The sequence below is a fragment of the Microcaecilia unicolor genome, chromosome 8 (genome assembly GCF_901765095.1).
Source record: "Microcaecilia unicolor chromosome 8, aMicUni1.1, whole genome shotgun sequence".
NCBI classification, from domain to species: Eukaryota; Metazoa; Chordata; class Amphibia; order Gymnophiona; family Siphonopidae; genus Microcaecilia; species Microcaecilia unicolor.
In genome coordinates, this window is record NC_044038.1 from 116930718 (window position 1) to 117219075 (window position 288358).

The 288358-nt window shown below is 46.6% G+C and overlaps 1 protein-coding gene across 7 annotated transcripts; it reads right to left on the bottom strand.

Moving 5' to 3' along the window:
• Window positions 1–776: 776 nt before the first annotated feature.
• On the bottom strand, window positions 777–239201 carry CXXC5 (CXXC finger protein 5). 7 transcript variants are annotated; one of them, XM_030213251.1, is made up of 6 exons: window positions 239138–239201; window positions 238515–238573; window positions 218817–218929; window positions 170816–170885; window positions 119202–120092; window positions 777–1462 (listed from the first exon to the last, which is right to left on the bottom strand). In XM_030213251.1, the coding sequence occupies exons 5-6, from the start codon at window positions 119985–119987 to the stop codon at window positions 1418–1420; spliced, it is 831 nt and encodes a 276-aa protein (XP_030069111.1). In that variant the 5' UTR covers window positions 119988–120092; window positions 170816–170885; window positions 218817–218929; window positions 238515–238573; window positions 239138–239201; the 3' UTR covers window positions 777–1417. The 7 variants fall into 7 exon arrangements, with proteins under 7 accessions (XP_030069111.1, XP_030069109.1, XP_030069110.1 ...); XM_030213249.1 differs by lacking the exon at window positions 239138–239201 and adding an exon at window positions 238822–238966; XM_030213250.1 differs by lacking the exon at window positions 239138–239201 and adding an exon at window positions 238822–238966 and having other exon boundaries at window positions 218788–218929.
• Window positions 239202–288358: the final 49157 nt, after the last annotated feature.

Genomic DNA, 288358 nt, shown 5'->3' on the forward strand with positions numbered 1-288358 from the left:
GCGGAACCCGACCTGAAGGGGGCGTGGCATGAGGCGTGGCGGGGGCGGGGTAGGGGGCGTGACGTGTCCTCTTTTTCAGAGGACACAAAATGGTAACCCTAAGCCAGATCCCCCCGCATCGGCGGGTGTGGTGTTCCTCCCCCGCTCCGCGGGGATGAGCTGGATGGATTCCCCTCCCCCACTTGTGTGGGGATGAGCTGGGTTAATTCCCCTCCCCCGTTTCGGCGGTGGTGAGCTGGGCAGAGTGTCCCTTTGTGGGTGTAATTCTCTAAGTGCTGAGTCCTGCGGATGGAGCTTTGATATCGACATACTGAGGAGTTTCCGGCAGCACATGACCACATATAGGGAGGCAAAAGTTTGCTCTCTATCTCCACCTGCTGGTAGATGGACACAACCCACCAGTCTATGGATTGATCAGCTATGATTAATGGAAAGAAAATTATCAGGTATGATTATACATAATTTTACCATAGATTCTCCATTTTTTATATTTAATGTAAGTTTTACCACTGATATGATAGACATAGTTATAACATTCAGCTGCATTATTATTCTAGCTCTCACAGTCCTTCTGTGTCTAATAATACGACCATTTTACAGTTTCTCTCTGCTTAAATAATATGACTTTTTTCAATGTGTGCGTATATTCTATTTGTTGTTCAAAGCTTCCATATGTATGTCTGTTTTATATATTATACCTCTTTTATTCATTGCCATTCATTTTTATGTTTTACAATACTATTATTTATGTTGCAAATAAGTTTTTACTAGTTTTTGATTTTTATATTTATGTCCATTACAGACCCCTGCTGCAGGTGCTGTGTGCCGAAACACGGCCAGTGTCGAGTCCACATTGGAAAATGGATCTTTACAATAAAAAGGAACTGTGTCCCATTTCTGAAGGCTCTTGGTGTTCTTTGCTGTATCCTGCATGTGAATGGAACATTGTCATTACAAACAAGAAATTGAGCATCTTAGAAACTACCCACCTTATTTTATGATGGAAATAAACTATAAATGAAGGTATAGTTAAACTGTGCTAAATTACAGCAGTGCTTATTAGAAATTACATTTCAAAGGTTACTGCAAATGTACATTCTCTACACAAGAACTGCATCTTCCACACAAACACCAATGACACCAAAACACAGAAAAAAAAAAAAACCTGATTGTCCATAGTCTGTTTAGTAAGACTTAATACATTATAGATCCATTTTTGGAAACAAATGATAAGTTGTACTACAACTGCAGATGTTAAACATTTTTAATAAAAACATGAACAAATTCTGCAAGGGAATATTTTTTGGTTCAGGGGAGACAGTGGTGCATCCATTTATTTCAGTCCAAATTCCTTGCCCAAGACAATACAAGTAAGCCGTGACATTGCACTTGATGGATAGAGCTTTGGAACATCAGCCTATTGAAACCATCTGAACGCAGCACCCGTTGGAAGCATCACCTTCTGGAAAAAGACCAAAAAAATTTCAGTTTAGTAGTGCAAATTAGCTTTTTTATTTTAACTATTAATTTTTCTTTTAAATGTGTTTTTATTGTTTCTCTTAGTGACTTTTTGTTACATTTTATATTATATATTTCAAATCACCTTGTAATACATCAAAGCAGGTGATATAAGTACATAAGTATTGCCATACTGGGACAGACTGAAGGTCCATCAAGCCCAGCATCCTGTTTCCAACAGTGGTCAATCCTGGTTACAAGTACCTGGCAAAATCCCAAAACAGTACAATACATTTTATACTGCTTATCCTAAGCAGTGGATTTTCCCCAAGTCCATTTTAATAATAGCTTATGGATTTTCTTTTAGGAAGCTATCCAAACCTTTTTTAAACCCTGCTAAGCTAAATGTTTTTACTACGTTCTCTGGCAATGTATTCCAGAGTTTAATTACACGCTGAGTGAAAAAATATTTTCTCCAATTTGTTTTAAATTTACTACTTTGTAGTTTTCATTGCATGCCTCCTAGTCCTAGTATTTTTTGGAAATAGTAAACAAGCGATTCACGTCTACCCGTTCCACTCTACTTATTATTTTATAGACTTCTATCATATCTCCCCTCAGCTGTCTTTTCCCCAAGCCGAAGAGCCCTAGCCGCTTTAGCCTTTCCTCATAGGGAAGTCGTGCTATCCCCTTTATCATTTTTGTCGCCCTTCTCTGTACCTTTTCTAATTCCAATAATAAATGAATATGCAGTGTTGGCATGAAGGCCAGTGAGTCTGTGTTTGTCCCTTGAAAACACATGAATATGTCCCTACAAATAAATTTATAGTATATGAAGAACATCTTTTTGAAAGGACTTCTGAAAGTTTTTTCAGCATTGTGTGTTACACAAGCAAAAAAGCCCGTTTCTCCAAAAATGAAGTGGCCCCTAGGAAGGCTATCGTCTAAGCGATTTCTCCTCTTTCCCCTGCCCTCCCCTCCATGTCCAGTGACTCGCCCCAGCCCCCACCTGCCCCCCTTTTAAGCACCCGAATTCTAGTTCAACCCCAGCTCTCACTTGCCCGCCCTCTTCTCCCAACAACAGCCCTCCTTTCCTTCCTGCTGCCCTTCCTTGAAAACTTTTATTTTACCTGAAGTCACAGCGGCGTCAGTGAAAGCGGCAGGCTTGGCTCGCCTCCAGCCTTCCCTTTCCTTCCCTCTCAGTGTCCCACCCTCCTCTGACATAATTTCCTCCTTCCGTGAGGGCGGGACACTGAGAGGGAAGGGAAGGCTGGAGGCAAGTCGATTATGTAGTAGCTCACTTGCATACAGTTACGAACCCAGCCAGCCAGCCAGCGACGCAGATTGACGAATTATTATATAGGAGATTTGTATAGCAGATAGGTATTCAGTATTGTATAGTGTATTCACTTTTCTCATCTATCGTATAAAAAGTATCCCCAGTTTGGTTTTGATGTATAAATTGAGGGCAGTTTTAGCACTAAAAAAAAAAAAGACACAATGAGCCAAGAATAAGTTGAGGTTCCCCTCAAGTTCTCCCTCCATCACCTGGGTCTGCAGCTCTCTCTTCCTCCCTTCCAGAATGGCTCCCTTTCTCTTTCCCTCCCCTCTGCCAGCCCGCAGTTTCAGTGTCTCAATCCCTACCCCCCTCACTGTACATCTTCAAAAGTATCTCTGCTGTAGTGTAGTGATTCTCCTAGGTTGCCTGCGGCCTGCTCGGGAGCACTCTCTCAGATTGTGACTGAACTTCTTGTTCCTGCAGGAGTGGGACTCATCAAAGAGAGTGCTCCGGGGCAGGTCACAGATAGCCTAGAAGAATCACTGCATTGCCACAGTTTTATAGAAGACTAGTAAAAGAAACCCGTTTCAGAGCAAATGAAATGGGCGCTAGCAAGGTTTTCGTCGCCAACACCCCCCTCCGTCCCTGGGCAACCCCTTCGTTGTTCTGGCATTGCTCCGCCACCAACGACATGACGTTGACGTGAGGGCGGGGCCCGGAGCGATTTCCCACCCCCCGCCTCCCCCTTCGTTGTTCTGCCATTACTCCGCCCTTGAGGGCGGGGCCCGGAGCGATTTCCCACCCCCCGCCTCCCTCTCTGCCAACCCCTTCGTTGTTCTGCCATTGCTCCGCCCTCGAGGGCGGGGCCCGGAGCGATTTTGGTGGCTTCACCACCACGAACCTTCGAACCTTTTTGAAGGAAGTCAGAGCTTGGCTTCACTGACGTCAGTGTCCTCAGAACGTTGAGGGTGAGTTTTATTATAGTAGATTATTTTTGAAGGTAACAGCAAAGGGGTGGGGACTGAGACACTGAACCCATGGGGATTGTGCTGCTCCTGAGATTGGAGGGTGCGTAATTTTTTCAACCTCACAGATTAAGGTGACCCTGTTTTTTTAAAGGCATATTTTTAGTCAAAATTTCTCATATGCAAATTCAGTTAATTGCTTCACTATCACTACCTTCACAATAGCGCATTGATTTGAAATAGAACGATTAATGCTCTGTCCAGCAAATTCTCTTGAAAGACTTTGGTTCACCATCAATAACTATAAAAGCCGAAGAACATATATGTGGAGGGGCATTTTCGATATGACTTCTAAGCCCAATTTTGGACGTTTTCCACAAAACATCTAAAATCTGAATAGAAAAGAAGGTAATTTTTGAAAAAAAGAAAAATGTGTGTTTTTTTTTTAATAAATACCATTTCAAACAAGGCTTTGTGCTGTGTACATTTTTGGAACATTTTTGAAAAAAAAAACCCCCACCATATAAATGAAAAACGTAGCGCATCAAGCCATTGAGATGTAGGGGGGGGGGGGCCTGCATTTTTTACTAGACTATTTCCCCAGACATCCCAGGACAGCAGTGGGGCACCCTAGGGGACACTGCAGTGAACTTCAAAGAAATGCTCCTAGGTACACATCTCACCAGTGCTCCCACTTATGGGTGAAGGAGGTACCTATATGTGGATTCAGTGGGTTTCTGGTGAGTTTTGGAGGGCTCATAGTTTCCACCACATGTAACAGGTAGGAGGAGGTATGGGCCTCGGTCCACCTGTCTGCAGTGTGCTGCACCCACTAGACTACTCCGGGGACCTGCATGCTGCGCTAATGGACCTAAGTATTACATCTGAGGCTGGTATAGAGGATGGTAAGTAATCTTTTTAATCACATTTTTTGGTGGTGGTGGTGGGGGGGGGGGGGGGGGGGTCAGTGACCACTAGGGGAGAAAGCGGAGGTCATCCGTGATTCCCTCCAGTAGTCATCTGGTCATTTAGGGCAGTGCTTCCCAAGTCCGGTCCTGGAGTACCCCTTGCCAGGTTTTCAGGATATCCACAGTAAATATGCATGAAAGATTTGCACACAATGGAGGCAGTATATGCAAATCAAGTTCATGCATATTCATTGTAGATATCCTGAAAATCTGATTGGCAAGGTACTCCAGGACTAGACTTGCAAAACACTGATTTAGGGCACCTTTTTGTGCTTTATTCATTCTAGAAACAGGTCTAGCTCAAAAGTCTTAACTTTAGTCCTGGACAGTTTTGTTTTGTTCCATTATGGCTGAAAAATGTCCAAGTCTTAGGAACACCCAAATACCGCCCTTAACACACTCCTGACATGCTCCCTTGAGATTTGGATGCACTGCAGACAAAAAGCATAGAAAAACATCTGAAAAATAGGTTTGAAAAATGTCCAAATACTGATTTAAGATAGTACTGACAAAAAATTCAGCAAAGACTGTGGTGGATAAACCAATATAGAGCTGAATATAATTGAAACAACCTTAACATTAAAATGGAAGTGGTGTCAATTTGAAAACTTTTTTTGGTTTATTTATAGTGGAGAAAAAGACCTCAATAGTCAAAGCATGGCAATATAACTTCAGTATAATTAATGCCAGCATTTCATTGACTCCATTCTTTTCATAGGTCATAAAAAAAACTCCACTGGACCGTGATGTGTATCTCCTACTTAAAAAAAAAAGTTACTTAGCTTGTGCTATAATACCCAACGGGGCTCTCCGTTTCACTCTACAATCTGGCTTCGTCAGGGGGCCAAGTAACCGATGGCAGATTACGATACCTTAAGCTATAGCGTCCTTCACTCATATGACACCGGTAGTGAAAAGCAGTAACATCTTAAGATCCAGCAGGCAAAAAAAAAAAAAAAATCCTATTATACTAATACAATCTCAAATGCAGTGTTAAAGGCCCAGCAGAACTGGAAGGAAAGTCTTTAAGGAAAGGCTCCGGAGGGGCAAATGATATCTAGAGAACTTAGGGGACTACAGATCCCAGCTTCCCCGGGGTAGATCATATGACTTACCGAGAGGTTAGACCTTCCAATTCCACTGAAAACATGGAGGACTACAACTCCCAGCTGCCCCAGGATAGAACAACCAGCCACTCCAAGGAGGTTAGCACTCACAATTCCCAAACTCCGCAGGGTGAGGGTTATGACATTTTCGGGAGTGAAGCGGATGGAGAGACAGGAGGAGGAACTGATGGAGTGGCAGCCCTTGGAGGAAGTTTCTGAGGTTTCCTGAGAGAGTGTAGCTGCTGAACCAGAACCTATTTATTTGGATTTATTTACCGCCTTTTTGAAGGAATTCACTCAAGGCGGTGTACAGTAAGAATAGATCAAACATGAGCAATAGGCAATTACAGCAGTAAAAATATTCAACTAACAATACAAAGTATAGCATGGTACTTGCAATGTCAAAACAATATGTAATAGAACATTATAATTGGTAGTGAAGGGTAAGGCAAAGTTGTAACATATAGATGGGTAAAAAACTGGAAAGAGTTAGAAAGTAAGGTGACTGAGAGATGGTTAAATATTATCTCAGCTAGGGTAGGAGTGGATAAACATGTCCCGCTGCAGTATGTGAAGCCCGAGTCTATCCTTGTGTGTGTGAGTGAGACTAAAAAGTTAGTTACTTCTTCCATTAAAGGCCTGGTCGAAGAGCCAAGCTTTCACCTGCTTCCTGGTCGAGATAGTCTTGTGTTAAGCGGAGCCTTTCGGGCAATGCATTCCAGAATGTGGGGGCTACTCCAGAGAAGGCTCGCTAGTGCTATCATTGTGTCCAGAAAGGCAGCTGTGGTGGTATCTGGGGTTTTGATGTATAGATTGATGTTTCCCATGATCACCAGCCTAGGGTAATTCAGGGTCACTTGAGTAATCAGGTCTAGGAGTTCTTCCACAGATAATGTGTTGTTAAGAGGTGCTCTGTATACCATGAGCAGCCAGATTGGTTTCTCCTCTCAAGTTGGATTAAAAGAGATTCTGATCCATGTAGCTGGGGGATGGATATTCTGCATAGTTTGATTGTGTCCCGAATCAAGACTGCTACTAACATAGTAACATAGTAGATGACGGCAGAAAAAGACCTGCACGGTCCATCCAGTCTGCCCAACAAGATAAACTCGTATGTGCTACTTTTTGTGTATACCCTACCTTGATTTGTACCTTTCCTCTTCAGGGCACAGACCGTATAAGTCTGCCCATATCCCCGCCTCCCAACCACCAGCCCCCGCCTCCCACCACCAGCTCTGGCACAGACCGTATAAGTCTGCCCAGCACTATCCCCACCTCCCAACCACCAGCCCTGCTGCCCACCACCGGCTCTGCCACCCAATCTCGGCTAAGCTCCTGAGGATCCATTCCTTCTGAACAGGATTCCTTTATGTTTATCCCATGCATGTTTGAATTCCGTTACCGTTTTCATTTCCACCACCTCCCGCGGGAGGGCATTCCAAGCATCCACCACTCTACTACTACTACTACTTATCATTTCTATAGCGCTACTAGACGTACACAGACTGCTACCCCTCCACCCGGTCTTCCTGGTCTTGGTTGATGTCGGATGTTGAAACCTGTTGGGCATAGTTCAGCCAGTGGTAACCCCCACTTTCATCTAGCCAGGTTTCACTTATTCCTAGGATGTCAAGATGCTGTTCATTTACGGCATCATAGATCACCAAGGATTTCTTTGCAGCTGATCTGGCATTCACCAGTCCTATAGTTCCCAAGGATGGTCTTGGGGTGCTGTGGGTAGCTTTGGTGTGGCAATGAGGTGATCTTTTAAGTACTGTTATGTAGGTGTTTGACCTCTTGCACTTCAAAGTCTTCCATCAAATAGAGAAACAAATGGCTGCAATTAGCACTTCTATGTGAAATTCTTGGAGACTGCATAGGTTTCCTTTAGTTTTAAAGAATCTAAAAGATTCAGAATTATAGAAGTAGATTATATGGTTAAAATAAATTTTTAACTCACGGATTGCAGGTATGAACTTAGAGTTTCTGGTTCGGATATCCTTGGATGGTCCAATTGATGCAGGTTGCTGTAGGCATTTTCTTTATTGTCCCAGAGGAAGGACAGATGTAAATAAGGATCCAGCTCCAAATCTCAGAGCATGAGGAGAGTTATTTAAGGGAGATAAAAATTTCCTTTCTCCAGCCAAAAATAAATGGAAGAAGTTCCGAGTAAAACTGAGGACTGGTGCCTCAACACAGACTGAGCAGAAGTCAGTAAAAGTTTGGGTTGTAAATAAGCAGAAAATGTAGTTATTTAAGTTGCAGAGCCTGATGTGAACCCAGCCAGCCAGCCATTTCTGCCCTGGCCAAGGTAAAGGGCAAGAAGCTTAAAGGATTTATAGCATCCGTGCTCATTAACTTGATACAGACGTGGAAGAAAGATTCCTAGAAAAGAGCCCTGGAAGTTTGAGGTGTTTGAACCAACCCAAGGGCTTACTGCAGAGACTGGAGTTTGTTTCCTGAAGGGTAAGGGACAAAGTGCTCAAGCCTGATCCATGTGGGTGGATACCAGGTGGTTTGGTTGCTGGTATGTTAAAGGAAGGGGGTCTCTTCAGCCTCTAAACATTTAATGAGGTGAAGGAACAAAAAGCTTGAGTTTAGAGGAGGTGGAGTGCATGAATGAACTTTATTCAAGTAAATGAGCTCACTTTAAAGGAGTGGATTAAATTCATGAATGAACTTTATTCACATTCTGCACTCTCCTTTTAGTGAAATTGAGCATGCTCAGTTTCACTAAAAGAAGTATGCGGGACGTGAGGGGGAAAGAGAAAGCAGGGTAGGCAACACTGCGGCACCATAGACTGGCGCTGGATAAGGCTTCAGCTGGTGGGGGTTGGGGACCCCACCAGCCAAGGTATTTGCTGCATCAGTGGGTGGGGAGTGGCAGGGTGGCCAGAGCAGCAGCAAGGTGGCGGCAGAACAAACTGTACCCCCCCCCCACCTCAGACTCTGGCCCCCTCCCACCACGAGGTCTGACTACGCCCCTGCTCAAAAGACTGCCTTAAACTTTGTGGGAAACACAAGATATAAGGGCCCCAGTGCATGTACATAAGTACATAAGTAGTGCCATACTGGGAAAGACCAAAGGTCCATCTAGCCCAGCATCCTGTCACCGACAGTGGCCAATCCAGGTCAAGGGCACCTGGCACGCTCCCCAAACGTAAAAACATTCCAGACAAGTTATACCTAAAAATGCGGAATTTTTCTAAGTCCATTTAATAGCGGTCTATGGACTTGTCCTTTAGGAATCTATCTAACCCCTTTTTAAACTCCGTCAAGCTAACCGCCCGTACCACGTTCTCCGGCAACGAATTCCAGAGTCTAATTACACGTTGGGTGAAGAAAAATTTTCTCCGATTCGTTTTAAATTTACCACACTGTAGCTTCAACTCATGCCCTCTAGTCCTAGTATTTTTGGATAGCGTGAACAGTCGCTTCACATCCACCCGATCCATTCCACTCATTATTTTATACACTTCTATCATATCTCCCCTCAGCCGTCTCTTCTCCAAGCTGAAAAGCCCTAGCCTTCTCAGCCTCTCTTCATAGGAAAGTCGTCCCATCCCCACTATCATTTTCGTCGCCCTTCGCTGTACCTTTTCCAATTCTACTATATCTTTTTTGAGATACGGAGACCAGTACTGAACACAATACTCCAGGTGCGGTCGCACCATGGAGCGATACAACGGCATTATAACATCCGCACACCTGGACTCCATACCCTTCCTAATAACACCCAACATTCTATTCGCTTTCCTAGCCGCAGCAGCACACTGAGCAGAAGGTTTCAGCGTATCATCGACGACGACACCCAGATCCCTTTCTTGATCCGTAACTCCTAACGCGGAACCTTGCAAGACGTAGCTATAATTCGGGTTCCTCTTACCCACATGCATCACTTTGCACTTGTCAACATTGAACTTCATCTGCCACTTGCACGCCCATTCTCCCAGTCTCGCAAGGTCCTCCTGTAATCGTTCACATTCCTCCTGCGACTTGACGACCCTGAATAATTTTGTGTCATCGGCGAATTTAATTACCTCACTAGTTATTCCCATCTCTAGGTCATTTATAAATACATTAAAAAGCAACGGACCCAGCACAGACCCCTGCGGGACCCCACTAACTACCCTCCTCCACTGAGAATACTGGCCACGCAATCCTACTCTCTGCTTCCTATCTTTCAACCAGTTCTTAATCCATAATAATACCCTACCTCCGATTCCATGACTCTGCAATTTCTTCAGGAGTCTTTCGTGCGGCACTTTGTCAAACGCCTTCTGAAAATCCAGATATACAATATCAACCGGCTCCCCATTGTCCACATGTTTGCTTACCCCCTCAAAAAAATGCATTAGATTGGTGAGGCAAGACTTCCCTTCACTAAATCCGTGCTGACTTTGTCTCATCAGTCCATGTTTTTGTATATGCTCTGCAATTTTATTCTTAATAATAGCCTCCACCATCTTGCCCGGCACCGACGTCAGACTCACCGGTCTATAATTTCCCGGATCTCCTCTGGAACCCTTCTTAAAAATCGGAGTAACATTGGCTACCCTCCAGTCTTCCGGTACTACACTCGATTTTAGGGACAGATTGCATATTTCTAACAGTAGCTCCGCAAGTTCATTTTTTAGTTCTATTAATACTCTGGGATGAATACCATCAGGTCCCGGTGATTTACTACTCTTCAGCTTGCTGAACTGACCCATTACATCCTCCAAGGTTACAGAGAATTTGTTTAGTTTCTCCGACTCCCCCGCTTCAAATATTCTTTCCGGCACCGGTGTCCCCCCCAAATCCTCCTCGGTGAAGACCGAAGCAAAGAATTCATTTAATTTCTCCGCTACGGCTTTGTCCTCCTTGATCGCCCCTTTAACACCATTTTCGTCCAGCGGCCCAACCGACTCTTTGGCCGGTTTCCTGCTTTTAATGTATCTAAAAAAATTTTTACTATGTATTTTTGCTTCCAACGCTAATTTCTTCTCAAAGTCCTTTTTTGCCCTCCTTATCTCCGCTTTGCATTTGGCTTGGCATTCCTTATGATCTATCCTGTTACTTTCAGTTGGTTCTCTTCTCCACTTTCTGAAGGATTGTTTTTTGGCTCTAATGATTTCCTTTATCTTACTGTTTAGCCACGCCGGCTGACGTTTAGTCTTTTTTCCCTTTTTTCTAATACGTGGAATATATTTGTCCTGAACCTCCAGGATGGTGTTTTTAAACAGCATCCACGCCTGATGCAAGTTTTTTACTCTGCGAGCTGCTCCTTTCAGTCTTTTTTTCACCATTTTTCTCATTTTGTCGTAATCACCTTTTCTATAGTTAAACGCTAGCGTACTTGATTTCCTAGTTTCACTTCCTTCAATGCCAATATCAAAACCGATCATATTATGATCACTGTTATCAAGCAGCCCTCGTATCGTTACCCCCTGCACTAGATCATGAGCACCACTAAGGACTAAGTCTAGTATTTTTCCTTCTCTTGTCGGCTCCTGAACTAGCTGTTCCATGAAGCTGTCCTTGATTTCATCAAGAAATCCTATGTCCCTTGCGTGTACAGATGTTACATTAACCCAGTCTATATGTGGGTAATTGAAATCCCCCATTATTATTGTGTTGCCCAGTTTGTTTGCGTCCCTGATTTCCTTTAACATTTCCGCATCCGTCTGTTCGTCCTGGCCAGGCGGACGGTAGTACACTCCTATCACTATCCTTTTCCCCTTTGCACATGGAATTTCAATCCACAGTGATTCCAAGGAGTGTTTTGTTTCCTGCAGAATTTTCAATCTATTTGATTCAAGGCTCTCGTTAATATACAATGCTACCCCTCCACCAATCCGATTCACCCTATCACTACGATATAATTTGTACCCCGGTATGACAGTGTCCCACTGGTTATCCTCCTTCCACCAGGTCTCAGAGATGCCTATTATATCTAATTTTTCATTTGTCAGACACTTTTTGGAGCAAAGGGCCTTAGGCGGCTGCCTGCATAAACTTAATTCCATATCATCAAGCTGATCAATCCATAGACTGGTGGGTTGTGTCCATCTACCAGCAGGTGGAGATAGAGAGCAAACTTTTGCCTCCCTATATGTGGTCATGTGCTGCCGGAAACTCCCCAGTATGTTCTCTATCTCAGCAGGTGGTGGTCACACAGAGCAGCAGCTCTGGCTAGGCCTCCAAGCCTAATCCTTAGGTTTTGTTGAGGCCTGGGGTTGAGGGCTCTTTTGAGCAAGTGCAAACCTGGTGGTGCCAGGTCCCTCCTTTTCTCCCCCCTCCCGCTGGCTCCGTTTAAAAAAAAAAAAAATATATATATATATTTTTTTAAACGTCTTTAAAGGCGTTTAATTCGACGTTTCTTTAAACGTTCATTGCAGCTACTCACTGGGACACCAGTTCGTTACAGCTCGGAGCGGCAAGCAGGTAATTTTACCTTTTTATAGCGGGCAGGGGGTTCTCCGATTCTTCTCCTCGTGGCAATGGCGTCGGAGGGCGAGGGCGCAAAGGGTCGCTCCCCGGATCGCTGGAGCGCTTCTAGAGGGGATGCGGGAGTTTTACAACCTGATTCGCCCTTGATGGGTGATAGTTTAGTGACCGATGAATGTCCCGGTCGTTCCTCCGGCGTGGCGGTTTTTTCCCGCCATAAACGCCCATCCCCCGCTCCTCGCCTCCGCCATCTTGGCCGGCCACGCGGCTCGGACGGCTTCTTCGGGGCCGCCCTTGAGGTTGGAGACATTAATGCCATGAACGCCCTTAATTTGGGCGACGGCACAAAAGCGGCTAAAGTTAAGCGCCGTTCTTCCCGCGCGGCTCCTTCACGGAGTTTCGCGCCGGACGCCATTTTGGATGCGCAGCATGTCTCTCCCCCGCTATTGCGAGCGCCGGTTGAGAGTGCGTCTAGGGCTGTTGCCCAGGCTGCGGAAGTGCACAGTCTGGGGGGTTTCTCCCCCGAGTTTGTTTTGCTGCTGCATCAGGCTTTCCTCATGCAAAACGCTGCCCCTGCTCCCTCTTCTGATAAAGAGGTTGAGGTTCCCAGAGGTAAACGCCCTCGGGTTGATTTCCAGGCCTTGGAGGACTTTTGTCTCCTCCGATGTAGATGAGGGCAGCGTGTCTGAGGTCTCCCAACGATCCTTTGCGGATTCCTTGGAGGAGATAGATCCCCGCTCGGCTGGAGCGGATGACCCCTCTGCAGCGCGGCTTTTTAGCCCAGAGGATTTGCCCAACCTGTTGTTACAGGCCATGGACACTTTGAAGATTTCCTCTCCGGAGGACGTCTCTCCCTCAGCCCCTGTTGGCTCGGCCATTATGCTGGGGACGAAGCGCCCGCCTAGAACCTTCCACGTGCATGATGCCATGCACACCTTAATTGCGGCTCAATGGGATGTCCCGGAAATGAGCCTTAAAGTGGCTAGGGCTATGTCCCGCCTCTATCCTTTGGCTGTGAGTGAACGTGAGGCCTATCTGTGGCCTACCGTGGATTCTTTAATCACTGCGGTGACTAAGAAAACGGCGTTGCCGGTGGAAGGTGGCACGGCCCTAAAGGACGCCCAAGACAGAAGATTGGAGGCGGCCTTAAGGTCGTCCTTTGAGGCAGCTGCTTTAAGTTTGCAGGCCTCAGTTTGCGGCTCCTATGTGGCCAGGGCGTGCCGGACTATGGTGCAGCGGGCTTCCCCCTCGGATCATTACTTGAGGGCTGATTGGCCGGCCCTGGAATCGGGCTTAGCCTATTTGGCAGACTTGCTGTATGATGTCTGGAGAGCCTCAGCTAAAGGCATGGCTCAGACAGTCTCTGCGCGGCGGTGGCTTTGGCTGAAACATTGGTCTGCTGACCACGCCTCTAAATCCCGCCTGGCTAGATTGCCTTTTAAAGGCAAGCTGCTCTTTGGGGTCGAGCTGGACAAAATCGTGACCGATCTCGGCACGTCTAAGGGCAAGAAATTACCAGAGGTCAGGGCTCGGGTTAGTACTCGTCCCGATACCTCCAGAGGACGGTTGCAGGAAGCCCATCGGTACCGCCCGGCAAGTCGGGTTCCTCTGCCCCCTCTTCCTTCAAGAGGAATTTCTCCCCCAAGCAGCATTCCTTTCGCAGAGACCGCCGTCCCGGAGGTGCTCCCTCCGGTCCTCCCCCAGGGTCTCGTACCCAATGACGGGGCCTTGGTCCACGCCCCAGTGCAGATTGGAGGACGGCTGTCCTCGTTTCTGGGCGAGTGGACCACTATAACTTCAGACGCGTGGGTGCTGGAAGTCATCAGAGACGGCTACAAGCTAGAGTTCTGCCAACCCTTAAGAGACGGGTTTGTACTCTCTCCCTGCAAGTCTCCGGTCAAGCTGTGGTAGTGCAGCAGACCTTGGACAACCTGATCCGCCTGGGTGCGGTCGTTCCGGTGCCAAAAAATCAGATTGGCAAGGGACGTTACTCCATTTACTTTGTGGTTCCAAAGAAAGGAGGTTCTGTCCGGCCTATCCTCGACCTCAAAGGGGTCAATCGGGCCTGGAAAGTGAGGCACTTTCGCATGGAGACTCTCCGCTCTGTTATAGCGGCAGTGAAGGCAGGAGAGTTCTTGGCTTCCTTGGACATCAAGGAAGCGTACCTGCATATTCCCATCTGGCCTCCTCTCCAACGCTTTCTGCGTTTTACAGTCCTGAGACGACACTTCCAGTTCAGAGCCCTCCCTTTTGGGTTGGCTACTGCTCCGCGGACCTTTTCCAAAGTAATGGGGGTCATAGCGGCCTTCCTGCTAAAGGAAGGAGTACAAGTCCATCCTTATCTGGACGACTGGTTGATCCGAGCCCCCTCTTATGCAGAGTGCGGCAAAGCTATGGACCGGGTAATTGCTCTTTTGAGCTCCCTGGGATGGATCATCAACTGGAAGAAGAGCCAGCTGCGCCCGACTCAGTCCCTGGTGTATCTGGAAGTTCGATTCGACACCCAAGTGGGCAGAGTGTTCCTGCCAGACAATCGGATTGTCAAGCTTCAGGCTCAGGTGGACTAGTTCCTAGTAGCCTCTCCTATTCGGGCTTGGGACTACGTGCAGCTGTTGGGCTCTAGGACGGCCACGATGGAAGTAGTGCCCTGGGCCAGGGCTCATATGAGACCACTACAGCTATCTCTGCTGCTGCGCTGGACTCCGATGTCGGAGGATTATGCTGTGCGCCTTCCCGTGGACCCAGCAGTGCGCAAGGCGCTGAGCTGGTGGACGCAGACAGACAAGTTGTCTGCAGGATTGCCTCTGGTGACCCCGGAGTGGATTGTCGTCACGACAGACGCCTCTTTGATGGGCTGGGGAGCCCACTGCTTGGGAAGGACAGCGCAGGGGCTCTAGTCTCCTGCAGAGGCAAGTGGTCTATCAACCTCCTGGAACTCAGAGCCATTCGGTTGGTGTTATTGGAGTTCATCCCGGTACTGGTGTTGAAGCCTGTACGGGTCCTGTCGGACAATGCCACGGCTGTGGCCTATATCAACCGCCAGGGAGGTACCAAGAGCGCCCCTCTAGCCAAGGAGGCTATGAGTCTTTGCCAGTGGGCGGAAGCGAACCTGGAGCAGCTTTCAGCGGCCCACATTGCCGGAGTCATGAATGTCAAGGCGGACTTTCTCAGTCGCCATACCTTGGAGCCCGGAGAGTGGCAACTATCTGCTCAGGCGTTCTTGGATATCACGAAGCGCTGGGGCCAGCCGAGCCTAGATCTGATGGCGTCATCGGCCAATGGCCAAGTGCCGCGCTTTTTCAGCAGAGGACGGGACCCTCGATCCCTGGGAGTAGATGCTCTTCTCCAACAGTGGCCGACACAAGAGCTCCTCTATGTGTTCCCGCCCTGGCCCATGTTGGGCAGGGTGCTAGACCGGGTGGCAAAGCATCCCGGCAGGGTAATCCTGGTGGGTCCGGATTGGCCCAGACGTCCCTGGTATGCGGACTTGTTCAGGCTCTCAGTCGACGATCCTCTGCGGCTGTCAGTGGAGCAGGGCCTGTTACATCAGGGTCCCGTGGTGATGGAGGATCCCTCTCCCTTTGGTCTTACGGCCTGGCTATTGAGCGGCAGCGTCTGAGGAAGAAGGGCTTCTCAGACAAGGTCATCGCCACTATGCTGAGAGCGAGGAAGCGCTCTACTTCTACTGCTTACGCCAGGGTTTGGCGTATCTTTGCAGCATGGTGTGAAGCAGGCTCACTTTCTCCCTTCACTGCTCCAATTTCTTCAGTGTTGGCGTTCCTGCAAGAAGGTCTGGAGAAAGGCCTGTCGCTCAGTTCCCTTAAAGTCCAGGTAGCGGCTCTGGCTTGCTTCAGGGGCCGCCTGAAGGGTGTTTCCCTGGCTTCGCAGCCAGATGTGGTGCGCTTTATCAAGGGAGTTAATCACCTGCGCCCTCCTTTGCACTCAGTGGTACCTGCGTGGAATCTCAACCTGGTGCTAAGAGCATTGCAGAAGCCGCCTTTTGAACCCTTGTCGAGGGCATCTCTGAAAGACCTGACGTTGAAAGCAGTCTTTTTGGTGGCTATCACTTCAGCCAGAAGAGTTTCCGAGCTCCAGGCGCTCTCATGTCGAGAGCCTTTTCTGCAGTTCACTGAGGCAGGAGTGACTATTCGCACAGTGCCTTCCTTCCTGCCCAAGATTGGTTCTCGCTTCCATGTGAATCAGCAGCTCTGTCTCCCTTCCTTTCGTAGGGAGGACTACCCAGAGGAGTACTCTGCTCTTAAATATCTGGATGTGAGACGAGTCATCATCAGATACTTGGAAGTGACCAATGATTTCCGGAAATCGGATCATCTGTTTGTCCTGTTTGCAGGTCCTCGTAAGGGTCTGCAGGCTGCTAAGCCTACAGTGGCAAGATGGGTCAAGGAAGCCATTGCAGCGGCTTATGTGGCCGCGGGGAAGGTGCCGCCTATCCAGCTGAAGGCTCACTCCACGAGAGCTCAGGCGGCCTCGATGGCAGAGGCCGGATCCGTCTCCTTGGAAGAGATATGCAAGGCGGCAACTTGGGCTTCGGCTCATACATTCTCCAAGCATTACCGTTTGACTGTGGCTGCACGGGCGGAGGCCCGGTTTGGAGCTTCAGTGTTGAGGTCAGGGATTTCTATGTCCCGCCCTGGGTGAGTACTGCTTCGGTACATCCCACCAGTCTATGGATTGATCAGCTTGATGATATGGAAGGTAAAATTATGTATAATCATACCTGATAATTTTCTTTCCATTAATCATAGCTGATCAATCCATAGCCCCTCCCAGATATCTGTACTGTTTATATTCTGGTTGAATTTTAGGTTCAAGTTTAGCCTTCAGTTACTTCAGGAGGACTTCGTGTTCAAGTTCTTCTTTCACTTGGATTCTTCAAGAGTTGAGACGAGTTTGTGTTACAGTGAGCTGCTGCATTCCTCTCCCCTCCGTTTTACGGGGCTGGATTGAGACATAAATTCTGCCGGCACTCCCTCCCGCTTCGTGCGGCTGTAGGGCAGCTTTGTACCCCTCCCGCTTCGGCGGTGTTAGGGTCAGTCAGCTCCTCCCGCGGTTGCGGTTGCAGGATAAGCCAGATCCCCCCGCATCGGCGGGTGTGGTGTCCCTCCCCCGCTCTGCGGGGATGAGCTGGACGGATTCCCCTCCCCCACTTGTGTGGGGATGAGCTGGGTTAATTCCCCTCCCCCGTTTCGGCGGTGGTGAGCTGGGCAGAGTGTCCCTTCGTGGGTGTAATTCTCTAAGTGCTGAGTCCTGCGGATGGAGCTTTGATATCGACATACTGAGGAGTTTCCGGCAGCACATGACCACATATAGGGAGGCAAAAGTTTGCTCTCTATCTCCACCTGCTGGTAGATGGACACAACCCACCAGTCTATGGATTGATCAGCTATGATTAATGGAAAGAAAATTATCAGGTATGATTATACATAATTTTACCTTATTAAGTGCTAGATGCCTGGGAAAACTGATCCTAGGAATAGGAATAAGAAAGTTTTGCGTTTATTAACTGTTATGATTTTGAGATATTAAAGATAAAGTCTCATAGGAAACCGGAGTGGAGTTTTGTGTCTGGATTTGCCTGTGGCTGACTGACCCTCCAACTGCAACACAGAGTAGAACGTGCGACAGCAGCTAAAAAACCAGCTTACTTCTTCAAAAAAATGATACCCATTCTTCCCTCCTGAGGAATCTTTATCTCACTTCTTTACTCTCAAAGATTTCCCCGTTTCACATTCCCAATATACAACCTATGTTTCCAGTCCTTGCTGATTCTGGGAATCCATTTTCCATTAAAGGTTGGTCAAGTTTTATTTTATCTTCCCCGATTAGCTTCGAAAAAATTGCTCAATCAGCTAGAAAGATTACGTGCTCTAGATCTTGTTCCTTTCTCCTGGCTTATTATTTCACGCCACTGTCTACTTCCTCTTGCATATCTGCTCATTACAGCCTGACCACAGGATATTTCCCTATGGCCTGGAAGCAGGCTCTTGTATAGCCTATAATCAAAACTCGCCAGTTGGATCCAACTCTGTCTAGTTATCAGCCTATATTTAACCTTTATTTTGTATCTCAATTAGCTGAATGTGTAGTTTTTCAGCAGTTGCTCCAATATGCTGATAAAACCAATATCTTTCATTCCTGACAATCGGGTTCTGTCCAGGGCACAGCACTGAGTCTATTATCACAGCTCTGCTGAGTGAGCTTCACTCAGCCACTGATCTTGGTAGGCCGGCCATTCTGATCTCACTCGATTTGTGTGACCTTTGACCTAGTCAACCATTCACTGTTACTTAATTGCCTTTCTGGTTCTTTTCTCACAGACTGATCCTTTGCTGTTTCATTGCCACAGTTGTGTTCCTGTGTGCATCACCTTCACTGTGGGGTATCTCAGGCCTCTGTCCTAGCACTCTTTTTAATATTTTTCTCAGTCCTTTAACAACCTTAGTCCAAGATCATAATTAACTGCACATTATTACCATGATGATATCCTCTTGGTTTATTATGTAGATTCCTTATCCCCAGATGTCAAATTTTCAACTAGAACTCAACACCATCTCAAGACCTTGTTTTTTTTGCGCATTCAGTTTCAGCTGATTGGTCAGGGCCCAGGTGCTAACAGCAGTCATACCATTTGCAACAGACTTGGATCTTTGTTTGATGCTGTTACTGGTAAGAGAAGCAGGATGTCATCCATGTAGGATAATAGTAGTTCATTGTCCCAGGTGTATTGAGGCAAGGGATGACAAAGAGGTTGAACAGGATCAGTGAGAGGGAGATCACTGCAGAACCCCACAGTTGCCCATCTTACATCTTTCATTTTTGGTATTGCCCTATTTTGTTAAGAATACTAGGCATCCTTTATCCCCTAAGGAAGAGACCAATATCCAAACCTCCATTTTTATTTTCTTATTTTTTTCATTTTGGGGTTATTTTACATGTATAATTATTGTTAATGTTAAGATATACAGTGGGGGAAATAAGTATTTGATCCCTTGCTGATTTTGTAAGTTTGCCCACTGACAAAGACATGAGCAGCCCATAATTGAAGGGTAGGTTATTGGTAACAGTGAGAGATAGCACATCACAAATTAAATCCGGAAAATCACATTGTGGAAAGTATATGAATTTATTTGCATTCTGCAGAGGGAAATAAGTATTTAATCCCTCTGGCAAACAAGACCTAATACTTGGTGGCAAAACCCTTGTTGGCAAGCACAGCGGTCAGACGTCTTCTGTAGTTGATGATGAGGTTTGCACACATGTCAGGAGGAATTTTGGTCCACTCCTCTTTGCAGATCATCTCTAAATCATTAAGAGTTCTGGGCTGTCGCTTGGCAACTCACAGCTTCAGCTCCCTCCATAAGTTTTCAATGGGATTAAGGTCTGGTGACTGGCTAGGCCACTCCATGACCCTAATGTGCTTCTTCCTGAGCCACTCCTTTGTTGCCTTGGCTGTATGTTTTGGGTCATTGTCGTGCTGGAAGACCCAGCCACGACCCATTTTTAAGGCCATGGCGGAGGGAAGGAGGTTGTCACTCAGAATTGTACGGTACATGGCCCCATCCATTCTCCCATTGATGCGGTGAAGTAGTCCTGTGCCCTTAGCAGAGAAACACCCCCAAAACATAACATTTCCACCTCCATGCTTGACAGTGGGGACGGTGTTCTTTGGGTCATAGGCAGCATTTCTCTTCCTCCAAACACGGCGAGTTGAGTTCATGCCAAAGAGCTCAATTTTTGTCTCATCTGACCACAGCACCTTCTCCCAATCACTCTCGGCATCATCCAGGTGTTCACTGGCAAACTTCAGACGGGCCGTCACATGTGCCTTCCGGAGCAGGGGGACCTTGCGGGCACTGCAGGATTGCAATCTGTTATGTCGTAATGTGTTACCAATGGTTTTCGTGGTGACAGTGGTCCCAGCTGCCTTGAGATCATTGACAAGTTCCCCCCTTGTAGTTGTAGGCTGATTTCTAACCTTCCTCATGATCAAGGATACCCCACGAGGTGAGATTTTGCGTGGAGCCCCAGATCTTTGTCGATTGACAGTCATTTTGTACTTCTTCCATTTTCTTACTATGGCACCAACAGTTGTCTCCTTCTCGCCCAGCGTCTTACTGATGGTTTTGTAGCCCATTCCAGCCTTTTGCAGGTGTATGATCTTGTCCCTGACATCCTTAGACAGCTCCTTGCTCTTGGCCATTTTGTAGAGGTTAGAGTCTGACTGATTCACTGAGTCTGTGGACAGGTGTCTTTCAAACAGGTGACCATTGCCGACAGCTGTCTGTCATGCAGGTAACGAGTTGATTTGGAGCATCTACCTGGTCTGTAGGGGCCAGATCTCTTACTGGTTGGTGGGGGATCAAATACTTATTTCCCTCTGCAGAATGCAAATAAATTCATATACTTTCCACAATGTGGTTTTCCGGATTTAATTTGTGATGTGCTATCTCTCACTGTTACCAATAACCTACCCTTCAATTATGGGCTGCTCATGTCTTTGTCAGTGGGCAAACTTACAAAATCAGCAAGGGATCAAATACTTATTTCCCCCACTGTATGTACCTTTTCGGTATACACAGTAAACACTCTTTGGGAAATTATTAATTTTCATTTAGATATAAAGGTGTTTTTGATATTTTTATGTTCTATATGTATTTCCAAAATGTATAAATATATTTATATCATTTATGTGACTCATATCCAACAATGATTGTGTTTTCTGGTACACATGTTTTATTTCAGTTATTATTCCTTTTATCATGTACTATTCTGTATAGTTTACATTGGTTTTCTACATGCAGTTTTGAAAGTTTATATTTTTATTATTTATTATTCATGTTTTTTAGATATCTTTTATGTTTGTATTTTTTATGATCTTGATATGTTGGATAAAATGTTTATCTATCAATTTTTTTACCATATTGACTGGCTTTCTGTATGTATTATCTATGTTTTATATTTGTTTTTATAGACTTCTGAGGAAGGTGCTAAGGCGCCGAAACACGGCTGTGTTGAGTCTGTGAATAAAGTACTGCATTTTATACTGGTATCCCATTTCTCTGGAGTCATTGGTCCATTTCCCATTTCTCTTAGACAGTTTGTTTGTCGTGGGAGTAAGTGTTCATCCACTTAGGTGGATCACCCCTTCTGCGATTGCTACTCTTAAACAATCCTGTTGGACTTTGGTACAAAAGTTTATTTATTTGTTACATTTGTATCTCACATTTTCCCACCTATTTGTAGGCTCGATGTGGCTTACATGGTTACAGAAAGATGATTAAGCACTGCGGTGTTAACAATTACAAGGTAATAGTATGATTAAAATGGGACTATTATGGTTCGCCCACACTGGGGGAACGAACAACTGAAGATTTGTGTTGCATTCATGTTGTGTTTTGATGTTGTGTTTCAGTGGCTGGGCATTTATATTGTTTCTGTCGGGTACGCCTTTCTAAAAAGATGAGTTTTTAAGTTTTTTTCGGAAGTTAAGACTTGAAAATATGGAAAAGTCATTGAAAGATAATACAGAGGTGATACAAACATTAAGGATAAAATCTTAATATATCGTAAATTGGAACAATTTGAAAATCAATGTAGACATTTGAATCTTCGGGTACTTAATTTTCCAAAGGATTTGAGATTACAGCCATATATTTTTAAGAAATATCTTAATATGGTCTTACATTTATCTCAGGAATCAATTCCCCTGTTAAATAAGGTATTTTATTTGCCAAATAAAGTCTTGGGGGTAAACGAACAGCCTGCTATTTTGGATTCTTCATAAGAACAAGTCTCAGACCGAGCCACTTTACGTGTAAATTTTGTATTTGACAAAGATTTTTTTAAATATAGTTATGCATTTATATTTCCGCAACTTACAACAATCATTTTATGGATAAAGAATATGGATTTTTCCTGATTTGGCATAGGTGACACAAGAAAGAAGAAAAGGGTTCCTTTCCATGGAATGCTTCTTGAAATCAACAGCTGTGTGCCTAAAAGAACGGAGTCTGTTGGGGCGTTTTCCTCCAATTATTTGATAGCTTCCTGGTGGTTGGGTGTTGTGTAGGTGTGCGGCTGGAGACTGTATTGTAGTGGTATTTATGAGAAGAGAATTTTTGTTGTTGTTATGCACAATGTTTATGAACATTTCTTTAGAGCAAAAATGTCTATTATATAGGGCAGTGATCGCGAAACTTTCAGAGACCGAATGCCCAATCAGCAACCCAAAATCTATTATTTATCGCAAAGTGCCATTCCCCCTCCCCCCCTCCCTCTCCCCCCTTGTCCCCCCTCCACCTCCCCCCGAGTTCCAGGGTCCCCCCTCCCTCCCAGTTCCAGGATCCCCCCTCCCCTCTCCCTCCCAGTTCCAGTGGCATCAAAGACAAAAGCTTTTCCTGAGCAGCCCGCCCTCCCTCCGTCCGAGTAACAGGGCCCCCCTCCTAAAAGTCATACCTGGTCGGGGTTAAAGCGGCGTTGGCAGCAGCAGTGAAAAGCGTGCTGACTCGGCACACCTTCAGCCTTTCCCTTCTGTCTCTCAAGCTCTGTGGTCCCGCCCTTGCGGAAACAGGAAATGAGGGCGGGACCAGAGCATGAGAGAGAAAAGGGAAAGGCTGAAGGCGCGCTGCGCCAGCACGCATTTCACTGCTGCTGCTGCCACCGACGCCTTAACCCCGACCAGGTATGACTTTTAAATTTCGGAGGTGGGCCCTGGTGCTCAGAGGGCGGGGGGCCTGGAACTGGCTGAGGCGACGGTGCGTGTGCCAACAGAGAGGGCTCTGCGTGCCCTCTCTGGCACGCATGCCATAGGTTTGCCATCACTGGTATAGGGTATCTCTGTCCAGCTGTCTGCATGCTTCAGCATGGAGGTGAAGGTGCATGTATGTGGCTATGACACTTGCTCAAGTGATCATATATATCACACATAACTACTACTACTACTACTTAACATTTCTAGAGCGCTACTAGGGTTACGCAGCGCTGTACAGATTAACATAAATTGACATAAAGGACAGTCTCTGCTCCAAGGAGCTTACAATCTAAAGGGCGAAATGTCAAGTAGGGGCAGTCCAGGTTTCCTGAATAGAGGTATGATGGTTAGGTGCCGAAGGCGACATTGAAGAGGTGGGTTTTCAGCAACGCTTTGAAGATGGGCAGGGAGGGGGCCTGGCGTATGGGCTCAGGGAGATTATTCCAGGCATGGGGTGAGGCAAGGCAGAAAGGGCGGAGCCTGGAGTTGGCGGTGGTGGAGAAGGGTACTGACAGGAGGGATTTGTCTTGAGAACAGAGGTTACGGGTAGGAATGTAAGGGGAGATGAGGGTAGAGAGGTAGGGAGGGGCTGTAGATCGAGTGCATTTGTAGGTTAAAAGGAGAAGCTTAAACTGTATGCGGTACCTGATCGGAAGCCAGTGAAGTGACTTGAGGAGAGGGGTGATATGAGTATAACGGTTCAGGCGGAAGATAAGACGTGCAGCAGAGTTTTGAATGGACTGAAGGAGGAAAAGGTGGCAAATTGGGAGGCCAGTGAGGAGTAGGTTGCAGTAGTCAAGGCGAGAGGTAATGAGAGAATGGATGAGAGTTCGGGTGGTGTGCTCAGACAGGAAGGGGCGAATTTTGCTGATATTATAGAGGAAGAAGCGACAGGTCTTGGCTATCTGCTGGATATGCGCAGAGAAGGAGAGGGAGGAGTCAAAGATGACCCTGAGGTTGCGGGCAGATGAGATGGGGACAATGAGGGTGTTACCAACAGAGATAGAGAGTGGAGGGAGAGGAGAAGTGGGTTTGGGAGGGAAGACAATAAGCTCGGTCTTGGCCATGTTCAGTTTCAAGTGGCGGTTGGACATCCAGGTCGCAATGTCGGCTAAGCAGGCCGATACTTTAGCCTGGGTTTCTGCAGTGATGTCAGGTGTGGAGAGATAAAGCTGGGTGTCATCTGCATAAAGATGATATTGGAACCCATGGGAGGCGAATAGGGAACCCAGGGAGGAGGTGTAGATTGAGAAAAGAAGGGGTCCAAGGACAGATCCCTGAGGAATTCCAACAGATGGGGGTGGAGGAAGAACCCTGAGAATGTACTCTGAAGGTACGGTGGAAGAGATAAGAGGAGAACCAGGAGAGGACAGAGCCCTGGAACCCAAGTGAGGACAGTGTGGCGAGAAGTAAGTTATGATTGACAGTGTCAAAAGCGGCGGATAGGTCGAGGAGGATAAGGATGGAGTAGTGACCTTTGGATTTGGCAAGGAACAGGTCGTTGCAGACTTTAGATAGTGCCGTTTCCGTCGAGTGTAGGAGGCAAAAGCCGGATTGAAGTGGATCGAGAATGGTGTGAGAGGATAGAAAATCGAGGCAGCGGCTGTGAACGGCGCGTTCAAGTATCTTGGAGAGGAAGGGTAGGAGGGAAATGGGGCGGTAGTTGGAGGGACAGGTAGGGTCAAGTGATGGTTTTTTGAGGAGTGGTGTGACTACAGCATGCTTGAAGGTGTCAGGGACAGTTGCAGTGGAGAGAGAGAGGTTGAGGATATGACAGATGGGGGGGGGGGGGGTGACAGTAGGAGTGATGGTGTTAAGTAAGTTGGTGGGGATGGGGTCTGAGGAACAGGTGGTGCATTTCGAAGAGGAGAGAAGATAGGCGGTTTCCTCTTCGGTGATATCGGGAAAAGAGGAGAAGGAGGCCTGGGTTGGTTGGTTGAGGGAGTGTGTTGTAGGGTGAGGAGGAGGAGAAGATGGTGAGGAGGAGGAGAAGATGGTTTGGAGGTGAATTCGAGGTTGATTTTCTGCACCTTGTCGCGAAAGTAGTCTGCCAGTCTTGAGGAGAGAGAGAGGGGGGGTGGGAGCAGAGGGCACTTTGAGGAGGGAGTTAAGGGTGGTGAAGAGACGACGGGGGTTAGAACTGAGGGAGTTGGTCAATTGGGTGTAATAGTCCTGTTTGGCGAGGAATAGGGGGACTGGAAGGAGGATAACATGAATTTATAATGAATGAAATCGGTGTGGGTGCGAGATTTCCTCCAGAGGCGTTCAGCCGATTGGGCGCAGGAGCAAAGGTATCGGGTGCAAGGGGTCAGCCAGGGCTGGGGATTAGTACGCCTCATGGGACGGGAGATGGACGGTGCAAGGGCATCGAGAGCAGAGGAGAGGGTGGCATTGTATGTGGAGACAGCCTTGTTGACAGTCTCGGAGGACATGATAGAAGGGAGGAGATCAGAGATAGTAGAGGATAAGGTGGGAGGGTCGAGCGCCTGGAGATTCCTAGAAGTAGTGGTTGGTATTGGGCGGGACTGAGGGGGAGAGTGATGAAGTGTGAAGGTGATCAGGTGATGGTCAGAGAGAGGAAGAGCTGAGGCGCAGAAATTGGAGGGTGAGCAGGTAGAAGAGAGGATGAGGTCAAGACAGTGGCCAGATCGGTGAGTGGGGGTGGTAGAGCTCAGTAGGAGGTTGAAGGAGGAGGTTAGAGTGAGGAATTGAGAAGCGTACGAGTCGGAAGGGTTATCAGTGTGTATGTCAAAATCACCAAAAATGAGGGATGAGGGCTCAAGAAAAACGGAGAGCCAGGCATCGAAGTCAGTAAGGAAGGAAGGGAGGGAGGGACTCATTAGGGGGGCGGTAAATGACTGCAACTCTGAGTGGCAGCAGGTAGAATAGACGGATGGAGTGGACTTTAAAGGATGAGAAACGGTGAGACTGTGGTAGAAGGAGAGGTTGAAAACTGCAGGAGGGCGAAAGTAGTAGCCCGACACCGCCACCGCGACCAGCTGGGTGGGGAGAATGGGAGAAAAGATAACCACCGTGGCATAGGGCCGCGACTGAGGCAGAGTCATCAGGGGTGAGCCAGGTTTCAGTTAGGGCGAGCAGGTGGAGGGAATGGGAGATGAAGAGATCATGGGTGAAGGAAAGTTTGTTGCAGACCGAGCATGCATTCCACAGGGCACACGAGAAGGGGAGGAGGAGGGGAATGGAGATGAGATTGGAGATATCGTGGAAACGTTTGCATGGATGAAGCGAGGACCAGGACAGGTGTGGGGGACCTGGGTTGGGATTGATGTCTCCCGCGGACAGCAGGAGAAGGAGCAAGAGAGTGCGGAGGAGGGTGGGGGAGGTAGGGTGACGAAGGCGGCGGAGACGGGGTGTGCTTAGGAGGAATGGGGAGGGGTTCATGGCAGGAATGAGGTGTTGAAGGTTGAGAGCTAGGAAGAAGGAGGAGGACAGTAGGGATGGTGAGGTGGGGGACGGGATGGGTAGGGTATTGGAGTAGTGAGCAGAACGGGAGAGGACATGGATGGGCAATGGGTTTCTGCGGTATACGGCGGTGGGAGGGGGAAAAGGTTGGGGAGGGATAGTGCAAGGAAGAAAATGTGTATGGGGGCCATAAGTAGTGACTAGGTGTTTACGGGTGCAGATGTAATGACAGAGGTAGGTAGTTATGCAGGCTGGGAGGCAGGCTGTAGTTGATGGGCCGACGAGCGGTTGAGAGGCAGACAAGCAGGCAGTTTGGTTGATTGGTTAGCAGGCAGACATGAGTAGGTGATAGGCCAGCAGGCAGGCAGGAGCAGGTGACTGGCTAGCAGGCAGGTTGATTGGCAAGCAGGCAGGCGGAAACAGGTGAGTGCGGTGGAGAGTACATCGGCAGGATTGGAACAAGCTGGAATAGTTTGGAGCAGAATAGCGCAGAGCAGCAAGATTGGAGCAGGCTGGAACAAGCAGGATCAGGCGGACTGGAACACGCAGGATCAGGCGAACTGGAACACGCTGGAGCAGATGGACTGGAACAAACAGGCTGGAGCAAATGGACTGGAGCAAGCAGGGAGAAGCTGGATCAGGTGGACTGGAGCACGCTGGAGCAGATGGACTGGAACAAGCAGGCTGGAGCAGATGGACTGGAACAAGCAGGGAGAAGCTGGATCAGGGAACACTGGAGCAAGCAGGAGGAAAGCTGGATCGGCGGACTGGAACAAGCTGGGATCAGGCGGACTGGAACGAACTGGGATCAGGCAGACTGGAACGAGCTCGTATCAGGTGGACTGGAGTACGCTGGAGCAGTAAAACTGGAGCAGGCTGGAGCAGATGGACTGGAATAAGCAGGGGGGGAGCTGGATCGGCGGACTGGAGCAAGCTGGGATCAGGCGGACTGGAACGAGCTCGGATCAGGCGGACTGGAACGAGCTCGGATCAGGCGGACTGGAACACACTGGAGCAGTTGGACTGGAACAAGCAGGCTGGAGCAGATGGACTGGAACAAGCGGGGGAAGCTGGATCTGCAGACTGGAACACGCTGGGATCAGGCGGACTGGAACACGCTGAGGCAGATGGACTGGAACAAGCAGGGCGGAAGCTGGATCTGCGGACTGGAACAAGCTGGGATCCAGCGGACTGGAACACGCTGACGCAGATGGACTGGAACAAGCAGGGGGGGAAGCTGGATCGGCAGACTGGAACAAGCTGGGATCGGGCAGACTGGAACAAGCTCAGATCAGGCGAACTGGAACACGCTGGAGCAGATGGACCGGAACAAGCAGAGGGGAAGCTGGATCGGTGGACTGGAACAAGCTGGAGCCGTTGGACTGGAACAAACAGGTTGGAGCAGATGGACCAGAACAAGCAGGGGGGAAGCTGGATCTGCGGACTGGAACAAGCTGGAGCCGTTGGACTGGAGCAAGCAAGCAGGGAGAGGCTGGATCGGGTGGACTGGGGCAAGCTGGAGCCGTTGGACTGGAGCAAGCAAGCAGGGAGAGGCTGCCCCCAGAGCAACAGAGCAGCCAAGGCGTTCGAAGGAGTCTGCCCCACTACAGATCCGCTGTGCCCACCTTGATTGCCCTAGTCCTGAGGACTCGGTCACTGCAAGGCCACGCCATGCGGCAGGACGGGCAGTGTGGGCTTCGGGCTGCCGGGCCTGGGAGTGTCGTGGTGGTGAGGTGGGTCTCCCGGACCGCTGGGCCGGGTCCGCGCAGGTCTACGCTCACCTATCCAATAGGTGAGGCTGTCCACCGCCCGTGCCCCGCGTCGCTCGGTCCAGGCCTGCGCCACGAAGTCGGGCTCGCGCCACAGGCCGCAGGTGAGCTCCCTCCCACACCACCTGGGTCACCCGGAGCTTCCACCCGACTCAGTCCCGGGCAGTTCCTGCCGGGAAGCGCGACGGCTACGGGCGAGCTCTCGGACTCCGCAGACTCGGCACCTGGATGGCTGACCGCACGAAACCGTCCCGCAGCCTGGGCCCTCGCACCGCTCTGGGAGTGATGGAGTCGACTCCCAAACCCGTCCACAACGTGGCTCACGACTCGAGTCTCTGGCTCTCCTGGGGGGGATCGCACCGCAGCGGGAGCGCTGGGGAACCGATCCTCGGATCGGTCCACAGCGGAGCTCCTTACTGTGCGTCCTCCTAATCGGCCATCTAGGGTAGAGCCAGCTCGCTGAGTGCCCCTTGCGTATCTCATGTAGAGAGGTTTACTTGCCTCTCTGTGCCCGAGGAAATCATCAATCGACCGTCGGGTTTCACCGGGATTGCGTCGGCGGTCTTGTGCGCTCAGAGCTCTGTTTATGGCTACGGCACTGGCCTCACTCCGTTCTCTCGTCCCGATGCCGTTTCGGAGGGGTCAGAGCTCATTCAGGTAGGTCCTACCTCGGCGCCATCTTGTTCACATAAGAAAGTGAAGCTCCTAGGAAGAGATTAGAAGGGTGGTGCCATTTCATATAAGGCCTGGAGGGACCTGCAGGAGAATGTGCTTTTATTTATTTATTTAGATTTTGCTCACACCTTTTTCAGTAGTAGCTCAAGGTGAGTTACATTCAGCTACACTGGATATTTCTCTGTCCTAGGAGGGCTCACAATCTAAGTTTGTACCTGAGGCAATGGAGAGTTAAGTGACTTGCCCAAGATCACAAGGAGTAGCAGAAGGATTTGAACCGGCCACCTCTGGATTGCAAGACCGGTGCTCTAACCACTAGGCCACTCCTCCACTCCACATCTGTAACGCTATGGCTGTTTTAGTGGGCATGTGAGGAAGAGCAAGTAGCACAGCCATAGCACGTGCTCCTGAGGCTCCTTTCAAGGTCATATTGGTTGCCTGATGCGAACCCTCTCCCATCCCCTTTGCTATTGCTGTGTGCATTGTCCAGCTCTTTCAGCCCTGCGTGAACTGTAAGAGGAGGCTGAGAAAGGTGAGTGAAGGAAAAGACATCATTATGAATGTAAACCATTTTGTTTATACCACAGAAATGCAGTATAACAATCCAAGACCCAATGCTTGGAGCATGCAATTTCTAACTTGTTTAAAGGGTTTTTATTGATGATCAAAAATACAAAAGCATGGTAGGACCAGGTTTATAGATAGTCAAATCTTCTACTTCAGAATAAAAAAACAACAACAAGGTTTCATGTATACAGCGGGTCCTTTGCCTTTTCTGTGAGTGGCTCAATGTTTAGTGGCGGCTAAGAAAGCAAATAGAATCTTGGTGAACCTGGAAGATGTACTGAGCCAAATCATCTGAGTAGTAAATCATTTGGACCGGAGGGCATACATCCAAGGGTACTTAAAGAACTCGAGCATGAAATTGCTGATCTGCTGTTAGTAGTGTGTAACCTGTCGTTAAAAATCATCTGTAGTACCTGAAGATTGGAGGGTGTCCAATGTGATTCCGATTTTTTAAAAGGGTTCTATTGGTGATCCGGGAAATTACAGACCGGTAAGCATGACGTCGGTGCCAGGCAAAATTGTGGAAACTATCATAAAGAATAAAGTTAAGGAACACATAGACAAACATGGTTTAATGGGACAGAGTCAGCATGGGTTTAGCCAAGGAAGTCTTGCCTCACCAATTTGCTTCAATTCTTTGAAGGCATGTATAAACGTGGATAAAGGTGAGCCAGTTGATCTAGATTTTCAGAAAGCTTTTGATAAAGTTCCTCAAGAGAGACTCCTGAGAAAATTAAAGAGTCATGGGATAAGAGGCAAAGTTCTGGTGTGAATTAGGAATTGGTTATTGGACAGAAAACATAGGGTAGGGTTAAATGGTAATTTCTCTCAATGCAGGAGGGTGAACAGTGGAGTGCTGTAGGGATCAGTACTGGGACTGGTGCTATTTAACATATTTATAAATGATATGGAAATCGGAACGAGTGAGGTAATTACATTTCCAGATGACAAAACTATTCAAGGTTGTTAAAACAAGTGTGGACTGTGAAATACTGTAGGAAGACCTTAGGAAATCAGAAGACTGGTCATCCACATGGTAGATGAAATTTAATGTGGACAAATGCAAGGTGACGCACATTGGAAAGAATCGAAATCATAAATTACCTAATGCTATGGCCCACCTTGGGGGTCAGCACTCAAGAAAAGGATCTAGAAGTCGTTGTAGATAATACACTGAAATCTTCTATTCAGTGTGCGGTGGCAGCCAAAAAAGCAAACAGGATGCTAGAAATTATTAGGAAAGGGATAGTGAATATGACTGAAAATACTATAATGCTTTTGTATCACTTCATGGTGCGACCGCACCTTGAGTACTGCATTCAGTTCTGGTTGCCGTATCTCAAAAAAGTTATAGCGGAATTAGAAAAGGTTCAAAGAAGAGTGACCAAAATGATAAAGGGGATGGAACTCCTCTCGTATGAGGAAATGCTAAAGAGATTAGGGCTCTTCAGCTTGGAAGAGAGACAGATGAGGGGAGATATGATTGAGGTCTACAAAATCCTGAGTGGTATAGAACAACCAGAAGTAAATAAATTTTTTACTCGTTCCAAAAGTACAAAGACTAGGGGATACCTGAGGAAGTTACATGGAAATATTTTTTCTTTCAACGAATAGTTAAGCTGGAGGATGTTGAAACAGCAGTTAGCATATCTGGGTTTAAAAAAGGTTTGGACAAATTCCTGGAGGAAAAGTCCCATAGTCTGCCATTGAGAGACATGGGGAAGCAACTGCTTGCCCCAGGATTGGTAGCATGGAATGTTGCTGCTAATTGGGTTTCTGCCTGGTACTTACATAAGTATTGCCATACTGGGAAAGACCAAAGGTCCATCAAGCCCAGCATCCTGTTTCCAACAGTGGGCAATCCAGGTCACAAATACCTGGCAAGATCCCAAAAAAGTACAAAACATTTTATACTGCTTATCCCAGAAATAGTGGATTTTCCCCAAAGTCCATTTAATAATGGTCTATGGACTTTTCCTTTAGGAAGCCGGCCAAACCTTTTTTAAACTCTGCTAAGCTAATCACCTTTACCACATTCTCTGGCAACAAATTCCAGAGTTTAATTACACGTTGAGTGAAGAAAAATTTTCTCCGATTCGTTTTAAATTTACTACATTGTAGCTTCATCGCTTGCCTCCTAGTCCTAGTATTTTTGGAAAGCGTGAACAGACGCTTAACATCTACCCGTTCAACTCCACTCATTATTTTATAGACCTCTATCTCTCCTCAGCCACCTTTTCTCCAAGCTGAAGAGCCCTAGCCGCTTTAGCCTTTCCTCATAGGGAAGTCGTCCCATCCCTTTTATCATTTTCGTCGCCCTTCTATGCACCTTTTCTAATTCCACTATATCTTTTTTGAGATGCGGCGACCAGAATTGAACACAATATTTGAGGTGCGGTCACACCATGGAGCGATACAAAGGCATTATAACATCCTCATTTTTGTTTTCCATTCCTTCCCTAATAATACCTAACATTCTATTTGCTTTCTTAGCTGCAGCAGCACACTGAGCAGAAGGTTTCAAAGTATCATCGACGACGACACCTAGATCCCTTTCTTGGTCCGTGACTCCTAACGTGGAACCTTGCATGACGTAGCTATAATTCGGGTTCCTCTTTCCCACATGCATCACTTTGCACTTGCTCACATTAAACGTCATCTTCCATTTAGACGCCCAGTCTCCCAAGGTCCTCTTGTAATTTTTCACAATCCTCCCACGATTTAACGACTTTGAATAACTTTGTGTCATCAGCAAATTTAATTACCTCACTAGTTACTCCCATCTCTAGGTCATTTATAAATATGTTAAAAAGCAGCGGTCCCCAGCACAGACCCCTGGGGAACCCCACTAACTACCCTTCTCCATTGAGAATTCTGACCATTTAACCCTACTCTCTGTGACCTGGCTTGGCCACTATTTGGGAAAATAGAGAATACTGGGCTATATGGATCATTGGTCTGACCCAGTATGGCTACTCTTAAGAGTTCCTTTCCTTCTTTTATTAATTTTAATTGTAAACCGGTTCGATTTGCTTGCGACTACAGGTGGTACAGTAAATCAATAAATGATAAAGCGAATGATACATACCTGTAGCAGGTGTTCTCCGAGGACAGCAGGCTGATTGTTCTCATGACTGGGTTGACGTCCACGGCAGCCCCCACCAACCGGGAAAAAACTTTGCGGGCGGTCCTGCACGCAGGGCATGCCCACCGCGCATGCGCGGCCCTCTTCCCGCCTGTGCGCGACCGTTCCCACTCAGTTGAATGACAAGCAAAGGAATGAGTAAAACGCAACTCCAAAGGGGAGGAGGGAGGGTAGGTGAGAACAATCAGCCTGCTGTCCTCGGAGAACACCTGCTACAGGTATGTATCATTCGCTTTCTCCAAGGACAAGCAGGCTGCTTGTTCTCACGACTGGGGTATCCCTAGCTCTCAGGTTCACTCAAAACAAGAATCCAGGTCAATTGAACCTCGCAATGGCGAGGGCATAACAGAAATTGACCTACGAAGAACAACTAACTGAGAGTGCAGCCTGAACAGAACAAATCGGGTCCTGGAGGGTGGAGTTGGATTCAAACCCCAAACAGATTCTGCAGCACCGACTGCCCGAACCAACTGTCGCGTCAGGTATCCTGCTGAAGGCAGTAATGTGATGTGAATGTGTGGACAGATGACCACGTCGCAGCCTTGCAAATCTCTTCAATAGTGGCTGACTTCAAGTGGGCCACTGACGCTGCCATGGCTCTAACACTATGAGCCGTGACATGACCCTCAAGAGCCAGCCCAGCCTGGGCGTAAGTGAAGGAAATGCAATCTGCTAGCCAACTGGAGATGGTGCGTTTCCCGACAGTGACCCCTTTCCTATTGGGGTCGAAAGAAATAAACAATTGGGCGGACTGTCTGTGGGGCTGTGTCCGCTCCAGATAGAAGGCCAACGCTCGCTTGCAGTCTAATGCGTGCAACTGACGTTCAGCAGGGCGGGTATGCGGTCTGGGAAAGAATGTTGGCAAGACAATTGACTGGTTAAGATGGAACTCCAACACCACCTTTGGCAGGAACTTAGGGTGAGTGCGGAGTACTACTCTGTTATGATGAAATTTGGTATAAGGAGCATGAGCTACCAGGGCTTGAAGCTCACTGACCCTACGAGCTGAAGTAACTGCCACCAAGAAAATGACCTTCCAGGTCAAGTACTTCAGATGGCAAGAATTCAGTGGCTCAAAAGGAGGCTTCATCAGCTGGGTGAGGACGACGTTGAGATCCCATGACACTGCAGGAGGCTTGACAGGGGGCCTTGACAAAAGCAAGCCTCTCATGAATCGAACGACTAAAGGCTCTCCAGAGATGGCTTTACCCTCTGCACGATAATGGTAAGCACTAATTGCACTAAGGTGATTCCTTACTGAGTTGGTCTTGAGGCCAGACTCTGATAAGTGCAGAAGGTATTCAAGCAGGTTCTGTGCAGGACAAGAGCGAGGTTCTAGGGCCTTGCTCTCACACCAAACGACAAACCTCCTCCACTTAAAAAAGTAACTCTTTTTAATGGAATCCTTTCTAGAGGCAAGCAAGATGCGGGAGACACCCTCAGACAGACCCAACGAAGCAAAGTCTACGCCCTCAACATCCAGGCCGTGAGAGCCAGAGACTGAAGGTTGGGGTGCAGAAGCGCTCCGTCGTTCTGCAAAATGAGAGCCAGAAAACACTCCAATCTCCACGGTTCTTTGGAGGACAACTCCAGAAGTAGAGGGAACCAGATCTGACGGGGCCAAAAAGGCGTTATCAGAATCATGGTGCCGTGGTCTTGCTTGAGCTTCAGTAAGGTCTTCCCCACCAAAGGTATGGGAGGATAAGCATACAGGAGGCCGGTCCCCCAATGGAGGAGAAAGGCATCCGACGCCAGTCTGCCGTGTGCCTGTAGTCTGGAACAAAACAGAGGCAGCTTGTGGTTGGTCTGAGAGGCGAAAAGGTCCACCGAGGGAGTGCCCCACTCTCGGAAGATCTTGCGTACCACTCTGGAATGGAGCGACCACTCGTGCATGACTCTGCTCAGTCTGTCGGCCAGACTGTTGTTTACGCCTGCCAGGTATGTGGCTTGGAGAAGCATGCAGAAATGGCAAGCCCAACGCCACATCCCAACGGCTTCCTGACACAGGGGGCGAGATCTGGTGCCCCCCTGCTTGTTGATGTAATACATTGCAACCTGATTGTCTGTCCGAATTTGGATGATTTGGTAGGACAGCCGATCTCTGAAGGCCTTCAGCGCGTTCCAGACCGCTCGGAGCTCCAGGAGGTTGATCTGAAGATCTTGTTCCTGGAGGGACCACAGACCCTGGGTGTGGAGTCCATCGACATGAGCTCCCCACCCCAGGTGAGATGCATCCGTCGTCAGCACTTTCGTGGGCTGAGGAATTTGGAATGGACGTCCCAGGGTCAAATTGGTCCGAATGGTCCACCAGTGCAGCGAATTGCAGCAACTGATGGACAGACGGATGACATCCTCTAGATTCCCGGTAGCTTGCCACCACTGGGAAGCTAGGGTCCATCGAGCAGGTCTCATGTGAAGGCGAGCCATGGGAGTCACATGAACCGTGGAGGCCATATGACCCAGGGGTCTCAACATCTGCCGAGCTGTGACCTGCTGAGACGCTCTGGTCTGAGAGGCAAGGGATAGAAGGTTCTGTGCCCTTGCTTCGGAAAGGAAGGCCTGAGCCGTCTGAGAATTCAGCAGCGCTCCTATGAATTCCAGAGATTGGACTGGCTGGAGATGGGACTTCAGGTAATTTATCACAAACCCCAGCAGCTCCAGAAGGTGGATAGTACACTGCATGGACCGAAGAGCTCCTGCCTCTGAGGTGCTCTTGACCAGCCAATCGTCGAGATAGGGGAACACATGCACTCCCAGCTTGCGTAGATACGCTGCAACCACCACGAGACACTTCGTGAACACCCGTGGTGCAGAGGCGAGCCCAAAGGGCAGCACACAATACTGAAAGTGCCGTGTCCCCAGACGGAATCGGAGATACTGTCTGTGAGCTGGCAGTATCGGGATGTGAGTGTAAGCGTCCTTTAAACCCAGGGAACATAGCCAATCGTCTTTCTGTATCATTGGTAGAAGGGTGCCTAAGGAAAGCATCCTGAACTTCTCTTTGACCAGGTATTTGTTCAGGCCTCTCAGGTCTAGGATGGGGCGCATCCCCCCTGTTTTCTTTTCCACAAGGAAGTACCTGGAATAGAATCCCTGCCCTTCCTGCCCGGGTGGCACGTGCTCGACCGCATTGGCGCTGAGAAGGGCGGAGAGTTCCTCTGCAAGTACCTGCCTGTGGTGGGAGCTGAAGGATTGGGCTCCCGGTGGGCAATTTGGTGGAGTGGAGGCCAAATTCAGGGTGTATCCGCACCTCACTATTTGCAGAACCCACCAGTCGGAGGTTATCAGAGGCCACCTTTGGTGAAAAACTTTCAACCTCCCCCCGACCGGCAGGTCGTCCGGTACGGACACTTTGATGGCGGCTATGTTCCCATGGATCCAGTCAAAAGCCCGTCCCTGGCTTTTGCTGTGGAGGCGCAGGGGGCTGCTTAGGCGCACGCTGTTGACGGGAACGAGCGCGCTGGGACTGTCCCTGTGCCTGAGGAGGCCTTCGGGCCGGCTGGGTGTACCTACGCTTGTTGTAGGCGTAGGGAGCAGCCTGCCGGGCCCGGGAAAAACGTCCACCTGCAGAGGTGGATGCTGAAGGCGCCCGGTGGGAGAGCTTGTCGAGAGCGGTTTCCCGCTGGTGTAGTTGGTCCACTAACTGCTCGACCTTCTCACCAAAAATGTTATCCCCCCGGCAAGGGACATCCGCCAGTCGCTGCTGGGTGCGGTTATCCAGGTCAGAGGCACGCAGCCAGGAGAGCCTGCGCATCACTATACCTTGGGCCGCAGCTCAAGATGCCACATCACAGGTGTCATAGATACCCCTGGACAGGAACTTTCTGCACGCCTTCAGCTGTCTGACCACCTCCTGAAAAGGCCTGGACTGCTCCGGTGGGAGCTTATCGACCAGGTCCGCCAGTTGCCTCACATTGTTCCGCATGTGAATGCTCGTGTAGAGCTGGTATGACTGGATGCGGGTCACGAGCATGGAAGATTGGTAGGCCTTCCTCCCAAACGAGTCCAGAGTGCGAGACTCCCGCCCCGGGGGCACCGAAGCGGTATCCCTCGAACTCCGTGCTCTCTTGAGAGCAGAGTCCACGACCGCCGAGTCATGAGGCAATTGAGGCCGCATCAACTCTGGGTCAGAGTGGATCCTGTATTGGGACTCCGCTTTCTTGGGGATGGTGGGGTTAGATAATGGCTTCAGCCAGTTCCGAAGCAGGGTCTCTTTGAGGACATTGTGCAACGGTACCGTGGAAGACTCTCTAGGTGGTGATGGATAGTTGAGGACCTCGAGCATCTCAGCCCTCGGCTCATCCACGGTGACCATGGAGGGAATGCAAATAGACATATCCCTGACGAAGGAGGCAAAGGAGAGGCTCTCAGGGGGGCGAGAGCTTCCTCTCCGGTGAAGGAGTGGGGTCGGAGGGAAGGCCCACAGACTCCTCTGAGGAGAAATATCTGGGGTCCTCCTCCTCCCCCCCGAGGCCTCTTCCTCGGTGTCGGACATGAGCTCTTGCAGCTCAGACCTCAACCGGGCCCGTCTCGACTTCGATGAACCATGTCCTCGGTGATGGCGTCGAGCGGTGGACTCCCGCGCCGGCGGGGATGAAGCTCCCTCCATCGACGTCGACGGGGACTCCACCTGCATGGCAGTTGACACCGGCGCCGCAAGCGGCGTCGGCGTCGAAGGCCTCGGCATCGGGCTAGAGCACATCGGCGCCTCCATCAACGGCACCGGGGGCGCAAGCACCCCCGGTGCCGGCAGAGCCTGGCGCATCAGCCCTTCCAGAATCCCCGGAAAGATGGCTCGGAGGCACTCGTCCAGGCCTGCTGTCGGGAAAGGCAGGGGGGCCGGTGTGGGTGTCGGTGCCGGAAGCTGCTCGGGTCCAGGAGACGGTACCGAAGCACCCGCGGACTGGCGCAGCGACACCTCTTCAACCGAGGCGGAACACTCCTCTCAGCACTGCCGCTTCCTTGGCGTCTAGTCCTCCCTCGGGGTGCCGGAGCTGGCAGTTCCGTGTGCCGTGGGCGACCGATGACGGTGCTTCTCGGCTTTCTTTCGGTGCCCGTCATCGGCGCTCGGCGGCAAAGATGAAGAGGAGGTAGAACCCTCCGGCCTCGAGGAATCGGATCCGACAGGGTTCGGTCCCGATGGCCCTGGGTAGAGGGAGTGGCCGGGGCTGACAGGCCGGCGGCCCAACGGTACCTGTACTCCTGGGGTCGGTGCCAGAGTCGGCGCCGATTTTGTCGATATCGGTACCGAAGATCCAGCCGTCGACACCGATGCCGTTGAGGTCGACGTCGAAGGGCCGGCGCAAGTTCTGAAAAGACTGTCCCGAAGAACTTGCCTCGCCACCTGTGTCTGCTTCCTTAAGCTGAGACACAAGGTGCATGTCTTGGTATTATGCTCCGGGCCGAGGCACTGGAGGCACCAAGCGTGGGTATTGGTTTGCGAGATCTGCCGGCCACACCGACCACACTTCTTGAATCCGCTCGGGACCTTCGAGGACATCGACGGAAAAATTGCGTCGGCGAAGTCAAAGTCATCGATGGTGGCGGTGAAAAAGCACACCGGAAAAAGAAAACGACCGCGCGGCCACAAGGCCACAACGAAGCGCCCTCGCAGCTAAGAACGACGAGGACACTTTCTCTTTTTTTAACAATAAAAAAAGAAATACGCGAACGCGTACACTAAGGAGAAAAACCTGCGGCTAGGCCGTGATCCGGTTTCCGGGGCTGACAGAGAGAGAGACGATAACACGGAATAGAAAAAAACAGCGCGGAATAGAAAAAACTGAGCAGGAACGGTCGCGTACAGGCGGGAAGATGGCTGCACATGCGCAGTGGGTGTGCCCTGCGTGCGGGACCGCCCGCGAAGTTTGGGGGCTGCCGTGGACGTCAACCTAGTCGTGAGAACAAGCAGCCTGCTTGTCCTCGGAGAAATATCTTTATAATTATTCTACCGCTTTCTTTTTTCTTCCCTAATATTGATTGTGGTCTAATAAATTCATTTGGGCTAATGAAACTTTCTTTAGCTTGTATACTATTTAATTATAATTATCATTTTGACTACAGTGGATTGTATTCCTGAATCAAGTGGCTGCTTGTAAAAAAATTTTTTATTTATAACCATTTAAATTTTTACAAGCGATAAAACAACTTGCTGGAAATACAGAGAAAGTAATATATAGGAATTATTTTGGTCAGGTAATTCTATTCTCTTCCTTGGACCACTAAATGGGGAGAGTGAAACAAGATAAGGAGATCAATTAAACAGTAAACAGAAAAAAAACCCGTGGTATTAACCTGATTATCCCCAGATATTACTCGTCTAATTCATTATTCCACATTGATCATTTGGTTGGCTTCTTCAAGGCCAATACAGTGTATAGTCAAATCATTTCATTGAAAACATACTTATTGTCCAATATTAGTTAGAAATGATACATCTGATTACATTCTCTCTCTTTTAAAAACCAGAAGTTACTTAACAATACATATACTTAAGTCTCTAATTCAAATCCCACTGATTAAAGTAATCCCAGTTTTCACAGGCTTCACTCCTTTTAAAGTAATAATTTGAGGAAATATTTCTGAGGAAAACTTTAGGAGTCATACCCGGAACTCTGGGAAAAACAATAATCTCGATATTAATCATCTATAATAATATTCATTTTATTATTCAAAGTTTCTGGTCTATTATTATTTTCAAAATCATAACCACTTCTTACTTGTGTAGAATCATTTGTTATATCAATTTTTTACTTTCAAAGGGTTCAGTTGAATTGTCCATGTAACTCTCTAATAAAATAATATGTGAAACAAAATTATTTACTGCCACCGTTAGGTACCGAAGCGCTTTCCAGGTATTATTCAATGTAACCTCCACGGGAGCCAAAAACTCCAAGTTAATTTCTCTTAGGTGTTTAGGAGTAGTTCCGCCGATTCGGGTTCTGCTGTAAACGTCCTCCGTTTTAGCATATGCCTTGTGAGAAGCAGAGAAGCCACAGAGCCCAGAATGTAGGGGGGAAGAGAGAAAAGCCAGAGTGGAAAAACTACAGATCCCAGAATGCATTGCGGGAAGGGCGGAGGCAGGAGCGTAGAGAACACAGATTTCAGACTGCCTGGAAGAATAGGAGAGAGGAGGACAAACGAGTACCTGAGCTGCAGGAGAGGAAAGGTGAGCGGGCTGATTGGGAGATGGAATCAGCTGAGGAGAGGGTGGAACACCTGAGGGAGGGGGTGGAGAATGAGGGGATGGAATGGGAGGAGTTGGAGCAGGTAGGAGGAGAAGGTGTGGAAGAAGAAATGGAGGTGGGAGAGGAAGGGGCTGGGGAAGAAGAGTGACTTCTAGAGGAGCCCAAAAAGATAAAGAAAAGAATAATAGTCAGGAGAGATCCGGCGGGTGGATGTCAAGAGGTAAAGTGTTGACAAATGAGGGTGGTGGATCTTTAAAGCCTGGCTAAGCCGGGCTGTGTAAAAAGCCTAGCTAAGCTGAACGGTTTTGAGGCCTTGCTGAAGAGGGCGTTGTTGGGAAGCCTGGCTAGCAGAACTGTGGTTAAAGCCTGACTAGCTGAACTTTGTGGGAAGTCTGGCTAGCCGAGCTGTGTTTGAAGCCTGGCTAGCAGAACTGTGTTTGAAGCCTGGCTAGCAGAACTGTGTTTAAAGCCTGACTAGCTGAACTTTGTGGGAAGTCTGGCTAGCTGAGCTGTGTTTGAAGCCTGGCTAGCAGAACTGTGTTTAAAGCCTGACTAGCTGAACTTTGTGGGAAGTCTGGCTAGCTGAGCTGTGTTTGAAGCCTGGCTAGCAGAACTGTGTTTAAAGTCTAACTAGCTGAACTTTGTTTAAAAGACTGGCAAGCGGAACTGTGTTGCACCGCCTTGCTAGCGGAACTGTGTGGCAGTGAGAGCGAACTGCACGGACGAGTGTGGAGTCGGAAGCGGACAGCACGGATAAGTGAAAGAGACAACTACGCGGCCGGGAGGAGCGGCTGACATATGGTGGCAGTGGTGGGATTACAGTGAACTTTCACGTAGAGGAGGAGAGGTCTCTGGAAGGCCGAGGGAGTTCCAGACCTGACCCGTCAAGTAACCAGAGCGAGGTGGTGGTGTCCGGGAGATTCCTGAAGCCCGTCGAGGGGGCCAACGCTGATAAAGGCGCATTACTCGCCTACCCAGGTAAAGGGTACCTAGGGAGGAGGCGAGGGAGGATATAATAAACGGGGAGGCACAGTGCCTGTGAATTAGAATAAGGGTTTTGTGAAAGTCCGCACTTGGGTGGCTGTTTTTTTTTTGTTTCCCCTCAGATACCGTGGAGCCGGGGGACAAGATGGATCCTAAAGAACTGTTTGCGTTTATGACACACCAATTTCAGAAGCAGCAGGAGATGGCTCATCAACTTTTGGAGGAGTCGTTAGCTGCTTCCCGAGCCCAGCAACAGCCACTTTTGGATTTATTTCAAGAATTGCTGCGTAGTGGCGGCGGACTGCAGGGAGCAGGATTGAACTTGAGGCCCATCCGTGTGGAAGAAGGAGCGGGGACTGCTGTCTTCCTGGGGTAAACTGGCTGCCTTGGGGTAAGCTAACTGACTCAGACAATATTGAGGATTACTTGGGAGCGTTTGAAAGGGTGGCTACGGCAGCCGGCTGGCCCCAAGAGCAATGGTCCATTCGTTTGGCACCAGTCCTATCTGGGAAGGCTCTGGCTGCTTTTCGGGCTCTCCCTACCCTGGAAATAGCTAATTATGCAAAACTGAAAGAAGCTATTCTGGATAGGTATGGGCTAAATCGTCAGGCTTATAGGAGGCGATTTCGGGAGTGGAGGTGGACAGAGGGGGAGACACCTAGAGCACTGCTGCAAAAACTTTTAGATTTAGAGGGCAAGTGGCTAGAACCAGAGAAGAGATCTGTTAATCAAGTGTTCCAGGATGTAGTATTGGAGCAATTTTTAGAAGCTTTGCCTAATGTTCTTAGGGTGGATCTAGTGAGGAAGGGATGTGGGACCCTGGATGAAGCAGTCAGGAGTATGGAGAATTTCTTAGAGTCCCAGCATTGTGGTGAAAAGGGAGGTCAGTTAGGTGAAAGGAGGCAGTTAAGCTTGGGGTTTAAGCCTTCATCTACTGAGGAGAGGGTGTGTTATAGGTGTGGATGCAAAGGGCACTTGAGAAGGGACTGTGCTTCGAAGTTAGGGCTCACCTCTTATTCTCAGGGTTCAGTGGCTGAGCAGCTTAAACAGACTGTAGAGATCTTGGGGGTCAAGGTCACTGGTTTGTTAGATTCAGGAGCTGATCAAACGATGCTGTCTCAGGGTTTGTGGGAGAGAATAAAAGGAAAGGGGACAGGGTATTTGAACAAGAAGAGGCAAGAGGTAGGTATTCAGTGTATACCTAAGTACTCTTTGCAGCGAGTTAGTATAACTGGGCCTTTGGGTAGACACTGGGTCTGGGTGGCTATCTTACCCCGTCTTCCTCAGGAGCTTATTTTAGGAAGAGATTGGCCTTCTTTTTCTCACTGTTTAAGGGAGAAGGAGGGGTTGGTGGTTACGAGGGCTCAGGAGAGGGAGCAGAAGGATAGAGGGAAGGCATTAGCACAGATATTTCCCTTTCATGATGATGTGTTAGAGAGGCCAGGGAAGACTCGTGGGGAAGGAAGGGTAAAAAAAACTAGCGCGTCGGGGGAGAGCGCAGATGTTGGAAGGAATGAGACACACGGAGGACTTCCCAAAAAGGCCAGGGGAGTTGTTGGAGCAGTTTCCTTCTTTTCTTAAGGAACAGGAATCGGACCCTACGCTGCAATATGCATGGGAGAGGGCCAGGGAAGAAGGGAGCAGGACACAGGGACCAGCTTTTATTATTGAGAAGGGCTTATTGTTTAGGGTAACAAAAGCCAGAGAAGGGGAGCCGTTGGTGAAGCAGTTATTAGTCCCTCGTGGGTTTCGGGAGGTGATAATACGAGTAGCCCATGATCACCCATTGGGAGGACATAAAGGGACACAGAACACCTTAAAACAACTGCTAGGGGGGGGGAAGTGACGTCATCCTACAGAATGGCAGCCTAGTTCTTGAGCTCCTCGCTCCCCGAACCTCAAAAAGCACTTACAGGCGGTCCCCGGGTCTGCACTTGATCGGAAAACGAGAGACGAGACCAACAAAGCGCCAGCAACAATGAGTAAATCAGCGGCGGTGCGAAATAAAGAAGTAGAGCGGCTAACGGGAGGTGGGCCTAGCCGGGCGTCTAAGCGCCATGAATCTGCGGCGCACGTGTCTCCGTCTGACTCGGACTCGGCGCTATCCCTGGCCGAATCGCGGCAGCCCCCTAGTAAAAAAAAAAGGCGTTTCAGTTGAGCTTCGCCAACTCTTGTCAAAAATACAAGAAGATATCAAGGGATCGAAGGACGAGATCCTTGACCGCATGGAAGCGCTAAGCACGGACTTGCGCGAGCTAGGGGGCAGGGTAGAGGACGTTGAAATAAGAATGGATGAGCATGCCGAAACCCTGAATGCCCATGAGACACATTTTCAAGACTTGGAAAGGAAAAACGCTGAGCTTGAATATAAAATTGACGACCTAGAAAACAGAAGCAGGAGAAACAATCTAAGGTTTCGAGGGGTGCCGGAGAGCGGTGAGATCGAGGATGTTCCGCAGATCGTGAGAACCCTGTGTGCGACACTACTGGGCCCAGAGGATGGAGCAGTGGAGATTGTTCTGGATAGGGCACATAGAGCACTTGGCAAAAGGCAGGACAATAAAGTGCGGGATATCATCACAAGATTTCATAAGTACGAGGTGAAAGAGAAGATCTTTAACCTAGCGAAGGCGCAGGACTTTGAATATGCTGGAGCTAAAATATCAGTTTACCAGGATCTTTCACAATTCACGTTGCAACAAAGGCGTCTGATGAAGCCGGCCCTGGAAATATTAGCCAAAGAGCGCATCCCCTACAGGTGGGGGTTTCCCTTCTCGCTCTTATACACACTGCAAGGAGCTAAGCATAGAGCTCAGTCGTTGAAAGAAGTATGGGGGACCCTCTATGAAGCGAGCCTGGTTCCATCGAGCGTGCCGCAGGGGACAATGGCGCCAGCCACAAAGGCAAAGCTGCAAGGATGGAAGCGGGTCCCCGGTTCTGCTGACAGGCGCAACTCGAACAGACGTGGAAGAGCAGAGGAGACCTGATCTACTTCAAGGAAGGTTTGAAGGAACTGTTAATTCAGGGGTCAAGCTTGAGTTGAGACTTTGTGAGTTTCTTGGACAGTAACAAGGGAACTGGAATTCTACCGGGGAGTTTTGACTGTTTTGTTGTGATGGGTTAGGCCTTGCCTGAAGCCTGGCTTTGGGGTACGAGTAGTGGGGTTTTAAGAAGGCTCTGGGGAATGTCTGGAGGGGAGGGAACAGAGGGTGGGGGGAGGGAGGGCATGTAGATGAGAGAGACTTGGGGCCGAATGTATTGAGCAGTGAGGTGCTATGTTATGGTCTGGGGAGTTATATGAAGGGGGTGGGGTTGGGGGAGCGGGGGCGGGATGAGGGCTGGGCTGTCAGGAATTGATGGGTTGCTTTCTCCATTCCCACTCAGGGGAAATGTGTCCTCTGGTTGGTGTTTCAGTGGGGGTCAAGGGGGATAAAGGGTGGGAGGGAGGGGTACTGGGGGGGGGATGGGTGGGAAGGTTAGGTCCAGCCTATTGCTTTGAAACTGTGTTCAGCCTTTACGATGCGGGCTGGATTCATTGGCAGGAAATGCGGTGGACCTTGATATTAACTACATATGGGTACTGATCTAAAGGTTATGTCTTACAATGTCAGGGGCCTGAATATGCCTCAGAAAAGGCAAAATTTTTTTAAGGAGCTGCTGCACCTACAGCCGCAAATAGTTTTATTACAGGAAACGCACCTTCGCCGTAAGCACGAAAAACTCCTCTCCCACCCCAATTATCCACTCATTCTTTTTGCTTCCTCTGCTGAAGGGTCAAAGAGAGGGGTGGCGGTGATGCTACATGCATCGGTGGCGGCGCAGATAAAGCAGATTAAACGAGATCCCGGGGGAAGGTTCTTGTTTGTGCACATAGTGCTTGACCAAGTAGACCTAACCCTGGCCTCTGTGTACGCCCCAAACGAACAACAAGGGGCCTTTTTCAATAAGGTGAAAAATATACTTGCCACTTTTGTACAGGGCTCCCTAATTCTTGGTGGAGATTTTAATGCTGTAATGGACCCAGCACTGGATAGGTCAGGAGTCAGCCGCTCTGGGGATAGTAGGGAGTCAATAGCATTAGGAGCACTGGCATACTCTTTGGGTGTATTGGATGTGTGGAGGGTGAGTCACGGGGGGGAGCGGGACTATACATGTTATTCATCCGTTCATGACTCCTACTCCCGTATTGACTGTATCTTTCTGGACATTGGGTTGGTAGAACGGGGCCCTACAGCAGGGATAGGTAATATGACTTTGTCTGACCATGCCCCAGTTTGGGTGACTTTGTCCGCTATCAGGACAGAGGTCAAGGAAAAAAGGTGGACGCTCAACACGAGTATGCTCCAAGAGGTAGAGGTGGTGGAGGGCTGCAGGAGAGTTTTGAAGGACTATTTAGAGCTCAACATGGAGTCGGGGCCTCCCCTTAGTACTGTATGGGACGCAATGAAAGCAGTCTCGAGAGGTTATTTTCTACAATTAGCAAGTAAAAGAGCGAAAATCCGTAGAGCACAAGTGGCGAGTTGTCTGGGGAAGATACAGCGCCTAGAAGCACAACATAAGGTTGGGAGATCATCAGCAGTATTAGAAGAACTGAGGGGCGAGAGACTTAAGTTGGACTCCATTTACTCAGAGCAATTAAGTCTGTTACAATCTAGAATTAAAAGTAGCACTTATGAGTTTACTAATAAAGCAGGGCGCAGACTTGCCATGAAATTACGCAGACAAAAAATAGATCGTACAGTAATCAGGGTGAGGGATAGTAAGGGTAATATACTCACAACATCTGAGAACATACGTAAGAGGTTTGGGGAATATTACCAAGCTTTGTATGCACAAGGGGGAGACCCTTCCCCTGAGGCTATTGATGAGTATTTGGCTGAGAGTGATCTCGCATCTTTGACACTTCAACAAAGAGCAGAGCTGGAAAAGCCGGTCACGCCATTAGAGATACAAAAAGCTATCCAGCATCTGCCGTCCAGCAAATCTCCGGGGTTGGATGGCTTCCCTAACGAATTTTATAAGAAATTTGCTTTGGAATTGGCGCCCCTGTTGGCAGACCTGTTTAACCAGATTGGAGGGGGTGAGGTATTGCCACCTACCATGCTGGAAGCGTGGATTGCCATCCTACCCAAGCCGGATAAGGACCATACGGAATGTGGCTCTTATCGCCCAATATCAGTTCTGAATGCTGATGTAAAAATATTGGCTAAAGTGTTGTCTAACCGATTGGCTCCGTTGCTTCCGGCGATTATCCATCCTGATCAAGTAGGCTTTGTGCCATATAGGAAGGCTATGGATAATACCCGAAGGGTAGTTGACCTAATGCATCTGGCTGGGAGGGTGAAGAGACCAATGTGTTTCCTAAGTTTAGACGCTGAAAAGGCCTTTGACAGGGTTCAGTGGCCATATATGTATAAAGTGTTGGAGGCATTTGGGATGGGCCCCCAGTTTCGACACTGGATTCAATCTTTTTATGACTCACCCAAAGTATGTGTGAGAGTTAACGGAGCAAATTCAGCTATGTTTACCTTGTATAGAGGAACCCGTCAGGGGTGCCCATTATCCCCCTTGTTATTCGCCATGGCGATGGAGCCCTTCGCTTCCACAATACGGGCGGATCCAAATATTACTGGAGTTACAGTAGCGGGAAGAGAGCACAAAATGGCACTTTTTGCAGACGATGTGCTTCTGTTCGTTACTCGACCCCAGGTTACATTCCCTAGTTTGTTGGAGGCGATTGACAAATATTCGGCAGTGTCCGGCTTTAAAGTGAATATGACAAAGTCAGAGGCCCTGAATATATCTCTCCCTGATGAGCTGATGCAGTCATTAAAATCCTCCTTTGCCTTCAGATGGGCGCCTAAGCAGATTAGGTATCTGGGTGTAAACTTGACAGCAAAATTAGGTGCCCTCTTTACAGCAAATTATAAGGGTCTGGCACAGGTTATCACGGCAGACCTAGAAGGGTGGGGTGATCTGGGACTATCATGGTTCGGCAGAATAGCTGTTGTTAAAATGAACGTTTTGCCCCGGCTGCTCTACTTATTCCAGGCCCTCCCAATTAAGATGCCTAAAAAATACCTCTCAGCTTTACAGGATCGTATCGTTCGATTTATTTGGGCGGGGAAAAGACCGCGCTTGTCGCGATCGTACTTGTATCAGTCTAGGAGAAGGGGAGGTCTGGGGGTCCCCAACTTGAGTTGGTACTACAGAGCAGCTCAAGCACGTGCAGCCATTGAATGGTTTCAGGACTATCCCGATAGACAGTGGGTACACCTGGAGCAACACTCTATAGGTCAGAGGCCTTTGGGAGCAGTGATGTGGCTCCCTAATCAGTTTCGGGCGCTTGGGGAGGAGTTATGTCCCTCTATCCAGGTTACTTTGCACTACTGGGACAGCCTGTTTCCTAAAAGGAAGTGTGCGTTGTCACGCCTATCTCCTATAGCTTTCAACCCATTATTTTACCCTGGGACAGAGAAGGGGGTATTCACGCGGTGGCACCAAGAAGGCTTAAAAATGTGGGGTCAATTGTTTGAAGGAGACCTGTTACTGCCGTTCAGTGCTGTGGTGGGGACTTTTCCAAATTTGAAGGGTGACGATTTTGCTTATCGCCAACTGTCACACTTCCTCAAAACACGAGCTGTTAGAGAGGTGGTGACCAGGGACAAAACCACCTTGGAGGAAATTTGTGAGGGGCCCGCCACGACCAGTGGCTTAATATCGCGTTTATATAGCATCATTAACTTGAGGGAGCCTAATTATACTCTTCATAGGAGGAGTTGGCAGAAGGAATTGGGTATAACTTTGGAGGAGGCGGAATGGGAGAGGTTGGAGAGAGCTACGGCGAGGGTGTCTTCACATGTTCCTTTCAGGGAGAATGCGGTGAAGGTGATGTTCCGGTGGTATTTAACGCCTGAGCGCCTTCAGCGCATCTACCCCGCATCTACGGGTTTGTGTTGGAGGGGCTGCGGGGTTAGGGGCACGATGGGACACATCTGGTGGACCTGTAGGAAAGTACAGGCCTATTGGAAATCAGTACACAGTAGGCTGCAGCACTGGCTGGGTTGCGCAATCCCGTGGAATCCAACTATTTTTCTTTTCACTGCGAAGGTGGCGGGCCTCCCGCAGGCTCGCCAGACTTTGATGAGGCATGCTATAAGTGCGGCTAGGGTGATTGTGGCAACTTTTTGGAAGAAGCCCTTGACTCCTCCATTAGCGAGATGGCTTAGTAAACTGAGGTATGTTTGCGAAATGGAACGGCTTCTGGCGGAAAGGCGCAATCAACAGCAAAGGTGGCACTTAATATGGGGCCCTTTCACTAGCCTGGCCATGAGTCAGTGAGGCATGAGGGAGAACAAGCACTGTTAGAGGAGGCGGGGACCTAACCGGGAGGGGGGGAGGGGCATTGGGAAGGGGGGGGGTCTGGTTAAGCACATAAAAAACGTTATATAAATTTTGGAGTGTGTTTTTTTTGCTTTCAGATGAAAGGTTGAACAATAATAACAGGACTGTTGCTGTTAGGTATTCAATAATTGCGTTGAATGTCGATTGAACTAATGTGGCTTGGAGTTATTTTCTTCTTCCTCTTGTTGTATGTTTACCTTGTTAATAAAGACTTCATACAAATTAAAAAAAAAAAAAAAAAAAACAACTGCTAGGTCGGTTTTATTGGCCTGGGGTGTATAAGGAGGTGGAGGCTTACTGTGATTCCTGTGGGTTATGTCAGAAGGTGGCAGATAGAGGGCCAGGGCCAGTACCCTTACATCCGCTTCCTCGGATTGGGGTTCCATTAGGGCGAATTGCTATGGATATTATAGGCCCACTTATTAGGTCCACAAGGGGGTTTATGTATATTCTGGTGATCATGGATATGGCTACGCGGTTCCCGTGGGCAGTGCCTCTGCGTACCCTATCAGCCAAGGTTATTGCAGCAGAGCTTATTAGGCTGTTTTGTGAGGTGGGGTTTCCTAGGGAGGTATTGACTGACCGAGGAACGAATTTCAGGTCGGGCATACTTACCCAAGTATGGGAAGCTTTTGGTATTGTTCATATTAACACCTCGGCATACCATCCCCAAACTAATGGGCTAGTGGAAAGGTTTAATAAAACCTTGAAGACCTTGTTGAGGAAAGGATTAGGCTCTCAATATGAAAATTGGGACCAACTACTGCCGTTTGCTCTATATGTGAGCCGAGAATGTGTTCAGTCCTCTCTTGGGGTTTCGCCCTTTGAGTTGATGTATGGGCGAGCTCCGAGGGGGGTGCTTGACATGGTAAAAGAACAGTGGGTTCCACCGGGGCAGGAAGATAAGACAGTGGTCTCATATCTGTATGACTTAAAGGGGCGGTTACAGAGATTAGGGGCGTTATCTAGGGAAAATCTCAGGAGAGCCCAGGAGTATCAGAAGAGAGGTTTGATAAAGGGACTCAGGAAAGGTCATTTGAAGAAGGGGATAAAGTTCTGGTCAGGATCCCGGATGGTCCTCATAAATTTACTAGTAGATGGAGGGGACCTTGTACAGTGAAGAGGCAGTTGGGGCCCGTGACATATGAAGTGAGGAATGAACGGGGGAAAAATCAAACCTATCATGTTAATTTGTTGAAACCTTGGATGGAGAGGAAGGTCTTTGTGGGGAAGGTATGGGAGGAAGAGGAGGAAGACTTAGGGCCTCAAATCTCGGAAATCTTTAGCCCCAAAGAGCCAGTGGTGGGGGAAGGGTTAGAGAAGCAGCAGAAGGAACAGATTCAGACTCTTTTGAGAGAATTTCAAGATGTGCTTACGTCTTGCCCTGGTGAGACACATCTGATAACTCATAATGTTATTACAGAAAAAGGGAGGGTGGTGCGACAGAAACCGTATAGGTTATCACCAGTTAAACAGCAGGAAATAATCAAGCAGGTGGGGGAAATGCTGGATTTTGGGGTGATAGAGGAGTCAGGGAGTCCGTGGTCTAGTCCGGTGGTACTGGTGCCAAAATCGGATGGGACGTGGCGCTTTTGTATTGACTTTCGTCAAGTTAATGCCCTGTCCCATCCTGATGCTTATCCTATGCCCCGTATTGAGGAGCTGATAGACAGGCTGGGGCCTGCGCAGTTCTTGTCTACCTTAGATCTAACAAAGGGATATTGGCAGATTCCCCTTTCATTGGAGTCTCGGAAAAAAAAACAGCATTTTGTACACCGGTGGGGCTGTTTCAGTTCAAGAGGATGCCTTTTGGATTGAATTCGGCGGCAGCATCCTGCCAGCGTCTGCTGGATAGGGTTTTGAGGCCGCATCAGGAGTATGCGGCGGCATACTTAGATGATGTTATTATTCATAGTACTGATTGGGAAACTCATCTAGTACAGCTGAGGAAGGTATTACAGTCTTTTAGGGAAGCAGGACTAACTCTGAATCCACAAAAATGTCATTTTGCAAAAAGGGAGGTTAAGTATCTTGGATATAAAGTGGGGAATGGACAGGTGAGACCATTGTGTGACAAGGTGAAGAGTATCCGTCAATTTCTCTTGCCCACCACCAAGAAGGTAAAATTATGTATCATACCTGATAATTTTCTTTCCATTAATCATAGCTGATCAATCCATAGACTGGTGGGTTGTGTCCATCTACCAGCAGGTGGAGATAGAGAGCAATCCTTTTGCCTCCCTATATGTGGTCATGTGCTGCCGGAAACTCCTCAGTATGTCGATATCAAAGCTCCATCCGCAGGACTCAGCACTTAGAGAATTACACCCAGAAAGGGACACTCTGCCCAGCTCACCACCGCCGAAACGGGGGAGGGGAATTAACCCAGCTCATCCCCACACAAGTGGGGGAGGGGAATCCGTCCAGCTCATCCCCGCGGAGCGGGGGAGGGACACCACACCCGCCGATGCGGGGGGATCTGGCTTATCCTGCAACCGCAACCGCGGGAGGAGCTGACTGACCCTAACACCGCCGAAGCGGGAGGGGTACAAAGCTGCCCTACAGCCGCACGAAGCGGGAGGGAGTGCCGGCAGAATTTAAGTCTCAATCCAGCCCCGTAAAACGGAGGGGAGAGGAATGCAGCAGCTCACTGTAACACAAACTCGTCTCAACTCTTGAAGAATCCAAGTGAAAAAACTTGAACACGAAGTCCTCCTGAAGTAACTGAAGACTAAACTTGAACCTAAAATTCAACCAGAATATAAACAGTACAGATATCTGGGAGGGGCTATGGATTGATCAGCTATGATTAATGGAAAGAAAATTATCAGGTATGATACATAATTTTACCTTCCATATCATCAAGCTGATCAATCCATAGACTGGTGGGATGTACCGAAGCAGTACTCACCTAGGGCGGGACATTGAAATCCCTGACTTCAACACTGAAGCTCCAAACCGGGCCTCCGCCCGTGCCGCCACAGTCAAGCGGTAATGCTTGGAGAATGTATGGGCCGATGCCCAAGTTGCCGCCTTGCATATTGTTTTAATTGAACCCCTCTCTACGCCCCAGGGAGACCCTTTCCCATGGAGGTGTACAGAGGGTTTGTGCCTCCACAATCTGTTTGCGGCGGTGTGGAGGCATCAGAAGGCTCAGTTCCAATCTAATTCCCATGACCACAGCTTTCTGTCTCTTTGGATCTAAATAAATCTTTGGCTATTTATGTTCAGTGAGAAATCTTACTTGTGTGTGTGTGTTTTAGTTTGCAAAGTAGATAGAAGATAGAAAATAAATTGAAGCAAGGACAGAAACAGTGTAGTTAAAGAAATAGTCTTTTTATTCTTACCAAATCAGACTTTAATCAGACACATTCATCAGACAATTTCTGGATTCAACTGACCGGAGCTCTGCGTCCTAGATGCGTTGGGGAGAACCTCCAAAAATCTGCCAAATTCTCCCCTCTTTTATAGCCACAGATCTCAATAGAAGTCTATGGTAAAACACTTTTTTTCTAAATATTGCACAATCTCTGAGATCATATTTTCCTATCCGGCCAGGTGCTTCCGTTCTAGCTATTGCCAGTTATTGTGCAATTTCCTCTTTTGTCAACATGTTTTCTCTTCTGCCAGAACATCTTATTTTTAGCATATCAGTTTCACTTCCTCTTTTTGTAATACCTTTCATAACATCTTATGATCTGTGTGCCATCTTATAGAAAGACAAACTCCATTTTAATAAGTGCTACATTCAATTTGTACCTGATTTTGTTAAGACTCATCTATAAGGCCATTAGTAGGTTATCAGGCCTAGTCAGTGCTTTTCAGCTGTACAAAGCTATGTAGCTTGGCCCACCACTATTCCAGTGGATAGATCTTAAACTAGAACGCATATTAACTTGCAGGAAAAGCAAGTCCTTGCTCAGCCAGTCATAGATTTTTAAACCTAGCTGGTATTTTTACAGCCTGAGTCCTAAAATCTGGCCTTCCACCCTTCCGGTGGGCATCCAGTGAGGGCCTCTTGCTGTAGTATAATTATACAATATCTCTTCCAAGGAGACGGACCCGGCCTCTGCCATCGAGGCCGCCTGAGCTCTAGTGGAGTGAGCCTTCAGCTGGATAGGCGGCACCTTCCCTGCGGCCACATAAGCCGCTGCAATGGCTTCCTTGACCCATCTTGCCACTGTAGGCTTAGCAGCCTGCAGACCCTTACGAGGACCTGCAAACAGGACAAACAGATGATCCGATTTCCGGAAATCATTGGTCACTTCCAAGTATCTGATGATGACTCGTCTCACATCCAGATATTTAAGAGCAGAGTATTCCTCTGTGTAGTCCTCCCTACGAAAGGAAGGGAGACAGAGCTGCTGATTCACATGGAAGCGAGAAACAAGCTTGGGCAGGAAGGAAGGCACTGTGCGAATAGTCACTCCTGCCTCAGTGAACTGCAGAAAAGGCTCTCGACATGAGAGCGCCTGGAGCTCGGAAACTCTTCTGGCTGAAGTGATAGCCACCAAAAAGACTGCTTTCAACGTCAGGTCTTTCAGAGATGCCCTCGACAAGGGTTCAAAAGGCGGCTTCTGTAATGCTCTTAGCACCAGATTGAGATTCCACGCAGGCACCACCGAGTGCAGAGGAGGGCGCAGGTGATTAACTCCCTTGAGAAAACGCACCACATCTGGCTGCGAAGCCAGGGAAGCACCCTTCAGGCGGCCCTTGAAGCAAGCCAGGGCCGCTACCTGGACTTTAAGGGAACTGAGCGACAGGCCTTTCTCCAGACCTTCTTGCAGGAACGCCAACACTGAAGAAATTGGAGCAGTGAAGGGAGAAAGTGAGCCTGCTTCACACCACGCTGCAAAGGTACGCTAAACCCTGGCGTAAGCAGTAGAAGTAGAGCGCTTCCTCGCTCTCAGCATAGTGGCGATGACCTTGTCTGAGAAGCCCTTCTTTCTCAGACGCTGCCGCTCAATAGCCAGGCCGTAAGACCAAAGGGGGAGGGATCCTCCATCACCACGGGACCCTGATGTAACAGGCCCTGCTCCACAGGCAGTCGCAGAGGATCGTCGACTGAGAGCCTGATCAAGTCCGCATACCAGGGACGTCTGGGCCACTCCGGACCCACCAGGATTATCCGGCCCGGATGCTTTGCCACTCGGTCTAGCACCCTGCCCAACATGGGCCAGGGCGGGAACACATAGAGAAGCTCTTGTGTCGGCCACTGTTGGAGAAGAGCATCTACTCCCAGGGATCGAGGGTCCCGTCCTCTGCTGAAAAAGCGCGGCACTTGGCAATTGGCCGATGACGCCATCAGATCTAGGCTCGGCTGGCCCCAGCGCTTCGTTATGTCCAAGAACGCCTGAGCAGATAGCTGCCACTCTCCGGGCTCCAAGGTATGGCGACTGAGAAAGTCCGCCTTGACATTCATGACTCCGGCAATGTGGGCCGCTGACAGCTGTACCAGGTTCGCTTCCGCCCACTGGCATAGATTCATAGCCTCCTTGGCTAGAGGGGCGCTCTTGGTACCTCCCTGGCGGTTGACATAGGCCACAGCAGTGGCATTGTCCGACATGACCCGTACTGGCTTCAACGCCAGTACCGGGATGAACTCCAAAAGCGCCAACCGAATGGCTCTGAGTTCCAGGAGGTTGATAGACCACTTTGCCTCTGCAGGAGACCAGAGCCCCTGCGCTGTCCTTCCCAAGCAGTGGGCTCCCCAGCCCGTCAAAGAGGCGTCCGTCGTGATGACAATCCACTCTGGGGTCACCAGAGGCATTCCTGCAGACAACTTGTCTGTCTGCAGCCACCAGCTCAGCGCCTTGCGCACTGCTGGGTCCAAGGGAAGGCGCACAGCATAATCCTCCGACATCGGAGTCCAGCGCTGCAACAGAGAGTGTTGTAGTGGTCTCATATGAGCCCTGGCCCAGGGCACTACTTCCATCGTGGCCGTCATAGAGCCCAACAGCTGCACATAGTCCCAAGCCCGAAGAGGAGAGGCTACTCGGAACTGGTCCACCTGAGCCTGAAGTTTGACAATCCGATTGTCTGGCAGGAACACTCTGCCCACTTGGGTGTCGAATCGAACTCCCAGATACTCCAGGGACTGAGTCGGGCGCAGCTGGCTCTTCTCCCAGTTGATGATCCACCCCAGGGAGCTCAAAAGAGCAACCACCCGGTTCACAGCTTTGCCGCACTCTGCATAAGAGGGGGCTCGGATCAACCAGTCGTCCAGATAAGGATGGACTTGTACTCCTTCCTTTCGCAGGAAGGCCGCGATGACCACCATTACTTTGGAAAAGGTCCGCGGAGCAGTAGCCAACCCGAAAGGGAGGGCTCTGAACTGGAAGTGTCGTCCCAGGACTGCAAAACGCAGGAAGCGTTGATGAGGAGGCCAGATGGGAATATGCAGGTACGCTTCCTTGATGTCCAAGGAAGCCAAGAACTCTCCTGCCTTCACTGCCGCTATAACAGAGCGGAGAGTCTCCATGCGAAGTGCCGCACTTTCAAGGCCCGATTGACCCCTTTGAGGTCGAGGATAGGCCGGACAGAACCTCCTTTCTTTGGTACCACAAAGTAAATGGAGTAACGTCCCTTGCCAATCTGATTTTCTGGCACCGGAACGACCGCACCCAGGCGGGTCAGGTTGTCCAAGGTCTGCTGCACTGCCACAGCTTTGACCGGAGACTTGCAGGGAGAGAGTACAAACCCGTCTCTTAAGGGTCGGCAGAACTCTAGCTTGTAGCCGTCTCTGATGACTTCCAGCACCTAAGCGTCTGAAGTTATTGTGGTCCACTCGCCCAGAAACGAGGACAGCCGTCCTCCAATCTGCACTGGGGCGTGGACCAAGGCCCCGTCATTGGGTACGAGACCCTGGGGGAGGACCGGAGGGAGCACATCCGGGACGGCGGTCTCTGCGAAAGGAATGCTGCTTGGGGGAGAAAGTCCTCTTGAAGGAAGAGGGGGCAGAGGAGCCCGACCTGCCCGGGCGGTACCGACGGGCTTCCTGAAACCGTCCTCTGGAGGTACCAGAACGAGTACTAGCCCGAGTCCTGACCTCTGGTAACTTCTTGCCCTTAGACGTGCCGAGATCGGTCACGATTTTGTCCAGCTCGACCCCAAAGAGCAGCTTGCCTTTAAAAGGCAATCTAGCCAGGCGGGATTTAGAGGCATGGTCAGCAGACCAATGTTTCAGCCAAAGCCACCGCCGCGCAGAGACTGTCTGAGCCATGCCTTTAGCTGAGGCTCTCAAGACATCATACAGCAAGGCTGCCAAATAGGCTAAGCCCGATTCCAGGGCCGGCCAATCAGCCCTCAAGGAATGATCCGAGGGGGAAGCCCGCTGCACCATAGTCAGGCACGCCCTGGCCACATAGGAACCGCAAACCGAGGCCTGCAAACTTAAAGCAGTCGCCTCAAAGGACGACCTTAAGGCCAATCTTCTGTCTTGGGCGTCCTTTAGGGCCGTGCCACCTTCCACCGGCAAAGCCGTTTTCTTAGTCACTGCAGTGATTAAAGAATCCACGGTAGGCCACAGATAGGCCTCACGTTCACTTTCAGGCAAAGTATAGAGGCGGGACATAGCCCTAGCCACTTTGAGGCTCGCTTCCGGGACATCCCATTGAGCCGAAATTAAGGTGTGCATGGCCTCATGCACGTGGAAGGTTCTAGGCGGGCGTTTCGTCCCCAGCATAATGGCAGAGCCAACAGGGGCTGAGGGAGAGACGTCCTCCGGAGAGGAAATCTTCAAAATGCCCATGGCCTGCACTAACAGGTTGGGCAAATCCTCTGAGCTAAAAAGCCGCGCTGCAGAGGGGTCATCCGCTCCAACCGAGCGGGGATCCGTCTCCTCCAAGGAATCCGCAAAGGACCGTTGGGAGAACTCAGATACGCTGCCCTCATCTACATCGGAGGAGACAAGGTCCTCCAAGGCCTGGGAATCAACCCGAGGGCGTTTACCTCCGGGGACCTCAACCTCTTTACCAAACGAGGGAGCAGGGGCAGCGTTTTGCATAAGGAAGGCCTGATGCAGCAGCAAAACAAACTCGGGGGAGAAACCCCCCAGACTGTGCACTTCCGCAGCCTGGGCTATAGCCCTAGATGCACCCTCAACCGGCGCTCGCAAGAACGGGGGAGAGACATGCTGCGCATCCAAAATGGCGTCCGGTGCGACACTCCGCGAAGGAGCCACGCGGGAAAAACGGCACTTAACTTTAGCCGCTTTGGTGCCGTCGCCCAAATTAAGGGCGTCCATGGCATTAATGTCTCCCTCAAGGGCGGCCCACGAAGAAGCCGTCCGAGCCGCGTGGCCGGCCAAGATGGCGGAGGCGAGCAGCGGGGGATGGGCGTTTATGGCGGGAAAAACCGCCACGCCGGAGGAAGGACCGGGACACTCATCGGTCACGAAACTGTCACCCAACAAGGGCGAATCAGACTTTAAGACCCCCGCATCCCCTCTAGAAGCGCCTAAGCGATCCGGGGAGCGACTCTTTGCGCCCTCGCCCTCCGACGCCATATGCCATGTGGAGATCAATCGGGGAACCCCCTACCCGCTATAAAAAGGTAAAAATTACCTGCTTTCCGCTCCGAGCTGTAACGACCTGGTGTCCCAGTGAGAAGCTGCAATAACGTTTAAATAAACGTCGAAATAAACGCCTTTAAGGACGTTCAAAATTTTTTTTTTTTTTTAACGGAGCCAGCGGGAGGGGGGAGAAAAGGAGGGACCTGGCGCCACCAGGTTTGCACTTGCTCAAGAAGAGCCCTCAACCCCAGGCACTCAACAAAACCTAAAAATTAGGCTTGGAGGCCTAGCCAGAGCTGCTGCTGTGTGTGACCACCACCTGCTGAGATAGAGAACATACTGAGGAGTTTCCGGCAGCACATGACCACATATAGGGAGGCAAAAGGATTGCTCTCTATCTCCACCTGCTGGTAGATGGACACAACCCACCAGTCTATGGATTGATCAGCTTGATGATATGGAAAGGTTTGAGAGGGTTTCTGGGGTTAATAGGATACTACAGAAGGTTCATTCCTCACTTTGCCTCCCTGGCGGCTCCATTGACAGACATGTTGAAAGGGAACAGACCTAATCAGCTTAGATGGGGAGAGAGAGAGAAGCAAGCCTTTTCGGCTTTACGGTTAGCATTGTGTGAGGAACCCCTGCTTAGAACGGTGGACTTTGAGAAACCTTTTGTGTTGCATACAGATGCTTCAGGTGTGGGGTTAGGTGCTGTATTATCCCAGGTACATGAGGGGGAGGAGCACCCAATTTTATATTTAAGCCGGAAGCTGCTGCCTCATGAAACTCGGTATGCCACCATTGAGAGGGAGTGTCTGGCCATTAAGTGGGCTATTCAAGAGTGTCAGTATTATTTGGAGGGACGCCCTTTTAAACTGATTACTGACCACGCTCCTTTAAAATGGTTAGGGCAAATGAAGAACAATAATGCAAGACTCATGAGGTGGTATTTGGCATTACAGCCTTTTCAGTATTATATTGAGCATCGGGCGGGGAAGTTATTGCAACATGTGGATGTGTTATCCAGGATTGCTAGTCTGGATGGGGAAAATGGTAAAAGGGAAAGGACTAGCAATATTTTGAGCAGGGGGGGTATGTGAGAAGCAGAGAAGCCACAGAGCCCAGAATGCAGGGGGGAAGAGAGAAAAGCCAGAGTGGAAAAACTACAGATCCCAGAATGCATTGCGGGAGGGGCGGAGGCAGGAGCGTAGAGAACACAGATTTCAGACTGCCTGGAAGAATAGGAGAGAGGAGGACAAACGAGTACCTGAGCTGCAGGAGAGGAAAGGAGAGCGGGCTGATTGGGAGATGGAATCAGCTGAGGAGAGGGTGGAACACCTGAGGGAGGGGGTGGAGAATGAGGGGATGGAATGGGAGGAGTTGGAGCAGGTAGGAGGAGAAGGTGTGGAAGAAGAAATGGAGGTGGGAGAGGAAGGGGCTGGGGAAGAAGAGTGACTTCTAGAGGAGCCCAAAAAGATCAAGAAAAGAATAATAGTCAGGAGAGATCCGGCGGGTGGATGTCAAGAGGTAAAGTGTTGACAAATGAGGGTGGTGGATCTTTAAAGCCTGGCTAAGCCGGGCTGTGTAAAAAGCCTAGCTAAGCTGAACGGTTTTGAGGCCTTGCTGAAGAGGGCGTTGTTGGGAAGCCTGGCTAGCAGAACTGTGGTTAAAGCCTGACTAGCTGAACTTTGTGGGAAGTCTGGCTAGCCGAGCTGTGTTTGAAGCCTGGCTAGCAGAACTGTGTTCAAAGCCTGACTAGCTGAACTTTGTGGGAAGTCTGGCTAGCCGAGCTGTGTTTGAAGCCTGGCTAGCAGAACTGTGTTTAAAGCCTGACTAGCTGAACTTTGTGGGAAGTCTGGCTAGCCGAGCTGTGTTTGAAGCCTGGCTAGCAGAACTGTGTTTAAAGCCTGACTAGCTGAACTTTGTGGGAAGTCTGGCTGCTGAGCTGTGTTTGAAGCCTGGTTAGCAGAACTGTGTTTAAAGTCTAACTAGCTGAACTTTGTTTAAAAGACTGGCAAGCGGAACTGTGTTGCACCGCCTTGCTAGCGGAACTGTGTGGCAGTGAGAGCGAACTGCACGGACGAGTGTGGAGTCGGAAGCGGACAGCACGGATAAGTGAAAGAGACAACTACGCGGCCGGGAGGAGCGGCTGACAGCCTCTAACTCGCTCCTCCACTCCTTTGGACATGGTGGTTGAATAATTCGGGAGCGATGGAGTTGTTTTTCCCAGGTCCAAGAGTGCCGACGCTCCTTCGCCGGCGCTAATCAAAGGACTCACCAACCCTTTCATCTGTGGGCAGTTCGATGCGCAGCGGTCCCGCACTTGCTGCTCAGGGGACAAAACGCTGGCCATCGGCGGTTGACCGCCGGTTGTCTCCTTCCTCTCAGTTAAGGTAACTGTAATTGCAGAGAGGAAATTTACGTAAAGACGAAACTTCAGAGGGCAGCTGGGCCGTTGGGCATACGAACGTCAGGTTGCCATCTTACCACTCTTCCAAAAATTGTTTTTTTAATAAAAAAAAAGAAAACAATTGAAAGCACACCTATTCATGCAAGCTTTTCCCCTCTGTTTAAACCCATTATTGAAGCCTTCCTGTACTGCTATCAAACTGATAATACTAGAAAATGACACGAGGATGGGGACCTGTGGTAAACAGCAGTAGCAAAAAATTTTTCTGCTCATTTACTGTGAATGTGGGAGCAAAACTTTTTATCGCCCTGTGGGAACGGTAAAAATTCTTGCTCCAGTGGCCTAGTGGTTAGGGTGGTGGACTCTGGTCTTGGGGAACTGGGGAACTGAGTTCGATTCCCACTTCAGGCACGGGCAGCTCCTTGTGACTCTGGGCAAATCACTTAACCCTCCATTGCCCCAGGTACAAATAAGTACCTGTATATGTAAGCTGCATTGAGCCTGCCATGAGTGGGAAAGCGCGGGGTACAAATGTAACAACAAACAGTTACCGCTCCCACGGGTCTGGTATCTGTGTGTCTTCCTCTACCATAAACCCTCCCTGCAGTCTTTACGTGACAGTGATCCCAACAGGTCTGCTCCAAAGGCCTTCCTTCTGCCGGATCCCACCTTCTGAAGCAAGTTCCTGTTTTTGCAAAACAGGAAGTTGCATCAGGAGGGAAGACCGCAGAGCAGGCATATGGGGATCACTGTCGGCTCAATAAGATAGACACTATGGTGGGAGGGGTGAGGAAGACAAAGTGCCGGACCCCTGGGGAGCGGGGTGTGCTGGAGGGAAGGAAGAGAGGTGCTGGACCCATGGGAGGGGAGGAGAGCTGAAGAGAAGGGAAAGAAGTGCTACAGCCATGAAGGGAGGGACTTGAAGGGAGAGAGGGGCTGGATCATGGAGAAGAGCTGGAGTGAAGGGAGACTTGGGAAGGGGAAAGGCACTGGATCCATGGAGGGGAGGCTGGGAGAGAAGGGAAGGAGGCACTAGACAAACTCCTGGGAAGGGCACTACTGGAGGGAAGGTAGAGAGGCACTGGACCTTTGGGAAGGTCTGCTGGAGGGAAGGGAGAGGGGTGCTGGGCCTGAGGGAGGGGGCTGTAGAGAAAAGACAGATGTGCTGGACCAGTGGGAGGGGGCTTCTAGAGGGAAGGTAGAGAGGCACTGGACCTGTAGGAGGGGGCTGCTGGAGGGACGGGAGAGAGGGAAGGGAAAGATCGCCAAACCAAGGGGATGAAGGAATACACAGCGGAGGGAGGGAGGTGAGGGAGTATATTGGTATGGGGAGGAAGAGAGGGGAGAAGCTGGACACAGTGAGATATACAGAAACAGAAGGGAGATGTCGGCATGGAGGGAAGCATAGGGACAGGAACAGAAAGGGGAGATGCTGGACAGGGAAGTATAGGGGACACAAAGGGAGATGATGAATATGGGGAAAGACAGGTACACAGAGATGGAAAATGAATGGTGAACATACAGACACCAGTCAACAAAAGGTGAAAAAATTTTTTTTTTCTATTTTCTGATTCAAATGTGTTAAATTTGAAATGTGTATCCTGCCAGAGCTGGTGTTAGACATGGCTGGGGCCTAGGACAGAAATTTGAGAAGGGACCCCAAAGACCACTACCAGGCCATGTCTTCTTCACCTTCCATCAGGCTTAGGGTTCTCTCTGGCCAGGGGGCAGTTGTCCTAATTGCATTCCCCTAACACCATCCCTGGTATGTGTCATCTTTATATTTTACACAGTATAGGAGGAAATGCATCTTTCTATTTCTTTGATGTTAGGATTGTAGTTTAATTTACGTTTATAATTTTTGGTCAGCTATTCTGTATTTGGCATTTGTGTTCTGTGTATGTGTGACCCACGTATTCTGTTAGCATGAATTTTTTCTATGTAGAATTCTGTAGTAATTTGGCCTGTTCAGTTTTCCTGATAGTGGAGGGAATATTTATGAGGGGGAAGGGGAGACAGAGATTTTGTTGTTCTTTGCTCTGTATTGTTTGTGATTTATAAAATGACAGTTGTACAGAATATGGTTTCTTTTTTTATACTTTAATAAAATGCTTTAAATATAAAATCATAACTATTCGAGGCTTGTGTGGATGGGATCAGACTTCGCTCAGGGGGGTGGGGTGGGGACACAGCAGGCAGGGACGGAGACAGAGCTCGCAGGGACAGGGCCAAACTTTGTCCCCATGCCATTCTCTAATATATACACTGCGGTCAAATTGATTTATCTATATTGCACTGTTTATTTTATGGCGAGTCTACACATTTTACTGTGCATATTTTTATCATCATACACCTAGAACTGTAAGATAATGTGAGCTACAAATTTTTTTATTTATTTTACCATCATCTTTATTTGGAGTTCTCATCATTACAAAGAAAGAGAAAACATTGTCCATATCAATAGACAAACCAGCAAAAATCGTTAGTCATTGTATCTCTCATACCACATCACCATTATTTATACCTAACAGATGCTGCCATTATCCGGCAATTAGTCAAAACATATGAGACCTCCATCACATTTTTCATGTATACCACCCCCCCCCCCCCCACCCGTCCCCGTCCCTCTCCCTCCCCCAACCACAAGAGGAAGACATATTAAACAAAGGAGGAAGCTAAATATGTCAGGTCAAACACACTAGTTTGTACAGAGTACTTTTTAAGCCCACAAACATCAGCATACAAAACTACCACTTACTATTTTAGATAACCCTATCACCCTACTCCCTTATGCATTCAAGAGCAGGCTATGCTCCTTTTTTATTTATTTAGATTTTGCTCACACCTTTTTCAGTAGTAGCTGAAGGTGAGTTACATTCGGGTACTCTGGATATTTCTCTGTCCTAGGAGGGCTCACAATCTAAGTTTGTACCTGAGGCAATGGAGGGTTAAGTGACTTGCCCAAGATCACAAGCAGCAGCAGCGGGATTTGAACCGGCCACCTCTGGATTGCAAGACCGGTGCTCTAACCACTAGGCCACTCCTCCACTCCTTGTGTGGAAGCATAGCCCAAAACAGTTCCCAAACATCCTGGAAACGTTTCCACTGAGATTCAGGCCTGTTGCCCACTAATGTACGCTCAATGAGTGCCATATCAAACAACAGCAATCGCCACATTGCTAACTGAGGTACTCTGTGCAATCGCCATTGGACAAGAATGACCTTTCTAGCCAAAAGTAGAGACTTTGCCAAAAATAGGCGCTGCGCGTCCGACTCCACCTGCAATTGTGTCCCATCCTGGAATAAAAAAAGCCCACAGGATGTAGCAGAATCGTCCTTCTGAGACATCTGGACAAAAAATTCCTCACCCCTTCCCAAAATACCTGAGTCCTTTTGCATGTCCAGAACATATAGCCTAGTGTAGCCCCATCCTGCCCACATTTGGGACATCTACCTGATTCAGCAAATCGGGCTTTAAAAGCCCTCCAAGGGGCAATGTAAGTACGTAATAAAAATTTATATTCCTGTTCTCTATGAAGCATATTTAAAGATGTTTTGGCAATGTTGTTAAGAAAAATTTGAAGCACTGCTACTGAAACACTGCTCTTCAATTCCCCCGACCACGCCTCCGCCACCTTCTGTAGAGATAGATCAGGTTGAACCTCCCAGAGAGCTTTTACATATTGGCAGAGGCGAGGCTGTTCCCTGTCTTCCAACTTCAAACATACCGTGCGTGACCTGCTGAGCAAAAGAAGCCCCAAGACAGGACACAGGCAAGGAGGAGATATAATGCCTTACCTGCAAAAACAAAATATCAGAGTCCACCAGCTCATATCTCTCTCGCAATGTAGGGAATGGAAGCACTTTACCCTCCACATCTAGCAGATATCCTACCCATCGTATCTCCCTCCCCCTCTCTTCCCCAAAACTTCTTCCACTCCCCATGCCAGGAGGAAAGTCAGGATTCCCTTTCAGAGTCAGAAACAGGGAAATGTATCTAAAACCCCGCAAAGTGGAACACAGTGCCCTCCAAATGTCCCTCATATACCTCCAGATCATGTCTTCCATACGCCTCAACCAGGTGTGCTGCTCGAGCATGTAACATGTATGATGCCGACACAGGGTGCAGAAACACAACCGCCACCTCTCAGGGCGTAAACCCCGATGTACCCAATAGCCAATCCCGAATGTGTTGCATTCCGCAGCCTAAATTATACTTTCTCACGCATAAGGAGTGTCAAAGCAAATGCAAGGCACAGATAAAGAAGGCCAAGAGGGATTACGAAAAAAAGATAGCATTAGAGGCAAAAAAATATATTAAAAATTTTTTTCAGTATATTAAAAGCAGGAAGCCGGCAAAAGAATCGGTTGGGCCGCTGGATGACCGAGGGGTAAAAGGGGCGATCAAGGAAGACAAAGACGTAACGGAGAGACTGAATGAATTCTTTGCTTCGGTCTTCACCGAGGAAGATTTGGGTGGGATACCGGTGTCCTAAATGGTATTTCAAGCGGACGAGTCGGAGAAACTTACTGACTTCACGGTAAACCTGGAGGACGTAATGGGGCAGTTCGGCAAACTGAAGAGTAGCAAATCTCCTGGACCGGATGGTATTCATCCTAGAGTACTGATAGAACTGAAAAATGAGCTTGCGGAGCTACTGCTAGTGATATGCAACTTATCCTTAAAATCGAGCGTGGTACCGGAAGATTGGAGGGTGGCCAATGTAACGCCCATTTTTAAAAAAGGCTCCAGGGGTGATCTGGGAAATTATAGACCGGTGAGTCTGACGTCGGTGCTGGGGAAAATGGTAGAGGCTATTATTAAAAACAAAATTACAGAGCACATCCGAGGACATGGATTACTGAGACCGAGTCAGCACGGCTTTTGTGAGGGGGAAATCTTGCCTGACCAATTTACTTCAATTCTTTGAAGGAGTAAACAAACATGTGGACAAAGGGGAGCCAGTTGATATTGTGTATCTGGATTTTCAAAAGGCGTTTGACAAGGTACCTCATGAAAGGCTACAGAGGAAATTGGAGGGTCATGGGATAGGAGGAAATGTCCTATTGTGGATTAAAAAAAGGTTGAAGGATAGGAAACAGAGAATGGGGTTAAATGGGCAGTATTCACAATGGAGAAGGGTAGTTAGTGGGGTTCCTCAGGGGTCTGTGCTAGGACCGCTGCTTTTTAATATATTTATAAATGATTTAGAGATGGGAGTAACTAGCGAGGTAATTAAATTTGCTGATGACACAAAGTTATTCAAAGTCGTTAACTCGCGACAGGATTGTGAAAAATTACAAGAGGACCTTACGAGACTGGGAGACTGGGCGGCTAAATGGCAGATGACGTTTAATGTGAGCAAGTGCAAGGTGATGCATGTGGAAAAAAAGAACCCGAATTATAGCTACGTCATGCAAGGTTCCACGTTAGGAGTTACGGACCAAGAAAGGGATCTGGGTGTCGTCGTCGATAACACACTGAAACCTTCTGCTCAGTGTGCTGCTGCGGCTACGAAAGCGAATAGAATGTTGGGTATTATTAGGAAAGGTATGGAAAACAGGTGTGAGGATGTTATAATGCCGTTGTATCGCTCCATGGTGCGACCGCACCTTGAGTATTGTGTTCAATTCTGGTCGCCGCATCTCAAGAAAGATATAGTACAATTGGAAAAGGTGCAGCGAAGGGCGACTAAAATGATAGCGGGGATGGGACGACTTCCCTATGAAGAAAGACTAAGGAGGCTAGGGCTATTCAGCTTGGAGAAGAGACGGCTGAGGGGAGACATGATAGAGGTATATAAAATAATGAGTGGAGTGGAACAGGTGGATGTGAAGCGTCTGTTCACGCTTTCCAAAAATATTAGGACTAGGGGGCATGCGATTAAACTACAGTGTAGTAAATTTAAAACAAATCGGAGAAAATTTATCTTCACCCAAAGTGTAATTAAACTCTGGAATTCATTGCCGGAAAATGTGGTGAAGGCGGTTAGCTTAGCAGAGTTTAAAAAGGGGTTGGACGGTTTCCTAAAGGACAAGTCCATAAACCGCTACTAAACGGACTTGGAAAAATCCACAATCCCAGGAATAACATGTATAGAATGTTTGTACGTTTGGGAAGCTTGCCAGGTGCCCTTGGCCTGGATTGGCCGCTGTCGTGGACAAGATGCTGGGCTCGATGGACCCTTGGTCTTTTCCCAGTATGGCATTACTTATGTACTAGAAGCCCCATCCTACCCTTCGCCCCAGGGATCATAAGTGTAGATAAGGGAATCCTAGCCCTCTTACCCTTCCACAGAAATATCCATAGTGCCTTATACAATTTCCGCAAATCCGCCTCTCTTAACCATAAAGGCAGTGTCTGCACCTGATATAACCATCTGGGCACTATAAGCATATTATACAGGAAGATTCTGCCCAAAAGGGCCAAAGGCAGCCCTGACCATAACCGCAGGCAATCCACAGATTTCTGCAAAAGTGGAGACACATTTAACTCATACAGCTTACTCATATCCGCGGGTATATAAGCACCCAAATACTTTATGGAGCCTGCTGCTTCTCTCAATGGGAAGTCAGCCCCAAAAGTATCAACCCACAAATTGATCGGTAACGCCTCAGATTTCAATACGTTCAACTTAAGCCCAGATAATTGCCCAAAGTCTGTACACATCTGTAATACCATAGGCAATGTCCGCCCCGGTTCCGCCACAAGCAGCATTATATCGTCTGCAAAAGCCATGCACTCTAGTGGAGCACACGTCCTTAATACTTCAATCCCCAGTATATGCTTATTTCCTCGAAGCTGCACCAGCAAAAGCTCCAAAAAAGAATAGAAAAAAAATATACAGCAGAGGCGATAGCGGGCAGCCCTGTCTTGTTCCCCTCCCCAGAGGGAAAACTACAGATGATACTCCATTCAGTAACACAGTGCGTAAATAAAAGCAAGAGAAAAAGGAAAACGATATGGTTCTCCAAACAAGTGGCTGAGAAAATAAAGGCTAAAGAGTTGGCCTGGAGAAACACGGGGAGGAATACCGGATGAAACTGAAAGAAGCCAAGTACATAAGTACATAAGTACATAAGTAGTGCCATACTGGGAAAGACCAAAGGTCCATCTAGCCCAGCATCCTGTCACCGACAGTGGCCAATCCAGGTCAAGGGCATCTGGCACGCTCCCCAAACGTAAAAACATTCCAGACAAGTTATACCTAAAAATGAGGAATTTTTCCAGTCCATTTAATAGCGGTCTATGGACTTGTCCTTTAGGAATCTATCTAACCCCTTTTTAAACTCCGTCAAGCTAACCGCCCGTACCACGTTCTCCGGCAATGAATTCCAGAGTCTAATTACACGTTGGGTGAAGAAAAATTTTCTCCGATTCGTTTTAAATTTACCACACTGTAGCTTCAACTCATGCCCTCTAGTCCTAGTATTTTTGGATAGCGTGAACAGTCGCTTCACATCCACCCGATCCATTCCACTCATTATTTTATACACTTCTATCATATCTCCCCTCAGCCGTCTCTTCTCCAAGCTGAAAAGCCCTAGCCTTCTCAGCCTCTCTTCATAGGAAAGTCGTCCCATCCCCACTATCATTTTCGTCGCCCTTCGCTGTACCTTTTCCAATTCTACTATATCTTTTTTGAGATACGGAGACCAGTACTGAACACAATACTCCAGGTGAGAGAGATACATCTGGCGAAAGCGCATACGGAAGAACAAATGGCTAGAAATGTAAGGAGGGGTGACAAAATTTCTTCAGGTATATTAGTGAAAGGAGAAAGACTAAAAAGGGAATTGTGAGACTGAAAGATGCTGCGAACCGCTATGTAGATAATGATGAAGAAAAAGCAAATTTGCTAAATAGATACTTTTGTTCTGTTTTCACTGAAGAAAATCCTGGAGCAGGACCGCAATTGACTGGCAAAAGTACATGTGAGATTGGAGTGGATATACAGTGGGGGAAATAAGTATTTGATCCCTTGCTGATTTTGTAAGTTTGCCCACTGACAAAGACATGAGCAGCCCATAATTGAAGGGTAGGTTATTGGTAACAGTGAGAGATAGCACATCACAAATTAAATCCGGAAAATCACATTGTGGAAAGTATATGAATTTATTTGCATTCTGCAGAGGGAAATAAGTATTTAATCCCTCTGGCAAACAAGACCTAATACTTGGTGGCAAAACCCTTGTTGGCAAGCACAGCGGTCAGACGTCTTCTGTAGTTGATGATGAGGTTTGCACACATGTCAGGAGGAATTTTGGTCCACTCCTCTTTGCAGATCATCTCTAAATCATTAAGAGTTCTGGGCTGTCGCTTGGCAACTCGCATCTTCAGCTCCCTCCATAAGTTTTCAATGGGATTAAGGTCTGGTGACTGGCTAGGCCACTCCATGACCCTAATGTGCTTCTTCCTGAGCCACTCCTTTGTTGCCTTGGCTGTATGTTTTGGGTCATTGTCGTGCTGGAAGACCCAGCCACGACCCATTTTTAAGGCCCTGGCGGGGGGAAGGAGGTTGTCACTCAGAATTGTACGGTACATGGCCCCATCCATTCTCCCATTGATGCGGTGAAGTAGTCCTGTGCCCTTAGCAGAGAAACACCCCCAAAACATAACATTTCCACCTCCATGCTTGACAGTGGGGACAGTGTTCTTTGGGTCATAGGCAGCATTTCTCTTCCTCCAAACACGGCGAGTTGAGTTCATGCCAAAGAGCTCAATTTTTGTCTCATCTGACCACAGCACCTTCTCCCAATCACTCTCGGCATCATCCAGGTGTTCACTGGCAAACTTCAGACGGGCCGTCACATGTGCCTTCCGGAGCAGGGGGACCTTGCGGGCACTGCAGGATTGCAATCCGTTATGTCGTAATGTGTTACCAATGGTTTTCGTGGTGACAGTGGTCCCAGCTGCCTTGAGATCATTGACAAGTTCCCCCCTTGTAGTTGTAGGCTGATTTCTAACCTTCCTCATGATCAAGGATACCCCACGAGGTGAGATTTTGCGTGGAGCCCCAGATCTTTGTCGATTGACAGTCATTTTGTACTTCTTCCATTTTCTTACTATGGCACCAACAGTTGTCTCCTTCTCGCCCAGCGTCTTACTGATGGTTTTGTAGCCCATTCCAGCCTTGTGCAGGTGTATGATCTTGTCCCTGACATCCTTAGACAGCTCCTTGCTCTTGGCCATTTTGTAGAGGTTAGAGTCTGACTGATTCACTGAGTCTGTGGACAGGTGTCTTTCATACAGGTGACCATTGCCGACAGCTGTCTGTCATGCAGGTAACGAGTTGATTTGTAGCATCTACCTGGTCTGTAGGGGCCAGATCTCTTACTGGTTGGTGGGGGATCAAATACTTATTTCCCTCTGCAGAATGCAAATAAATTCATATACTTTCCACAATGTGATTTTCCGGATTTAATTTGTGATGTGCTATCTCTCACTGTTACCAATAACCTACCCTTCAATTATGGGCTGCTCATGTCTTTGTCAGTGGGCAAACTTACAAAATCAGCAAGGGATCAAATACTTATTTCCCCCACTGTAGTACCGTTCATGGAAGAGTGTGTGTATGAACAACTTACAAATCTAAAGGTGGACAAAGCAGTGGGACCGGACGGGATCCACCCCAGGATATTGAGGGAACTCAGAGAGGTTCTGGCGGGTCCTCTTAAAGATTTGTTTAATAAATCCTTGGAGACGGGAGAGGTTCCGTGAGATTGGAGAACGGCGGCGGAGGTCCCTCTTCACAAAAGTGGTAATAGGGAAGAAGCTGGAAACTACAGGCCGGTAAGCCTCACTTCGATTATTGGAAAAGTAATGGAAGCGATTCTGAAGGAAAGGATAGTGAATTTCCTAGAAGCAAATAAGTTGCAAGATCCAAGACAACATGGTTTCACCAAAGGGAAATCGTGCCAAACGAATCTCATTGAATTCTTTCACTGGGTGACCGGAGAATTAAATCAAGGACGTGCTATGGACATAATCTACTTAGATTTCAGCAAAGCTTTTGACACGGTCCCCCACAGGAGGTTCTTGAATAAACTAGACAGGCTGAAGATAGGACCCGAAGTGGTGAACTGGATTAGGAACTGGTTAACGGGCAGACGCCAAAGGGTGGTAGTAAATGGAGTTCGCTCAGAGGAGGGAAAGGTGAGTAGTGGAGTGCCTCAGGGATCGGTGCTGGGGCCGATTCTATTCAATATATTTTGTGAGTGACATTGCCGAAGGGTTATAAGGTAAAGTTTGCCTTTTTGCGGATGACACCAAGATTTGCAACAGAGTGGACACCCCGGAGGGAGTGGAAAACATGAAAAAAGATCTGCGGAAGCTAGAAGATTGGTCTAAGGCTTGGCAGTTAAAATTCAATGCGAAGAAATGCAAAGTGATGCACTTAGGGAGTAGAAATCCAAGGGAGACGTATGTGTTAGGCGGGGAGAGTCTGATAGGTACGGACGGGGAGAGGGATCTTGGGGGGATAGTATCTGAAGACCTAAAGGCGACGAAACAGTGTGACAAGGCGGTGGCCATAGCTAGAAGGTTGCTAGGCTGTATAGAGAGAGGTGTGACCAGCAGAAGAAAAGAGGTTTTAATACCCCTGTATAAGACGTTGGTGAGGCCCCACCTGCAGTATTGTGTTCAGTTTTGGAGGCCGTATCTTGCGAAGGATGTTAAAAAAATGGAAGCGGTGCAAAGAAAAGCTACGAAAATGGTATGGGATTTGTGTTACAAAACGTATGAGGAGAGACTTGTTGACCTGAACATGTATACCCTGGAGGAAAGGAGAAACAGGGGTGATATGATACAGACGTTCAAATATTTGAAAGGTATTAATCCGCAAATGAACCTTTTCTGGAGATGGGAAGGCGGTAGAATTAGAGGACATGAAATGAGATTGAAGGGGGGCAGACTCAAGAAAAAATGTCAGGAAGTATTTTTTCACAAAAAGAGTGGTGGATGCTTGGAATGCCCTCCCGCGGGAGGTGGTGGAGATGAAAACGGTAACGGAATTCAAACATGTGTGGGATAAACATAAAGGAATCCTGCTCGGAAGAAAGGGATCCCCAGAAGCTTAGCCGAGATTGGGAGGCAGAGCCGGTGGTGGGAGGCGGGGATAGTGCTGGGCAGACTTATACGGTCTGTGCCCTGACAATGGCAGATACAAATCAAGGTAAGGTATACACATAAAGTAGCACACGTGAAATTATCTTGTTGGGCAGACTGGATGGACCGCGCAGGTCTTTTTCTGCCGTCATCTACTATGTTACTATCCAGCTTATAATCAAAACTTTTTGCCAGCGATCTTCCAACACAAATCGGGAGATTGCCGGTGATTTCGCAAAAGCGGCTAAAAGCGTATAATCGAAAGCTGGCTTTTTAACAGCATTGCCGCTTTCCCGTCGCCTCGCCGGCGAAAGTTAAAGGGGGAGTGTCGCCGGCGAAGCAAAGGCGAGGCATGGGCGTGGCTACCAGATGGTCGGCTTTCGTCGATAATGGAAAAATAAAAAGCGGCGTTAAGTGGTATTTGGCCGGGTTTACTTGGTCCTTTTATTTTCACGACTAAGTCTCAAAAAGGTGCCCCAACTGACCAGATGACCACCGGACGGAATGGGGGATGACCTCCCCTTACTCCCCCAGTGGTCACCAACCCCCTCCCATACTACAAAAGTTAAAATGAAAACCTTTTTTGCCAGCCTATATGCCAGCCTTAAATCCCTTACCCACCTCCATGACAGCAGAATGTGTTGTATCGTCTGACAGCCTTTCCGTGGTTGCGATGTGGCTCTCGGGTGAGTGTGACACCTTTTCTGTTAGGTGCCCTGCAGAGTCACATCAGCAATGCATTGTGGTGGGTGTAGGGTACTGGGCTGTACTCCCATGGTGCTTTTCCCCCCTGCTAACTGGGTCAGAGTGTGCCCTGTTTTGTTTCCGGTAGTCCATGAGGTAGTGGCCATTTTTGTAAGCCAGTTTTAGATCCCTTTCATGTGTTACCCACGTTAGAAAACGTTCTTACCTTGAATGTTGTTGAAAGAGGGCATTGTACAGCATTCTGCCAGCTCGGACCTACTGCTAATCTCAGTATCAGGGAGACTCTTTGCCAGTGGGGCACAACCTCTGATCTGCAGTTAACTGTGAGTAAACGTGTTTATTCAAATAAAGCACTTTTTCAAAGACATTAATCTTCAGGTGTCAACTGCTATGCCGAGGTTATACAGCAACAAGTCCTAGAGGCCTGAGTATGTGCAGGTCCCTGGAGCACTTTTAGTGGGTGCACATTTGTGGGTAGGGGGTTTGGGGGGGGGGACTCAGCACCCACAGTAAGGGAGCTATGCATGTGGGAGTTGTTTCTGAAGTCCACCACACTGACCCCTAGGGTGTCCAGTTGGTGTCCTGGCATGTAAGTGCACTACAAATGCTGGCTCCTCCCACGACCAAATGCCTTGGATGTCGCCGGGTTGGAGATGGCCAACATTTTTTTCCATTATCGCTGAAAAACAAAACCGGCCATCTCAAACCCAGCGACATCCAAGGCATTTGGCCGGTCTAAACCGTATTATCGAAAAAAGATGGCCGGCCATCTTTTTGATAATACGGTTCCGGCCAGCTGTTGTGCCACCGCCAAAATAGATCGCTGGCGATCTATTTCGCCGGCACCGTTCGATTACTCCCCTCTATGCTACTATGCATTGCCTGGAGAAAAAAACCCTGTATACCATATCTGCCCAGTAACGAAAATAGAAAAGACCATTCCACCCTATCAAAAGTTTTTTCAGAGTCGAAACTGATAGCCAAAGCATGGGTGCCCAACTGAGCACATTGCTCCAGCCCCCAAATCAAACGCTGTACATTTATTCCAGCATGTCGTCCCTTCACAAACCCCACCTGATCCGATCCTACAAGCTTGGGTATCACCTTGGCTAGTCTTTCAGCTAAGATTTTCCCTAACAATTTAAGATCTACATTTATGAAAGAGATAGGCCTGTAGGACCCCGGCTGTAATGGGTCATTCCCTGGCTTAGGTAAGACCATAATCAAAGCTTGGTTGGCCCACTGAGGAAAAAAAACCCTCTGTATGGCCGTGTCAAAGTATGCTCCCAAGAGACCCACCACTCCCGTATTTAAGATTTTATAAAATTCTCAGCTGAACCCATCAGGCCCAGGCGACTTGTGTAGCTTCAAACTCTTTATAGCTCTCTGTATTTCAGGCCCAGATAAGGGCTCATTCAATTTGTTTTTTTCCTCATCCGTAAAGCTCAGAACTCCACAAGTATGTAGGAAAGATTCAATTTTCTCCTGCTGTCCGCTGCCTTATTCAGAGAGCTATAGAATTGGACAAACTGTCTCTAGCTTCCCTTGCTCAGTTACAGTCTGGCCCTGAGGATCTCGTAGCGCCGCTATGGCCGTTGGCCCAGTCCAGCTTTTTGTAAGATTCGCCAAAAGCTTACCAGGTTTATTACCAAATCTAAAAAGATGAAACTTATAATAAAAAATATTTTTCTGAGCCTGCTTCTGGAAAAGATTATTTAAAGCCACCTGCACCTGTTCTAAACAATGCCTACATGCCACAGTTGGATGTGTCCGCATCTGCCTCTTTAACATTCTAATTCTCCTTTCTAAATCAATCATACAACTGGCTTGTTGCTTTTTCTGCTTGATAACAAAGGATATAATATCTCCTCTAAACACTGCCTTTCCTGCATCCCACATCAGAATTGGATCTGAAACATGCTCTTTATTATTGTTGAGAAATTCCTCCCACTTTTGTAAGAGATATCGTCTGAAGGCTTGGTCTGTGTAAAGATGGGCTGGAAATTCCCCTTCCCGGGGCCTCCCAAATCTACATTTACATAGATAGGTGAGTGATCTGATATCACTAAGGGTCCAATGTCCGCCTTCTCTATCTTGTGGAACTAGTCTTTAGAGACAAAGATATAATCTAACCGGGACTGTGTTGCGTGGGCCTTGGAGACATGCATAAAATCTCTCTCTTGTGGATGCAACGTTCTCCAGGGATCCACCAGATCTAAACTACGTAGAAAAGTCCCTAGGCCTTCCGTAGATCTAGGCCTAGATCTCTGTGCCCCGGCATTGGTATCTAGATTCGTGTCCAAGATTTATTTATAGTTCATTTGTATCCCACATTTTCCCACACATGCAGGCACAATGTGGCTTACAGTTAATTTAAGAAAAAATTACAAATTGAGATAATACAGTTAAAGGTGACTAAGGATAGTCAGGGGGAGCAGTAGCTAACAATGGGGAACTAAGCAGGGTAGGAGAGTGTGATGGGAATACTAATCAGCAGAGCAACTAGGGGAGTACGTTTTAACAAAGAAATAAGTTTTCAGCAATTTTTTGAAAAGGGTGTGGTCCAATTGCGTTTTGAGGTGTTGCGGAAGAGCATTCCAGTATTTAGGACACCAGTAGCGGAAAGAAGAGGTGAAAATCATCTTATATTTGACGCCCTTGCAGTTTGGGAAGTGTAGTTGGAGATATGACCGTACTGCAGGCGTGGCATTCCTAGGTGGAAGATCAATCAGGTTGAGCATATAGTCCGGAGCAAGACCATAGATGATTTTGTGGGTTAAGGAGCAGATTTTTAAAATAATACGTTCCTTTACAGGCAGTCAATGTAGGTTGTAGCGCAGAGGCTCAGCATGTGCAAATCGTCGTTTTCCCAGAATCAGTCTCGCAGCACTGTTCTGGACTGTCTGGAACTTTTTCAATAAAGAGACCTTGCAGCCCGCATAAATCCCGCTGCAATAATCTAGGTGGGATAGGACTAATCATTGCACAAGGGTACGGAACAGCTCTCTGGTAAGGAAATACCTTATGCGCCGGAGCCTCCACATAGCATTAAACATTCTTTTGGAGACCAGATGCACATGATTCTCGAACTGTAGGTGCATGTCCAGATTCACTCCTAAAAGCCGCAGACTGTTGGAAATCGGAAGAACATAATCCTTAACGGGAAGCGTTGTATCGGTTATTTTGTGATGGGGGGGACGAGAGTATGAGACATAGTAACATAGTAGATGACGGCAGAAAAAGACCTGCATGGTCCATCCAGTCTGCCCAACAAGATAAACTCATATGTGCTTCTTTTTGTGTATACCCTAACCTTGATTTGTACCTGTCCTCTTCAGGGAACAGACCATATAAGTCTGCCCAGCACTATCCCCGCCTCCCAACCACCAGCCCGCCTCACACCACCGGCTCTGGCACAGACCGTATAAGTCTGCCCAGCACTATCCAACCATCAGTCCCGCCTCCCACCACCAGCTCTGGCACAGACCGTATAAGTCTGCCCAGCACTATCCCCGCCTCCCAACCACCAGCCCCGCCTCCCAACACCAGCTCTGCCACCCAATCTCGGCTACGCTCCTGAGGATCCATTCCTTCTGAACAGGATTCCTTTATGTTTATCCCACGCATGTTTGAATTTCGTTACCGTTTTCATTTCCACCACCTCCAGCGGGAGGGCATTCTAAGCATCCACCACTCTCTCTCCGTGAAGAAATATTTCCTGACATTTTTCTTGAGTCTGCCCCCCTTCAATCTCATTTCATGTCCTCTCGTTCTACTGCCTTCCCCTCTCCGGAAAAGGTTCGTTTGCAGATTAATACCTTGAGTTTTATCCTTGTTTAGTTTAAATCGAAACACCTGAGCCCAGTGTTCAATAGTGGAGAAGCTAGCTTCAATGAGAGTAGCGATTTCGGATAAGGAGTTCTGAAAGGGGATGTAGATGGTAATATCATCAGCATAGATGAACGGATTGAGGTCTAATTTTGCTAAAGCTGAGGCTGGCATTAGCATGACATTAAATAATGTTGGTGAAAGAGGTGAACCTTGGGGTACCCCGCAAGATGCATTCCATGGAGCAGAAGTGGCAGAATTCACTGTGACCTGGTAAGTTCTTGAGGTCAGGAAGCCCTTGAACCAGTGTAGAACAGACCCTCCTACACCGAATGAGTCAAGATGTAGGTCGTGATCCACCATGTCAAAGGCGCTTGACACATCGAATTGAAGCAGTAATACCTTCCGTCCAACAGATAGTTCTTGTTTGAAATTTGATAAAAGGGTGACTAGAAATCTCTCTCTTTTTTTTTTTTTGTTACATTTGTACCCCGCACTTTTTCCCACTCATGGCAGGCTCAATGCGGCAGGCAATGGAGGGTTAAGTGACTTGCCCAGAGTCACAAGGAGCTGCCTGTGCCGGGAATCGAACTCAGTTCCTCAGTTCCCCAGGACCAAAGTCCACCACCCTAACCACTAGGCCACTCCTCCACTCTTTGCTAAACTGACTGCGAATGGTGAAGGATATCAAAGTTTGCCAGGAAATCATTGAGCTGAACGTTAGCTTGATAACCAGTGGTATGGAAGCCACTGGGTGGTAACTGGAGATAATATCAGGCTTAATCTTAGGGTTCTTTGGAATGGGTGTGAGGAGAATATTACCATGTTCTGGCAGGAAAGATCCAGAGCTTAACATATGGTTGAGGTAGCAAGTCAATTCTTCAACAAAGCATTTCGGGGCGACTATTAAAAAATGGTTCGGACAAACATCCAGTCTACAGTACTTGTTGGATAACTTTTGTAAAGCATTGGATACATTATCTAATAAAAGGTGACTGAAGGTGGTCCATGTACGATCAGCTGGGCAAAAGTCCGCAGATATGGTCAAGGATTCTAAGAAATCATCCACAGCTGAGATATTACTTACAGATGTTGAACTTAAGGTTAAGATTTTCTCTTTAAAGCGAGTGGCAAGTTGGGTGGCGGATGGAAGATCGTCACTAGGGGCTTCTAACTTTCAGGTGTCAAGGAAAGAGTTTAGGAGTTGATACACCTTTTTTATGTCTTTGCCTGCAGACTGTAGCTTAGCTGAAAAGTATGCATGTTTTGCTTGCTTGATGGCATACTTATATTTCCGGTGACAGCTTTTCCAAGCTCTAGTGCTAAATCTGTTTTTTGTTTGCGCCAAGCTCTTTCAAGTCTTCTAGTCTCCGTTTTTAAGGTTTTAAGATGAGCGGAATACCATGGTGTTGAGCTGCGGATATAGGATGTTTTGAGATGTAATGGCGCAATAAAATCTAGCACGGCCTTGCATTTATCTTCCCAGTCAGTAAGGGGTGAACTAGCTTGCAACTCCCCGTCAGTACTATAAAAAGACTTCCAGAATAGCAGGGGTCAATGATACCTCTAGAATAGTACTTATTAATCCTGTGAGGCTGTGGGAGACCTGAGGTTTGCCAACGTAAGGTGAAATGTAATTTGTAATGGTCCAACCAGGAAGTTTCAAGCCATCTAATGTCTTGCAGGATAAAGGCGGTATCATCTAAAAATTTAAAAGAGAGAAGATCCAAAGAATGCCCTTTGTTGTGAGGTGGGCTAGCGTTAGGGCAGTTTAAGTCCCAAAGACGTAGAAAGTCTAAGAATTGTATCCGGTGAATTAGAGTGATCTAAGTGGAGGTGAAGATCGCCTAGTAGGATTATGTTCGAATTAGCCAAACAGGTGTGCGAGATAAAGTCCAATAGATCGGGTTGACTGCTTGTCCAATTAACTAGTGGTCTGTAGAACAGTACGCATGCTAGCTGACCATGAAGAGAGGAGTGACGAACGTTGACTGCAGTGATTTCCAGTGAAGCAGATATGTGTTCCGAACTGGAATCTACCGTGAGATAGGAGCGATATATAAGTGCTAAACCTCCACCTCTTTTATCTTTCCTGTCCCAGTGGATGATCTTATAACCTTTTGGGCAGAGATCCAGTACGATGGGGTCTTTGGGTGTTCTAATCCAGGTTTCTGTAATGAACAGCATGTCAAGCTCCTCAGAAGTGATCCAGTCAGAAATCAGTTCTGGTTTATTCACAACAGATCTAGCATTGATATAACCAACTCGGAATAAATGAAATTGCACTGGTTGTGCCCTCACAAGTAGAATGACTGTATGATGATATTGCTTAGTGAGGCAGGGCTGGGATGAGACTGGAGTAGATAGGTGGTCAAAAGGGATTGAAGAGACGGAGAGAGTCAAGATGGCGGCACGCTTTCTTCGCGGCTGAAACATCTCGAGTTGAGCTGTGTGTAATCCTTTTCCTCCATTATGCCTCAAACTAAGCGGAAGGGTCTGGTTAAAGCTGGAGCCTCAGCGAACAGAACCTCTTCTCCTTCCCAGCCCAGCGTTGAGAAGTTCGCCGTGAGGAAGCCTGATTGAGAATCCGGAGGGACTCCCGCTGCTACAGGAGAAGGAGAACCCTGTGACTTGGGAGTGGATACCACCTTATCTCCCCCGGTGCGCAATCCACCGCCTCCGCCCTAAAGCTTTTTTTCTTCGCCAGGAATGATTGCACCGCAAGTCGGCGATAAATGTTCCTGGATGAGAGGGCTTGGAGGAAAATCAAGCTGACGGAGGTCCGAGGCCTTTGGGCCTAAGGGCTGAAAGAAAATCCTCAATAATAAGATCGGAGTCGGTTAGTTTGGACAGCATATGGGAAGCTCTCCAAAAGTTAGATGCCAAGCTGACCAACTCTATGGCGGAAATAACGACTTTTGTGAGTACTATTGAAACTCTTTCTAAATCCTTTGAGACTTTTAAAATAGACTCTACTAATCAAATGAAAGCTATAAATGTAGAGGTGAAAAAACTTCAAGATGTTTCTACTATGACTATTAAGGATAAAAGTTCGATTGATAGAAGAATTGAGCAAATAGAAAACTTCAATCGTAGATTAAATTTACGTTTCTTGAACTTTCCCTATACGTTTGGAATTACACCATTAGATGTTTTTAAAAAATATCTTACAGAAATACTGGGATATTCCCCTGATCATATATCGCCAATTAATCGCATTTTTTATGCGCCTACAAAAAAGATCCCAGAAGCAGACTTGGACAAAGAGCCTCAACAACTTCAACAAGTTGATGAAAGAGATCTAAATTTAAATCTGTCAGAGATTCTCGACTCATCCATGTCTGAAAACTCTGAAAGAAAGACTCTAATAGTCTCACTTGTCTTTGAACAAGATGTAGAAGCTATAAAAAGGCTTTTCTTTCGAAAATCAAAGACTCCATTCTATGGGAAACAGATATGGATGTATCCAGATGTGACCAGGCAAACTCAAGAAAGAAGAAAAGCGTTCTTGACCCTAAGGAAAGAAACACTTGCAATAGGAGCTCTCTTTTACTTAAACTATCCTTGCAAATGTGTGATTAAGTACTTAGGGCTTAAATACATTTTCTTTCAACCAGAACATTTAAAAGCTTTTGTTGATCTTAAAAAGTTGGGAAAGGCTTGATATCTTTCTAAGTTTGATTGCTAATATAATGTGTGTTCAGGGTTATAGTGTGCTAAGCTATATTCATTATTAGTTACTATTCTTCTATATATCTCCTGATAGCGTGACTCTCTCCCCACTATTAGTGGTCTAAAGAAGGCTAATATTTTTTCTTCCAATGTTTCATATTATTATGTGAACTAATGTAATAATTAGTTGGATAGCCTGTATTGCCTATTCAAGTATTTGTGCTTGTAAATATAGATTGTTAGTAAAGTAAAAATTAAAAAAAAAAAGGGATTGAAGAGCAAGGTTGCAGACGAGAAGAAATTCTCCTGTTGCCAGAGATGAGTGGAATGCGGTTGTAGATGGGGTCAGTAGTAGTAAGGATGGAGTGTATTAAGGAGGACAGGTAGAGAATTTGTATGGAGGACTACGAGAACATGATTATATCAGAATGGTGGCTGTGGTTCAAGTGGAGGAGGAGTAGCATTAAATTAAATTGGTAACTGATGAGTAGATGGTAGGAGGAAGGATTCTTCAGTTAGCCAGAGAAATAGACGGCTACAGATATGTTGGTAGTTGATATCCAGCGTGGTTGGTAGGTATATGCGGATGGCAGAATAGTCCAGCTGCAACAGAGAGGGGAGTACTCTCAGGCAAAACAAAAGCAGATGACAATTTGTAAATCCCTGGTCCAAAATCAGCTGGCAGAAAACTCTCAAAGAATGTGCAGCAACCGGCAATTGAGATCACCCATAAGAATTTTAGGGCCAGCAATAGTGGACAATTTTCCTATTATGGCCCTAAAAAAGGACCTTTGTGCAGCATTAGGTGCATAGATTGATGCTAGAGTGATTGAGTTTCCCTTCCACTATAACAAACCTCCCCTCTGTATCCTTTGTGACCCTGTGTTGATTGAAGGACAACGATCTGCGAATCAATGGCTACCCCCGCCTTACCTTTGGAGGCAGAGGCATAGTAACATTGGGCCATCCATGACCTTCTTAATTTCTGATGTTCAATATCATTAAGCTTAGTTTCCTACAGTCCCACTATATCAGCTTTGTGCCTTCCCAGGTACTGCAAAATCTTAGATCTTTTTATTGGCGAGTTAACACCCGACACATTCCATGATATTAATTTCAAACCCTTAGTTGTCAACATGGGCAACATAGAATTGAGTACCTATACACAATATAACATTTGTCTTGACAACCCACCAGAGAGCCTAGCCTCCCCTCTGGTAAGCACCTGACCACACACACTGTTCATCACTCAATAGACCCATGCGCTTCCCATCCCGCTTCCATATTTGCTCCTCATTATACATAACCTCCCCCCTCTTTCCCCCCACCCCACCCTCTTCTCCCCCCCTAGTCCCTTTCCCCCCTCAGCCCGTCTCGCAACTCATTGAGGTCAGCGTTACGATGCATCCCAACCCCCTCCCCACACACTCGTCCCCCTTTCTCTCGTCCCAGACCCCATATTCCCCCTAATCACACCCAACCAACAAATCCCACCGCAGAAATCTAAGATATTGACCAAAGCATATACCTAATACCTGACTGGGTGAGTCATAAAATAGAGACAGAAAGAAAAATACATAATTCTCAGCACCAGCTCAACAAAGGGAGAATTAGACCGCTGTGTCCACCCCCCCCCCCCCCCCCCCGGCAGGGTATAGATAGGTAATCTGATAAGAGTCTTCCATAGTTGTATCAGTTCAGAAACCATTGCTGCACTTGCGACTTGGCCGCTTCACTTGTTTCGAAAATATGGACCTTTCCCTCCTTAATGACGCAAAGTCGGGCAGGGAACTGCAAAGTGAACCTTAATTGTTTCTCCACCAATGTTTTATAGATCTCCAAATAGTTTCCGAAGTTGCGCCACTGCAGCCGAGTAATCCTGGAACAGTAGTACTTTAGTGTTCTGGAACCGCAAATCTTGCATTGACCGGTATTTCTGTAAAATTTGTTCTTTATGCGCAAAATTCAGAAACCGTGCCACCACCACGCGGGCCTAGCCGCGCCTTCCACGAGTCTTCCTACATGATGTGCGCGTTCAATCTGTATAGGCCCCATTGATGACTCAGTCAGCAACGATTTTAGGTCCTTGTCTTTCATCGCCTCCGGCAGCCCCACCACTCTTATGTTGTTGCGGCGGGACCTATTTTCTAGGTCATCCAATTTGTTAGTGCAGCCTGCCACTTCCTTCCTGAGTCTCGCCAATTCTTCCAAGACTCCCTGAACACCATCTTCTGTGGCGCTGATTCTGGCTTCTATCTTAGTCACTCTGGCATTGAAGTCCACCACTGCTTGAGTTAGCCCATGCACATAAAATCGAGTTCTGTCACCACCGCTGCCGAAAGCTTTGCAATGAGCGCATCAGAGGTCGCGGGGCCTTCCGCCTGCTCCTCCGCCGTCTTGCTTTCATTCACTGCCACGGAGCACACCTTAGCGCTGTCCTTTTTTGCGTTTTTAGAAGTCATTTCCACCCCAGATATCAAAAGATATATGTCCATAAGTAATGGGGCACTTCGTCCTTCACCGAAAAAGGAGAAGAATTCCAAGGATCATAGCACAAAGGCACTCTAAAAGAGAGGAGGTCGGGGAGCTCTAAAAGAACACAGCCTCCTAGCTCAGCTGCATCACGTGACCCCCCCCCCCCCCCCACCAACAATTTTTTAAACAAATAAATCAATCCCTCAGCGTAAAACTTGCCAACATATTACAAAAAGTGGTCTCCCCAGGCAGCCATTAGGCAACTAAAAAGAGGGGACAAAAGAGGTCAACCCTGGCAAATTGATGTGATAGGACCCAATATTAAAAGGATGCCAATATTGCATCACAACACATTCAGAATTGCTACGCAACAATCAGTTTTGAACAAGAGTATTTGTAGAACAGGATTCCAGAAGAGATTCAGTAATAAATGTATCTGTGAAATGAGATCCATTAAGATGTGGTTAGAGGAAAACAATATGCATTGGGGTAACTCATATACAATACTATCCCTCAAGTTACAGGACTGATTAAAAGATGAAATGGGTTGTTAAAAACATGAACGAGAAAACACTGTCATGGCACTCTGAATGGGTGAAGGGATCAATTAGAAATTACATAACATGTGCTTTATATTACACTTCTAGCAATGGGACAAATGCCTATTCAGCGAATGTTTTTTTTATTTTTATTTTTTTTGTTACATTTGTACCCCGCGCTTTCCCACTCATGGCAGGCTCAATACGGCTTACATGGGGCAATGGGTGGTTAGGTGACTTGCCCAGAGTCATAAGGAGCTGCCTGTGCCTGAAGTGGGAATCGAACTCAGTTCCTCAGTTCCCCAGGACCAAAGTCCACCACCCTAACCACTAGGCCACTCCTCCAATGTTAAAGCCAATGGATGTAAATACTCAGATTAAGTACAGACAATTAAACCAGAAATTAAACCAGTTATTCTTAACCTTTTTTGGTTCCTGCATCTCCTTCCTAAACCATGTGTCAATTAGTGACTACTTACAGCTACATATGTCTGTTAGTCACTAAGTGCTAACATGTTGCTAAATTTAGACAGTTACACTACCAGTAACTGTTTTCACTCTTTTTAGAACATTTCAATAAATTGCCTCAGATTTCAAGACCCTTCTCCACATCCCATCTGACCTCTTCCCACATTCTTTGGGAGTGCAGGCACCACTGGTTTAAGAACCATTGTAGTAGCAGGAGCAGATTTGGTGGTCATGATGCACAAATATAGCTGTATCAAGTTACAAATAAAGGTACTGGAATTGGAATCAAACTACCAAACAGACAGTTCCATGATCAGGTCTGAGTCTGAAAGGAATAATTGTACTAACAGGAGTAATAAATCCAGTATATTATGGAGAAATTAGAATTTTAATGAGTACTATATAAGAAAATACAAACAATGAGAGCGAGGAAAGATAGTTCAAAGAATCTCCAAGGAAACAATAATAGAAAATTCAGAGAAATGCTACTTTAGAATAATTTACACACACACACACACACACACACACACACACACACACACACACACAAAAAAAAAAAAAAAAAAAAAAATATATATATATATATATATATAAACCCACAGCTAGTTGCTTTGAATTTTGCTGCACCAACATATAGGCATGTAATCAAACAGAAAAACTATTTATTTATTACATTTGTACCACGCACCTTCCCACACATAGCAGGCTCAATGTGGCTTACATTGTAAAAAGTAAATAGACTTACAAAGTCTAGAGGAGGTTACTGCAAATAGTGATAAAACATAATAATAATGGTGTTGAAGGATATGTATGTAGAACATGGAGGTAAACAAGGATAGGGTATGTAAAATAAAAAGAAGATGTGGATGGAATGCTTAGGAAGGAATGGACACGGAAAGATATGGGATGAGGAGAAGGAGTTAAGTTGGGTCATTAGGGTAAGCTTTCTTGAAGAGATGGGTCTTCAACACTTTCCTGAAGGGTAAATGACATAAAACAAAAAGGCACACAACTGCTTACAAAACAGTATATAAAAAACAACAAAGCAGTGGAATCAAATACATTTATTGGAACAATACCCAAATAAAACAAACACATACCCACTTATCTGCTACTTCCAACTAAACTGATATGCATTAACGTTACTAGCTTCTGTGAGACCCATGACTCATATAGCGTCATCATGAGGTTAAAGGTCATCTCTAAGCACACTGCAATTCTCTTAAAGGGCCAGATAAATATTTTATATTTGAGAGCCAGATCACAAAACAAACAGTGCTCAATTGCAAAATGTTCCTAAAAAATTACTGATCTAAAAAATTTTTTTGGGAAAAGCTTATCTAAACAGATGGGTACAAAAACAATGCTTTTAAGAAGACATGTTCATAGAAAAACCGAGTAGTCATTCTCTTGGTTTAACCCATATGGTTTCACTGTATTACATTTAAAAATAAGCCTCTGTTCTGCCTTTAACAGCAGTTTGTTAACATCTCCACTTCTCCAATGTGTTTTGATTCTCAATAATACAAGAAATCTCAATTCTTCAAAGGAGTGCATATGATAGCTGTCATAGCCAACCGTTGAAACGTAACCTCCCATATAATCAGTTTTTAAGAGTTAAAAAACTGTGTTCAGATACGAATGATTTTCAGAAACAGATGCATGTAATGGCTGATTTAAACAGAGGGGATATCCACATAGATATATAGAGGAAGGGATGTCAAAAACAAAAGAACATCAAAGAGGCAACCTCCTCCATGGAAATAATATTATTTCTGATAAGAATGCAGATAAAATTGTGTGCACCCTTTATTTTGACCATGTGTCATGTGATATTATTAAAATATTTAGAAAACATTGGACACTTCTTCAGAATATACCGTGCTTTTCTGAGAAACAACTGATGATAGCATTTAAGAGAAATAGAAATTTAAAGGATTTTTTTAGCACCATCAGCATTACCAGTACCTGTAAGGAAGGATCCAGTATGGGGTCATTTCCCATGCTTGAACTGTTGTTTTTGTACAGTAAGTTTGAAAGCAAAATTTTTTGAAAATCCAAAGACAGGAGAAAAATTTGAACTAAAACAATATTCGAATTGTAAAACATCTCAGGTTGTCTATGCAATTATTTGCCCTTGTGGACTTCTATATATTGGTAAAATAGTACGTACATTCAACAAACGTATTGCTGAACATAAGAGTGCCATTAAAAACAAGATGTTTGAAAAACCACTGGCAGAACATATGCATGATTTTATGCACTCCTTTGAAGAATTGAGATTTCTTGTATTATTGAGAATCAAAACACATTGGAGAGGTGGAGATGTTAACAAACTGCTGTTAAAGGCAGAACAGAGGCTTATTTTTAAATATAATACAGTGAAACCATATGGGATTAAACCAAGAGAATGACTACTCAGTTTTTCTATGAAAATGTCTTCTTGAAAGCATTGCTTTTGTACCCATCTGTTTAGATAAGCTTTTACAAAAAAAAATTTTTTAGATCAGTAATTTTTTAGGAACATTTTGCAATTGAGCACTGTTTGTTTTGTGATCTGGCCCTTTAAGAGAATTGCAATGTGCTTAGAGATGACCTTTAACCTCATGACGACGCTATATGAATCATGGGACTCACGGAAGCTAGTAACGTTAATGCATATCAGTTCAGTTGGAAGTAGCAGATAAGTGGGTATGTGTTTGTTTTATTTGGGTATTGTTCCAATAAATGCATTTGATTCCACTGAAGGGTAAATGGCCATTGATTGCTCGTATGGATCTTGGTAGAGCATTCCAGCTGAGCATCGATTAGTTAAGATAAAACCTACCATTAACTGTACCAAATCGTATATGCCAATTCTTATAGGATATATAAATACAAGATCAGTAGTTAACAAATCTGAACTCATTAGTGGTTGGATTGAAAAGGAACAAATTGGATTAACTAATTGTGGAGACCTGGTTACAATCTAAAGAAGACCCAGTACTAAATGAACTTTCCCATCTGCTTATATGATTATACATCTGAACAGAATTTTAAAAAAGAGGGGGTGGGATAGCAATTATCTACAAATCTTTCTTCAAAATAGAACTGGATGACCGAGGGGTAAAAGGGGCGATCAAGGAAGACAAAGACGTAGCGGAGAGACTGAATGAATTCTTTGCTTCAGTCTTCACCGAGGAAGATTTGGGTGGGATACCGGTGTCGGAAATGGTATTTCAAGCGGACGAATCGGAGAAACTTACTGACTTCAAGGTAAACCTGGAGGACGTAATGGGGCAGTTCAGCAAACTGAAGAGTAGCAAATCTCCTGGACCGGATGGTATTCATCCTAGAGTACTAATAGAACTGAAAAATGAGATTGCGGAGCTACTGCTAGTGATATGCAACTTATCCTTAAAATCAAGCATGGTACCGGAAGATTGGAGGGTGGCCAATGTAACGCCCATTTTTTAAAAAGGCTCCAGGGGAGATCCGGGAAATTATAGACCGGTGAGTCTGACGTCAGTGCCGGGGAAAATGGTAGAGGCTATTATTAAAAACAAAATAACAGAGCACATCCGAGGACATGGATTACTGAGACCAAGTCAGCACGGCTTTTGTGTGGGGAAATCTTACCTGACCAATTTACTTCAATTTTTTGAAGGAGTAAACAAACATGTGGACAAAGGGGAACCGGTTGATATTGTGTATCTGGATTTTCAAAAGGCGTTTGACAAGGTACCTCATGAAAGGCTACAGAGGAAATTGGAGGGTCATGGGATAGGAGGAAATGTCCTATTGTGGATTAAAAACTGGTTGAAGGATAGGAAACAGAGAGTGGGGTTAAATGGACAGTATTCACAATGGAGAAGGGTAGTTAGTGGGGTTCCTCAGGGGTCTGTGCTAGGACCGCTGCTTTTTAATATATTTATAAATGATTTAGAGATGGGAGTAACTAGCGAGGTAATTAAATTTGCTGATGACACAAAGCTATTCAAAGATGTTAAATCGCGACAGGATTGTGAAAAATTACAAGAGGACCTTACGAGACTGGGAGACTGGGCGGCTAAATGGCAGATGACGTTTAATGTGAGCAAGTGCAAGGTGATGCATGTGGGGAAAAAAGAACCCGAGTTATAGCTACATCTTGCAAGGTTCCACGTTAGGAGTTACGGACCAAGAAAGGGATCTGGGTGTCGTCGTCGATAATACGCTGAAACCTTTTGCTCCGTGTGCTGCTGCAACTAGGAAAGCGAATAGAATTTTGGGTATTATTAGGAAAGGTATGGAAAACAGGTGTGAGGATGTTATAATGCCATTGTATCGCTCCATGGTGCGACCGCACCTTGAGTATTGTGTTCAATTCTGGTCGCCGCATCTCAAGAAAGATATAGTAGAATTGGAAAAGGTGCAGCAAAGGGCGACTAAAATGATAGCAGGGATGGGACGACTTCCCTATGAAGAAAGATTAAGGAGGCTAGGGCTATTCAGCTTGGAGAAGAGACAGCTGAGGGGAGACATGATAGAGGTATATAAAAAATAATGAGTGGAGTGGAACAGGTGGATGTGAAGCGTCTGTTCACGCTTTCCAAAAATACTAGGACTAGGGGGCATGCGATGAAACTACAGTGTAGTAAATTTAAAACAAATAGGAGAAAATTCTTCTTCACCCAACATATAATTAAACTCTGGAATTCGTTGCCGGAGAAAGTGGTGAAGGCGGTTAGCTTAGCAGAGTTTAAAAAGGGGTTGGACGGTTTCCTAAAGGACAAGTCCATAAACCGCTACTAAATGGACTTGGGAAAAATCCACAATTCCTGGAATAACATCTATAGAATGCTTGTACGTTTGGGAAGCTTGCCAGGTGCCCTTGGCCTGGATTGGCCGCTGTCGTGGGCAGGATGCTGGGCTCGATGGACCCTTGGTCTTTTCCCAGTATGGCATTACTTATGTACTTATTCTCTGAGGAAAAGCAGGCTTCTAGATTCTCACAAGTGGGTGACGCCAACCCGCATCACTCGGTCCAGCATTTGCCATAGCTAAGAGAGCTTTGTCGAGAGCAAGCTGCGCTCTACCACATGAGTGCCTTCCCGCTCGTCACGCAAACGTGGTCTTCTCAGTTCTTATTTTTCCATGTGAGATTGTGCATTTCTTCCCCTCTCCTAATTTGCTTGGTCTACAAGAGCTATTTTTTGTGCCTTCCGGCTATTTTTTCATCTTAATAATTGAGCTCCTCTTGTTGGAATTTATTTTACCTTTCCTTTATTTTCTTTAGAGTTGTTTTGCCCAGTTTTAAGTTGTTTTTCTGTCGTCATCAGGTCACTTTTAGGTCCTGACTCTGGCCGGGACTTTCCCTTTTCTTTTTGCTGTGCCTTACCCCTTTTTTAGGCAGCATTGCGTTGTTTAACATAACTGACAAAGTTTTTCCGTCCATGTCCATGATGATTCCCAATTGCTTCAAACGCTGTACCCGGTGCAATCTGACAGTCTCAGGGAATGACACCCATTCTTGGTGTCTGAAGTCTTGGGCCTGACCAAGCCCTGTTAACTATGTTCTCTGTTTTCACATGATGAAGAGGACCCTGCTTTCCCAAGAGGCTCAACGAGAGAGGATTTTTGGAGCCAAGTCTGGTTCCTCGATGTCGGCATCAAGTTCGTAAGCGTTGCATCAACATCGTGCTTTGCACAGGTATCAGCAGTGCCGAAAGAAATAGCTGCTACTAGACCCGTAGACACTTGGAGCAGCCTTCTGCTGTGCAGAGCCCCCAGGACCGTCCATCGTCGGACCCGACCGTGAGGCAACGTGAGGATTCAATGTCGTCCTCGTTGTCACTGAGGAGCCTTGGTGACACGCTTCGGATGAAGGCCAAAAAGCATTCTTATCGGTCACCCTCGATACATGGTGCCAGGAGCTCTGGGACGTCAAAGAACTCGGCACCTGAGAAGTGTTGGCGCCAGAAGGACCACTCCCCCTCCACAGAGGAAGTGTTGATGCGCGTGTCTTCTAACAGACAAGATCCAGCTCCCACATCCACCCCAGCAGTTCCGCAACCTGTGCCCGAGCTGGCACCCCAGCTTTTTCTTGTGTCGGTCCTCGATGAGCGCATCCAGGCCTTGCTCTCTGAGCTGCTGGATGGTCTTATGCAACAGTGTGCATCAGCATCGGGGGTACTTGCGCCTACCATACTTCCCCGTTGTGGCCTCACTCGGCCCTCAGCCTGCGGTGTGGTGTCAGATGCCGGTGCCACCCAAGCCGGCACTCCTTTGATGTCGGTGGAGGAAGCTTTGCAGGATTCGAGACAGCTATACCTCTCCACACCTGACATCACCGCGGAGACCCAGGCCAAGGTATCGGCCTGTTTATCCGACATTGCGGCATGGATGTCCAACCGCCACCTGAAGCTGAACATGTCCAAGACCGAGCTCCTCGTCTTTCCTCCTAAACCCACTTCTCCTCTTCCTCCACTCTCTATCTCTGTTGATAACACCCTCATCCTCCCCGTCCCTTCTGCCCGCAACCTCGGAGTCATCTCCTCCCTCTCCTTCTCTGCGCATATCCAACAGACTGCCAAGACCTGTCGCTTCAACATCAGCAAAATTCGCCCTTTCCTCTCTGAGCATACCACCAGAACTCTCATCCACGCTCTCATTACCTCTCGCCTTGATTACTGCAACTTACTCCTCACCGGCCTCCCACTCGGCCATCTATCCCCCCTTCAATCCGTTCAGAACGCTGCTGCACGTCTTATATTCCGCCAAAACCGATATACTCATATCACCCCTCTCCTCAAATCACTTCATTGGCTTCCGATCAGATATCGCATACAATTCAAGCTCCTCCTCCTTACCTACAAATGCACTCAGTCTGCGGCTCCTCACTACCTCTCCACCCTCATCTCCCCCTATGTTCCCGCCCGTAACCTCCGCTCACAGGACAAAGCCCTTCTCTCAGTACCCTTCTCCACCACTGCCAACTCCAGGCTCCGCTCATTCTGCCTTGCCTCACCCTATGCCTGGAACAATCTTCCTTTACCCATACGCCATGCCCCCTCCCTACCCATCTTCAAATCTCTGCTTAAAACTCACCTCTTCAATGCTGCCTTCGGCGCCTAACCGCTCGAGAAATATAGAATGCCCCAATCTATCCACCCTCTCAGATTAACTGTTCACTCGTCCTCTAGATTGTTCACTTGTCTTTAGATTGTTCTCTTGTCTTTTAGATTGTAAGCTCTTTGAGCAGGGACTGTCCTTCTATGTTTAAATTGTACAGCGCTGCGTAACCCTAGTAGCGCTTTAGAAATGTTAGTTAGTAGTAGTAATAGGAGTCGGCTTCTCAACGCCACTCTCAAAGACATGGTTCCTCGGCACAGAGGCAGGTTCGGTCTCAACAATCTCATCGAGAGATATTGTCTGACACCAAGTGCTCAAGGGATTCAGAGGAGCATCCCAGGTACTTTTCCTCAGAAGAATCTTATGTGATCCCCTCTGAACTCTCCCCTCCACCTGAAAGGAGAAAATCTCCTCCAGAGAAAGTTTCTTTTCCATATTTTGTAAAGGAAATGGCTGATGCCATTCGATTTCCTTTGGAAGTGGAGGATGAGCTCAGGGCTAAGATGCTCAAGGTCCTGGACTACACATCTCCTCCTAAGGAAGCTGTGACTGCACCTCTCCACAAGGTACTCAGTGAAGTCCTCGTAGGAACTAAGAGTCCCCTCTGTCAATCCCTATCATGCCCAAGAAGAATGACACCCACTATCGGCTCCACAGTATGCCTGGTTTAGATAAGCCTCAGTTGTCTGACAATTCCATTGAGGTGGAGTCTGCTCTCAAGACAGCCAGGAGTTCCAGGGACTATGCGCCTCAGGCAGAGAACCTAGACCCCTGAATTCTTTTGGGAGGAAGATGTACCAGGCTTCAATGCTCATTTCCCATATACAATCTTACCATGCTCTTCACGAGCATCTATGCGAAACTCAGTGTGTTAGCTGTCAGACTTGATTGAGACGCTCTCTCCGGAGCAGGCCGAGCCTTTTCGCCAGTTGGTCAGGCAGCAGAAGGTGTTGAAAGTTCTGGGCCAGGGGCACCTACGACACTTTTGATGGGACATCCAGGATCTCTGCTCAAAGTATACAAATGCTCCCCGGGCTCTCCTCAGGTACTAAATGGGAAAATCCCTCACTCGCCAGTGAAAGGGACCTCCCCAATTAAAGCTCTGTGTTGCTCTTTTGTTTGTTTTGGTTCTTTTCATCAGTGCTCTGAAAGCTGCAGTAGTAGACAAAAACAGTTCTCGTCCCCTATACAAGGAAGAGCTGACAGCTCCACAAAAGAAAGGCACATCGGGTTGCAGAGGTGTCCTGGGGAAGTTCACCCCACAGGGGTGCCGGGCAAGATGGGGGTGGGAGATGGGGACCCACACCCCCCTGGGCAAGGTCCCAGGGAACTGAGCCCACCAATCAGCCAGTAGCACTATCGTGCGGACTGGGGGCTGTAGAGCCAAACTCCGCATTCTACTAGGAACAGAAAAATCCATAAGCCTAAGATGAGCACTTATGACTCAACCATGCTGCACAGCCATGACCAGCAAAGTGGATACTGAACAGCAACCTACTGCATGCTGAAGGTAGAGAAAAATCATGGAATCTTATTACTGGTGATGTCACTGACAGAATTATGTCTTTTCTCTACCTCCACCTGCTGGTAAGAAGGGATAACAACCCAATCGTGCACAATAGTTGAGCTGACACTGAGAAAACGGAGTAATTTAAAAGTTAGAGTTAGTTCATTTATAGCCCGTTAATATCATTCACATAGTTCACAGCGGATTACAATTAAGATACCAGATCACAATAAATCTAGGCTATAACAATGTTAACCCAAAATTGCCATAAGTATTAATATCACAATTAATTTCATACAAAACACATTCACTAAAGTAACCGGAGTAGATTACCTCTTGATCACATATTTATAAAATGACAATGTTTTTAAACCTTTCTTAAAACTAGAAGTGGGAGGAAGGCCGACAGTTGCTCAAAAGCGCATGGTTCGGGATAAGGTATCTTGCAAGGATACCTCACAAATAGGGAAGATAGGGTTTCTGGATAGTGAGGTTGCACAACAGACCGTGGTAGGCCAGATGCCCTTAAATACAACTAAAGATCAGACAAAAGATGGCAAATCAATAGTGTCAAGTATTAAGCATCATGCAAATAGGAACAACAAACATACTCTGAGATGTCTATATGCAAATGCTAGGAGTCTAAGAAAAGATGGGAGAGTTGGAATATATTGCAGTTAATGAAAAATTGGATATAATAGGCATTACTGAGACCTGGTGGAAGAAGGATAACCAGGGGGACACTGTCATACTGGGGTACAAAGTATATCGTAATGATAGGGTGGACCGGACTGGTAGAGGGGTAGTATTGTACATTAACGAGAGCCTTGACTCAGATAGATTACAAATTCAACAGGACACAAATCACACCTTTGAATCATTGTGGGTTGAAATTCCATGTATAAAAGGGAAAAGGATGGTGATAGGAGTGTACTACCGTCTGCCTCGCCAGGATGAGCAGGTAGACGCAGAAATGATAAAAGAAATCAGAGACGCAAACAAAATGGGCAATGTGGACATCAAGGACAGCTTTATGGAGCAGCTGGTGCAGGAGCCGACGAAAGAAGGAAAAATTCTAGACTTGGTCCTTAGTGGAGCGCATGAGCTGGTGAGGGACGTTATGGTACTGGGGCCGCTTGATAACAGTGATCATAATATGATCAGTTTTGATATCAACCTTGAAGTAACTATACACAGGAAGTCAAATACGTTAGCGTTTAACTTTAAAAAAGGAGACTATGATAAAATGAGAAGAATGGTGAAAAAATAAACTTAGGGGGACAACTGAGAGGGTAAAAACTGTACAACAGGCATGGACACTGTTCAAAAATACCATCCTGGAGGCCCAGGCCAAACATATTCCGCGAATTAGAAAAGAAAGACGGAAGTCCAAAAGAACCTAATACACCAATATACCACCCATACGGAAAATGCAGACAGTCAACAATATTGAAACAAGGGATCATAATTTCACAATTCTCATGTAGAGCCACAAAACATCCTAATTCATGTTTAATATGGGATAAAATGTCATAAATAAGTAAATAAACTTTTAATGTTGAACACCTAATTCTCAAAGTGGACATATTCCAAACACTATAATGAAAATAAAATGATCTTTTCTACTTTTGTTGTCTGGTGACTTTGTTTTTCTGATTCTGCTGGCCCAGTATCCGATTCTGCTGCTATCTGTCCTCATAACTCCGTTTCCAGGGCTTCCTTTCCATTTATTTGTTTACTTTCCGCCTTTCTTCTTCATTTCTTGTCCTACATCCGTAAGTAAAAGCTGGGTCCTCCGCAAACTTGACTGTCCAGTGGATCCAGCTTTTACCTATTTTCTTCATCCATGTGCAGTTTTTCTACTCTCTTCCTTTTCCGTCATCTCATCTCCTTCCTCACTCCTCCCTCCCCCTCCATGTCCTGCAACCCTCCTCTCCCCCTGCCCTCCCCTCCATCCACCCATGTCCAGCAACTCTCCTCTCCCCTGCCCTCTCCTCTCCCCTTCATCCACCATGTGCAGCAAACCTCCTCTCCCCCTGCCCTCCATCCACCCATGTCCAGCAACCCTCCTCTCCCCTGCCCTCTCTTCTCCCCTTCATCCACCATGTGCAGCAACCCTCCTCTCCCCTCCATCCACCCATGTCCAGCAACCCTCCTCTCCCCTGCCCTCTCCTCTCCCCTTCATCCACCATGTGCAGCAACCCTCCTCTCCCCTTCCTTTCATCCACCCATGTCCAGCAACCCTCCTCTCCCCTGCCCTCTCCCCTTCTTCCACCATGTGCAGCAACCCTCCTCTCCTCTCTGCCCTCACTCCCCGATAGGCAGCCCTCGTTTCCTTCCTGCCCCCCCCCCCCGCTGTACCTTTAAATATTATATTTTTGCTGGAGTTGTGGGTAGCGCCGGCATTGAAGGCATCAGCAGGCTCATCTTGGTTCCAGCAGCCTTCCCTCGCAAGTCGCATGATGGCTCCGCCCTCGCAGAAACAGGAAATGTCAGAAGAGGGCGGAGCCATCATGCGACTTGCGAGGGAAGGCTGCTGGAACCAAGATGAGTCTGCTGATGCCTTCAATGCCGGCGCTGCCCGCGACTCCAGCAAAAATATAATATTTAAAGGGGCGGCGGGCGGCGGCAGGGGGGGCAGGGCAGCGTCGGTTGGGCTGGGGAGGCTTAGCCTCCCCAAGCCTCTTATACGGGGCGCCTATGATCCTACTCACCCCAATACCAAAAGACCCCAAGAAAAAATCAAATGAAATCACTAATCACCGCCCAGTAGCATCAATCCCACTGGTGGTCAAACTGATGGAAAGCATGGAAACCAAACAACTTACTGATTATATAAACAAATTCACAATATTACATGAATCACAATCAGGATTTCGCCCCTCCATAGCACTGAAACAGTACTAATTACCCTCCTAGCCAAATTCAAAGCAGGAAATGGCAACAGGCAAAAGCATACTTCTCCTCCAATTCAACATGTCCAGTGCGTTCGACATGGTAAACCATAAAATACTACTAAGACTCCTAGATTACTTTGGTGGACTCCTAGATTACTATATTGGTGGACACATACTTAGTTGGATCAAGGGTTTCCTAATCACTAGAATATATCAAGTGAAATCAAGCTCAAACATATCACCACCGTGGAAAGCAGAATGCAGAGTACCTCAAAGATCACCACTATCACCGATCCTTTTCAACCTAATGATGACCCCACTAGCCAAATCCTTATCCAACCAAGGCCTTAACCCTTTCATCTATGCAGACGATGTCACAATATACATTCCTTACAAACGTGATCTGACAGAAATCACCAATGAAATCAAGCTCAGCTTGAATATCATGGACTCATGGGCAAACGCGTTTCAACTAAAACTCAACACAGAAAAAACACACTGTCTCATCCTGGTATTCCAATACAATATGAACCCACAAACAAACACCCCAGATTATACCCTCTCTATCTCAGCCTGAAAATTCTCGATGTTACAATCGACCGTAACCTCACACTAGAGAACCAAGTAAAATCTACAACAAAGAAAATGTTCCACTCAATCTGGAAACTCAAACGCGTGAGTTACTCAAAGCCCATCTCTTCTCCCTTGCTTTTGGCGCCTAACCACCTTCCCCATTCATGTTACCTACACTGACTATATACATAGTTTGTAACCTTTAGATTGTAAGCTATCTACACTGACCACATAAGTTGTAAGTTACCTACACTGACTACATAGTTTGTAACCTTTAGATTGTAAGCTCTCTTGAGCAGGGACTGTCCTTCCCCATGCTAAACTTGTACAGCGCTGCGTAACTCTGGCAGCGCTATAGAAATACTAAGTAGTAGTAGTAGTAGTGAAACCATTCTTCCCAAGGGAAACATTTCGTAACCTGATACAATCAATGGTACTAAGCCATGTAGACTACTGCAACTGAATTTATGCGGGATGCAAAGAACAAATTATAAAGAAACTTCAGACCGCTCAAAACATGGCAGCCAGGCTTATATTTTGAAAAACGCGATTCAAAAGCACCAAACCCCTCCGAGAAAAACTGCACTGGCTCCCACTGGCTTTCAAAATCTGCACCCTGGTTCATAAAATTATCTACGGTGAAGCCCCGGGATACATGACAGACCTCATAGACCTACCAACCAGAAACACAACAGGATCAACACGAACATACCTAAATCTCCACTACCCAAGCTGCAAAGGACTCAAATACAAATCAATCTATGCATCCAGCTTTTCCTACTTAAGCACACAACTATGAAACGCGTTACCAAAAGCCGTGAAAACAACTTATGATCACCTAAACTTCCGGAAATCATTAAAAACTAACCTGTTCAAAAAGGCATACCCTACCGACCCAACTTAAATGCCTGTACCCTGCAACACAACGAAACCAAAGCTCGTAATGGACATATAATAACTCTTCCTTGCTACGATTCCCTAATGTGTCCGTACACACGAACCTTATTCTACCACATTACTGTATTTGTTCATATCGGAATTAGCGAACACCTTTACGGTACTATGTAAGCCACACTGAGCCTGCAAATAGGTGGAAAAATGTGGGATACAAATAAATAAATAAATTAAAATAAAATAAATAAAACACATGGCAGTATCCAGCATCAATAACCTGACTTTCATATGCAGACCCATATTTTCCATTTCTAAAACCTCAAACTTGCATACGGACAAAGACTGCTGATAAGATTCTCAGTGTACTAGAATAGCAAGGTTATTATTCTAAATCAACATCATGGCCAGAACAGCCAAAGAATTTTTGGAATTATCCTTGCAAATGGACAGTCACCGACTGGCAAAACTGCACATTGTTTATGAAACCCTGGCTCTTTACCACGGTGTTCCCTCAAAATGTGGTGCCATATGGCTCCTGAAGTCACAACAATGGGGATAACAATGTCATGTGTATGTCATCCACAAGGACAGAATGTGCATCTATAGCTGCAGTCCGTGATTTCTCTATAAATAAGGGCTCTTATCAAAAACAGTAGCTGCTCTATCAACATCCCGGGACAGGAGCAAGCCTGTGTCGGATCAGACTGATCATCTGAAGAGTATTGTTATCTAGCGGTCTGCACCAGGTTGTATATGTGCCATGTACTTTTGTATTAGTGTTCTGTGGGGATAAAGTAGCCTGACTGAATTAGAATTTCATCTAGGGATTTATGTGCATTTACTCCGAGCTATTTTTGTGATAAGATTGGCTGTGTCTTCATTCCTGACTTTCTTATATCATATCTGGTGCTACTGTAAATAAATAATTCCCCTATTTTTCTAATACCTGGGTGTAGAGTTAGTTATTTCTATTAGTTTGAGCGCAGTGAGCTTGGATCTAAGGATAAGGGGAAACAGACTAGCTTCTGACACCTCACTCACTAATGTTAGTCTTGTTTGAGACTCATTTCTCTCAGAATGTATACTGTCAGGTATCCCAATAACACCCCAAAAGTGTATTATCTATATTGCGCCTACACTCGGCATTAGACAGGTTTGAGGAAACTTTGTCTTCTATTAAGCTTTACATCTCACTTATAGATAAGTGGACAGTAGATCACCTTTTCAAACTGAATAAACAAAACATGAAGATATTATGGTTTGGCAACATAGATAATATTCTTACTGAGTCCTTGTCTTTGGCCTCAGGAGGAGTTCTAAAAATTGAAGATCACTCAAGGGTGCTAAGGGATAATTTTGGATTCCAAACTCTCCTTTAGTGCCTTAGGTAAGCGATTTTTCTTTAGGCTTACACAATTGCACGCTATTAGATCCTCTCTACAATTTGATGATTTTAGAACTTGGACTGAGGAAATCTTGCTTCCTGTATGGTCAAGTTTCCAGTAAATCTAATTGGCTGCAGCTGCTGCAGAACACTGTGGCAAGGCTGATTTATGGGTTGGGCTGTTTTCACAGAATTTCATCCTATATTAGAGATCTTCACTTGTTGTTAATACATCAGCGTGTCATGTTCAAAATAGTCTGTCTGATTTATGAATCGATTTATGGTTTAAATGGGGACAGTCTCACAGACCTACTTGAGATCCCTTCCTCAGGAAGAAGTTTTTGTTTTCTTTGCAACTGGGTTATCTTGTCTTAAAAAAATGTTAGATTGAAGTCAATTTATGAGGGTTCTTTTACTTTCTATGGAGCGCAGATCTGGATGGTTTATCTTCCTATAAGTATATAAGTACTTAAGTACTGCCATACTGGGACAGACCAAAGGTCCATCAAGCCCAGCATCCTGTTTCCAACAGTGGCCAATCCAGGTCAGAAATAAAGGGTTTAAAAACCTACTTTTGTAAAAAGTAAATAATAGGTTACTTTGTTTAGGAGACTCTAGCTCTGTTTAAATTTTTATTTTTTGCTATTCATATGTTAATTCCTCTGATGTACAAGAGCCTCTTTGCTTGATAACTGCTGTGAATCCTTTGTGGAATAACAGACAGTATATAAGACTCAGATAATAGAACTCCCCTGATAAGTCCCTTTCTTCCTTTCTCACTGACTTTTGACTCCTGAATTTCCTTCTTTCTTGAACCTTCATCTCCTTCCCTCATTCTTGGGGATTTTAAAAAATTCATGCTATGCCTCTAAGTTTCTCACTTTAACATCCTCATTCAATCTTCAGCTGTGCTCCATTACCCCTACTCACCAGAATGGCCACTATCTTGATCTTGTCCTTTTCTACAATTGCTCACTCTCCAATTTCTCTACCTCAGTTCTTCCCCTTTCTGACCATAATTTGCTTTCACACTTAATCACCCCCCACCCCCCAGACTCATCCAATCTCTACCAATACATTTGGGAATCTTCAGGCTATTGACCGTTGCACTCTCTCCACTGTTTCATCTCTCTTCTCAACCACTATGTTATCCAAATCTGTCAATGAGGCTGTCTCTTCCTACAATACTATTCTCGCCTATGCTCTGGACACTCTCGCTCCACCCATTCCCCATTCTGTACGAAATGCCAGCCTTGGGTGATCTCAAGAATCTGCTGCCTACATTCCTGTGCCCAATCTGCTGAATGCCTTTGGCTAAAAACCCTTGCTCAAGCTGACTTCATACATTTCAAATTCTTGCAGACCTCCTTCTAGTTTGCTCTTTCACTTGCCAAACAAAACTACTACATCAATTTAACAAACTAAGACAAACTCTCTTTGCCACACTGAATTATCTCCTCAAAGTGTCTTCACCGCCAACCACCACCCCCTTCTATGACAAGATTCACAAGATTAACCTTGAGTTCTCAACCAAGTCACTTCCACCTCTCCTTCCCCCACTGCATTCTCTCAACCTTCGTTCAACCCCTACCACCTTTTCTTCCTTTTCTGAAATCACTGAAGAGGAATCTGCTCATTTTCTTTTCTCCTTCAAACTCACAACCTGTTGCTCGGATCCATCTGCTCCGCACTACTCATCCCTTTACCTGTTATATACTCAATCTTTCACTTTCTATTGCAACTGTTCCCGATGACTTCAAACATGCTGCATTTACACCAATCCTTAAAAACACCTTCACTGGACCCTACCTGCCCTTCTATCTCCCTTCCCCCTTTCTTATCCAAGCTACTTGAATGTGCTGTTCATTGCCACTGTCTTGACTTTCTTTCATCTCAAGCTATTCTTAATCCCACTACAATCTGGATTTTGCCCTTTACATTCAACCGAAACAGTCTTTGCTAAAGTCTCCAATGACCTGCCCCTGGCAAGATCGAAAAGTCTCTATTCTATCCTCATCCTTCTAGATCTGCTGCCTTTGACACTACTGAAATGAGATTGAAGGGGGGCAGACTCAAAAAAGATGTCAGGAAGTATTTTTTAACGGAGAGGGTGGTGGATGCTTGGAATGCCCTCCCGCGGGAGGTGGTGGAGATGAAAACGGTAACGGAATTCAAACATGCGTGGGATGTGCATAAAGGAATCCTGTGCAGTAGGAATGGATCCTCAGAAGCTTAGCCAAAATTGGGTGGCGGAGCAGGTGCGGGAAGAGAGGTTGATAGTTGGGAGGCGAGGATAGTGGAGGGCAGACTTATACGGTCTGTGCCAGAGCCGGAGATGGGAGGCGGGACTGGTGGTTGGGAGGCGGGAAATACTGCTGGGCAGACTTGTACAGTCTGTGCCCTGAAAAAGACAGGTACAAATCAAGGTAAGGTATACACATATGAGTTTATCTTGTTGGGCAGACTGGATGGACCATGCAGATCTTTTTCTGCCGTCATCTACTATATTACTATGTTCCGACTTTGGGCACAAGCTGGCAAAACACATATAAGGTATGTCATTGACATTAAAGGACGAGTGTGGCCTCATAAAGCTCAAGGTATTAATCCGCAAACAAACCTTTTCCGGAGAGGGGAAGGCAGTAGAACGAGAGGACATGAAATGAGATTGAAAGGGGGCAGACTCAAGAAAAATGTCAGGAAATATTTCTTCACGGAGAGAGAGAGTGGTGGATGCTTAGAATGCCCTCCCGCTGGAGGTGGTGGAAATGAAAACGGTAACGAAATTCAAACATGCGTGGGATAAACATAAAGGAATCCTGTTCAGAAGGAATGGATCCTCAGGAGCGTAGCCGAGATTGGGTGGCAGAGCTGGTGTTGGGAGGCGGGGCTGGTGGTTGGGAGGCGGGGATAGTGCTGGGCAGACTTATACGGTCTGTACCAGAGCTGGTGGTGGGAGGTGGGACTGGTGGTTGGGAGGCAGGGATAGTGCTGGGCAGACTTATACGGTCTGTGCCAGAGCCGGTGGTGTGGGCTGGTGGTTGGGAGGCGGGGATAGTGCTGGGCAGACTTATATGGTCTGTTCCCTGAAGAGGACAGGTACAAATCAAGGTAGGGTATACACAAAAAGAAGCACATATGAGTTTATCTTGTTGGGCAGACTGGATGGACCATGCAGGTCTTTTTCTGTTTCTGTGGAACTGCTAACAAATCTATGAAGCAAATGTAAGAGGATTACAAAACTAGTGGGAGAGTCAGCTTGGAGGGACTGAAAATGGAGACAGGGAGACAGCTAATTGGTCAAGATGAGGATTTGGGACCAGCTGGGATGGAGCTGGAGGACAGTATGCTGGGGTAAGGAGCTTAGAGAAAGAGAATACACATGGTGTGTAAACATTATTTCAGTTACATTAATTACTCCAAATGCATCTGAGCAGTCAGGCCAACTTTATCAGAGGGAAAATATGCGAAACTGATATTTTCTTCTACTTTTCCCTTCTCGGTTGCTCATATATGAAATTCTTTACCGGTCCAGTTAAGGACATTGACTGGTTTTTGTTTATTTAAGAAATACCTGTTTAAGAAATTTTTGGTATGCTAACAAGGTTTTTTTTTTTAAAGGAATTATCATGTTACTGTAATTCTTCATGATTTATATTGGATCTCAAACTGTAATCCACATAGAACCTTGAGGTGGTTGCAGACTATAGGAATGAATGTATGTATGTAACTCAGGACTGAGCTGTGTCATTGGAAATGGACCTCCACCCCTACCCAATATGCTGTCTGCTTTGACCAGCAATGACCTTGGCTTTAACAGTAAAGTTTTATTTTGTTTTTGACAAACATGGCCCTCACTAGAAAAACACTAAAGGTCACTCTTTAGTTGAACTGTGATGTCACAGACTGCACCACTCCCTTTATTGGTGATGTCCCAGAAATAGTTTCAATTCTCTGCCTCCCATCTGCAAGGAGGGTGATATAACCTGTCAGTTTGGACTGGTCTATCAGGACTCAAGGAAAAGAAATTATCAGTTAAAGTTAAATGTCACCTTTCAAGCCGGGCAGAAGAGAATCTTTACATCTTACATTAACATGGGAAAATTAGGTTCTTACCTTGGTAATTTTCTTTCCTTCAGTCACAGCAGATGAATCCATTAACTGATGGGTTGTATCCACCTACCAGCAGGTGGAGATAGAGAACACTGAAAAACCACAGTGACCCTTGGACGGCTAGCCCCAACTGCCTTCAGTATTTGAGATTTCCAAAGCAGAGTGAACCATAAAGGTAGAATAACATAAACTTTCCTCACAGCGAACAAATGCCCCAGAACAGGAGCAATAACCATACAAAGAAGGGACGATCTCAACCTCCTGTAGTAGAACATCATGTAGAAATTCTGAGAACTGGTTTCCAACTTCTCCCAATGAGATATATATCTGCATGAAAGATCTGAACAAAAACGCCAGACAGGGAGGGATCATGGATTCATCTGCTGTGACTAAAGGAAAGAAAATTACCAAGGTAAGAACCTAATTTTCCCTTCCTTGTCATCAGCGGCAGATGCATCCATTAACTGATGGGATGCACCAAAGCACTCCCTACTTAGGGTAGGAACAGGCCACACCGCGAGCCAGCACTTGTGCTCCAAAAATCATGCCCTGCTTCACTGCAACATCCAGCCTGTAATGCCGGACAAAGGAGAGCTGAGAAGCCCAAGTAGCCGCACTACAGATCTCTTTAAGAGAGAGTGCACCCATTTCAGCCCACGAGGAGGAAATCGCTCTCGTAGAATGCGCCTTAAACGCTTCAGGCGGAGACCAGCCTGAAAGCAGATACGCAGAAAAAATGACTTCCTTGAGCCAACGGGCTATAGTGGCCTTAGACGCCGGACATCCGCGTCGAGGACCTGTCAACAATACAAAAAGGTGATCAGAAGTCCTGAAGTCATTTGACATCTGTAGATACTGCAACAGCACCCTGCGGACATCCAAAAGATGTAACTGCCCAAAGGAGTCCGGGAAATCTTCCCTAGAAAAGGAAGGAAGAAAAATGGGCTGGTTCAGGTGAAACACTGAAACCACTTTAGGCAGGAAGGAAGGCACTGTACGTACCGTTACTCCGGACTCTGAGAATTGCAGAAAAGGGTCCCGACAGGACAGCACCTGAAGCTCAGACACGCGTCTAGCCGATGTCATGGCCACAAAAAAAAACTGTCTTGAGAGTCACATCCTTCTCCGAAGCTCACTTAAGCGGCTCGAAAGGCGAACACTGGAGAGCCAACACCAGCCCCAGGTTCCAGGCCAGACAAGGCGACCAGATGGGAGGACGGAGCCTAAGCACCCCTCTGAGAAATTGGGCAATGTCCGGATGAGCAGCAAGAGACAAGCCAGAGACTTTCCCTCGATAGCATGCCAATGCTGCCACTTGAACCCGCAGGGAATTGTAAGCCAGGCCTTTTTGTAAGCCATCCTGCAAAAAGTCCAGCACCGGCGAGACAGAAGCCCACGTGGGAGTGATCGCCTTTGAAACACACCATGCCTCAAACTTGCGCCAGATCCGAGCATAAGCTGTGGAGGTGGACCGCTTGCGGGCGTGCAAGAGAGTGGAAATGACCTTGTTAGAATAGCCCTTGTCTCTCAATTGCGTCCTCTCAAGAGCCAAGCCATAAGACCAAATCGGCAGGGATCCTCCATAGACACCGGACCCTGAACCAACAGGTTCGGCACCATGGGCAAATGAAATGGAGCCTCCACCACCATCTGACAGAGATCCAAATACCACGGATGCCTTGGCCACTCCGGAGCGATAAGAATCACCAATCCCTTTGTGTAGTCAAATCCGAAGTAGGACTCGCTCTATCAAGGGCCAAGGAGGGAACACGTACAGGAGGCCTGAGGGCCAGGGTTGAGCCAGCGCATCCAACCCTGCCAAGTGAGGATCTCTCCTTCTGCTGAAAAAGCGAGCTACTTTGGCATTTGCACTTGACGCCATTAGATCCATTCCGAGCATCCCCCATTTGGCACAAATCTGAAACTTCTTCTGCCAGTTCCCATTCCGCTGGGTCAATTTGATGCCTGCTGAGAAAATCGGCTTGCATGTTGCTCTGACCTGCTATGTGAGCTGCTGACAGAAGCTGCAGGTGAAGCTCGGCCCAGTGGCAAATCTGAGCGGCCTCTGTGGCCAGGGCCCTGCACTGATTGCATCCCTGACGATTTATATATGCCCCCGCTGTCGTGTTGCCTGACAGTACCCAGACAGCAAGCCCCTTCAGAGTCTTTTGAAAGGCCACAAGAGCCTGGAATATCACTTGCAGTTCCAAGCGATTGATGGACCACCCCATTTCCATGGTTGTCCACGGACCCTGAGCATAGCTTCCCTGGCGATGCGCTCCCCAGCCCAAAAGGCTGGCATCTGTTATCACCAGGCACCAAGAAGGAAGCGCAAGCGGCATTCCTTGGCGCAGCATCCTGTCGGAGAGCCACCAGTCCATACTGAGCCAGGCCGCAGGAAGCTACGTTAGTCTGCGCTGATATTCCTGGGAAATTGGAGACCATTGTTGAAGCAGGGCAATCTGCAGAGGCCTCATATGTGCTCTCGCCCAAGGAACCACCTCCAAGGTGGCCATCATCGACCCCAGCAGCTGGACAAAGTCCCAAGCTCACGGACGAGGCATCCGCAGGAGCAGACGGACCTGATTCTGAAGCTTACACCGCCTTTGGTCGGGGAGAAAGACAAACCCTGAGGCCGTGTCGAACCGAACCCCCAAATACTCGGAGACTTAGAGGGGGTCAGGTGACTTTTGTGAATAAACTATTAGACACCACTCCAGTCACTAACAACAACAAAGACAGACCTGGAGCTGACGACCTGGCGAAATACTTTAAGGAGAAAATCATACAACTGCGACTCAAAATACCTGTCAGCCCAATCGAATACACTACACTCCTAGAGTGCCTAGAACCAGACCCTGGAGTCTACCCAGCAGACAGGATCTGGACTGAATTTATTACACTACCAGAAGACCTTGTTTCACAAACACTTAAAAAATTCGCCAACTCTCACTGCAAACTAGACATATGCCCAAACAACCTCATGAAGTCAGCCCCTCAACACTTTATAACGGACCTAACAAATCATATGAACTTCATGTTACAAAATAGCCTCTTCCCATGGGAGAAAGGTAACATCCTACTTACCCCCATTCCCAAGGACGCAAAGAAAAATGCTAATGAACTAACGAACTACAGACCAGTAGCATCCATTCCCTTAATCACCAAAATAACAGAAGGTGTGGTGACCAAACAACTCACAGAATATCTATACAAGTTCTCAATACTACATTATTCTCAGTCAGGATTTCGTTCTAATCACAGCACTGAAACCTTACTTGTTACGCTCCTGACCAAATTCAAACAATTGATAGCAAATGGCAACAACATACTACTGTTACAATGCAACATGTCAAGCGCATTTGACATGGTCTCACCAACCATATTCAACCTAATGATGACACCCCTGGCTAAACTACTATCGAACCAGAACCTAAACCCTTACATATACGCTGATGATGTAACGATTTACATCCCATTCGAACAAGATCTAAGAGAAATCTCCCATGAAATCAACCAAAGCCTACATATTATGAACTCCTGGGCAGACGCATTTAAACTGAAACAACGCAGAAAAAACCCAATGCCTAGTACTCACCTCGCAATACAACAAGACTGAATTCACCACCATCAACACACCTAAACTAAGTCTACCAATCTCGAGTACCCTCAAAATTCTTGGAGTCACCATCGACCGACACCTAACACTTGAGAATCACGCAAAAAACATATAACTAAAAAGATGTTTCATTCAATGTGGAAATTAAAAAGAATCAGACCATTTTTTCCACGGAATGTCTTCCGCAACCTGGTACAATCACTGGTACTTAGTCATCTGGACTACTGCAACTCACTTTACGCTGGCTGCAAAGAGCAAATACTTAAAAAACTCCAGACAGCCCAGAACACGGCAGCCAGACTAATATTCGGCAAACCAAAATATGAAAGCGCTAAACCCCTACGTGAAAAACTGCACTGGCTCCCACTCAAAGAACGCATCACATTCAAACTCTGTACCCTAGTCCATAAAATCATCCATGGTGACGCCCCAGCATATATGGCAGATCTAATAGAACTACCACCCAGAAACGCAAAATAATCTTCTCACACATTCCTTAACCTTCATCCTCCCAAGTGCAAAGGCTTGAAATACAAATCAATGCATGCATCAACCTTTTCGTATACAAGCACACAGATCTGGAATGCGCTGCCACGCAACCTGAAAACGGTCTATGAATTGACCAACTTCCGCAAACTACTGAAAACTTATCTCTTTGACAACATATATCATAAAGATCAACACGTATAACTGCACTATCTCTAATATATCCAGAAATGTTCTCTAATGTCTTTTGCTTTAAAACTATCATGTATTTCACCACCATGTAACCCAAAACCCTCTGTTAAACCAATTGTATGTTCTCTTCTACCTCCATCACCCTTGAAGAATTGTAAGCCACATTGAGCCTGCAAAGAGGTGGGATAAATGTGGGATACAAATGCAATAAATAAATAAATATATTGACCACCCAGCCTAGCGCCTGCAGGACCGCCACCCACTCTGGCTGTGGCAAGACGACTCTCGGTTGCCAAGTCCGCTGTGATGAGCCAGTCGTCGAGATAAGGGGGAACTCTGATACCCTCTCGCCTGAGACAGGCAGCTACCACCACCACTACCTTGGAAAAGGTACGGGGAGCTGTGGCTAGGCTGAAAGGCAAGGCCCGAAACTGGAAATGTTGTCCCAACACCGCAAACCAGAGAAACCGCTGATGCGGAGGCCCTTAAAGCAAGGCCCGCAATCTCAAAGGTCCGCTTCAGCGCGGATTCCAGCCGCCGGTCCTGCATGCCTTTCAAAGCGACCCCTCCCTCTACTGGGAGAATGGTCTTTCTAGTCACCGCCGTGACCAACGCATCCACTTTTGGCATCCCTAAAGGGGCCAAGTGCTCCACACTCAGAGGGTAAAGCTGACCCATAGTCCTGGCCACTTTCAAAGGCCCATCGGGGTCAGACCATTGAGCTGAAATAAGCTCTTTGATGGAGTCATGAACCGGAAAGGCCCGAGTAGGCTTCTTAGTACTCGCCATCCTAAGATTAACAGAGGAGGCCTCGCCTTCAGCAGGATCATCAATCGAGAGGGCCTGCAAGGCGTCAATAATGAGAGCTGGCAGCTCGTCGAGGTGGAAAATCCGAACCGCATTGGGATCATCCAAATCCAGTGGCAAACAGGCACCCTCCTCTGGATCATCTGTCCCTGAGGGCCTTCCAGATCCCTCAGACTCCCCACAGCCCGACCACGGGGAGGGGGGGGGGGGGAGGACATGTGCCACTTTCAGCCGGAAATGTATCCGTCTATGTTTAGCGTGTTTCCAATGCTCGGGGGAGGAAACAACATCTGAAGCCATCCCCGGGGCATCAACACCCGTAGTGAACCCAGGATACAACGCAGTGTCAGACACCTGCGGCAGAGCTCTTTTCAGCATGAAGGCTTTAAGCACAAACTCAGTGGAGAAAAACTCACCCTGACCCTCCGCCTTCGAAGTAGGAGAAACAGATGTGGGAGCTCCTCTGGCAGCCTCGAAACGAGGTGTCCCCCTACACTCAGACTCCTCCGCAACCGCGATGGTTGAGACATGCGGCGCTTCCATTACGGCGCTCGCTGACAGCTCCATCGAGCAAGAAGAATCATCGCTCAGCATGCTCGTACTAGTGCGAGTGTCTAAGGAGTACGTTTTGCACAGCCCCGCTGCTGATCTGCGTTTACCACAATGGGAGCAGCGCTTAACTCCTTCAGCAGCCACCGCCCGACTGGACGGAATATAGCAATAAAATGGCGGCTTCACGCCAAAACTTACCCCGTTCGGAACGGCGTCCACGGGACCTCCCCGGAGGAGCTGGGCACCACTCTCACCTCAGAAGACCGTGTCAACGAGCTCCGGTCAAGCTGCACAGAACCAGAATCTCTGGAAAAAGCCTCAGCAATAGCCACGCTGTACAAGCACACACTTTTTTTTTTTTTTTTTAACGCTGTGAGGAAAGGTGGCAGCAACAGAGGGACTCCGGGAGGAGGGGAGAATGGGTAAGGCAGGGAAAGGGTGAACCTATATGCCTTTAAAGTGGGCACCACCAGCCACAACACCCCTGCTCAACTGGCAAAGCACAGGAGCCACCCCAGGCAGAAATCCAGGAGCTTATCAAGCTACGTCCACACCTGCTGGGAGATAGAGAAATACTGAAGACAGTTGGAGCTAGCCGTCCAAGGGTCACTGTGGTTTTTCAGTGTTCTCTATCTCCACCTGCTGGTAGGCGGACACAACCCATCAGTTAATGGATTTATCTGCTGCTGATGACAAGGAATTGTTAATTACTCATTTTTGTATTATACTTATTCTTTTAAATCTTAAATGTATAAGTGGTAAGGTTGTAAAAATACTTTATGCTGACTTGGCTTCTAGTGATTACCATGGTGCTGTCTGGTAGCAAACCAACCTTGACAATATGCAGTGCATATAGTTTTGGTTTTGTGAGCAACCAAGCCAGTACGAGCTTTCTAGCAGTTCAAAACTGCAAGGGAGGAGGGGGGAAAGGGAGAATTCAGGGCATGGCTCGTCCCCTTTTATAACTTGTTAGTGTACTGAATATGTGTATTAACAGTTTATTATGACCACAGACAGGAGATACATTCCATATACTACAAGTGCACATAAAAAGTTTAGCTCCTTGTACTAGGACCTTAATACAGGGCATGCCAATGAACAATGTGAACATTTTACCATATTTTTAAAATGTGGGTACGCTATATGTTAAAGTACATAAGTAATGCCACACTGGGAAAAGACCAAGGGTCCATCAAGCCCAGCATCCTGTCCACGACAGCGGCCAATCCAGGTCATAAGTACATAAGTAGTGCCATACTGGGAAAGACCAAAGGTCCATCTAGCCCAGCATCCTGTCACCGACAGTGGCCAATCCAGGTCAAGGGCACCTGGCACGCTCCCCAAACGTAAAAACATTCCAGACAAGTTGTACCTAAAAATGAGGAATTTTTTCAGTCCATTTAATAGCGGTCTATGGACTTGTCCTTTAGGAATCTATCTAACCCCTTTTTAAACTCCGTCAAGCTAACCGCCCGTACCACGTTCTCCGGCAATGAATTCCAGAGTCTAATTACACGTTGGGTGAAGAAAAATTTTCTCCGATTCGTTTTAAATTTACCACACTGTAGCTTCAACTCATGCCCTCTAGTCCTAGTATTTTTGGATAGCGTGAACAGTCGCTTCACATCCACCCGATCCATTCCACTCATTATTTTATACACTTCTATCATATCTCCCCTCAGCCGTCTCTTCTCCAAGCTGAAAAGCCCTAGCCTTCTCAGCCTCTCTTCATAGGAAAGTCGTCCCATCCCCACTATCATTTTCGTCGCCCTTCGCTGTACCTTTTCCAATTCTACTATATCTTTTTTGAGATACGGAGACCAGTACTGAACACAATACTCCAGGTGCGGTCGCACCATGGAGCGATACAACGGCATTATAACATCCGCACACCTGGACTCCATACCCTTCCTAATAACACCCAACATTCTATTCGCTTTCCTAGCCGCAGCAGCACACTGAGCAGAAGGTTTCAGCGTATCATCGACGACGACACCCAGATCCCTTTCTTGATCCGTAACTCCTAACGCGGAACCTTGCAAGACGTAGCTATAATTCGGGTTCCTCTTACCCACATGCATCACTTTGCACTTGTCAACATTGAACTTCATCTGCCACTTGCACGCCCATTCTCCCAGTCTCGCAAGGTCCTCCTGTAATCGTTCACATTCTTCCTGCGACTTGACGACCCTGAATAATTTTGTGTCATCGGCAAATTTAATTACCTCACTAGTTATTCCCATCTCTAGGTCATTTATAAATACATTAAAAAGCAACGGACCCAGCACAGACCCCTGCGGGACCCCACTAACTACCCTCCTCCACTGAGAATACTGGCCACGCAATCCTACTCTCTGCTTCCTATCTTTCAACCAGTTCTTAATCCATAATAATACCCTACCTCCGATTCCATGACTCTGCAATTTCTTCAGGAGTCTTTCGTGCGGCACTTTGTCAAACGCCTTCTGAAAATCCAGATATACAATATCAACCGGCTCCCCATTGTCCACATGTTTGCTTACCCCCTCAAAAAAATGCATTAGATTGGTGAGGCAAGACTTCCCTTCACTAAATCCGTGCTGACTTTGTCTCATCAGTCCATGTTTTTGTATATGCTCTGCAATTTTATTCTTAATAATAGCCTCCACCATCTTGCCCGGCACCGACGTCAGACTCACCGGTCTATAATTTCCCGGATCTCCTCTGGAACCTTTCTTAAAAATCGGAGTAACATTGGCTACCCTCCAGTCTTCCGGTATTACACTCGATTTTAGGGACAGATTGCATATTTCTAACAGTAGCTCAGTGTGCACCTCATGAGCTTCCCAAACGTACAAACATTCTATACATGTTATTCCTGGGATTGTGGATTTTTCCCAAGTCCATTTAGTAGTGGTTTATGGACTTGTTCTTTAGGAAACCATCTAACCCCTTTTTAAACTCTGCTAAGCTAACCGCCTTCACCACGTTCTCCGGCAACGAATTCCAGAGTTTAATTATGCGTTGGGTGAAGAAAGTTCTTCGATTTGTTTTAAATTTACTACACTGTAGTTTCATCGCATGCCCCCTAGTCCTAGTATTTTTTGGAAAGCGTGAACAGACCCTTCACATCCACCTGTTCCACTCCACTCATTATTTTATATACCTCTATCATGTCTCCCCTCAGCCGTCTCTTCTCCAAGCTGAAAAGCCCTAGCCTCCTTAGTCTTTCTTCATAGGGAAGTCGTCCCATCCCCGCTATCATTTTAGTCGCCCTTCGCTGCACCTTTTCCAATTCTACTATATCTTTCTTGAGATGCAGCGACCAGATTTGAACACAATACTCAAGGTGCGGTCGCACCATGGAGTTATGCAACGGCATTATAACATCCTCACACCTGTTTTCCATACCTTTCTTAATAATACCCAACATTCTATTCGCTTTCGTAGCCACAGCAGCACACTGAGCAGAAGGTTTCAGTGCATTATCGATGACGACACCCAGATCCCTTTCTTGGTCCATAACGTTTAACGTGGAACCTTGCATGACGTAGCTATAATTTGGGTTCTTTTTTCCCATATGCATCACCTTGCACTTGCTCACATTAAACGTCATCTGCCATTTAGCCACCCAGTCTCCCAGTTTCGTAAGGTCCTTCTGTAATTTTTCACAATCCTGTCGCGAGTTAACGACTTTGAATAACTTTGTGTCATCAGCAAATTTAATTACCTCGCTAGTTACTCCCATCTCTAAATCATTTATAAATATATTAAAAAGCAGCGGTCCTAGCACAGACCCCTGAGGAACCTCACTAACTACCCTTCTCCATTGTGAATACTGCCCATTTAACCCCACTCTCTGTTTCCTATCCTTCAACCAGTTTTTAATCCATAATAAGACATTTCCGCCTATCCCATGACCCTCCAATTTGCTCTGTAGCCTTCCTCTGTAACCACATACGAGCTTAGTAGTGTATTGTATATAAATACATAAGTATTGCCATACTGGGACAGACCAAAAGTCCATCAAGCCCAGCATCCTGTTTCCAACAGTAGCCAATCCAGGTTACAAGTAACTGGCAAGATCCTAAAACTGTACAATACATTTTATGCTGGTTATCCTAGAAATAAGCAATGGATTTTTGCCCAAGTCCATTTTAATAATGGCTTATGGACTTTTGTTTTAGGAAGCTATCCAAACCCTTTTTAAACCCAGCCAACCTAACTGCTTTTACTACATTCTCTGGCAATGAATTCCAGAGTTTAAACTATAGTTGAGTGATGCAATATTTTCTCCAATTCGTTTTAAAATTTACTACTTTGTAGCTTCATTGCGTGCCTCCCTAGTCTTAGTATTTTTGGGAAGAGTAAACAAATGATTCACCTCTACCCGTTCCTCTATCATATCTCCCCTTGGCCGTCTCCAAGCTGAAGAGCCCTAACCACTTTAGCCTTTCCTCATAGGGAAGTCGTTCCATCCCCATTATCATTTTCGTCGCCCTTCTCTGTACCTTTTATAATTCCAATATATCTTTTTCTGAGATGCGGTGACCAGAATTGCACACAATATTCGAGGTGCAGTCGCACCATGGACCGATACAAAGGCATTATAACGTCCTCATTTTTGTTTTCCATTCCTTTCCTAATAATACATAAAATTCTAGTTGCTTTCTTAGCTGCTGCTGCTACACACTGAGCAGAGGATTTCAACGTATCATCAACAATGACACCTAAATCCTTTTCCTGATCGGTGATTCCTAATGTGGAACCTTGTATCACTTAGCTATAGTTTGGGTTCCCCTTTCCCTATCAATCACTTTGCACTTGCTCACATTAAACATCATCTGCCATTTGGATGCTCAGTTTCCCAGTCTCGTAAGGTCCTCTTGTCATTTTTTACAATCCTCTTGCGATTTAACAACTTTGAATAACTTTGTGTAGTCAGCAAATTTAATTACCTCACTAGTTACTCCCATCTCATTTATAAACATGTTAAAAAGCAGTGTTCACTATACAGTACACAGATCACATAGGGGACAATTATATAAAGGGTACCAAAGGTTAGGTGTCAAGATGCAGCGTGCTAAGCACTAATCCCCACCATTTTTTTAAATCTGGGTGTCCGGATTCTGTTATACAATACTAGCATAAGCCAGCATTTACATGTCAATATTTAGGCATGTCCAATTACATGTGTGCACCTAAATACAACACTTTAGCATGTAATTTACAGTATTCTCTAAACTATGCACATAAACGTAGGACCTGCCCATGCACTGCCATGTGAACACCCCCCGTATTTATGCTTAAGTAGGTTGTGTGCCTATGTTATAGAATATCGCTGAGTGGATGGCTCGCATTTACACATGCAACCAATACTCACATGTTAGTCTTCTATAACTTAGGTTAGTCTTCTATAACTTAGGTAAACAACTGGTGCCTAACTTTAGACCTGTTATAGAATGAGTGTAATTCTATTCACTAGGAGCTACAACTTGGACACCCAAATTAAACAGTCTGTGAGCCTATTCTACAAAAGCATTTATGTGCATTAAGTCCTCTTATAGAAGGAGAAATTAGACCTTACCTGCTAATTTGCTTTCCTTTAATCCCTCCGGACCGGCCCAGGATTGGACTGATGGGTTGTGCTCACCTTCCAGCAGGTTGGAGACTGAGAAAAAAACTGTGACTCTAGCGAGCCAATAAGAGCCCTGGTCATGTGACCCTAGCCTCAGTATTTGAATAACAAAGCAGAAAAAAGAAGAAAAATACAGTCTGTGCCCCAAGGAATTCAAGCAACCAGGGAGCACCAATGAATACGTGCTCAAACAAAGGCTCACCGACAACTCTCACCAGAGCAGCGGTATGGCCTAACTGTAACGGCTCACCGCGTACCCTCACCAGAGCAGCGGTATGGCCTAACTGTAATGGCTCACAGAGTACCTTTACCAGAGCAACGGTATGGCCTCAATAGAAAATCGGTTTCTTTTTCCTTTTTTTTTTTTTTTTTTTTTAACTAGCAAAAAACAGCTCTGCAAACAATAGAACACATCTTTGCAAACCATTGAACTTACAAACATAGACAGAAAGATAGACCACGGGAGGGGCCTGGGCCGGTCCAGAGGGATTAAAGGAAAGCAAATTAGCAGGTAAGGTCTAATTTCTCCTTCCTTAGCATCCCTCCGAACCGGCCCAGGATTGGACTGATGGGACATAAAGCAGTAGTCCTACGGGAGGGACTCCAGCAAACCCGCTGAAAGTACCCGCAACGCAAAGACCGTCTCCTGCCGACACTGAACATCCAGTCGGTAATGTTTAGAAAACGAATGGAGAGAGGACCAAGTCGCTGCCTTACAAATCTCCACTGGCGGAACCAAGGATCACTCGGCCCAGGACGCTGTTTGCCCTCTAGTTGAATGAGCTTTAACAGAGTCCGGGACTGCTTTACCTGCCAAAAGGTAGGCTGACGCTATCATCTCTTTGATCCACCTAGACAACGTGGGCTTAGAAGCCGACAACCCCTTACGGTGACCGGCCAACAGAAGAAAAAGACGGTCCGTGCGACGAAAATCCTCCGTAACTGCGAGATACCTTTTAAGCACTCTCTTAACATCCAGAGTATGTAACTGTCTCTGCTCCTGCGTCCCTGAGGCCGATCCCAGAACAGGAAGAAAAACTGACTGGGGCAGATGAAAACGAGACACCACCTTAGGCAAAAAGGAAGGAACTGGACGAAGAACCACTCGCTCCTTAGAAAATTCCAGAAATGGAGCTCTACATGAAAAAGCTTGCAACTCCGAGCCTCTCCTAGCAGACGCAATAGCCACCAAACACACTGTCTTAAGCGTCAAATCCTTCAAAGAACATGCACGCAATGGTTCAAATGGGGGTTTTGTCAGCGTCGAAAGAACCAGATTAAGATCCCAAGATGGAAAGACCGACCTTACCGGAGGACGAAGAAGACTGACTCCCTTCAAAAAAACGAGCCACATCAGGAAGGCTGGCCAAAGATTTACCCCGAATCCGACCTCTGAAACAGAAAAGAGCTGCCGCTTGCACCTTAAGAGAAGAAAGAGATAGCCCTTTATCAAAACCTCGCTGTAGAAAATCCAACATCTGAGGCACAGATACCCGAAAAGGAAGAATGCCAGTCTCTGCACACCAGGCCTCAAAAATTCTCCAAGTGCGGATATAGTTTAGAGAAGTGGAATGCCGACGAGACCGTAGCATAGTGGAAATCACTGGCGCTGAAAAACCTCGCTTAGCTAAACGGGCTCGTTCAAGAGCCGAGCCGGGTCTGGATGTGGAACTGGCCCTTGTACCAGCAAAGTCTTGTGAACTGGAAGCCGAAGAGGAGACTCAACCGACAGACGTTGCAGATCCGTGTACCAAGGACGTCGAGGCCAGTCCGGTGCCACCAAAATTACTGGTCCTCCATGTTCCTCGATCTTCTGTAGGAGACGACCTATTAGCGGCCACGGAGGAAACGCGTAAAGAAGGTCGGAGGGCCACTGCTGCAAGAGAGCGTCTACCCCTGCCGCTCTTGCATCTCTTCGGCGACTGAAGAATCGAGGGACCTTTGAGTTGAGACTGGTGGCGAAAAGATCTAGAACTGGAGTGCCCCAGCGCTCCACTATCAACTGAAACGTCTGAGCGCTGAGAGCCCATTCTCCCGGATCGAGAGTGTGGCGACTGAGGAAGTCAGCTTGAACGTTCTCCACTCCTGCTACATGCGATGCTGAAATGGCCGTGTGGTGAACCTCCGCCCAGGCAAGAAGACTCTCCGCCTCCCGACACAAGAGACGGCATTTCGTTCCTCCCTGGCGGTTGATATAGGCCACTGCCGAGGCATTGTCCGAAAGCACTCACACCGCTTTGCCTACCAGGCGAGAACTGAAGTGCTGCAGAGCTAACCGGATCGCCCTGGTCTCCAACAAGTTGATTGATTGAACTGCTTCCAGTGGAGACCAGAGACCCTGGGCCCATTTGCCCAGGCAATGAGCTCCCCAGCCTCGCAGACTGGCATCTGTTGTTAACAGTATCCACCGAGGAGATTCCAAAGGCATTCCTACAGTGAGATTCTTCATCCGTAGACACCAAAACAGAGAGCTGCGTTCCCGGTTGCGGAGAGGCAGACGCATCAGCAGTGAATCCCTCTGAGAGGACCACCAGGATAGAAGGGACCACTGAAGAGGCCTCATATGAAGCCTGGCCCAGGGTACTACCTCTATCGTGGCTGCCATGGAACAGAGGACCTGAAGATAATCCTGAGCACACGGACGTTGCTGCTGAAGTAAATCCCGTATCTGAGACTGGAGCTTTACAATCCTGGCCTGCGGCAGAAAGACTCGGCCCCATGCTGTGTTGAACGTGACGCCTAAATACTCTAGAGACTGAGAGGGAACTAACCGACTCTTGGCTACATTTACTACCCAACCTAGATACTGCAAGAACTGCATCACTCGGTGTGTGTGACGTGACAACTCTCCTGAAAAGACTTCGCTCTGATTAACCAGTCATCTAGGTATGGATGAACAAGAATTCCTTCTTTTCTGAGGGCTGCGGCCACTACAACCATAACTTTGGTAATAGTGCGTGGAGCAGTCGCAAGCCCGAAGGGCAGAGCGCGAAACTGGTAATGCCGTCCTAGAATTGCAAAACTCAAGAACTTGTGGTGAGCCGGACGAATAGGAATATGCAAATAGGCCTCTGTGAGATCTAAGGCTGTCAAAAACTCTCCTTGGCGCACTGCTACAATGACTGATCGAAGGGTCTCCATACGAAAGGTTGTAACTCTGAGATTTCGGTTGACAGCTTTGAGGTCTAAAATAAGGCAAAAGGAGTCATCCTTCTTGGGAACTACAAAATAAATGGAATACTGGCCCTGCCTGTACTCTGAAAGAGGGACTGGAGAGATAGCCTGAAGATCTAAAAGCCTCTGTAGAGTGTCCCGAACCGCCCTCGCCTTGAAAGGAGAGCGACAGGGAGACTCCAGAAAAGCGTCTGAAATAGGCCTTGCGAATTCTAAGGCATAACCATCTTGAATAACTTCCAAAACCCACTGATCTGAAGTGATGTGGGCCCACCTCTGATAGAACTGAGAAAGACGAGCTCCGACAGGGACCAGAGGAGAGGCCCTCGCACATTCATTGGGTAGGACGGATCTGGGATTGAAAACCTAGATTGGAGAAACCCGCTCCTCTGCGAGAACCCCGAAAGGACTGAGCCCTATTGAGGAAACGAGACCTCTGAGGATGAAAACCCCGACCAGTTTGAAACCTACGGAAACCTCTCACTGAACCTCTACCAAACAAAGAACCACGATTGGACCGACGAGGCCTATCCTGCGGTAGACGAGGAACTTTAACATCTCCCAAGGAATTAACCAGCTTATCCAATTCTTCTCCAAACAAGAACGAGCCTTTAAAAGGAAACTTACTCAACTTGGACTTGGAGGCCACGTCCCCCGACCAACCTTTCAACCACAGAGAACGACGAGCAGCAACCCCCAAAGCCAAAGACTTAGAAGATGCTCGGAGCAAATCATACAGGGCATCAGCCAGAAAAGCCGCCCCCGACTCAATCCTGGCCACCTCTCAATCGATAGCTTGAAGATCATCCGAAGTCCTGTCCAGGACTCTCTCTGCCCATCTAAAACAGGCTCTAGCCACTAAGGAACCACAAATGGCAGCCTGCACTGCCAAGGAAGAAACATCAAAACTGTTCCTAAGCAGAGAATCTAGTCTTCTGTCCTGAACATCCCGCAGAGCCGTTCCCCCATCCACAGGGACTGTAGTACGCTTAGTAACCGCCGACACCACTGCATCCACGACCGGCACCTTAAGCAGAGCCTTATCCGCTTCTGGAATCTGATAGAGATGAGCCATAGATCTAGTCGGACGAAAAGCCGCATCTGGAACCTCCCATTGCACTTTAATAACATCCCAAATGTCCTGATGCATGGGAAAAGTTTTGGCTACGGATCTAGACCCCTTAATTAAGAAATCTACCTTACGGGTTTGAGAAACTGGCGGAAGATCTTCAAAGTTCAACACAGAAGAGACCATAGCAATGAGCTCCTGCAAGTCATCTTTGTGAAAAACTCTAGCCACGGAAGGATCATCCCCCTAGGCAAAAGATGCCGCCTCAGGATCCGCAGAAGAGAAATCAGGATCATTCCAGACATTTACTTCTAGACCTTCCTCTTCCTCCAAATAGGGCATTTCCTGATCACCCCACAAATCACCATGCAAACCACCTTCCCTAAACCTTTTAGGAGGTGGAGGAGCCTGCCTGATAGAATCTCCTGCCCCAGCTCCTGCATCAGCTTTGTGCATCAAAAAGGCGTGGTACATCTGGAGTACAAACTCAGGAGGAAAGCCCCCTGCCTGAGTGGGCCCAGCTTGTACCAGAGCTGCTGACTGAAGAATATCTACATTTGAAGCATCTTGAACTGTAGGGGGAGCAGACGACGGCGATAACGGAGCGGTAGGTACAATGGCCACCTTTTGCGCCAAATTCGCGGAGGTGGCCTCCGGGGCCGCGCATGACTGCTCAGCAACTGCTGGAGACGATCGCGACGGCGAAGACAGAGCAACCGAAGACTGAGTCGCTGCAGGGAACGGAAGAGCCGGACCCGTCGCTGCAACTAACACCGTACAGAATTTACAAGCGCCAGAGGAGGAAACCCCCCCCCCGATGCTGACATACGGCGCATCATTTTAACTTTTCCGCCATTGCGGGAACGCGCGTGCACGCGCCAAAACGAACGTTTCGCGCCCAACCAAAACTGTGCATTTTAACACAGAAGGCCACGTTCCGTCGACCCTAAATGTCCCCTTAAATTCAGAAAGCCCTGAAGATTTACGTTTTCCTCTCCGTTTCCTTCCTAGTTTTTTTTTTTTTTTAATCATGAAGCTGCTTCAAAACAACACACACACAGCCAACACTAAAGAGAGCTGCCTGCTCGTTAGCTTAAAGGGGAAGCAGAGCTTTTATTCCCTCTTTTTTATAACCTGGCTGCCTCTCCCAAAGGCAGTACCCTTTTGCTAGTCAAAAAGGGTAGTAGCCCTTCCCTGTAAATTGAAAATTCTTAGAGGGAGATGGGGAGGAATAGGGGAGGGACCCGGGGCACCCGAGTATAACACCCCTGAGGCTGACAAAGAAAGCTAAATACTAAGAAGCCTCAAAAGAATTCCTGTGGCACAGCGTAAAGAAGAAAAATTACCAGAGACTAATAAAGAGAGACTAATGGGCTCACTTCCTACCTGCTGGGAGACTGAGAAAATACTGAGGCTAGGGTCACATGAGCAGGGCTCTTACTGGCTCGCTGGAGTCAGAGTTTTTTTCTCAGTCTCCAACCTGCTGGAAGGCGAGCACAACCCATCAGTCCAATCCTGGGCCGGTCCAGAGGGATGCTAAGGAATACTAGCTTAAGTTGGAATCAGCACATCTAAATTAAGGCATATGCACTTATACCATGTCAATAGTAGGCATAAATGCATGTCCCTTAATACGAGTTACATGTGTAATTTACAGGATTCTGTACGTTAAGTGTGTAAATGTTAGTTCCCCATTCTCCTCCTCCTGTGAACACCCCCTTAGATTTACGCACTAGGGCAGTTGTACACCCAGATTGTGTTATAGAATTCTAGTATGAGCCAGTATTTATGTATCAACATTTAGGTACCCATTTAATGCCATGTCAATAGCAATTATCACACCCTACGTATCCCAAGTTGTATAAGCCAGCTACACCTGCAAATTAGTCAGCCATCCCTCATCACCACCTTGCTGATTACTGCCATCCCCAGAACAGTTGTTTTCTTCTGGCTCAGACGTTTATGGCTCTAAGTGAGTTTGAGCCGCACTATGTTGGTCTCACAGTTTCAAGTCTCACAAGGCTGAAATAAACTCCAGCCTTGTTTCCAAAGTGGGAGCAATGGATTATTTGTTAATTAATAATTTGAAGGTAGATTAACATCATTATACAATTTTATCTTTACTCCTCCTAATTTCTGTGCTTCTCTATTCTATTGATTTGTTTTCAAATATATTCTCTTAGCTGTATTTATGATGAGAGGTATATAAAAAACTGGGTAAATTTGAAACTTGATCATTCCTTCCTGTGCAATATGAACATACAAGCTGACATGTAGCAGATCACTTCAGAAGAGGCCAACATGAATGCTGAATAATCTAACTCATTCAGGGGACATAAGTTATTCTTTTATTCAATGAATCAAAAATGAAATATGGAATGAAATACATACTATGACATGGATACCAGAGAGGTATTGGAAACAAAATGTAGCGGGTAATAAAAAGAGAAAGCATGGAAACAGTGAGGGCTTATAAGAAATAGAGGGTAATTGGATGTGGAGGAGCAAGCAAGTAAGGAGATCATACTTGCTCCAGTCACTTCATCATTCAAAACTGACAGTTACCTTCTTGTCTACAATGTTACTCTCTCCTGGAGACACACCTTGTGAGTCAGGTTTCAGGATCACCACTCTTAGTGCCACTCTAAGATGTTATCTACCTACTCGCTCTCTGACGTGCCTAATGTTTTTGCCCATTGAACTTCATTCAATACAAAATATGGACCAGTTTAAAAAAAGCACTGAAAACTCATTTATTTCTTCAGGCTTTTGGTTCCTCTGATGTATAAATTATTTTAATACCATGTAAATTTTAATCTGCTGTATGTTTGAATTGTAGAGTTTGTTGTATAGTTTGTTGTGTAAAGAAATAATTTTTATTGTTTTTTTTTAAACATATTTTGTACATGATTTGTTCCTCGCTTAGACTTTTAAAGATATAGTGGGTTATAAAGTTTTATTATTATTATTATTAATATATATTCATGAGACAAAGTTGCATATGATGGGTTTCTACTGTATGAAAAATTCATCTCATGCCTATTCATTGTGGTAATCCTGAAAAGCAGACAGGCTAGGTGTGCTGGAGGGTTGAGAAGCATTGCCACAGACTAGCCTCAATCACTGGCCAGCTCGCTCTCTTGCCCTCCTTACAACCCCATCTTCCTTATCTGTCCAATACAAGGTTGAATTCTGCCAATTTTGCTCCTACTACATCTGCTGGTAGGGCGGTACGGGCACCGAATACTACTTCACTGCTTTTAATTCCATATCATGTTTCAACTTGCTTATCATGTGTAGCTTATCTAGATTCCAAACACAGTGTGTCCACAGAGGAAAAAGCAAACCACATGCGCATACATTGTTTCAAAACATTTACCTCCAGTGCAGCAGATGGCTTCTTCTTCAGTTCCTCACATTTTCTGAACTTGCAGATCTGGTGACCTGTTTTACGATTCCTACAACTGCTGCACTGCTCACAATTTATCCGTCTCCGGCATGGAGGGCACATGCCACATCTTTTCCGTTTCTTTTTCCCAGAGTTAATGGCAGATGCTAATTCACTTTGCATTGGATATTCTGCCAAGCCAGCCATATGCAGTGCACTTTCTGCCAGGAACACCCCAGCAGGAGTCATAATGAAAAGACCTGGATTGATAGGAAAAGCTCCAAGGTAGGGGAAGTCAGAGGCAAGGTTCATAGTCTCTGCAGCTGAGACTGCTTCCATGTCTGAGATGCTGCCTGCAAGGTCAGTCGGGGGAGGAACATGCTCCGCCCCTACTCCCTTAAACATGTCTGTACATTGCATGAACTGTAGACTATTCAGGTCATCTACAGAGACCTCTGCGGCCTTGCTGGATTTGTTCAGAAGATGAGAAATGTGTTTGTGCTTTGAGGTAGAAATACTTTTATCCAGTGTTAGGTCTCCCACATTAGACAGAGAAACTCCTTTATCCAAGTGTTCATTTACTGAGGTGGAGCTGCCAAAGGTCGAGTAGTTTGACAGTGATCGGGACTTCTTCAGGCTTTTGTTTAAAGGTTCACTTATTATACCACTTTTATTTCTCCTCTCAGAATGAATTGCAGGCAGAGGGTCATCTGCTATGCTGTTCTCCAAGAGGTCAGGTTTATTACTGATGTTTAGCTGGCTGCTGGGTTCAGACATGGTACCACACTCCCACTTTAAACATGTAATGAATGAGTCCTTCCAGTAACAACGTAACTGAGAGCTTCAGCACAGCACCATAGTACAAGCATTAAACATTCACTTCTGTGGACAGAAAAAAGCAGGTAGTCAGGTCTCTAGTTGTATTAATCTATAATAGAAAGCGCTCTAAATCTTTTCAGTGAAATAATTACTGTTCTAGATATAGGACTAGATTCTATACATCATGTTTAAAAAAAAATTGAAGCTGAACTTGCCACTCTATCATTGTGATATAATTTGCAGTAGAACTTGGTGTAAATGCTGATGTCTAAATTTCGTGCACACAAGGTGTATTTTATAACAATGCGCAATACCCACAACCCACCCATTCCATGCCCCTTTTCAATTATGTGACTTAGAATTTATGCACATCAGGTTATAGAATACGCTTAGAGAGTTCTGCACATAAATTCTAATTAATGCCAATTAGTGCTATAATTGCTTGTTAAATGGCAATTATTGGCACTGATTAGGTTATGAAGTAATTAAGTTGTGTGCGCAAAATCCAGAATACAACTAGATTTGCATGCACAACTTAAGTCGCGCTACACCGAATACAGGGAAATTCAGATAAGCTGGTGATTAAATTATTTTCTACATGCTCATTCAATTTATACTACTTACCTTTTATGATAGCTACTTTTCAATACACTTTCACCTAGACATTTAAAGATCTACCTTTGCTCATCTCTCCTACCCATCCCCTTTTCCTTCATGCTCTTGTTGTGCAACTCTACGTTAGCTGATCTTTCTAATTTTTCTTTATGCTCATCTAGCTCCCTCTTCTCTTCTGGGCTCCTTCATAAAATCCCTATGAATGTTATTTTCAAAAATGGTATTTACCAGTTTCAATGCTTTAGAATCTCCCCTTCTCTCTAACTTAATTCAATAATACATCTTACTTCATAGCCTTTGCTTCCAGTCATACACTCATGTGGGCACCCTTCCTACTAGACATGCTCTGAGTTTTAGCCTCCCACCACTTATACTGAAAACTTCCATCTAGTCTCTATTCTAGTCCTATCTTTTTACAATAAAATGGAGAGGAAAACAACAGTCGCCCAGGAGCACACAGTTCAGTGTGGAGTATCCTTGAATGATACTGCTGAAAGAAAACCAGGAGTGTTTAATAGGAGAACAGAGTAAAGGATATAAATTGTCCCCGTCAACTTCAAAGCAGCTTCTAGATGTAAGGGAAAAACACAATTTGAAGTGTCTATATAAAAATGCTAGAAGCCTAAAAAAATAATATGGGCGAGTTGGAGTATATAGCACTAAATGAAGCAGTAGATATAATAGGCATCTCAGAGACCTGGTGGACAAATCAATGGGACACTGTGTTATCAGGGTACAGATTATACCACAATGATAGAGTGGATCAAATTGAAAGGGAGTTGTGCTATATGTTAAAGAAGGAATTGAGTCAAACAAAATTCTATATTCATCCATTCATTTCAGTATTTATATACAGCTTACAGTTTCATTTTACAGGTCTTGGGTCTGTCCCTAGTAGGCTCACAATCTAAGAAATATATTGTAATACTGTTTTAGCTGGGGCAAAAGAAGGTTCAGTGACTTGCCATGGATCACACACAGCTGCAGAGGAAATTCAACCTGGTTCCCCAGGATCTCAACCCACTGCTGACCATTAGGTACCAGTGGGAATCGAACCCAGTTTCCCAGGTCAGCAACCCGCTACACTAGCCATTAGGCCACTCCTTCACCCCACACAAAACAGCAGCATGGAATCCATGTGGGTAGAAATTCCATTTGTGACATACCTGCTATCTGATTACCGCTGTTTGCCAAAATTAGAAGTTGCTACATCTGCGGGACCACATTTTCCCTCCCACTCATGTCCCGCTAACTCAAGCCTGACGTAAGCTAGGCTCGACCGGATTTCCTGCTAGTAGTCACCAATATCTACACATCTGTAACACACTTTATTTTTGCTGGAGCGGCGCACCAAAGGATTTTTCATAGTCCCACACTGGTATAGTAGGTTGTTCTTGCTTTTCCTTAATTGGACCTTTCCTTGGTATCTCATTTACTATGTTCTCATAGTAAACAACTTTATTGCTTGCAGGGTTTTTACTAATTCACTCTCTCTCCAGTTGTTTGGCCCTCAACCCCACCATCATGCATGGGTCTTTTCAAATCCCAGTTCTGTTCGAAAACCGATTACTACTTCAAAGGGTCACCCTCTCCCACCACTTTACATCATATCAAACGTTTCCTGCCTCTTCATCAGTCGACCCATACTCAATACTGGCTTGTTGAATTGCAGGTCCCTTTGATGAAAAAATGCTCAAATAAGAGACCTTAATGGCCCTCCTACCCTGACATCCTCTGCCTTTCTGAAACCTGGATCCGAAATGGTGAGTAAACTTATCCAAGTGACTATCCAGGCAACCCTCAGGGGGAGGAATGCTGGCTTCGGCCTAACCCCTGGTAAAGCTTTCCTCAGCTGAGAGGTGCCCAGCTCTACCACCGGCTGCCTTTCAGGTGCTGTAGAGGACTTGCAGCTCATCTGCATATCCTTTCAGCCTTCTCCGGGGTGACTCCCAGATCCACTCCGATCCACTCAGGGCCTCCGCTCTAGGTGCCCAGCGCTCCCACCAGGGGGGTGAAGGCAGCCCTTCTGCATTTCCTCACAGCTGTATCCAGGGTGACTCCCAGGTCCACCCCAATCTTCCCAGGGCCCTCGCTCCAAGTGCCCTGGGTTTCCAGGTGCTTTTTGGCTAGGATCAGGCGACACTCAGGGGGACGAATGCTGGCTTCGGCCTAACCCCTGGTAAGCCTTTCCTCAGCTGAGAGGTGCCCAGCTCTACCACCGGCTGCCTTTCAGGTGCTGTAGAGGACTTGCAGCTCATCTGCATATCCTTTCTGCCTTCTCTGGGGCGACTCCCAGGTCCACTCCGATTCACTCAGGGCCTCCGCTCTAGGTGCCGCGCGCCGGGGCATTTTTCTCTTTACATCTATTTTTCTCTCAGTTACTACTTATGGCTCCAGTACACTTTTTTTTCTTGGCACTGTCCCTTCCTAATTTGTTTCTCCATCTTAAACCACTGTACACTGCAGGAACACATTGTCCACCATCCGTATTCATCATCTCACCATCTCTTTTTTTCCTCTTCTTTTTTCTCAGCTCTCAACCTTAAACATTTCCTTCCTTCTATTCATCCATCTCCTTTCTGAGTACATCTCGCCTTCGTCGCTGTAGTCGTACCTCTCCTACTTTTCTCCATACTCTCTTACTCCTTCTCCTGCTCTCCGCTGGGGACATTAATCCCAATCCTGGTCCTCCACATCAGCTCTCATTCTATTTGTGCAGGTCACACCGTGACATCTCCAATCTAATTTCTGTTCCTCTCCTCCCCCCTCCTTCCCTGCCTTTCTCTTGTGCTCTGTGGAATGCCCGCTCTGTCTGTAACAAACTGTCCTACATCCATGACCTCTTTATCTCTCATACTCTCCATCTTCTTGCCCTAACTGAAACTTGGCTTTACCCTGAAGACTCTGCTTCAGTTGCAGCCCTATGCCATGGAGGTTATCTTTTCTCCCAGTTGGCCGCGGAGGTGGTGTCGGGCTACCACTTTCACCCTCTTGTAGATTTCAACCTCTTCTTCTACCTCAGCCTCACTGTTTTTCTTCCTTCGAAGTCCACTCCATCCGTCTATTTGCTCCTCTGCCTCTCCGAGTAGCAGTCATTTATCGACCCCCTGATAAGTCCCTTTCTTCCTTTCTCACTGACTTTGATGCCTGGCTTTCCTTCTTTCTTGAACGTTCATCTCCTTCCCTCATTCTTGGGGATTTTAACATTCATGCTAATGATCCCTCTGACTCTTATGCTTCGCAGTTTCTTGCTTTAACATCCTCTTTCAATCTTCAACTGTGCTCCACTGCCCCCACTCACCAGAACGGCCACTGTCTTGATCTTATCCTCTCCTCAAACTGCTCACTCTCCAGTTTCTGTGCCTCAACTCTTCTCCTCTCTGACCATCATCTGATAACTTTCACACTTAAACACCCTCCTCCCCAGTCCCGTCCAATCTTAACCAATACATTTAGGAATCTTCAGGCTATTGACCCTTCTACTCTGTCCTGCAATGTTTCAAATCTCTTCTCTACCACTATGCTATCCAAGTCTGTCAATGAGGCTGTCTCTTCCTATTCTCTCCTCTGCTCTGGATACTCTCGCTCCTCTCATTCCCCGTTCTGTAAAACGTACCAAACCCCAACCTTGGCTGACCTCTAGAATCCGCTACCTACGTTCCTGTGCCCGCTCTGCCGAACGCCTTTGGCTGAGATCCCGTGCCCATGCTGACTTCATACATTTCAAATTCTTGCTGACCTCCTTCCAGTCTGCTCTTTTACTTACCAAACAGGACTATTACATCCAGTGGACTAATTCTTTTGGCTCAAACCCTTGTCGTCTCTTTGCCACAATGAACTCTCTCCTCAAAGTGCCTTTACCTCCAACCCCCCCTTCACTTTCCCCCCAGACTCTGGCTGATTTCTTTCATGATAAGGTTCACAAGATTAAACTTGAATTCTCAACCAGGTCACCTCCACCTCTCTTTCCCTTAGTCCATTCTCTCAACCCTCCAACCCCTGCCTCCTTTTCTGAAATCACTAAAGAGGAAACTACACATCTTCTTTCCTCCTCAAAACTAACTACCTGTTCCTCTGATCCTATTCCTACCCATCTACTTAACACTATCTCTCCTACTGTCATCCCGTTTATCTGTCATATCTTCAATCTTTCACTGTCCACTGCGACTGTTCCTGATGCCTTCAAACATGCCATAGTCACACCACTCCTTAAAAAATCCTTCATTGGACCCTACCTTTCCTTCCAACTATCGCCCCATCTCCCTCCTCCCTTTCCTATCCAAGCTACTTGAACGTGCTGTTCACCGCCGCTGACCTGACTTTCTTTCATCTCAAGCTATTCTTGATCCACTTCAATCTGGCTTTCACCCCCACTTCATTCAACTGAAACAATGTTTGCTAAAGTCTCCAATGATCTGTTCCTAGCCAGATCCAAAGGTCTCTATTCTATCCTCATCCTTCTCGATCTATCTGCTGCTTTTGACACTGTTGATCACAGCCTACTCCTTGATACGCTGTCCTCACTTGGATTTCAGGGCTCTGTTCTTTCCTGGTTTTCTTCTTATCTCTCCCAGTGTACCTTTAGTGTATACTCTAGTGGATCCTCTTCTACTTCTATCCCACTGTCAGTTGTTGTACCTCAGGGATCTGTCCTGGGACCTCTTCTTTTCTCCATCTATACTTCTTCCCTTGGTACTCTGATCTCATCCCATGGTTTTCAGTATCATCTTTACGCTGATGACTCTCAGATCTACCTCTCCACACCAGAAATCTCAGCCAAAATCCAGGCCAAAGTATCAGCCTGCCTGTCTGACATTGCTGCCTGGATGTCTCAGCGCCATCTGAAACTAAACATGACCAAGACTGAGCTTCTTATCTTTCCCCTAAACCAACCTCTCCTCCTCCCCCATTCTCTATTTCTGTGGATAACACTCTCATTCTACCTGTCTCATCAGCTCGTAACCTTGGGGTCATCTTTGACTCCTCCCTCTCCTTCTCTGCACATATTCAACAGACTGCTAAAACCTGTCATTTCTTTCTCTATAATATCAGCAAAATTCGCCCTTTCCTTTCTGAGCAAACTACCAGAACCCTCATCCACGCTCTTATCACCTCTCGCTTAGACTATTGCAACTTGCTTCTCACAGGTCTCCCACTTAGCCATCTCTCTCCTCTTCAATCTGTTCAAAATTCTGCCGCACAACTAATATTCCGCCAGGGTCGTTATGCTCATATTAGCCCTCTCCTCAAGTCACTTCACTGGCTTCCTATCCATTTTCGCATACAGTTCAAACTCCTCTTATTGACCTATAAGTGCATTCACTCTGAAGCTCCTCAGTACCTCTCCACTCTCATCTCTCCCTACATTCCTCCCTGGGAACTCCGTTCACTGGGTAAATCTCTCTTATCTGCACCCTTCTCCTCCACCGCTAACACCAGAATCCATTCCTTTTATCTTGCTGCACCATATGCCTGGAATAGACTTCCTGAGCTGGTATGTCAAGCTCCATCTCTGGCTGTCTTCAAATCTAAGCTAGAAGCCCACCTTTTTTATGCTGCTTTTAACGCCTAACCCTTGTTCACTTGTTCAGAACCCTTATTTTATCATCCTCACTTTAATATTCCCTTATCTCTTGTTTGGATGGATCCTCAGAAGTTTAGCCAAGATTGGGTGGCAGAGCCGGTGGTGGGAGGCAGGGCTGGTGGTTGGGAGGCAGGGATAGTGCTGGGCAGACTTATACGGTTTGTGCCAGAGCCGGTGGTTGGGAGGCAGGGATAGTGCTGAGCAGACTTATTCGGTCTGTGCCCTGAAAATGACAGATACAAATCAAGGTAAGGTATACACAAAAAGTAGCACATATGAGTTTATCTTGTTGGGCAGACTGGATGGACCATGCAGGTCTTTTTCTGCCGTCATCTACTATGTTACTATGTTTGTCCTAATTAGATTGTAAGCTCTGTCGAGCAGGGACTGTCTCTTCATGTTCAAGTGTACAGCGCTGTGTACGTCTAGTAGCGCTATAGAAATGATAAGTAGTAGTAGTAGCAGCAGCAGCAAGTGTTTACTGGATGTCTACAATGGTTTCTCGCAAGCAGAACATCAAGAAGGAAGGAGGCCGTGCTATTCTGTACTGTACCATACTTGGCCTAGAAGAACTACCTAACAGGTTCTCTTATTCGGAATTCCTCTTGGTAAGACTCCTGGGTCCCAATTCCCTTGTCATTCTACTATGCTACTGCCCGACCTGGCATCAGCCTCTTGGGAGGCCTGCTGCCAGTGAATCTCTGAAGCTTTAGTCCGTTACCCAGAGGTCCTTATTCTTGGTGATTTTAATACACATGTGGATTGCCCTTCTGACCCTCACTCTAAAAGTTTCCTTTCCCTTCTAGATGACCTGCAACTTTCTCAAAAGATCAGTATTCCCACACACCATAAGGGTCACACTTTGGATCTCATGCTTCCTATGAATTCAGCTTTTGAATTTAAGTCTCTATCTTTCACCTGTGCCCTGGCCCAATCACTGTCTCCTATGCTTTTCTGTTAGCATCCCTCCTCGCCCCCCCCCCCCCCCCCCCCCCCCCCACTGTGGTCTAGATGTCTTTCCTGGATTGATCCTACTTCTATTTTCCATTCCTTATTCTCTTTTCCCTCAGACTTCGAGGATTTGACCTTAGATGCCTAATCAGATTGCTTTCATTCTGTTTTATCTTCTGTTCTCAACCAAGTGGCCCCGGTCACTCTAGTTCATCCCGCCCAATCTAATCAGGGACAGGCCTGGTACCACCAAGGTCTTCGGCTACTTAAGAAACAACTGTGTAAAAGTGAACGCATCTAGCTAAAAACTAGATTAGATTAAGTACTCTACAAGAACAGACTAAAGGATTACAATTTCCATCTTCAAAAAGCTAAGGCCTCTTATTTTATTAATCGTATCAAGACAGCTCCCAATTCAACTAAAGAAATACACTCCATTTTACGTAACCTAACATCACCCACAGCACTTTTGGTTAACGTCCAACCTTCTCTTGCAGCTGTCTCTCCCAACTTTCCCTTGATAAAGTTCAAGATCTGCCGAACTCTATTCATTTACCCATGTCCCATCAACCTTCCACCCTCCCGATCCTCCCTCTCATCACTCCCTTTCACTAGCACTCTTGAGTACAAAACCAACATACTGTGAACTTGATTCATTTCCCTCTTCCTGGCATCCTCTACTACTTCCTCAAATATCTCAGATCAACACCAGCCTCTCCCTTGAGGTGTTGCCACTTCATTGGAAGAACAATTGTCTAGCTTATCCTCAAAAACCCTTCTCTTAATTCATTCATCCCAGCACATCATTGTCCAGTTCCTAATCTATGTTTTCTCTCCCAGGTCTTAGAGAAAATTGTTTTCATTCAATTGTCCTCCTTCATAGAAAAGGTATTTGTCCTACACCCCAGACAGGCTGGTTTTAGGTCCCACTTAGTAAGGAAACTGTATTAACTGCAGTATTAAATCAAGTTTCAAGTTTTATTTAGATTTACTAATCCGCCAATCGGGAATATCATCTAGGTGGCTTACAATATAATCAATGTTAAGAGTACAGCAAGACATGCGTATAGACAGTTAAAAGTGAGGAAAGGGGGAAGAACTCCATCTTGTTGAAAGAAAGCGGGGGAGGGAGAGAATGATAGGGAAGCTCTTGGTAATTAAGCTGGGCGTTTTGTGCTTAAAGATTAGTTAAAGCATCTTTAACAACAAACGTTTTTTGGGGAAGTGACGTCACCGCTGGCAATGGCAGCCTAGCTTCTTAGCTCCCGCTCCTCGCTGCAATAAAAAGCTATAATTGGCTACCATCAGCTATTTTCGCTGCTCCTAAACACTCCCAGTTGGCAACTATCGTCAGACGGTATGAGCAAAGCGCACCCAGCGCGGAATAAAGACTCAGAGAAGCCGGCGGGCCGAGTAAGACCCCGAAGCGCCACGAGGCAATGGCGCAGGCCTCGTCCTCCGACTCCAACTCGGCCTTATCGTTGGCGGAATCACGGAGGCCCCCCGCAAAAAAGGGTGTCTCGGGCGAACTCAGACAGATTCTGTCTGGAATCCAAGAAGACATTCAAAAATCGAAAGCAGAAATACTAGACAAAATGGAGGTGCTTAGCACGGATCTCCGTGAGCTGGGGGGACGAGTGGAAGAAGCAGAACTTCGGCTGGATGAGCATACGGACTCCCTAACTGCTCATGAGGCACAAATACAGGAACTGGATCAAAAAATGAAAGATCTGGCCTATAAATTGGACGATCTAGAAAATCGGGGCAGGAGGAATAATCTCCGATTCCGCGGAGTTCCAGAGGGTGGAGAGACGGAAGATGTCCCACAAATAGTGCAAACCATATGTGCAACCCTGATGGGGACCGAGGCGGCAGCAGAGAGGAATGAATTGGACAGAGCCCACAGAGCCTTGGGTCTGCGTCAGGAGACTAGAGAGTGAGACATCATCGTATGTTTTCACAAATATGAAATAAAAGAGCAAATTCTTGCCTGTGCTCGGAAGAAACAGGACTTGGAGTTTGGAAAAGCCAAGATAAGGGTGTACCAAGATCTTTCCCAGTTCACGCTGCAGCAGAGACGACTTTTGAAGCCGGCTCTGGATGTCTTAATCAAGGAGAAGCTCACCTACAGATGGGGCTTCCCTTTTTTGCTGAACTTTATGATTAAAGGGGCCAGGTACAGGGTTTGCTCTCTAACTGAAGCCTGGGCGTCCTTGTATGCAGCGGGCCTGGTGAGCTCGAGGGCGCCTTCGGGAGAGATGGCGCCCACGACGAAAGCAAAACTACAAAAATGGCAGCGGGTCCCCGCATCCACCAAGCGTAGCAACCCGAAGCGGAGAGCGACAGTGGAGGGGACTTGAATGCTGATGTGCTGGCTCAATCGGGGCTAGCCACTTGAGTTCCTTGGAACTCCTTGAGTTTCTGTGGAAATCGGAGGGAAGACGGATACACTTGTGGTACCAAGGGGACCTTGATTATAGAGTTTCTCAGATTGCTTTGTTTCGAGTTCATTTTGATGTATTATGGTTAATGGGGGGGGGTCTGTATGTGTATTTTTACTTTCAGCAGGCAGGGAGATACCCTCAAAAAGGAGGCACTTATAAGGAGTGAGGTCTTACATTAGTACTGTGAGAGGGGTAACTAATGGAGCAATATGGAGAGATGTGGCATGTACATAAGTTAAGTTTTTAAAATGGATCTGTTTAGATGGGATTTTGGATCTGATGGCAGCATGGTAAATGTTGGTGGGGGAGGGGTGGTGGGGGGGAGTTGGATCTGCCTGAAATACAGTGGGTTACTTTCTCATTTCCCACTCGGAGGGGAATGTACCTTCGGGTTGGTGACTGGAGATGGGGGAATGGGGGGACGGGAGGGTGGGCTTGGACTGGTACACTGTAGGTGGAAGGGGGTGAGGGTGAGGATTGTGGGTTGGTATGCTCTGCTCGTTTTGCTTAATTTTATGTTTCAGTTAGGAGTACAGATCTTAAGATCTTATCTTACAATGTGAAAGGACTGAATATGCCACAAAAAAGGCAGAAATTATTCAAAGAGCTCCAGCAGTTAGGGGCTCATATAGTTTTGTTGCAGGAGACGCACCTCCGCCGGAAGCATGAAAGACTCCTCTCCCATTCTAACTACCCCAGGTCCTTTTTTGCCTCCTCAACTGAGGGATCCAAAAAACACGGGGTGGCGGTGTTGTTTCATGAGTCCGTACAAGCCCAAATAGTAAAGAACAAAAGAGACCCAGGCGGGCGTTTTCTGTTTTTACATATAGTAATAGACCAAATGGACATAACCTTAGCTTGTATATACGCTCCGAATGACCACCAGGGGGCTTTCTACACCAAAACAAAGAACATCTTAGCTACATTTGCTCAGGGATCTATAATAATGGGGGGCGATTTCAATGGAGTTATGGATCCGGTTTTAGACCGGTCTGGGCCTGCACAGCCCGTAGGCACCCGGGATGCCTTAGCGTTGAGATCCCTGGCCGCCTCCCTGGGGACCCTAGATGTGTGGTGATTGAACCATGCGCGAGTGAGAGACTATACATATTACTCAGCAGTGCATGCCTCATACTCACGTATCATAGTAACATAGTAGATGACGGCAGAAAAAGACCTGCACGGTCCATCCAGTCTGCCCAACAAGACAACTCATGTGTGCTACTTTTGTGTATACCCTACTTTGATTTGTACCTCTGCTCTTCAGGGCACAGACCGTATAAGTCCGCCCAGCACTAGCCCCGCCTCCCGACCACCAGCCCCGCCTCCCGACCACCAGCTCTGGCACAGACCGTATAAGCCTGCCCCGCACTATCCCCGCCTCCCAACCTCCAGCCCCGCCTCCCACTACCGGCTCTGCTATCCAATCTCGGTTAAGCTCCTGAGGATCCTTTCCTTCTAAACAGGATTCCTTTATGTTTATCCCACGCATGTTTGAATTCCGTTACCGTTTTCCTCTCCACCACCTCCCGCGGGAGGGCATTCCAAGCATCCACCACTCTCTCCGTGAAGAAATACTTCCTGACATTTTTCTTGAGTCTGCCCCCCTTCAATCTCATTTCATGTCCTCTCGTTCTACCGCCTTCGTATCTCCGGAAAAGGTTCGTTTGCGGATTAATACCTTTCAAATATTAGAACGTCTGTATCATATCACCCCTGTTTCTCCTTTCCTCCAGGGTATACATGTTCAGGTCAGCAAGTCTCTCCTCATACGTCTTGTTACGCAAATCCCATACCATTCTCGTAGCTTTTCTTTGCACCGCTTCGATTCTTTTTACATCCTTAGCAAGATACGGCCTCCAAAACTGAACACAATACTCCAGATGGGGCCTCACCAATGACTTATACAGGGGCATCAACACTCCCTTTCTTCTGCTGGTCACACCTCTCTCTATACAGCCCAACAACCTTCTAGATACAGCCACCGCCTTGTCACACTGTTTCGTCGCCTTCAAATCCTCAGATACTGTCACCCCAAGATCCCTCTCCTCGTCCGTACCTATCAGACTTTCGCCACCTAATACATACGTCTCCCGTGGATTTCTATTCCCTAAGTGCATCACTTTGCATTTCTTCGCATTGAATTTTAATTGCCAGACCTTAGACCATTGTTCTAGCTTCTTCAGATCCTTTTTCATGTTTTCCACTCCCTCCGGGGTGTCCACTCTGTTACAGCTCTTAGTATCATCCGCAAATAGGCAAACTTTACCTTCTAACCCTTCGGCAAGGTCACTCACAAATATATTGAACAGAATCGGCCCCAGCACCGTTCCTTGAGGCACTCCACTACTCACCTTTCCCTCCTCCTAGCTAACTCCATTCACCACCACCCTCTGGCGTCTGTCCGTCAACCAGTTCCTAATCCAGTTCACCACTTTAGGTCCTATCTTCAGCCCATCCAGTTTATTTAAAAGCCTCCTGTGGGGAACCGTGTCTAAAGCTTTGCTGAAATCTAAGTAGATTACGTCCATAGCTCATCCCTGATTCAATTCTCCTGTCACCCAATCAAAAAAACTCAATGAGATTCGTTTGGCACGATTTCCCTTTGGTAAAACCATGTTGTCTCGGATCTTGCAACTTATTGGCTTCCAGGAAATTCACTATCCTTTCCTTCAGCATCGCTTCCATTACTTTTCCAATAACCGAAGTGAGGCTTACCGGCCTGTAGTTTCCAGCTACTTCCCTATCACCACTTTTGTGAAGAGGGACCACCTCCGCCATTCTCCAAGGATTTATTAAACAAATCTTTAAGAGGACCCGCCAGAACCTCTCTGAGCTCCCTTAATATCCTGGGGTGGATCCCATCCGGTCCCATGGCTTTGTCCACCTTTAGCTTTACAAGTTGTTCATACACACTCTCTTCTGTAAATGATGCTGTATCCACTCCATTTTCATTTGTACTTTTTCCAGTCCATCGCGGTCCTGCTCCAGGATTTTCTTCTGTGAAAACAGAACAAAAGTATCTATTTAGCAAATTTGCTTTTTCTTCATCACTATCTACATAGCGGTTCGCAGTATCTTTTAGTCTCACAATTCCCTTTTTAGTCACTCCTTTCACTAATATACCTGAAGAAATTTTTGTCACCCCTCCTTACATTTCTAGCCATTAGTTCTTCCGCTTGCGCTTTCGCCAGACGTATCTCTCTCTTGGCTTCTTTCAGTTTCCTCTGGTATTCCTTCCCGTGTTCCTGTTCTTGAGTTTTTGTGTATTTCTGGAATGCCAAGTCTTTAGCCTTTATTTTCTCAGCCACTTGTTTGGAGAACCATATCGGTTTCCTTTTTCTCTTGCTTTTATTTACTTTCCTTACATAAAGGTTCGTGGCCCTATTTATAGCTTCTTTCAGCCTGGACCACTGTCCTTCCACTTCTTGTACTTCCTCCCAGCCCATCAGCTCCTTCCTCAGGTATTCCCCCATTTTAGTAAAGTCAGCACGCTTGAAATCCAGGACTTTGAGTTTTGAGTGGCTGCCCTCCACTACAGCAGTCATATCAAACCAAACTGTTTGATGGTCACTGCCGCCTAGGTGGGCACCCACTCGGACATTTGACACGCTATCCCCATTTGTGAGCACCAGATCCAGCATCGCTCCCTCCCTCGTGGGTTCTGTCACCATTTGTCGATTATATTTCTCTCGATGTAGCTTTATCCGAGCAGGGGCCAAGCACGGGTATTGGCAGTGCGACCCTATCTGATCACGCCCCAGTTTGGGTCATACTGCCAACAATCAAGGCAGAGAGTAAAGACAAAAGATGGGCACTTAATGCCACTTTGTTACAGGAGGGCGAGGTGGTGGAGGGCTGTAAGAAAGTGCTGAGAGAGTATTTGGAGATCAATAGGGAGTCGGGGCTGCCCCTTAGTGTTGTGTGGGACACCATGAAGGCAATGTCGAGAGGCTATTTTTTACAGCTGGCTAGTAAGAGGGCTAGGATTCGTAGAAAACAAGTGGCCCAATGCATACATAGGATTAAGAATTTAGAAGCTCAGCATAAGGCCGGTGGCTCCTTGACTACGTTGGAGGAGCTGCGAGCCCAGCGCCTTCAGCTGGACTCTATCTACTCTGAACATTTAAGCCAACTACAATCCAGATCGAAAGTTTACTCCTACGAATTTTCCAACAAGGCGGGACGCCTTCTGGCCCTGCGGCTGCATAGGAAAAAAGTAGAAAAGGCGGTAACCCATATCCGGGAGAGGGGAGGGGGCATGTTGAATACATCGGATGCTATTAGGCGGCGATTTGGTGATTTTAATCAGGAGTTATATGCTCGTGAAATAAACCCCTCTGCAGACTCCACTGCAGACTACATAGCGGAGACTGACTTAGCTTCCCTGACATGCCAGCAACGTGCCACTCTGGATGAGCCTGTCACCACGCTTGAAATACACAAAGCTATTCAGCATTTACCATCTGGTAAGTCCTCTGGGCTGGATGGACTCCATAATGAGTTCTATAAGAAATTTGCCCCTGAATTGGCTCCACTCTTGGCTGATCTGTTTAACCAAATAGGGCGGGGGGAGTCTTTACCAGCCTCCATGCTAGAGGCCTGGATAGCAATATTACCGAAGCCGGATAAAGTCCATACGGAATGCGGGTCTTACCGCCCTATATCTGTTCTAAACGCAGACGTCAAAATCTTAGCCATAGTCTTAGCTAATAGACTAGCCCCCTTGCTCCCAGCGATTATTCACCCTGATCAGGTGGGTTTCGTTTCCTACAGAAAAGCAATGGATAACACGAGGCGAGTAGTAGATTTAATGTATTTGGCGAAAAAAATGCGAAGGCCTATGTGTCTCCTTAGCTTAGATGCTGAAAAGGCCTTCGATAGGGTGCATTGGCCATTCATGTACAAAGTGATGGAGACCTTCGGGATTGGACCCCAGTTCTGTAGGTGGATTCAAGCATTCTATACCTCGTCTAGCGCATGTATCAGTTTGAATGGGGGCCATTCTGATTTCTTCACCCTACACAGAGGCACCAGGCAGGGATGTCCGCAGGGATGTCCTCTCTCCCCGTTGTTGTTTGCCATGGTTATGGAACCTTTTGCTTCTAGGGTAAGATCCAACCCGGGGATCACTGGCGTTACAATAGCGGGGAGAGCACATAAACTGGCCCTCTTTGCAGACGATGTGTTCCTCACTCGCCCTTTAACATCCTTCTCTGAGCTTTTGCAGGATAATGAACAATATTCGGCAGTCTCAGGGTTTAAAGTAAATATGTCCAAATCTGAGGCCCTAAACGTGACCCTCACTGAGGACCTGGTGGAAACCTTAAAGTCCACGTATGCTTTTCGGTGGGCCAATGGGGGTATTCGTTATTTGGGGGTGAACATCACTGCTAGTCTCCCTGATCTCTTCACGGCAAATTACAAAGGCCTGGGCCGGGTTCTTACTGCTGATATGGGAAAGGTGGGGAGACATGGCGCTCTCCTGGTTTGGCCGTATTGCGGCAGTTAAGTTGAACATATTACCACGCTTATTGTACCTGTTTCAGGCTCTTCTGATCCCGCTGCCCTGTAAATTTCTTGCTGCACTGCAAGATCGTATTGTGCGTTTTATTTGGGCTGGCAAACGTCCGCGGCTAGCATGGGCCTTCTTGTACTAGGATAGAAAAAAAGGAGGGCTTGGGGTCCCCAACTTGGTTTGGTACTACAGAGCAGCTCAGGCGCGTGCGGCTGTGGAATGGTTCCAGGCCTATCCTGATTGGCAACGGGGGGAACTGGAGCAGTTCACATTGGGCACAAGACCGCTGGTGGTGTTAATGTGGCTACCGAGGTCCCTTAGGTCATTAAAAGAGGGTTTGTGCCCCTCTATATACTTTACCCTGTCTAACTGGGATAGTCTTTTCCCGCATCGTCGATGCTCACTGTCACGTTTATCTCCTATAGCATATAATCCATTATTTTTCCCGGGGACAGAGAGAGGCACATTCACTAGATGGTATGAGGGAGGTCTGCGAACATGGGGGCAACTGTTTGCAGGAGAGTCCCTTCTGTCTTATACAGAAATTCAACAGCAGTTCCCGACAGTGGTGACTGATAAGTATGCATATCTCCAACTCTCTCACTTCCTTAAGACAAAAGCAATTCAGGAAGTATTGCACAGGGAGCAATCAGCCCTTGAACAAATTTGTGAGGGACCGGCTATGACCACAGGGTTGATATCTCGTTTACATCACACCATTACTCAACAAACACCCCGTTATGTTTAAATCTGTTTATTGAGCATCGTAAAACTTATACATAATCACAAATCAAACCACAAAGATAGTATATCTAACTCATAACAATGTTCCCATGCATTTTACATTTTCACCCCATCACCCTTCCCCTTCCCTACACTCAGATACATATAATAAAGTATATCTCATAACGCTTCAACATTGCCGACATACAACTGCTCCATACCCTCCAGAGAACCAAATTGTCGGTATCCCAATACCTAACCTCTTGATATCAACTATACACCAAACTTCTTATTGGCAGGAACTTTTATGCCCTTCATTGTAAGATGCTGCAAAGGGCCTTCACTCTTATGACCCTTTGGCTACCAGGTCGCCCTCTGTGGTGTTTGTTCTGGCATCTGAATGGTCAGAATACGAACCCTGAACCCTCCCCCCACCTTCCCCTCCCTCCCTACCCTTGCCATGTAATAAGACCTGACCCAATGCAAGTGGCCTCACAACGTAACGTGATCCTTAATCTATACCCATCTGACACAGCAAGATTCGTCCTACCCCTCTTACATAGTTCTCAGTGCAGTCAAAAATTCAATATGAAGCTTCTCCCCCGTGAGGGCAAAGTCATCCATAAAGGTTCCCATTGCTTTCGAAACTGTTGCCCAGGTATACTATCCCATGTTTTAACCTGGCATCGATCTGTTCTCATTTGGGCAATCATCTGAGATCTCCAAAATGCCAGAGATGGTCCCAGTTCTGATGTCCAGGATTTTAAAATGGATGTAAGCCCAAAATAAACAGCCATTTGTTTATATCCTTTAAATCCTGCTGGCGGTGAAGAAGTGTAACTATTTTTTAAAAAGATTATTAAGGGATCTGTCAACATTGTACATCCCCACTGACGATCAATCGCCTGCAAGAGCCCTCCCCAAAACTGTTGCACTCGTGCGCAGCGCCAAAACATGTGACCCAAAGATGCATTAGCGCTTCCACATTTGGGACAGGAACCATCACAGTTAGCGATCATCTTGGAAGCTCTCCTGGGGGTATATACATTCTTAACAGAATTTTATACATACGTTCCCTCTGTGGAATCGAGATCCTCATAGACTATAACTGTTTTATAAAGGATTTACATAATTCTTCAGTCACCTCACAGTTCAAGTCCTCCCTCCAGCCATGGACCAAGCGTGCATAATCTATCTCAGACGATGTTTCCCTCAATTGTTGAAGATGAAACTTGAGTGGCACAGACATCTGTGCCCCCAAGGAATACATTTCTGCTAACACTTCTTGGACGTCTTCAGTTAAATCCGTCCAGCATAGGGAGGATACGTAATGGTGTAATTGAAAATAAGCAAAATGATGACTTGTCTCCTCCCCCAACACATTCGTTAATTCTGAAAGGGGCTTTAACCTCCCCTCCTCTGTGAGCACATGAGATAAGTATATTAACCCCTTCCTGGCCCAACGTATAAACACTCCTCTACCCTGACCTTGGGGGAAAGTTGGATTATCACAAATGGCCAGCCATGGAGTGGTCTTACCCGAAAATTGATGTCTTCTACAGATCCATCTCCAAGTGGCTCTCAGAGCTGGTAACAGAGGATGATGTGCTAGCGCATGTGGTGGCATCCCTCTCCCCCCGTGCAAAAGACTACTAAAATGCCAACCCGGGAACCACCTAACCTCCGCTTGTGTCACAGAAAATTCAGAGGTACCCCGGAACCAGTCATTGATGTGTCGCATTCTACATGCCACCGATAAGGTCTTTAAACTGGTCAGGCCCATCCCACCACAATCTCTAGGCGATGTGAGAATGGACATCGGGAGTCTGGGCCTTTTCCCCTGCCAAAGATAACGTTGAATAAGGCGATTCAAAATCTTTTCCTCTGTTCCCTTCAGAAATACTGGTAATTGTTGAAATAAATATAGCCACTTGGGGGCAATCAGCATATTAAACAGTGCTATTTGCCCCCACAATGACAGTGGCAGTCCTTGCCAGAGTGTCAATTTCCGCTTTGTCAGCTCAATCATTGGTTTAACATTACATGAGTAAATCATTTTTAAATCTCTGGGGAGGAGAACGCCTAAATATTTCAACTCCCTGTCCACCCACCGCAAAGGAAAATCCCCTTTCCACCCAAGTTGTACTGTCTCGTCTAGGGCCATTGCACAAGATTTTTGTAGATTTAAGGAAAAGCCGGAAAGCCTGCCAAATTCTTTTATTTTAAACAAAGCCTTCCGCAAGGAAACCTGCTGATTCGACAACATCATCACAATGTCATCCGCATACGCCAGCGTTTTAACTATTTCAGAGCCAATATCCACCCCGCCACCTCTGTAGAGCTGTTCAACACTCTGATTAAGGGTTCTAGAAAAAGATCGAACAATATAGGGGACAAGGGGCACCCCTGCCTAGTTCCCCTACATATGGGAAACCAGTCCGATCTACCCCCATTTACTGCAATTTGTGCTCCTATTCCAGTATATAATATTTTTATGGCTTTCCGGAACCCTTCCGGCACTTCCATCCACTGCAATAAGTGAAAAAGGTATTCCCAGCCCACATTGTCGAAAGCCTTAGAGGCGTCCAGACTGACCAACACCGCGGGACTCCCCCCAGAGACACTCCTGGCCATTGCCAATAAAATTCTGCGAACGTGTAGCACCGAGTGTCTCTTCGGGACAAACCCCACCTGCGCCATACTCACCACTCCAGGGAGATGGCCAATCAATCTATTCGCCATCATCTTAGATAAAAGCTTGATGTCCACGTTTATCAGAGATATGGGCCGATATGATTCTGGATCTTCTGATGGTTTACCAGGTTTAAGGAGCATAACTATTAGGGCTGTATTTTCATGTGGCAGGAACTTTCCAGTATCAAGCACTGCATTATAATACTCCAACAAGGACCTCAACAGTTGAAGCTGCATAGTTTTATAAAATTCCCCCGAAAAGCCATCAATCCCAGGAGAAGAATTTAATTTCAACCCCTTTATTGCCATCTGCAGTTCCTTAGGTTGGAAGGGGGCAGCCAGAACTTCTTGTGCCTCCGTAGTAAACTTCACCATCCCTGCCCTTTCCAGAAAAGCTACCACCTCTTCTTTATTCAGGGGGCTCCTGTGCGCGTATAAATGTTGAAAATACTCTTTAAATATCTGCAAAATTTCCTCTGTGCGATTTGTTACTCGCCCCTTTGCATCTTTTAGAGCTCCTATGGTCCTATTACCCTTCCAAGATTTTACCAGACGGGCCAAGAGCCCACCCTGACGGTCTCCATGCCGGTAAAACCTATATCTCTGAAAAACCAGCTGTCTTTTGGTCTGTTCATGGATCAAGGAATTGAGAGTTACTTGTAAGGATAGATAATTTTCTCTGTTAACCTGAGAAGGGGATTCTAATAATGCACGCTTGGCCCGTCGCAGCCACCCAGTTAGATTCATGATGTTTGTCGCTACTTTTTTTACGTCTCGTGGCTGTATACTGAATAATGTCCCCTCTCAGAACGGCCTTTGCTGTGCACCAAAACAGCTTCGGGTCCTCCCTGTGCTGCTCATTGTGAAGGGAGAACTCATCCCACTTCCCCTGTAAGTATTTAAGAAACTCTGGGTCTTTGACTAAATAATTTGGAAATCGCCAATACTTTATGGGTTGACAGTCCCCAGGCGCCTCCAGAGCTACCCATATCGGCGCGTGGTCAGAGATCACCACCTGTTCTATCTGTGCCTCCGAGATCTCTGAGAAAAGATTGGCTGAGACAAACACATGATCTAAGCGTGCCCAGGAGCCATGTGCCCTCGATCTGTGAGTAAAATCCCTTTCTTCCGGGTGCAGTGACCTCCAGGTGTCAATTAATCCTAAAGAGGTGACAAATGTCGACAGGATCCCTGCCCCCCCTTTATTCAAAGCCCCTTGTGCTCTACTTCCAGTGCTATCCAGGGCAGGGTCCAACAAGGCATTCATATCACCCGCAATTATTAAGGTCTTTCCTTGAAATGGTACTAGATCCTTAAGAAGGTTAGGGAAGAACCCCGGTTCCTGGGGAGTAGGTCCATAAAGAGATAACAAATATACCTCCCTGCCCTGCAAACAGAGCTTCACCAACAGATATCTTCCCCTGTCATCAGCCATGATCTTCTCTACTGAGCAAACCAAGGACCGTCTAAACAAAATCGCTACGCCCCCCTCTACGAGCTCCTGAGGAGGCCCATTCTATCCGCCCCACCCACGTCCTCTCCAACTTTTTATGTTCCTCATCAGATAATCTAGTTTCTTGGAGACAAGCAACATCTGCATGAAGCCGGTTCAGATGTGCCAGAATTTTCTTTCGCTTTATCGGGGAGGAAATCCCCCCCACATTCCAAGATATTATCTTACATGAAGAAGAAACAGTTGTCTATAAAGCCCATCTGTGAATCATGTTTGTGTATATGTATTGAGACCGGGAGCCCAGCCCTCCCCCCAGCCTCGCAAATCTCAAACCCCCGCCGTGCCAGCACCAAACCTTTCCCACTTGCATACACTCAGAGCCTTGATATATTACGTTGCTCCCCTCTCCCACCCTACCCATCCTATCCACCCCCCTCTTCCCAAAATCTTCCATCCCTCCCCTAACCCATCCTTTCCAACTTCCCCACCCTTTCACCCTTTGCCCTTGCCCCATGTAACAAACACGTACATGTGATGAGCCTAAACCCATCCAAGAAATCACATACATGCGAGGACCCCCGCTCCCCCCCAATACTTTCAACATCAGCAAAACATCATCTATTACATAAAGCATATCAGCACACATGTCCTCACATTTAGCGTTACAAGTTCAGTGAATCAAATCTTCCATTCCACGATCACCAGCTTTACATCTGATTCCAAACCCCGACTTGTCTTCAGGTAGCCTCCCTCTTCTCCTCGATGTCCTTGTTAACAAACTTGAGGCCATCGCCACGGATTCAAAAATATTCCATTTACCTTCTCGCTGGATTTTCAGGACTGCCGGGTAGCTCAGCATGAAACGGATCTTCTTGTCTGCTATGATGGCAACAGGATTTTGATTTTTCCAGACTATTCGGCCGGAGTTCAGGAACGCAGAAAGCGGTTTCATCCTCTGTGTTCTAAACCGCTTTCTGCGTTCCTGAACTCCGGCCGAATAGTCTGGAAAAATCAAAATCCTGTTGCCATCATAGTTCAAAGTCTCTCGCTTCGCTTTATAGCCTCGTAGGATTTCCTCCTTATGAAGATAATTATGTATTTTCACAATTGCAACTCGGGGCCTGGCCTTGTCAGCTTGCTGTCTGCCGATCCTGTGTGCCCGTTCTAGGCACAGTGCACCATTACTATCTGACAAAGCAAATTCTTGTTTCAGCCATGCTTCCAATATCGGTCCCAGGTTTCTTTCTGCAACAGATTCAGGGAAGCCCACTATCCTTAAATTAGAACGACGGGCTCTGTTTTCCAGCTCTTCGATCTTGTCGTTTTGTTGCTGTAATTGGAGCGCCATATCTTTCAGCTTTGGTTCGGCGGTATTCCATGCGTCTTCTGTAGCAGACACGCGGTTTTTCACATCAAGCGTGCGCCTTGTTAATTCCGCTATTATTGTGTCCAACTTACTCATTTGGCCCGCCAGTGCCTCGAATCTCGGTTCCAAGGCCAAACCCACCGCCTTGACTATTTGGGCCACTTGTTGCTCCGTGAACTCAAGATTAGATCCCGCTGCTGCGGCCACCATCTTGGGTTCCGCGTCAGGCGTCGCGGTTCTCCCTTTTTCAGTTTTAGTGTTCTTTCGTGCAGATCCTGCCGGCATCGAAACCAGGAACTGGTCCATCCACTATTTGTACGCTGATTTCGAGCGTCTCACCGCTTCTCAGCGAGATCCGATTCCCGTAACTTGAAAGGAAGGAGCGGGGGCCCCGGAGCACAACTGCTTTGCAGCCGTTGCTCTCACTGCATCACGTGATCACCTTCCAAACACCCCATTATATACTTCACAGAAAGGGTTGGCAGAGGGACCTGGGTATTGAACTAGAGGATACGGCATGGGAGATGATTGAACGAGCGGCGGTGGGGGTGTCGCATCATGTACCATTCAAAGAAAATGCCATTAAAGTCCTAGTTAGGTGGTATATGACACCAGAGCGTTTACAACGTATTTATCCTACCTTGTCTGGGCAGTGCTGGAGGGGATGTGGTGTGAAGGGACCCATGGGGCACATTTGGTGGAACTGTAGGAAAATCAGGGCTTTCTGGAAAGCGGTTCGTAGTAGACTGCAGGTATGGTTGGGAACTCAGTTTCCATGGCACACCACCATCTTTTTGTTCTCAACAAATGTAGCGGGTCTCTCACCTACAGTTATGACCTGGTGAATGTGAGCCCTTGTGCCCCGACTGAGCACGGCGAAGATGAAGTGGCACCGCACTCGATCAGGCAGCCAGACAACCCCTAGCTTCACCTGGGGAGCGACCACCGTTCCCTGGGAGTTGAGCCCCCAGATGCAGGCGGCCACCAGGACTTCTGGAACCGGCAGGGTTGCACAACCGCTGACCAGGCTGGCAGGCAGGCAGACACAGTCCAGGAGCAAAGAGTCAGTGAAGCAGCAAAACAGAGAGCAATCCGAAAGTCTGGTCAGGCAGCAACACAACGCGTGGTCAGTAAACAATCCAAGGTCAGGAACACAGGAAAACACTGGAACAGATGAAGACCACAACCTCTAAGCGAATAAAAGCCGAAGCATGGAAGGACTGGAAACAGGCTCAACCATGAGCAGCTGTTCCAAGATGGCTGCCCCCATCAGCAGAGGTGCCTACATCCAAATATGGGCTTCCTTCCTGACCTCGTTACTCCAAGATGGCTGCCCCATCCTGAGCTAGCCAAGATGGCTGCTGTCCATGATCCAACCCGGATGACGGCTGCTAGGTTAGGAAACAGAAACCAACCCATCCTGGAGAAGTGTAGCAGAGCGTAACACCTACTCAACAAACTTTGGTGCGCTATGCCACCTGTGCAGCTCGAATTGTTATAGCGGCCTGTTGGAAACAGACTACGATTCCACCATTAACTCGGTGGCTTCGAAAACTGGGATATGTCTGTGAGATGGAAAGGCTTATAGCTGAGAGGAGCAACCATACAAATAGATGGCACATGACTTGGGACCCCTTTCTCTATCATACATAATTCAGAAGCTGATCCATACAACCAGTCCGACTCCGACTGGGACGAGGGAGGTGGATGGGGGGGGGGGGGGGGGGGTATGTTTGACTCTTAATGTAAAAGTTCTCAAAAAATTTGAAGTTCCGAAAGGTTCGATTCTTAATTCTCTCTCTGCCCTGGTGCGGCGGTAACGTGGTGACTGACTTGGATCTCCTACGATAGTACTGTGATTTTCGTTATGTTTGGAGAGGCCCAATATGTAACTTAAGACTTCTGTTACCATATACTGCTTTGGTTGTAAAGATACTTTTGTTTGATCTGTTGGAAGAATGTATCAATTGTTAATAAAGCCTTCATACAAATAAAAAAAACGTTTTGAGGTCTGATTTAAAAGTGGAGAGTGAGGTCTGATATCGTAAAGAGGTGGACAGGAGATTCCAGATATGTGGACCTTGAACTGAGAATACTGACATTTGGGTACGTTTGAGGTGGATTTGTTTATAAGTTGGAATGATAAGTAAATTTTGATCCCGAGCACGAAGAGAACGCAATGGAGAGTATGGAAGCAATATGCAGATTCGATGGGATATAGGGAGCCAATGAGATTTCTTCAGAAAGGGTTTGAAAGGATCAAATTTCTGAGCTTTGTGAATAATTCGAATGGCGGTATTTTGTACTAATTGTAAGCAGTGTAAATCGGAGTCTAAGTCCTTTGTAAAGTGAATTACAGTAGTCAAGTTGTGATATGACAAGCAAGTGTGTCAGGATATTTAATGCTGAGGGTTGTAAAAGTGATTGAACGGATCGAATAAGATGTCATCTAAATAGGGAGTATTTTACTGTGTGTCCTTTTTGAGAATGAAAAGATAGGTCATTATCTTCTATTAATATTCAGATAATATGGGTGCCCGAATGCTGAGGGATTGGTGATTGCAAAGAGTAATAGGCACTGAATGGTTAGTAAAGTAGAGAACTTTAGATTTTTCAGGATTAATAATAAGGCAGTTTTCTTCTATCCAGTGGAGGAGTGGCCTAGTGGTTAGGATGGTGGACTTTGGTCCTGGGGAACTGAGGAACTGAGTTTGATTCCAGGCACAAGCAGCTCCTTGTGAGACTCTGGGCAAGTCACTTAACCCTCCATTGCCCCATGTAAGCCGCATTGAGCCTGCCATGAGTGGAAAAGCGCGGGGTACAAATGTAACAAAAAAATTTTTTTTACAAAGGTTGTCATTGAGATTTTTAATATTGGTAGTTGGGTGATCTACAGTTGCGAAAATTTGAATGTCATCCGCATAGACATATAAGGTAAACCCTAAGGATTGAGCTAGTGCGAATAAAGGTGAGAGGTATATATTGAATAGAAGGGGCAACAGCACAGATCCCTGAGACACTCCGGAAGTGGGTCAATAGGGAGCCATGACTGAGTAGTTGTAGTTAATGTAGTATTGTCGGTTGGAGAGATAAGATTGGAACCAATTTAAGACGATACCCGAGAGACTGATACTATGGAGACGGTGCAATAAGAGAGAATGGTCAATTAAATCAAATGCAGCACTAAGGTTCATACACACTGGAACAGACACAATGTGGTTCTTGGAATTTCTTTTGACCTCTCCGCAGCATTCAATCTTGTTGATCATTCTTTGCTTCTACCCCATCTAAGTTCTCTTGGTATTGCGGCTCACTGCTTTCTTGGTTTACATGGATTCCTCTCAAACCGTTCCCATTCTGTAATAACAGACTCATCCAGGACCACTCCGCAGTCACTGCCCTTTGGTGTCCCATAAAGTTCTCTCTCTTCTACTTAACATATTGCTTAGCTCTTTGGCAAACTTAATTCAATCCACAGGTATTTTTTTTCCACTTCTATGTAGACGATATTCTCTTACTCTATCCTACTAATCCCTATAACCCTTCCTTAGGACCCCTACAGGACTGTCATCAACTCGTCTCCGATTGGCTTATCAGTCACAGACTTGTTCTCAACAAAGACAAGAATATAACATGCTGGTTCACAGGGGGGTCTTACTGCTCCCTCCATTCCACTTCAGCTTTTCAGGTCTATAGTTTAACCAGCTGATTTATTTCGGTATCTTGGGGTCATACTTGATTTACACCTATCGTTTTCACCCTTGATTTCAAATGTTTGTAAAACAGGCACTATAATATATTTGGTCTTACTTTGTATCCCTATCCAAATAATTCCTAGCATCCTGTTTGCATTTTTGGCCACTGCCACACACTGAGCAGAAGATTTCAGCGTACTGCCTAGGACGACACCTGGATTTTTTTCTTGAGTGTTGACTTCTAAAGTGGACCCCAGCATCAGGTAACCATGATTTGGATTATCCTACCCAATGTGCATCACTTTGCATTTGTCCACATTACATAAGTATTGCCATACTGGGACAGACCGAAGGTCCATCAAGCCCAGCATCCTGTTTCCAATAGTGGCCAATCCACGTCACAAGTACCTGGCAAGATCCCAAAATAGTACATTTTATGCTGCTTATTTTAGAAATAAGCAATGGATTTTCCCCATCCAGTTTTCCTTTAGGAAGCCATCCAAACCTTTTTTAAACCCCGCTAAGCTAACTGCTTAGTACATAAGTAATGCCATACTGGGAAAAGACCAAGGGTCCATCGAGCCCAGCATCCTGTCCACGTCAGCGGCCAATCACATTCTCTGGCAACAAATTCCAGAGTTTAATTACTCGTTGAGTGAACAAATATTTTCTCCGATTTGTTTTAAATTTACTACTTTGTAGCTTCATTGCGTGCCCCCTAGTCCTAGAATTTTTGGAAAGAGTAAACAAGCGAATCATGTCTACCCATTCCACTTCACTCATTATTTTATAGACCTCTATCTTATTTCCACTCAGCTTTTTCTCCAAGCTAAAAAGCCCTAGCCGCTTTAGTCTTTCCTCATAGGGAAGTTGTCCCATTCCATTCATCATTTTTGTCGCCCTTCTCTGTACCTTTTCTAATTCCACTATATCTTTTTTTGAGATGTGGTGACCAGAATTGAACACAATATTCTAGGTGCGGTCACACCATGGAGCGATACAAAGGCATTATAATGTCCTCATTTTTGTTTTCCATTCCTTTCCTAATAATACATAACATTCTATTTGCTTTCTTAGCCACCGCCACACACTGAGCAGAGGGTTTCAACGTATCATCAACGATGACGCCTAGATCCCTTGCCTGGTCGGTGACTCCTAATGTGGAACCTTGCATGACGTAACTATAATTTGGGTTCCTCTTTCCCACGTGCATTACTTTGTACTTGCTCACATTAAATGTCATCTGCCATTAAGATGCCCAGTCTCCAAGTCATGTAAGGTCATCTTGTAATTTTTCACAATCCTCCTGCGATTTAACAACTTTGAATAACTTTGTGTCATCAGTAAATTTAATTACCTCACTAGATACTCCCATTTCTAGATCATTTATAAATGTTAAAAAGCAGCGGTCCCAGCACAAACCCCCGCAGAACTCCACTAGTTACCTTTCTCCATTAAGAATACTGACAATTTAACCCTACTCTCCGTTTTCTATCTTTTTTTTTTTTTAGTTTCCAATAACATAACACATACAAGAAATCATGTTTCATAAAATCAGACAGAAATATTCAGTGGGTTTACATCGTCCCTTAGATACATTATATAAGAAAACATTAATGTCTTTTTTATATCACAAAAAGAAGGGGGGCATTACTAAAGCATATGGGGAATACATCAAGAAAAAATAACCAAAGAACAGGCTTCGCATGCAATATCTATCCTATAATATTCAGTTTGAACCAATTGCTAGAGCATGGACATTTATGCCTTCCTTGAATCAATGAACACTCTTAACTGTTCCGGCTGGAAAAATATATATTTTAACCCTTCATATTTCACTACACATTTACGTGGATAATTCAAAAAGAAAGAGGCTCCAAGTTCCTGGGTCTCTTTTCTCATACTCAAAAACTTTTTTCTAATCTCGTGTTTGTTTTGTAACGTCCTGAAATATACGTATTGTTTTACCATAGAATAAATCATTCATTTTCCGAGAATACAATCTTTTTATAGCTTCAACATCTTGCAGAAATACGAACTGGACCATTAAAGTCATTCTTTCTGAATGTTCTGATAATGTCACTTCCAGCAATTCGGATAGATTTAAAGTTGGTATTCCCACCTCATTTATAGGTTTACCAGTTGTAGACACACCTTCAGGAAAACTTTTATTTCTTATATAATACTAGTAAAAGAGGCCCGTTTCAGAGCAAATGAAACGGGCGCTACAAGGGTTTCGTCGCCAACACCCCCCCTCCCTTCCTGGCCAACCCCTTCGTTGTTCTGCCATTGCTCCGCCCCCACCGTCATGACGTTTGAAGCGAGGACGGGGCCCGGAGGGATTTTGGTGGCTTCACCACCACGAACCTTCGAACCTTTTTGAAGGAAGTCAGGGCTTGGCTTCACTGACGTCAGTGTCCTCAGAACGTTGAGGGTGAGTTTTATTATAGTAGAAATTTTATTAACTGGAGGCAAAGATTCGTTTTCTATCTTTTAACCAGTTTCGAATCCACAATAGGACACTACCTCCTGTGCAAAAGGAATGGATCCTCAGGAGCTTTGTCAAGATCGGGAGGCAGGGCTGGTGGTTGGGAGGCGGGGATAGTGCTGGGCAGATTTATACGGTCTGTGCCAGAGCCGGTGGTGGGAGGCAGGGATAGTGCTGGGCAGACTTATACGGTCTGTGCCAGAGCCGGTGGTGGGAGGCAGGGATAGTGCTGGGCAGACTTATACGGTCTGTGCCACAGCCGGTGGTGGGAGTCGGGGATAGTGCTCGGCAGACTTATACGGTCTGTGCCCTGAAGAGCACAGGTACAAATCAAAGTAGGGTATGCACAAAAAGTAGCACATATGAGTTATCTTGTTGGGCAGACTGGATGGACCGTGCAGGTCTTTTTCTGCAGTCATCTACTATGTTACTATGTTACCTCCTATCCCATGACTCTCCAATTTCCTCTGGAGTCTTTCATGAGGTACTTTGTCAAACGCCTTTTGAAAATCCAGATACACAATATCGACCGGCTCACCTTTATCCACGTTTGTTCACCCCTTCAAAGAATGTAATAGATTGGTGAGGCAAGATTTCCCTTCACTAAATTCATGTTGGCTTTGTCTCATTAATCCATGCTTTTGAATATGCTCTGTAATTTTGTTCTTTATAATAGTCTCAAGCATTAAATTTAATCTACCATTTCGATGCCCAGTCTTCCAATTTCTTAAGGTCTTCCAGCAATTTTTCAAAGTCCACATATTTTAATCATCTCACTTGTTATTCTGATTTCCAGATCATTTCTAAATATGTTATACCGTAATGGTCCCCCCCCAATTCCTTATCCACAACAGAACACTGCTTTTTATCCCAGGACTAATTTTTTCAGGAGTCTCTCATGAGGAACTCTGTCAACAGCTTTATGAAAATCTAGATACACAACATCAACTGGCTCACCTTTATCCACATGTTTATTCATGCACTCACAGAAATGAAGCACATTAGTAAGACAGGACTTCCCTTGGCTGAATCCACGCTGACTCTGTCCCATTAAGCCAAGTTTCTCAAAGTGTGCTGTAATTTTGCTCTTCATAATAGTTTCCACTATTTTACCTGGTACTGAAGTCAGGCTTACTGGTCTGTAATTTCCCACATCATCCTTGGAACCTTTTTTAAAAATCGGCATTACATTCACCACCCTCCAATCCTTAGGTACTATGGATGATTTTAACAAAGGTTACAGATCACTAAGAGATCAGCAATTTCATGTTTGAGTTCTTTCAGTATCCTAGGGTGCATGCCATCCGGTCCAGTTGATTTACTACTATTTAAGGGTTCGATTCCCACTGTAGCTCCTTATGACTCTGGGCAAGTCACTTAACCCTCCATTGCCCCAGGTACAAATAAATACCTGTATACTATCAGGCTTATTTTTGAAAGACGCCCATATTTCGACCCAAATCGGGAGATGGGCGCCTTTCTCTCATGGGCGCCCAAATCGGTATAATCGAAAGCTGATTTTGGGCGCCTCCAACTGCAGTCTGTCGCGGGAACGGACAAAGTTGACGGGGGGGGGGGGGGGGTGTCGGAGGCATGGTGAAGGCGGGACTGGGGCGTGTTTATAGGCCGAGGAGAGATGGGCGTGCTTGGCCGATAATGGAAAAAAGAAGGGCGGCAGAAACGAGAATTTGGGCCGCTTTTTTTGGACCCTTTTTTTTTTCATGAACAAGTCCCCAAAAAGTGCCCCAACTGCCCAGATGACCACCGGAGGGAATCGGGGATGACCTCCCCTGACTCCCCCAGTGGTCACTAACCCCCTCCCACCAAAAAAAAAAGAACTTTAAAAACTTTTTTCCAGCCTGTATGCCAGCCTCAAATGTCACAATCAGCTCCATCACAGCAGTATGTAGGTCCCTGGAGCAGTTGTTAGTGGGTGCAGTGGACTTCAAGCAGGTGGACCCAGGCCCATCCCCCCCTACCTGTTACACTTGTGCTGGTAAATGGGAGCCCTCCAAACCGCCCCCAAAACCCACTGTACCCATATCTAGGTGCCCCCCTTCACCCATAAGTGCTATGGTAATGGTGTAGAGCTGTGGGGAGTGGGTTTTGGGGGGCGTTCAATTATGCCCCTCTAAGTAAACTGCTTTGAATGTAGTTGCAAAAACCACAGAAAGGCAGTATATTGTCCTAATTCCCTTTCCCTTAATTTATCGATTTGGTTTGTACATCTTCCAGGTTCACTGAAATTTCTTTCAGTTCCTCCGCATCATCATCCTTGAATACCATTTCTACTACACATAAATCTCTTATAGTTTTTTTTATAATTTGTGACTTACTATACTGCCCTAGCTGCCAGGACAGAGCAGAGCGGTGTAGACACAAAAAATATATTAGAAGAGGAGAACAACATACAGAGAGCATAGATAAGGATTAAAAAAAAAAAAAAAAAAAAGATCAAAATACAGAATTTATTCAGTTTCTCTGCTAAGGCCTTGTCCTCTCTGAGGGCCCCCTTTGCTCCTTCGTGATCTAACGGTCCCATGGATTCCCTCACAGGCTTTCTGCTACTGATGTACCTGGAAAAAGTTGATACTGTGAGTTTTTGCTTCTATAGCAAGTTTCTCTTCATACTCTCTTTTAGACTTCTATATCAATGCTTTTCATCTAATTTGCCAGTACTTATGCTGCTTCTTATATATTTCATTTAGGTCCTTTTTCCATTCTTTGAAGGATTTTTTTTAAGCTCTAATACTTTCATTTTTTTTATTTTGGTTATTATGTTAAATCTTTTTTTATTAAAGAAAATTGTATACAAACAAAATGAAATATCAGAAATCAGCACTGTTTAACATTCCCAGTGCCCAATTCCCCCCCCCCCCCCCAACCCCCCCTCCCCCCACAGCTTCCACATCTCAAACCCAAATATAATCCCAATCCAACTCAGTCCCATCCCATCACATCTTCCCCAACCCATGGAAACCTAAATCCCCCCTGAATGAGCTCGAAAGGACTGAGCTCTTATGACCTTCCACAGCTACTGGGGGGGGGGGGGGGGGGGAATGACACAGAAAACTTTCCTTCCCCCTTCCCTCTCAACTACCCCATTCTGAGCAGGTATTCAGTTACAAGAGGCCAGGGCATATAAAGAAAGCACAGAGGGGATAATTCAATCATAACATATTTAGAACAAGCCTTCTACCCCTATGGGACAAAGAGGCCAGGCTCCAGAGCTTCAAAAATTGGGTTTTACGCTTATAAGATCCCCTCGCCTCCCAGGTTAACAACAGGCACCAGATTAAGCCAGTGTCAAAATGCGGGTAGATATCCGAAGTCCAGGACTGCAAGATGCATTTTCGTGTCAGAAGGCACACCTTCCAAAACAGCAAAGTTCCCTCCATTGTGGGTCCTCTGAAGGACCCAGGACAATCCAATACCAACTGGAATGGGATGCCTTCTATCTGACATTGAAGGAGAAAGCCAGATAGGCAGTGATCTGGTCCCAAAAATGCTGAACCACCACGCAGCCCCAAAAAGCAAATTATCTAACATTTTACAATTAGGACACAGAGATGAGGCCAAACCCCCTGAACTTGAGTAAAATAAGCCCTAAGTAAGACACGAAAATAACTCTATAGGTGGCATTGCTCATAAGCCGCTGATCTGGCACTCACCAGTCCTATAGTTCCCAAGGCTGGTCTGGAGGTAGATTTGGTGTGGAAATGAAGTGATCTTTAAAGTACTGTTATTTAAGTGTTTGACCTCAGGGAGGGAGGGAGGGGGGAAGAAGAGGGGGGTTGGGGGGAGGGTGGGGGTTGGATAAGTTTAATCTGATGAGAGTAATAATAAACAGGTTGTATTTAAAAAAGCAAAAATGATACATGTTTATTGACTAATGATTGTATAATTAGTTTGAGGATTGATGAATGTTAAATGCAGAACCTTGTATGGCACCGCTTATGTTCTTGCAATTTCAATAAAAAACGTTTAAATATATAAGTGTTTGACCTCTTACACTTTTGCCTTCTCTTTGGTTGGTGGGGATTATGGATTCCTTTCCCATACACCACTGGGATGCTTGCACGGTCCTTGGGACCAATGCACACTTTTTGTGTCAGAAGCTAGTTAGGCAAAATTTCACTGAGTGGCACTGCAGTCCCCCTGTGGAGTTCAACCTGTAGATTACCAATCTTACTAGTTAGCAATGCAGGGTTAAGGCTTTAAATAATCTAAAAGAACAGACCTTTTTAAAGTTGTAAATTCAGACCAGGCCTGTGAGATCAAAGGCTTCCAGCAACAGAGAGACAAATGGCTGTACTTAGCACTTCAATATGAACTTCTTTGCAGAGGTTTTGATAGTTGACTTTAGTTTTAAGGAATCTAACAGATTCAGAGTTTTAGAAATAGATTATACAGTTAAAATACATTTTTTAATTCGCAGATTCCAGGTATGAACTTTAGTGTTTTTGGTTCTGATATCCTTGGATGGTCCAATTGATGCAGATTGCTGTAGGCTTTTTCTTTGTTGTCCAGGAGGAGGGTTAGATGTAAATAAAGATCCAGCTCCGACCACAGGGAATGAGGAGAGTTATATTTGTAATGTGAAGGGAAGATAAAATTTATTTTCTTTTTCCAGCCAAAATAAATGGAAGAAGTTCAAGTAAAATTGAGGACTGGTGCCTCAACACAGACTCAGCAGGTCAGTAAAAGTTTGGGTTGTAAATAAACAGAAAATGTAATTATTTAATCTAAGTTGCAGAGCCTGATGTGAACCCAGCCTCCAGTGGATTTCTGGCATCATTTTGGGATGGACTCCCAGTCTGCATAGCGACGCTGCAACTACTAGATATTTGGTGAAAACTCTGGTAGCTGATGTGAGGCCAAATGACACTGTACTGAAAGTGATGTGTTCCTACCCAAAATCTGAGATACCTCCTGTGGCCTGGAAGTATCAGGATATGCGTGCAGGCTTCCTTCAAGTTCAAAGAGTATAGCCAATCTTGTTCCTGAATCATTGGGAGAAAGAATTTTCCTGGGCACCTTTCAGCAAGCATTTGTTCAGGGTTCTCGGGTTTAGGATGAGATGCATCTCCCCAGTTTTCTTTGGAACAAAGAAGTATTTAGAACAGTATCCATTCCCTTCTTCCTCTAGTGGAACGAGTTTGACCACATGGGCCTTTAGAAGGGCAACCAATTCCTCTGTGAGTACTTCCTTGTGAAGTGAACTGATGAAAGATGCTCTTGGGGAGTAATTTGGTTGCTTTCGTCACCAATGTAGGGTGTAACCAAGATGGACTATTTGAAGAACCCACTGGTCGGAGATTACAAGGGACCACCTTTCTTGGAAAAAAAACTCAGCCTCCCTCCTACCAGTAGGTCATCCGGGACAGTTACTTTGACTATGGCTATGCTCTGCTGGAGCCAGTCAAAAACTCACCCCTTCTTTTGACTGGGGAGCCAGTTGGGCCTTTGGCGCACGCTGTTGACCAGAAAGAGCACACTAGGGTTGAACTTGCTGAGTGGAAAAGGTGGTGGGTACCTACACCTTTGAAGTAGTAAGGACCTCTCTTCAACTTACCCAAAAACCTCCTAGAAGAGGAGGGTGCAGAAGGTGCATGCTGGGAGAGAGTGTTGATTATCTCCCTGGCAAGTGGTATCCGACCACCTCTGCTGGCCCTCCGTGTCCAAGTCAGAGACACATGGCTATGAGAACCTGCACATCGCTATACTCTGTGCAGAGATCCTGGATGCAACATCAAAAGGTATCATACGCACCCCTGGCCAGGAATATGCAACAAGCCTCTGCTGCCTGGCTAACTGAAAAAGAGATCTGGCCTCCTCCGGAGGGACAGTATCAGACAAATCAGTCATAATGCATACTAGGGCCCGCAAATAAAGGGTCATGTAGAGCTGGTATGACTAGGTACAGGAAATGAGAATTGAAGCCTGATACATCTTATGCCCAAACAAGTCCAGAGTTCAAGCCTCCCTCCCTGGGGGTGCCAAAGCAAATTAGCAAAGTCTCTGGAACTTCTGGCCAGTTTGAGCGTTGATTTCACTACCAGAGAATGAGGCAGTAAAGTGGCTTATCAAATCTAAGTAAACTCTGAATCCAATACACAATGTCAATCTTTTTGGGGGAGGACAGTGACAGACAGGGAAGTCTGAATTCTTCACCTGAACATCATGTAAGATCTTGTGAAAAGGGACAGTCACAGCCTCTGTAGGTGGAGAGTCATAGTCCAGTACCTCAAACACCTCAGCCCTGGGCTCATCCTCTGTCTCCAACTGAATTCTTCACAAAAGCAGGGAAGGACAGACACTCTGGAGGAGATTTTCACCTCTCCTCTGGTGGGGAGGGATCTGAAGGAATTCCATAGGACTGCTCCTCCAATAAGTACCATGGACCATCACCAGACAACCATAAGCAGTCTGCATTGGAGTCAGCAAAAAAAAAAAAAAAATCCTCATGGGAGGGCTGAGACCGTGTCTGCCTCAGATATGAGGAACCACGTCCTTGTCTGGAATAGCGCTAAGATGCAGGCTCAACCCTTGATTCTGGCAAAGCTTCCTCCACTGACGTCGAGGAAGTACCTGCATGGGCTGATACCGCATGCGGTGAGAGTCCTGCGAGGCAGATAGTAAAGTCAAGGATAGCACAAGAACCCTGATGCCAATGAACTCTGCTGTAAAAGCCCTGCCAAATGATCTTGGAGCACAGCCTGGACCCACTCATTGAGGGTCAACATTCAGAAAGTCTGGGGCACTGGATCAGAGACAGCCTGCTGAACCATCAGTGTCGATTTGGGTATCAGGTCCCGGTTACTCGGACTTGCACTTAGGTACCTCTTCAATGGACAAGGAGCATCAAGAGGGATTGATAATTATGTTTCTTGGACTTCGCCCAATGTCGAGCATTGACATCCCTCAGTGCCAACGAGGACAACATCGAATCCTCCTGTATCCTCAGTGTTGGATCCGATGCTGAGCTGTCCCAGGGGCCCTGTATAACGGATGGTGTTGAGGCAGGTGGAGACCTACTTGATGCATGACCACTCCCCAGTGTCTGATAGAGGTCTGGTAGCCATAGGGGCAGATGTACCCGATTCTCTTCTGAGGGGTACAGAGGCGCCCAATCTGTCTGCCAGGTGCCAAAATTCAAAATGTTACAGAGAGCTTGCCGAGACTCACCAAGCCCAATGACTAATATCTAATGCTGCAGGGGGACGCTAAATTAAATTACATAAAACAAATAGGAAATATTTTTTCACTCAAAGAATAGTTAACCTCTGGAACTCGTTGCTGGAGGACATAACAGCAGTTAGCATATCTTGGTTTAAAAAAAGGTTTGGACAAGTTCCTGGAGGAAAAGGCCATAGTCTGTTATTGAGATGGACATGGGGGAAGCCACTGCTTGCCCCGGGATTGGTAGAATGGAATGTTGCTACTAATTGGGTTTCTGCCAGGTACCCATGACCTGGATTGGCCACTGTTGGAAGTAGGATACTGGGCTAGATGGACCACTGGTCTGACCCAGTATGGGTATTCTTATGTTCTTTATCCATGTTGGCACAAATTATACTACTAGGTACCCCTTCAAACTTATCAAAAGCGATTTCATGGCTCTGAAGAGAGGGTGAAGCAGACAGGTGTACAGGGTGGTGTTCTCATCGATCCTCTCTGTTGTGGGTAAAGGCCAAGGGAGAGAAGCTTGCATCCTGGAGATAAACTTGTGGCTGAGCAGATGGTGTCATCAAGAGTATTTTGGCTTCCTGGACCATGGGATGCTTTTGCAAGTGCTGCTGAGCAGAAATGGTGTCCATCTATCCATGAAAGGAAGAAGTGTTTTCAGCAGCTGACTAGCTAACCTACTGAAGAGGGCTTTAAACTAGAATCACTGGGGCAGGGTGTTCAAAGCCCCAGGCAAGTACAAGCCCTCAGGTAAGTGAAGCATGTTTTCTCACTCGACTAGTGAAAGACATGAAGTCCTCTTTCTGTGAACTCGATCCTATTCCATCTTTGGCCCTCTTACCTTCAATACTATCTATTATAAATCTTAGTCTCTCTTTTGGTCAATTTTAAACCTCCTGGAAATCTGCCTTTGTGCACACTACATTGAAAAAAAACCTTGGCTGATCCCACAAATCCCTCCAATTTCCGTCCCGTTTCCAATCTTTGTCATCTTTCCTAGATTCTTGAAAAAAGCTGTTTCCCTGCAACTTTCGTCTTTTGCAAAAAAAAAAAAAAGCTAGCACTCCGTTCCAGTCAATGAGGGTATCGAAGTCACTACAGTACAAAAACTTTTACTGAGAGTGTTCTTGGCAAAATACATTCTCAACTGGACAAAAAAAACCCCACTTTGGTTATTTCCCTTGATCCTTCTGATGCTTTCGACCTCATTGATCACTCTCTCCTGCTTGCTCATCTCCAGTTACTAGGTATCACTGACACAGTTTTAAAATGGTTTATCGTTTACCTTAAACTTGGATAAGTCCCAGGCTTTGTCAATCATCCCCGAGTTGGCAGATAGAGAAGGGTATGGGTTCCCCTTTAAACACGCAGACGGGGTGCTCAAATATTTAGGGATATGGTTACCAGTGAATTTGGCTCAGGTTTACACACTTAACATACAACGACTACTGAGGGACACCGAACAGAGTTTAAGGGGGTGGGAGTCCTTGCCGCTAAATTTATGGGGAAGAATAGCCCTGTATAATATGTGCATTATACCTAAATGATTGAAATTCCATGTGCAAAGGGGAAAAGGATAGTGATAGGAGTGTACTACCGTCCGCCTGGCCAGGACGAACAGACGGATGCGGAAATGTTAAAGGAAATCAGGGACGCAAACAAACTGGGCAACACAATAATAATGGGGGATTTCAATTACCCGCATATAGACTGGGTTAATGTAACATCTGTACACGCAAGGGACATAAGATTTCTTGATGAAATCAAGGACAGCTTCATGGAACAGCTGGTTCAGGAGCCGACAAGAGAAGGAAAAATACTAGACTTAGTCCTTAGTGGTGCTCATGATCTAGTGCAGGGGGTAACGATACGAGGGCCGCTTGATAACAGTGATCATAATATGATCGGTTTTGATATTGGCATTGAAGGAAGTGAAACTAGGAAATCAAGTACGCTAGCGTTTAACTATAGAAAAGGTGATTACGACAAAATGAGAAAAATGGTGAAAAAAAGACTGAAAGGAGCAGCTCGCAGAGTAAAAAACTTGCATCAGGCGTGGATGCTGTTTAAAAACACCATCCTGGAGGTTCAGGACAAATATATTCCACGTATTAGAAAAAAGGGAAAAAAGACTAAACGTCAGCCGGCGTGGCTAAACAGTAAGATAAAGGAAATCATTAGAGCCAAAAAACAATCCTTCAGAAAGTGGAGAAGAGAACCAACTGAAAGTAACAGGATAGATCATAAGGAATGCCAAGCCAAATGCAAAGCGGAGATAAGGAGGGCAAAAAAGGACTCTGAGAAGAAATTAGCGTTGGAAGCAAAAATACATAGTAAAAATTTTTTTAGATACATTAAAAGCAGGAAACCGGCCAAAGAGTCGGTTGGGCCGCTGGACGAAAATGGTGTTAAAGGGGCGATCAAGGAGGACAAAGCCGTAGCGGAGAAATTAAATGAATTCTTTGCTTCGGTCTTCACCGAGGAGGATTTGGGGGGGGACACCGGTGCCGGAAAGAATATTTGAAGCGGGGGAGTCGGAGAAACTAAACAAATTCTCTGTAACCTTGGAGGATGTAATGGGTCAGTTCAGCAAGCTGAAGAGTAGTAAATCACCGGGACCTGATGGTATTCATCCCAGAGTATTAATAGAACTAAAAAATGAACTTGCGGAACTACTGTTAGAAATATGCAATCTGTCCCTAAAATCGAGTGTAGTACCGGAAGACTGGAGGGTAGCCAATGTTACTCCGATTTTTAAGAAGGGTTCCAGAGGAGATCCGGGAAATTATAGACCGGTGAGTCTGACGTCGGTGCCGGGCAAGATGGTGGAGGCTATTATTAAGAATAAAATTGCAGAGCATATACAAAAACATGGACTGATGAGACAAAGTCAGCACGGATTTAGTGAAGGGAAGTCTTGCCTCACCAATCTAATGCATTTTTTTGAGGGGGTAAGCAAACATGTGGACAATGGGGAGCCGGTTGATATTGTATATCTGGATTTTCAGAAGGCGTTTGACAAAGTGCCGCACGAAAGACTCCTGAAGAAATTGCAGAGTCATGGAATCGGAGGTAGGGTATTATTATGGATTAAGAACTGGTTGAAAGATAGGAAGCAGAGAGTAGGATTGCGTGGCCAGTATTCTCAGTGGAGGAGGGTAGTTAGTGGGGTCCCGCAGGGGTCTGTGCTGGGTCCGTTGCTTTTTAATGTATTTATAAATGACCTAGAGATGGGAATAACTAGTGAGGTAATTAAATTCGCCGATGACACAAAATTATTCAGGGTCGTCAAGTCGCAGGAGGAATGTGAACAATTACAGGAGGACCTTGTGAGACTGGGAGAATGGGCGTGCAAGTGGCAGATGAAGTTCAATGTTGACAAGTGCAAAGTGATGCATGTGGGTAAGAGGAACCCGAATTATAGCTACGTCTTGCAAGGTTCCGCGTTAGGAGTTACGGATCAAGAAAGGGATCTGGGTGTCGTCGTCTATGATACGCTGAAACCTTCTGCTCAGTGTGCTGCTGCGGCTAGGAAAGCGAATAGAATGTTGGGTGTTATTAGGAAGGGTATGGAGTCCAGGTGTGCGGATGTTATAATGCCGTTGTATCGCTCCATGGTGCGACCGCACCTGGAGTATTGTGTTCAGTACTGGTCTCCGTATCTCAAAAAAGATATAGTAGATTTGGAAAAGGTACAGCGAAGGGCGACGAAAATGATAGTGGGGATGGGACGACTTTCCTACGAAGAGAGGCTGAGAAGGCTAGGGCTTTTCAGCTTGGAGAAGAGACGGCTGAGGGGAGATGATAGAAGTGTATAAAATAATGAGTGGAATGGATCGGGTGGATGTGAAGCGACTGTTCACGCTATCCAAAAATACTAGGACTAGAGGGCATGAGTTGAAGCTACAGTGTGGTAAATTTAAAACGAATCGGAGAAAATTTTTCTTCACCCAACGTGTAATTAGACTCTGGAATTCGTTGCCGGAGAACGTGGTACGGGCGGTTAGCTTGGCGGAGTTTAAAAAGGGGTTAGATAGATTCCTAAAGGACAAGTCCATAGACCGCTATTAAATGGACTTGGAAAAATTCCGCATTTTTAGGTATAACTTGTCTGGAATGTTTTTACGTTTGGGGAGCGTGCCAGGTGCCCTTGACCTGGATTGGCCACTGTCGGTGACAGGATGCTGGGCTAGATGGACCTTTGGTCTTTCCCAGTATGGCACTACTTATGTACTTATGTGTTTCAATTGTTGCCTTTGTTTCTGAAAAACAAAGAAGAACGTAGCCTGAACAAAATGTTAAGAAGGTTCCTATGGAAGGGGAAAAGAGCGCGACTACCATTGAGAATTCTGTGTACCCTAGAAGAATATGGCGGATTGGGATTAATTAGTATTAAAAATATAACAGCTGCTAGTGGGATGCGGCATATCAATGACTGGTTCCGCCAGACATCCCACTTCTCAAATACAGATTTGGAACTCAGCCTGCTTCCACAGACTCACTTTAGTAACTGTCTACATTCAGGAGGAGGGGACATTCCTGCGACACTGAGAACCACAGGGATCATGAGTTCAGCTAAGGCGAATTGGAAATGGATATGCCGGTTGCACCAGTTCTCGCCCAAAGTGACCCCTTTCCTTTCTATTGTGAACAACCCTCACTTCAAGCCAGGATACATCTACCCAGCTTTTGGTAGGTGGAAACAAAAAGGGATGACATATCTTCTACAAGTGCTGACGTTGGAGGGCAAGCTCAAGTCATTTTCAGATTTGAAGAGAGAGTTTTTAATCCCTCCGAGACTACTTTCATTATGTACAGTTGCAACATTACATCACTTCGTTCCCATGGACAGACTTGACAGAGGACGTGCAAGAAGAATTGTCTTCAGCTTACTCTTTAAGAGCGCAAGATAAAGTACCGTTGGCATACCATCATCGCCACATAAAAGATATGACTCCAGAGGTGGATTATAAACGATTGGCAGAGAATTGGGGAAAAGATTTATCCACAGACATTACTGCAGACCTGCTTAAAGACTATATCCTGTCAATTAAGAGACGCTCAAAATATACAGTACATTGGGAAATCCAGTATAAAACTGCGATGCGGATGTACGTAGCGCCCAGAAGGGCGTTTCATATTGGTATGTCCCCATGGGGGGCATGTCCAAAATGTGGAGTAGATGGAGCGACGCTGGGCCACATGCTGTGGTCCTGTAAAGGAATACAACAGTTCTGGAAAGTCATAATAACCCAGGTTTCCAAACTATGGAAGGTGAAATGGCAGTTAGATGCGAGGCTGTTGTTTGACTACTACAGAGCGCCGTGGCGCACCGTGAAAGGACTGAAGGTATTCTTAGGAAAAACTGTCATAATAGCACAGCAATGCATAATGGCCAACTGGATTACAAATAATTGTCCGACTTTGCAAGAATGGAGGTTGCGCATGATTACTCTGATGCGAATGGAGAAGATGGCAGTCAGGGATATTTCTTCAAGGACTGGAGAGAATTGGCAGCAATGTTGGTGTTTATTTCTGAGTACACTGACCCCGGCGGCGAGGAGCCGACTGTTGAACAGATAACTATAAAGAGCCTGAGCCACATTGGATTTAGTCAAGTTGGTTTAGGATGCCAGGGAGAGAGGGGGGGAAGGGGGGAATCCAAGGGGAAGGGATAGGGGTGGCAGGGGGGAGGGCGGGGTAAGGATGTGCGGGTTAAAGGGAGAAAAAGGGGGAAAAAGGAATTGGGAACCTGTTAGAAGGAATGATGTTAGCATGGTCATATTTGTGAAACGCTTAAGTTGTAACAAATGATTTATTATTCACAGTGTTAATGTCTACTTCCGTAATAAAAATGATTTAAACATAAAATGGTTTATCGTTTATTCATTTTACTATACCATTTCAAATTGTGGTTACAAAACAAAAACAGTTTACATGTTGATATAAAATCAAAATAAAAACTAACATAAAAGAACTCTATCGAATTTATAGGAAAGCAAACTAAAACAACCATTCTTACAAAGATAAAAGACACCAATTCTTACTGAACAGTCATTCATAACAAATACATGGATAACATACAGTTGTTCTGCATGTTCAATGCTACCTACCTAATATTGCCTTTTATCACAGATTATTTTCAAACGTATCCTGGTTCTCCTCTCTCTTGTCTGAACCATCTTTCAATCTCGCACCCTTACTGATTTCATTCACTTCAAATTCATGCTATCCTCCTTCCAATCCTCCCTATTCCTCGCTAAGCAGGACTATTATATCCAATTGACCAATTCCCTCAGCTCTAACCCTCGTCGTCTATTCGCCACCCTCAACTCCCTCCTCAAAGTGCCCTCTGCTCCCACCCCCCCTTCACTCTCTCCTCAATCTCTGGCCCACTACTTCCGTGACAAGGTCCAGAAGATCAACCTCGAATTCACCACTACTCCCTCTCCTCCTCTTCAGCCTATATCTCACGCTCTCATCCAACCTACCCAGGCCTCCTTCTCCTCCTTTCCTGCTATCACCGAAGAGGAAATCGCCCATCTCCTCTCCTCCTCGAAAGCCACCACTTGTTCCTCTGACCCCATCCCCACTAACCTACTCAACACCATCACTCCTATCATCACCCCCACCATCTGTCATATCCTTAACCTCTCTCTCTCCACTGCATCTGTCCCGGACACCTTCAAGCATGCTGTGGTCACTCCACTCCTCAAAAAACCATCACTTGACACTACCTGTCCCTCCAACTACCGCCCCATTTCCCTCCTACCCTTCCTCTCCAAGATACTTGAACGCGCCGTTCACAGCCGCTGTACTGATTTTCTCTCCTCTCATGCCATCCTCGATCCGCTTCAATCCGGCTTTCGCCCCTACACTCAACAGAAACGGCACTATCTAAAGTCTGCAATGACCTATTCCTCGCCAAATCCAAAGGTCACTACTCCATCCTCATCCTCCTCTCTGCCGCTTTTGACACTGACAATCACAACCTACTTCTTGACACACTGTCCTCCCTTGGGTTCCAGGGCTCTGTCCTCTCCTGGTTCTCCTCTTATCTCTCCCATCGTACCTTCAGAGTACACTCTCATGGTTCGTCCTCCTCCCCTATCCCGCTCTCTGTTGGAGTTCCTCAGGGATCTGTCCTTGGGCCCCTTCTTTTTTCAATCTACACCTCTTCCTTAGGCTCCCTGATTTCTTCTCATGGTTTCCACTATCATCTTTATGCCGACGACACCCAGCTTTATCTCTCCACACCAGAAATCACTGCGGATACCCAGGCCAAAGTCTCGGCCTGCTTATCCGACATTGCTGCCTGGATGTCCAACCGCCACCTGAAACTGAATATGTCTAAGACTGAACTTATTGTTTTCCCACCCAAACCCACTTCCCCTCTCCCTTCACTCTCTATCTCAGTTGATAACACCCTCATCGTCACCAGTCTCATCTGCCCGCAACCTCTGTGTCATCTTCGACTCCTCCCTCTCCTTTTCTGCGCACATCCAGCAGATAGCCAAGACCTGTCACTTCTTCCTTTATAACATTAGCAAAATTCGCCCCTTCCTCTCCGAGCACACCACCCGAACTCTCATCCACTCTCTCATTACCTCTCACCTTGACTACTGCAACCTACTCCTGACCGGCCTCCCACGTAGCCATCTATCCCCCCTTCAGTCCATCCAGAACTCTGCCGCACGTCTTATCTTCCGCCTTAACCGATATACTCATATCACCCCTCTCCTCAAGTCACTTCACTGGCTCCCAATCGGATACCGCATACAGTTCAAGCTTCTCTTACTCACCTACAAATGCACTCGATCTGCGGCCCCTCCGTACCTCTCTACCCTCATCTCCCCTTACGTCCCTACCCGTAACCTCCGCTCTCAAGACAAATCCCTCCTTTCAGTACCCTTCTCCACCACCTCCAACTCCAGGCTCCGCCCCTTCTGTCTCGCCTCACCACATGCCTGGAACAAACTCCCTGAGCCCATACGCCGTGCCCCCTCCCTACCCATCTTCAAATCAATGCTCAAATCCCACCTCTTCAATGTCGCCTTCGGCACCTAATCACTACACCTCAGGAAAACTTATCTACCCCAACTTGACATTTCGTCCTTTAGATTGTAAGCTCTTCCGAGCAGGGACCGTCCTTAATTGTTGATTTGTACAGCGCTGCGTAACCCTAGTAGCGCTCTAGAAATGTTAAGTAGTAGTAGTAGTAGTAGTAAAGTGGTATCACCTTCAGCATATTATCCTCTTCACCTTCAGCATATTACCCTCTTCACCGTGGCGTCCCTCAGGGGTCCATTCTTTTCCCACTTTTCCTCAGTCCTTTGGTTGCACTCATTCAAAGTTTCTCAATCTCCTCATATCTATACTGATGACATCCTTTTAATCTATTACGTTGATACTGTCACAGCTCCTGAAGCTCACCCACTGGTTAGCTTCCCACCAAATAGCTCTTAACCCAAGACAGACAGCTGCATGTTGGATTACAGGTCACTCCCTCCATCCTACCTCAAATCTCAATCTGAAGTGGAGTAGCCTAATAAGTAAGTGCAGCAGGCTTTGAGCCTGGCAACCTGGGCTCAATTCCCACTGCAGATCCTTGTGAACTTGGGCAAGTCATTTACCCTCCATTGCCCGGGTACAAAAATTTAGATTGTGAGCCCTCTAGGGACAGAGAAAGTACCTGCATATAATGTGTACAGCACTGCGTACATCTAGTGGCGCTATAGAAATGATTAGTAGTAGTAGTTTTGGGTACCAATATCTCTCCGGTTTCATCCTTTCACTATCTTGGTGTCGTTCTCGACTCACAGGTCTCATTTAACTCACACTATCATCCTCGTGTTCATTCTTGTTTCTTTGTCCTAAGACAGCTTCATTGTGTGTGAAAATTTCTGGACCGTGACACTTTCCCCAGGTCTCGTCCTGTCTCTATTAATCTCCAAACCAGATTACTGCAATATTGCAGCCTGTACTGCTATGGATTTACAGCCTGTCTCACTGACACAGACTACTCAATAATTACCATGGATTCTTTTGGATTCGTATTAGATAAATAAAACCTTTATTAGAGGTGCTAAAATCTACAATGATTAAGATATATACACATTCCATGTCAAGTGGGCTGATTTCAGAGAAGTGCCCTGCTCGACCATCACGGATTTCGATGACATTTTCTGTGAACATTCATACATGTCCCCAATGAACATTGGTAAAGTTTTACGTTCGCCAATGCACTACTTGCAGAGATATAGTAATCTGTTTGATCCCATACTGCAGCCTTCTATGGTATGACTCCGAGATTTCGGCAACTTTGAGACACTGTATCTCCGGCAATATTTTGTTGAGAGAAACAAAACTTGGCCATCTTGTACAACTTTATGTGCTCTATTAAACAAAACAATAGAAAAAAATCTTCATGAGCGATTTCCATGAAGAAAACTTGGAACAAACTTGGTCCGAAAAATTTGTGGCACGAAAAAATTGTAAAGTTTGGCTTTTTATATCTCTGGAATTAAAGGGGTGATAAACGTGAAACTTTGCACACAACTTATCAACACAAGGTTTTCAAATACAAAATTTCATTCTCCTAATATTTTCCATTAGTTCACAAATTGAGTGTAAAGTTGATGATTTTTGCAAAAACGCCAAAAATAGGGTATTTTTAGCCCTCTTTTACAAAAAAAAAAAAAAGACCTTCTGGAAACTCTTTTTAATCATTTTCATTAGAAAGAGCATGTTTCAAACCCCTTTAAAAAAGTAGGGTTGGTTTTTCATTGCTGGCATATAAGGCCCTAGAAATAGGGACAAAGTTGAGGACGTTGCTATCGCAACATCACATGCATTCTATTATTTTTGTTTTATACAGACATTATTAGTACCTAAATTGTGTTGGTCCATGGTGACAATGTCAATACCAGTTCAGGAACTTGAACCAGTAACCCCATCGCCATAGGGGTCACGCCCAATAGCTGTGCAATACCAGCCACGGGTGGGTTTCTTGGATGAGGATCCCAAGCCTCTAGTTTGGTTTCTTCATCAAAGTTCCAAAGCCTTTGGTGGGTATCTGTCCGGTTCCCAAGCTGATGATTGGGCAGCTTATCCTAGGTTCCTAAGCCTAAAGTGGGTATCTTAAATGGTTCCCAAGCCGAAGTCCGTAATGTTTGTATGAACTGCCAAATTCCAACCATTGCTTATTATTGAATTTACAAGCCACTTTTCTTTAGTGTCACTTCTGGGAATTGATACTGGCGGCCTGACGGTGCTGGAAGCACACAAATAAGGTGTTGTGCTGGAACCCAACAAACATCTTTTTCTTTCAGGCCAATAAAATGAATGAGCTGGGCCTGGTAGATGCATAAATGTTACCAATGCATCATTTTGTTCAATGGAAATTTCTACAACGTTGCCTACCCACCACTTATTGTCATAAATGCAGGCAATGTAACAACCAGGCAATAGTTTGGCCAATTTTAAATTAGGATCGACGATATTGGAAATTTTGGCCACAAAGTTAATCATGTCATTTGAAACTTTGCTGACAGAAATCGAATTCGAATCAACTGGCACAAACTGGTGATGATCTCTTGTGCCAGCTATTTTGCAGTTAGCTTTCCATCTTTCTTTTTGCAGCATCCTGTTTTCTTGGATTTCTTCAGTCGGAACATACATATATTTAATTCCATGAATGTTTTTGTCACAAAAGTTAAACAGATCTACTGGCGTCAGTATTTGGTCAGTTAATGGTCACTGGAGGCTGGCTCGAGCAGCCAAATGTTTAGTCGTGGCACCAACTCCATCACATGGTGATTTGCCATGACTCGTGCCAAAAAAGTTCCATTCAGCCTCAATTTCAAAATCATTCTTGTGATTGCACAGATTGACAAAATTTTTGTATTGTGCTGCTGAACCGTCACTAAAGTAGTATATTCTTGTAATCTTCGTTTTATTCGTCAAAAACTCAATCAACTTCCGAATGAACATGTGAACGGAAACTGTATCATGTTGCATATGATCAGAAATTATGCAGCAGAGGTTAGCTATATAAATAATCATTACATCACTGGTCCCTACATCTAAGCAATGCTAAGAGTTCTTAGACCAGGAAAAGAAGCAATAATACACTATATATATACAACATCACTGGGCCTTACATCATCCAGGCTCTTATCAGCTGGGGGGGGGGGCCGTTACAGCGAAAGCCAGGAGCTTTTTAGACCAGGAACAAGTCCTCTGCGCAGTACGTACGTTACTCACAGATGAGCTCCAAATTTCACTGAAAGAAACTCCCCTTTTTATTGGGCTCAGAACTCATGTTCAGAGCTAAGGAAAATTACAGAATGCTTCTCTGTTTAGGTAAACAAGCCATACTGTGGGAACGTGGTCACATGCTTTCCAAGTCCAGGTGGCCAGGCTGAAATTCCGAAAACAAGAACCATCCTCCCTTTTACATACCAAATTAATTCTTATCTTCTGTATTCCAACTTCCTTTTGTATTTACAAGAAAAGTTAATTTCAGTCAAAGACGGAAGATTTCAGAGTTCATTATCGATCAAAGCAGGGTTGGAAAGCAATCCTTTAAATCTTCCATTACATTCGGCTCTTTGCTTTTCAATTCTGCTTATACGATAATGGTATAATAGAATAATTATGAAATATGTTTCACAAATAATAAACAGATGTATTAAGTACTAAAATTCAACATACTAAAATTAATAGGAAGTATAATCCAAGGGCAAATGGCAATAATGCTGCCCACTAATAACTAACCAAAATTCAATAATATACATTGCTTAGTTACATTAAACTACACAATTTGCCCATAACAAAAGAGGATAGTGCACAAGGCAATATTTGAAATTATTAATCAGGTTGTGGAAGGAATCCACTGGTGAAATTCACCTCCACAAGTGTTCAGAGTTAGTCACCTTGAGCCTTATTCCTTTGCATAAGGGCAAACAAATGTTGCAATGCAAGTGGTAAATTATGCTACATTAATTGCTACTTGTAAACTATCTGAGTATAATAAAAAAAACCTTTATCATATTGCAAAATAATAAGCTGATTAATGTCAGTTATAATACATTTTACTTTAGCTAAAGTTTCAGTATCAATAGCATTTATTATCTCTAAAATGTACCAAAAGCTCCTAACAATGCATCATACCAAGTTCATTTTACTCTACAGTTAAGGGTACTACAATTTTTACACAGGTCTTCATAGGTGTAGTGTTCACACAAGAAGAATATAAACATTTGCTAATAACACATTGGTGGTGTAAATGCCAACAATGTCCACATTTTTGGGTCAACGATGATGTATTGTCTGTCTCTGACTTGTGCAAGTCATATTAAACTCATTCGTGTGACAGGACTTCTTTCCATATTTGAGTGTTGTTGACAGTTGCCACAGGACACATCTAGTTAGCTGAACATGTGTAATTTATCTTGTCAGATTTCACTATGATTCCTCCATCTCCCAATCAGCTTGACCTCTCGGCTGTGAGTCATAAATGTTCACCGGGGGTAATAACCATACCCAAAGATACTGTAAGAAGGATTACACTGAATGTTACAAGGATCTATGAATAAAGCATATACAGATCAGTTATTCTCTATAACTCTTATTTGCTGGAACATAAGCACATAAGCACCGCCATACTGGGAAAAGACCAAGGGCCATCAAACCCAGTATCCTGTCTCTGACAGCGGCCAATCAAGGCTTCAAGAACCTGGCAATCCCCCCCCCCCCCCCCCAAGAAAAAAAAAAAAAAAAGTTTTAATACGGTTCAATGGACATTTCCTTCAGAAATCTCTCCATGAGTCCATTCTTGCCCAGATCGAAGGATCAAGACAAGGTTATATTATGACTTAAGGCACATTCTTATACTAATTAGCCTTCAAAATGGGAACCCTTATCAATTAATTCTAAATTTTTTAATAGTGTTACCTGCAAGGATGTGCAATTACATATCTAGAATAATTATCTACTGCTGTGCACACATATTTACATCCTTGCAAATTGGGTAAAGGTCCTATATAATCCATCTATCAAATTGTGTTCAGGTAATTTTCTCCTTTTTAATTACCCCTTAGACATGTGGGGAACAGATCGTCTAGTCTGGTACTAACAGACCAGACATAATTAAACTAATACCACGATCTGTTGCCCACCTATAAGTGGCCTTTCTTCCCAGATGTTCAAATTTTTGGTGCGCCCATTTCGCCAAACCTGAGCAATTATCTGGTTCTTGCAAAGTTTCCACCTCAAGAGTTGTGATTTTACTTTATTCATCAGCCACCGCGCTGTAGAGACGTTCTAGAGTATTACCCTTGCAATGAGCATCTACATAAAAAATAATAACATTAGTATTTTACACAATTCTAAATATCTTGCCACAATTCTTTGACCCACAAATCTTTGGTATTAATTTTCCAGTTATTTTTGTACCAAGTAAGTAGCCACGTGGCTAATTCAGTCCATGAATCAGTATATATGTATGACATTGCCCTAAATTCTCAGTTTTCAAAGCCATATAGGCAGCATATAACTCTGCATTCCACATTCTTTCCTCCAGCATACTTAGCAGAACCATCTGTAAACCACGCATGTTGCTGCTCCTCATTAGTTAATTGATTATAGGTTTTTCCCCACCTGACTGGGCGCTCCACCCATTCCAGAGGTTCTAGCTCAGTTTGTCCTATTCCTGGAAGGGCTGTCACCTTTTCATGCAGTGAGGGAATTCCCCCAATCCCTGATTTTGTTCTTTCCTGAATATACCACTTCCATTTAGTTATACTACCTTCTTGTGCATGCCCTATCCAATAAGTTTTTGGGGAGCTATGTATCCATTGCATTATTGGTATTTCAGGTCTCAGGACAACAACATGTCCTATAGTTAACTGCTCGGTATCCACCAGAGCCCAATAACATGCTGTTTCTCAAAAGGAGTATATTTCTTTTTACTTCTAAAAACCTTACGGCTCTAGAACCCAAGTGTTACCCGTTTCCTTTGTTTTTGCCAAAGGCTCTAATTAGCATAATTTTATTTCCCCTGAGACACTTAATTCTACTTCTAATTACACTGGCCACAGATCCAAAGCCTGTTTAAAAAAAAACAAAAACCTGTTGCTCTTCTCCCTTCACTCAAGGTCATATTTTTTCCCCTGATATGCACTGCTTGCAATTAACACATTCCTATGCCTGAAAGTTTAAAAGTTTCCCTGCCTGAGACGGTCCTTGTATCTTATTAAGATTTATCTCCCATCCCTTTATATGTGCAATTAATGACTCCAAATTAGTCTAAAAATAATTTTAAAGTCATGATATAAATGTACTTTCTTTTTTTGTTAATTTTCCCTTCTCCATTTCTTATATTTATACTGTGTCACACTTACAATGGCACGGCACGCTCAGTTATCATTTTAACTGCGTAAATCACACATCATTCCAACTGCATCACCCTTACAACGGCACGCTTAGTTATCATTTAGTAAAGTATTCTGGCAAGCATCTCATTTTAACTGTAAATCACACACTAATCATTCCAATTCTGTACTTTTCCTATGCTGTTTATCCCGTCTCTAACGGGTTTTCAGGTAAGCAATACTGTTACATAGTAACATAGTAAATGACGGCAGATAAAAGACCTGTACGGTCCATCCAGTCTGCCCAACAAGATAAACTCATTCCTTCTCCCTTTTTGTTTTAACATTTTTGCCTGAATCAAACTTACAGCAAAAGGCAATGATTCCTTTAAACCGGAATCCTATTCCACCCATTATGACCACTAAGTGGCTATAACAACATATAGTACCTCATTCCAGCCTTGGAATTCAACTCTCCCCTGCATTCCTTTTAAAAAGGTGTCATTCTTTGTAAGAATCCCACACGCTCGTCGCCAAGATGTACTGCTATGGATTTACAGCTCACTGACACAGACTACTAAATTACCGTGGATTCTTTTGGATTTTTATTAGATAAATGAAACCTTTATTAGAGGTGCTAAAATCTACAATGATTAACATATATACTAAGGTTAGCTATATAAACAATCATTACATCACTGGCCCCTACATCTAAGCAATGCTAAGAGTTCTTAGACCAGGAAAGGAAACAATAATACACTATATACATACATCACTGGGCCATACATCATCCAGGCTCTTATCATCAGCTGGGGAGGCCCGTTACAGCGAAAGCCAGGAGCTTTTTAGACCAGGAACAAGTCCTCTGCGCAGTACGTACGTTACTCACAGATGAGCTCCAAATTTCACTGAAAGAAACTCCCCTTTTTATTGGGCTCAGAACTCATGTTCAGAGCTAAGGAAAATTACAGAATGCTTCTCTGTTTAGGTAAACAAACCATACTGTGGGAACGTGGTCACATGCTTTCCAAGTCCAGGTGGCCAAGACTAAACTTCAGAAATCAAGAACCATCCTCCCCTTTGCATACCAAATTAATTCATATCTTCTGCATTCCAACTTGTTTTTGTATTTACAAGAAAAGTTACTTTCGGTCAAAGGCGGAAGATTTCAGAGTTCATTATCGATCAAAGCAGGGTTGAAAAGCAATCCTTTAAATCTTCTATTACACAGCCTAACTCAGACTTCACTGAAAAAACTCTAAACCCTTCAAAATATTGCAATTCGCCTTGTCTGTTACACCAAGAAATTTGGTTTAGTTACACCCCTACTGAGAAACACCACTGGCTGCCCATCCCACAACGAATACAATTTAAAATTTTGCTGCTTGCATTTAAAGTTTTCCGTTTAGGTCTAGTCCCTTACCTATCTTTCCTAACGATTCTCTACTCCCCAGTTAGATTGATGCGATTCATCAATGATCACAGAATTGTACTCCCCAGCCCCAAAGCTGCTAAGTATTTATTAATAGCATTTGTACAAAATAATAATAGGTAAAATCATCCATGCAGTTATACTACTCATTTTGAAAATAACAAATTAATTAAAAAAATAACAAAATCACTAACAGTGGCGAGGAATTCACTAAATAAGAATGCTTTCAACAATTTATGACATTTCAAGTAGTAACATACCTGAGTGACCTCGGTGGGGAATTCCATTTCCTAGTAGCTCGATATGTGACGCTTGCATCATCATTAGGATCTGTAACGAAGATTTTTACAACACGGAGAATGGAGTAGATAGTCTCTCAACGTCGGAAAAGCATTATGTAAAGGTAATTCTAACAAGTATTGCATATAGTCAGGTAAAAGACCAAATAAAAGTGCATTCTATTCTCTTGCCCCCACAACCTAGAATAATCTCCCTTTAGACATCACTCCTAAAATTAAAGACTGTCATTAAGACCTGGTTGTTTCAACAAGCTTATGGGTAGTTCGGCTCGTGTATCTGGTCTCAGGCCTGCCCCTTTCTTCTTTCCTTATGTTTTCCCCCCCCTGATTTCTGTCCGAGTATGATTTGAAGTTTGGCTTTCCCATCTGTCCTATTCTTTTTTTTATTGTAGTTCTTTTTCCATTGTGTTTTTCACTTTTAATTAGGATTGTAAACCACTTTGATCTTTATGTCAGGTAATGCGGTATAGCAAGTGCCAATAAACCATAAATCTCTACACAAAGGGGAAAAAGGTGCACTGTCTGGAAAGCAGTATATACTAATGCCCAAAGTATGGGAAATAAGGTTTTAGATCTTGAGGCTACGATGGAAGAGGATGATTTGGATTCAGTGGCAATCAGAAAGACTTGGTTCACAGAGAACCATGACTCAGATATAGTTATACCGGGCTATAATGTGTTCAGGAAAGACAGGGTAGGAAGAAAGGGAGAGGGCACGACATTTTATGTTAAAGGTAATATTAAAATCACACAATTGCAGGACCTATGTGGTAAGGAAGAGGCACTGTGGGTCAGTCTGGAAACAAGGAATCGCAAATGTATTTACACTGGTGTGATAGACTGAAGTCTCTGTTCACTTCTTCTGTCTGTATATCACACCAATATAAATACATTTGCCATTCCTTCTTTCCAGACTATATTTTGAATGTCTTCAGCTATGAAAGGGGAAGTACTACTAATAGGTGATTTTAATATGACAGAGGTTGATTGGGGTATCCCTACTGCAGGTCTATTAGAGGCAGGGAGTTCCTGGATTCCCTACAGCAGGAACTACTCCAGCAGTTGATAATGGGAACCCACATGGAATGGGGTCATACTGGACTTAGTGCTTACTAATGTGGAGAGCGTTTCTGATGTTTACAGTAGGTGATCATCTGGCAACCAGTGATCACCAGATGGTGCAATTTAATATTAAGATAGGTGTGGAAAGGGTTCACTCAAAAGTGAAGGTTCTAGACTTCAAAAAACTAACTTTATTCAGATGGGGGATTACCTAAAGGGATTGCTGTCTGGATAAGAACATCTGGAAGAAGTTGGAAAGCAGTGGGCAAAACTGAAAGGAGCTATTTTAAGAGCAACAAACATTTTTGTAAGGAAAGTAAACAAAAGTAAGAGAAAAAGGAGGCCGCTTTGGTTAGTAGCTGAAAAGGTAAGGAAAGGCCTTTATAAACTACAAGAGATTGCAGAAAGAGGAAGACAAGCAAGTTCGAGGGGCGTAGCTACGGGTGGGCCCAGGCCCTCCAATCACAGTTCAGGCTCACCCAGTTTCTCTTGTTGCTCCACTCGGGATTCGGCACGGTCTTTGCATTTAAATCTTTTATTTTACCTCAAGTCACAGCAACGGCAGTGAGAGCAGCAGGCTCGCCTATAGCCTTCCCTTCCCTCTCAGTGTCACGCCCTCGCGGAAACAGGAAATGACATCAGAGGAAGGCGGGACACAGAGGGAAGGGAAGGCTGGAGGTGAGCCTACTGTTCTCACTGCCGTTGCTGCGACTTGAGGTAAAATAAAAGATTTAAATGCAGGGCAGCATGAACGAAAAGGGGGATGTTGCAGAGAAGAGGATGGGTAGGTAGGACTGGGGTTTGAACATGAACTCCGGGGCTGAAAATGGGGGCAGCTGAGGGCTGGGGTGAGTCGCTGGGCACGGATGGATGGAGGAGAGGGCAGGGGAGAGAGAGGAGTTGCTGGACATGGATGGATGGTGGGGAGGGGAGAGAGGAGAGTTGCTGGACATGGATGGATGGTGGGGAGGGCAGAAAGGAGAGTTGCTGGAGATGGATGGATGGAGGAAACGGCAGGAGAGAGAGGGGAGTTGCTGGACATGGATGGATGGAGGAGATGGTAGGAGAAATGCTGGATGTGGATGGAGGAGAGGGGAGGGAAGAAAGGAAGGAGATGCACATGGAGGAAAGGGGAGAGAGGTGAAAATGCTGGACATGGATGGAGTGGAGGGCAAGGAAGAGAAATGTTGGACAGGGATGAAGGTAAGAAAAAAGACAGAGAAAGGAGATGCACACGGATGGAGGTAAAGGGAAAGAGGAGAAATGCTAGACATGGATGGAGGGGAGGGAAGACAGAGGAAGGAGATGCACATGGATGGAGGGGAGGGAAGAGGAGAGCGAAGAAATGCATTCCCCTGCGGCCCCAACAGGCACAGGACCCAGCCAGCACACACAGAACACAGTCTGCAGTGTTCTCTGAAAAACAAGCCACCATATGCTCACAAATTTTGGAAGCTCAAGCCTAGCTGCCCAGGTAAAATAAATATGTTTAAATGTACAGTGTAATGGTGGTGGTGGGCTTCTGGGTGGGGGTAGGCTCATCATTGCCTAAGAGGAAAAGTTATATTTAATCAAATATACCTCCCCCCTCCCCCCTCCCCAAGTAGTGAAGAGGATACCCCCACTCAGAAACCCACCAACAATAAATTTTAATGATATTGGGTTTCTGGGTGGGGGTGGACGCAATGCCCAAGTTAAAATAGAGGTTCTATATTTTTTTTTATGTTGGTGGGTTCTATATATTTTTTTGTTTGTTATAAAGCAAAGTTTAAAGGATATATGCCATTGCTGTAATTATATTGCAGGATCCTGTCGTGTATTGAGATTATTGCAGACTTAAGTCTGGTCAAGTTTAAGATATGGGATAATGTAACTGGTTGGTTTTTCCATTATGTATGTATATGGTTTATATTGATGCAGGACAGCTGTTGGGCAGACTACTTAGAAATCCATCATCAAATGCATTGTAATGCATTATTTTGTAGTGTCCCAAGAAACACTACTCATACCTATACGTACAGTGTCCACCCATATTAGTTCTGGGCCTACCCAAAATGTCAGGTCTGGCTACGCCACTGCAGGCAACAATATCTGGAAAAGCTAAGAGAAGCTGGTAGAATAGTAAAGAAAGCAAATATGCAAATGGAAGAAAAAATAGCCAATATGGAAAAATGGGGGGGGGGGGGGGGGGGGGAGGAGACATGAAAATATTTAGATATGTTATTTAGATATGTTAATGATAGGAGGAAGTGCAAAAGTGGCATTGTGAGACTCAAAAGTGAAGGGGAGGAATATATTAATGATAAAGATAAGGCAGAATTACTTAACATATATTTCTGTTCTGTGTTCCCAGCTGAAGGGAACAACGCAAAGTCAACCACAAAGGTGGAGAAACTGGATCTGCTACGAAGGAAGTACAGAGATGGGAGAGTAGTGTGATCAACAGGACACTTCCAAGAAAAACCAAGGAGACAAGAGATGGTAAAATATTCTTTAATAGTAGATAAGACTCGACACGGCACCGTGATTCAGCAAACAATGCCTGCCTCAGGAGTCTGTGAATAGTATTCCTTTGTGGACGCTGTCAGAGAGATCTAGCAAACCAATTCAAGCATTTAAAAAGACTAATTAATGATCAAGAATGTCTACAAATCTGGAGTTGGATTGTTTCCAAAAGGAATCAAGATAGAAATACTGCTGTGTCCTAGCTAAAGAGCCATAAGCAGGACCACAGAAGACAAACACAAATAGGAACGGAGGAGTAGTCCCGTAATGATTTTCAGAGCACTGTGTTCGTGTAATGGAAGTGAATTTTAAAGATTGTTTTTCAACTCTGCCTTGACCGACAAGTGCACTCAGGGTCTGTATTTTTAATTAGAAGTAATTCTGCTTAAAAATTATTGTTTAACTGATTGTATGAAAATAAGTTGGAATGTAGAAGAAGGTAAGACACAGCTCTAATTAATTTGGTATGTGAAAAGGGAGGTGGAGCGTGTTTTGGGTTCAGACTGGCCACCTGGAATCAGAAACATGTGACCACATTCCCACAGTATGGCTTGTTTACCTAAACAGAGAAATTCTCAAGCATTCTGTGATTTTCCTTAGCTCTGAACATGAGTTCTAAGCATAACAAAAATGGGGGACCTTTTACAGTGAAGCTGGAATCTCATCTATGGGTGGACACATTGCATAGAACCAGACTCCTGGTCAAACTCCGGCTTCGCTGAAAAAGGGGCTTCTCAACTGATGTAAAAAGCCTGGATGATGTAAGGACCAGTGATGGATGTATGTATAATGATGATTGTTTATTGCTTCATTTCCTGGTCTAGAAACTCCTAGCATTGATTGGATGTAGGGACCAGTGGTGTAATGATTGTTTATAGGTATTGTTTCTTTTCAGTTATAATCATTGTGTATATAGCTTAATCACTGTATATATCTTAATCATTGTGTATTTTAGAACCTCTTTCATTTACCTAATACGAATCCAAAAGAATCCACAGTAATTACTGAGTAGTCTGTGTCAGTAAAGCAGGCTGTAAAACCAGGTCAGAACAGTTTGTGAGTAGCTGGCTAAACTAAAGGTTGACAAAGCAATGGGGCCGGATGGCACACATCCAAGGGTTGTGAAGGAAGTTAAGGAATAACATAGCAACATAGTAGATGACGGCAGATAGAGATCTGTATGATCCATCCAGTCTTCCCAACAATGAAGGTATGATGTGATATTACATACGTGTAACTGATCTTGATTTGTCTTTGCCATTTTCAGGGCACAGACCGTAAACTTCTGTACAGAACTGGCCTTGTGTGCAGTGGTGGCTAAGAAAGCAAATAGAATGTTAGGAATTATTAGAAAGGGAATGGAAAACAAAAATGAGAATGCTATATGCCTTTGTATTGCTCCATGGTGAGACCGACCCTCGAATACTGTGTGCAATTATGGTCACTGCATCTCAAAAAAGATAAGCAAAATTAAAAAGGTACAGAGAAGGGTGATGAAAATTGATAAAGGAGATGAGATGACTTCCCTATGAGCAAAGGCTAAAGTGGCTAGGACTTTTCAGCTTGGAGAAGAGACAGCTGAAGGGAGATATGATAAGAGGTCTTTAAAATACTGAGTGGAGTGGAATGGGTAGACGTGAATCGCTTGTTTACTCTTCCCAAAAATACTAAGACTAGAAAAGTGCAAACCCCTTCACCCACAGGAGGCTTGATCCAGCTGTTCTACAAATTTGGTAGCCTCTTTGGCCAAATCAAAGACGTGCTGGGTGATATAATGAGTAAAGTGCAAACAAGCTGGATAGGCAAGACTAAAACGGATTTGTAGCTTTGCTAATTTGGAGCACACCGAGGGGAAAACATTCTGGGCAGTGGACACTGCAGTGAAATAATCTTGAAAATACAGGATTTTCTTTCCATTATATTCCAGTGAATGTCCACCCCAGACACTGTGTAGAATGTCTACTTTGTGTGCATAATTAAGTAATTTAAAAATCACCACCTGCAGTTTTGCCATCCCATCAAGGGCCCAGTCTACGCATGCGCTCTATGTGAGGTGTACCAGTGGCACTAGGAAGCCAGGACTCCTACAATAAAACCGCAAGTCCTTATCAGGCAGTGACTCAGAGAGTCTCACCAGTCAGAAGTTGTTGCTGCGTTTAACTGCTTGAGCAGCCATCGTCCGACCAGACAGAATTATATAAGTAAAATGGCGGCTTCGTGCCAAAACTTACCCCGATCGGAACAGCATCCGCGGGACCTCCCCGGAGGAGCTGGGCACCACTGAGGCATATTTTCAAAGCACTTAGCCTTCCAAAGTTCCATAGGTCTCTATGGAACTTTGGAAGGCTATGTGCTTTGAAAATATGCCTCACTCTCACCTCAAAAGACCGAGTCAAACGAGCTCCGGTCAAGCTGCACGTGGAAAATAGCCTCAGAATAGCTACGCAGAACCAATACGTACTCTTTTTTTTTTTTTTTTAATGCTGTGAAGAAAGTTGGAGGCAGGCAGCAACAGAGGTACTCCGGTAGGCAGAGGGACAGGTAAGACAGGGAAAGGGCGAACCTATATGCCTTCAAAGTGGGCACCTCCAGCCACAACACCCCAGCTTCAACTGGCAAAAGCACAGGAGCCACCCCAGGCAGAATTTTTTCCAGGAGCTGATCAAGCTACGTCCACACCTGCTGAGAGATAGAGAAATACTGAAGGCAGATGGAGCTAGCCGTCCATAGAGCACTATGGTTTTTCAGTGTTCTCTATCTCCACCTGCTGGTAGGCGGACATAACCCATCAGTTAATGGATTCATCTGCTGCTGATGACAAGGAATGTGGGGTACAAATGTAACAAATAAATAAATAAATTCTAAACCCCAAGAAAGCTGTAAAGCAGAAATGTTCAGTCCAGTATAGTTATTGCCAACTGTCCCAATGCTTTAGTTCTCTGGAACGTGCTTCAAGCAAGCACGAGGCAATTGACACCGCAGAGAGAATCTTCCATAAGCAAGGGATAGTCTTACGATTCAAAACAGTAGATAACAGTCCATTGCGAAGCAATTAATTCACATGGTACCAAAACAGCAGCCGACTGTAAAGTCCCAGTGCGTCCTGAAGCAGTCCTCCCTCTATGTTTGCTTGCCGACTATAAACCCCAGGAGGCAGAGGTCACGTGGTACCATGGTGGAGAGCAGTCGCTGAAAAGCGGAGCTCCCACACTTCCTTGTTCACTTATCAGCAAAATCGGCACCCGATACGAGTTAAACACAGAGAAATCCTCTTGTAATACATCGGAGGGTAGAGAGCACGAGACAAGACCTCTTACTCGCCAGCTCGCTGTGGAATGGCCTCCAGAATTCAAAAGAAAGAAAAGGAAAAGGGTAAGGCCCTAGATCCCAACATGGCGGACTCCTCGGTCTGCCCCGCGTGGACTGCCGAGATCACCGCTGAGGTAACGGCGGCAGTGGAAGCAGCATTAGATAAAAAAACTACAGGCTCTATATGATCGAGCCGAAGCTGCCCACGAATGATTAGATGGCTTCCATTTAGATCTAGACCACATGCAGCAGCGAATCAGCGACATTGAAGATCGCATGCAGGAGACTGAAGAGCCTAGAGAGGAGCTTCAAAAGAAAGTGAAAGACAAGTTAGACGATTTAGAAAACTGAGCAAGGAGGAATTTGCGTCTTGTCGGGTTACCTGAAAATTTAAAGGATGCGGAGCTGGTGAGTTTTTTGGAGCGTTGGCTCACGGAGACGCTACGACTAAACAACTTGCAGGATCCACTGCGAATTGAGCGAGCTCATAGGATGGGGCCTCGCCGACAATCAAGTGACAAACCCAGAGTGATAATTATGAAACTTCTGCAATATGGTCACAAGCAGGCGATCCTGAGAGCCATTCGAGCAGGTCAGCCATTACAATATGAAGGTCGAAAAATCTTATGTTTCCAGGACTATTCGATCAGTGTGGCGACGGCGAGGCGCGCTTTTGCTCCAATATGTGCTGAACTATACGAACGCAAAATTAAGTTCTTTTTGATATATCCGGCCAAACTACGGATATCTTACGATGGCGGGGAACATACTTATGAGACAGTGGAGAAGGCCAAAGACTTTCTGAAAACGTTGCCAATTAAAGCAACGAAATGAAATAGCATATGGCAGTTAACGCCATGGCAGGAGGACCTCTGGATGGTTTGTCGGATAAAATGATGAAAAACAGATTATGTACACGGAGGCACTAGTTGAAACGCTGGAAGGACAAAGATCTACATTAACAATTTAAATGGGAAGAATTACAACCCCCCATAAGAAATGAAACGTGGAGTAAGCTGTAAATCTGGATGGAAGATTTGACGCACGCTGAGAACGCTGATGGAAACACAGGAGACTTTCAAATAATATGAGAATAAAAGCTGAACGGCAATAACTTGTTAAAGATGAAGAAACTGGACGGATGGAACATTAGCGACTTGAGACTCTAGACTAAAGACTGCCTATCAGATGACTCTGTCTCACTGACTGCTCAACATTCTTGACTTGTCTAACTGCCTTATAAGGTACATTGCAATAAGAATGGTACCATAAAGCGAATGCTACATACCTGTAGAAGGTATTCTCCGAGGACAGCAGGCTGATTGTTCTCACTGATGGGTGACGTCCACGGCAGCCCCTCCAATCGGAAACTTCACTAGCAAAGGCCTTTGCTAGTCCTCGCGCGCCCATGCGCACCGCGCATGCGCGGCCGTCTTCGTCAGTCCCATATGTAGCAAGACAAAACAAGGGAAGACACAACTCCAAAGGGGAGGCGGGCGGGTATGTGAGAACAATCAGCCTGCTGTCCTCGGAGAATACCTTCTACAGGTATGTAGCATTCGCTTTCTCCAAGGACAAGCAGGCTGCTTGTTCTCACTGATGGGGTATCCCTAGCCCCCAGGCTCACTCAAAACAACAACCATGGTCAATTGGGCCTCGCAACGGCGAGGACATAACTGAGATTGACCTAACAATTTATCCAACTAACAGAGTGCAGCCTGGAACAGAATAAACATGGGCCTAGGGGGGTGGAGTTGGATTCTAAACCCCGAACAGATTCTGAAGCACTGACTGCCCGAACCGACTGTCGCGTCGGGTATCCTGCTGCAGGCAGTAATGAGATGTGAATGTGTGGACAGATGACCACGTCGCAGCTTTGCAAATCTCTTCAATAGTGGCTGACTTCAAGTGGGCTACCGACGCTGCCATGGCTCTAACATTATGAGCCGTGACATGACCCTCAAGAGCCAGCCCAGCCTGGGCGTAAGTGAAGGAAATGCAATCTGCTAGCCAACTGGATATGGTGCGTTTCCCCACAGCCACTCCCCTCCTGTTGGGATCAAAAGAAACAAACAATTGGGCGGACTGTCTGTTGGGCTGTGTCCGCTCCAGATAGAAGGCCAATGCTCTTTTGCAGTCCAATGTGTGCAGCTGACGTTCAGCAGGGCAGGAATGAGGACGGGGAAAGAATGTTGGCAAGACAATTGACTGGTTCAGATGGAACTCCGACACAACCTTTGGCAAGAACTTAGGGTGAGTGCGGAGGACTACTCTGTTATGATGAAATTTGGTGTAAGGGGCCTGGGCTACCAGGGCCTGAAGCTCACTGACTCTATGAGCTGAAGTAACTGCCACCAAGAAAATGACCTTCCAGGTCAAGTACTTCAGATGGCAGGAGTTCAGTGGCTCAAAAGGAGGTTTCATCAGCTGGGTGAGAACGACATTGAGATCCCATGACACTGTAGGAGGTTTGACAGGGGGCTTTGACAAAAGCAAACCTCTCATGAAGCGAACAACTAAAGGCTGTCCTGAGATCGGCTTACCTTCCACACGGTAATGGTATGCACTGATTGCACTAAGGTGAACCCTTACAGAGTTGGTCTTGAGACCAGACTCAGACAAGTGCAGAAGGTATTCAAGCAGGGTCTGTGTAGGACAACAGCGAGGATCTAGGGCCTTGCTGTCACACCAGACGGCAAACCTCCTCCATAGAAAGAAGTAACTCCTCTTAGTGGAATCTTTCCTGGAAGCAAGCAAGATGCGGGAGACACCCTCTGACAGACCCAAAGAGGCAAAGTCTACGCTCTCAACATCCAGGCTGTGAGAGCCAGAGACTGGAGGTTGGGATGCAGAAGCGCCCCTTCGTCCTGTGTGATGAGGGTCGGAAAACACTCCAATCTCCACGGTTCTTTGGAGGACAACTCCAGAAGAAGAGGAAACCAGATCTGACGCGGCCAAAAAGGAGCAATCAGAATCATGGTGCCTCGGTCTTGCTTGAGTTTCAACAAAGTCTTCCCTACCAGAGGTATGGGAGGATAAGCATACAGCAGACCTTCCCCCCAGTCCAGGAGGAAGGCATCCGATGCCAGTCTGCCGTGGGCCTGAAGCCTGGAACAGAACTGAGGGACTTTGTGGTTGGCTCGAGATGCAAAGAGATCTACCAAGGGGGTGCCCCACACCTGGAAGATCTGTCGCACTACACGGGAATTGAGCGACCACTCGTGAGGTTGCATAATCCTGCTCAACCTGTCAGCCAGACTGTTGTTTACGCCTGCCAGATAAGTGGCTTGGAGCACCATGCCGTGACGGCGAGCCCAGAGCCACATGCTGACGGCTTCCTGACACAGGGGGCGAGATCCGGTGCCCCCCTGCTTGTTGATGTAATACATGGCAACCTGGTTGTCTGTCTGAATTTGGATAATTTGGTGGGACAGCCGATCTCTGAAAGCCTTCAGAGCGTTCCAGACCGCTCGTAACTCCAGGAGATTGATCTGCAGATCGCGTTCCTGGAGGGACCAGCTTCCCTGGGTGTGAAGCCCATCAACATGAGCTCCCCACCCCAGGAGAGACGCATCCGTAGTCAGCACTTTTTGTGGCTGAGGAATTTGGAAAGGACGTCCCAGAGTCAAATTGGACCAAATCGTCCAACAATACAGGGATTTGAGAAAACTTGTGGACAGGTGGATTACGTCTTCTAGATCCCCAGCAGCCTGAAACCACTGGGAAGCTAGGGTCCATTGAGCAGATCGCATGTGAAGGCGGGCCATGGGAGTCACATGAACTGTGGAGGCCATGTGGCCCAGCAATCTCAACATCTGCCGAGCAGTGATCTGCTGGGACGCTCGCACCCGTGAGACGAGGGACAAGTTGTTGGCTCTCGTCTCTGGGAGATAGGCACGAGCCGTCCGAGAATCCAGCAGAGCTCCTATGAATTTGAGTCTCTGTACTGGGAGAAGATGGGACTTTGGATAATTTATCACAAACCCCAGTAGCTCCAGGAGGCGAATAGTCATCTGCATGGACTGTAGAGCTCCTGCCTCGGATGCGTTCTTCACCAGCCAATCGTCGAGATAGGGAAACACGTGTACTCCCAGCCTGCGAAGCGCCGCTGCTACTACAGCTAAGCACTTTGTGAACACTCTGGGCGCAGAGGCGAGCCCAAAGGGTAGCACACAGTACTGGAAGTGACGTGTGCCCAGCTGAAATCGCAGATACTGTCTGTGAGCTGGCAGTATCGGGATGTGCGTGTAGGCGTCCTTCAAGTCCAGAGAGCATAGCCAATCGTTTTCCTGAATCATGGGAAGAAGGGTGCCCAGGGAAAGCATCCTGAACTTTTCCTTGACCAGATATTTGTTCAGGGCCCTTAGGTCTAGGATGGGACGCATCCCCCCTGTTTTCTTTTCCACAAGGAAGTACCTGGAATAGAATCCCAGCCCTTCTTGCCCGGATGGCACGGGCTCGACCGCATTGGCGCTGAGAAGGGCGTTGAGTTCCTCTGCAAGTACCTTCTTGTGCTGGAAGCTGTAAGACTGAGCTCCCGGTGGGCAATTTGGAGGTTTTGAGGCCAAATTGAGGGTGTATCCTTGCCGGACTATTTGAAGAACCCACTGATCGGAGGTTATGAGAGGCCACCTTTGGTGAAAAACTTTCAACCTCCCCCCGACCGGCAGATCGCCCGGCACTGACACGTTGATGTCGGCTATGCTCTGCTGGAGCCAGTCAAAAGCTCGCCCCTTGCTTTTGCTGGAGAGCCGAGGGGCCTTGCTGAGGCGCACGCTGCTGACGAGAGCAAGCGCGCTGGGGCTTAGCCTGGGCCGCAGGCTGTCGAGAAGGAGGATTGTACCTACGCTTACCAGAAGAGTAGGGAACGGTCTTCCTTCCCCCATAAAAACGTCTACTTGTGGTGGTAGAAGCTGAAGGCTGCCGGCGAGACAACTTGTCGAAAGCGGTATCCCACTGGTGGAGCTGCTCTACCACCTGTTCGACCTTCTCTCCAAAAATATTGTCCGCGCGGCAAGGCGAGTCCGCAATCCGCTGCTGGATCCTATTCTCCAGGTCGGAGGCACGCAGCCATGAGAGTCTGCGCATCACCACACCTTGAGCAGCGGCCCTGGACGCAACATCAAAGGTATCATATACCCCCCTGGCCAGGAATTTTCTGCACGCCTTCAGCTGCCTGACCACCTCCTGAAATGGCTTGGCTTGCTCAGGAGGGAGCTTGTCCACCAAGCCCGCCAACTGCCGCACATTGTTCCGCATGTGTATGCTCGTGTAGAGCTGGTGTTAATATGTGTTGTAGCTTGAGGCCTATCCACTGGAATGGTGGTGGGCCAAGTTACTGGGCTTTGGCCAGCTGAGCAGCCCTGACTAGGCCTGAAAGCCCACCAATGGCCTTATAGATGGGAACCTGCAAAAGCAGGCCTGCATGATGGGTCTTAACAAAATCTGGTACAACTGTCAAATTGAACATAGCACCTAAAATGTAGAAATAATGGATAAAAATGGATGAAGTTTGGTTTTTAAAATGAAGTTTGTGGTACTCAGATCATAAGAGCATATGAAAGTAGATATGAAACTGAGATGTCAATAATAGGGTATTTTTGTATCAAGAAGAGAAAAATAAGATGTTGACGAGAACGGAAATGTCACAAACAGGTGCAGATATTTTTGTAATAAGAAAGAACATGTTGTTTACAATAACGGAAATCTTGTAATAGCTAAAGCGGAAAGAAGAAGGTACAGATGGACATCTGCCGGAAAAGGAAAAAAAATGATTCAGAGGTTGTGAAATATTAAGAAAAAAAGGCTCTTGCCATTGACTTGTATTAAGACCTGTGCCTATAAAAGAGAGAAGATTTTGCCAGATAGTTGAAAACATTTCTCCAACTCTTCTCGGAAGGCACAGCTCTGTGCAATTGAACCCAGAATCTGTCTGATGATGAATGTACCAAGTTGAAGATTTAATCTTGGTAAGAATAAATTGAACCTTCTTTCTGAAAACCAATTGTGTCTTTATTTCTACTTATTCTTTATCTGTCATTTATTCTACAAAGCTAACCATACACAAGAGATCCTCACTCCCTGAACTAACTAGGATAGATCTTTATATGTGGGAACATAAATGGCCAAAGATCTCCTGGGACACTATTAGACAAAAAGCCGTGGTCATGGGAATAAGGTGTGAACTCCGCCTTCTGATGCCTTCCCAGAGCAGACCCCCATGGGTCTGGGTAACCCTGGAGGGATCTAAAAGGGAGGCATTAAAACAGTGGTGAGTCCCTTCCGCTGATGTATTCCCTGTATTCCCTGTTCCCGGCTTTCCTTCTCCTTTCTTTTATGTTCCACCTTGTCCGCAAGAGGGGACATTCTATTCTATGCGTCCAAGGTCAACTTGGGATGTTACTCCTGCCTTTCCTTTTACCCTATTCTTTTCCTCCTTCTTCTTTTCTGTCCCCGTCTCACGTCTCTCTTCTCCTTCTTTTTCTTCTACTCTGTCGTTTTTGATTTGCGTGATGCGTGTAAGTGTGTGATTGTTGCATGATTGGTGCATTCCTATGAGACGAGGAGACTCCGATCTCGTGGTTGCTGGCTGTTCCTTTCGCGTTCAATTCTTCGCATCGGTCTTTATGCGGGCTTCTTGCTCAACGATGCCTAGATTTTGTGCGTTTTCTATCTTCTCGCTATCTTCTCTGGCTGCGTTTTTGTCCACGTTCTATTCCCTGTTCTCCTTCCCATTTCTCTCTCTCTAATTCTTGCAGTTCTTACCTTTCCTACTTGCCCTCTCTGTCTTCTCCTGTTCTTTCCTTGTCCGTATGGGTTCTATGCTGCCCCATCTATGTTTCTCTTTATTCTCTGTTCTCTTCTCTCCGCACCTGTATTAGGGCTTTGCAGTGTTTACTCTCTGTGACGCCTTCCTCCTGTCTCTTAGTCTATAGATCTTGGGGAGAAAACTGATATTTGAAATTCCCTCCCCGTTGTCTCATGTCCCTTATTATAGCAGTCTTCTCTCTCAACGTTTACATTCTTTCCTGTGGTTAAGCCACGGCCTCTTTCCCTTCCCTTATTCTTTCCTATCGCAGTCAGTGAACTCTGTCCGCCCTCTCGTCCTGTGTACTCATTTCAAGTATCTGTATTCTTTGCCCCGGTTTGTCGGTCCTTTTTCCCTGTTCTCCCGTCCACCTTTATCTGTTGCTTTTGTGACTACGTCTTCCTCCCCACTTATGTCACCTGCGTGTACTTTCCCCATGTGCTTATCTGTTCTATTCTTTGTGCACTTCTGTGCGGCATCATTCTGGTTGGTGAGTTTTTTGACTGTTCTTCAAAGCTGACAGCCCACAGAACTCCCCCTCCTTCCCTGCTTCTACACTTCTGGTTCTAGAACTCGGACGGAGGGAGTGTCCCTTCCCTGCCCTCCTACAGATCTGTTGTCATTTTTGTCTTTTTCTTCTGCGCTGTACTTAACCCTCCGTGAGGTACTTAACCCCTACCTTACATGATTATGTTTCTGGCTTATGTTGATTTCTCCCCATACCGTTTTGAAACTGTCCTGATGTGTCTTTGTGAAAGATTTCAATCTTAAAACTGCATACTAAGTCTTTCTTCCTTATTTTTCTGTTTTTGCAACGCTTTATGGGCACTCTTACCCCTTCCTTCCTGTCATACAACATTAAACCACACTTTTATCCATGCCTGCCTGCTTTGGAAACCCCCGTATGAAACTTTCATGATATTACAAATCTCCAATTTAGAAGTCCCGGTCTGTATTCCGCCTCTGTTCCCCGTAGCCACTTTCTGTCATACTCACTCTATATATGACACTGTTATTACGCTCTAAGTCTTCTACATTTGTATTTTGTCTTTTTTTAGAAGTCCCAAAAGTCCTACGCTAATCCTCTCATGTTGCTGTATCTTTGCCTTCTCAATTTTTACGTGCGTACTTACTTTACTTTGTTTTTCTTATCTCTGTGACGGTCAGCCTCTTAGGGCGTTGCCCCACTTCCCCTTTTCTCTGCTCTGCTCTGGCTTTTTGGGCGTTGTCCCTGTTCCCCCTTTTCTGCCATAGTCGGTCTTCAACAAACTTTCTGTGTCTCTCAAAATTAGTCTTTCTCCCCTTCCCTCCCTTGTCCGGCTGATAAGGTTCCTTTATTCTGGTGATACTCTACACCTCCCGATAAGGCTCCTTTATACATCTCCCTGCCCTCTTCTCTGATGCTCTACCGACTCTTGCACCTTTTTATTTTTTTTTTTTTTTCCCTCCCTCCAAAATTGTTCCTTCTTGCTGCTACTCTTGTATATTCAGTTTAAGGGGTAATTAATGGAGTGTATCAAAAGTAGTAGCATTTATATGTATGACCCTCTATAGATTATTGTTATTATATTTAGAATTAATACTTTGCTATGTAATATTGGGAACTGTAATTGTGCGAGTCCGTTTTTAAATCTGGACACACATATGCAGCATTTCTTTTGCCTTGAAGGGGTAATGGAAGTGACTGTCTGCAATGTAGTTTCATGATAACATGCCTTTGTATGTTATTTTTGACTCCGGAATTTGGCTTACGGCACTGTTTCTGAACGGCATGATTAATATCCACTCATTTCCTGTAGAACTGCCTGCCCGTACTTTGTCAGGATGCAAGTTAGATTGTAAACTACTGATCAGTTCTACTGTGAAAAGCTGGGGTTTTTTATGTTCGTTAAAGCTGCGAGACTGTGTTCGCGTTCTATAAATAAATGGTGTATGCCATTGTTTTCAGTTCAATCATATATTCAGTTTTCTGCAAGTTTAACCTTGTTTTATGGCACATTTTCTCAGCATGCATAATGATATTTCTATGTAATGGTACATATTTCTTTTAAATCACTTATCTTTTGATAATTCAGTTGCCGGTTCTCTAGCTTCTTTGTATGTGCACTCTCCCACGAACAGCAGTGTTTAAATGTTTTCGGTTTCATTTTTGCGGTGGCAGCGCTGGATTGTTGCTTGTCTAGAATGGCCTTTGTTTCTGCAGTGTAATATTGCAAGTTCCATAATAATGATTTACAGTCTGTTTGTCCAGGTTTTTTTGTTCATTTACTTGATATTCCAATTTTGTTGTACAGCTTTTTCTTCCTCTGATATGGGGAACATACTAAGTCGTTTGTTCATTGGTTTGCCCTGCTTGTCCATCAAAAATTTGCGTGTGTCACTTTTCTTTCAGACTTTAATGCATGTTTATGCAGCACAACAGTGTGAATGATTTTATTTTGTATTGCATTGTCCTGGTTTTGCGGGCTTCCTTACTGTCGGCTGTTTTATTTTAATGCTTTTGAGTTCCCTTCTTATGAATTTTTTTAATAGAAAATCTATTGTCTAGTGACTCTCTTATGGTACTATCCCCCAAGAGCTTACATGTGTTCAGTGTTACAAATCTTTCTTTCAAAATTTTTTTATTTAGATCTATGTTATTTTTACCATCTTTGCATCTTGTTTTAGGTCCTCTTCCCTGGGATATGCTATATTTTTATTTCACTTTTTATTTTTAATTTCTTATATACCAGTGTCACGCTATAACCATTGGGTTTGATATCGATGCCTGGGGCTTACACCCATTGGAGGTGATCCTTCAATGGATGACGGTATCTCAATTAGTAGGAGTGGCCTGCGGATTCGGCATTATTGGCCATGTAGGGTTTACTTGTACAGAAGAGCGCGGGGGTAATAAAGAGACGTCTAGCGCCTTTCGTTGTGATTGTGTATAGGTTGACTAGGGCCTTTCCATACTTTTGGGACGGTTAGGTAATGTGGGATGCTGCTTAACCATCAATTCTTTTTAGGACGGTTAGGTTATGTGAGATGCTGCCCAGCCATGAAAGTTTTGCATGCTTTGTTGTTGAGTGGATGCCGCCAATGCTTTAAAGGCCCATTGGGGTGGTTAGTCGCGTGAGATCCCCTAATCAGCGGAAATCCATTGGGCCGCTGCTCTTCGACTCATGAGACCTTATTCGCTGGTTTTTTGAGTTCATTTTGGGAGTGTCTGCAATGTCCCTTTTTAGGGGCTCTATCATGGGCCGGAGCTCATGGCTAAGTATTTGAAACAGTTCTTGGCAGGCAGGGAAACCGGGTATCATCATGCTTTTAGAAGCACACTCTGGAGAGTAGTTTCCATCAATTAGGGGTAGGGTAGTAAATATAAGAAATAGCTGACACTATTCACTCCTACACTATTTTCATCAACACTTTGTTCACCTTTGTGACTTTCATTTGTCTGTCCATTTAACTTGTGGTAAAAGCATTGAGCTTTCCGCCAATCAGTAATTCTTGTTTTAGGTTCCGCCACTGGACCGCTCTTGAAGACGCGTGAGTATAAAGGTGTATTGCGTACGCATGATGCATGTTTTTTTATTTAGATAATCTTCCTTTGCATGTTATTGCTACATATATTTTATAGGTGTTCCTATTATAGATCCCTGAGCTAGAACCTTGCCCTTTAAATACCACTTTACATTGCACACATTTTCCTATGTGGATTGCTTTCCCCTTATTTCTGATTCCACTATGTCCTCCTCCTCATCCCCTACTCCCCTGGAAAGAGTTCTTAACTTTTTCCCCGCTGATAGAAAAGAACTTACCCGTTTATGTCAGACCTGGCATACCGCTTGGTCCGCCAAAGATCAAGCACTGGAATGGCCGTCAAAGGGCTCATTTGATCAGGGCAAGCTCCAAGCCTTGTTCTGCTACAATGAGTCCCACAAAACAGGAAAATCTAGGGATAAACATTTAGCTGCCATTAATAAGTTCATACTTATTGCACGAAACCAGCACGATAGGAGTCTAGGTAAGTCCGATACCGATCAAGCCCCTTACCAAGATCCAGTGACACCTACCGCCCCACCACCTTATGATGCAGCTACTGCCGCAAGCACTACAAAACTGCTACCATGTGCAGTGGGATATACCCCAATACCCCCAGGATATTGTGATAAACCTATCACAGATCCTCTGCTACAGAATTCCCAGGGATCTCAGACGGAGACCTCCTCATCCCAGGGATCACAGACAGTGACACCTTCGCTGCCTGCGGGATCTCTAGCTCCTGCGATTTTCAACCCTACTACTACTACTACTACTACTATTTAGCATTTCTATAGCGCTACAAGGCATACGCAGCGCTGCACAAACATAGAAGAAAGACAGTCCCTGCTCAAAGAGCTTACAATCTAATAGACAAAAAATAAATAAAGTAAGCAAATCAAATCAATTAATGTGAACGGGAAGGAAGAGAGGAGGGTAGGTGGAGGCGAGTGGTTACAAGTGGTTACGAGTCAAAAGCAATGTTAAAGAGGTGGGCTTTCAGTCTAGATTTAAAGGTGGCCAAGGATGGGGCAAGACGTAGGGGCTCAGGAAGTTTATTCCAGGCGTAGGGTGCAGCGAGACAGAAGGCGCGAAGTCTGGAGTTGGCAGTAGTGGAGAAGGGAACAGATAAGAAGGATTTATCCATGGAGCGGAGTGCACGGGAAGGGGTGTAGGGAAGGACGAGTGTGGAGAGATAATGGGGAGCAGCAGAGTGAATACCCACCTACCACCGTGCACATTGCTGGTGTTGTCGATATATCTCCTCTTTCATCTCAAAAGAACCCTCTCCCTATGTCCCAGGGGTCGGCACCAACTCAGCCGCCCATAACCCCTTCAACAATACCAGTGGCCCAGACTATCGCTCAGTCGCCTACTGTCACAACTGCTCCAACGATGCAAGCAACTACCCAGACCCAGACAGTTACCCCACAGCCACCACAGGTCTATCGTACTATTGGTGGTTATGGGATTGAGATACCCCCCCCCCCCCCATTATTGAACAATATCCTTGTGTCCCGAACCCGCCGGTTCCGATTATCACCCACTGCCCATCTAACAGCGGAATAGATGCAGCCGCTCAAACAACTACTTACCCGAACCTGGAAAAAGGTCAGGTATCACATATGACCACCCAAACGACTACCCACCCATATATGGGGCACGCAACTCAAACTTCACCTCTGCCACCGCGTTTGGACTCCTTTGCCCAAACTGGTCCCTTACCCCCTGCATCATTACCTTACCCTACTCTGTCCCAGTTACGACAGATGGGTTTTGTTCCATACAGTCCTGCTACCCAGGCACGCGTAATTTGCCAGGAATTATACGATCAGGGTTACGTAAAATCGCCCCCTAATCCGGATAATCCATCCATGCCCATTCTTGCGCCTGAATGCTTAACTCCCCCTACATGGGATAAGCTTGGTGCACGACCTAAAGTCAGATCCCCTCCCTCAGCAGAGGAGTTGGAAGCTCTTCTTCAGCGACCTCTGTTACTTCCAGCCAAACCAATTACAGAAGGAATTCGAACCGAGCCTCCTCCGATGCTCGATTTATCCTCACCATTACTAAGTGATGCGATCCCGTCCTTCGCTGACGATTCACCTCGACTTACTTTACCCACAGCTCTCCCCCTTACCACCCCGGTCCCTTCGGATACACGACCTATGCCACAAAATGGCAGTATATTGGCCAGTATGGGAGATGACCTCGCATTCGTTTCAGATGGACTTCGTTCCTTACGTAAGTCCGTTACAGCACTTCCGGACACTGTTGCATCTGCAGTATCTAGATCCCAATTACCCCAACAACATAATTTTATTTCTCGTCACACCAGACAGCGCCACCCTCAAAGTTATCTTACTACTGATGGTTCTAGCCGGTGCCTTCCTGTCATCGACAGTCCCCATAACCCGATAGTTTTCTCTGCCCTAGATGCCAGTGCAGAGCATACCCTACCTAGCCCACCTAGTACACCCGCCCAGTATGTAGCATTACATGAGAATTCATGGCATTATGTTCAGCCATGGATTGATAATCTTGCAGGATGGTCTGAGGCTCTCCAGCCCCAGTCCGCCCTTTTCCCACGTGAAGGATCCTTGCGGTCTGACAAGCTCTCGTTAGTTCGGGACCTTATTTATGACCACCCTGACCCCCATTGGGATCAGAAAACAACCCTTTACCTAATCCAGGGTCTTCAGGTTTGGAAAAAGTATGAGAATCAATTTCCTCCAGCCGCTGCGATACAGTCTCTTACATCCTCATCGGTTAAACCCTTTGAGGCTGTTAAACTTTTTCCCCTGTTGAATAAGATGTCGGGTGGTGTCCCTCATACGGAGTACACCCCACTTTCGGCTGTTGAACTAAATAGCCTTATACTGCAGCTCCCAGATATTGCAATGGGAGGCAACCGATGGTTAAAAAAATTACAGGACATTACATTAGGTACTGCTCTGTCAGTTGGTGACATGAAAGCGTTATTGGGCAGAACCCCACATGCTAGTGTCACCGACATATTTACCCAATCGGGCTATGCCAAATTTGTAACAGATACCCAGTATGATGGCAATCCTTTGACAGAGATTCAGACCAAAGTATTTCAGGAAATCCGGACCATGTATCCGGCCCTTAAAGATTTTTCAGTTATCACTTCCCAAAGATGGGAAATGGACTCAGAGCCTATTGAGGCTTACTTGCTCAGACTCCAAGATCTTTTTAAAGAAGAGACAGAGGAAAAATTTGACTCTGATAATGCTCTTCCAGTGTTCTACCATTTACTTAAGGGAACCTTACCTGCAGAGATTAAAAATAAATTAGAAAACACAGTGGGTCTCCAATTGGAAAAATGGCCAAAAATTCGTGAACACATCCTTCATCATTGCAGACGGCTTATTAAAAGTAAGCAAGATGAAGCTCAACATCGTAAGACAGTACGCACTAACTTAGAAGTGCTACAAACTGAAGATCTCAAAGAGAAAAGAGTCTCCAAGAGCTCTGACACCGATCCCAATACCCCCGAGACCTCTCCCCCTGTCATTGTTATGTATGCTGACCAACGCTATGACAATAACACCCGAAATCAGGGCCCACGGCCCTACCGCCCAGACCGTAGAACTGATTACCCTGAAGAACGTGGTCGCCGCTCTCAACCTCAAAGAGGCCCCCCACGGGGCCCGCCTGATTCCAATAGACGACCCAGAGACTACCGTTCCCGGCCTAGTCCTGATCGCTTTCCAGATGTCCAGTGCTATCGCTGTCAGCAATACGGCCATTATGCACGCGAATGTTCCCAACCCCCACACTCCCTACCAAGAAATCAGCTCCGCCAAAATCCCCCAGAACGCCAGTCATTCCCTTTGTGGAACCCAGATCAGCGCCGCCCACAGTGACTAGGCGTAGTCCGCACTACTGCAGGATTGGATGATCCTATGATCACCCTACTTATATGTGATGTTCCCGTCCCCTTTTTAATTGACACAGGCGCTTCTCGCTCTGTGCTAGCCCATGTTCCGTACAAACTGCAGAAACTTCTGAAAGTTTCTCCAGACAATATTACCACCACAGGATTTGATGGTGTCCCGACGGACACACCACTCCTTGAGCCTTTGCCCATTAAGTATGCCGATCTTCAACTTTCGGCTCCCTTCTTGTATGCTCCACTGTGCCCTGTCAATTTACTTGGAAGAGATCTGTTAACATTGTTTCACTTTGAAATTCATTTTGATCCTTCCCCTAATGAAAGCACTTCACTCATGATGGCTGTCACCTCTATGGTTGAGAAACAAATAGAGGTTGCACTGAATGACTTACCGGGTTTCCTTTGGGCCACACTTGAGAAACCCTATGGTGAAGTAACAGGCCCTCCCCATCGTATCCAGCTCTTACCTGGCTGTAAAGGCCCCAAAATCGCCCAATATCCACTCAAGCCTGAAGTTATTGCTGGAGCTCAGGAACAAATTGATTCCTTGTTACAGCAGGGTATTATTGAAAAGTGTAATTCACCATACAACACTCCATTATTCCCTGTCCCAAAGAAGGATCCTGGAACCTTCCGTATAGTGCAGGACTTACAAGCGCTAAATGACCTCACTTACGCTACATTCCCAAATGTAGAAAACCCGACTACACTCCTCAATAGCATCTCCTTGCAGACATACCATTCCACTATTGATTTATCCAACGCCTTCTTTTCCATCACTCTCGACCCTGTAAGCCGCCCGCTAACGGCTTTCCAATTCAATAACACCACATATCAGTGGACTCGTCTTCCCCAGGGGTTTACTGACAGTCCTACCATCTTTTCCCAAACTTTAGCAGGACACATACAGGAATTTAAACGTGACAGGTATGTTCTCCCACCACATACATCTATTGTTCAGTATGTGGATGACATGCTTATCACATGCCCTGACTTTGACACTTGTGTCCAAGTCACCTGTGACTTTCTTGGCTTTCTTGCTACGAAGGGCTACAAAGTTAACAGGAAGAAGTTAAAAGTTGCTCAGACACATGTTACCTTCCTTGGCCATCACATTGGCCCCCGTCAGAAAGGCCTAGGTCCCGATACCCTACAACACGTTTCTTCTTTGCGTGTGCCCACAACAGTTTCTGATCTCAGAGGTGTCCTTGGCATGCTAAATTTCTGTCGCCTTTGGATACCCAATTATTCAGCTCGTACTCAGCCGTTCTATATGAAACTACAAGGCAAACAGAAAGCACAACATGAACCTTTACATTTTACAACAGAAGAAACAACTGATCTTATGGCCCTGGTGAAGGATGTCATGCTATCCTCGCCATTGGCAACCATTGATGTTTCTCAGGATGTACACCTTTGGGTTGTTCATACTGAAGATACTTGGTCCTGCCTTATTACCCAAGAACATGATGATCTTGCATGCGGTTACCTTTCAGGAACTTTTTCACCCGTTGAAAGAGCTTTTGCTACTTGTGATTACGACAAAATGAGAAAAATGGTGAAAAAAAGACTGAAAGGAGCAGCTCGCAGAGTAAAAAACTTGCATCAGGCGTGGATGCTGTTTAAAAACACCATCCTGGAGGTTCAGGACAAATATATTCCACATATTAGAAAAAAGGGAAAAAAGACTAAACGTCAGCCGGCGTGGCTAAACAGTAAGATAAAGGAAATCATTAGAGCCAAAAAACAATCCTTCAGAAAGTGGAGAAGAGAACCAACTGAAAGTAACAGGATAGATCATAAGGAATGCCAAGCCAAATGCAAAGCGGAGATAAGGAGGGCAAAAAAGGACTTTGAGAAGAAATTAGCGTTGGAAGCAAAAATACATAGTAAAAATTTTTTTAGATACATTAAAAGCAGGAAACCGGCCAAAGAGTCGGTTGGGCCGCTGGACGAAAATGGTGTTAAAGGGGCGATCAAGGAGGACAAAGCCGTAGCGGAGAAATTAAATGAATTCTTTGCTTCGGTCTTCACCGAGGAGGATTTGGGGGGGACACCGGTGCCGGAAAGAATATTTGAAGCGGGGGAGTTGGAGAAACTAAACAAATTCTCTGTAACCTTGGAGGATGTGATGGGTCAGTTCAGCAAGCTGAAGAGTAGTAAATCACCGGGACCTGATGGTATTCATCCCAGAGTATTAATAGAACTAAAAAATGAACTTGCGGAGCTACTGTTAGAAATATGCAATCTGTCCCTAAAATCGAGTGTAGTACCGGAAGACTGGAGGGTAGCCAATGTTACTCCGATTTTTAAGAAGGGTTCCAGAGGAGATCCGGGAAATTATAGACCGGTGAGTCTGACGTCGGTGCCGGGCAAGATGGTGGAGGCTATTATTAAGAATAAAATTGCAGAGCATATACAAAAACATGGACTGATGAGACAAAGTCAGCACGGATTTAGTGAAGGGAAGTCTTGCCTCACCAATCTAATGCATTTTTTTGAGGGGGTAAGCAAACATGTGGACAATGGGGAGCCGGTTGATATTGTATATCTGGATTTTCAGAAGGCGTTTGACAAAGTGCCGCACGAAAGACTCCTGAAGAAATTGCAGAGTCATGGAATCGGAGGTAGGGTATTATTATGGATTAAGAACTGGTTGAAAGATAGGAAGCAGAGAGTAGGATTGCGTGGCCAGTATTCTCAGTGGAGGAGGGTAGTTAGTGGGGTCCCGCAGGGGTCTGTGCTGGGTCCGTTGCTTTTTAATGTATTTATAAATGACCTAGAGATGGGAATAACTAGTGAGGTAATTAAATTCGCCGATGACACAAAATTATTCAGGGTCGTCAAGTCGCAGGAGGAATGTGAACGATTACAGGAGGACCTTGCGAGACTGGGAGAATGGGCGTGCAAGTGGCAGATGAAGTTCAATGTTGACAAGTGCAAAGTGATGCATGTGGGTAAGAGGAACCCGAATTATAGCTACGTCTTGCAAGGTTCCGCGTTAGGAGTTACGGATCAAGAAAGGGATCTGGGTGTCGTCGTCGATGAAACGCTGAAACCTTCTGCTCAGTGTGCTGCTGCGGCTAGGAAAGCGAATAGAATGTTGGGTGTTATTAGGAAGGGTATGGAGTCCAGGTGTGCGGATGTTATAATGCCGTTGTATCGCTCCATGGTGCGACCGCACCTGGAGTATTGTGTTCAGTACTGGTCTCCGTATCTCAAAAAAGATATAGTAGAATTGGAAAAGGTACAGCGAAGGGCGACGAAAATGATAGTGGGGATGGGACGACTTTCCTATGAAGAGAGGCTGAGAAGGCTAGGGCTTTTCAGCTTGGAGAAGAGACGGCTGAGGGGAGATATGATAGAAGTGTATAAAATAATGAGTGGAATGGATCGGGTGGATGTGAAGCGACTGTTCACGCTATCCAAAAATACTAGGACTAGAGGGCATGAGTTGAAGCTACAGTGTGGTAAATTTAAAACAAATCGGAGAAAATTTTTCTTCACCCAACGTGTAATTAGACTCTGGAATTCGTTGCCGGAGAACGTGGTACGGGCGGTTAGCTTGACGGAGTTTAAAAAGGGGTTAGATAGATTCCTAAAGGACAAGTCCATAGACCGCTATTAAATGGACTTGGAAAAATTCCGCATTTTTAGGTATAACTTGTCTGGAATGTTTTTACGTTTGGGGAGCGTGCCAGGTGCCCTTGACCTGGATTGGCCACTGTCGGTGACAGGATGCTGGGCTAGATGGACCTTTGGTCTTTCCCAGTATGGCACTACTTATGTACTTATGTACTTATGTAGGTCTTGTTGCCGCCAGTACTGCTGTTACCAAACTTTACAGCTACATTCCTCACCTTCCGGTGATTCTCCACACGTCCCATGATGTTAAATATCTATTGGACAAACAGATTAGTCACATGGCTGTCTGCCGTTTGCAAAAGTATCAAGTACTTTTGTTTAGTGTAGTGCACTCCATTCACCCATTAACTTTAACTGACCTTCAACGTCTGGATCCACTGCTCACCGTAACAGAAACAGCACAGAATGCCATCTTTCCCCATGAGTGCACTACCCAATTATCTGTACCCGAATCTCTCCATGTACATTCTGAAATCTTGCAGAGTGGCGAGGTTTGGTTTACAGATGGTTCTCAGCAAAACGGGGTAGCTGGTTTTGCCGCCCTACGCTACATACCCGAAGAATATATACTTGACCCTGTACAATTTAGACTGCCAGAGGCATTCACAGCCCAAACTGCAGAACTTGCTGCTGTTTTATACGTTCTGCTGTTTAAAGCACTACACTCAGATTTGAGCATTGTCACCGACTCGGACTATGTTTTTGCTTCTCTGCATTCCCATGTCCGCAAATGGAACCAGAGAGGGATGATCTCCTCTACTGGGCAACCTTTAAGTCACTTACCTTTGTGGTCTGCACTTTTTGATGCACTGGAGAAGCGTCATCAAAAAGGTCTCCGCACTAGTATCTCCTGGATTAAGGCACATCAGGAGACGGTTTTTTCTTTTGCCATCAACGGCAACCATGCTGCTGATGAACTAGCCCGTGAGGTCACTTCCCTTTCCAGTTTTCCTTCCGGAACCGCAGCCGATGCGACATTTCCTGTCATTGCGTCCGAAGCACCACTCCTTGACACGCCTCCTTCAACTCCATCCGATTCCATACATTCTGATTCCTCCTCTCCAAGTACACCTCCGCCTCCCTCCCGCTCCCTTTCTCCAAGTACCCCTCCCCTTTTTCATGCTCCTCCCATCATTACCCCTCCCTTATCTCCAGTACCGGAGTTTCCTCTGAACGAGCCTACTCCTCTTGTCACTTCTGAATCCCTAACTTCCGACTTCTCTTCTACCCTCACTTCCTCACTTACACAAGCAGAAATCACCTTATGGAAACAAGCAGGCTGTTTTCTTAATCCTAATGGTATTTGGACCCATCCCAATGGTCAACTATGTGTTTCACAGCATGTTTTGTCTCTCCTCCTGCATGCCCTCCATTACCCTTTGCATTTGAATGCTAATACACTGTATGATCAACTGTCTTCCAAATTATGGGCTCCTCAAATGATGCCCATGTGTCACACTATAGTTCACAATTGTTACAAATGTTTCTTGTATACACCTAAACGGGGACCCGTTATTCCTTCAGGTCATTTGCCTGTTGTCCAGGGACCTGGCCAACATTGGTATATTGATTTTACAGATATGCAGACACCTGTCCGTGGTAAACGGTATCTGCTTGTCTGCGTGGACGGTTTCTCTAAGTGGGTGGAAGCTTTCCCTTGCACTAGAGAAACTGCACAGATCATGGCCCAATCACTTTGTAATGAAATTATCCCTCGATTTGGTATCCCTGCCAAAATTACAACGGATAATGGTACACATTTTGTGAATGAACTTTTACAAAATCTACTTCCAGCACTTGGCATTACTCACAGAACTGTCTGTGTCTACAAACCCACTAGTAATGGTTTGGTTGAGAGATATAATGGATTGCTTAAAACAAAATTGCGTCAGCTTATGGCAAATGGGATAAAGAATTGGCTTGATGCCCTCCCACTGGCACTCTTATCTCTTCGTGCCACCCCATCCGCTTCCCTTAAACTGACGCCCTTCCAATTGTGTACAGGTCGCCCAATGCGGCTACTACCTGGCAATCCAGACACTCAATTGCCGGACCAAAACTCAGTATATTGGGATATCTTACAGACTATTGTAAGTTCTCTGTCCTCAATTCCACAGGCTATTTCGGACAGAAGAGGGGATAGTGATGCCAATAGATCCCTCCCTTACAAAGTGGGTGATCTGGTGCACCGGCGTTATTATACGCACAAGACCTGGCGAGATCCCATCTACATTGGGCCCTTCAAGATAGAGGCTTTGTCAGCTACAGCTGTCAAGCTGGAGGACCACACATCCTGGGTCCATCTGAAAGATATACGAGCCTATCCGAATACCGAATCAGGCCTCCTTGATGTTTCCAGTTCAGCAGCCACTGGAGATACCTGCCCCACCGCGGACCCCATCTCCACCGCCACTGAGCCCAAGACCACCGACACCGCACCCAGCATCACTGTGTAATCACTTGGATCAACTAGACCAGAGACTTAATCAACTAGTTACACAAGACCAACCATCTCCAGAATCGCACCTATTAGATCTTGCTGATATCACCATCCAAACGATTGCTGAGTCACCTGAGTCACCACCTGAACAACCACCAGTACTTGAACCTGCCTTTGAGTGGCCATCCTCACCGCCACCTTCCTGTGTCCCTGAATTTCCACTTCCCTACGTTGATCTTCGTATCCGTCTCATCCGAATCCGCAACTTTGCAGGAGATTTGGATCTGGGTGAACCAGAGTCTGAGCACTTTTTAACTCTGCAGAATTTGTACAGCAACATCAGTGAGCTGCTCGACATTTTACACTTGTATTTCCCGAATCAGGCTAGATAAATGCCACGCCAAGTCCGGTCACAGTCCACTCCAGAAGAAACCATCCCCTTACAGACTATTCCCTTACAGAAAGTTCCAATCCCCTTACCACCTTCTTCAGCGACTCCAGTTGCTATACTCCTCCGCAGGGAATCAACCCTCCGCAGGGAACCAACCTCTGAGAACCTTTCTGCTCTTGACGACATCAAAGAACCAGATCCACAAAAAACTGAACTTTACCCTGTTGACAAGTGTGACTCTGAGCAGTTATCTGAAACCAATACCCATTGGTCCAACGACTTTGACGACACTTATCCGGAAGACGACACCATTCCAGACGACACGGACGCAAACAGCACCGTGGCAAGTGTTGTTTCAGCAGCAGTTACGGTGTTACATCAGTACACCCTCTTCTTCTGCTTTCCATCTGCTCGATTGTTTGCTGTTGGACTTGTGTGTTTGATCTTACTTTGTATAGGTTTGGTGTTGTTTCTCACTACCCTGTTTACCTATACGGCTGACAGAAACCTCGTTGATCTTTGGATCACACTCAGTGCCTTTCCCACTGGCAACGTTACTTTGCCCGTTGGAAACGCCATGGTACTTGCAACTACTTCTGTACTTGCAACTACCCCTGCAGTACTTGCAACTACTTCTGTATTTGCAACTACTCCGGTTCCACCACCTACTACAGCAGCCTACACAGAGCCCCAACAGTACACCACATTCACACGCTTGTTTGGACACACATCCCTCCAAACGATCAAAAAGATCAGTCCCCTTGCCACCAGGAATCCCACCCCCTGGGCAGACACATCTGCCACAACAGACTTTTCAACTGGCAATCCTACAGTGCCTATTGAAAACGCTGCGACTACTCCTGTCCTTACTGATTCTCCTGTTTTGCATTCTACAAGTGTTTCCGATACTAACAGTAGCTCGGACAATATTGTCCCCACTATTACAAATACTTTTGAGGATAATATTACCTTGTCTGAATTGCGAACCACCCCTCCTCCTTATCCTTTGGTGCCTAATACTGACGTTCCTCCTCCCACGAATACTACCTTAACCACTCCAAATATCAGAGTCCCAGCTACACGCCCTCCCAGATAGCCCAACACCCCCATTAACTGTTACACCCGTGACATAATATATGTCCCATAGCAGACTAAACAACCAGCCTTCACCGCCGCAAACAGTTCCTTCCCTTGAATCTCCACTACCGTCGCCTAATTTAGATGATCAAGTAATCCCAGAGTACCTTTTAGATCCTCGAGAATTAAGATTTCCCCATTGGGACCCAGCTCCAGAAGACGATCCCAATTGGGATCCCCTCACTCGATATCAGACACTGTGTGAACCCTTACTTGAGAGTTGGACACTCGGTCCCAGTCGAACAGTTACTCATACTCTGGCATTATTTGGAGGAAGCTTGGGTTTACAGGTTGAACAGACTGATGAGCTCCTAATAAGACCAGAAACTGGTGACGTGGTGGATTTTTGGTTATTCACATACGCCATACTTGGCACTGACTGGATACCTTTTTTGTTTCTCAGAGAGGTTGGATTGGGACCTTTGGAAATATATAGTCTTTTCGAAGTACCCGATCCCACTGAGAAAGGGGCTATCAGAGTTTACCCCCCTTACCCAAGTCATACCTAAATGATATATCAGGTCTTGGTATATTTTGGGATATTGATTATTGTCATTGCAGCTCTTGCTAAAACCCTAGGGGTGATTCTGTTACTCACTTTTATTCTTAGCCGCCAATTGCCTTTTGTACAGTCCAGATCTAACATCTAATCATGAAAACTACCAACATGAAGTGCCTGGCCCTTTTCTTATGTGTGCTCACTATGCCCATTGTACATGGAGCACAGGATTTAGAAAAATTTCTGCAAAAATTTACGACCACCTACGAAATAACATTACCCACCACAAAAGACACGACCACAATAACCCTTGATGTGTGTGCCTACACTATGTGTGGTGAACATCCTGTGCAGCAATATTTGTCAGCTTTTGAAATATACCTGTGTCCCTTCTCCAATTGCGGAAGTTGGGCGCAAGTATGGTGGTACACAGGTTCATGGGTTCCCTACTCAGGTAGCGAAATTCCAGATCTCAAAAAGAGCATTTCCATTATGAAATTGCGAGTGACTGGCCTTTGTTCAATGACCAAATGTAATCAAGTGGCTATCACTTTCAGAGGAGTAACGGCTGTTACATACAGAACTTATTCCTTAGGAATTGATGCCACAGGTAGAGACCCCATTGGCAAATTTAAGATTGTTCCACCCCCAGCCCAACCAGAAAAGAATCCTCTGATGCCAACAAAGATCCCAGAAGTAAAGATTCCTTACCAGATCGTGCCAATTAATAATTCCAAAGATTTAATGGCATTAGAAACAGGATTTGGAGAGACAAACTTGTGGCTCGAATGGGCGCATTATACTACAAAGAGTTTGAATGTCTCTAATTGTTATTTTTGTTCCCATGCAAGAGCAGAACCAACAGTAGTCCCCTTTCCTTTAGATCTCCACAATGACCCAGATGGTTTTTGGTGTATGCTAGAGTTACTTCAGGTAACAACTGAAGTGAATCAGTCTTGTCAACATCTTGACGAACACCACCCCTACTTACCCCCTCGGATGAGGGTTCCACCTGCATTCAGGATTCCAGATCCTGCTACCAGATATCATACATGTCTGGAACGATATGGGGTGAAAAATACACGGTTTCTAGGAAATTTGACCAATTGTAACACAACCCTAGAAAAAGGGACTCTGCGAAATCTGAACCTCACAGAGTTTTCACAGGCTAGAGCAGACATATGGTGGTACTGTGGAACCCATACTATCCACCATACACTTCACAAAAGTTGGACAGGAAGATGTGCCCTGGTCAAATTGGTAATTCCAATCATTATAGCGTCCTTGATCCCTCCTCATAGCAGCTCTTCCTCACGAGTGAAGAGAGATGCTATGCCTGGATCCTTTGATGATCGAGTCTATATAGATGCAATTGGAGTTCCAAGAGGGGTACCTGATGAGTTCAAAGCTAGAAACCAGATAGCTGCAGGGTTCGAATCAGCTTTCTTTTGGTGGGCGACTATAAATAAAAATTTAGACTGGATTAACTATATATACTACAACCAGCAGAGATTTGTCAATTACACCAGAGACGCGGTCCAAGGAATTGCAACACAATTAGATGCCACCAGCAGAATGACGTTAGAAAATAGATTAGTGCTTGACCAGATTTTGGCAGCGGATGGCGGGGTGTGCCGCAAGATAGGTACACAGTGTTGCACTTTTATCCCCAACAATACTGCTCCAGATGGATCGATCACCAGAGCTTTACAAGGCTTAACCTCACTGTCACAGAAATTGGCAGAGAACTCTGGTGTCGACACATCTTGGACTGGTTGGATGGATAAAGCATTTGGTAAATGGAAGACATTTATCATTTCTGCAGCCACCACCATAATCATAGTGGTAGCAATTTTTGTACTAGTAGGATGCTGCATAATCCCTTGTGCTAGAGGCTTAGTAGAACGCTTAATTGAAACCGCAATAACAAAGAAGACAACAGCAGGACAATATGTCCTGTATGAAAATCTCCTTCCCAACACCACTGGAGATAACACATTGGACTATCTCCCTATGAGATGGACCAATCGCTATGCGAATCCTAGAGACAATGTACAAATGTCTGCAACAGTATAATCATGAAAAAGCACACAGGGATGCAATATAATAGTGTTAAGCCTGAAGAAATGATGTAATCAATAATCAGCTCTATATAATCTATGCGAATGTATATTCAAGATATAATCAGTATATAACCAAAGAATTTATGATTGTGAACAATATATACAATATATACACATATAGGTAAGAGTAAGATAGAACCTGCATATTAATGGGTAAAGAAAAATATTTTATAATTATAGTATGTTGCCTAACTGCAAGAATGGATAAGAAGGATTGTAATAATTGAAGTGGTGCCAACATGGTAATCTCAAACCAAATAAATCTGACAGTACCAGATTAGTTTATAGAATACCTTCTGGAATGGATGGTACCATGGTACGTTAACCCTGGTGTCACCCTATGGGATAGGGTGAAGAGGGAAATGTTAATATGTGTTGTAGCTTGAGGCCTATCCACTGGAATGGTGGTGGGCCAAGTTACTGGGCTTTGGCCAGCTGAGCAGCCCTGACTAGGCCTGAAAGCCCACCAATGGCCTTATAGATGGGAACCTGCAAAAGCAGGCCTGCATGATGGGTCTTAACAAAATCTGGTACAACTGTCAAATTGAACATAGCACCTAAAATGTAGAAATAATGGATAAAAATGGATGAAGTTTGGTTTTTAAAATGAAGTTTGTGGTACTCAGATCATAAGAGCATATGAAAGTAGATATGAAACTGAGATGTCAATAGTAGGGTATTTTTGTATCAAGAAGAGAAAAATAAGATGTTGACGAGAGCGGAAATGTCACAAACAGGTGCAGATATTTTTGTAATAAGAAAGAACATGTTGTTTACAATAACGGAAATCTTGTAATAGCTAAAGCGGAAAGAAGAAGGTACAGATGGACATCTGCCGGAAAAGGAAAAAAAATGATTCAGAGGTTGTGAAATATTAAGAAAAAAAGGCTCTTGCCATTGACTTGTATTAAGACCTGTGCCTATAAAAGAGAGAAGATTTTGCCAGATAGTTGAAAACATTTCTCCAACTCTTCTCGGAAGGCACAGCTCTGTGCAATTGAACCCAGAATCTGTCTGATGATGAATGTACCAAGTTGAAGATTTAATCTTGGTAAGAATAAATTGAACCTTCTTTCTGAAAACCAATTGTGTCTTTATTTCTACTTATTCTTTATCTGTCATTTATTCTACAAAGCTAACCATACACAAGAGATCCTCACTCCCTGAACTAACTAGGATAGATCTTTATATGTGGGAACACAAATGGCCAAAGATCTCCTGGGACACTATTAGACAAAAAGCCGTGGTCATGGGAATAAGGTGTGAACTCCGCCTTCTGATGCCTTCCCAAAGCAGACCCCCATGGGTCTGGGTAACCCTGGAGGGATCTAAAAGGGAGGCATTAAAACACTGGTAAGACTGAATTTTGGCCACGAGCATAGAGGAATGGTAGGCCTTCCTCCCAAAGGAGTCTAAGGTTCTAGAGTCTTTGCCCGGGGGCGCCGAAGCATGCTCCCTAGAACTCTTAGCCTTCTTTAGGCCGAAGCATGCTCCCTAGAACTCTTAGCCTTCTTTAGGGCCAAATCCACAACTCCAGAGTCGTGAGGCAACTGAGTGCGCATCAGCTCTGGGTCCCCATGGATCCGGTACCGAGACTCGATCTTCTTGGGAATGTGGGGATTACTTAGAGGCTTGGTCCAGTTTGCCAGCAATGTCTTTTTTAGGACATGATAGGGTATGATACATACCTGTAGCAGTTGTTCTCCGAGGACAGCAGGCTGATTGTTCTCACGACTGGGTTGACGTCCGCGGCAGCCCCCACCAACCGGAAGAAGCTTCGCGGGACGGTCGGCACGCAGGCCACGCCCACCGCGCATGCGCGGCCGCCTTCCCGCCCGTGCGCGACCGCTCCCGCCAGTTGAATGACAAGCAATAAAATATGAAACACACAACTCCAAAGGGGAGGAGGGAGGGTAGGTGAGAACAATCAGCCTGCTGTCCTCGGAGAACAACTGCTACAGGTATGTATCATACCCTTTCTCCGAGGACAAGCAGGCTGCTTGTTCTCACGACTGGGGTATCCCTAGCTCTCAGGCTCACTCAAAACAAGAACCCAGGTCAATTGAACCTCGCAACGGCGAGGGTATAACAGAAATTGACCTACGAAGAACAACTAACTGAGAGTGCAGCCTGACCAGAATAAATTCGGGTCCTGGAGGGTGGAGTTGGATTTACACCCCAAACAGATTCTGCAGCACCGACTGCCCGAACCGACTGTCGCGTCGGGTATCCTGCTGGAGGCAGTAATGTGATGTGAATGTGTGGACAGATGACCACGTCGCAGCCTTGCAAATCTCTTCAATAGTGGCTGACTTCAAGTGGGCCACCGACGCTGCCATGGCTCTGACACTATGAGCCGTGACATGACCCTCAAGAGCCAGCCCAGCCTGGGCGTAAGTGAAGGAAATGCAATCTGCTAGCCAATTGGAGATGGTGCGTTTCCCGACAGCGACCCCTAGCCTGTTAGGGTCGAAAGAAATAAACAATTGGGCGGACTGTCTGTTGGGCTGCGTCCGCTCCAAGTAGAAGGCCAATGCTCTCTTGCAGTCCAATGTGTGCAACTGACGTTCAGCAGGGCGGGTATGCGGCCTGGGGAAGAATGTTGGCAAGACAATTGACTGGTTAAGATGGAACTCCGACACCACCTTCAGCAGGAACTTTGGGTGAGTGCGGAGCACTACTCTGTTGTGATGAAATTTAGTATATGGAGCATGAGCTACTAGGGCTTGAAGCTCACTGACCCTACGAGCTGAAGTAACTGCCACCAAGAAAATGACCTTCCAGGTCAAGTACTTCAGATGGCAGGTATTCAGTGGCTCAAAAGGAGGTTTCATCAGCTGGGTGAGGACGACGTTGAGATCCCATGACACAGTAGGAGGCTTGATAGGGGGCTTTGACAAAAGCAAGCCTCTCATGAATCGAACGACTAAAGGCTCTCCAGAGATGGCTTTACCTTCCACACGATAATGGTAAGCACTAATCGCACTAAGGTGATTCCTTACTGAGTTGGTCTTGAGGCCAGACTCTGATAAGTGCAGAAGGTATTCAAGCAGGTTCTGTGCAGGGCAAGAACGAGGTTCTAGGGCCTTGCTCTAACACCAAACGACAAACCTCCTCCACTTGAAAAAGTAACTCTTTTTAGTGGAATCCTTCCTAGAGGCAAGCAAGACCCGGGAGACACCCTCAGACAGACCCAACGCAGCGAAGTCTACGCCCTCAACATCCAGGCCGTGAGAGCCAGGGATTGAAGGTTGGGGTGCAGCAACGCTCCGTCGTTCTGCGAAATGAGAGTCGGAAAACACTCCAATCTCCACGGTTCTTCGGAGGACAACTCCAGAAGAAGAGGGAACCAGATCTGACGGGGCCAAAAGGGCGCTATCAGAATCATGGTGCCGCGGTCTTGCTTGAGCTTCAGTAAGGTCTTCCCCACCAAAGGTATGGGAGGATAAGCATACAGGAGGCCGGTCCCCCAATGAAGGAGAAAGGCATCCGACGCTAGCCTGCCGTGTGTCTGAAGTCTGGAACAGAACAGAGGCAGCTTGTGGTTGGTCTGAGAGGCGAAAAGATCCACCGAGGGGGTGCCCCACTCTCGGAAGATCTTGCGTACCACTCTGGAATGGAGCGACCACTCGTGCGGTTGCATGACTCTGCTCAGTCTGTCGGCCAGACTGTTGTTTACGCCTGCCAGGTACGTGGCTTGGAGAAGCATGCCGAACCGACACGCCCAACGCCACATACCGACGGCTTCCTGACACAGGGGGCGAGATCCGGTGCCCCCCTGCTTGTTGACGTAATACATTGCAACCTGATTGTCTGTCCGAATTTGGATAATTTGGCAGGACAGCCGATCTCTGAAAGCCTTCAGTGCGTTCCAGATCGCTCGGAGCTCCAGGAGGTTGATCTGCAGATCCTTTTCCTGGAGGGACCACAGACCCTGGGTGTGAAGCCCATCGACATGGGCTCCCCACCCCAGGCGAGATGCATCCGTCGTCAGCACTTTCGTGGGCTGCGGAATTTGGAAGGGACGTCCCAGGGTCAAATTGGTCCGTATGGTCCACCAGAGCAGTGAAGTGCGGCAACTGGTGGAGAGGCGGATGACATCCTCTAGATTCCCGGTGGCTTGGAACCACTGGGAAGCTAGGGTCCATTGAGCAGATCTCATGTGAAGACGAGCCATGGGAGTCACATGAACTGTGGAGGCCATATGACCCAGAAGTCTCAACATCTGCCGAGCTGTGATCTGCTGAGACGCTCTGGTCTGCGAAGCCAGGGCCAAGAGATTGGTGGCCCTCGCTTCGGGAAGGTAGGCCTGAGCCGTCTGGGAATTCAGCAGCGCTCCTATGAATTCCAGAGACTGAGTTGGCTGGAGATGGGACTTTGGGTAATTTATCACAAACCCCAGCAGCTCCAGAAGTTGAATAGTGCACTGCATGGACCGGAGGGCTCCGGCCTCCGAGGTGTTCTTGACCAGCCAATCGTCGAGATATGGGAACACGTGCACTCCCAGCTTGCGTAGGTAGGCCGCTACCACCACGAGGCACTTTGTAAACACTCGTGGGGCAGAGGCGAGCCCAAAGGGCAGCACACAATACTGAAAGTGCCGTGCGCCCAGGCGGAATCTGAGATACTGTCTGTGAGCTGGCAGTATCGGGATGTGAGTGTATGCGTCCTTTAAATCCAGGGAACATAGCCAATCGTTTTTCTGAATCATTGGCAGAAGGGTGCCCAAGGAAAGCATCCTGAACTTTTCTTTGACCAGGAATTTGTTCAGGCCTCTCAGGTCTAGGATGGGACGCATCCCCCCTGTTTTCTTTTCCACAAGGAAGTACCTGGAATAGAATCCCTGCCCTTCCTGCCCGGGTGGTACGGGCTCGACCGCATTGGCGCTGAGAAGGGCGGAGAGTTCCTCTGCAAGTACCTGCTTGTGATGGGAGCTGAAAGACTGAGCTCCCGGAGGACAATTTGGAGGCAGGGAGGCCAAATTCAGGGCGTATCCGTACCGCACTATTTGGAGAACCCACTGGTCGGAGGTTATGAGAGGCCACCTTTGGTGAAAGAATTTTAACCTCCCTCCGACCGGCAGGTCGTCCGGTACGGACACTTGTAGGGTGGCTATGTTCCCATGGATCCAGTCAAAAGCCCGTCCCCGGCTTTTGCTGTGGAGGCGCAGGGGGCTGCTTAGGCGCACGCTGTTGACGGGAACGAGCGCGCTGGGGCTGTCCCTGTGCCTGACGAGGCCTTCGGGCCGGCTGGTTGTACCTACGCTTCGCAAAAGAATAGGGTGCAGCCTGCCGAGCCCGGGAAAAACGCCCGCCCGCGGGGGCGGGTGCTGAAGGCGCCCGGTGGGAGAGCTTGTCGAGAGCGGTTTCCCGCTGATGCAGTTGGTCAACCATCTGCTCGACCTTCTCGCCAAAAATATTATCCCCCCGGCAAGGGACGTCAGCCAGTCTCTGCTGGGTGCGGTTGTCCAGGTCAGAGGCACGCAGCCATGAGAGCCTGCGCATCACTATACCTTGGGCCGCAGCACGAGATGCCACGTCACAGGTGTCAAAAATCCCCCTGGACAGGAACTTTCTGCACGCCTTCAGCTGCCTGACCACCTCCTGATAAGGCCTGGACTGCTCCGGCGGGAGCTTATCGACCAGGTCCGCCAGCTGTTGCACATTGGTCCGCATGTGGATGCTCATATAGAGCAGGTAAGATTGGATGCGGGTCACGAGCATGGAGGATTGGTAGGCCTTCCTCCCAAATGAGTCCAGAGTGCGAGACTCCCGCCCCGGGGGCGCCGAGGCGGTATCCCTCGAACTCCGTGCCCTCTTGAGAGCAGAATCCACGACCGCTGAGTCATGGGGCAACTGGGGCCGCATGAGCTCTGGGTCGGAGTGGATCCTGTACTGGGACTCTGCTTTCTTGGGAATGGTGGGGTTAGTTAGTGGTCGCACCCAGTTCCGAAGCAGCGTCTCCTTCAGGACATTGTGCAGCGGTACCGTGGAGGACTCTCTAGGTGGTGATGGATAGTCGAGGACCTCGAGCATCTCGGCCCTCGGCTCTTCCACAGAGACCACGGGAAAGGGAATGCTTATAGACATATCCCGCACAAAGGAGGCAAAGGAGAGACTCTCAGGAGGTGAGAGCTTCCTCTCCGGTGACGGCGTGGGGTCCGAGGGAAGGCCCGTAGACTCCTCTGAGGAGAAATATCTCGGGTCCTCCTCTTCCCCCCACGAGTCCTCATCCTCGGTATCGGACATTAGCTCATGTAGCTGAGTCCGGTACCGGGCCCGGCTCGACGTCGAGGCACCAAGGTCTCGGTGTCGTCGAGCGGTGGACTCCCGCGCCGGCGGGGACGGAGCTCCCTCCATCGACGTCGACGGAGACTCCACCTGCGTGGCGGTCGAGACCGGCACCGCAAGCGGCGGCGGTGTCGACAGCCCCGGCGCCGGGCTAGAGCTCGCCGGCGCCACAGTCATCGGCGCCGGGGGCGCAAGCACCCCCGACGCCGGCACAGCCTGGCGCATCAGCCCTTCCAGGATCCCCGGAAGGATGGCTCTGAGGCACTCGTCCAGGCCCGCTGCCGGGAAAGGCGGTGGGGCCGGTAAGGGTGTCGGTGCCAGAAGCTGCTGGGGGCCAGGAGACGGCACCGAGGTGCCGGAACCCCGACGCGTCGGTACCTCCACCACCGACGGAGATCTCTCCTCTCTGCGATGACGCTTCGGCGTCGACTCCTCTTCAGGGTGCACCGAGGGCTCCCGGTGACGGCGCTTCTTATCTTTTTTCCGGTGCACGTCACCGGCGCCGGAGGGCATGGAGGAGGAGGAGGTCGATCCCCCTCGGTCTCGAGGTACCGGGTCCGACAGGGTTCGGTCCCGTGGCTCACGAGTTGAGGGAGTGACCGGGGCCGACTGCCCACGCGGCCTCTCAACCCCACTCTCACCGGCGGACCGGCGGGCCAATGGGACCTGTTCTCCTGGGGTCGCTGCCATCGGTGCCGATGTCTCGGGCATCGATACCGGTACCGAAGAACCGGCCTTCGATACCGATGCCGTCGAGGTCGACGTCGAGGGGCCGGCGCAAGTTCCAAAAAGACGGTCCCGCAGAACTTGCCTCGCAACCTGAGTCCGTTTCCGGAGACCGAGACACAAAGCGCACGACTTGAGATTGTGCTCCGGCCCGAGGCACTGGAGGCACCAAGCGTGGGTGTCGGTCTGCGAGATCGGCCGGCCGCAGCGACCACACTTCTTAAATCCACTCGGGACCTTCGAGGACATCGACGGAAAAATCGCGTCGGCGAAGTCAAAGTCGGCAATGGTGGCTAAAATCACACCACGAAAAAATCAACCGACCGAGCGGCCACTAGGCCGCAACGTGGCGTCCCCGCTAGAAAGCGAGGGAAAAAAAGGGGAGCGCGTGCTCCACACGCGCAAAAAATTTCTTTTTTTTTTTTTTTCTTTTTTTCTTTAAAACAATACAAAAACAGAGGGAACCGAACGGTCCAAGCGACGATCCGCGTAAACGCGGTCGAAAATCCGGCGGCTGAACAGAGAGAGAGGCAAACGCACCACTCTCTCAGTCGCGGAAAAAAAGTAACTGGCGGGAGCGGTCGCGCACGGGCGGGAAGGCGGCCGCGCATGCGCGGTGGGCGTGGCCTGCGTGCCGACCGTCCCGCGAAGCTTCTTCCGGTTGGTGGGGGCTGCCGCGGACGTCAACCCAGTCGTGAGAACAAGCAGCCTGCTTGTCCTCCGAGAAGCATGGGTACTGTGGACGCTTCCTTAGGTGGAGAAGGATAGTCCAGGAGCTCAAACATTTCAGCCCTGGGCTCGTCCTCCACAACCACCGGGAAGGGGATGGCCATAGACATCTCCCGGACAAAGGCCGCAAAAGACAGACTCTCGGGAGGAGAAAGCTGCCTTTCAGGGGAGGGAGTGGGATCAGAAGGAAGGCCATCAGACTCCTCGTCAGAGAAATACCTGATGTCCTCCTCCTCCTCCCACGAGGCCTCACCATCGGTATCAGACACAAGTTCATGAACCTGTGTCTGAAGCCGTGCCCGGCTCGACTCCGTGGAAACACGGCCACGGTGTGAGCGTTGAGAGGTAGACTCCCTCGCCCGCCCCGGCAAAGCTCCCTCCGCCGACGTCGTCGGGGAGCCTTCCTGGGAGGTGACCGCAGTCGGTACCGCAAGCGGCACCGATGTCGGAGACCTCACCCCGGGCAAGGGGCCAGCCTGCGCCTCACTCGACAGTACTGGTGGCGCAAGCACCCCCGGTACGGGAGGGGAAGGGCGCAACAGCTCTCCCAGGATCTCTGGGAGAACAGCCCGGAGACTCTCGTGCAGGGCGGCTGTGGAGAAAGACATGGAAGCCGATGCAGGCGTCAAAGTCAGAGTCTGTTCTGGGCGTGGAGGCTGTTCCGGGCTGTCCAAGGCGGAGCGCATCGACATCTCCTGAACAGAGGGTGAGCGGTCCTCCCGGTGCCGATGCCTACTGGGTGCCGACTCCCTCGGCGACCCAGAGCTCTCGGTACCAATGCGGGAAGGAGACCGGTGTCGATGCTTCTTTGACTTTTTCAAACGAAACAGGTCACCGTAACTTCCCGGTACCGACGAGGAGGACGTAGAATCCAACCGTCGCTTCCTCGGGGCAGAGGCCGAAGAAGGTCGGTCTCGGGGGGGCTGTACCGCAGGAGCCCTCAGGGTAGGGGGAGACCCACCCGAAGGCTCACCGCCACCAGCAGGGGAATGGACAGCCCTCACCTGCACTCCAGTCGAAGCACCACCGTCCGACGACATCAGCACTAGTGGAGGTCCCGGTACCACCGACGCCGACGCAGCCTTCCGATGTCTCGGCACCAACGATGCAGAGGGTCGATGCCTCGATACAGTCGCCGCCGAGGTCGGAGGTCTTGACGCTGTCGACGTCGATGCACTTAATACTCCCGGTGCAGTTGCCGACGAAGAGCCCGAGAACAACACGTTCCACTGGGCCAATCTCGCTACCGGAGTCCTTTTTTGTAAAAGGGCGCAAAGACTACAGGCCTGCGGGCGGTGCCCAGCCCCCAGACACTGAAGACACGATGTGTGCCTATCAGTGAGCGAGATTACCCGGGCGCACTGGGTGCACTTCTTGAAGCCGCTGGGAGACTTCGATGACATGGGCGGAAAAATCACGCCAGTGAAATCAAAACTCGTAATTGCGGTAAGGCACCAAAAGGAGGGGGAGAAAAAACTCGACCCGAGGCCTCAAAAGGGCCTACCCTGAAAACGAAAAGAAACTTAACGGGGCAAAAACTGGAAATACGGGGAGGGGAAAAAGACCGAAAGGCCTTTCTCCGAAATCCCTTTTTTTTTTTTTTTTTTAAAGAAGCGAAAAGTCAAAAAGACGCGCAAGGGTCAACTTAAGGGGCGCGAACGGCGCAAACACGACCGTACCGAGCGCGGACAAAAGAAGACTGACGAACACGAGCCGGTTCGGGCGGGAAGACGGCCGCGCATGCGCGGTGCGCATGGGCGCGCGAGGACTAGCAAAGGCCTTTGCTAGTGAAGTTTCCGATTGGAGGGGCTGCCGTGGACGTCACCCATCAGTGAGAACAAGCAGCCTGCTTGTCCTCGGAGAATTGAGAATATAGTCGAAAACGGGGCCTTTAACTAAAATAATAAGGGAGGGGGTGGGGTAGCTATACGTGACGGGTTCTATAAGAACTACACGGGGGTAACGGGGATAGGGCAGATAAAGATGGGGAACTTGGGGGGGAGGGAGGGATCAACACAGAGGAACAATTTTGGGAGATACGGATATGAATACGGGGATTGGAGGGTCCCAACTGATAGCTAGCGGCAGGGGTAAGCTGGGATACTCCTTCGTCAAAGAAAAACTATGTTTAATGAGATTTAACCTACTGAGCTTACATAGAACCAATTATGGTTAAGATACTGTCATGGAATGTGGGGGGAATAACATCACCTATTAAACACTCAAAGATTTTACAAGCGCTGAATAGACACAAGACACAGATAGTCATGCTTCAAGAAACGCACTTGAACGCAGATGAACATAAAAAACTGTGCCGCTGGTGGGTAGGAGATCTAGTGGATAGCCCCACTTCAAACAAAAAAGCGGGGGTAGTCATCTTATTTAGGAAAGGGCTACAATGTGTGATGCACCGAAAGGTTCAGGCCTCCCAAGGTAGATATATTATTCAACATATTACATTAAATAGGCCACTGTTATTGGTTAATGTATACGCTCCAAATCAGTATGACAAACAATTTTTTCAGGCAATTCTAAGACATGTACAGAGCTTTGAACAGATGCCGATAATAATTGGAGGAGATTTTAACCAGGTATTTGATCCTCTGGTGGATAGCACTGGCCCCTCCCGGATCAGACCGATGAATTATTCAAGAGGAGTGCCGTGGGTGTGCTCGGAGCTGGAGCTGTCGGACTCCTGGCGCCTGCTGCATCCAGGGGACCGTGATTATACCCACTTATCAAGAGCTTCCGATCAGATACCCTGGCTTCCGATCAGATACCCTGGCTTCCGATCAGATACCGCATTCAATTCAAGATTCTCCTCCTTACCTACAAATGCACCCGGTCTACTGCTCCTCACTACCTCTCTACCCTCATCTCCCCCTATGTTCCCGCCCGTAACCTCCGCTCCCAGGACAAATCCCTCCTTTCAGTTCCCTTTTCCACCACTGCCAACTCCAGGCTCCGCTCATTCTGCCTTGCCTCACCCTATGCCTGGAACAAACTTCCTCAACCCCTACGCCAAGCCCCCTCCCTACCCATCTTCAAATCTCTGCTTAAAGCTCACCTCTTCAATGCTGCTTTCGGCACCTAACCTTCCGTGAAATATAGCATGCCCTATTAGTCGGACTCTACACTTGTCTTTGACTGGACACTTGTCTCTAGATTGTACACCTGTCTTTTAGATTGTAAGCTCCTTGAGCAGGGACTGTCCTTCTATGTTTGAATTGTACAGCGCTGCATAACCCTGGTAGCGCTTTAGAAATTTTAAATAGTAGTAGTAGTAGTAGTAGTAAGAGCCCATGGCACGCAGTCACGTATAGATTATCTGTTAATATCACAGCGCACGGCGACTCTCCTAGAGAAGGCAGAGATTGGCCCCACCCTTGTGTCTGATCATGAAATGATATGGGTGACCTTGAAATGGGAAGCTGAACCAAAGGGACCTTACTATTGGAGGTTCCCAAGAGCTCTATATTATGATTCCCAATTTCACATATTTCTGAAAGATCGATGGAGGGAGTATGGGGAACTTAACAGAGAAAGCTATGATTTAGACCCAATACTTTTTTGGGAGGCAGCTAAAGCCGTACTGAGAGGGCACATATCATATTCCACCCACAAAAAGAGAATGAGAGAAGCCGAGTTGTTACGATTAGAGAAAAGGGTGCGAATGCTTCGACAACTGTATGGTAGAACGTAATCCAATGCCCATAAGAAATTATTGCTGCTGACACAGGTAGAACTCAATCAATTGATTCACTCCCACACACAAAAGTCTTTGGTGTATTACAAGTATCATCTATACCAACATGCTAACAAACAAGGGAAGCTTTTAGCGAGATTGGTTTGCCAGGTGGGGGGGGGGGGGGGGGGGAGGAGAAGGGGGACACAAATACAGGATGAGCAAGGTACTAGATTCCATACTAATGAGGATATTAATAGAGTATTTGAAGCCTTTTACACCCGCTTGTATTCTCAACAAGATGAGGGCCTGGAGGCGACATCATATTTAGGGGGACAGGTACTTCCACAGCTCAAAAGTCATCAACAAGACATTTTAAATGCGGCCATAACAGAAGAGGAAGTTCAATGGTGTATACGGGATAGCCCACTCTACAAATCACCAGGAGTAGATGGATTCACCTCAGAGATGTATAAAATTCTAATCGATGATATTGGGACATGTGTAACAAAGGTCTTTAACAAATATGTAGAAAGAGGTGAACTCCCAAACTTGCTGAAAACGGCGCAAATAATTGTCTTATTAAAGCCGGGAAGAGACCCAATTCAAACAGAATCTTATCGACCTATATCTTTAATAGCTTATGAAGCTAAACTGTTTGCTAAGATTCTGTCAAATAGACTAGCTAGATTCTTGCCCCACAAGTGGGGTTTGTGCGAGACCGCTCAGTAGCAAATAATTTGAGAAACATTTTACCAGCACTGGAACAGATAACACTGGGTAAAGACCCATCCATACTGATCACCTTCGATACCCATAAAGCATTCGACCGAGTGCGATGGGACTTTATGTTTGAGGTATTGGGGGCATATGGGATCAATGGTTTTTTTGTGGAGGCCATTAAAACATTATATAACAGCCCCATGGCAGAGGTGATGATAAATGGACTGACATCCAGACGATTTGAGGTAGCCAGGGGCACTAGACAGGGATGCCCTTTGTCTCTACTCCTGTTTGTGCTGGTGATAGACCCTCTAATTCGGGATATCATGGAATCACCAGAGATACAGGGGTGCATATAGGCCCCGAGCATTTTAAGATATCCGCTTTTGCGGATGATTTATTAGTCATTCTCACACAGCCTAGTATATCCTTGCCAGTGGTCCTAGAGACTTTTAAAGAATTCGGTGACTTCTCAGGTTTTGGACTTAATCTGGACAAATCTGAGATCCAATTCATAAATATGACAGAAACAGAGTGGTCTCAGCTAGAATGCCCACTAAAGCGCACAAACAATTCATTCACCTACTTAGGGATACAACTGCCGGGGGATCCCTCCAAACTCTACCAGATGAACATAGCTAAATTATTTGAGTTTACAAAACGCCTCTTAGACAGATGGTCTAACCTACCACTATCCTTGTTGGGCCGCATTTCCTTATTCAATATGATCCTCTTCCCGAAGTGGCTGTACTGTTTTCAGGTCTTACCACTATTACTTTTAAAAAAAGATTGGAGGAAATTGATGAGCATGCTCTCAAAATTTTTCTGGAATCAGAAACGGCCGCAGATAAATTGGCAAAGTATGTTGGATACTTGGGAAAGAGGAGGAGTGGGGGTATTGAATCTATTGCGCTACAACAGAGCTTGTTTGTTGAGGCATTTGGGGGACTGGCTCATGGATACATCCTACTACACACCGCGGGCAGTGGAGGAGATGTGGGTTAACCCGCTGCAATTGCACTATGTGTTGCAGGCCAAACAGTCCTCACTGCCCAAAAATGTAAGGAACAGTTTGTTGGTTAGACCACTTAGACTGGTGTGGAGAGAACTAAGCAGTCAATGGGCATTTGACACACATCAGAGTGGATTACTACCTATAGTTGGGAATGGAGACTTCCTTCCAGGAATGGATAATTTCAGATTTAAAATTTGGAAGCAAAAAGGGCTTAAAATTATACAAGACCTGGTAGACTCTACTGGTAAGCTTAAAGGGGTGGATTCATTGGGGATAGGAGAAATATCGTGGATGGATGCCTTCGCATATCAACAGATCTCTCACTATGTTGTAGGGATCCCCAAACAGTTTCTTACTATGGATGTGCCCAACAAAATAGATCAACTGTATGAAATGCCTACTGAGGAAGCGATATCAATATCGCTCCTTCACAAAAGGCTCTTACAAAGTGAAGCACACAAAACTATGAGCCATCTCCTACTGAAATGGTCAGCAGACCTTAAGAGGGTGGTGACATCACACATGCTGCTGAGTAGTATACGACAAATTCCTAGATGAATAGACAGCGCAGAATTAAGAGAATGTCAAGGAAGGGTGATTTTTAGGGCCTATACATCTAAATTACGGCTTTTCAAAATGGGAGGGGTGGGAGAGCCAACATGTGGGAGATGTGGAAGAGCTCCATGTACATATTATCATGCTTTATGGGAGTGCCAGGCGATCCAACAATTCTGGACCAAAATATTTGGGTTTCTAGGATATTTGGAGCATAAACACATTTCACTGAAACCGGAACACGCCCTATTAGGGATGGATGCCATGTTGGGGGCTGGTGCTGTCCACCATAATTTGTTGGTATACAAGGCCTGCTTAGTTGGTAAAAAACGCATACTGGTCAAATGGGTTAAACAAGAGCCTCTCACATACTGGCAATGGCGTAACAGATTTCACGCCTTATTGTTAATGGAAGTCTGAGCTGTCGCTTTGAGATTCAAAAGACAAAAAGAACTATATCTTACTTGGAAAAATTATATACATGCCCTTGCACCTCGTGCCCGTAGTTATATTGTTAATCAGTTGGGGGACCCTCACATTCCTACATGACAAACTCTGTAACATAAAAGGTGACCTTACATCCTTGTGACTAAGGAGACTGATGCCTCAGAGGGGGAAACGGGGGGGAGGGAAGAAGTACAATAAAGCTAAGAGGGAAGCGGATGAGGAGGGTTGGGGGGAGGGGAGGAGGGGGTATTTCAATCCATATTGAGGATAAACATTAAGTGTACTGTGGACTCTACTAAGGGCTGCGATAGGGTGTTATAATACATTTGGAATTAGTTGATGATGTTTTTGATAACTTTACTATTAGTTTACATACATAACACAGATGGACAGGGACAGAGGGGGTCCTTCTGATAAAGATTAAAACTTGATGGCGATTTTTGTTTTTTAAAAGAGAACTTGTTGTAATAGGTAGGAAGTTTGCCTGTACATATTTATAATGTTGGATGTGTGTATTTGGAACTGTCATCAATAAAAATTGTTTACACCTAAACCCCAGGAGGCAAAGTCAACATCCAGGGCTTGACCATTCTGCTCTGAGGCAGTCAACTGCTGGAGGGAATTCTGGGCGTCTGTCACAGAAACAAAAAGTTTCGTGTCCCCTTGATGTGCAACACGCAATTTGGCCAGGTATAACAGGGCAAACTTAATCTTCTTGTTATGTAGTTGTGAACAGATAGGCGAAAAAGTCCGGTGTTGTGCTGCAACAGCTGACAAATAATCCTGAAAACACAAGATTTTTTGGTTTTCATGTCTCCGCTCTTTACCACCTCGACTCACCTGCATTATAGTTGATCTATAGGCAAAATTGAGAAGGTGGCATATCACCACCCGGGGTCTGGCTGATCCCATTTGACGAGGGCCTATCCTGTGGGCTGGCAATGGGAGCTGCTGCGGCAGCCAATGCTCCAAGAACTCCCGGAGGTCTCTCTCTTCTGGCAGGCCCACAAAACGTAGGTTGTTCCTACGGGATCTGTTTTCCAAGTCCTCTAGTTTCTCCTCATAAACATCGAGCACTTTCTGCATATGACATTGTAAGTCTTCTGCTTTTGTCAATCTATCCTCCAGCTCCCTAGTACAATAGCGATAGGCAATCTGATCGAGATTCCCCTGAAGCTGCTCCAATTTCGAATCTATAGGGCTCAAACAATTGTCCAATATATTTTCCATCGCTCCGATCACTTCAGCTGTTACCTCTGCAACCCATGCGGAGCTGACAGTGGAGCTAGAGAGGCTGGCGGGCGCAGCCATCTTGTCAGCATGAAGTGTTTGCTTGTCTCTATCCTTTGGAGGATTTTTAGTTGCCAGTTTCCAAAAAAAAAAAAAAAAAAACCCCCGCTCTCCAGCCATCAAATTTGTATGTAGGGGTTGAAAAGCGTCACCCCTTTAAGAATTTTAAAGCAGGACTAAAAGCCTGGCTTTTCACTTAGGCCTTCAATCCAACCTAGTGTATAGCCACCTTGAATTAGATGCTATTTCTCCACCCCCTTCCCCTCCTTTCCTTTCAGTTTGCCTACTCTCATTCTCTCATCTGGCTCCCCCCTCCAACCTATCCCCCACCCTTTCTTTCCCTATGTGTGATTAGCTTCTTGTATGCCTGCTCTTTTTCCCTTTTCTATCGAATACTGCTCTTTTCTTTTTTCAGAAGATTTTGGACCTATGTAATCCACCTAGATCTACCAGTTAGGCTTGGCAGTATATCAAATCTCAAAAAACTATAAACTATTCTTGAGTGAAAAAATATTTGCTCCTATTTGTTTTAAAAGTATTTCCATGTAATTTCACTGAGTATTTCCCTGGTCTTTGTATTTTTTTGAAACGTGAAAAATCGATTCACTGTTACCTGTTCTACACCACTCGGGATTTCGTGTAAAGCACATAGTCGCCTGTCCAGGATCAATTTGTGGTATATCAAATGTACAAATAAATAAATACATATTTAGGGGGAAGAGAAGGATCAAGGAGAGACTTTTTCAGTAAAGGATAAACCAGAGCATGTTTCCAAAGTGACAGGAGAACACCAAGAATGAGACCAGAGTGCAGGAGGGGGAGAAGCAGTGGCAACAGGGAAGGAAAAAGCCAAATGACCAAATGAGCTGGCCATGGATCAAGAAGGGAGGAGGGACAACTGTCCAAAGAGTGGTAGCACTGGATGGCACCGGTGAAGAGGAGGATGGGGTAGGAGAACCGGGGGGGGGGGGGGGGGGGGGGGGAGAGACCAGACCAAAGGAAGGGCTAGGGATTGGCAGAGAGTATCGCTTTTTCCCCATCACTCTCCACACAGCAGTCCACAGCATCTTTCACTCTCCATTTTTAGCCTTCCTCGTTTTACTAATATACCTGAAAAAATTCTTGTCTCCTCTTCTTACCATTTGTTCTTCCTCCAGATATGTTTCTTTCATTTTCATCCAGTGTTCTGTATTCCTCCTCTTGAGTTTTTCTGAATTTCGTGTACACCAACGTACATATCTCATGAGTGACACTAAAATAATTTTTTGTAATAATAATCAGCTATATAGTGCCAGTATTCTATACCATAATCTTCACATATACATACTTATACTATAGTCCACTAGAAAGGGGAATGGTCTATATAGTACCAGCTCTCACAACAAAGGAAGAAATAAATAAATACACGATATTCATAAATCAAATGTGCTATACAGTACCAATCACCTGCTCTACAAACATACACCTTCATATGATAGGTTGCCCACCCCTGTTCTAAGTCCTCGAAAACCACAAACCAGTCGGGGTTTTAGGATTTCCCTAATGAATATGCACGAGATCTATTTGTATACACTGCCTCATACATATTCATTGAGGAAATCCCAAAACTTTTACTGGATTGTGGCTCTAGAGGCCCGAGGTTGGCCACCCCCGATATAGAATGTCATTACTTCATTATACAGAAGCCATAATAATCATATGGCTGTACAGAAGATACAAAAATTACTGGCCATGAAATACTCCTCAAAACCTATCCGCACCCAGAAATGTCCTGTGGGATTTTAATCTGAACTTTCTGGTTCCCAACTCACTGCTTTAACTATTACTCGTCTGCTTCCCTGAAAAGAACCACAAAAACATTATTTCCTTTCTTTAAAGACTTTACAAGGGGAGTCACGTGATGCTCTGAAGAGAGGAAGACGTGGTCCCGCGATCTCCTGGGCCCTGGCTCCTTAATTTGCTTTTAAACTGGGATTATCAGCCTGCAACTTCCCCCAAAAACAGCACAGGACAGAGTCCAGCTCTCCATGGACAAATATCTGAGTTCGCCAACACATACAATGGTGAACCGAGGGGCAAAAAAGGACAAAGATAAAGGCGCCAACCGCTATAGCTGAGGAACGTCCAGTGAGCGGGGGAATCCCATTTACTACGGAACAACTACAGCAGATTATTGAAGCGATGGACGCCGCGCTGGATCCGAAGCTGGAAAAATTGTACACCAAGGTGTCCAACCTTGAAGCGCTTATCACGGATACGATCCAGAGAACTGGAGAGCTGGAGAGAAAAATCTCCACTGTAGAAGATGCAGCAGGCCCCGCGACGCAGAGGGAAAAGAAAATGGCCGCTACAATAGAAGCCCTGTCAGCAAAAATGGAAGACCTAGAGAATAGGTCATGGCGGGGGAACCTTCGCATAGTGGGGCTGCCTGAGTCAGTGAATGATCGCCTGTCATCAGACTTTCTTGAAAAGTGGCTGGCAGAAGAGTTCGCGCTATTGGACTATGTGGGGAAGCTCTGCCTGGAAAGGGCTCACCGCATAGGTCGGAGGCAGGCAGTCCCCATGGATGGTGATCGTAAAAGTGCACAACTATGTGCATAAAGAAGAAATATTAAGAGGTTTTCGCCAAAAAAGAAATATGCTGCAGTATGAGGGGCAACAGATACGCATTTTTCAGGACTATTCGGCTGTGCTGCAGGAAAAAAGAAAGACGTTCACCCCACTGTGTCAGAAATTGCATGAAAATCAACAGGTTTTCATGCTGATTTATCCAGCAATATTGAAAATTAAGCATGAAAGACGGTGGAAGCAATTTGACGACATTAAGGCGGCACAGAGATTTGTGCTGGAGCTGGAGAAAGGTGATCAGAAAGGAACCAATGAGCCTGTAAACAGCTGAAGTGCACATGGGAGGTGAGATCTGCAGTGCAAGAGGTTTGCTGTTTGGGGACCTATACTGAGTAATGAAAATAGTTCCAGTGATGATGTAGAGTTAATGTGGGGGGGGGGGGGGAGCTGGGGTCCGGGGACATGGGAAACCCCCAACACCCATTAACAGTAATGGGAGAAGACCATAAGGGTAGGGAGAAGGGGGGGAAGGGGGTGCAGGGGAGTTTAAAAGAAGAAGAGGGGGGAGAATGGGAGGGGAAGAGAGAGGGGGTTAGGGACTGGGGGACCTATTCAGAGTGGGACATTATTGAAAGGATGGGAATCACTGAAGGGGAAGATGTCTGAGCAGAAGGTGAGACTAGCAAATTCACAGATTAGGTGCAAACAGAGATGGACATTCCAAGGGGGGAGGCTGGGTCCCTCGAGGAGTGGTGTTGAGTGCGAACTGATGCCATACATCACGCAAAGAGGAGATGGCTAACCTGCCGGGAGGAGGGACTAGATTAATTTCCTGGAACGTAGGTGGGATTACATCCCCGGTTAAAAGGGCAAAGATCTTAGGCGCATTAAAGTGGCATAAGGCTGGAGTGCCATTTATTCAGGAAACTAGGCTATCCCTGCTAGAGCATCAGAAATTAAAAAGGCACTGGGTGGGAGAGGTATTTTGCTCCTCAGCGGTGGGGAGGCGAGGGGGGGGTGGCTATCCTGATACACAAGGCAGCAGCAATAAGGGCAAAAGTTTTATTTGCGGACATTGGGGGACATTATGTGGGGGTGCAATTGAATTGGCAGGGTCAGAAGCGGCTGCTGGTGGCAGTTTATGCGCCCCAGTCAGGAGAGAAGAAATTTTTTGCGGATCTTTTTGCAAAATGTCAGGAATATGGTTCTGACCCATTAATTATTGCTGGAGATATGAATCAGGTCATGGAGCCGGGATTAGATAGGACGAGCTGACAGATGAGGGGGGGGGGGGATGCCGACGCTTGGCGTGCTGGAGACCTTTTGTGGTGGGCTGGGTTTGGTGGACCCTTGGAGACTGCTGCATGATGTAGAACGTGACTTTACACACACCTCGAGGGCCCACGGAACCCAGTCCCACATAGATTATATTTTTGTTTCGCAGCAGCTGTTTCCTCAGGTTTTGAGCGCAACTATTGGTCCCGATGAGATATCGGGCCACGTTTTGATCTAGGTCAGTGATGGGCAACCTTTTGAGCTTGGTGTGTCAAAATTCGCCAAAAAACCGAGCATAACTCGGGTGGTGTGTCACTTCGAGAAAAAAAACCATAATTTCGCGATATTTATAGTTTAAATAACAAAAATGTATAATTGTAATATATAACTGTATTTAATAAACCAAAAACTAATTATTTAACTTACCTACTTAGTGACTTCTTTGTTCATCTGTCAGTCGGTTTGTTTTGTTGGTCTTGATATTATTTAACTTGTGTGGGGTGCCGTGAACTAAGATAAGTGAGGGGGAGGGGGAATTCTTTAACTAATCTGCCTATTAGTGACTTTTTTGTTGCTGAATTTCATTGGCTAAATCTTCAATTGAAGGTTGGTATTTTGTACACTTCAAGCCCAAGCAAGCGCTACTAACTTCATCTGTCAATCTGTTTCTTTTGTTGGTTTTGATATTATTTAACGCTGAGAATAAGGTTTCACAAAAGTACGTAGAGGGAAAAATTGTGAGTAAGCCATTGCTATATTTTTCAGGGTGCTAAAAGTGTCTGGTAATCGGTTCCAAGCACTCCAAATTTCCTGTTCGTAGTGGCGCTCCTCTTGATTCTCCAAGCGGCACCTTTCCAGATTCTCAAGCTTTGACCTCAAGTCGACAAACACCTGAGCCCAGATGCTGTCTTGAAATTCTACAAGTTGCATCTCCAAATCATCAATTTGCATCCATTGGAAACCATTTAATTCCAAACTACTGTAGACTACTACATCAGGATACTTAATTATTTTCATGGTCTGTTCTAGGCTTCTAAATTGATTAAATCTATCACTGAACTGGTCAAGTAACGAGTCTAAAACATGCTGGTACTTTATATGCAAGGGTTCCATTTCATTTTGTATAGCTGCACTGGCCTTCTCAAAATACTTTGTTACTCGAGGAAAATACTTATAAGTTTTAGTTTCTACATCTCGCTTGAAAATTTTAAGTTTACTTTCAAAAGCTTTTATGTATCCAAACATAACGTCAATACTTTTGCCAAAACCTTGTAACTTTAAGTTCAGTTCATTAATATGAACAGAGAGATCTGTAAAAAACATCAGGGTGTTGACCCACTTATCATCATTGAGCTGAGGAAAGTTTCCCAGATCCTTATCCTCAAGAAATACCTTAATTTCTTCAAAGCACTCCACAAAGCGCTCAAGAACTTTGCCTCGGCTCAGCCATCTTACATTATTGTACATCAGCAGTCCACTGTAGGTGGAATCAACCTCCAGTAAAAGTGCAGAAAATTCTCGCTTTTGAAGGGGGCGAGCAGCTATTAAATTAACTATTTTTGTAACAACTGACATTAAGTCGTTTAAGTCGGTGAAACCTGCCTTGGCACATAAAGCCTCCTGATGGATAATACAATGAAAAGGCACAGTCGGATGTCCAATAGCTTCCGTAAACAATTTGACAAATCCAACTTTTTTCCCCACCATGTTTGGTGCCCCGTCTGTCGTCACTGACACAACTTTAGAGATATCAATGCTTAGGTCACGGAATGTTTGTATAACAACCTTACATATTTCGCTTCCTGATGTACTTGTTGGCACTGATACTAACTTTATCAACTCTTCTCTCATTGTGAGACCATCAGAATATCGACCAATAATGGCCAACTGAGCATGTGATGTGACATCAGTAGTTTCATCAAGAGAGATCGAAAAATATTTACAATTACTTATGTCTCTCTTTAATTGATGTTGTACATTTGTGTTCAGTCTCATTATTCGGTCTTTTATGATATTTCTACTGAGTGGTAACTCAGATATTCTCTTAATAATTGCATCTTTATTCTGCATATCGTGAAATAGAACTGGTGCACATCTTAGGAGAGTTTCTTTAATAAATTCTCCCTCACTGAGTGCTTTTCCATGCTGAGCTATGGAGTGAGCAATGCTCAAACTTGCAGATGTTAAATTTGTAGAACCTTTTACAAATTTAAGGATGGACTTAGATTGGCTCTTATAAAAAAGTGTAGCTGCCTGGAAATGTATTCCTTCCTTTCATCCTCACTTTTTTTCAAGAGCTGGGAATGATTAGTTTCAAAATGTCTATTTATATTCCACGTTCTGCTTACTACCGTTTCAGTACATAGAACGCAAAATGATCTGCCATTTTTTTCTATAATGCCATACATCTCGGTCCATGTCTCTTGAAAGGGTCGGCTACTGCTACTACCACTTCCTTTACTTAACCTTGGTTTTTTATTTTTCGGGTTCTCCATCAGGGGGGCAGAGACAGAAGATAGAATTATAGATAGCCTGTTAGCCCTGCAGGCAATTAGGGGTTAACTAGCCTAACTGACCACCTTATGTAAATTAAGATGGCTGCCGCTATTTCTAATGGCGGGAAACGGCACCCATAGCACATGCCCTCGCCTCTCCCAGCCTCCCCCTCACCTATCTCAGTAATGATGGTCAATTACAAATCCACGACACCCCAGAACAGTAGATTGGATGATGATTGCTGGTAATGGTGATCACAGGGCCCTCAGAGATGCGTCCCCCATGGCATTCCGCTGCTCTCTGCTCCGCCGGCCGGAAGTGAGGTCAAAGATCCCCTAACGGCCGTGCAGGAGCCGGGGCAGAGGGAGCAGCAGGGAGGGAACAAGCGGAGGACTCGGAGGGAGCCAATAGGAGCGCACACGGCACCCCCCCAGCGGGTAAACATGCACCCGGGGGGGGGGGTGATTTCGCCGGGTGGGGGGGGGGGAGGTTGCGCTGCACCTGGGGGGGGGGGGGCGCATCGGCGATCCGCCCCGGGTGTCAGCAAGGAACTCCGCTGCTTCTCTGTATGCGGCCACATGCGGCTGCGTGTCACCGAAAATGGCTACGCGTGTCAGTACTGACACGTGTGTCATAGGTTCGCCATCAGGGATCTAGGTGGACATGGAGCCCCAGCCTTATTACCGAGCGTCCGGAGGTTGGTGATTCCCTGCATACCTTTATTCCTCTTCCGAGTTTGCCGCATATTTGGCTAATAAGTGGGCAGATTTTCAATCAAATAATGCGCAGCACATGGGCAATGCAGTAGTTATGCGGAGGGAAGTGATAGCATATATTAGCAGGAGGAATCGGCAAATTGCGCAGAGGGTGGTACAGATGGAGAGAAGGGTAAAACAGGCCAGGCGGAGGTTATGTTGCCCACCCCACTCAGGACTTGTTCGAGTCCTTGATCGCAGTACGGACAGAACTAAATAGTCTGCTTCAGGAGAGGTTCATGAGAGCGACAGTGGTCCGTAGATATCACCTCCATAGATTCGGAGACCACCCGGGAGGTATGATGGCACGGCTGATTAAGGGAGCCCGCAGAATGCATGTGGTGACTAGGCTACGTAGCGGCCCGCATACGTGTACCTCAAACCCAAAGAATATTGGGGAGATTTTTCAAACACATTTTGAGGAGGTGTACTCGGGGGTGCAGACAGGGAGCGAGATGCGGGGGAAGATTCGAGAATATCTAACTCGGTCTAAACTGCCACAATTGACGGGAGACCAAATGGAGTCTCTAGATTCCCCCTTGGATGCAAAGGAAGTGATGAGGGCAATACAGGCCTTGAAAATGCACTCGGCACCCGGCCCGGATGGGTTTTCGGGTGAATTTTACAAACTGCTAAAACAACAAGTAGTGGGGCCCCTGATAGGCCTATTTGAGGAGGCGACCGAGTAAGGTCGGCTCCCCCGTTATGCGAATGAAGCGCTGATCACCTTAATCCCCAAACCAGGGCGAGACTTAACGGACCCTGCTGCCTATAGGCCTATTTCACTAATTAACGTGGACGTTAAGATACTCTCGCGAATATTGGCAGAGCGCCTGGCGTGTGTACTTCCATCTATAATTGGGGAAGAACAAGTGGGATTCGTGTGCGGAAGACATTCAGTGTTAAATGTGCGGAAGCTGCTCGCAGCCATGATGGAGGCGCCTGGAGAAGCTGCAACAGGTTTAGTGATCAGCTTAGACGCAGAGCGCGCTTTTGATAGGGTAACATGGCCTTTTATGTTTGAGACGTTGCAGTGGATAGGTTTACGGGGCTGGTTCTTGCAGGCAGTTAAGATGCTCTATGCTGATCCACGGGCCAGATTACTGGTAAATGGGGTCAGAACTCAAGAATTCCTGATAAGGCGGGGAACAAGGCAGGGCTGCCCCCTGTCCCCCCTACTGTTTTTGATATCGTTGGAACCTTTACTGTGCATAATTCGCATGGAGCATGGAATTCGGGGCATGAAGGTGGGTAGAGGGGAGGTGAAGTTATTGGCATACACGGATGACTTGCTGCTCCTGGTGGAGGACCCACAGACATCAGTGGCCCGATTGTTAGAAGAGATAGGGGAATATGGGATGTTATCGGAGTTTAGATTAAACTTAGGGAAGTCCTTGGCGCTCCCAATGTCCCCCACCATAAGAACTAGCTGGAATGGTCCTTTTCCTTTTAAGTGGGCGGAGGGAAAGCTTAAGTACCTGGGGGTAGATGTCCCGGTTGATTTGTCCACATTGTATAGAAGGAATATGCAGCCGTTGCTGGAGGACACTAGACGCCTCTTGGGGATTTGGGGCTCTTGTCCCCTTCTCCCTGACGGGGCGCATTGCCCTCTTCAACATGATGATAGCACCTAAATGGCTGTACAAATTCCAGATGCTGCCGCTGTACCTGCGGGGGAGGGAGGAGAAAGCACTACATGCAGTTTTAAGGAAGTTTCTGTGGAATAACAAACGCCCCAGAAAACAGTTGAATGTGTTATGTAAACCCAAAACACATGGGGATATGGGATTACTCAGTATCAGGTACCTCACAATTGCCTGCACTATGAGACATGTGCGTGATTGGCTTGTGGGGAGTCAGCAGTTCACGAACACCCAGCTGGAGGCCTCGGTGGTGCTGGGGGTGCATCTCAGTTGCCTAGTGCATACTCCAAAAATAAGACCTGCTGGACAGCAACCATTGAACTGTTTTGTGCGATCAGCAAGAGCGATGTGGCGCTGGTTGTGTCGCAGGCAAGGCTTTGCAGCAAATGCTACTCCGTTTGTGTCACTGGGTCTGAATCTGGATTTTCCAGATAGATCATCGGCAAAACATTTTAAATCTTGGAGGATGAAAGGGATTCAATACCTTTATCAACTGCTGGATGAGGAAGGGCAGGTCAAGCCACTTGCAGACTTACAGAGAGAATTTGGTTTGACTGTGTCAGATTTTTTTGCATACGCACAGGTGAAACACTATGCCCACTCGTTGGGAGCAGTAAATTTGACTGAGGATGTGCAGGAAACGATCTCAACAGCACTCACACTGGGATCGCAAAATTTAGTGCCACTACGATTTCACCACAGACATCTCCTGGATACAACGGAAGATATTGATTATTGCAAAATAGCAGGAAGTTGGAAGCAGGAACTAGAGATCGAGTTCACGGCTGATATGTTACAAAGCTTCCTGCTATCCATTTGGCATAGGTCAGCATTTACTCGGCAATGGGAGCAGCAGTACAAGTTTGCTACGCGGGTCTACACAGCGCCAGCCAGGGCATGGAGGGCAGGTTTCGGAATAGGGAATTGCCCTAAATGTGGAGAGCAAATGGCAACTTTGGGCCATATGTTCTGGCTGTGCCCACAGATTAGAACATTTTGGATGCAAATTTTGGCAGAGACTAGCCGATGCTGGAAACGGAAAGTGGGAGACACCCCGTTGTTATTTGACATATATGCAATTGCAAAACTGATCCCAGTGGGATGTATAGGCTTTCTCAGAAGGGCAGTGTTGACCGGAAAGAAAGTGATTCTGCTCAGCTGGTGTGAGACTCAGGCACCCACAAGAGAACTGTGGAGAACAAAGATGACAGAATTATTACACCTGGAACTGTGTGGATTTGCTAAGTCTGCTCATTCAGAGCAGGAGCAGAATGCATTTCGCAGGTGTGGGAGCGCTACTGGACCACCCTTCAGCCCCACACCAGGCAAAGGATTCTGCACAGATTGAAATGGAGTGTCGAGACTACAATAGCACCTTCAACTGTCCTAAAGAAGTGACACCAGATCCCAAGCCCAGAACTTTGAGGGGGGGAGGGCGGAAGAGAAAGAGGGAGGGAGGGCAAAGGAGGGGGGGGTGGAGGTTTTATTGGTACAATGGACTAATGATAACGTTTGCTCGTTGTTTCAGTAGTTGTGAGACTGGATAGTTGGTTGCTTGGTTATTATGGGGGGGGGGGGGGGGTTAAAAAAGGAAAACACTGATGACAAAAGGATGCTGGGTAGCTATGGTAAAATTATGTATCATACCTGATAATTTTCTTTCCATTAATCATAGCTGATTAATCCATAGACTGGTGGGTTGTGTCCATCTACCAGCAGGTGGAGATAGAGAGCAAACCTTTTGCCTCCCTATATGTGGTCATGTGCTGCCGGAAACTCCTCAGTATGTCGATATCAAAGCTCCATCCACAGGACTCAGCACTTAGAGAATTACACCCACAAAGGGACACTCTGCCCAGCTCACCACCGCCGAAACGGGGGAAGGGAGTCAACCCAGCTCATCCCCACACAAGTGGGGGAGGGGAATCCGTCCAGCTCATCCCCGCGGAGCGGGGGAGGGACACCACACCCGCCGATGCGGGGGGATCTGGCTTATCCTGCGACCGCAACCGTGGGAGGAGCTGGCTGACCCTAACACCGCCGAAGCGGGAGGGATATAAGGCTGCCCTACTGCCGCACGAAGCAGGAGGGAGCGCCGGCAGAATTTAGGTCTCAATCCAGCCCCGTAAAACGAAGGGGAGAGGAATGCAGCAGCTCACTGTAACACAAAATCGTCTCAACTCCAGAAGAATTCAATCGAAAATAACTTGAACACGAAGACCTCCTGACTAAACTTGAACCTGACAGCTTGTCTGGCCTCAGCCACCAGCTCAGCGCCTTGCGCACCGCTGGATCCAAGGGAAGGCGCACAGCGTAATCCTCTGACACTGGAGTCCATCACTGCAGCAGAGAATGCTGTAGAGGTCTCATATGGGCCCTGGCCCAGGGCACTACTTCCATCGTGGCCGTCATAGAGCCCAACAGCTGCACATAGTCCCAAGCCCGAAGAGGAGAGGCTACTAGGAACTGGTCCACCTGAGCCTGAAGCTTGACAATCCGATTGTCTGGCAGGAACACTCTGCCCACTTGGGTGTCGAAACGAACTCCCAGATACTCCAGGGACTGAGTCAGGCGCAGCTGGCTTTTCTCCCAGTTGATGATCCACCCCAGGGAGCTCAAAAGAGCAATCACCCGGTCTGAAGCTCTGCCGAACTCTGCATAAGAGGGGGCTCGGATCAACCAGTCATCCAGATAAGGATGGACTTGTACTCCTTCCTTGCGTAGGAAGGCCGCGATGACCACCATTACTTTGGAGAAGGTCCGCGAAGCAGTAGCCAACCCAAACAGGAGGGCTCTGAACTGGAAGTGTCGGCCCAGGACCGCAAAACGCAGAAAGCATTGATGAGGCCAGATGGGAATATGCAAGTAAGCTTCCTTGATGTCCAAGGATGCCAGGAACTCCCCTGCCTTCACTGCCGCTATAACAGAGCGGAGAGTCTCCATTCGGAAGTGTCGAACTTTCAAGGCCCAATTGACCCCTTTGAGGTCGAGGATAGGCCGTACAGAACCTCCTTTCTTTGGTACCACAAAGTAAAGAGAGCAACGTCCCTTGCCAAGCTGATCTTCTGGCACCGGAACGACCGCACCCAAGTGGAACAGATTGTCCAAAGTCTGCTGCACTGCCACAGCTTTGACCGGAGACTTGCAGGGAGAGTGCACAAACCCGTCTCTTAAGGGTCGGCAGAACTCTAGCTTGTAGCTGTCTCTGATGACTTCCAGCACCCAAGCGTCTGAAATTACCCTGGTCCACTCGCCCAGAAACGAGGATAGGCGTCCTTCAATCTGCTCTGGGCCATGGACCAGGGCCCCGTCATTGGGTACGAGACCCTGGGGGAGGACCGGAGGACACACCTCCGGGACGGCGGTCTCTGCGAAAGGAATGCTGCTTGGGGGAGAAGTTCCTTTTGAAGGAAGAGGGGGCAGAGGAGCCCGACTTGCCCGGGTGATACCGACGGGCTTCCTAAAACCGTCCTTTGGAGGAACCGGGGCGGGCACCACTGGCCCGAGCCCTGACCTCCGGTAACCTCTTGCCCTTAAGACGTGCCGAGATCGGTCACAATCTTGTCCAGCTCGACCCCAAAGAGCAGCTTGCCTTTAAAAGGCAACTTAGCCAGGCGAGACTTAGAGGCGTGGTCAGCAGACCAATGCTTCAGCCAAAGCCAGCGCAGTGCAGAGACTATCTGAGCCATACCTTTAGCCGAGGCTCTCAAGACATCATACAGCAAGTCTGCCAAGTAGGCCAAGCCCGATTCCAGGGCCAGCCAATCAGCCCTCAAGGAAGGATCCGAGGGGGAAGCCCGCTGCACAATAGTCAGGCACGCCCTGGCCACATAGAAGCCGCAAACTGAGGCCTTGCAAACTTAAAGCAGCTGCCTCGAAGGACGACTTTAAAGCCGCCTCCAATCTTCTGTCTTGGGCGTCCTTTAAGGCCGTGCCACCTTCCACCGGCAACGCCGTTTTCTTAGTCACCGCAGTGATTAAAGAATCCACGGTAGGCCAAAGAAAGGCCTCCCGTTCACCTTCAGGCAGAGGATAGAGGCGGGACATAGCCCTAGCCACTTTAAGGCTCGCTTCTGGGAAATCCCATTGAGCCGAAATCAAGGTGTGCATGGCTTCATGCACGTGGAAGGTTCTAGGCGGGCGCTTCGTCCCCAGCATAATGGCAGAGCCAGCAGAGGCTGAGGGAGAGACGTCCTCCGGAGAGGAAATCTTCAAAATGCTCATGGCCTGCACTAACAGGTTGGGCAAATCCTCTGAGCGAAAGATCCGCGCTGCAGAGGGGTCATCCGCTCCATCCGAGCGGGAATCCGTCTCCTCCAAGGAATCCCCAAAGGACCGTTGGGAGAACTCAGATACGCTGCCCTCATCTACATCAGAGGAGACCGAGTCCTCTAGGGCCTGGAAATCCACCCGAGGGCGTTTGCTTCCGGAGGCCTCAACCCCTTTATCAGACAGGGGAGCAGGGGCAGCGTTTTGCATAAGAAAAGCCTGATGCAGCAGCAAAATGAACTCAGGGAAGAAACCCCCCAAGACTGTGCACTTCAGCAGCCTGGGCCACGGCCCTAGACGCACCCTCAACCGGCGCTCACAAGAGCGGGGGAGAAACATGCTGCGCATCCAAAATGGCGGCCGGCGCAAAATTCCGAGGAGCCGCGCGGGAAGAACGGCGCTTAATTTTTGCCGCTTTCCTGCCGTCACCCGAATCAAGGGCGACCATAGCATTAACGTCTCCCACCTCGAGGGCGGCCCAAGAAGAAGCCGTCCGAGCAGAGTGACCGGCCAAAATGGGGGGGGGGGGGGGCCAGCAGCGGGGGATGGGCGCTTATGGCGGGAAAAACCGCCGCACCGGAGGAAGAACCGGGACACTGATCAGACTCCAAACTGACTCCCAAAAAAGGCGATTCAGGCTTTGAAACCTCCGCATCCCTGCTAGACACGCACACGCGGTCCGGGGAGCGATTCTTTGCGCCCTCTGACGCCATAAGCCACGTGGAGACCGAACGGGGTTCCCCCTGCCCGCTACAAAAGGTAAAAAGTACCTGCTTCTCGCTCCGAGCTGTAACGAACTGGTGTCCCAGTGAGCAGCTGCAATAAACGCTGATATAAACGCCCTTAAAGGACATCCAAAAATTTATTTATTTTTTTTTTAACGGAGCCAGCGGGAGGGGGGAGAAAAGGTGGGACCTTGCACCACCAGGTTTGCACTTGCTCAAGAAGAGCCCTCAACCCCAGGTACTCAACAAAACCTAAGAATTAGGCTTGGAGACCTAGCCAGAGCTGCTGCTGTGTGTGACCACCACCTGCTGAGATACAGAACATACTGAGGAGTTTCCGGCAGCACATTACCACATATAGGGAGGCAAAAGGATTGCTCTCTATCTCCACCTGCTGGTAGATGGACACAACCCACCAATCTATGGATTGATCAGCATGATGATATGGAATTGATGTATAAGCTTTTTCGTTATTATCTGCTGGCAATCTTGGAAATGTATATTCATTGATAATCTTGCCAATAAAAAGATTTAAACAAAGACTTTACAAAACCCTAAGAAAGTTTTCCTACACAGTACCATTTAAAACTTAAAATCATACACCTTACCCAGAAACTCAATCACCACAGAGACAAAACAGGAGAATCCTGGACTGCAATTTTGCTTAAAATGCTGAAAAGCCTGCTACGCTGCCTTGACTAACGGCTCATCCAATGTGAATACCACTGGGTCAAAAATTTTTAAAACTTCAACCTAAAAATTAGGAGTGGCCTAGTGGTTAGGGTGGTGGACTTTGGTCCTGGGGAACTGAGTTCGATTCCCATTTCAGGCACAGGAAGCTCCTTGTGACTCTGGGCAAGTCACTTAACCCTCCATTGCCCCAGGTACAAATAAGTACAATATGTAAGCTGCATTGAGCCTGCCATGAGTGGGAAAGCGCGGGGTACAAATGTAACAAAAAAAATAAAAAATAAAAAGCAAGTCCAGTTGAAAATTTACCTGCTGCTTCTGATGAGAAAGTCCTACAGATTTTAAACTGTTCGTCATAATTCTGGGTTCACAGATATGTATGCTATCTTTTGAAGAAATGATTGATATACAAAGCAAGCGTCTCTAGTCATCACCAACATGCAGCGTTTGATATTAAAATATATATTAGGCTTAAGTAGACTACTGGAAGATCTCCATAATTATCGCTATTTTAAAATTTTTTGATTTTATTTCTAACTGATCCTTTGTGGTAAAGACATTTTTACAAGCTAGGAAGTTCGTATTGCCGATAAATAAATATGCATTGCTTTAAATTCTAATACATTTATAACCTGCCTATCTAGCCATCTAGGCAGAGTACAACATAACACTCATTAAAAAAAAAAAAAAACAGATAAAAACATGTCAAAAAAACACAAACAGTCAATGCCCCAGGGCCAGAAAAACCTGCAACCCCTCCCCTCAAACAACCAGGTTTTCAACTGCTTTTTAAACTGAGACACAGAAGAGCGTTGTCGCATGGCCAAAGAAAGAGAATTCCATAAAGAAGGGACAGCTACAGCAAAAACTCAAGTTCAAATTTCCTCTAAATGAACTTGATGAAACAAAGGGACAACCAGCAAATTCAAATCTTGAGATTGCAACACCCTGGGAAGACAGTAAGTCTGCAAAACACTGCACTAAAGCCAACAGAGCAACAACCTGATGCGCCTGGAATACCAATAACAAAATCTTAAACTCAATACACTGCACCACAGGTAACCAGTGCAACATCTTCAATTGTGGATTAATATTTACCTCCCGACTCAAACCCAAGGCATGCTACAGAGTTGTGTGACCTGCAAAGCCCACAATGTTGAAAGGGGAAAACTACATAATAGGGTGTTACAATAATCAAATGAGGTAGCACATAACTCTGCAGCACCGTGCACAAATTCTCAGCGGAGAAAAATATTCTGAAGCCGAGATACCAATCATAGTTTAAAAAATACAATCCTAACCATGAGGTCATTTCACCAATACTGTTCAACGTAATGAGGGCACCACTCAGAAAAAAAACTAGAATGGATTTCAACTCATTTATATATGCAAACAACATCACCATCTTCATACCTTTCCAAAACAATATCACAAAAAGGATCGGACCTCATGGAAGAATGGTCAACAACTTTCAAATTTAAACTGAACAGAAACAAAACCAAATTCCTAGTACTATCCAGCCCACACAACCCCACATCCTACCAAAAAATCGCAATCAATTAACAAACATACCACATCGAAAAACAACTTAAAATACTAGGAATCATTCTCGACAAACATCTAACACTGGACAATCAAATATCAGCAGTAACATCAAAATGCTTCAGAACACAATGGAAACTTAGAAGAATAAGAGACTATTTCCCTAGACAATTTTTCCGGATACTGGTCCAATCAACGATACTATCGCAACTAGACAACTGCAATGCAGCATACGTAGGGGGCAAAGAAAACACACTAAAATCGCTACAAACAGTCCAAAATATGGTATAAGACTGATTTTCAAGAAATCAAAATACTAAAGAGCAACCCACTGTTTGAAACACTACATTAGCTACCAGTGAAAGCAAGAATATTTTTTCAAAGTGAGCACCCTAATCTTCAAGATACTATTTGGAATGGCACCCGAATATATGCTTAACATGATTGAACTATCCTCAAGAAATCCCAGCCCAGTAAACAGAAACTACCTACTCCTACATCTACCCAACTGCAAAAACATCATCTACAAAACTATCTACACAGCAGAATTTAGCTACCAGGGTTCCAAATGGTAAAACTCGATACCAAAAATCATGAGAAGCATCACAAATCTCCTCCAATTCAGCAAAGAAATTAAAACCTACCTCTTCAAAAAAAATTCTACAAAGATGTTGTCACCCTCCTTTCAAATCTACCTCTTCAAAGACTACATGAACAAACATCACCAAAACTGTACAACTGAACAGAAAGCTACCACTACCATTTCCTCTTCAAATCTATCTCTTCAAAATCTCTTATGAATAACCACACGAACTATAGATGCCCTCTCCATATTGCACAATACTGTAACTCCACCAAAATGTAAATTGTAAGCCACTTTGAACCAAAATTTGTTTGGATAATAATGGAATAGAATGAATGCATGCATGCATAAATAAAGGGCCCTGTTTACTAAGGCATGCTAGCATTTTTAACGCTCATGCTAACCGCATAGGCACCTATATACTGTAGGTGCATACACGGTTAACGTATGTTAAAAATGCTAACACACCTATAACGCAGCTTAGTAACAGGGCCCAAAGTTTTGAGAGAGACACTGGCTATCAAGGCAGTAACTTCATGGTTCTTGAATATGTCTTAACATTAAAGCTTAAGTATTACTTAAAGGGGGTGGGGGGGTGTTTTTGTTACTTTACAGATCATGGTCCTCTAATTCCCTGATGCAGCAGCGCAAGTGCAGTGAAACCCTGGCCACCGTTGGTGGGACCAACCATGCAAGAGTCTTTTTCTGCTTTCTCTGCATTACAAGCACTGGTCATGAGAAACAGCAGACCCAAGCAAACGCACACATTGGCGTCTGTTTCCTGTGTTTAAATTTAAAGCATCCATGCTAAAAAAAAAAAAAAAATTTTTAAATGCCCAATGAAAGCACACACTGGCATCAGTTTCCTGCATCTAAATACAAGCATCCAAAATTTAAAACACATATTTAGGCCGCAGAAAACAGATGCCGTGTGCTTCACGTTCAGGTTTTACCAGGCACATGTGCACAGGAGCCAAGCTTACCACGGAACTCTTCTGCGCAAGCGCCAAACACAATCCTCCTGCCAAACTCCCTAATGCTCAATGCTATCAGCATGCCTATATTTGCATCTCATTAGTGTTGAGCATTAGGGCATTGTTGATCTATGCTATTCCAGCAGTATTTTTATGCACTATTTGGAACAATGTCGGAGTTTTGAGCATCAGGGTCTAAATTAACCTCCACATTAATCACACCGGAGCTTGTCTTACCGATATCAGAGTCTCTAAAAATATTAGGTGTACTTGTTGACAGACACTTAACTCTGGAGCAGCAAATTCTACCACGAGACAAATGTTCTTCTCTCTTTGGAAGCTAAAACGCATAAAACCTTATTTCCCTAGGGAAGTATTTCGAGGTTTAACCCAATCTTTAGTTCTTAGCGGCCTTGATTACTGTAATGGGATATATGCTGGGTGCAAAGACATGCTCCTGAAACAATTACAAACAGCCCAGAACACAGCTGCTAGGCTCATTTATGGTAAATCGAGGTTTGAAAGCTCAAGGCCACTGCGTGAGAAACTCCACTGGCTCCCTGTAAAGGACCGAATAACATTTAAAATTTGCACTTTGGTGCATAAAATTCTCTATGGCGAAGCCCCTGCATATATGAACGCCCTTGTCAGCTTACCACCTCGAAACTCTCACAGATCAGCTCGCTTTACCTAAATCCTTGCTCAAAGCCCACCTCTTCAATGTCGCCTTCGGCACCTAACCACTACACGTCTATTCATGAAATCTTGACTGCCCCAACTTGACATTTTGTCCTTTAGATTGTAAGCTCCTTCGAGCAGGGACTGTCCTTCTTTGTTAAACTGTACAGCGCTGCGTAACCCTAGTAGCGCTCTAGAAATGTTACGTAGTAGTAAATCTGCATTACCCAATCTACAGTGGCCTCAAGTATAAAACCGCTTACGCCTCCACCTTTTCCTATATTAGCACACAACTGTGGAATGGTCTACCTAAATTTGTGAAAGTTATCCCTGATCATCCGACCTTCAAAAGATACCTTAAGACCTACTTATTCGGAAAGGCTTACGCTCTTGACCCGCCCCGCACTGCTACCTATTGAATTCTATTTTCTATCCATATTTTCCCACCTCTGCTATTACTCACTTGTCCCTTTCCCTACATTGCCATTGACTGTTTGTTGAAGATTTGATGTATGTTTTTGTAAATTACTGTAGGCCACATTGGGCCTGCCCTTGGGTGGGAAAATGTGGGATATAAATGCTGTAAATAAATAAATTAATTAATAGATAGAAAAGAGTTTCCCCACTGAAGTCTCATTTGCATCTGACATACTTTACATGTGCATACGCACTAATGAATTCTCAAAGCAGATGCACTCCAGCGTTTTAGTGCACACAATTAATGATATCATGCGTGCTAAGCTTTTGTGCACAGACCCCAATATACATTTTTACTTTTATTTTTTTAATAAGATAATGTGATTATTTTTAGAACATCCAAAATTACACAGACAATTTTTGTGATTCTATAATAAAATGTGATAAAACAAAAAAAAGTTACTTATTTCTCTTCAGTGCCAGAATAAGGCAGGGAATACAACGATCTACAAAGGTTCTGGGAGTGAGACCCTAGCAAGGGCCCCGATGCTGCCACAGGCAAACTCCACTCCATATTCTTGCTAAGCAACAGAGCATGAGTAAATGTTTCTCTTCTGTGCTCAGCTGATTTTGATATGAGCTGAAAGTTTAACTATTAATACACATAATCAAACCACCATACTTAATGTACTTTCAAAGAATCAAAGGTTAGTTCTGTAAACTGCTAAAACGGCATTTTATGTGCTACTTTTCTACCAAGACTGATCAGCTCCTACCTTCCGTTATCCCTATTTATAAAATAAACCCTGACAGATTATCAGAATACAATACCACCATTCAGCATCTATTCACTTAAACACATACCAGCATCCATTTTGCCTTCTCAGATTAATATTTCCAATAAAATTTGGGTACAGCTCTCTGAATCAGCAATTTCAATCACTTCATTTATCACAGAGCATGAAAGAAAAAACTGAGGCTCCAATCCCACTCATATGGATGAAAAACAATCAGAACTGCCCATATAGCCTGTTTCTAAGAATGCTCAATGGAAAAGAGATTTGGTGTGTAAGGGAGTCTTTTACTAAAGCTTAGCTTGAGTTAACTGCAGCAAGTCCCATAGGAATAAAATGGGCCCTGGTGCAGACACCTGGAGCTAAGATTTAGTAAAAGACCCAAGTGAAGTAACTCAGCAGCTTCAGAAGTGTTCATGGTTGAGGAATGGTACTGGCATTGTGCTTCATACCAGAACTAGTATACACAAATTAAATGTTCAGCTCTCTACTAAATATTGAAAGCATCCATGATGCTAGTTGTTAGCACTCAGTCTGAGATATAGTTCCAAGTGCACACACTTGTCCCGCAGGTAGTCATGCAGCATTTTTGTCTACTGGCATTCAACTTGCAAGCCTGTTCGGGTCATTAGATTCACAGTGTAAGCCGGAAAAGCAATTGGTGCAGCTTGACTACCATAACTCTCACTTTGTAACTAGTCAATGCACTGCTCTCATCATGCAGGGAACGTGTTACCTGGCAGGGATCTCAGCAAGCCCTCCTTCACTTCCTCGCATATTGCCAAGAAAAGACTACACAGTTTTAAATTCAACCAAATTTCTATTACAGCAGCAGCATTGCATGAAAAGTAAAAAAATAAAAATAAAAATACCACTAGCCACTCTTTTCTCTATATTAAGAACAGAAAAAAAGCAACTTGCTAGGATAACAGGAGGGCGATGACAGCAGAAGCAAAGGAACATCACAAAGAAAAACTAGATCTAGTTTTATGCTCTCACATGTATTCTTGCTGGAATAAATATGTTGTCTATATAACCCTTCAGATGTAAGGACATTATAAGAGACTCGGGGGACCATGGATGCAAAGACTGCGAGAGAGTGCTGGGCCTTAGCACTGAGGGGCAGATGATCAAAAGCAAACGCGTTTGTCTTATGAAGAGTAGCCTGCAGGAGAGGGCATGAAGGTCTCTGCAGTGTCCATAGCCAGAGAGACTACAGAATACAAGCAATGACTCCTCCCCGAAGCAGGAGAAACTAAACTCCACAGGGCTCGGGAATAGCTCTTCCCAAGAAAGCCGAATCTAGAAGGGGGGCTCGGGAGGCTGATGAGACCCCGGAGAAGGAAGGCGCGTGGAGCGCGGGCACGGACAACAATGTCCGGTGTTTCCACCGGCGCAACAACAAACTTTGCTCATTTTCACACTTACGCCGCTGCTGCTACCGGCGCCACAGTCGGTCGCTCTCCTCCTCAGCCCGTTCCCCAAACCTGCACGAACAAAAAAGAGACACGTGTGTGTGAACGGCCGGTGTCCTATACAGGGGTGGGCGGCCCTGAAACTCGACGCACAAGCCGCTTTTTGTCCGGAGGCAGCGCCGTAAAGAGCGGCATCTCCACGTCCTCTGGACCGGAAAAGGGGCGCCCGTCCCAAAACTTTCTGCATACTTCCCCCAACTCTAAACAGCTTGAGGTGCGAAACGCGGCCTGTGCGCCCTCCCACGCCCGCCCGCACTTACCGACGGCCCCGGCCAGGCGATACGGCGAACAGGTGCGCTGGAGCAGGGAGACTCCGCTAGAAGCAGCGCAGACTTCGTAGCAGCCGCCCGCAGCGCTGCAACCCCGCCAAGCCACCTCCGCAGCCCAGCGCACCCGGCCAGCACAGGGCAACATTACAGGCTCAGCTGATGATGCTGCTGCTGCCCGCAAAAGGCGACATGGACTTTAGAACAGCAACGTCGATAGCCAGAGCACAGCGAGAGGCCGGGCGGCCAGCCCAGAGCTTAACCGCGGCTCAAACCCAAAACCTAGCCCTCTCAGCAAAGGTTGTTGTACCCTGACAATGGCCAAGTGCGGAGGGACTGATCCAGCCCCTGTTAAAACCTCACTCGCGATCTAACAACAAGCCCATGCTGACCGTATCTAATAACATGAGGAGTTCCGTTCACAGCTAGAATACATTAGAAACAGTTTCCCTTGTAGACAGAGGAGGAGCGTAGGCGCCAACATTTCAAAATGAATGAAGCTGCCAAACTTGATCGATATTGGAGTTGCCAAATGGCGAAAAATTTGTGTACAGAAAAAGTAGCTCGAAAACAGCCCAACAGCTTCCATGCCAAAAATATCTATATAATAACAAATTATTAATATTATTATTTATTTGTTACATTTGTACCCCACATTTTCCTCCATATTTGCAGGCTCAATGTGGCTTACATAGTACCGTGAAGCGATAGCCACCCAGTAATGTTATCGTCAATGAAATACATATGTAGAAACACATTAGGGAATCATAAAGAGGGAAGTTATATAAAAGTTCATGGTGTTCATTACAAGTTTAGGTTTCTTTGTGTTGCTGGGTTCAGGTCAGTGGCGTTCCTGGCCTGGATGGCACCCGGGGCGGAGTGCCGATGCGCCCCCCCCCCCCCCCCCCCGCTAAATGACATCTTCCCCCCTCCGGCGAAATGACATCCCCCCCCCCCGGGTGCACGCCGCTGGGGGGTGCCGTGCCGCACGCCTGCTCCGAGTTCGCTAAACTTCGCTTCGCTGCAGCTCCCTCTGCCCCGGAACAGGAAGTAACCTGTGTAACCTGTTCCGGGGCAGAGGGAGCTGCAGCGAACGAACGACGAAGTTTAGCGAACTCGGAGCAGGCACGCGCCGCAGCACCCCCCAGCGGCGTGCACCCGGGGCGGACCGCCCCCACCGCCCCCTTGGTACGCCACTGGTTCAGGTACTTAAGTTGGGTCAGTGGGATATGCCTTTTCGAACAGGTTGGTCTTTAGTGATTTCCGGAAGTTGAGGTGGTCATACTAGTTTTTATGGCTTTTGGGAGTGCATTCCAGAGTTGTGTGCTTATATATGAGAAGCTGGATCCATAAATTGATTTGTACTTGAGTCCTTTGCAACTAGGGTGGCGAAGATTTAAGTAAGTACATGATGATCTGGTTGAGTTTTTAGTTGGCAGGTCTGTGAGGTCAGACATATATCCAGGGGCATCTCCATTGATAATTCGTGAACTAAGGTGCAGATTTTAAAAGTAATACGTTCTTTGATTGGAAGCCAATGTAATTTTTCACGAAGAGGTTTGGCGCTTTCGAATCGCGATTTTCCAAATATAAGCTTGGCTGCCATGTTTTGAGTGGTTTGAAGCTTCTTTATAAGATGCTCTTTGCATCCGGCATAAATTCCGTTGCAGTAGCCGGCATGGCTTAGGACCATTGATTGTACCAGATTGCAAAATATTGCCCTCGGGAAGAACGGTTTCACTCATTTAAGTTTCCACATTGAGTGGAACATTTTCTTGATTGTAGAGTTAACTTGGCTCTCAAGTGTAAGGTTTCTGTCAATTGTGACACCGAGGATTTTCAGATTATCTGAAATAGGAAGGGTATAGTCTGGGGTGATTAGGTTTGTGGGTATGTTTGAATTGTAGCAGGATGAGAGAATGAGGCAGTGTGTTTTTTCTGTATTGAGTTTGAATTGGAATGCATTTGCCCATGAGTTCATGGTATGCAAGCCGAGGTTGATTTCGTTGGTGATTTCTGACAAATCATGTTTGAAGGGGATGTAAGGAGCAGCTGGTGCAGGAGCAGACGAGAGAAGGAAAAATTCTAGACTTGGTCCTTAGTGGAGCGCATGATCTGGTGAGGGACGTTATGGTACTGGGGCCGCTTGATAACAGTGATCATAATATGATCAGTTTTGATATCAACCTTGAAGTAACTATACACAAGAAGTCAAATACATTAGCGTTTAACTTTAAAAAAGGAGAATATGATAAAATGAGAAGAACGGTTAAAAAAAAAACTTAGGGGGGCAACTGAGAGGGTAAAAACTGTACAACAGGCATGGACGCTGTTCAAAAATACCATCCTGGAGGCCCAGGCCAAACATATTCCGCGAATTAGAAAAGAAAGACAGCCGGCATGGTTGAAAAGTAAGGTGAAACAAGCTATTAGGGCTAAAAGAAACGCCTTCAGAAAATGGAAGAAGGAACCGTCTGAAAATAACAAGAAGCAGCATAAAGAGTGTCTGTCACGTTTTCCAGGCAGGAACTAGGTTTGTGAGCCCTTGGGCCACTGCCAAGGAGCGGCAGCGGCAGGCAAAACCACCCCACACAGGGATAAGACAGAACTCTGACAGGGACAGCTAGACTTCACCTGCACTTGACCACCGTTCCTCAGGAGTTGAGCCCCTGGGTGCAGGTGGCCGGCAGGAACTGGATTCCAGCAGAATACACACAGGGTCTAGAACACACAAGGGGGGCTAGGCAGAATACTAGACTAGGACTCTCAGACAGACAAGAGACAGAACTGAAAGCTGCAAGCAGCCACTGAAACAGGGAACAAACACTGATAGATAAGGGACAAGACTGAAAGCTACTACTACTTAACATTTCTAAAGAGCTACTAGGGTTATGCAGCGCTGTACAATTTACATAGAAGGACAGTCCCTGCTCAAAAGAGCTGCCAGGCAGCCACTGAACAAGAAACACAGGCAACCAAGAACTAGACAGAGACATACAAACAAGATACAAGACTGGGAAACAAGCAATACGGAACACAAAGCTACATAAAGACTAAACTAGAATCAGGCAAGAATTACAGACTATAACTGGACTAGGCAGAAGTGCACCAGCACCCCAACATACCAGGGCCTTAGGCGATGCAAAGGCAAAGCAGAGAGTTTTCAAATGGCTAATAAGCCCAGCAGCAGCTGAGATTTAGCTGCAGCAATCACCAGGCAGCTACGGGTGCTGTGCAGGCTCAAACAAGACAAGCAAGTCTGGCAGGCCGGAAGATCCCGACTGGACTCAGCTGAAGTATGGAACGGGAAACAGCACACAGACAATCCAATGCAGCCACCAGGTCTGGCCACCAGAGGGCAAGAGGAACACAAACCAAAACACAGGCAGAAAGCATACTGAAACACAGAGAGGCTAGTTCTTACACACAGGTGCAGTATAGTAGGGTAATCAGAGCCATGCTGGAAGCAGCCAGCACACAGAGACAGAACTAACTCAGGAAGAACAGACAGAAGCCAGCTCAGAAGCTGACCGCCGGAAATAAGGTGAGTCTGGGAGGGGTAACAACCACAGACGTAACAGTGTCAAAGCAAATGCAAGGCGCAGATAAAGAAGGCCAAGAGGGATTACGAAAAAAAGGTAGCATTAGAGGCAAAAAAACATAGTAAAAAATTTTTCGGTATATAAAAAGCAGGAAGCCGGCAAAAGAATCGGTTTTGGCCGCTGGATGATCGAGGGGTAAAAGGGGCGATCAAAGAAGATAAAGACGTAGCGGAGAGATTGAATTAATTCTTTGCTTTGGTCTTCACTGAGGAAGATTTGGGTGGGATACTGGTGTCGGAAATGGTATTTCAAGTGGAAGAGTCAGAGAAACTTACTGACTTCACGGTAAACCTGGAGGACGTAATGGGGCAGTTCAGCAAACTGAAGAGTAGCAAATCTCCTGGACCGGATGGTATTCATCCTAGAGTACTGATGTACTGTGCAGAAGGAAGGGATCCTCAGGAGCTTAGCCTAGAATGGGTGGCAGAGCTGGTGGTTGGGAGGCAGGGCTAGTGCTGGGCAGACTTATACGGTCTGTGCTGGGGCTGGTGGTTGGGAGGTGGGACTAGTGCTGGGCAGACTTATACGGTCTGTGCCAGAGCTGGTGGTGGAAGGCGGGACTGGTAGTTGGGAGGCGGGGATAGTGCTGGGCAGACTTATAGGGTCTGTGCCAGATCTGGTGGTTGGGAGGCGGGGATAGGGCTGGCCAGATTTATACGGTCTGTGCACTGAAGAGGACAGTACAAATAAAAAAGTAGCACATATGAATTTATCTTCTTGGGCAGACTGAATGGACCGTGCAGGTCTTTTTCTGCCGTCATCTACTATGTTTACTATGTATGTATGTTTACTGATAGAACTGAAAAATGAGCTTGCGGAGCTACTGTTAGTGATATGCAATTTATCCTTAATATAGAGCATGGTACCGGAAGATTGGAGGGTGGCCAATGTAACGCCAATTTTTAAAAAAGGTTCCAGGGGAGATCCGGGAAATTATAGACCGGTGAGTCTGACATCGGTGCCGGGGAAAATGGTAGAGGCTATTATCAAAAACAAAATTACAGAGCACATCCAAGGACATGGATTACTGAGACCAAGTCAGCACGGCTTTTGTGTGGGAAATTTTGCCTGACCAATTTACTTCAATTCTTTGAAGGAGTAAACAAACATGTGGACAAAGGGGAGCCGGTTGTTATTGTGTATCTGGATTTTCAAAAGGCATTTGACAAGGTACCTCATGAAAGGCTACAGAGGAAATTGGAGGGTCATGGGATAGGAGGAAATGTCCTATTGTGGATTAAAAACTGGTTGAAGGATAGGAAACAGAGAGTGGGGTTAAATGGGCAGTATTCACAATGGAGAAGGGTAGTTAGTGGGGTTCCTCAGGGGTCTGTTCTAGGACCGCTGCTTTTTAATATATTTATAAATGATTTAGAGATGGGAGTAACTAGCGAGGTAATTAAATTTGCTGATGACACAAAGTTATTCAAAGTCGTTAACTCGCGACAAGATTGTGAGAAATTACAGAAGGACCTTATGAGACTGGGAGACTGGGCGGCTAGATGGCAGATGACGTTTAATGTGAGCAAGGGCAAGGTGATGCATGTGGGAAAAAAGAACCCGAATTATAGTTACGTCATGCAAGGTTCCACGTTAGGAGTTACGGACCAAGAAAGGGATCTGGGTGTCGTCGTCGATAATACACTGAAACCTTCTGCTCAGTGTGCTGCTGCGGCTAGGAAAGCGAATAGAATGTTGGGTATTATTAGGAAAGGTATGGAAAACAGGTGAGAGGATGTTGTAATGCTGTTGTATCGCTCCATGGTGCGACCGCACCTTGAGTATTGTGTTCAATTCTGGTCGCCGCATCTCAAGAAATATATAGTAGAATTGGAAAAGGTGCAGCGAAGGGCGACTAAAATGATAGCGGGGATGGGACGACTTCCCTATGAAGAAAGACTAAGGAGGCTAGGGCTTTTCAGCTTGGAGAAGAGACGGCTGAGGGGAGACATGATAGAGGTATATAAAATAATGAGTGGAGTGGAACAGGTTGATGTGAAGCATCTGTTCACGCTTTCCAAAAATACTAGGACTAGGGGGCATGCGATGAAACTACAGTAGTAAATTTAAAACAAATCGGAGAAAAGTTTTCTTCACCCAAAGCATAATTAAACTCTGGAATTCGTTGCCAGAGAACGTGGTGAAAGCGGTTAGCTTGGCAGAGTTTAAAAAGGGGTTAGACGGTTTCCTAAAGGACAAGTCCATAAACCACTACTAAATGGACTTGGGAAAAATCCACAATTCCTGGAATAACATCTATAGAATGTACGTTTGGGAAGCTTGCCAGGTGCCCTTGGCCTGGATTGGCCGCTGTCGTGGACAGGATGCTGGGCTCAATGGACCCTTGGTCTTTTCCCAGTGTAGCATTACTTATGTACTTACTAGTAAAACAGGCCCGTTTCTGACACAAATGAAACTGGCACTAGCAAGGTTTTCCTCGGAGTGTGTATGTTTGAGAGAGAGAGAGAGTGTGTGTGTGAGAGACGGAGTGTGAGTGAGAGAGAGAATGAGTGAGAGACAGAGTGTATGTATGTTTGTGTCAGAGAGAGAGAGTGTGTGTGAGAGTGAGTGAGTGTGTGAGTGAGAGTGAGTGAGTGTGTGTGAGAGAGAGAGTGTGTGTGTGTGAGAGAGAGAGTGTATGTGAGAGACAGAGGGTGAGTGTGTGTGTGTGGGGCTCCGAGTTCCATGACCCCCTCCTTCCCTCCCTTCCTCTCCTCCCCTCCGAGTTCCAGGCCCCCCTTCCGTCCGAGGTGCATGCCCCCCTCCCTCCCTCCCTCTCCTCTCCTCCCTCCCTCTCTCCTCCCGTCTCCCTTCCACATCTCCAACAGCTGTCAGAAGCCTCAGGGAACATTCTTTTAATTCTATCAGGTGTATAATACCATCTGCTCAGCACTTTATACGCATTTTCTTTAATAAGCATACACACCGAGGCTTTCTTGACTTCCAAGCATACCCTCCTCCATTCTGCCTCTGAAACATCCTGTTTCAAGTCTTTTTCCCATGCCTCCATATAGGTCATTTTCATAAATCTCTGCCCCCTGAGGTGTCCATATATCCATGAAATTCTTTTCCCCCACTTATCCATATCCCCCCATACTTTTTCAAATCCCTCGGTCTTTGAATTCCTCCCTGGCCCATTTCTCTGTACTAATAAAGTGTTTGACCTGCATGTACGCATATAAATCGGACTCTACTAACCCATACATTTCCTGTAGTTCTTCAAATGTGCGTATTCGACCCTCATCTAGGCACTCATGAAACCGTATGAGCCCTTTTTGAAACCAATTTTGGAATACCTTATTTTACCTCCCCCCCCGGGAACCCGGGTTCCTATGTGAGCCATGCATATGTAGATCTATTCCCTGTCCCTCTTACCTTCCTTTTCAGCCTCCCCCACACCGTGAAGAGATGAGATACAAAAGGATTCAGCGTAAGGCCCTTATATGTCTGCTCCGGGACTGAGGCCCACAGCAGACCATCTAGCTTTCCTTCCCTAACAAAAATTTGCTCTAGCCTAGTAATTGGAGATAAATCTACTTTACTCCACTCCCCTATCTGTTTTAATTGGGCTGCCCAGTAGTACCACTGCACATTTGGCATCCCTCTCCCCCCCCCCCCCCCCCCTTCCACCTTCCCCCATAAGATTTTTTTTGACAGCCTAGCCGGCCTACCCGCCCACACAAAGGTCCCTATATCTGACTGTAGTCTTAAAATTTCCCTTCTGGGTACTAATATTGGCAGTCAGGGCCGTGCCGATGCGGTAAGCGGCGTAAGCGCCGCAGGGGGGCGCTATCCTCTGGGGGGCGCCGCCGCTGCGTGCTTACCTTGCCCCTCCCGTTCCCATGTAGGAACTGCCCACCCTCTTCTCCCCACCAAGATCCCTTTCCTTTTTTTTTTTCTTTTAAATTTACCTTCCTCCGGCAGCGCAGCGTCAGTGAATGAGGCGGCGCTCCCAGTCCCGACGTCTCTAGCCTTCCATTCGTTCGCTCAGTGTCCCGCCTTCTTCTGATGTCATCCTTGACAGATGGGCATGGATGGGTGGGAGGGTAGGGCTCAGGGAGAGAGGGGAATCACTGCCTTGGAGCCAGGCAGGTGCGGGGGGGGGTCGGCGCCGCGGGGGGGCGCCAGAGACCCTTGGCAGGGCCCTGTTGGCAGTGTCTGAAATAGAAAAAGCAGTCTGGGTAAAATGTTCATTTTTACTACCGCTGTTCTCCACCACCGTGACAACCAATTATTCTTCCATTTATTCAAGTCCCGTCTCACATCCCTGAGCAAAGGCGTATAATTTAACAAGAAGAGGTTATCTAGATCTTTTGGTATTATAATTCCCAAATATCTAAAACTATGGTCCGTCATTTTAAAAGGGAATGCCTGTTTCAGCTGCTGCAGCCCTACAGCTCTCTTTTATGTGTTCTGCAGATGTGTGTTCAAGTCGAGTCTCGTGCAACAAAACCTGGAATTCAGTCCCAAAGTTAATAGCTGCCAATGGTAGATCCTTAGATCTGTCTTCCAAATCATACACCAAAGTTGCTCCCCATGATGTGAATGTGGTTGGCCTCACAATTCGCTACAGCATGTTGTGATACAATGTTATAAGTTCAGTGAGCAGATGGACAGGGCTCGCGTTATCAGACTCGTATAGCTTGTTCACTGGTTTAGTTCCTGTAGTATGGGCCTCAAAAATACCAAGTACAGCTTATTTTCTGGTGTGCTGAACATCTGATACAGCTGGTCAGCAGTGTAGCTACGTGCCCCATCCTTGACTGTTTGGAAGTGAAACTTTAGATCATCATATTGTGGAAGCACATGCTCAACACAAGCAGCTATGGACAGCCAGCGAGTGTCTGACAACTTCAGGATCTTTAGTGGTTCTTCACCAACATTAATGCATTCATTTGTATTTCTGCTGGTGAACTGTACTATGGCAGAACCAGTTATAGGTCTCAGAAACCATGAATTCAATGTTCCCTGGCATCACCATCAGCGCATGTGAAGAACTCAGTTGAACTGAATAGCAAATACGCTTTATGTGTATGATGTTAGGGCACACTTCACGAAACTTTGATGTTACTGAATTATTTTTGCCACACATGGTACTATAGCCATCTGTTGCTAAGCCAAAACTTTTGTCTATCACAAGACAATCTGCTGCAAGAAAATTGGTAATGGCACTGAATATTCCTTCCACTGTACCAGACTCTAGCAATAATAATCCTAGAAATGTGGTCGTAATATATCTCAAAGAATGACTGTAGTAGCACACCATCACACAGAGCTGCTTCTCTAGGCCAATATCTGTGCTTTCATCGATAATCAATGAATATGATGTCTCCTGTTTGCCCAGGTTTGAGATTAGTACTGAAAGCATTTAGGGCCAAGCTGATCTTTCATATGCCCTCCCCCACCAGTTCTTTATCTTTGTCCCCGGAAAAGTCAAGAGAAATAAAACACACACACTATATATATATATATATATATATATACTAGTAAAAAAGGCCAGTTTCTGACACAAATGAAACGGGCGCTAGCAAGGTTTTCCTCGGAGTGTGTATGTTTGGGAGAGTGTATGTGAGAGTGACTGTTTGAGAGTCAGAGTGAAAGTGTGAGTGTGTGTGTGTGTGAGAGAGAGAGTGAGTCTGGGTGTGAGTGTGTTTGTGAGAGTGTGTGTGAGAATGAGAGTGTGTGCAAGTGTGTATGTGAGACACAGTGTGAGAGAGAGTGTGTGTGTGTGGGCGAGAGAGAGAGAGTGTGTGTGAGACACAGATTCTCTGTGAGAGTGAGTGTATGAGACCAAGCGAGTGTGTGAGTGACTGTGTGGCACATAGAGAGTGAATGTGATACAGTGTGAGACAGAGTGTGTGAGAGTGAGAGTCAGAAAGACATTGTATATGAGAGAGAGAGTGTGAGCCCTGCCCTCCCAATCCATGCCCATCTGTCCCCTGCCCCCTCCATTCATCCTTTTCCAGCAATTCCCCTCTCTCCCTGAGCCCTGCCCTCCCAATCCATGCCCATCCATGCTCCTCTGTCACCTGCCCCCTCCATTCATCCCTATCCAGCAATTCCCCTCTCTCCCTGAGCCCTGCCCTGCAATCCATATCCATCCATGCCCATCTGTCCCCTCCATTCATCCCTATCCAGCAATTCCCCTCTCCCCTCTCCCTGCCCTCCCAATCCATGCCCATCCATGCTCCTCTGTCACCTGCCCCCTCCATTCATCCCTATCCAGCAATTCCCCTCTCTCCCTGAGCCCTGCCCTGCAATCCATATCTATCCATGCCCATCTGTCCCCTCCATTCATCCCTATCCAGCAATTCCCCTCTCTCCCTGAGCCCTGCCCTCCCAATCCATGCCCATCCATGCTCCTCTGTCCCCTGCCCCCTCCATTCATCCCTTTCCAGCAATTCCCCTCTCTCCCTGAGCCCTGCCCTCCCAATCCATGCCCATCCATGCTCCTCTGTCCCCTGCCGCCTCCATTCATCCTTTTCCAGCAAGTCCCCTCTCTCCCTTCCATGACCCCCCTCGCATCCATGTTCCTCTCTCTCCCATGTCCCAGCCTGGCCCGCCCTCTTCTCCCCCCCCTTCGCATCCATGCTGTCGTTTCTCCCCTGCCCTCCCGCTCCCATTGTTCAACTTTACTGCCCACCCTCTTCTCTCCCCCCAACATCCCTTTTTTTTTTTTTTCTTCTTTTTAAATTTACCTCCGTGGCGGTTCCGGCAGCGCAGCGTCAGGGAAGGAGGCGGCGCTCCCGACATCTAGCCTTCCCTTCGCTGTGTTCCGCCTTCTTCTGACGTCATCCTTGACGTCAGAAGAAGGCGGAACACAGCGAAGGGAAGGCTAGAGACGTCGGGAGCGCCGCCTCCTTCCCTGACGCTGCGCTGCCGGAATTGTTTGGGTTTTTTTCCGCCCTCGACGTCATGACGTTTGACGCGATGGCGGGGCAGAGACGGCTGGCTGGCTTCACACCACGAATCCACGAACCCTACAGGGAGTGTTTGAGTGGCTTCAGAACGTTGTCTTCAGAACGTTCACGGTGCGTTTTATTATATTAGATATATATATGATCTTAAATGGCCACATATGCGAGCAACCCATGTCAAAGGACACACGCTCGACCTCATCTCACATAAATTGGCCACAGACCAAAACCTATTGATAACTGATATTAAATTAACAGAAACACCATGGACCAACCACTACAAACTTAATTTATCCCTAAACTGGCAGAAGAAAGGCTCACACCACATACAAGAACACACAACCTACAGCACAAGAGGCCAAATAGACCTGAAAACATTCTGGCAACAAATATACAATAGCGAATGGACAACACAAACGGACTCCATACACTACCTCTCCAACTGGGACAAAAGATGCAGAAGCATACTAGACAAAATAGCACCCTTACAAACAAGAGCATCACGAAGACATATCTCAATACCATGTTTCAACGACGAACTGAAAAAACTAATAACACAATCCAGGAAACTCGAAAGAGCTTGGAAAAAACTAAAAGATGAACACGCTCAACGCGTGGAAACAACTACAAAGAAAATACAAATACGCAACAAGACAGGCCAAAAGGTCATATTACAGAACCACCTACATTTCCGGAAAGCACTAAAGAGAGACCTGTTCAGAAGAGCATACCCCACTGACCCAACATAAAAAGACCTGTATACCTGCGACACAACGTAACCATAGACCATAATGGACATTACCTGACTCTTTCTCTCCCTTTCTAAGTTCCCCCCAATTATACCCACTATACACGTACCTCATTCTACCAAAACATCACCTTGTATTCATTATACCTTGTATTTGTTCAGTCCGGAATCAGCTAACGCCGTTAACGGATATATGTAAGCCACACTGAGCCTGCAAAAAGGTGTGAAAATGTGGGATACAAATGTAACAAATAAAATAAATAAATAAAAAATAGGACCAGACCACAAAGACACTAAGAAACTGTACCAACTCGTAAACAAACTACTAGACACCACCCCGGTCACCACAACCAATACAGACATCCCATCTGCAGACAAACTCGCTAAATACTTCAATGAAAAAATTATAAATCTATGCAACACACGCCCTCTCGATAATACTGATATCGAAAACTTCATTGACGGTCTGGACCTAAGCCCCGGAGAATACCCAGCGGACCGAATCTGGACAAACGTCGCTCTCCTCACCACCGAAACAGTTATCCAAGCGATCCATAAGTTCTTCAACACTCACTACAAACAGGATACATGCCCCAGCTACCTATTAAAATCCGCCCCCCCCCCCCCCCCGATCGCTTCATAGCAGACCTTACATCCCACCTAAACTACTTACTCCAACAAGGTCTCTTCCCTAAGGAAAATGGCAATATCCTACTCACCCCTATTCCCAAAGACACAAAGAAAAAGGCAAGTGAACTCACCAACTACCGCCCAGTAGCATCTATCCCACTAGCGGTCAAACTGATGGAAAGCATGATAACCAAACAACCTCGGGGATTACATAAACAAATTCTCAATATTACATGAATCACAATCAGGTTTTCGCCCCATCCATAGCACTGGAACAGTACTCATTACAATCCTGGCCAAATTCAAGCAGGAAATAGCAACAGGCAAAAACATACTTCTCCTTCAATTCGACATGTCTAATGCATTCAACATGGTAAATCACAATATACTACTAAGGCTCCTAGATCACTTCGGTATTGGTGGAAACATACTTAGTTGGATCAAGGGCTTCCTAACTACTAGGACATACCAAGTGAAATCAAACTCAAACATATCATCACCATGGAAAGCCGACTGCGGAGTACCTCAAGGATCACCACTATCACCGACTTTCTTGAACCTCATGATGACACCACTAGCCAAGTCCCTATCCAACCAAGGCCTTAACCAATTCATCTATGCAGACGACGTCACAATATTCATACCTTACAAACATGGCCTGACAGAAATCACCAAGGAAATCAGGTGGGAGGCGGGGCTGGTGGTTGGGAGGCGGGGATAGTGCTGGCCAGACTTATAGGGTCTGTGCCAGAGCCGGTGGAGGGAGGCGGGGATAGTGCTGGGCAGACTTATACGATCTGTGCCAGAGACGGTGGTGGGAGGCGGGGATAGTGTTGGGCAGACTTGTACGGTCTGTGCCCTGAAAATGACAGTTACAAATCAAGGTAAGATATACACAAAAGCTAACACATATGAGTTTGTCTTGTTAGGCAGATTGGATGGACCGTGCAGGTCTTTTTCTGCCGTCATCTACTATGTTACTATGTTACTATATCATGAACTCATGGGCGAATGCATTCCAACTAAAACTCAATACAGATAAAACACACTGTCTCATCCTCTCATCCCAATACAATATCAGCAAACCCACTAGTATAAACACCCCAAACTACACCCTCCATATCTCAGACAGCCTGAAAATCCTCGGCATTACCATCGACTGTAACTTTACACTTGAGAGCCAAGTTAACTTTACAACTAAGAAATAGTTCCATGCAATGTGGAAACTCAAATGAGTAAAACCATTCTTCCCGAGGGAAACATTCCGCAGCTTGATACAATCAGTGGTACTAAGCCATGCAGACTACTGCAACGGAATCTATGCGGGATGCAAAGAACAACTCATAAAGAAACTTCAGACTGCTCAAAACACAGCAGCCAGGCTTGTATTTAGAAAAACACGATTCGAAAGCGCCAAACCCCTCCGAGAAAAACTACACTGGCTCCCAATCAAAGAACGTATTGCTTTTAAAATCTGCACCATGGTCCATAAAATTATCTACGGCGAAGCCCCAGCATATATGACAGACCTCATAGACCTACCAACAAGAAACAAAATCGGATCATCACGAACATACCTAAATCTCCACTACCCAAGCTGCAAAAGACTTAAATACAAATCAACCTATGCATCCAGTTTCTCCTATATTAGCACACAGCTGTGGAACGCACTACCAAAAGCCGTGAAAACAATGTATGACCACTTAAATTCTGGAAATCACTAAAAACCAACCTGTTCAAAAGGCAATTGCCATTGACCCAACGTAAGTGCCTAAACCCTGCAATACAACGATACCAAAGCTTGTAATAGAGAGGAAGAGTTATGTATAGTCTATGATTCCCAATGTGTCTCTAACACATGATCCTTATCCGGCCACAGCAACTCCATGTATCTGTTTCTCTACCAGAGATGGCGAACGCCTCCTCGGTACAATGTAAGCCACATTGAGCCTGCAAATAGGTGGGAAAATGTGGGATACAAATGTAACAAATAAATAAATAAATAGGGAAGGCGGTAGAACTAGAGGACAAGAAATGAGATTGAAGGGGGGCAGACTCAAGAAAAGTGTCAGGAAGTATTTTTTCATGGAGAGAGTGGTGGATACTTGGAATGCCCTCCTGCGGGAGGTGGTGGAGATGAAAACAGTAACAGAATTCAAAAATGCGTGGGATAAACATAAAGGAATCCTGTTCAGAAGGAATGGATCCTCAGAAGCTTAGTGGAGATTGGGTGGCAGAGCCGGTGGTGGGAGACAGGGCTAGTGGTTAGGAGGCGGGGCTAGTGCTGGGCAGACTTCTATGGTCTGTGCCCTGAAAATGGCAGATACAAATCAAGGTCGGGCATGCACATAAAGTAGCACATATGAGTTTATCTTGTGGACAGACTGGATGGACCGTACAGGTCTTTCTCTGCCATCATCTACTATGTTACTATCCTGCTTATTTTCGAACGAGAAGGCCGACCATCTTCCGACACAAATCAGGAGATGGCCAGCCTTCTCCTAAAGCCGGCCAAATCGGTATAATCGAAAGCCAATTTTGGCCGTCTTCAACTGCTTTCCATCGCAGGGCCGGCCAAAGTTCAAGGGGGCGTGTCGGCAGGGTACTGAAGGCGGGACGGGGGCGTGGTTAAGAAATGGCCGGCTTCGGCCGATAATGGAAAAAAGAAAGCTGGCCCTGACGAGCATTTGGCCGACTTTACTTGGTCCCTTTTTATTCACGACCAAGCCTTAAAAAGGTGCCCCAACTGACCAGATGACCACCAGAGGGAATGGGGGATGACCTCCCCTTACTCCCCCAGTGGTCACCAACCCCCTCCCACCCAAAAAAAAAAAATCATTTTTTTGCCAGCCTCTATGCCAGCCTCAAATGTCATACCCAGCTCCATGACAGCAGTATGCAGGTCCCTGGAGCAGTTTTAGTGGGTGCAGTGCACTTCAGGCAGGCGGACCCAGGCCCATCCCCCCCTAACTGTTACACTTGTGGTGGTAAATGGGAGCCCTCCAAAACCCCCCCAAACCCACTTTACCAACATGTAGGTGCCCCCCTTCATCCCTAAGGGCTATGGTAGTGGTGTACAGTTGTGGGTAGTGGGTTTTGGGGGATTTGGGGGGCTCAGCACACAAGGTAAGGGAGCTACAGTGGGGGAAATAAGTATTTGATCCCTTGCTGATTTTGTAAGTTTGCCCACTGACAAAGACATGAGCAGCCCATAATTGAAGGGTAGGTTATTGGTAACAGTGAGAGATAGCACATCACAAATTAAATCCGGAAAATCACATTGTGGAAAGTATATGAATTTATTTGCATTCTGCAGAGGGAAATAAGTATTTAATCCCTCTGGCAAACAAGACCTAATACTTGGTGGCAAAACCCTTGTTGGCAAGCACAGCGGTCAGACGTCTTCTGTAGTTGATGATGAGGTTTGCACACATGTCAGGAGGAATTTTGGTCCACTCCTCTTTGCAGATCATCTCTAAATCATTAAGAGTTCTGGGCTGTCGCTTGGCAACTCGCAGCTTCAGCTCCCTCCATAAGTTTTCAATGGGATTAAGGTCTGGTGACTGGCTAGGCCACTCCATGACCCTAATGTGCTTCTTCCTGAGCCACTCCTTTGTTGCCTTGGCTGTATGTTTTGGGTCATTGTCGTGCTGGAAGACCCAGCCACGACCCATTTTTAAGGCCCTGGCGGAGGGAAGGAGGTTGTCACTCAGAATTGTACGGTACATGGCCCCATCCATTCTCCCATTGATGCGGTGAAGTAGTCCTGTGCCCTTAGCAGAGAAACACCCCCAAAACATAACATTTCCACCTCCATGCTTGACAGTGGGGACGGTGTTCTTTGGGTCATAGGCAGCATTTCTCTTCCTCCAAACACGGCGAGTTGAGTTCATGCCAAAGAGCTCAATTTTTGTCTCATCTGACCACAGCACCTTCTCCCAATCACTCTCGGCATCATCCAGGTGTTCACTGGCAAACTTCAGACGGGCCGTCACATGTGCCTTCCGGAGCAGGGGGACCTTGCGGGCACTGCAGGATTGCAATCCGTTATGTCGTAATGTGTTACCAATGGTTTTCGTGGTGACAGTGGTCCCAGCTGCCTTGAGATCATTGACAAGTTCCCCCCTTGTAGTTGTAGGCTGATTTCTAACCTTCCTCATGATCAAGGATACCCCACGAGGTGAGATTTTGCGTGGAGCCCCAGATCTTTGTCGATTGACAGTCATTTTGTACTTCTTCCATTTTCTTACTATGGCACCAACAGTTGTCTCCTTCTCGCCCAGCGTCTTACTGATGGTTTTGTAGCCCATTCCAGCCTTGTGCAGGTGTATGATCTTGTCCCTGACATCCTTAGACAGCTCCTTGCTCTTGGCCATTTTGTAGAGGTTAGAGTCTGACTGATTCACTGAGTCTGTGGACAGGTGTCTTTCATACAGGTGACCATTGCCGACAGCTGTCTGTCATGCAGGTAACGAGTTGATTTGGAGCATCTACCTGGTCTGTAGGGGCCAGATCTCTTACTGGTTGGTGGGGGATCAAATACTTATTTCCCTCTGCAGAATGCAAATAAATTCATATACTTTCCACAATGTGATTTTCCGGATTTAATTTGTGATGTGCTATCTCTCACTGTTACCAATAACCTACCCTTCAATTATGGGCTGCTCATGTCTTTGTCAGTGGGCAAACTTACAAAATCAGCAAGGGATCAAATACTTATTTCCCCCACTGTATGTACCTGGGATCATTTTGTGAAGTCCACTGCAGTGCCCCCTAGGGTGCCCGGTTGGTGTCCTGGCATGTGAGGGGGACCAGTGCACTACAAATGCTGGCTGCTCCCACGACCAAATGCCTTGGATTTGGCCGGGTTTGAGATGGCCGCCATTAGTTTCCATTATTGGCGAAAACCAATGGCGGCCATCTCTAATGCCGGCGATCTCTAAGAGATACAGATGGCCGGCCCCATTCAATTATGGCCCTCTATGTTACTATGTATATAAATAAATACACCTGGTAGATGTAATGGGGCAATTTCACAAATTTGACAAAGTACCTCATGAAAGACTCCAGAAGAAATTGGAGCATCATGAGATAGGAGGTAATGTCCTATTGTGGATTCAAAACTGGTTAAAAGAAAACAGAGAGTAGGGTTAAATGGTCAGTATTCTCAATGTAGAAGGGTAGATAGTGGGGTTCCCCAGGGGTCTCTGCTGGGACCACTGCTTTTTAACAAATTTATAAATGATCTAGAGATGGGAGCAACTAGTGAAGTAATTAAATTTGCTGATGACACAAAGTTATTCAAAGTTCTTAAATCGCAAGAGGATTGTGAAAAATTACAAGAGGACCGTACAAGACTGGGAGACTGGGTGTCTAAATGGCAGATGACGTTTAATGTGAGCAATTCCAAAGTGATGCACGTGGGAAAGAGGAAACCGAACTATAGCTATGTAATGCAAGGTTCCACGTTAAGAGTCACCAAAAATACTAGGACAAGGGGCACAAGTGGGGAACTTATGGACACTTCAGCTCTAGCCAAGAGGAGGTAAATTGCAAGCTGTGGCAGCTGCCTTTTTTTCCCAACTCAAAGGCCCTTGGAAGAGTATGTGGGAACGGCTCAGAGCAGTACGGGGGGGGGGGGGGGGGGAGAGGCAATAAGGGAAGGTGGGGACTGATGTCATGTTGAAACTGTGAAGGACTGAAGATTTGAATTTTGAACACACCTTAAGATAAACCTCCTCAGGAGGGACTGGTACAATGTATCGTTTCTTTTTGGTTTTTCTTTATAACTAAACAACTCACAAACTATCTAAACAAACACTCAATACTGCATGATGCCCAATCAGGATTCCGATCGAATCACAGCACAGAAACAGTATTAATTACCCTCATGACTAAATTTAAACAAATGATTGCAACCGGCAACAATATACTCCTTCTACAATTTGATATGTCAAGTGCCTTCGACATGGTTGACCACGAAATCCTATTACACATACTCAAATATTTTGGCATTGGAGGAAATGTCCTAAACTGGTTCAAGGGGTTCCTAACCCAGCAGTCATATCAAGTCACATCGAATTCAACAACGTCTGCTGCATGGACACCTGAATGTGGAGTACCACAAGGATCACCCCTCTCACCAACCATTTTCAACCTAATGATGACCCACTTGGCAAAACTCCTATCAAACCATAACCTCAACCCATATATATACGCCGACGATGTAACAATATACATCCCTTTCAAACAAGACATTAAAGAAATCTTCAATGAAATCAACCAAAGTCTACACATCATGAACACATGGGCAGGTGCATTTCGCTTGAAACTAAATGCAGAAAAAACTCAATGCCTGATACTCACTTCCCAGTACAACACGAATGAATTCACCGCTATAAACACACCTAAACTAAACCTTCCAATCTCAGAAACATTAAAAATCCTTGGAGTCACTATCGACCGCCACCTAACACTCGAAACTCATGCAAACAACACAACCAAAAAGATGTTCTACTGCATGTGGAAACTGAAAAGAATAAGACCATTCTTCCCAAGATCCGTCTTTCGTAGCCTGGTGCAATCCCTCGTACTCAGCCATCTGGACTACTGCAACTCACTATACGCAGGTTGCAAAGAGCATATACTGAGGAAACTTCAAACGGCCCAGAATACAGCAGCCAGACTCATCTTCGGAAAACCAAAATATGAAAGTGCAAAACCCTTACGAGAGAAGCTACACTGGCTCCCACTCAAGGAACGCATCACTTTTAAAGTATGCACATTAGTCCACAAAATCATTCACGGTGAAGCCCCAGCCTACATGTCTGATTTAATAGACTTACCACCCAGAAACGCTAAAAGATCTTCCCGAACTTTCCTCAACCTCCACTTCCCTAATTGCAAGGGCTAGAAATACAAGGCGCTGCACGCGTCAACCTTTTCTTACATGAGCACGCAGTTCTGGAACACACTACCACGCAACCTGAAAACGATTTACGAACAAACCACCTTCCGCAAACTATTGAAGACCCATCTTTTTGAGAAAATTTACAGAAAGAACCAAAACACATAAAGCCCACACTCACTGTTTAGTTATGCATCAATACAACCACTCCTGAATTCTCATCCCCCGGAATCTCACCACACTCATACCTTTACTCACAGAAAATGTATACCAAGTGTTTTCCTGTTATTATATATTGCCCCTTTTTGTCTCCCTTGTTTCCTTCCAATGTTTCAGTGCTTTTTCCATGATTATACTCCTTAACGATACTTTAACTTTGACTCAAATAACTCATCACAATGTAATCCATAACCAAGTTGTAACAAATTGTATTTCCATGATTCATAATGTATTGTAAGCCACACTGAGCCCGCAAAAAGGTGGGAAAATGTGGGATACAAATGCAATAAATAAATAAATATATTGAAGCTATTGAACCTGTGCATGTGTGAACTTTTGTGTTTTGAGACTCCAATAAATTTCCTTATACCCTGGAAAGTGCAAGCGTGAAGATACTATCTTCTTGTGTTGGAGGGCGCTCCGGGGCAAGGCTGGAGGAGTCTGTCTGTCTCTCTTTCCCTCACTGGAGGCACGTGTGAGCTGGAGTGTGGTGGATGTGTGTATCCCGGAGGAGACAAGCGGCGAGCAGCCTGGGCCTACTACTGGAAGGGGGACCTGGTGACAGTATTATTAGGATAAGAATGGAAAACAAAAGTGAGGACGTTATAATGCCTTTGTATCATCACTCCATGGTGCGACTGCACCTTGAATATTGTGTTCTATTTTGGTTGCTGTATCTCAAAAAAGTTATAGTGGAATTAGAAAAGGTACAGAGAAGGGTGAAGAAAATGATAAAGGGGATGGGACGACTTCCCTATGAAGAAAGGCTGAAGCGTCTAGGGCTCTTCAGCTTGGAGAAAAGATGGCTGAGGGGAGATATGATAGAGATCTTAAAGAACGAATCACATTCAAAGTCTGCACACTAGTCCATAAGATCATTCACGGAGATGCCCCGGCCTACATGCTAGACCTGGTGGATTTGCCACCTAGAAATGCAAACGATCAGCCCGCACATTCCTTAATCTACACTTCGCCAGCTGCAAAGGACTAAAATATAAACTAACACATGCTACCAGCTTTTCTTACATGAGCACACAGCTGTGGAATGCACTACCACTTAACTTAAAATCAATCTCTGAACTAACTAACTTTCGTAAATCTCTGAAGACCTACCTCTACAGCAAGGCATTCCACAATGAGCAATAGTTAATCATAATACAGCACTACTTTACCTATATTCTGACTGCCTACTTGCTATATCCGATTGCGCAACTCTCTATCTTGTCATCCTTATTCTCTTATAACACCAACTGTATCTATACTCTGAAATGGCAAATGCCATAACGGAATATTGTAAGCCACATTGAGCCTGCAAATAGGTGGGAAAATGTGGGATACAAATGCAATAAATAAATAAATAATGAGTGGAATGATACGGGTAGAAGTGAATCGTTTGTTTACTCTTTCCCAAACTACTAGGACTAGGGGGCTTGCGATAAAGCTACAAAGTAGTAAATTTAATACGATTTAGGAGGAAGTGATGGCACCGCTAGGGAATGGCTGCTTAACTCGCTAGCTCCTTTGGAGCGGGAGTAAAAAGTTAATTTCACCCGATTAAATTTAGCCTAATCATCTCTCCGTGGACGTTAAAGGAGGCACAGATATGGCGGCAAGGAAAAAACTTGAGAAATATAAGTTTACCGCTGAGAAGCACGGAGGTGTTTCGTCAGTGCAGCAGAGGGCGGCGGTGCTCCGATCAAAGATGGCAGAGGAGGAATCTGACTCAGAGTGGGACCATGTGGAGCAGCTGGGAAGCGACGCTGAACTTACTAAGCAAGACGTTGCTTGGTGGTTTAAGGAACTGAAAGTGGAAATGGGGGCTATAGTCTCAGATCTGAGTGTGGAAGTGTGGGAGATTGGCAGCCACCTCGAGTTAACAGAGGAGTGGATGGAGGGTCTCACAGAGGAGGTGCAAGCTCTTCAAATTGAACTCAAGCTGGAGAGTAAGAAGAGGGAAGAACTGCTTTCAGCTATTGAGGATCCTGAGAACAGAACTCGCTGAAGCAACCTATGCTTTAAGGGGATTCCAGAAGAAGCAAAGTTTAAAGACAGTTCCTCAGTGGTGCAAGAGATATGTGCTTTCATTTTAAATTCGGGGGATAATAATTCTTGTGCCTCCGGGGCGAGAGATCCTGTAACACTGGACAGAACGAAGTCTGGGGCCTCAGAGGGACTCCATGCCCAGAGATATCATTGCCTGTTTCCATGACTATTCTGTGAAGGAAGCGGTGTGGAAAAAAGCTAGATCAATGGGTGACATTAAATGGAACAGTTGCACCATACGGGTTTTCAGGATTTGGAGAAGACAACTCTTCAATGTCATTGTGAGTTTCGTGAGGTAACAGCATATCTTCAGAAAGCTGGTTTGCGTTATAGGTGGCTTTTTCCTTTTGGATTACAATTCTTAGTGGGAGTTCAGTCCTGTCGAGTACAGTGTACGGGTGATGCTTGGAAGGCTTTATTGGAGCTGAGATGCGCAGATCTACAGGCCTCTGCCACTAAAGCCCTTGCTTTGAGTTCTCCTGTTAAATCCTCTTCCACGTGGCAAAGGGTTCGTGGAAGCAGAGGTCATCCATCTTTGACAGATGGCAACCAGGAGAATCTGGCTACTCGAGGGAAACTCTGGTTGATCTGGCTTTCATCTTGGAGACAATGGGACTGGGTTTGTTGTTCCTATAAAAAGGGTCTGCCAGCTTACAGCTGGTAACTTAAATGTTTGGTAAATGTTTGGACATTTGCAGTTGTAAGTGGGTATGGAGTGTACATGAGGGGAAGAACATGGGTGGTGGAATAGGGTTTGGAGTGGAGAGATGTGGATGCTTTGTGAAGGGCTTTTAGGGGGGTGTTTAATAGGTATGAATGTGAGACAGCCCCGGCGATGGTGCTCTCCTCAGGGAAATTTCTGGCCAGTGAGGATGGTTGGATGGATAGATGTTTTGGGAAAGGGGGGAGGGAGGGGTGGGGGTTGAGGGTGGGTTTGTGGAATGTCAATGGTATGAATGATCCAGGGAAACGAAGTATTATTTTCCGGGAATTGAAGAGACTTCAGTGGGATGTGGTTCTCCTACAGGAAACTCATATAAAGAAAAAAGATGTAGCATTACTTAATAATAGAATGTACAATCCATGTTTTATGCATGCAGATACTCGAGGGGGCAGGACAGGGGGGGCAGGCGATTTATTGTAAATCAGGGTTGCCCTTTGTTAAGGAGAGGGTCTTTTAGGATAACCAAGGGAGATGTCTAGCGGTGGCGGGGAGTTTATATGGGCAACCAGTTACCTTCATTAATATAGTATGCTCCCAATACTGGGCAGGGGGATTTTTTTTTTATTCCTTAAGGGAGGGGCTTTCCCACATTATTTCAGGACATGATATTGGGGGGAGATTTTAATTTAACAGTATCCAATTTAGATCATTCTAAGGGGGGGGGGGGGGGAAATGTTCTTGTTCATAGAGAGAAATTATTAAACTGATTAAGGATTTAGATTTGCTGGATGTCTGGAGACTACAACACCCTGGGCAGGGGTCTTTTTCATTCTGTTCTCATGCACAACAGTCTTATACCAGGATTGATATTTTGTGGTGTAGCCGCTCATTGTGGGACCAGCTGCCGGAGTTGGACGTTGAAAGCATACATGCCTCTGACCATGCCCCAGTGTGGATTCAACTGATGGGATTACAGGGGGAAAAACACCTTACATATTGGAGACTTAATGAATCAGTATTGGGGGAAGTTAAGATCTGTCAGGATATGAAACAGATTATTAAATCCTATCTGGAACATAATGATAATGGGGAGGTCACTGATGGTACTCTTTGGGATGCTCTAAAGGCAGTGGTACGGGGTCACCTTATTAAGTGTGGGGCGAGGCACAAGCATGAAAGAAGAAAGAGGGAGCTGGAGTTTAGATCTGAGCTGGTGTGTTTAGAGTCAATGCACGAAGCTGGGGGTGGCCAAACGGTATTTAACAAATTGATAAACTGCAAGCAGGAACTTCAGAGGTTCCAGGTGGAACAGATGGAATTCCATAGACGCCTTCTTCAGCAGAAATTTTATGAATTCAGTCATAAGGCAGATAGAATGCTGGACCGACATCTTAGGGTATTGCAGACAATTACTAAGATTAAGGGTCCCAGGGTATTGTAGACAATTACTAAGATTAAGGGTCCCAGGGATATTTTGTATTTTCGGGACTGGGATATCCGGAAGAGGTTTGTTCAGTTTTATACTAAGTTATACTCCAAGGGAGAGGACATTCCGCTCTCAGAGACCTCAGATTTCCTGGATGGAGTTGGTTTACAAAAGTTAAGTGTGGCGGATCGGGATTGGCTGGAGGGGTCTCTCTCAATTGAGATTTTAAGGGTGATAAAAGAGCTTAAGGGGAGTAAAGCCCCAGGAATGGATGGGTATACAGCAAAATTTTATAAGATCTTTGCTACTGAATTGGTTCTTCTCCTGAGAAGGGTCGGCAGTGCTTGCTTTCTAGGGGACCCTCTCCTGTTGAGTATGCAGGAGGCGGGGATCTCAGTGATTCTGAAATCTGGGAAGGATCCCATAGTGTGCGGTTCATATAGGCCGATATCCTTGCTTAATGTTGATGTGAAGATCCTGGCTAAGCTTATGGCAAATCGGCTGGGGAGCTTGCTCCCACAGTTGGTACATACTGACCAATATGGTTTTGTGCCCCGACGTCAGGTAGCTGCAGAGCTTTTTTTGTAGAAAAAAGGTGCCGGTACTCATTCTGGGCGGGGTCACCACATATGGCGCCACCCCTATGATGGCCACACCCACATTAGCCACACCCCTGATTCCAGCTATGGCGCATATAAACAGACATCATTTAAAACATTATACTAGTATAGGAGAACAAAATAACGTGATTTTTTTCATTATAAATAATTTCTGTAAGCTGTGCAAAATAAGACAGCAGATGTAAGTTCTCAAATTGGACATATTTCAAACACTAAAATGAAAATAAAATGATTTTTTCTACCTTTGTTGTCTGGTGACTTTGTTTTTCTTCCCATATTGGTCCCAGTCTTTGATTCTGCTGCTCTCTATCTGTTCCTTTAACTCCGTTTCCAGGGCTTCCTTTCCATTTATTTCTTTACTTTCCGCCTTTTTTCTTCATTTCTTGTCCTACATCCATAAGTAAAAGCTGTCCACTGGATCCAGCTTCTGCCTATTTTCTTCATCCATGTGCAGTTTTTCTCCTCTTTTCCTTTTCCCTTTTCTCATTTCTCACTCTTCCCTCCACACCATCCATGTCCAACATTTCTTCTCTCTCCCTTCCCTCTCCTCCATCCATGTCCTGCAACTCTCTTCTCTCCCCTGCCCCACCTCCAGCCATCCATACCCACTCAGCAATTCCCTTGGTTCCCCTGCCCCCCCCCCCTCCAGGCATCCATCCCTTCTCTCCCTGAGACCTGCCCTCCCATCCATGCTCCTCTGTCCCCTGCCCCCTCCATTCATCCCTATCAAGCAAATTCCCCTCTCTCCCTGAGCCCTGCCCTCCCATGCTCCTCTGTCCCCTGCCCCCCCTCAGGCATCCATCCCCTCTCTCCCTGAGCCCTGCCCTCCCATCCATGCTCCTCTGTCCCCTGCCCCCTCCATTCATCCCTATCCAGCAATTCCGCTCTCTCCCTGAGCCCTGCCCTCCCATGCTCCTCTGTCCCCTGCCCCCTCCATTCATCCCTATCCAGCAATTCCCCTCTCTCCCTGAGCCCTACCCTCCCATGCTCCTCTGTCCCCTGCCCCCTCCATTCATCCCTATCTAGCAATTCCCCTCTCTCTCTGAACCCTGCCCTCCCATCCATGCTCCTCTGTCCCCTGCCCCCTCCATTCATCCCTATCCAGCAATTCCCCTCTCTCCTTGAGCCCTGCCCTCCCATCAATGCTCCTCTGTCCCCTGCCCCTCCATTCATCCCTATCCAGCAATTCCCCTCTCTCCCTGAGCCCTGCCCTCCCATGCTCCTCTGTCCCCTGCCCCCCTCCAGGCATCCACCCCTCTCTCCCTGAGCTCTGCCTTCCCATCCATGCTCCTCTGTCCCCAGCCCCCTCCATTCATCCCTATCCAGCAATTCCCCTCTCTCCCTGAGCCCTGCCCTCCCATGCTGCTCTGTCCTCTGCCCCCTCCATTTATCCATTTTTAAAAAAGGCTCCAGGGGAGATCTGGGAAATTATAGACCGGTGAGTCTGACGTCGGTGCCGGGGAAAATGGTAGAGGCTATTATTAAAAACAAAATTACAGAGCACATCCGAGGACATGGATTACTGAGACCGAGTCAGCATGGCTTTTGTGTGGGGAAATCTTGCCTGACCAATTTACTTCAATTCTTTGAAGGAGTAAACAAACACGTGGACAAAGGGGAGCCGGTTGATATTGTGTATCTGGATTTTCAAAAGGCATTTGACAAGGTACCTCATGAAAGGCTACAGAGGAAATTGGAGGGTCATGGGATATGAGGAAATGTCCTATTGTGGATTAAAAACTGGTTGAAGGATAGGAAACAGAGAGTGGGGTTAAAAGGGCAGTATTCACAATGGAGAAGGGTAGTTAGTGGGGTTCCTCAGGGGTCTGTGCAAGGACCGCTGCTTTTTAATATATTTATAAATGATTTAGAGATGGGAGTAACTAGCGAGGTAATTAAGTTTGCTGATGACACAAAGTTATTCAAAGTCGTTAACTTGCGACAGGATTGTGAAAAATTACAAGAGGACCTTACGAGACTGGGAGACTGGGCGGCTAAATGGCAGATGACGTTTAATGTGAGCAAGTGCAAGGTGATGCATGTGGGAAAAAAGAACCCGAATTACAGCTACGTCATGCAAGGTTCCACGTTAGGAGTTACGGACCAAGAAAGGGATCTGGGTGTCATCGTCGATAACACACTGAAACCTTCTGCTCAGTGTGCTGCTGCGGCTAGGAAAGCGAATAGAATGTTGGGTATTATTAGGAAAGGTATGGAAAACAGGTGTGAGGATGTTATAATGCCGTTGTATCACTCCATGGTGCGACCGCACCTTGAGTATTGTGTTCAATTCTGGTCGCCGCATCTCAAGAAAGATATAGTACAATTGGAAAAGGTGCAGCGAAGGGCGACTAAAATGATAGCGGGGATGGGACGACTTCCCTATGAAGAAAGACTAAGGAGGCTAGGGCTATTCAGCTTGGAGAAGAGACGGCTGAGGGGAGACATGATAGAGGTATATAAAATAATGAGTGGAGTGGAACAGGTTGATGTGAAGCGTCTGTTCACGCTTTCCAAAAATACTAGGACTAGGGGGCATGCGATTAAACTACAGTGTAGTAAATTTAAAACAAATCGGAGAAAATTTTTCTTCACCCAACGTGTAATTAAACTCTGGAATTCATTGCCGGAAAATGTGGTGAAGGCGGTTAGCTTAGCAGAGTTTAAAAAGGGGTTGGACGGTTTCCTAAAGGACAAGTCCATAAACCGCTACTAAACGGACTTGGAAAAATCCAAAATCCCAGGAATAACATGTATAGAATGTTTGTACGTTTGGGAAGCTAGCCAGGTGCCCTTGGCCTGGATTGGCCGCTGTCGTGGACAAGATGCTGGGCTCGATGGACCCTTGGTCTTTTCCCAGTATGGCATTACTTATGTACTTATCCCTATCCAGCAATTCTCCTCTCTCTCCCTGAGCCCTGCCCTCCCATGCTCCTCTGTCCCCTGCCCCCTCCATTCATCCCTATCCAGCAATTCCCCTCTCTCCCTGAGCCCTGCCCTCCCATGCTCCTCTGTCCCCTGCCCCCTCAATTCATCCCTATCTAGCAATTCCCCTCTCTCTCTGATCCCTGCCCTCCCATCCATGCTTCTCTGTCCCCTGCCCCCTCCATTCATCCCTATCCAGCAATTCCTCTCTCTCCCTGAGCCCTGCCCTCCCATCCATGCTCCTCTGTCCCCTGCCCCCTCCATTCATCCCTATCCAGCTATTCCCCTCTCTCCCTGAGCCCTGCCCTCCCATCCATGCTCCTCTGTCCCCTGCCCCCTCCATTCATCCCTATCCAGCAATTCCCCTCTCTCCCTGAGCCCTGCCCTCCCATGCTCCTCTGTCCCCTGCCCCCTTCATTTATCCCTATCCAGCAATTCCCCTCTCTCCCTGAGCCCTGCCCTCCCATGCTCCTCAGTCCCCTGCCCCCCCTCTAGGCATCCATCCCCTCTCTCCCTGAGCCCTGCCCTCCCATCCATGCTCCTCTGTCCCTTGCCCCCTCCATTCATCCCTATCCAGCAATTCCCCTGTCTCCCTGAGCCCTGCCCTCCAATGCTCATCTGTCCCCTGCCCCCTCCATTCATCCCTAGCTAGCAATTCCCCTCTCTCTCTGAGCCCTGCCCTCCCATCCATGCTCCTCTGTCCCCTGCCCCCTCCATTCATCCCTATCCAGCAATTCCCCTCTCTCCCTGAGCCCTGCCATTCATGTCCAGATGGTCCTCTCTCCCTTGCCCTCCCGCTCTCATGTCCAACTGCCTGCCTGCCTGCCCTGGTGCCCTCTTCTCCCCCCAAGGATCCTTTTTCTTTTATTATTTTAAATTTACCTGACCTCTGAGTCCGACCGCATGGGCAGCAGCATCACTGAAAGTACTCCCCTCCCGAGTCCCGACATCTCTAGCAGAAGCTTCTTGATTCGTTCATTCTCAGTGTCCCACCCTCGAGGGGCGCAATGTGGGTTTTGGACTTAAATTCATTGATTAGTTGCAGTGTCTTTGCGACACCAATAGCCCAAATCAAGGTAAACGGGGGTTATTCCTCCCTATTTTCTATTCAGAGGGGGACTAGGCATGGCTGCCCACTTTCGCCTATGTTATTTGCATTATCAATAGAACCTTTTGTTTGTAGGTTAAGGCTTCTGTCTGATATAAGGGATTCGGATAGGGGGAAGGAAGCATAAAATTGCCCTGTTTGCAGATGATGGTTTGTTTTTTTGTGAATTCACCTCTGTTGACCCTGCCCATTATAATTCAGGAGCTTAATAGGTTTGGGCAGTTATCGGGTTTTAAGGTTAACTATGATAAATCAGAGTATTTAGGGATTACTATTACGAGGGTGGAGGAGGAGAGGTTGCGGAGTTCTTTTGCTTTTCAAAGGGCCGGTGTATGCTTCAGGTACTTGGGCATCCAGATTCCTAAAGATTTATCTAAATTATATGCTTTGAACTATACCCCTTTGATGCGGGAGTTACACAGGGAATTGGCGGGCTGGAAAGAGGGATGGCTGTCGTGATGGGGCAGAATTTCGGCAGTAAAAATTAACTTATTGCCTCGCTTATTGTTCCTGTTTCAATCTTTACCCCTCTTGATGCCGAGATCGGAGCTTTTGAAGCTTCAGTCTGAAATTTCTGGCTTTGTTTGCAGAGGTCGCCAATCAAGGCTGGCTAAAAAAGTAATGTGGGATCCTGTGGAGTTTGGTGGGAGAGGTATGCCAAATTTATTATGGTATTATTGAGTGGCGCAGTTAAAGCTTGTACATCACTGGAGCGATGGAGTGCAGTCTCCTATCACTAATTTGGAACAACATTTTGTGAAAGATTATTCCCTAGATGCTGTGCTGTGGGCCTCTCTTCCCAGTCGGGCCTATGGGCGGTTGACCTCTAATCCGTTTATATCTCATTTGTTATCGCTGTGGGTTTTTTTGAAAAATAGGATGCGGGGTTCACGTGGTCCTTCATCATTTGCACATGTTGTTCAGGACCTGGGGGTTTTGATGGGGAGGAGGCATGCAACTTTTTTGGATTGGGCATGCCGAGGCCTTGTGCGGTTTAGGGATTTTTTGGATGTGGGGGAAATGCGCTCTTTTGAAGAGTTGTGGGAAATGCATGGGCTGTCTTCTTCCGATTTATTTCCTTACTTCCAGATTAAGTATTACATATCTTCTCAGGGGTGGTTACGTGAGGATCTGGATGACACTGAACACTTTGAGAACTTGTGGGGTTCCTTGGGAGAGTTAGCTCTTTATCGCTTCCTTAGAGGAAACACTTTTGTTAAGATCCCGTATATGAGGGCTTGGGAGGGGTGTGAACTAAGTGTGAATGAATGGAAGGCAGTGTGTATGGAGGTGAAAAAAGCATCTATATGTGTACTGATTAAAGAGATTGCATTTAAAGTTTTAAGTATATGGTACTATACTCCTGACAGGATTAAAGCTATGTTTCATGGATCAACTGATTTGTGCTGGAGGTGTGGCGCAGCTGTAGGCACTTTTTTCCATATCTGGTGGACATGTGACATATTGCAGGAATTTTGGCACAAGGTTATTCAGTTCTTGTCTGCAACTTTGGGATCTGCATGCCCTTGTGACCCTAAATGGTGTTTGCTAGGACTGGGCAATGGGAGGGATTTGAAGTGGCAACGCAGACTTAAATGCCTCTGCTTTGCTGCAGCTAAGATGGTGATCGCTGCACATTGGAAGAAGGGATTGGGTCCCTCCTTAAACAGTTGGATCCTGAAATTAAAGTGGATGGGGGAACTTGAGAAATTTATGGACCATTGACTAGGCCACTTTGATCCTGTAGCTGAAGAATGGGTACACCTGGATCATATTTTGAAAAAGAACTGAATGTGAGGGGAAGTGGGAGAGGGTTTTGTGTGTGTGTGTGTGGGGGGGGGGGGGGGGGTTTAGGGGCATTTTGTTTGGATTGATGCATGTAACAGTTGTGTGCTTCAAAAGTTATTGTAGGGTCATTGTGATGACTAAGGTTGTATTTGTGCATATGTACAATTTTCAATAAAAATTCAAGGTTAAAATTTTTTTTTTTATATGAATCGGAGAAAATCTTTCTTCACTAATCGTGTAATTAAACTCTGGAATTCATTGCCAGAGAATGTGGTAAAGGCGGTTAGCTTGGTGGGGTTTAAAAAAGGTCTGGGATAAGCAGCATAAAATGTATTGAAATTTTTTGGGATCTTGCCAGGTATTTGTGACCTGGATTGGCCACTGTTGGAAACAGGATGCTAGGCTTGATGGACCTTTGGTCTATCCCAGTGTGGCAATACTTATGTACTTATTACTTTCAGTCGGTTCCTTCTTCCATTTTCTGAAGGATTATCTTTTAGCTCTAATAGCTTCCTTCACCTCACTTTTTAACCATGCCGGCTGTCGTTTGGTCTTCCTCCCTCCTTTTTTAATACATGGAATATATTTGGCCTGGGCCTCCAGGAAGGTATTTTTAAACAGCATCCATGCCTGATGTAAATTTTTGACCCTAGCAGCTGCTTCTTTAAGTTGTTTTCTACTACTACTACTACTTATCATTTCTATAGCGCTACTAGACGTACGCAGCGCTGTACACTTGAACATGAAGAGACAGTCCCTGCTCGACAGAGCTTACAATCTAATTAGGACAGACAAACAGGACAAACGAGATAAGGGAATATTTAGGTGAGGATGATTAAATAAGGGTTCTGAACAAGTGAATAAGGGTTAGGAGTTAAAAGCAGCATAAAAAAAGTGGCCTTTTAGCTTAGATTTGAAGACGGCCAGAGATGGAGCTTGACGTACCGGCTCAGGAACTCTATTCCAGGCATATGGTGCAGCAAGATAAAAGGAACGGAGTCTGGAGTTAGCGGTGGAGGAGAAGGGTGCAGATAAGAGAGATTTACCCAGTGAACGGAGTTCCTGGGGAGGAATGTAGGGAGAGATGAGAGTGGGGAGGTACTGAGGAGGTGCAGAGTGAATGCACTTATAGGTCAATAAGAGGAGTTTGAACTGTATGCGGAAAGGGATAGGAAGCCAGTGAAGTGACTTGAGGAGAGGGCTAATATGAGCATAATGACCCTGGCAGAATATTAGTCGTGCAGCAGAATTTTGAACAGATTGAAGAGGAGAGAGATGGCTAAGTGGGAGACCTGTGAGAAGCAAGTTGCAATAGTCTAAGCGAGAGGTGATAAGAGCGTGGATGAGAGTTCTGGTAGTGTGCTCAGAAAGGAAAGGGCGAATTTTGCTGATATTATAGAGAAAGAAACAACAGGTTTTAGCAGTCTGTTGAATATGTTCTTTGCATTTTATCAGTCTCCTTTTTAAAAGTTAAACGTTAACGTGTTGGATTTCCTGTGTATACTTACTCCAAAGCTAATATCAAATCTGATCATATTATGATTACTGTTATCAAGTGGTCCCCATCACCATTACCTCCCGCAACAGAAAATGCACTCTGCAAGCACTAGGTCTAGAATTTTTCCTTTTCTTGTCGGCTCCTGTACCAGCTGCTCCATAAAACAGTCCTTGATTTCGTCAAGGAATTTTACCTCCCTGATGTTACATTTACCCAGTCAGTCTCAGGAGAATTGAAATCACCCATTATTATCGTGTTGCCCAGTTTGTTAGCGTCCCTAATTTCCGATATCATTTCTACATCTGTCTGTTCTTCCTGGCCAGGTGGACGGTAGTACACTCCTATCACAATTCTTTTCCCCTTTACACATGGAATTTCAATCCACAAGGATTCCAAGATGTGTTTTGTTTCCTGCAGAATTTTCAATCTATTTGATTGAAGGCCCTCCTTAACATACAATGCTACCCTTCCACCAATTCGATCCACCCTATCACTACGATATAATTTGTACCCCGGTATGACAGTGTCCCACTGGTTATCCTCCTTCCACCAGGTCTCAGAGATACCTAATTTTTCATTTAGTGCAATATAGTCTAACTCTCTCATCTTATTTCTTAGGCTTCAGGCGTTCACATATAGACATTTCACATTATGTTACACATCATGCTATTTACTTGACAGTATTAATTTGCAATCTTCTGTCTGATTTTTATTTAAGGACACCTGGAGGGGCATAATCGAAAGGGGTGCCCAAGTTTTCCTGAGGACATCCTCGCAGGATGTCCAGGCGAAGGGGTGGGGAAACCCATATTATCGAAACAAGATGAGGCGTCCATCTTTCATTTCGATAATATGGTCGGGGACGCCCAAATCACAAAATTTAGGTCGTCCTTAGAGATGGTCATCCCCGATTTTTGCTGATAATGGAAACCGAGGATGCCGATCTCAGAAACTACCAAATCCAAACCATTTGGTTGTGGGAGGAGCCAGCATTCCTAGTGCACTGGTTCCCCTGACATGCCAACACACCAACCGGGCACCCTAGGGGGCACTGCAGTGGACTTCAGAAATTGCTCCCAGGTGCATAGCTACATAGTAACATAGTAAATTATGGCAGATAAAGACCTGTACGGTCCATCCAGTCTGCCCAACAAGATAAACTCATTTTACATGGTATGTGATACTTTATATATATTCCCGAGTTTGATTTGTCCTTGTCTTTCTCAGGGCATAGACTGTAGAAGTCTGCCCAGTACTGCTTTGTACTAAGTTCTGAAGCTAACGTAGAAGCCCCTTAAAATTTACACTCCAGCCCATCCCTATCTATCCATTCACGATCAGGGCGTATACCATAGAAGTCTGCCCAGCTCCCGTTTTGTTTCCAGTTACCAATATCGCCACCCAATGTCCGCTAAGATTCCACGGAACCATTCCTTCTAAACAGGATTCCTTTGTGTTTATCCCACGCATTTTTGAATTCCATTACTGTTTTCATCTCCACCACCTCCTGTGGGAGGGCAGTCCATATATCCACCACCCTCTCCGTGAAAAAATACTTCCTGACATTAGTCCTGAGTCTGCCCCCCTTCAACCCCAATTCATGACCTCTAGTTCTACCGCCTTCCCGTCTCCAGAAAAGGTTTGTTTGCGGATTAATACCTTTCAAATATTTGAACGTCTGTATCATATCACCCCTGTTTCTCCTTTCCTCCAAGGTATACATGTTCAGGTCAGCAGGTCTCTCCTCGTACAGTTTGCAACGCAAATCCCATACCATTTTCGTAGCTTTTCTTTGCACCGCTTTCAGTCTTTTTACATCTTGTAAAGTGGATCCTCTTTTCTCAGCGGTTGCAGCTCTCCACAACCTGAAGAACACCTTCCAGTACTGCTCCCTTCTTTCCTCAGAACAATGAAGCTTTTTATTGCCTAGAAGGGGTTTCCCTCCTTCCCTCAGTTGTGGCACCAAAACACAAAACAAAGCACAGTTATCGTTCACCTTTCTCAAGCCGGTTAGTTTCCCAGTCCAGGCTTCCACAGCTGCTTCCTCTCCCTCCCTCCTGGAGAAAGAGTAGCAGCAAATAAAAAAAAGAAAGAAAACAAATACCCTGTTCAGTGTAGCGGGTTTTTCCAAAACCCAGTTCACTTTTAGTCAAGCTTTACAAAACACAGCTCAGTCCAGCTAGGCTTTCAAAACACAGGTCAGTTCTAGCCAAGCTTCAAAAACATAGCTCAGTCCAGCTAGGCTTTCAAAACACAGTTCAGTTCTAGCCAAGCTTGCAAAAATACAGCTCAGTTTAGTCAGGCTTTCAAAATACAGTTCAGTTCTAGCCAAGCTTTCCAAAACACAGCTCAATTTAGCCAGGCTTTCAAAAAACACCGTTCAGTTCTAGCCAAGCTTTCCAAAATACAGCTCATTTTAGCCAGGCTTTCAAAACACAGTTCAGTTCTAGCCAAGCTTGCAAAAACACAGCTCAGTTTAGTCAGGCTTTCAAAATACAGTTCAGTTCTAGCCAAGCTTTCCAAAACACAGCTCAATTTAGCCAGGCTTTCAAAAAACACAGTTCAGTTCTAGCCAAGCTTTCCAAAATACAGCTCAGTTTAGCCAGGCTTTCAAAACCACAGTTCAGGTAAAAAAAAAAACACAGTAATGGCTTTGCGCGGGCTCAAAGCCTAGGGTCCCACCCTCTTGGTCAGTCATACTCCTACCTGACCTCCTCCCGCTTGACCCGGCTTGGCCCCGCTACTTCCTTGGCTTTCGCTGAGCCAGAGCTGAAAAGTCCATCGGCTCTTCCAGGGTGTTCTCCAGTTCAGTCAACTCCATAGGGCAAGGCTCACTCTCTGCCTCTCTCCTCAGGAGCCCAATCCATATTCTCCTTGCCCCGCCCTTCTCCCAGCTGCTCACCCTTTCTTTCATTAAAGCTCTTTGGTGGCTCTTCTTTCTCCACCCACCTGTTCCACCACCTCTTCCACCAGGTTGGAGAATCAGCCTTATTCCTTCCCCTGCGGCCCTCCTCTGGAGACTCCTGGGAATGCAGATAGTTTCTCTTATCCCCGGTCTCCCTTGGGGCATGCTGGGAGTTGTAGTTCTTTATTTCTAGTTTTTTCCTGGGGAATGCCTGCCTATAACGGGGGTATTCTGGCCTATCCCAGGGTTCCTTTGGGGCCTGTCCTACATACTCTTTACATACCCCCCCCCCTTAAATTTCCACCCCCGCATTCTTTTTCCTCCTCCTCCTCCACCCGGGACAGAGCATCAACATTTCCTAAACATCGCCCGGGACGATGCTCCACAGCATATTGGAAAGGCTGCAATGCTAAGTACCAACGCATTAGTCTCCCATTATTATTCTTCATTACATTCAACCATTTCAGGGGAGCATGGTCCGTTACCAACTTAAATTTTCTCCCTTCTAAATAGACACTACACTCCTGCACTGCCCATCGTATGGCTAAACACTCCTTTTCTATGGTGGAGTAATGTTCCTCATGAGGCAGGAGCTTCCGGCTTAAATAAAGCACCGGGTGTTCCTCCCCTTCATGCTCTTGAGACAGCACTGCGCCTAACCCCCTCCCTGAAGCATCTGTTTGAAGGATAAAGGGCTTTTCAAAATCAACTGCCTTCAGCACAGGTTCCTGGCACAGGGCCCTCTGCATCTGTTCAAATGCCCTCAACTCCTCCCCTCCCCACCTCAAGTGGTCCGGATTCTTCCCTCTCAGCATGTCAGTTAAGGGAGTGGCCATTGCGGAAAAATGAGGGATGAACCTGCGGTAATACCCTACCATCCCCAGGAATCTACGCAATTGTTTCTTGGTGTTTGGTCTGGGAAATTCTTGGATGCTTTTAACCTTATTCAATAAGGGCCGGACCTCTCCCCTTCCCACATTATACCCTAAATACTTCACCCTGTACTGCGCAAAATAACATTTTTTTGGGTTCAGGGTGAGACCTGCCTCCCTAAAAGCCTGCAGCACTGCCTCTACCTGGTTTAAATGGGTGTTCCAGTCTCCACTATGTATTACCACATCATCCATATAGGCGGCGGCATATGCCTGATGTGGTCGGAGAACCCTGTCCAGCAACCTCTGGCAGCTTGCAGCTGCTGAATTAAGGCCAAAGGGCAATCTTTTGAACTGATACAGGCCTATGGGCGTACTAAAGGCGGTCTTAGCTTGTGCCCCTGACGTAAGGGGAATCTGCCAGTATCCTTTTGTCAAGTCCAGGGTGGTGAGATATTGTGCAGATCCCAGCCTGTCTACCAGCTCCTCAATATAGGGCATAGGATATGCATCTGCTTGCGAGATATTATTAAGCTGGCGGAAATCTATGCAGAATCTCCACTCCCCTTCGGGTTTTGGTACTAATACCACTGGGCTCGACCAGGGGCTATTTGACTCTTCGATCACCCCGAAGTCTAACATTTCCTGGACCTGTTTTATCACCTCCCTCCTTTTCATGGGGGACAGCCTATATGGCTTTTGCCGAACTACTTTACCCCTTTCCGTTATGATGTCATGCTCCACTAGGTGAGTATTTCCCGGGCAGGCCGTCAACACATCATCAGACCCTTTCAGGAGCCTTCCTATCTCTTTCTTTTGTACTTGTGTCAACCGGGGATTAACCCCTGGTTCACCGGGCTTGAAAATATCTCTTATTTGCGGTCCCAACTCTTCTCCCTCCTTTTCCTCTCCCCGGGTCTGAAAGCCTACCCTTGCTACCCAGGGTTTCATCAGGTTAACATGGAAGGTTTGGACCCGCCCCTTTTCGTTCGCCACCTCATATGTAAGAGGCCCAAGTCTCCTCCTCACCACCCAGGGACCCTTCCACCTAGAGGCAAACTTATGAGGATCCTCCGAGATTAGGATAAGGACCCTATCTCCTATTACAAACTCCCTCTCCCGAGTACCCTTATCATAATATTCCTTTTGACGATTTTGGCTCTGTTCAAGCATATCCTGGGAATATTCCTGCAACTTATCTAATCTGGTCCTCAGATCCTGTAGGTATTCGACCACTGACTGATCGGAGGTGTCCGGGGGGTACCCAGTGTTCCTGTAAAATATCTAAAATGCCCCTGGGCCTCCGTCCAAACATCAATTCATAAGGCGCAACTCCTAATGAGTCTTGCACCTTCTCCCTGTAGGCATATAGCACGAAGGGTAACAGTTGGTCCCAACCCGTCCTATCCTCGCCTAACGCTTTTTTCAACATACCCTTTAAAGTTCTATTAAAACGTTCCACCATCCCATTAGTTTGAGGATGGTAGGCCGCTGTACGGATATGTTGTATCCCAAAAGCCTCCCACACTTGCCTTAAGGTACTTGACATAAAGTTGGACCCCCTGTCGGTCAAAACTTCTTGGGGGAATCCCACCTCACAAAAGATTTTTATCAGTTCCCTGGCAATGACCTTCGCTGATATGCTTCTCAAAGGAATGGCCCAGGGGTACTTAGTGGCCATATCCATAACCACTAAAACGTAGAGGAAGCCTCTCTGAGATTTTGTTACTGGGCCAATAATATCCATGGCTACTCTCCTCCCCGGTTGTTCCACTCTAGCAAGGGGTTTTAACGGTGCCTTAGGCGGTAGCCGGTCTGCCACCTTCTGACAGTTGGGGCAGGACTTGCAATACCTCTCCACCTCCCCATAAACTCCTGGCCAATAAAACCGGCCCAATATCTGAGTCAGGGTAGCTTAGGAGCCCTTATGCCCCCCCAAAGGGTGATCATGCGCGAGCCTTACTACTAGGGGACGGAAAGCTTGGGGGACTACTAGCTGTCTCCCCGCTTCAGAGTTCTCCCAATTGGGTACCCTGCGATATAGAATGTCCCCCTCTATCATGAACCCCGGGGCTTCCTGGCCCTCCCCTTGTCGGGCCCGTTCCCAGGCATATTCTAAAGTAGGGTCCGTGGCCTGCTCCCTATGAAACTGGGGAAACTGCTCGCTCAATTCTTTCGGGGCCACTGGCAGATAACTTTCTTTTCTTGCTTGCTCCAAGGCCTCCCGTCTGCCCCTCTGCTCCTTTTTTTTCAAAGCTTTCCCCTTTCTCTCTTTTCCCGGCTCCCCTAAAACCTCCCCTTGAAAAGGAAAAATACCTCCTATTCCCTCTTCCTCAACCTCAGGGTCTCGCCGAGCCTGAGAGCGGGTAGTGACCAACACTCTTTTTTCACTAATACACTCGGTAAAGGGGGGCCAGTCCCTTCCCAAAATCATCTCCTGTGGCAGTCTGGGCAGAACGGCAATGGCTATCTCTATCTCCCCTGTGGGCCCCTTCACGTGAACCCTATGGAGGGTATAACGAGTACTGGCCCCATGTATACATTGAATAGCCACTGCTCCCTCATAGGTATCCTTACCTCCTGTCCTCCTTTTTCTTATTTGTTCCCATAACCTCCTAGAGATCATGGACTGGTCTGCCCCGGAGTCTAACATGGCTACAATCGGTAAACCCTCAACCTCCACCTTAGCAGTATACCGAGGCCTAAACCCTTGGGCAACCTGCGAGGTCCATCTCTCTCGACCTGGGCAATCCCTCCTGAAGTGCCCAGTCTTCCCACACTTATAACAGAGTTTTCCTTCATACGAGGGGGCCTTTTTTCCAGGGCCTGAGGGCACTACGGGCTTTTTACCACCCCAGCCGTAATCGGGTTTCCCCCCCTGGGGATCTGTCTTAAAGAGGGGACTTTTGGAACCCCAGCCTCCCCCCGGTCAAGGTTTCCCACCCTCCAGGTCGGGTCCTCCCCAATGTTGGGCTTCCAAATAACACTCCAACCCGGCTCACGGCCTCCACCGTCTTACAGCCCCTTTGGACCAATCCTGCCCGAATCTCCCTGGGAAGGCCCTGCAGGAACTGCTCCACTACTAATTCTTGAAGAATCTCTCCCGTGGTGTGGCGATCAGGTTCCAACCATTTTTTACCAAGTCCATCAGTCTAGTGGCCAGCGCTTTAGGGGTTTCCCCCTTTTCCCATTTAGTGGACCGAAACTTACGCCTATAAGCCTGGGTACTCAGTCCATACCGGTCTTTAATGGCCTCTCTCAACCTCCCATAGTTAGCAGCGTCCCCAGGAGCCAAGTCTCTAAAGGCTCCTAGAGCCTCCCCAGATAATGAAGGCACTAACCGCATGGCCCACTGCTCTTGTGGCCACCCTGCGGCCACTGCCACCCTCTCGAAGGCGGTCAGGAAATCATCTACATTATCCTGCTCAGACAACTTTCCCCAAGTAAGTGAGTTCAGGGATAAAGGGCCTACCGCACCGCTTCCTCCTGGCCCCTGTCCAGCTGCTCCGGCTCCCCCGCCCCTGGGAGCCTCGATCCCTCGCTGGAAAAAGTCCTGGAGCATATTCAGCACCGGTTGTTGCTGCTCTCGTGCCGCCGTCAAGGAGTCTTCCACCATCTTCCCCGTCAGTTCTTGCTGTTTCTGGAACTGCATCGTCATCCAAGCGAAGATCTCCTTGGGGTCCATCCTTGCTCCGGAACAGCGACTCCTGGTGGGGGAAAAAAACAGAGGACACCTCCAAGTGCGGTTTCACTACTTATGTTTCCCCTTTTACTAGGATCCCTTTATTTCCCCCCCCAATCTAGGCCCCGCTTACCGGAACCCCAGACGGGTCTGCGCCTTTCTCAGCGTTGGCCCCTCCGTCGGGCTTTTCTGTCCTGCTGGTCTTGGCCTCCTCGAGCGACAGGTCCGCGAAGCGATCCCACTTCTGACACCAATTGTAAAGTGGATCCTCTTTTCTCAGCGGTTGCAGCTCTCCACAACCTGAAGAACACCTTCCAGTACTGCTCCCTTCTTTCCTCAGAACAATGAAGCTTTTTATTGCCTAGAAGGGGTTTCCCTCCTTCCCTCAGTTGTGGCACCAAAACACAAAACAAAGCACAGTTATCGTTCACCTTTCTCAAGCCGGTTAGTTTCCCAGTCCCGGCTTCCACAGCTGCTGCCTCTCCCTCCCTCCTGGGGGAGAGTAGCAGCACATAATAAAAAAAAGAAAGAAAACAAATACCCTGTTCAGTGTAGCGGGTTTTTCCAAAACCCAGTTCCCTTTTAGTCAAGCTTTACAAAACACAGCTCAGTCCAGCTAGGCTTTCAAAACACAGTTCAGTTCTAGCCAAGCTTGCAAAAACACAGCTCAGTTTAGTCAGGCTTTCAAAATACAGTTCAGTTCTAGCCAAGCTTTCCAAAACACAGCTCAATTTAGCCAGGCTTTCAAAAAACACAGTTCAGTTCTAGCCAAGCTTTCCAAAATACAGCTCAGTTTAGCCAGGCTTTCAAAACCACAGTTCAGGTAAAAAAAAAACACAGTAATGGCTTTGCGCGGGCTCAAAGCCTAGGGTCCCACCCTCTTGGTCAGTCATACTCCTACCTGACCTCCTCCCGCTTGACCCGGCTTGGCCCCGCTACTTCCTTGGCTTTCGCTGAGCCAGAGCTGAAAAGTCCATCGGCTCTTCCTGGGTGTTCTCCGGTTCAGTCAACTCCATAGGGCAAGGCTCACTCTCTGCCTCTCTCTCCTCAGGAGCCCAATCCATATTCTCCTCGCCCCGCCCTTCTCCCAGCTGCTCACCCTTTCTTTCATTAAAGCTCTTTGGTGGCTCTTCTTTCTCCACCCACCTGTTCCACCACCTCTTCCACCAGGTTGGAGAATCAGCCTTATTCCTTCCCCTGCGGCCCTCCTCTGGAGACTCCTGGGAATGCAGATAGTTTCTCTTATCCCCGGTCTCCCTTGGGGCATGCTGGGAGTTGTAGTTCTTTATTTCTAGTTTTTTCCTGGGGAATGCCTGCCTATAACGGGGGTATTCTGGCCTATCCCAGGGTTCCTTTGGGGCCTGTCCTACATACTCTTTACAATCTTTAGCAAGATACGGCCTCCAAAACTGAACACAATACTCCAAGTGGGGCCTCACCAACGACTTGTAGAGGGGCATCAATACCTCCTTTCTTCTGCTGGTTATGCCCCTCTCTACGCAGCCTAGCATCCTTCTGGCCACAGCCGTCGCCTTGTCACATTGTTTCTTCACCTTCAGATCCTTCGACACCAACACCCCAAGGTCTCTCTCCTGAGTCGAGCTTACTAATCTCTCCCCTCCTATTCGGTATCTCTCTTTTGGGTTTCCGCACCCCAAGTGCATCACTCTACGCTCCTTGGCATTAAATTTTAACTGAATATATCAATTGCGCCAGAATATCCTGTATGTAACCAAGTATTATGTTATATTTAATTTTTTTAATTTGCAGTGCTCAGTATAATGCTGTAGTGCCTTTTAACCATATGTTGAGTAGGTATACAGCCGCCAAACATCACAGCACTTTTACCCTTCCTTCCTGTCCTATCTAAACAGGGTATTTTAAATCTTGTGCTGACAATAATCAATGATGTCATGAACAAAAACTTTTTCCACTTATCTTAGCTGGTTAGATAAATATGCGGTCTGTTATTACTCCATGTCACCCATGTTTAGTGCATCATGATTAAAACCAAGTACTCAATCTAGCCACTTTCCTAACTCCCATGGCCCCAACGGACATCGTCCCAACGTTCAGTGTTGGCAATGCTACAAATTTGGCCACTATGCCAATGAATGCATGCATAATTACCGGTCCGGTCATTGTGCTCAGAACACAAGCCACAATACCAGAGCTCCTTTCCCACCTGGAAACCAAGGCTCTAGGCCTTACCGCCCCAACTTCACCCGGGAAAGGCAGCACCAGAGGGGCCCCCAGAAAGGCTCCCCCGATAATGATAGACGACCCAGAGATTACCACTCTCAGCCTAGTCCCAGTCGCCAAGCCAATGTCGAATGCTTCCGCTACCATAAATTTGGCCACTTTGCTTCGGAATACTTACAGGCTCAATTTCCCCGCAATGAAAAACGACTCTCCCCCAATGACCAACAATTGTTCCCCCTGTGGAACCCTGACCAACGCCGTCCGCACTGACTAGGCGTGGTCCAGACTGAAGCAGGACTAGATGATCCCATGATAACGTTGCTCATCTGCAATGTTCCTGTCCCGTTCCTAATCGATACGGGCGCCTCTCGCTCGGTCCTTGCTAATGTCCCCCCCCCCACCAAGTTGAGGCACTGCCCAAGTTGAAGCACTGCTTAAAATTGTCTTCACAAAATATAACAACCACGGGCTTTGATGGGGTCCCAACTGACTCCCCACAGTTAGCTCCCTTGTTATATGCACCTCTGTGCCCTGTGAATTTGCTTGGGCGTGTCAGACGCTCACAACGAGGTAAGCTCTCTGCTCAGCAATTGTTCCCCAACAACCACTGCTTAAACTGACTACCTGTTGTGTTCTGTGATAAACCCCTGTTTACCTTACCGTGGATAGAGACTGATCAACTTTGTCCACTCAGTTTCCCCGCTAAATGTTGTTGTAACTAAATAACTGTTGTTCTATGCTTAGGGGACAAACTCTGTTTAACACCTTTGTATCTTTATTTCTGCAACTGAATATTAGCATTTCAGACCAGCTGTTCTCTGCTTTAAATCCTTTTTCTCTTTGACCTTCTCCTTCACTTAAACTGACAGTCTGTAATTTTCAGTTCAGATTTGCCTTTCAACATAGTTTTCCTGCTATCTTGCTCTATGGTTTAAACTGTACCTCCTACATTCTGTTTCTTCGCGTTCTTGTTTCCTTAAACCATTCTTGGATATATTTGTTGCTATCAAATCTGCCTTCGGTTTCAACCTGCTTTCCCACTTCCCTTCTCTGTTGCTCTGAAGAATTCATTAAGCTTGCAAATTTTCAATAATGGGTTTTAAACAAAATTTGGTTATATTTTTCTAACCAGCGTTACTCTTTTTCTATCTGGCTAGTTTTACAGCTTATGTGAAATTTTTCTCTTCCTCTTTTTGTTAGAGGGTATTCAGTTGCACGCTCTGTTTATGAGCATTGGATTGTATTTTTATTTCTATAAATATATGTGTACTAGTAAAAAAGGCCCGCTTCTGTTTTAAAGGAAACGGGCACTAGCAATGTTTTTTTTTTAAATGTGTTTGGTAACCATACAGTTGTAGACTCTGTGTGTGTGTGTGTGTGTGTGAGAGAGAGAGAGTGAGAGTGTATCTGTGTGTGACACTGAGCTACAGTGTGCCAGAGTATGTGTCTGTGTGTGTGCGTGACCCCCTCATTCCGTCCAAAGTGCAGATACCCCCACCCTTTGTGTTCGAAGCTCTGGGACCACAGGGGCGGGCAGTGAGACAGAGTGTATGTGTATGTGTGAGTGTGAGTGTGGGTGTGACAAACTGTTTGTGTTTGTGTTTGTGTGTGTAACAGTGAGACACAGAGATTGAAAGACTGGTTGCGTGTGAGAGAGAGCGTGTGTGTGTGTGTGAAGAGTATGTGTCTGTGTGAGTGCATGCCCCCCTCATTCCGTCCGTAGTGCAGGTCCCCCCATCCTTTGTGTTTGAAGTTCTGGGACCACAGGGGCGGGCAGTGACACAGAGTGTATGTGTGAGTGTGGGTGTGACAGAGAAACAGTGTGTGAGTGTGTGTGTCACGTTCTCAAAACTGGAAACTAGGTTGTGAGCCCTTGGGCCACTGCCGAGGAGCGGCAGTGGCAGGCAAAACCACCCCACGCTAGAAACAGGGCAAATCTCAGGCAAGCAGTTAGGCTTCACCTGCACTTGGCCACTATTCACCAAGAGTTGAGCTCTGGGCTTCAGGTGGCCGGCAGGACTTGCTAGACAGGGCAGGACTGGATAACAGCAAGGCAGCACAGGGACTGAGGGTCAGAGGGGAAAGGGAGGAACATGGGCAGCAAGGCAGGAGACTGGGCAAGGAAGGGAAAGCTAAAGGGCAGAACAGAAAGCTACAGAACAGCCACTAAACAGGGAACAAACACTGACTAACAAGACACAGAACTAAGAGCTGCAAGCAGCCCCAAAGCCAGAACACAGACAAACAGAAACTAAACACAGAATGACAAACAAGAAACCAGGCAAGGAAAGCAAGCAAAACCTAAACTAAACACAGACTAACTAGAAACAGGCAAGAATCTCAGGCAAACACTGGACTAGCAGAAGTGCAACAAGCACCAACATACCAGGGCCTTAGACGCAATGCAAAGGCAAAGCAGCAAGGTTTCAGAATGGCTAATAAGCCCAGCAGCAGAGCTCAGCTGCAACCATCACCAGGAAACTACGGGTGCTGTGTAGGTTCAATCCAAGCAAGCAAGTCTGGCAGCCCAGAAGATCCGGACCAGACTGAGCTGAAATCTGGAACGGGTGATGGTCCACAGCAGCCACTGGTTCTGGCCACCAGAGGGCGAGGTGAGCACAGACGTGACAGTGTGAGAGAGAGAGTGTGTGTTAGAGAGCTGCACGGCTTCCATCCCCGCGGGAATCCCACGGAACCCGCAGGATTCCCGCGGGGACGGAGGCAGTTCCTGCAGGGTTCCCGCGGGGATGGAACCAGTTCTGTGGGCTTCCCGTGGAAGTGTAAGCTGCACCTTCACCAGCCTCTCATCTACCGAATACCAATTTATTTGAGTGCTGTCTCCTCCTCCTCCTCCTCTTCTTCCTTGCTTTAACAGCATAAATGTGGAAAGTCTTCCATTAAGGAGGTGGTAGAGTCACAAATGATGACGGAATTCAAAAAGGCGTGCTAACCTTAAATGGCTGCATGTGTGTGGATATGTCAAGTGACACTTAGATGGCGACTCTGGCTGTGATGAACTAGAGCTGTGTAAAGAGTATGTAGGACAGGCCCCAAAGGAACCCTGGGATAGGCCAGAATACCCCCATTATAGGCAGGCATTCCCCAGGAAAAAACTAGAAATAAAGAACTACAACTCCCAGCATGCCCCAAGGGAGACCGGGGATAAGAGAAACTATCTGCATTCCCAGGAGTCTCCAGAGGAGGGCCGCAGGGGAAGGAATAAGGCTGATTCTCCAACCTGGTGGAAGAGGTGGTGGAACAGGTGGGTGGAGAAAGAAGAGCCACCAAAGAGCTTTAATGAAAGAAAGGGTGAGCAGCTGGGAGAAGGGCGGGGCAAGGAGAATATGGATTGGGCTCCTGAGGAGAGAGGCAGAGAGTGAGCCTTGCCCTATGGAGTTGACTGAACTGGAGAACACCCTGGAAGAGCCGATGGACTTTTCAGCTCTGGCTCAGCGAAAGCCAAGGAAGTAGCGGGGCCAAGCCGGGTCAAGCGGGAGGAGGTCAGGTAGGAGTATGACTGACCAAGAGGGTGGGACCCTAGGCTTTGAGCCCGCGCAAAGCCATTACTGTGTTTTTTTTTTACCTGAACTGTGTTTTTTGAAAGCCTGGCTAAATTGAGCTGTGTTTTGGAAAGCTTGGCTAGAACTGAACTGTATTTTGAAAGCCTGACTAAACTGAGCTGTGTTTTTGCAAGCTAGGCTAGAACTGAACTGTGTTTTGAAAGCCTGGCTAAACGGAGCTGTGTTTTGAAAGCCTAGCTGGACTGAGCTATGTTTTTGAAGCTTGGCTAGAACTGACCTGTGTTTTGAAAGCCTAGCTGGACTGAGCTGTGTTTTGTAAAGCTTGACTAAAAGTGAACTGGGTTTTGGAAAAACCCGCTACACTGAACAGGGTATTTGTTTTCTTTCTTTTTTTTATTTGCTGCTACTCTTTCTCCAGGAGGGAGGGAGAGGAAGCAGCTGTGGAAGCCTGGACCGGGAAACTAACCGGCTTGAGAAAGGTGAACTATAACTGTGCTTTGTTTTGTGTTTTGGTGCCCCAACTGAGGGAAGGAGGGAAGCCCCTTCTAGGCAATAAAAAGCTTCATTGTTTTGAGGAAAGAAGGGAGCAGTACTGGAAGGTGTTCTTCAGGTTGTGGAGAGCTGCAATCGCTGAGAAAAGAGGATCCACTTTACAATTGGTGTCAGAAGTGGGATAGCTTCGCGGACCTGTCGCTCGAGGAGGCCAAGACCAGCAAGACAGAAAAGCCCGACGGAGGGGCCAACGCTGAGAAAGGCGCAGACCCATCTGGGGTTCCGGTAAGCGGGGCCTAGATTGGGGGGAATAAAGGGATCCTAGTAAAAGGGGAAACATAAGTAGTGAAACCGCACTTGGAGGTGTCCTCTGTTTTTTTCCCCCATCAGGAGTCGCTGTTCCGGAGCAAGGATGGACCCCAAGGAGATCTTCGCTTGGATGACGATGCAGTTCCAGAAACAGCAAGAACTGACGGGGAAGATGGTGGAAGACTCCTTGACGGCGGCACGAGAGCAGCAACAACCGGTGCTGAATATGCTCCAGGACTTTTTCCAGCGAGGGATCGAGGCTCCCAGGGGCGGGGGAGCCGGAGCAGTTGGACAGGGGCCAGGAGGAAGCGGTGCGGTAGGACCTTTATCCCTGAACTCACTTACTTGGGGAAAGTTGTCTGAGCAGGATAATGTAGATGATTTCCTGACCGCCTTCGAGAGGGTGGCAGTGGCCGCAGGGTGGCCACAAGAGCAGTGGGCCATGCGGTTAGTGCCTTCATTATCTGGGGAGGCTCTAGGAGCCTTTAGAGACTTGGCTCCTGGGGACGCTGCTAACTATGGGAGGTTGAGAGAGGCCATTAAAGACCGGTATGGACTGAGTACCCAGGCTTATAGGCGTAAGTTTCGGTCCACTAAATGGGAAAAGGGGGAAACCCCTAAAGCGCTGGCCACTAGACTGATGGACTTGGTAAAAAAATGGTTGGAACCTGATCGCCACACCACGGGAGAGATTCTTCAAGAATTAGTAGTGGAGCAGTTCCTGCAGGGCCTTCCCAGGGAGATTCGGGCAGGATTGGTCCAAAGGGGCTGTAAGACGGTGGAGGCCGTGACAGCCGGGTTGGAGTGTTATTTGGAAGCCCAACATTGGGGAGGACCCGACCTGGAGGGTGGGAAACCCCGACCGGGGGGAGGCTGGGGTTCCAAAAGTTCCCTCTTTAAGACAGATCCCCAGGGGGGGAAACCCGATTACGGCTGGGGTGGTAAAAAGCCCGTAGTGCCCTCAGGCCCTGGAAAAAAGGCCCCCTCGTATGAAGGAAAACCCTGTTATAAGTGTGGGAAGACTGGGCACTTCAGGAGGGATTGCCCAGGTTGAGAGGGATGGACCTCGCAGGTTGCCCAAGGGTTTAGGCCTCGGTATACTGCTAAGGTGGAGGTTGAGGGTTTACCGATTGTAGCCATGTTAGACTCCGGGGCAGACCAGTCCATGATCTCTAGGAGGTTATGGGAACAAATAAGAAAAAGGAGGACAGGAGGTAAGGATACCTATGAGGGAGCAGTGGCTATTCAATGTATACATGGGGCCAGTACTCGTTATACCCTCCATAGGGTTCACGTGAAGGGGCCCACAGGGGAGATAGAGATAGCCATTGCCGTTCTGCCCAGACTGCCACAGGAGATGATTTTGGGAAGGGACTGGCCCCCCTTTACCGAGTGTATTAGTGAAAAAAGAGTGTTGGTCACTACCCGCTCTCAGGCTCGGCGAGACCCTGAGGTTGAGGAAGAGGGAATAGGAGGTATTTTTCCTTTTCAAGGGGAGGTTTTAGGGGAGCTGGGAAAAGAGAGAAAGGGGAAAGCTTTGAAAAAAAAGGAGCAGAGGGGCAGACGGGAGGCCTTGGAGCAAGCAAGAAAAGAAAGTTATCTGCCAGTGGCCCCGAAAGAATTGAGCGAGCAGTTTCCCCAGTTTCATAGGGAGCAGGCCACGGACCCTACTTTAGAATATGCCTGGGAACGGGCCCGACAAGGGGAGGGCCAGGAAGCCCCGGGGTTCATGATAGAGGGGGACATTCTATATCGCAGGGTACCCAATTGGGAGAACTCTGAAGCGGGGAGACAGCTAGTAGTCCCCCAAGCTTTCCGTCCCCTAGTAGTAAGGCTCGCGCATGATCACCCTTTGGGGGGGCATAAGGGCTCCCAAGCTACCCTGACTCAGATATTGGGCCGGTTTTATTGGCCAGGAGTTTATGGGGAGGTGGAGAGGTATTGCAAGTCCTGCCCCAACTGTCAGAAGGTGGCAGACCGGCTACCGCCTAAGGCACCGTTAAAACCCCTTGCTAGAGTGGAACAACCGGGGAGGAGAGTAGCCATGGATATTATTGGCCCAGTAACAAAATCTCAGAGAGGCTTCCTCTACGTTTTAGTGGTTATGGATATGGCCACTAGGTACCCCTGGGCCATTCCTTTGAGAAGCATATCAGCGAAGGTCATTGCCAGGGAACTGATAAAAATCTTTTGTGAGGTGGGATTCCCCCAAGAAGTTTTGACCGACAGGGGGTCCAACTTTATGTCAAGTACCTTAAGGCAAGTGTGGGAGGCTTTTGGGATACAACATATCCGTACAGCGGCCTACCATCCTCAAACTAATGGGATGGTGGAACGTTTTAATAGAACTTTAAAGGGTATGTTAAAAAAAGCGTTAGGCGAGGATAGGACGGGTTGGGACCAACTGTTACCCTTCATGCTATATGCCTACAGGGAGAAGGTGCAAGACTCATTAGGAGTTGCGCCTTATGAATTGATGTTTGGACGGAGGCCCAGGGGCATTTTAGATATTTTACAGGAACACTGGGTACCCCCCGGACACCTCCGATCAGTCAGTGGTCGAATACCTACAGGATCTGAGGACCAGATTAGATAAGTTACAGGAATATTCCCAGGATATGCTTGAACAGAGCCAAAATCGTCAAAAGGAATATTATGATAAGGGTACTCGGGAGAGGGAGTTTGTAATAGGAGATAGGGTCCTTATCCTAATCTCGGAGGATCCTCATAAGTTTGCCTCTAGGTGGAAGGGTCCCTGGGTGGTGAGGAGGAGACTTGGGCCTCTTACATATGAGGTGGCGAACGAAAAGGGGCGGGTCCAAACCTTCCATGTTAACCTGATGAAACCCTGGGTAGCAAGGGTAGGCTTTCAGACCCGGGGAGAGGAAAAGGAGGGAGAAGAGTTGGGACCGCAAATAAGAGATATTTTCAAGCCCGGTGAACCAGGGGTTAATCCCCGGTTGACACAAGTACAAAAGAAAGAGATAGGAAGGCTCCTGAAAGGGTTTGATGATGTGTTGACGGCCTGCCCGGGAAATACTCACCTAGTGGAGCATGACATCATAACGGAAAGGGGTAAAGTAGTTCGGCAAAAGCCATATAGGCTGTCCCCCATGAAAAGGAGGGAGGTGATAAAACAGGTCCAGGAAATGTTAGACTTCGGGGTGATCGAAGAGTCAAATAGTCCCTGGTCGAGCCCAGTGGTGTTAGTACCAAAACCCGAAGGGGAGTGGAGATTCTGCATAGATTTCCGCCAGCTTAATAATATCTCGCAAGCAGATGCATATCCTATGCCCTATATTGAGGAGCTGGTGGACAGGCTAGGATCTGCACAATATCTCACCACCCTGGACTTGACAAAAGGGTACTGGCAGATTCCCCTTACGTCAGGGGCACAAGCTAAGACCGCCTTTAGTACGCCCATAGGCCTGTATCAGTTCAAAAGATTGCCCTTTGGCCTTAATTCAGCAGCTGCAAGCTGCCAGAGGTTGCTGGACAGGGTTCTCCGACCACATCAGGCATATGCCGCCGCCTATATGGATGATGTGGTAATACATAGTGGAGACTGGAACACCCATTTAAACCAGGTAGAGGCAGTGCTGCAGGCTTTTAGGGAGGCAGGTCTCACCCTGAACCCAAAAAAATGTTATTTTGCGCAGTACAGGGTGAAGTATTTAGGGTATAATGTGGGAAGGGGAGAGGTCCGGCCCTTATTGAATAAGGTTAAAAGCATCCAAGAGTTTCCCAGACCAAACACCAAGAAACAATTGCGTAGATTCCTGGGGATGGTAGGGTATTACCGCAGGTTCATCCCGCATTTTTCCGCAATGGCCACTCCCTTAACTGACATGCTGAGAGGGAAGAATCCGGACCACTTGAGGTGGGGAGGGGAGAAGTTGAGGGCATTTGAACAGATGCAGAGGGCCCTGTGCCAGGAACCTGTGCTGAAGGCAGTTGATTTTGAAAAGCCCTTTATCCTTCAAACAGATGCTTCAGGGAGGGGGTTAGGCGCAGTGCTGTCCCAAGAGCATGAAGGGGAGGAACACCCGGTGCTTTATTTAAGCCGGAAGCTCCTCCCTCATGAGGAACATTACTCCACCATAGAAAAGGAGTGTTTAGCCATACGATGGGCAGTGCAGGAGTGTAGTGTCTATTTAGAAGGGAGAAAATTTAAGTTGGTAACGGACCATGCTCCCCTGAAATGGTTGAATGTAATGAAGAATAATAATGGGAGACTAATGCGTTGGTACTTAGCATTGCAGCCTTTCCAATATGCTGTGGAGCATCGTCCCGGGCGATGTTTAGGAAATGTTGATGCTCTGTCCCGGGTGGAGGAGGAGGAGGAAAAAGAATGCGGGGGTGGAAATTTAAGGGGGGGGGGGGTATGTAAAGAGTATGTAGGACAGGCCCCAAAGGAACCCTGGGATAGGCCAGAATACCCCCGTTATAGGCA

Excerpts from the sequence above, each read along its gene's own strand:
- CXXC5 (XM_030213251.1), bottom strand. The coding sequence starts at position 119,987 with ATGTCTGAACCCAGCAGCCAGCTAAACATCAGTAATAAACCTGACCTC. Across the intron at positions 1,463-119,201 it reads AGCCATCTGCTGCACTGGAG|AAGGTGATGCTTCCAACGGG; the intron begins GTAAATGTTTTG and ends GTCTTTTTCCAG.